The 280032-nt window shown below is 41.7% G+C and overlaps 4 protein-coding genes, 1 non-coding gene and 1 pseudogene across 24 annotated transcripts; 4 read left to right on the forward strand and 2 right to left on the reverse strand.

Annotated features, from left to right (window-relative positions):
* Nucleotides 1–63281: 63281 nt before the first annotated feature.
* On the reverse strand, nt 63282–193185 carry ST6GAL1 (ST6 beta-galactoside alpha-2,6-sialyltransferase 1). 9 transcript variants are annotated; one of them, XM_037131750.2, is made up of 11 exons: nt 193097–193185; nt 169221–169338; nt 167019–167152; nt 149204–149327; nt 145219–145370; nt 97730–97858; nt 93229–93883; nt 84064–84161; nt 71931–72029; nt 70738–70912; nt 63282–66814 (listed from the first exon to the last, which is right to left on the reverse strand). In XM_037131750.2, the coding sequence occupies exons 7-11, from the start codon at nt 93830–93832 to the stop codon at nt 66573–66575; spliced, it is 1218 nt and encodes a 405-aa protein (XP_036987645.2). In that variant the 5' UTR covers nt 93833–93883; nt 97730–97858; nt 145219–145370; nt 149204–149327; nt 167019–167152; nt 169221–169338; nt 193097–193185; the 3' UTR covers nt 63282–66572. The 9 variants fall into 9 exon arrangements, with proteins under 9 accessions (XP_036987645.2, XP_053513780.1, XP_053513779.1 ...); XM_053657805.1 differs by lacking the exon at nt 193097–193185 and adding an exon at nt 192502–192588; XM_053657804.1 differs by lacking the exon at nt 145219–145370.
* On the forward strand, nt 187745–188065 carry LOC119039093 (60S ribosomal protein L36a-like). Its single transcript, XM_037131754.2, has one exon. The coding sequence runs from the start codon at nt 187745–187747 to the stop codon at nt 188063–188065; it is 321 nt and encodes a 106-aa protein (XP_036987649.2).
* On the forward strand, nt 192022–219704 carry LOC119039094 (uncharacterized). 12 transcript variants are annotated; one of them, XM_053657815.1, is made up of 6 exons: nt 193454–194175; nt 206970–207084; nt 208061–208168; nt 212113–212141; nt 215172–215301; nt 216498–219704. In XM_053657815.1, the coding sequence occupies exon 6, from the start codon at nt 216669–216671 to the stop codon at nt 217569–217571; it is 903 nt and encodes a 300-aa protein (XP_053513790.1). In that variant the 5' UTR covers nt 193454–194175; nt 206970–207084; nt 208061–208168; nt 212113–212141; nt 215172–215301; nt 216498–216668; the 3' UTR covers nt 217572–219704. The 12 variants fall into 12 exon arrangements, with proteins under 12 accessions (XP_053513788.1, XP_053513796.1, XP_053513786.1 ...); XM_053657819.1 differs by having other exon boundaries at nt 215207–215301; XM_053657813.1 differs by lacking the exons at nt 193454–194175; nt 208061–208168 and adding an exon at nt 192022–192250 and having other exon boundaries at nt 214734–215301.
* A 36178-nt stretch (nt 219705–255882) lies between these two features.
* On the reverse strand, nt 255883–267274 carry ADIPOQ (adiponectin, C1Q and collagen domain containing). The gene is made up of 3 exons (XM_037131779.2): nt 267172–267274; nt 258678–258899; nt 255883–257747 (listed from the first exon to the last, which is right to left on the reverse strand). The coding sequence occupies exons 1-3, from the start codon at nt 267254–267256 to the stop codon at nt 257227–257229; spliced, it is 828 nt and encodes a 275-aa protein (XP_036987674.2). The 5' UTR covers nt 267257–267274; the 3' UTR covers nt 255883–257226.
* Nucleotides 262951–263084, forward strand: LOC119039125 (small nucleolar RNA SNORA20). Its single transcript, XR_005080557.1, has one exon. It is a non-coding gene; the product is annotated as a small nucleolar RNA SNORA20 (small nucleolar RNA).
* Nucleotides 267275–272754: 5480 nt separating the features above from the next.
* LOC119039122 (MKRN2 opposite strand protein-like) lies at nt 272755–273437 on the forward strand (annotated as a pseudogene).
* Nucleotides 273438–280032: the final 6595 nt, after the last annotated feature.

Genomic DNA, 280032 nt, shown 5'->3' on the forward strand with positions numbered 1-280032 from the left:
CTGACTGTGACCATATGTGATTTCAAAGAGATTTATACTTAGAAATCTGAATCCTAGAAGGGCAGGAAGTAGGATGGAGGTTACTGCATGGAGGAGGACAGCTTTTAATGAGGCGTTGCAGGCAGTGCCTTGAGTCAGGGTCTGTCTCTTTGGGGGCTGCTACATAGCTAAAAAGTGGAGAGGTGTCACTCCACTAGCTTTGTACAGGACACAGTGAGAAGGATGAAAATTAAATCAGAGCCACTGAATGCTAACCCTGTAAAGGATTTTGAAGTTCCCTAAATTTTTTATCCTTCAAGTCAGTGTTTTTGCCTCTGAATTAAGACAGTCAGAGCCCAGAGAAGTGACTTAACCAGCCTCAGAAGTGTGAGGAGAGATGTCTCAGCTTGCAGTCATGGGCCAAGATGAGAATGGAGGCTAAGGACGTTCCCAGAAACTGTGTGGAGCTCAGAGAAGCTTATAGAACTTGTCCTGGAGCCTGACTGCATAACCCAACACCGGGAACAAATTCTCTGGAAGTATTTTGCATTAGTTGCTACAGTAAACATTATGATGAAAAACAAGAACACAGAAAGTAAGGATCACCAGAGCTGTGCATGTATGTGTGTAACCAGCTGATGCAATCCCCATTGGCACAAATTAGGTTTAATTTAGAACCTGAGCTTGCTATGTAGAGGCCAATGCAGTGCATCCTTTTGTATAGCAGAATGTCTTATCTAACAATAATAATATCCCTATCAAGACAAATAACTCTATGGTATCGCAACTTGCCCTCTATTAGAAAAACTCCAATGCCCTGAAATCTACTTGAGTTTTCCAGTCTTGATAGACATCTTTGAAGCCAATGGCCTCACCTTGGCTAATTTCTTAAAGGTTGTGATATGAATAATTTAAATCCATAAAATGTTTTAAAACTAAATTTCAACTAGAAAACAAAGTGGTGAAAAATAGCAGAAAGAAAACCATGCCTCTAATATGTTGTTTGGCTCAATGAGAAATATTTCATAAAGCCTATTCTTTTATTATTGTTTATCAAAATGTTGCAGAAACAAACATTGTGACTCTTGAAATGATGCATTAATGAAAAGCAATTCTTATATAGGGACAATTCCAGATTCTTAGAGGGCATTTGGAAGGGCGGAGTGGGGGAGCACTTCTGGTGGCTAGATCAATGATCAGAAGTTTCTACCGGCACTCAGTACCCAGGGAAACAAAATCTGTGTCTGACAATTCCACAACAAAGAATCTTCTCAAAATACTTCTCAAAACGCCCCTCCCTTGCTGAGCCCGAACAGTAAGCTCCTCCTGGACCTATCAGTTTAGTGGTTCAAAGAGGCCAGGTAGTAGTTTCAGCTTTCACTTTAATGAAACCATTGTTTTGTTCCCTGGTGGAAACATTCCTCCCTAGGGAACCATCATAACCAGCAGAGTCCAAAGTTGTAGGGATAGGAAACAAAGAATAAAACAAAATACAAAAAGTATATATCAATAGTGTGTCTTAGGGGTAATTTTGAGAGAGCTTTCCCACCTCTTAATTCTTGGAGCTGGAAAAAACAGCACCAAACCTTGGCTGTTTTCCAGCCAAGTTAAGTTTCCAGCTGTTAAGTCAAAGCATATGCTGCATCCTGGAGAACACTACACCAACCCTACAATGTGCCATCACCTACATGGTCCTATAACTGAGTCTTCCAAAGGCGACCCTACTGTTCAATCAGGAAAGCTGCTTCAGGGTGATGGGGGATAAGGTAAGATAAATGAGTTCCATGATCTCATTGCCAGATTCCATTTGCTTTAATGAGTTCCTGGTCAGAAGCAGTGTTCTACAGAACATCACAATGGTAATGATAATGGTAATGGTAATGGTAATGGTAATGGTAATGGTAATGGTAGAGTATTCTCTAAGTCCACTGCTGGGTGTCCAAATGCCATTAGCAGAAATCAACACTGAATCCTTGATAGGGGCACAATTCAGTGAGGGAACATACAGTTTGATTACACTGGACTATTTCCATCAGGGAAGAGGCACAGTTTTGTTCTCACTGGAGTAGACAGTTGCTAGGGATATTGGTTTGCCTTCCCTCTTTACAATACTTCTGCCACTTGTGAACTTTCAGAAAGCCTTTTTCACCATAATGGTATAACTCCACTTGGATCTCTCAACTTACCTGTTTTGGCCTCCTCACTTCATGGTGGTTGATTTCAAGAAGGAGAATTCCAAGAGGAAGAAAATGGAAGCTACCAGTCCTCTTAAGTAAAGGGTCAGAAATCCCAGAATATCACCCCTGTCATATTCTATTGGTCAAAGCAATCACAGAGCCAGATTTAAGAGGATGGGAAATAAACTCCACCTCTTGATGGGGAGCTTGTGTGTGCCTACAGGGAGGGAAGGAATTAGTAGTGTCCATCTTTGGAGATCATCTACCACAGTGCCCAATCATTTTTTCCTTATCATCCAAAAAGTTTACTGCTTTTAGACAACTATGGAAAATTCTGTAAGTAGAGATTGAGACATTATTTTGTAGAATAGTAAGTTAAGAATCAGAGAGGCACAGTTGCCAAAGAGTACACTAAATCCTGCAAGCCTAAGCCCAAAATATAGCCAGATCAAGAAACTAGGGCTGTGCACCTTGGAATACAGGAAAAAAGCATCACAGGTATTCATTCCCCCACTACCACCCTCCATACCTGCATTCTTGATCACCATGTGCACAACTTTCCTTTATTTTTCCGTTAAGTCACCCATCAGCACACTGAGATGTGTACCCAGAACTTTCTCTTCTCTCTCTGATCCTTATTCTATCTTCTCCTTTTCAGTCTCTTCTGCACATCTGTTTACCTTCAGGCCCCTGATTCAGTCTTCAAAGTGGAGTATCTACAAACCAATAAACCTTTCTTCTATTGACACTAACCATACACCATTGCATAACTTTGATTCATTAGCAAGTTTCTTTCACTTCATCCTATTAAAGACCCTCTACTCATCAAGTTAAAGGGAAAAAACAAAATAACAGTAAAGGAGAAAGAAAATTGCATCATGCCACACACTGTTCTCCCTCTAAGCATGAACATTCCAAGAAAAGCAATGAAGATAAAATCTGGTTCTCCCCTTTGGTATTGTGGGGAAATTGTTCTGAACAAATGCATATTTCTCAGCAGCCACATAATAATCCTGGATCTCAGTTGCATTCAATTACTTTGGCTGAAATTTTATCATGTGACCTGGAAATAAGAATTTATATCTAACAGTGTCAAGGAATATATTTTTATTAGCATCTTTCAGAGAGGTGTCAGATGTGGAGTTATAATACTTCATATAACATAAAACAGTGTTCTAAACTTTCTTCTCATCCAAAAAGAAAGCTTACCATTTCCCACTTAGGGTAGCAGCTATCCCTTTAAAATCTTTTTCTTTCTCTTCCACATAAGCCACACAGAAACCCATCCCTTGCTGGCTCTGCCAAGTCCCTCCTGCAACAACCTGTTGACTTTTGAATTCTCCTTTACTTCCTTGAGCAAAACAAGACAAGTGCAAAGACAGAGGAGCGGGGCAGTGCTTTCTCAGAAAACCAGGCCCAAGTGTACTCCTCCCAGGCTCCTCTGCTTGGCTATTTTTACATGTTGTTCCAGGAAGAAGTAATGCAGACTCTTCCTCTCTGTTGTCTCTCCCAGGGAATTGCTGTGTCCAGGGGATGTGGTGACTAGAGATGAGGGTTGGCATGGCCTAGAGAGATGAATGCAGGGAGGGAAATTTATTATAAGCCTCCCCACCTCTCACCTTGCATGGAATTTCCCAGACACTGGCAAATAGTCCATCACCACCTCTGTTTCCCCAGGGCTGTGGTAATTGTGTCCTTTGTGTGTTTTTGTACATTTTGGAAGTAGGCCAGCAAGTTCCACAAGCTACTGCAAATAGAAGTGTAAGTCCTTTCTGGAGGAAAGAACCCTAAATTCAGGCCCCAGTTTCTCCACTGTTGGAGATCAACTAAATAGAAGAGGACAAAGCATTACCTTCAGGGAATGGATTTCCAGTCAGTCATCAATGCCTCAGCCACCAAACCCAGAAGACTCCTTACCTGTGAAAGAATCCTGTGCAGGATGAAAGCAGATGCTCCTCAGACTTTGACTGGCTGCAACAGAGCCTCAGTTTCTCTTTAGACAACTGCCACATGGGGCAAAGTTTCTGTTTAGCTAATGCCATGGCTATGTGTAGAGTCAGGCTATATGTTCTGTAACTATGTTTTTCTTTTCTTTTTTAGAAATGATGCCAGTGACTCACATAGTTTCACTTCAGAAGACCTGGATTTGAACATTAGGATGTAGTGGATATTGGTGACTCAGTCTTGTCTTCCAATTAGAAAAAGACATACCTACATCGTAGACATGTGGATAGACTTCAGTCAGGACCTAGGCTGGTACATACATATTAATTCATACATAACTGATTTCACACTGACAGCGAAGTTAAATCTCAATATGGTATTACCTGCAAACACTTGAGGTGTTTACATTATGAAGGCTTGATGTTATTGTTCAACACGGGTCCAACCTGACATGGTGTAATGTTGGATGCAGGATGAATACTACGAGAGTCGAACAAATAATTAGAGGAGAATTTTATTCACTTGCTTTTCCAAAATGAGACAAAAGTATGAAAGTCACAAGCAACATTTCTCCATATGCCTGTTTCTCCCTCGGCTTTCTCTCTCTGTGCCTTCTGGCTCCTCTCAGCCGCTACCTCCACCTCTCCACCACCTCGCCCACCTCCAGCCCCTGTGCCTGAGCTTCCTCAGCTGTCAGTCCTCTACCCTTCTCCCTAGGTCATTTTCTCTGTAGAGAAGTTCTTTTCCCACAAAAGTCTAGGAACTGGGCTGGCAAAGTGCGAGGGATGGGGAAAGCCTGGGGGAAAATTGGGAATGTTGATCTGGCATCGTGGTGTTCAGTTGGGTGGGCTGGAGGGAGAGGAAAGTGTATGGATAATTCCTAATTAATATTAGTTTTCACAACACAGTTTTATGCTTGTGATAGATAAAGATACAATCATAAGTTTATTTTGTTTAATGCCTCATAAAGCATAATAATAAAAATAAAAAGTATTTTATGCCCCAACTTTCCTGAAAAAGAGTTTAAAGTAGCTTTCAAAGACATGATAAATATAACAATATGTTCTACATTTAAAAACAACCAAAAACATATGATGAAATAATTATGACATTGTCTTTCAGTGGTTCGAGCTCATGTTTAGAAATCTATTGCCTAAAATACACTGGCAAAAATATAAAATGATGTACACAAAAAGCTATTTATTGTGACATTATGTCATAGTCAAAGATTGAAAACAACCTAAATGCTGTAGGACATTAAATAAATAAAATATGGACCATCCATCCAATGGAGAGATATGGAGCTCAACAAAGGCATGAGGGTTTTCTCTATGAGCTGTTATAGATCAATTGTCAGGATATGCTCTCATCTTAAAAAAATAAAAAGAAAAAACTGAAGAGCAGAACTGTATATAAAGGTTGCTACCTTTGGTTTAAGATGGGAGATAAATATTTACTTGTATTAAAGACAAATGGAAGGATTAAAAGACAAGAAGAAGAACAATCTTGCTTAGAAGGAAAGGAGGGAACAGGGTGGCTCAATCATGAAAAGAAAGATAGCTGGACATTCTGTGCCTCCTGATGTAATGCCAGAGGAATTAGACTGCACTGGTGATGAAATATTCACATCGAACAATTAAGTAGGAATCTGACCAGACCTCTAGAGAAAATTCAGGGGTGGGGTGGTGGGGGGAGGGTGGACAGGCAGCAATAACGCAAACAACACCAGGGTGCTATTGGCAAAGCCCCAAATGTAAAAAATCCTACAAAAACATGATCCCCCAAAACAAAATAAATAAACAGCAAAGGAAAAATAAGGCAGAGGGGAAGTATTATAACTCAAAAGAAAATTGTGATGTACAACCAAATGTGATGTGTGGACCTTCTTTGGAAACTGTTTGGATCAAATGGACTATAAAAAAAGACATACTTGAGATAACATGGGAAATGAGATTATGGACTGAGATGAGTCTGAGGAATTTATAATTTTGTTAGATGTGATAATATCATTGTGGATTTTTAAGAACTTGTGCAAAATTTTTAGAGAGGCACACAGAAGTATATGAGAGCAAAATGGCATGGTATTTAGGACTGGCTTCAACATTCTCCAGCCATGAACAAAAAATAAAAAGAACAAATGATGCATAAAATATGGCAAAATCTTGATAACTTTAGTCTGGGGGGTGGGTATATGAAGGCTTATTGTATTATTCTCTCTACTTGGAAATTTCATACTAAAAAAGTATAAAATCAGTAAAAACAAACAGAGGGTAAAGAAGAGTAAAACTGTAAATAAGATGGATCCAGGACTGAAGTTTGCACACAAATGAATTTTGTGTACTTCTGTACACATGTTACAGGGTGGCCACAAAACTGGCTCTGTGTTTATAGCCATCAATGTGAAAAGCAGAAGAAGGTTATCAGTGCCTATACAGCAGAAACAAAGACTTTCAGGTAGAGCACCATTCCTAACGCTGAGTCCTGAGCCAAACCTATGGTCTCCTATGGGTCTTCATTAGAGAGCCACTGAGAGGTGCCTTGAAAAGCATCATCCTCAACAACATGTTCACAACAAACCCAGGAAGGCTTCCCTGGGACTGTGACTGACCTCCCGGGTTGCACTTCACCATCTAGCTCTCTTCGTTCTGTGAGACCGTGGCCCTCAGAAATGCCTACAGCTCAGCCGTGAGAAGCAGTGTAGACATATCACCCACTCATTTCCCTCTGTTTTCTCAAAAGTGCTTGGGACAGCACTCTGTTTTTCCCCACTGAGAACTTTTTGCAGAAGCCATAGTTGTCCCTGATAATACCCTCCGAATGAATAAATGAAGACTGGATTATTAAGGAACCTCTCTAAGGGCTCAAATGCTTCGCACTCTCACTTTTCCAGACTGAGCTCTGTTTGAAATATGTTGAACATGCTCTTTACCTGAAGCAATTTGTCTAGCCATATTTTCTATTGTTAAAAAATTAAAATGAAGATCCTATCTATGGAATTCAGATCAAAGTGAATAAATTTTTGCTAAACTTGAATGGCCTATTTGGAATAGTCTGATCTAAATTAAAGGCTGACTGGCAAATATAAAAGTTACAAAGATCCCCAGGTGACAAAGGGAAGAATAATCACCTTTCATGGTGGCTGAAACTGAAGTGCATTGAAAGGCCATAATGAACACTAATCTGGAGAAGTCTGCCATGCATACAAAGACTGCACAGAGAAAATAGTGATCTAGATACAAGGATATATTTATTTCAGGATGCTTTATAATGTTTCCAAGAAACGCCAGATCTGAACTCTTCACTTCCTGGACATGATGTCCAAGCCCACAATATGTCTTTGATCATGCTCTTCCTTCTCAGTTATTTCCTTAGGTGAGGAAATTGGCATCCTGACAGGTAAAGTAACTTCAGAGATGACAGAGCTACCACAGGGCAGAACTAGGTTTCGGACCCTAGATCACCTACTCTAAGCACAACAATGTTCGCATGAAACCAAGACAGTTCTGGAAAGAGAGGACCTGCAGGGAACTGAAGGGCAGGAGAATGAGAACTGTTTATGAGGTACAGGAAGAGGATGAAGAGGGCTGAAGGGCATCCAATATTTTGCCAAGTCCCAAGTTCTGAAGAAGCCTCAGCAGCATTCCCCATGAATCAGGATCAGGGATGCTTCCTGCAAGAGAAGGAAGAGGGTTGAAGAGAAGTGTAACACAGGCTACTCCAATTCCTTAAGTAAGCCTGATGATGTTACCTAATTTGTCTACATTTTCCCATGTCAGTTCCTGGCTCCACCTATCATTGGCATTGTGAACAGGCTGATGCAGTTGAGGGGTTGGAGCTTTGATATACCTGCCTCCATAGAATCCACCCAGAGCTTTCCTATTCTTAATAGTCTGAGGATTCTGGAGGGTAAGAGAGGCCTATGTAAACTCTATATGCCTTATCTTCTTTCCAAAATGTACAGTCAGTTCCTTTCTGATATCGGCCAGGCTTTCTGAGAACTCCTTTCCACTCCTGCCAAACACTGGGAACCCCTTCTTCCAAGGTTCCCAGACATGGTCCCTCTGTTGAGTATCTTGCTCAGCAAGGCACAATCTGTGAGCTGTAGCTGGGGCCTTTTACCAGTCAACTGGACATTCAGCCTTGCCTCTGTCTCTAGAATCAATGTTTTATTCTTAGCAGAGAGGGCAAAGTTGGAGGAAGATTTATAGAAGCTCCTATAGTATGTTTCAAGTAATAATAACTCTCACACAATGTGGTTTAAGCGATTAAAAAAATTTTACTTAAAATCAATATTTTAGGTACCCTCAACCCCAGATAGATTGAGTTTCAAGAAAGATCGACCAGGTGGCTTGATGAAATCATTGAAATTTGTCTTGTTTTGGTATGATTTGGGTTTTTCTTTTCCCTTCCATCTTTCCATTCCATCTTCTGTGGCAGGGGTTTAAACTAAATCTGGCTGCCCTGGTAGTTGCAAGATGGCTGCCGGCATGAAGCAAACCCTGGAAATCACTGATCTATTCTCTGTTTCTAAAATTTTATTATTTCAAAACTGTTATATAAATGGAAACTTTTAGGGTTGGCTTTTAAAAAAACCTCAGCACCATTCCCTGGAGATTTATTCAAGTATTTGTATGTATCAATAATTCATTCCTTTTTACTGTTGAGTAGTATTCCATAATGTGGGTATTATACCACAGTTTGCTTAATCATTCACCTGTTGTAAAACAATAGGCTGATTCCAGTTTTCAACTATTAAACATAAAACTGCCGTGAACATTCTGGTGCAGGGTTTTGTGTGAACATCAGTTTTCATTTCCCCAATATAAATGCTCATGAATGCAATTTCTGGATGCTATGGTAGTTGAATGTTTAATTTCTTTAAGACACTGATGAACTATTTTCCCATGTGACTATACAATTTTACATCCCCACAAACAATGTATGAATGATCCAATTTCTCTACATCCTTGCCCTTATTTGGCATTATCATTATTCTTTAATCTAGCCATTCTGAGAGGTATGGTGTTAGGCCTCTTTTCAGTCTGATTCACCACATGTTTAAAGCCTTTACTTCATACTCGACCACCTGGACTGTAAGTCCAAAAGACTCATGCCCTGGTCACTCAAGAGGCATTTGTTGCAACAGGCTGTACTTCCACCTGTGTGCTAGGAGTGTAATATGTGCTAATAAATAGCCCAGTCTCTGCACTCAGAGAACTCAGAGCCTCTGGGGAAAGGCTGTCATTCATACAATCATGTGATTGGGAAAAGACAATACATGTCATGAGAGCAGGATACATGGCATTTCTGGGAGTAAAGGGAATTGCCACTCAAATTTCAGGCTCTCAGGACAAGTTACGATGTTCTTTGAAGAGTGGCATTAATGCCACTTCTGCGGGGTGGAGGATCACTCCACATAAAGAAAGAGAAAATGCACAGAGGTGGTCGACACTCCCTCTATGGTAGTGAGTATGGTGACCAGCATTCAACAGGTCTTCACAATTGCCTGTCAGTCAGAAGCATTACACAGAAACCTGCATGGCCAGTGATAGTCATTGAGTCCAAGGACATCTTTGTAATCATTCTTCCCCTCCAAGTAAAACTAATTTAAAGATTAAAAGATTAATCAATAAGATAGTAGCAGAAGCTTAGGTTTGTTCAACAACATTTGTCAGGCTCTTGAGATGAATTTGGTCCTTCGAGTTGACTTTCAGAATTGGCAGACTTCTAGAGAAACATGTCTATATGTATTGTTTTATATGTGCACATATATACATGTGAAATATTTGTTTAAATGCATGTATGCCATTAGAGATATACTTGCACATGTAAACATATATCTATGTATATATACAAAGTATAATTTACACATAAGTATATAGGTGTATGTCTAATCCATGATGTTATTTTCTAAAATCCAATAACACTATTTATTCTTAGCGTCTGAAGAAGTAGTTGTACGAACTCCACACCAACACGTAAGTGGTAAAAGTCTCTTCAAAGCCAGCCTTGTCTAGTTAGCCAGAAACATTTGGCTTTGTGCTGGAGGGTTGCTAAAATTAGCAAGAGGGTAAAGAGGTGGGCATACCATGCGAATGCCCAGAAGCGGAGTCTAACTTCACTTTTTTTCAAATGAAGCAGCTGTCAGGAAGCTGTAAGTTCAGAATCCATTTTAGTAGCTTCAGAATCCATTTTATCTAAGTTTCAACTGATGTGTGGATTTCTTGTACAGCATTGAATTACTTATCTATTGCTGTATAACCAATTATTTTAAAAGTTCCTAGTGTAACAACAGCTTATGTGAGATCATGTAATTAACAAACAGCTCAGCTGAGTCCTTCTGCCTCACGGTCTCCCAGAGATTGCCACGCAGATGTTGGCCCGGCTGCAGTCGTCTGAGTGTTTGAGTGGGGATGGAAGATCCCCTTCCAAGATGGCTTGTTCATGTTGCTGGCTCTGGGCAGGAGGCCTTGGTTTCTTGTCACATGGACCTCTACTGAGTGTCCTTATGACATGATGACTGACTTTCCCCAAAAGAGTGATCCAAGTGAGAGTGAGGTAGAAGCCACTCTGTTTTTTATGGCATAGTATCAGAAGCCACACTGTCATTCTCACAACATTCTATTGTTTGATTATGTCAATGCTATTCATGTTGGATGTCACCATGCAGCACATGATTATCAGGAGGCAAGTATCATTGAGTGCCATCTTGGAGTTGGCATATCCACCAGGAGGCCTCCCATCTCTGCTTGGATGCTTCCGGTAATGGGAGCTCATTCCACAAAGCAGCCTACTCTACTCTTAGGACTGACAAAAACTTCCCTCTTGCTTACAGTTGTGACTACTACCCATATCTTTCTAATTTTTCTCTGTATGTGGAGACTCACAAAACAATTCTAACCCTTCTTTTTTTGAAAAACAGTCCCTCAGATATTTGAAAACATTAACCTTATTCCTCTGAGTCATCCTAAACTACATTTAACTCCCATCGCTTATTTCCTTCAGCCCTTTTTTGTGGACCTTTAGGACAAGATCAGTCACTTATCTTTAAATATCTATTTACAAAGAAGTGAGGGCAATTATCCCCTTGTCTCCAAGCCGGCCCCTTTCCACACTCAGAGCACCTGCTCCGTCGGTGGTACACGGGTGCCATCTCACCAGCTAACAAAGCCAGACTTTTCTTGAAAACTTGTAGAAAACTTTACTCAACATCTCTACATCTCTTCTTCCTGGTCTCAACTCAATCCTTCCCAACCATGCTTCTCTCCTGTCACAAGATGATTCTTGCCAAAGTCATCAATGATTTAGATCTTGGAAAAATCCAGTGGTCAGTTCTCAATTCTCATCTTATTTGACCTTTCAATAGCATTTGGGGGGCAGTTTATTGCTTAAAAAAAAAACTACTTTTAAAAATTGGCTTCTGGAACACTAAACTCTCCTGGCTTGCATTACACCTCACTGGCCATTCCTGCTCAGTCTCCTTTGCTGGCCCCGCCCCGTATCCACTGTCTAAATGCTGAGTGCCCCAGAGTTCAGTCCTCAGCCTTCTTTTCTTCTGCTTTCACTCCCATGTAATCTTATTAAATTCCTTTTATTCTATGCTGTATACGCCTAGTTCTAATCTCTCTGAGACCTATGCAGCACCTGTTCACTGGACGTGTCCAGTTGGATGAGAAATAAGCATTTCAGAGTTAAAGCACTTCAGTAGAACTTGAGATGTGCCCCTCCCTCTGACTACTCTGACCTCTATCTGTTCACCACCAACTAAGCCCAAATCAGGAGTCATCCTGGACTCCCATTTCCCTCATTCCACGTATCCAATACATCAGCATGTCCTGTGTACTTCATCTTCAAAACACACCCTGAATATAACCACTTCTTGAAATCTCCACCATTTCATCCACTCCCACACCATCCCATTTACTGCAGGGCTTTTGTAGTAGTTATTTTACTACCCTGCCTCTACTTTTGTTCTCCTGGAGTCATTTTTCTACTCAGCAACCAGAGTGATAATTTAAAAATATAAATTAGATCATATCACCACCCCTACTCAAGGTCTCCAATGGATTTCTATCACTCAGAGTCTAATCCATTTTTTTTACCCTTTTACAGTCTTCTGCCTATCTCTTCAACTATCTCCTGCTACTTTCAGCCTCCCTCTTATGCTCTTATCATACTGAAGTGCTTGCTGCTCTTCAAGCATAGCAAGTTCTTTCCCACCTCAACACATTTTTCCTTGCAGTCCCCTTTACCTACACTCTTCCCCCTGGCCTCCACATGGCTTGCTCTGTTACTTCATTCACATTTCTGCATATCATCTTCTCCCAGTGGTTCTCCATGGACCAATCCATTACCCTCTATTTCTTTACTATTAATTTGTCTTTTTTTTTATACTTATCACTAACTAGCAGCACACCACAACAGTTATTTGCCTATTTGTTTACTGTATTTGTTTAGTTTTATATTCTAGCTCCCAGAACAATGTCTGGCACTCAAACAACAGTTGAATAAAAGAATGGAATACCCATTGAAATACATTTCCCCAGCCCACTTTCACAGTAGAACTAGGTATTTGAATTAACAATATTGTAAAGGATATCTTTTATCCTTTAATTCTTTTATTCTTCTAAGCTCCTGAGCACCTCCCAACTGTATCTTGGCAAATCTACTTTATGCCAAATTCCTTTCTGTTCTGGTGACTCAAACCTCCATAGAGTAAGAGCTGAGCTTGGTGCCAGTAATAAAAAGCCTCTCCCTCAGTAGAGCCTTTTGCAATGAGAGGTGTGGTCTTCTCAGCCCCTACTTGTAATTTGAGTAAGCTGTTTTCTTGAAACTGGAGCTGGTTTTTGTAGCCTTTTATTTGCCTGTAAGGAGTAAGATACAATAATGTTGTTATAGTTGTTGTGAAACACAAGGGGGCAGCAAATCCAACTCCTATTTTAAAAAGTGAGACAGGTACTGTTAATTACAATAGGATGTTCAGTAGATTGCGTAAGTTTCAGTGTGTCCCTATAGTGAGAATTGAGCAGCAATGAAAATGAATGAGCCATAGCTACAAGCAGTAATGTGGATGAATCTTACATACATAATGTTTAGTGAAAGAATCAAGACACAAAAGAATACATATGATATGATTGCATGCATGTACATAACATTCAAAAATAAGGAAGACTAAGCTACATTGTTTAGGAGGCATGCATAGGTGGTCAAACTCTAAAGAAAAGCAAGAGAGTAATAGTCACAAAAGAGAGGTTTGTGGGGACCGAAGGGCTCCTAGGATGGCACATATTAAAGACTATGAGTCCTAGCAATAACCTATTTTTCACCTTTGCAGAGGTCACCAGGTGCCTACATTATAATAACTTGCTAACATTTACATTAATGGTTTGTGCTCTTCCTTGTACACATGTTTTCACATTACAATGCCTTTGAAGGAATGGAAAAGAGAAAGAAAGAATGGTAAGAAAGTGAGCAAGAGTAGAGAAACACAGAGACTGGTAGAAATGGAGATTAAAAAATAAAATGCAAAGAGAGATGCTAAGAGCAGGAACAAAAGGGAGAATGGGGAAGAAATAGAAATAAGAAGGAAAAGTTTAAAAAATAGAAAAGAAATTTTTAGAAAGTTAAAAAATAGAAAGAAATTATTTATCTTTTTAAAAACAAATTTTATTTATTTATTTTTAGAGAGAGGGGAAGGAAGGGAGAAAGAAGGATAAAAATGTCAATGTGTGGTTGTCTCTCCCATGGCCCCCACTGGGGACCTAGCCGTGCAACCCAGGCATGTGCTCTGACTGGGAATTGAACCAGCAACCTTTTGATTCACAGCCCACACTCAATCCACTGAGCTACACCAGCCAGGGCTAGAAAGAAATTTTTAAAAGAAGAATGTATGAGGGAGAATACATAAGTAACCACGGTTAGTAAGGAAAGAGGAAATAAAGAAAGAGAAAAGATGAAAGAAGAAAAATACGCTGAAGAGAAAAATATGAAGAGGGTTGAAGACAGAACACATCTAAAAGATGAAGACACAGAGTTACTGGGCAGGAATGTCAATCAAAATCCAGAGGCACAAGGAGTCAGGGTAATTAACACTGAGCCTTCAGGCAGACTACGTCTTGCAGTGGGCTGCAACTAGAATGTGACAATGACCAAGAAAGATGCCAAAGACCTCAGGGTCAACAAAGCACTCTTCGACTGTAGACGTGTATGAGATAGACTACACTGGGAAAGACTGGGGTGGGGTGAAAGCAGGGGTGATGATGCCCAACATGCATCCAAAGCATGGACTCAAGACTTCGAACTCCTGTCTCATTGGAGACTTTTATGTAAACTCTACCAGTACTCTCTCTTTGCCTGACTACTTTCAGGTTTATAACTTTCCCTCCACTTCCCCATCCCCATCCCCATCCCCACACTCCTGGTTACTTGGCAGGAATCCTGGACCTCAGGGAACATGCCGGATATGCTGCTGATACACTGCTGGAGACATCCACAGTCTCCACTTCAGGGGGAAAAGTGGTGCAACTAGAGTACATTCCACTCCATTGCTCAGAGAAGGGTGTTCACTCAAAATTACATCACGAGCCAGTAAACTGATCCATTAAGTGGGGACTTTAGGTACCCTTCTCAGCACCCTGTCACTACTCACTTTTCTCTGAAACAAATGATTCTATGGCTTGAGAAATTTCCAAGTGTTATTAAGGATTGGAGTCTAAACCTTGTGATTTTTACTTCTCATCAGAGTTAGATAAACTCTGCCACATTCTCCTGGCCAAATTGTGCCCTCCTCACACAGGAACTGTATCCAAAGACACAACTCTGAGGACCGGAATCCCAACTCTGATTTGTTTTGTGAGGCCTTTTTCCTAAAGGAATCTAATAATAATTCTAGCTAAACGTAAAACCTTGGCCTGAGCCGTAAAAGGTCACATTGGCCAAGGAGTGAGGGTGTAGGTGCTACCAGGCAGACAACTTGTGTCCTCTCTAGGGCCATCAGGAGCTTCGTGAGGAGATCACACAAAGGAGGATGGGCTTCTCTGAGCAGGAAGTGGAGCTCCTGCTGGAATCAGAACTATAAGAAGCTTAAATCCAACTACCACCCCTCGGGCCTGTGGGGCTAAGGTTCTGCCAAGGTGTCTGCCAAAATGCATTTTGGAGTTCACACTCTTATCATCTCTTCCACCCAAACTGATACCAGCCTCCAGAATTTACAGGTGGCAGGCAGCAGGATCTCACTTGCTGTTTGGTAATAAAACTTGAAACCACAGAAAAGTATGTAAATATCCAGTGATCATCTGCAACAGCCCTGGACAACAAGAAATAGCATCATCAATGGACTAGAAACTTGAAGGCATTTTTCTCAGGGAATGAGGTAGATGAAATGAGATTGAGAAACATCTTGACCAACCAGTCTCATGAAAAAGAGTGCCTGAGAGAAAAGTCAGAGCCCTGCCAGGCGGGCTGGCTGAGGGTAAGGGTAGGCCCAGGGCCTCTGGGGGATTGGTTAAAGGAAAGATGGACTAGAAAAGAAGGTGTGGTATGAAAGAAAGTAACCACTATAAACATAGGTACAAAGCAATGTATTATGACAAGATAATTCCTGAAGATAAGGAACACAATGCAAAAAATTAATAACCTGCCTAAATTAATAAAGAAGGTGAACAGATTAGCCAAAGAACACGCATGTAAAATCCATGGACACAGATAACAGTGTGGAGATGGCCAGAGGGAAGGGGGCGCAGGGCTGAGAGGAGGGGGCCAAAGGTGGGGAGTGGGGACATCTGCAATAGTGTCAACACAGAATGTTTTTGTTGTCAGTTTTCCCAAATGAAAATGAAAATAATTTATGGAGTTGACCCCCTGGAGACTCTCTTAGGAGTGGAATTTCTGCTTTTCCATTTTGTTTTGTCTTTTTAAAAGTTTACACTTGGTGGATAATAATGAACATGAACAAGCTAACAGATCCTGACCACAGTAATTCTCCACTCGGTAGATTGCATTCTGGGCCTTTCAGGGCCAGGAAGCGAGTACAGCTAGAAAATTGCCCTGGGAACCTGTTGTCCCTGATAAAGCTCCATCCCCTGCAATGGCATTTCCCCAGCTTCTCAGTCAAAAAGAAAATTCAGGGATGTGATGCTTGTCCTTGTAAGCTAGGACCTCACAACACTACCCGAGGGGAGGAAGAGTTTCCAGGCAGGAAGAAGCCCCAGCTTTACAAACCCACAGCCAGAGAGAGGGAGGGCCCAGCCTCAGGGTTTCTATTTTCTGGACTAGGGAGGGTGGGGCAGAAACCACGCCATAGCAGGGGAGACAATAAAAAAAGAAAATGGAGAGCAGAGAGTGGATGGAGAAAAGAAAAAAATCCAATAAATGTGGTAAATAGCAAAAGAGATGAAAGAGGAAGAAAAAAAGGGATAGAGCCCTGGCTGGTGTAGCTCAGTGGATTGAGCATGGGCCTGTGAAGCAAAGGGTCACCGGTTCAATTCCCAGTCACGGCACATGCCTGGGTTGCAGGCCAGATCCCCAATAAGGGGACACATGAGAGGCAACCACACATTGATGTTTCTCTCCCACTCTTTCTCCTTCCCTTCCCCTTTCACTAAAAATTAATTAATTTTTAAAAAGGAAGGGATAGAGAGATGGAGGAAAAAAAGAAGGAATCTTTAGAAAGACTTAAGCAAGGAATTGGGGAAAGAAATAGAGGGGGAGGTATCTATCAATAAAAAGATGAAGATGTGAAGCAAGGGCACAAAGAGGAAAATAACAAGACAAAAAACAAAAGAGACAAAGTACAAAAATAAAATATGTTGGGCAAGAAAGATAGAAAAAGAACAGTAAGGAGAAAAAAAACTAAGAGAAGTCAACATAGAAAGAGAAGAAAGAAAAAGACAAACCCAGAGAGACTGAGACAGAGAAACAAAAGGAAAGGGGATGGAGAATCCTGGAGACTAGGGAGATAGAATGGGATGAAGAAAAGAGAAAAAGAGGAAAGACAACATCAGAATGCCAGAAAGAACTGAAGGGAGGCAGGGAGAGAGGAGGAGGGGAAATGAGAAGAGGGAAATGAGAATGGAGTGGCAAAAGTTCAACAATGGAGAGAAACAACAAGCGAAGAGAAAGCATGTGGGAGGGAGGGAAAGTGTAGACAATGGGGTAGTGCTAAGGAGAAGAAGGAAGTGGAAAGGGGTAACATTCACAGAAAAAAAGGGGAACAAAAGAGAAAGGGTTGTGTCAGAAACAGGATACAGTAGCTTTGTCCACTAGTCATCTGATTCTGATCACGTCTGGGTCTTAGTTTCCTCAAACGTGAAACAGAATGCCTACTTCCGTGATTGTTGTGACAAATACAACAACATATGTGAAGCACCTGAAACACTGTCATCCTCTGATGATTTTTTTATTTTGCGTATTTATAGTCCCAATGAAAACAAAGATCTGTTTTCCTCATCTTTATATAACCACCACCTAACACACGCCCTGGCACAGAGCACGCATCTAATGTGTTCAAATGATTAAACAAACACAATCAGAGATGGGAAGATACAGAACTTGTATGCACAAGGAAGTTGCACACAGAAAAGAAAAAAAGAAATGTAGACAAGAAAGAGACAAAGAAGTAAAGGAATAAGATTAAAAAAGGGGGAAAAATGGAAAAAAGAAGCCAATGTAGAGGAAGGAGAGAGAGGAAACAAAGAACATTGGTGACAGCCAAGCAGCTCAGGTGAGCAGTTGCCACTCAACAGTGAGACCTCCAGTTGCACGGACCTCACAGGATGTGAGCTGCCAGACAGACATTTTTGGCTGACACATTTAAGCTGCAATGAGTGATGGGGCAGATGGCAACCCTGAGGAGGATCCCAAAGATGCATTGAGGGTTGAAGAGCTCATGACATCTGTTGCCTTTTGAAATGTTTTAAAAACTCTTGAGCCCAACCGGACTTCTTCAAGCCTGCTCTCATTTCAGTACCTGTTCTCAGGCCATGGACTCTGTGTGTCATAACCATCGTGCAGCTGAGGCACTAAGATCCCAGCCCGTGGCTACCTTCAGCAGATTGTAAAATACAAAGTTATCGAGGGCTCAGCAGTCATCCCACTGGATGAGGAAGTTTGCTTCAAGGTACAGCAGAAGTAGGCAGGATTGATTCATGGATGAATCAGCCACGTAGGTCCTTTAACTCCCTGAGGCACACCTGGACACTATCTTTTCCTAAGGAAACTCTTGGGAGTCTACTGCTTTGGTGAACTCAGTATACTGGGGACTCAATATATTAGATTAGTAGGTATCTGGGTAAATGGTGAATAGGCTAAATTATGTCATTAAAAGCAGTGCAAGCAGAAGGTTTCGACAGGAAATTTGATAATCTAGTAACATCAGATGGGGAGGGACCATTCTGAGTATAAGTATTTATCATGTATCCTGGAGAATGGGGGTGGAGTAGAACATGGAATAAAAATTAAAGAACTATTTCACTAATCATCATTGAACACAGGCATAGGCCTTGTGGTCATGGTGCCCAGTTACCAAAGATAATGTACAAAGAAAAGGGGTGCTCTCCCCCGTTGAATGTCACGAAGCTTTGGCACAATATCTCCACTGTGTCATGGTCGCCAGTCTCAGTGGGAGCTGTGGTACCGAGAAGAGCAGCAGCAGTGCTGAGTATAATATGGTACCTAGTGGGAGAGGATTATTCCTGAGAAAAGAGAGTAGTGTCCAGAAAAAAGCAAGCACAAAAAAGGGTGCAGCAAGGACAGTGTGCAGAAGAATTAATGAGAAGAGCAGGACCAGAAGGAGTGTCAGTAGAGCCTAAGGCTGGCAGTGGTTAGCAAATAGCCAATGCCCCACAGTGGAGTGCCAGATCAGAAGCAGGAAGCCCACAGTTGCCTTAGTAATGCCCAGAGATGGTTGTTGGGGAAGTGTTTCCTTTGTTTAGATGAGGGAGAATCTACTCTTTGGGAGACACAGCTGAACCTAACACTCTCTATTCTCATTCCTTGAGATCCGCACACCCTCTGTGTTCATCAGGAGATAGCAGGAAACTTGCAACCATGAGGAAAAGGCCAAAAGCATCAGATAGTTGCTTATCCTCATATCACCGAGCCAGAGCCTTCCTTTACACTTATGTGAGGAAAATAAAACTCCATTTAGTTTACATGTGTGCTGAACTAGTTTATGTTATGATGAAAAGCATGCACTTTGCCAATCTTGAAAAATAACTGAAAGGAATTGTACCCAAGAACATATTGCTAGTTAGTCCGTGTATCCCCTCTCAAAGCCCACAAAGCCCAGCCCCTGTCCATGCTTCTCTTTACTGGGTCCTCTGTCAGTTATTGATCTTATTGGTGTCTGTGGCCATCTATTACCCAGCAACTCAAAATACCAGACCTCAGACCCAAGAAAGAATGGATGAAAACAAGCAGGAGGAAAACCTAGGTTCGAGGAACAATTCACTGGGGTGCTAGAGAGTTGTTGCTTTATTTCTTCTATAAATAGGAGAGAGACATGCACAAGTTTACAGCACCCATAGAGAAAATGGAGTTGAACACAGCATTCCAAAAAAATGAATGATGGTAGAAGTTAAAGGATTTTTCCTGAGCAGAAGAATGAGTTTTTATTCCTCTGGGCTTAGACAAAAAGGAAGTGATAACTAAATAAAGTTTCAGGATTGCAGGTAGGTTGAAGGGGAGGTTCTACTGGGCAGAGGATGTGTACAAAAAGGTAGGGTGAAGGCTGGAGGAGAAGTAATGACGGTTTGAAACAACCTTTTGGGAATAGAGGATTAGCTGTGTGTGAGGATGAAGAGACTCTGTCAGGATGTGCCCCAAGCTTACATATAATCAAATTAAACTTCTGGTTGGAAATGGCAGCAAGTAAAAGCAAAAAACACTTGCTTTTATTCCTGCTTTCTTCCCATACCACATAAAAACAAAATAAAAAAACTCTTTCAAATATGCAAACCCACAAGGACCGAAAGAATGGGAAGTGAAACTACAAATTCCAGGATAATTTCATACAATTTTGGAAAATAGAATTGGTTGGATGAGTATTAGAAAAAAAGTAGATCATAAGTAATTAGAAAACTGGAGGTAAAACGTCTGCAGGTGGAAGCAAGGCGCATCACTCACCTGAGGGTCAGCATCACCTGGGAGACTGTTAGAAATGCAAAGACGCTGGCCCCACCACAGACCTACTGAGTGAGAATCACTGGGGGTGGGGCCCAGACAGCTGTATTTCACGGAGCTCCTCGAGTGATTTTTATGCTCCGAAGTTAGGAGAGGGCTGAAGTTAGTAGGGTGTCCAAAACCAGTCTTGGAAATTGTAAGTACCTGGTATATCAAAGAACAGGGATTCAGAGTGAGGCAAGACCTCGAAAAAACTGGCTAAAACTCTGTTTGAAGACAGGTTGAAACTCCAGTTTTGTTTTGTTTTTTTTTCATTTGAACAACCAGATCATTCTACTTACAGGAGGTTAACATCCAGAAGATAATGAAGCCGATGAACCAGAAATGGCTGAGGTTAAGAATGAGTCAGACTGTTCAAAACAGAGTGTAAAGAACCTGCTTATTAAAGTGGCTTCTTCTCCCACTTGGCTCCAAAAATCTAAATCAAGATTATAATTACCACAGATGAAAAAATATTTTTAACCCAAGAAATTTAATATTTGAATATTAAAATTTCCACTATAAAAAAGTGTAAAAAAAATAATTTCCCCAAAGTAAAAACATGGATTTCTTGATTTAAGGGAGCCAGCAGAGGTGTGGCGTAATGGCTATAACAGGAACCACAAGAAGACATTATTATGAAATTTGAGAACAGCAATAATGATGAAAAAAATCCTCAAATTTCAGAGGTTAATTGGGGTAAAAGGTTACATACACAAGTTCAAGAATCAGGTAGAGATGAGATTTCTCTCAACATTATGAAAGAAAGTTATTTCCCACCTACAAGTCTACATCCAGCTGAGGTTTTTATTAAAATGGGAAAATCGAGATATTTTAATACATTATGTCTCAAAATATTTTTTCCTCTCATACTCTCATCCTCAGCAAACCACTAGAGGTGGTTACACCAAAACAAGAGAATAAATCAAGGAAGAGGAACATCTGAGTGCACAGAAAACAGAATCCAATGCACAAGAAAGAGGAAGGGACTTGAGTCTGATGATGTGAGGAAATCCATTTCCCCAAAAAGCAGCCAAAGAAGGATTCTGTGGAACAGAAATCTCTTCATGACAAGCGGATTGCAAGACTTTTCTTCCAATGTCACAATGTAAAGGTGTATTTGTATGGTTTCATTTCCAGTGTTTCCAGGAGATAGAAAACACTGAAGTCTATTATAGGAAGAAGACTGGGGGTACATCAAGTTCATTGCTGATGCCGGGGAATTTTCAGGTGGCTCACAAGTGAGATGGGAACAAATGAGACTGAGATAACATGTATCACACAGGGAACAGGGGGCCTGGAAAAATTAGCCTGTGTCCATTTAGGCTATGAAGCAGGCTACGGCTAGAAGGGCTCATTATTAGGTCAAAGGTCAGGGAAGAATCTTCATACTGCAAGTTCAAATTCCTCACAGGCCACATTTTCTCACATATTCTCTCTGTGAATCAAAGAAAAATCTCTAGCAAGTTCTCGTGGTTGGAAGTGGGAAACTACAATTGACTAAACTTTAGCAAGAGAATGAATGGTTTAGATTGAGGACCTCTGGTTTGGAGATGGGTGGGAGGTTTCCATTTCTTCCTTTTCTTGGAAATCTACTTAAAGCAACTAGCAAAATCAGAAGCAGAAATGCAAGTTCTTCCTTCAGAGAAACTAGGAGACTGATAAAACCTCCACTCATGAAACCAGAGAAAACAGGAAGGGTTCTGGAGAGCACTGGAAGTCCATGTGGGGTACAGGAAGAAATGGAGGGAAAACGTCTGTAGCTGTAGGCCTCAGAAAGACATCATACAGTACACTATCTACAGAAAGGAGCACACTCTGAAACATAAAACCTAAATCTTTTCTTTGTCACTAAGGGATATAGTGTTCAGATCACGGCAGGGCCTCTGGACCTGATTTTGATGTGAAAAGTGGAGGAGACAAGGGAGAGTTAGACAAACATCATTTCGGTCTACCCATGCTGTAGGGGGAAAATAGAGACTTAAAGAGTGAAGAGCCCTATAGCTGCCTTTTCCAATTATTAGGGAGACCTAAAGACTCTAAAAACTCATAGTCAAAACTCAGAATCAAAAGAAATTTTCTTCTCCCTTAAAACATAGGTTTGGCGCCACCTCCATACGAACCCCCATAAATATCTGGTGTGGGAAAAAGTCACCTTAGTAAAAAAATTAGATCACCAAAAGCAAATTATCTATGCAAAGAGCTATAAAAACAAATGAGAAAAAGAAAAGAAACAGATTATGAAGTGTATTTATCAGGGGAAATGTAGCTTTGGACAACTTGAAAACCACGAGTATTTCATCATGACATTTTCAAAAGTAAAAAAGAATTTGATTACAAAATTGAAAGGACACACAATGTCCCAGAAAAAGTCACACAGAGAAATACTGTAATAAAGCTACTGAACTTCAAAGACAAAAAATACTTTGGAAAGCAATGACAAAATATTAAGTCATTTACCAAAGAAAAAAATAAAACTGACCTCAGATTTCCCCAGAGCAAATTTCCATACCAGAAAATAATGCAGCAATGCTGATAAAATGCTCAGTAAGAGGAAATGTAACCGAGGAATATATTAGTCACTCAAAATGTCATTCCATTATAAAGGCAAGAAATGAACGCTATAAAAACCTGATGAGCTCTTTTTGTAGAAAATAATAGGAGACAAACTTTTAGTCAATTGCAACAACAAAATAGAACTGGCATTAAGATTGAACCTACGTGACTGTAGGACAAAGATCAAAACAAACACAGGAGTTATGGTAACAACACAAAATGTAATGTAGTAATCCTGATGGTGTGTAAATGACATGTCTAACAGATCTGAGAAAATAATTGGGAGAACAAGTAAATATTAATGTACTTATAGCAAGGGATCCACTCATCCTTTATAGCAAGGGGTCAAAAGATTCCATTGGAAGGTAATAAATCAAGTAAAAATAATGAAGGTTTCTTTAGCAACACAATGGCAAATGCTAACAAAAATAGTTACTAAAATTGAATAGAGGGGTTAAAGGAAAGAAAAGAAAATACATTAATTAGCAACTGTCTAAAGATTTTATCCTAAGTTATGGTTATAACAGTAATCCTTAGATCAAAATTAAGTACTTTCCAAAGTATTAGAATAAATACACACTTAAACAGCTACAGAACACATTGCATAGTAGATATTAATATATAGAAACATAAGATAAATAGGGTGGCAGAACTAAGCTAAACATATCAGTGATAACCAGTGGTGTGCTGAAAATATATTTAACAACAGAACTCAGGAAAACAAAATGTTTTGCTGATTTCCATGGTGTAAAGACTCCTGTACATGTCCAACTTCAAGCTACAAGTCTAATATCACTGAACATGAGGCTGGGAACTGGTGAGCCAGTACGCCTTGGCTGGAGGGCACCACTGTTGTACATTTGAATGAGCAAGGGAGGAAACTTTCATATTGTATTACAAAGCAAAACCAACTTAGTACTATACTCAGGAGACCTTAATAACACAGTGGTTGAAAACTTTGAAAGTAACCCTCCTTGAGATCTTCATTTCTATGTTTCCACTCTAGCAACAGGGGAGTGGGAAGAAGAGAAGGGGGGAGAAGGTATAGAAAATAAGTAGCATAGACAGTAGATAGAAAATAGATGGGGGGGGGCAAGAATAGTATGGGAAATATAGAATCTAAAGAACTTGAGACACATGGTCATAAACTAAAGGGGGGAATGGGGGGCGGGGGAGTGCAGGGTGGAGGGGAATGAAGGGGGGAATAGAACAACTGTAATGGCATAATCAATAAAAAATAAATTTAAAAATTTAAAAAAAGAAAACTTTGAAAGTAAATTGGTGGGCAAATATATACTAGGCAAAGGCAAAGAAACAGGGATGGGGTCACTATCCATAGTATGTCACTATGAGATAACCTGAGTTTAAAGAAGACAGTAACCAATGAGATGTCTCCAAGAGTGCTTTATAATGATAAAGCACACAAGTAACAATAGAAGTAACAATTATGAATATGTATGCACCAAGCATCAATGTCATAAACAAAATTGCAGGAGTTTTGAGGAGAAACAGATTAAAAATGCATTAGTAAATAGAGATTTTATTACTCTCAGCCCAAGAAATTCTAAGTGAAAAAAATATTATAAATAAAGATATAGAAGACTAAGTAGCATAATAATTTACTGATATGTTTTATATCAAATAACATTCTGGAAAACAAAAACAAAACAACTCATCTTTTTTTCCAAGAAACCATGGAAGGGAAGATATATGAAAATTGAATACATACTAGGCCACAAGGAAAAAATTTCATATGGGTAAATACTACAGACAACATTCTCTGAATAAAATTTGTAAAGAACAAAACCAAATATGTATAATAAAATTTGAAAACAAAATTATCTCACCATCTGGATGTTTTAATTTTATAATGTTTAAACAATTCTTGAGTCAAATGAGAATACTAAACTAAAATTGCAGCATATATCAAAACTAATACAATTATCAAATTTCATATCTCAATCCATGGATATAACTATGGCAATGTGGAGAAGTTGTATAGATTAAATTATTCCATAATGAGCAAAACAGAATGTAATAATTCAACGAGTATCCAACATTGGAAATTAGAAATAGAACTATAAAAATAAATATAAATATAGTAAGGAATGAAATAATGAAAGAAAAAGTAGATATATTATAAATTCAAAATCAGGGAAAAAAAGTAGAATTTTTTTAAGGTCCAAAAACTGGCTCTTTGTAGGGCAATAAAATAGATTTGCTTTTAATATCATTTTTTAAAAATAAAAATTACAAGCCCTGGTTGGTGTAGCTCAGTGGATTGAGCACAGGCCTGTGAAGCAAAGGGTTGTGGTTTGATTCCCAGTCAGGGCACATGCCTGGGTTGCAAGCCAGGTCCTCAGTAGGGGACACATGAGAGGCAACCACACATTAATGTTTCTCTCCCACTCTTTCTCCTTCCCTTCCCTCTCTAAAAATAAATAAATAAAAATTTTTAAAAAGAGAAATTACAATAACATAAAATGAGATATAATAGAGGAATCATTATAGAAAGATGAGCTTGACACATCAGAGACTACTTTGCTAAACACTGTGCAACTAAATTTAAAAACCTGAATAAAATATATAATGTACTAATAAAAATTAATTTTACTAAAATATAACTCAATGAAATTAGTCTTCAAGATCAGTTGCCACCAAATATATTTAAAATTTGTCAAAGACCTGTCTTCCCCGAAAGGGGACTATTTCTGAATTTGAAAAACAGGTGACCCCCAAGGCTGCCTATACTGTTCAGAGCACACAAAAGGAGAGAGTTTATGTTTTGGAACTACTTCCTCCAAGGAAAGATGCTATGAAGGAAAACAATTACATAACAACCCCACTTATGAATGTAAACATAAATTATAAATAAAATATTAGCAAACAAAGAAGCATATTAAAAGACTAATATAACATGACCACACATGGTTTATTCTAAGAATAAAATATTAGTTTAATATAAGAAAATCTGATCACATATATTGACATATCAAATACTAACATATAAATATATTATCATTTCATTAGACACTAAAAGGTATTAGATAATATTGAATATCTATCTGGATAAAATCTTTTGAACTGTAAAGTGTTGGTATATCATTAATGTGACAAAACATATTTCTCCTGATCCCCAAAGCAGCACTTATACTAAATGATGACAGATTAGAAACCTCCTTATTAAAACCAAGAATAAAATATAAATGTAAATCCCACAGTACTGGATAAAATTTCACTTTACACACTGTACAAGTGTATACCAGGGTAACAAAGGAAATACAAGTTAAATATTTTCTTGTATTGTCTTGAGTAATGAAGTTTTTTTATTACTCAATGGTTTTTTGAAGAAGCAATGACAGGGTGACAGATATCCAAAAATAAACTGCAATCAAGCCAATTTTCATTACTATTCATGAAAGCATCCTGAATGATACTGCATGATAATGAAGCTTTGCTCTTCACCCACTTAAGAATTTAAGAGATTAAAAGATGGTAGAGTACTTAAAACTAATATGATATGATATGTCAATTATATTTCAATTTAAAAAACAGTTTACATGACTCACGTTGCTGTAATAATTCCATATATATTCCTTTTAATGATTTCATAAACTAGCATTTAGGGAAGGTATCTAAAATGTTATACTTTTAGGATAAGGATATATAAGAATAAGCATATATATGTTTACTAACATAAATAATGCTACATAAAAAATTCCCCTCCTTTTGGATTATTTATGCAAGATACATTACGAAGCCAACTAGCTTAAACATATCCTCTTCTCTGGCTGTCATACTCAATGCAAAAGTAGTATTAATTTTTCTATAACTGACATTGTTTTAATAGGATCTACTATTAAAATCTTGAATTTTGTTGTTTCAGTGAGTTTACAATTTTTCCTTTTAAACAAAGTTTGAATAAAAGGACGATAGAGGTTTAATTGGTGCTGAAGCAGTTGGACGTCATAGACAGAAAAGAAAGAAAGAAAAAGGATCTTGACCTAACACTTAGACCCTTACACAAACTTAACTCAAAATGAGTCCAAACTTAAATGTCAAAGATGAAACTATAAAACTTTTGGAAAAAAATCAGAGAAAATCTTCAAGATCTAGAGCTAAGCAAAGAAGTCATAGACTTGACATTAAAGGCATCATGTGTAGAAGGAAAAGGTGATAGATTGGACATCATCAAAGTTAAAAACATTTGTTCTGTGAAAGATGCTGTTAAGAAAATGAAAGTGCAAGCTACACAATGGGAGAGAGTATTTTCAAAACACATACCAACAAATTTTAGTACTTAGAATATATAAAGAACTCTCTAAACTCAACAGTAAAATAGGGAGAAGTTGGTAAAAGGGTACAAACTTCCAGTTACACAACAAATATGGTTTGAGGATCTAATGTATAATGTGGTAGATATGATTGATAACAACATATTACAGCAATTTTCAGCCTTTTTCATTTCATGGCATAGATAACTAATTTAAAAAATTCTGTGGCACACCCAAAAAAGTGTTGTATTTTTTTCCTTCCAAAAAAAGGGAATAGGTATAACTTTGACTCATTCACACCAAACAGCTATGGTGGTGTTGGCTGTTGTCAGTTTTTTGTTTGACAGTCTAAGGGAGAAGGGGTGTGTGATCCTGACTGAGTACACAGGTATTGCTTGTTTTAAAATTTCCCGTGGCGCACTGGTTGAAAGTGGCTGCAGTATTATATTATTAAAATTTACTAAGAGAGTAGAATTTAAGTGTTCTCACCCCCCAAAAAAGTAAATATGTAATAAATTTGTTAACTAACTTGATGAAGGAAAACTTTTCACAATGTATGAGGAAGGACCCCCAAAATACCCTGAATTTATTTATAAAAAATTGTGTATCTATTCTTACATGTTTAAACTTCATGCACCTTCTAAGTACTCTCCATTTGATACAATACCCCTATCAAGACATTTTTCTATTGGTCAAAACAGTTTTTGAACTTGTCGATTTTTGAGGCCTTTCTGTGCTTCTGACCTTTTTTGTTTCACCTCTTCTACTGCAGGCTTTTTCGTGCAAGGAGACAAACAAACAAAAAAGTCACTTGGGGGGGAGATAGGGTGAATAGGAAGGGTGGGGCATGGGGGTCATGCTACTTTTGGTCAAAAACTGCTGAACACTTAGTGGTGTGGGCAGATGCACTTGTAAATCACCTGTCATGAAAGAGGCTTCAAAAAAAAATTCACAGAAGTCAAATGCAGCCTCTCACAATTCCAGCTGGTGCACTGATATAGATGAGTTCCTAGAACACTCACCTGTGAGGGAAGCCTGTCCTACAAACAGGCCTGCCCTCCAGAAGATCATTCCATTTTTTTATTTATGTGAGATAGGTGAGATTAATCCATTTGTGATGGTCTAAAACAACCTCAGGCAATATTTGCTAGACAACGTAGGTAGGTAAGATACCTGTTCCATCATAGCCAGGGTAATTGGAAACACATTAGATGTAATTTAAACTTTCATATACACTTACTTGGAAAGAAAATACACTGGAACCATCTCCAACTACATACTTGTTTGAAGCAGGTTGCAATGTACCATTGCACTTACTACAAAAGTAAGCAAGAGGTAAATTGCTAATATGTAACAGAGATTTGCAATTCCTTTAAACTTAGAACTAAATGCAGATATTGTATTAGAATGAATCTTATTAATTTTGTCAATATTTTTAAATAGAATGAGTCATTTAAAATTTTGTTGCATAAGAAATCTGATGTGAGCCCCTGCCAGGTAGTTCAGCTGATCAGAGCATCTGCCAGTAGGACAAGGCTGTGAGTTCCATCCCTGCTCAGGGTGCAGACAAGACTCAACCAATGACTACATAAGAAAGTGGAAAAACAAATAGATGTTTCTTTCCCTCCCTCCCTCTCTCAAAATCAATAAATAAAAAAAAATTTTAATCTGATGCGTGAATGGCTTCTTGCCACCAGGCAGGAAATCGAACAAACTGTGAGCGAGAAACAGATGGAAGTCAATGTTGTAGGTCCTGGGCTCTGAGGGCCTGACACTTGCTCTGCTGGATGAGCAGGCACCCCTCTGGAGGCTTGTGCAGTCCTTGCTGGTTTTTTCAATCTTACTCATTTATTCAATACGAGAGTATCAAGCCATGCTGAATGAGTCCTTGCCAGCTTCACATACGCGCTGCAGCAAGACAGAATCGGGGAAGAACCGGGAGCCCGAAGAGAACCAAAAGTGCATCTACACCCGCAATCAGCCGCTAACCCCCGCCCCCGCACCCCACCGCTGCCCCACCAGTTGCTCCTCGGAGGGGCGGGGGCAGACCAGAGGCAGAGCCTGTCGCCCCAGAAACCACCGGCCAATCGCCCCTTCCTTCCAGGCCCCAGTCTTGGTTGAGCCGCTGCTAATGGATGCTCTCCATGCTTGCGACCCAGGACACTAGTAGGGCCATGGGGTCTTAATGGCTCAGGGACACTGAGGTCCCTGTGACAGCGTGGCCATGACTGGGCCAAAGCTGGGGCAGTGACAAGTCTCCAGCCTCCCTTTGAGGCGCCACATGGATTTCAGGAGCAATGGGTATGGTTCAGATGGGCTGCTCCTGGACCTAGTGGTGCCTCGGGTCCACTTGGCCAACTGGCAGTCCCCGTCCCCCCCTCACCCTCTATCTTCTACAGATCTGCATCTCCCTACTGAGAGAGAAGCAGAAACGCGGACAACCACTGTGGAAAGTGGGCAAGGACAGTCCACAGAAACAGTCCAAGTCTGGCCAAACAGGGCCAGTGGCTGGGAACCATGCCACAGCTCAAATTCCCACAACAGTAGCTTCCGGAGGTCACGCATGGCCACCACCTGTTTCTGGCTTGGAGGAGGGGGAAAGTTGACTATAAAGTAGCCTGGGAAGGATTTCTGCTTAGGCCCGCAAGTCACCTTTGCTGGTGTCAGTCTGATGTTGCCCAACTAAGGTCCACAGAAGCTTGACCTGATGAATATCCGGATACGAGTGACACTGATTAATCAGTGGTTTAATCAGCAAAGCAAGCATCTTACCTACCTGCTTCATCTGCTCACTGCTGCTTTCTGAGGGGTCCACACTGGCTCAAAACCTCTTTCTCAGAGAATTCCAGTACATGTGATTTTGGAGTCCAGTTCCTGGGAATCTCTCGGCTTCCTTGCTTCCTCTGACTTATTGCACTGACTGGGACCAGTTTCATGGAGGTCAGGGTGGGGTAGCAGGGTGGGATCAGTGCTCAGGAGGACACTGTATTCAGAGGTCACTGTGCTTGTTTTAATGCTCTGTGGGCACAATTTGGAAGTTCTCAAGTTTTGAGCAAAGGGCCCCATGTTTTCATTTTTCACTGGGCCCAGCAAATTATGCACCTGGTACTGGCTCCAACTCTTTTTTCCTGAAGTCCTCTTTGATGACATTCCTTTTTTTTTTAATGTAGTTAAAAGGAATTCTTTCTTCTCTAGACCTCTCAATAACCACAAGACATCAAGAGACAGAGGGAGGATGGTTCTGTTAACTGAGTTGTTGAAATCACTGCACCTTTGTGATCCAGAGCTCACCCCCTACTTCCAACCCCATTATACTTCAGGGCCTTTGAAGAATGTGCAGAATGTGGAAGTACCACATCTCTGAGGGCAACAATGTTTGGCTCTTTGCCTAAAGAGAGAGTATGCAGGTGAGGACTCAGCTGGCTATGTATTAATGGGAGCTCTGGGACTGCTTCCTAGGTGCCCTGAAAAGGTAGGAGCAGGTGGGTGTAGGGGTGCAGAGAAGAGAGACTGCATTGTTAGACACAATGTGGAGGAAGTCACTTAGAGAAGGAAGGTGAGGCTTTCTAAAGCTGTGCTGTCCCATCGCGTAGCTGCAAACTACAAGTGGCTGTTGCACACTTGAAAATGGCTAGTCAGAAATATGGCCAGTGCTGTAAGTATAAAGTGCACACCAGATTTTCAAGTCTCAGTTTTAATATTAAATGCTTTATTTTTATATTGATTACATGTTGAAGTGGTATTTTGGATATGTTGGATTAAATAAAATATATTAAACTTGATTACCACTGTTCATTTTTACTTTTTAATATGGTTCCTAGAATATTTTAAATTATATAATGATTCACACTATATTTCTCTTGGAGAACACTGTTCCTAAGATTTTGGAGTATTGGAAACTACTTAAAATGTTCAGAAAAACTGCTTCTCCCCCCAAAACTCCCATTGCCCTTCATCTGCTAGAAGGTATCCCAGTTTACACTTACTCTACCATCTATATCACCCAGGAGCTTACTAACCTCAAACTAAAGGCCTTAGTGTTTAAAGAACTGCAGCTGAACCACACACAGACCACATCTGCAAGGTTGTAGTCACTTGTACAGGAGTTTCAAACTTCTGTTAGCAGTTGCCATTGACAGAAGGTGCTGGGAGAGCTGTTTCTCCTGCTTTGACTTGTTGTCTGGTTTTGCAGAAATGAACTGTAGAGAAACTGCAAAGAAGGGAAGGAAGAAATGAGCAAGAGAGGATGGTCACCTCACCACACTTCACTCCAAGTCATTGTTACTATTTATTGGGTTATAGCCAACTTGGCCTGACTTCTTTTTGTTAATCACCCTATCTTAAAATGTAATCGACTTTGGTGAAGAAATTGCCCAATTCTCTAGACTGGAGTATAGATAGGAACAGAAAATCACCTGTCGCTTTAAACTCTCACTTGAGCAACTTCCTATAGTTGTAGAAAGTACAATGAGGGAACTCCAATATCTTAATCTTCAGTGCCTTAAATGGCTCTTTGAAGCAGCCCTGAGTAAAGATATTAGCTCTAAATTAATGTGTACTAAGTACTAGTCCTAACCAATTCTCCTAGAGCCTCTAGTTTTTTGGAAAGTGGCCCTGTGTCTTCTTAAGAGAGCTGTGGCCCCAACCTGTTAAGTTATGAGATTCTTGATACAAGACGTATTACTACACTTGATCTTAGCCAAAAGGCCGAGAAGTGATACAAGATGTATTACTAAATGGATTATCTTGAAGGAATACTCTGAAATGCTCTGCCCAGCAGCGATGGTTGCAGCCAGAGCCCTTGCTGCCATGCTCCCAACCTTTGGGTGCAGCTTCACTGGCATGGTTGTGTTTGCTTTCATATTGCTCACATTTTCTGGAGTGATTCAATTTTAGGTTCATGTCTTCCCAATTTGGCTTTGTTTGTGAGCTACCTTACCCAAGAGTTTCTTTTGCCTTTCCACTCTTTACCCCTTCAACCATGAAGCTCAATCTCAGTTGTGTACTTCAATCGCTTTTCTCCATCAGCCACGCTATTTGACCAAAGCCCAGAACATGCTTCTCTGTTCCATTACACGCCTATGGATGGCTGAAGTGAGGTTCTGCCCCATCAGTGTGGAAGGATCCACCATCATATGGACATGTCTAGGCAAGAGATTAAGAAAACTTTCACCTATGCATCCCAATGTTCATAACAGCACAATTTACAATAGCCAAGTGCTGGAAGCAACCTAAGTGCCCATCAGTAACTGAGTGGATCAAAAAAAACTATGGTACATTTACACAATAGAATACTACACAGCAGAGAGAGAGAGAGAGAAAAGAGCTCCTACGATTTGTGAAAGAATAGATGGAAATGGAGAGCATTATGCTAAGTGAAATAAGCCAGGCGGTGAAAGACAAATACCATATGATCTCACCTTTAACTGGAACCTAATCAACAAAATGAAAAAGGAAGCAAAATATAACCAAAGGCATTGAGATTGAGAACAGGCTAACAGTGACCAGAGGGGAGAGAGAAGGGGATAATAGGGGAAAGGGGTGAAAGGTTTACAGGAACAATTATAAAGAACACATGGACAATAACAAGGTGGGGTTGGAAACAGGGGAAGAATGTGGGGAGGGCTGGGATGGTGAGTTGGGGTGGGGGGAACATGTAGAAAACTCTACTTGAACAACAATTTAAAAAATTCTTTTAGCCCTGGCTGGTGTAGCTCACCAGCTCAGGGTTGAGCATGAGCCTGTGAAGCAAAAGGTCGCCAGTTTCATTCCCAGTCAGGGCACATGCCTGGGTTGCAGGCCAGGTCCCCAGTAGGGGACACATGAGAGGCAACCACACATTGATGTTTCTCTCCCACTCTTTCTCCTTCCCTTCTCCTCTCTCTAAAAATAAATAAATAAAATATTTTAAAATGTTTTTAAATAAAGTTTTTTTAATCTAAAAAAAGTAGAAAAGCCTTGGAAGTCACTCCCATTTTAACCATTTCCAGAGATCTTCTTTATTTGTGTAGATGCGAATTTTGCTGGTATCATACTCTTTCTGCTGGAGGAAGTTTTTTTACCCTTTTCAGTGCAGGTCTACTGATAATAAATTTTCTTTCTTTTTTGTCTATCTTTTAAAGTCTACTTTTCCTTCATATATGAAAGATATTTTCTCTGGGCATCGTATTCTGTGTTAATATTTTCCTTCATTGTTGTAAAGATGTCACTCCACTGTATTCTGGGTTGTATAGTTTCTAAGTCTGCTGTTATTCTTAACTTTGTTTCTCTGTAATATCTTTTTTCCTGTGGCTACCTTCAAAATTTTCTCTTTGATTTTTCAGTGGTTACAATATGATGTTTCAGGGTGTATATTTTGGTATTTATTCTGTTTAGGAATCTATAAGCTTTAGGAGGCTTCTAATTACTTTTGCAACTACAGTTGACATTAAATATTATATTAGTTTCGGGTGTAGAAGCACAGTGGTCAGACATTTATATAACTTAATAAAATGACCACCCCCCAATAAGTCTAATACTCACCTGGTACCTGGTAATAGTTACTACAATACTATTGACTTATATTCCCTAAGCTGTACTTTATATCCCCATGACTAACTACTAATTTATACTTCCTAATTCCTTCACTTTTTCACCCAGCTCCCAACTCCCTTTTCATCTGGCAACCATCAGTTTGTTGTCTGTATCCATCAGTCAGTTTCTGTTTTGTTTATTTTTTAGACTCCATATAAGTAAAATCACATGGTATTTATCTTTCTCTAACTTATTTCACTTACCATAATACCCTCTAGGTTAATCTGTGTTGTCTCTGAGCTTTTTGGATTATGGCTATTGAACTATTCAGCCATTCTTCAAATGTTTCTTCTACTATCTCTCTCTTCTCTGGAATTCCCATTCACTGTTGTTATATTATTCCACAACTCTTGAGTATCTTTTGTATTTTCTTCACATTGTTTTCTCCTTGTATTTTACTTTGGGTAATTTCACTTGACCTATCTTTAAGTTCACTGACTCTTCTCTTAACTGTATCAAGTGTACTGATTAGCTTTTTGAAGGCCTCGGTAATTTCTGTTACCATGTTTTCATTTGTAGCATTTTCATTTGACATATATAGTTTTTATCTCTGAAAAAAATGTCTGTTCATTTATGTTATCCAGTTTTTCTGCCACAACCATTCATATATATGATTAACATATTAATCAAAGTTTTTTTCTTTAAAGTATATTTTATTGATTACGTTATTTGAGTTGTCCCACTTTTTCCCTTTATTCTCCTCTGCCCTGCACCCTCCCTCTTACAGCATTCCCACCCCTTAGTTCATGTCCATGGGTCATACATATAACTTCTTTGGTTTCTCCATTTCCCGTACTATTCTTAACCTCCTCCTGTCTATTTTGTACCTACCATTTATGCTTCTTATTTCCTCTACCTTTTCCCCCATTGCCTCCCCTCCCTGCTGATAACCCTACACGTGATCTCCATTTCTGTGACTCTGTTCCTGTTCTAGTTGTTTGCTTAGTTTGTTTTTGTTTTATTTTTAGGTTCAGTTGTTGATCATTTTGAGTTTGTTGTCATTTTACTGTTCACAGTTTTGATCTTCTTCTAGATAAGTCCCTTTAACATTTCATATAATAAGGGCTCGGTAATTTTCTTTTTAAATGATTCTTATTTTTTAAAATTAAATGCCAGGCATCTTGTGTACAACAGTAGAGATTAAGATAAAGAGAATGTTTGCCTCAAAATAGGCATGTTTCTTCTTCTACGTCAGTAATGTGGGGTAGTGACTCAGTCTAATCAGTAGTTAAGCTTCAAGTGGGTTATTTTTATTGCACTTTCAGTACACCAGTGGTTTCAATTTCCTTCAGTGTTACCTTATGCTTTAAGGTGTGTACTCCAAGGCCTTTCTCAATGTTCTTGTTCCACTGTCAGCTTCCAGCCTTCCCTGTGAACATGCACCACCGAGAGACCACCCTCCATGCTTTTGCCTTTCCCTCTGCTTGTTGTTACCCAGTGCTTGCTAGCTTGACGCAGTGGAGGCCAGAGGACTCTCCCTCATCCTGGTCCAGTCTCTCTCAGACAAGCCTTATATGTTTAGGTTTTGAGAGTGTGGCTTTTTTCAGCCCCTCAGTCTCCCTGTGGCAGACAAAATTTTGCCATGTATCTTTGATGAGTCTTGATAACGAGAATCCTCTGCATCCTGTAATTGTACTGCCATGAAATCCTTGGCCCAAGACTATTTTCTGTCCCTTCTACCAGGAATTGAAGTTGTTTGTTTGTTCTCCCCTACACCTACCCTTACCCCTACCTACTTTTTGATGTATAAGACATCAAAGGTCCTTAACCTGGGCCCTGAAGGCAAGAGTTTGCTGTTCCTACCCCAGTGGCTTGAAGCTATTATTCATAGGTATAAAAAAGGTCTGAGCAGGATTCTGTCCTCATTCCCCTATAATTAGCCTTCAGCACCAATGGAAGCTTTTGTGCTCTCCTGCCTTGTCCCAAATATTTCCCGTGCCAATACCCAGTACAGAACATGGAGAAAAGGTGGGAATAAACTTTTTTTGTCTGAGGCTCCCAAGGATTCTATATTCTCCCATTAGTCCACACTTGGCCTTTAGCAATTCATTAACAATTTTAGCTGAATTCTTACCACCTTGCTGGTATTTGGTGTCTCTTCTTCAACATTCTCATCCTATTTCTCCTTGGTGGGGTCAAGTCTTTCTTTGGGTTTCAGGTGACTTAACTGATCCACAATGCTTGATAAGGTGGCCAACCTTACCAGATTATCTGTTACTGAAGAGTTTCCAGGAACATGGGACTTTCAGCACTAAAACCAGAAAAATCCATTTGGTCACCCTAAACTCATTTTCTGGCAGGTTCAAGAAAAGTTATTTTTCTCTTTTTCTAGTTTTTGAGATGAGAGCAATGCTCTTTCTGGATTTGTGTATCCTAGATGGAAGCCACATTCCTAAAATATTCATGCATATTACATCTGAACAAGAGTAGTTCTGGAGATATTATAAAAGTGGGGAAATATCTGTTTCTTACTTAGGCAGAGGTGTGCTTGTGAAGTTTTCCTCAAACAGAGAAATGAATTTAGCCTCCACTATTCTTTTATTTGTCAGCAGCAGTTTTATCTGATTACTTAAATGAGCTCTGGTTGAATAGGTAGATTCACCGCTGTTCTTTCTACAGCTCTCTGCTCAACATTCAGCTAGCACCATGTTTGGACTTTCCTCTGAACAGATGAGCATCTCCTGTGGATTTTTGAGTGAAGCTTAAAATCAATCAGGTTGTTTTGTGGAGCAAAAAGGAGACTGAGTACAGAAATGGCTTCTAACAAAAAGAATAGTAACCACCTCTGGGAGTATTTTTGCCTCTTTGGAGTGGGAAGTTCTGATGCCAGGGGAGTGAATCTCTAGTGAAGACTCTAGTCAGGCTCCAAGCCTGAGTTTTTGGCTTCACACAAGAAAGAATTTAAGACTTGAGCCACACAAGAGGTTAAAGTGGAAAAGCTGGTTTTATTGAGGAGAGAGGACAAGCAAGAAAAGCTACTCCATAGACACAGTAGTGGACTGTCCTCACAGGAGAAGGAAGAGAGACCCCACCATCTCTAGAGGTTGAGCTTATATCTGTTTGTAGTTTCTATGGGAAATCGCTGGAATGGGAAAATGGTGGGAAAACATTGGAATTAACATTAACCTTTACAAGCTATGTGTTGTGGCCTTGTGTTTCCCTTTATGGTATGGATAAATGATAATGTATTGCTAAGTAGCTATTGATCTTTGTAAGAATTTTCTTTGTCCAGAGGCTTCTGTGATCTACTTGCACCTCAGTCAGCTGAGTCCCATGTCAGGCAGCAGGTGGCAGGCCCCTGAATTAACTTCCTTTGATTTTAGTTAATTTATATAGTTCACATGCTCCTCCCCTATATTAGTTTTCCTATAACTGGTAAATGTAGGCTTCCCCCCTTTCTTTTAACTTGGGGGGGGTCAAATTAAAATAGTAACATTTTACATTAGACATTTTTTCTTGAAAAAAGCTTGAGATAGTTGTTTTTTAGTTTTGCAGGTATTTTTACATTGGGGATGAAGAACAAAGACTATCTCCAAATATTTAGCAACTTTTTCATCAGGGATTTCAGGAACTTAGACTGAATTTGTGTTGTCTTAACTTTTAAAGCTATTTTATGTTGTGAGCTAATTACACTAAGAACTAAAGTGAAGTTCCGTCTTGGGGCTTTACAACCTTTTACACTTTTTACTTTGGAGTTGATTATAACTAAGGGTAGTGGGATGATGGTGGATGGGATTAGTACAGTGGCATTTGACTTCCATGATTGAATGGGGAAAGGACAATGAGGGATCTCATTATGCCTTAGAGTATAAACATATAATTTAATGATTACACTTACGTAATCACCTCCAGGACTGAGTAATTGAAAATTGCTAGCATTGCAGAAAATTTCTGCATGTTGCTTCGAAATTGCAGCCTTTCTCCTCCCCACAGGTGACCCACAGTTCTGATCTGCATAGTAATTCCTTTTTTTTATACCAGTGTTTCTCAAAGTATGGTCTGACAGGAGCATTAACTGGAAACTTGTTAGAAATGCAAATTCTTGGGCCTTTCCCCAGCCTAATACCCTTATACATTTTTCTGTAGGGTGCATGAAATGTGATTAAAGTATAAATCTGGGATTCACAAACCCTAGCATCCATCAGAATGACCCAGGTGACCTATTTAAACACAGATCTTGGGCCCTGCACCTAGAGTTTCTGATAACTGCCTGCTGTTTCTGTTTTATTCACTAACTCTAACTTTTTTGGTCTATTTAACTCTATGCTAGTCATTCCATTTGAAATGTTATTGTGTAGGAACCATTGTGAGGCCCATAAGGAAAAGACTTTGCTCCAAAGAGTATTTGCATTTGCTTCTGCCAGGCACCCAGGGGGGCCTACCAGTCTATACCACCTGCTCGATGGTTAATATTTCCTGGACAACCCAGGGGATTGTTACTATTTTTAAATTCTCTTCAGATTATTTCAGTTCTTTCCCACCTTCACTCTGGGACCCTGGAGCCCAGATTGTCATGGGGGAAGGTCTCCTCTCAGACTCTCCAGGTGTGTGGACCCAGGGTTTGGTTTCCTATTCCCTTCCATGACCCAAAAGGCCATCGGAAGGGAAGGTCTAATTTTCTGGGACTAGTGGGTGCTCTCGGAGAGACAGTGCCTCAGGCTTGTTTATTTCTCTAGATTGGCTTTACTCTTGGCCTAATAATTCCTTATTATTTTATAATCTCTTTGATGCTTTAAAAAGGTTATTTTAAATATATGTTATTCAGTCTTTCATTGTTTTCAGCTGTAGGACTGATACAAACAACTTAAGCCATCATTACCAGAAATAGGAAATCTGAAAAACAAATTTTTTATGCATGGCATTTTATTTCAAAATACTGTGGTTTTTTTCAAAGCATTAAAAATTCGTGGATGTCTACTATATCATTTCTAAAAAGTTCTGTTTTTAGCTTACAACTTTACCCAGACATGGAAAACACAGGAATGATTTGGTACAAAACCTCTCCTTGTGAAAAGATTCCCAGGGTTGCATGTTTGTGACCTTTAACCTCTCCAGAATGCTCTGATATCTACTAGTGGGTTCTGAGAAATGCCTCCTACAGCTTTGGAAATCCTCAAAAAAATGCAGAGATGTGCCTAGTACAAAGTCTACTTCACAGTTCGTGGCACTTTCTATGAAATTTAAATTTTCCATAGCTTTAACCAGGATGAAAACACCAAATTTAGGGATTTTAAATGGCTTAGATTCTTGTGCCTAGGAAGGTTTCTGTCTGGGATAACATATGAAAGGCCCAGATTTTTTTACTGTCAAGTTCCAAGCACTTGATGAATAATATCGTTAATAAAAACTCAAGTTTGGCTGCTTGCTGCTTGAAAAATAATACTTAAAAAACAAGTACTGGGTTGAAAGGAAAGGTCGCTTTCTTCAGAAAGCTGGCAGCCTGGGAAGATGATCAGACTGACGTTCAAAGACCATCTCTGAAGCTCCAAACCAAGCAGAAGAGTTTTAAAAGTGGAGGAATAAGGAAATAGCAGGAGCTACACACTGGTCAATACTCGGCCAACATGCAGTTAATCATTTTCTTGATCATGAGACTGGCCAGGCTGCTGGCTTCATGCTATAATTTTGGCACGCTGTCACCACCCCCACCACCTTGGGGCTGGAAAGGAGACTCCCTTGGTCAGGACGGGTCTCACAGGCCCGTACTGCTCTCCAACACTGATGCAGGGAAACCGTGCTGCCATAATTTAACTGCTCTCATCATCTCAAACTTAGACTTTTTTTTGCACCCAAATTCTTTAAAAATAACAATTCGTGCCTTTTTGCCCCAAGTTCAGAACTTGACGTTTCTAATTAACAGAAGGAGATCCTCCAGGGGAGTGTTGCCACACAATCTGAAAGCAGCTCAGTGGACAGCAAGTTGGTCAATTTTGGCACTCAGTTTAAAAATTTTAGCATTGACAGCTACTGGCTTTTAAAATAATAGTAATATGAATATACCAGTAGGTGGTTTTACAACATATAACCTGTTCTAAATGTAGATTTATATTTTGTGTTATGAAGATGAATTATTTTATATTTAGATCCCTATTTATTGTCAGCCAGTTATTCCAGTTTTGTATTATTTATAACACTGGAACAGATTTAAGGTTGCAAATATAAAAGGTTATTGCAACAACTTACGAAGTTCCAAAGTAGTACATTGCTTAATTGAATCGTGTTTACAAAATGGTATCTACAAATGTATCACTTTAAATCATTTGAAAGATTATTTCTCTGTGTACCTATCTATTATCTGGATCTGGAAGGCTATTACATCAAGCTGTTATTGTTTTTTTCCTAGATAAATGGATAATAGCTTTTTTGTGTGTTCTATTGCTTTTATTCTTTCTGTAATGAGCTGCTAACTTTTTCATAAGAACATCTTTTTAAAAGATGGAAAAAGTTCTTCTTGATGGAAATTTAACAAAAGAAGCAGAAGAGCATTTCTAAGAAATGAACAGCAGGCATGTCAGTAACAGCAGGAACCAAAGGGTGCTTGCTTTTGTCGCTGAGACTGTCATGGCTGGAGGACTCGCACTGCTGCGGCTCACGAAGCACTCCAGAGCTGCCTGTGGAACCTGTGTGACGACGAGCCCTAGCTGTGATTCCAGGCATGGTCTTTGTTGCCTGCTTTTACTTCCTCACATTACCTTATCCTGTCCTATGCTAACATGTCTCTCTGGTCCTTGAAAGCTGTACTTTTCGTTATTCTATTAATCTGAGTTATATGCCAAACCCCTGCATAATAATATACCAGCGAGCCCAACATATCTTCATGGAATTACCTTCTGTGGTGGGAGGGATAGATGCTAATCAGATCATAGAGATGTATAAAATGGGACACAATGGGATAAGGACCATAAACAGACTGCTGAGAGGTGGAGTTACTGGGCAAGTGGAGACATCCATGTTACATTATGCACTCAGTATGCATTCAGAACTTTGTTAAAGCTGAGATTTGTAGGAGGGGCAAAAGTCAAGTAAGTGATGATTATGGTTGGGGAGCGTGTATTTGAGACAGAATAGACAGCATGTGTAAAGGCCCTGAGAAGCAATGCACTTACAGACTTGAGGAAGTAAAAGGATGATGGCTAGAGAACCAAAAGCAGATAGTAACTTGGACGAGTTTGCAGAGGTAAGTAGGGGCCAGGTCACACATAAGAAGTAGGCACTGGCATTTTATTCACTGAGTGAGTAAAAACACAGTCCCTGCACCCATGTACGTAACTTGTTAGACTGGGAGCAAATATTAAACCTTGCCAACGTAATTACAAACTGTGAGATGAGCTTGTGTACTTGTTTTGTCGGCTACTTAAAAAATCTTAAGATGATACTCTTCCTGACCCTAAGCCCTGGGCTACCTTGTGAGATTGTGCATGTGGAATGTTGCACAAAGATGCCCAGCCTAGAAAATTAATGCAGAATGAAACTCTACTTTAACTCCCCTTGCCAATCCACACCCTTGTGCAAGGCTACATCTGCCCAGAATAAGGGCATGTTTTTCTTCGTATCAAGCTGTCGAATAGGTCAGCCCATCTTTTCCTTTGATATTGGAAGGGAATTCCCTATTCTCCCAATAGAATGGAAGGCTCTACATTACAAACGTATAGCTACCCTGGGCACAGAAATGTATCTGAGGTGAATGTCATAGGCATGAGCAACTGTAATTGTAGGTTTAGAAAAAAAAGACATATAAAGCAGCTCTAGGGCATAGATAGTTGGGGGGACAGAGATATTTTCTAAAGAGAGATCCTGCATCTGCAGAAATTAGAACAATATTATACAGATCTAGTACCCAGTGGGTAAAGACAACCCAGTGGTGAGACAGTGGGGGGAATGCCTTGCTCATGTGCGTTATGCTGGTGGTTGAACTGGGGTGATGGATATTGTGAGTATCATATTGAGGAAAGCTGTGGTGGAGGAAAAAGGAATCCATATATAAAATTCTGTATTGGTTTCTGTATCCTGAATCTGGCTAATTAAACAAAGCTGTGCTCCTATAATGTGAAATTTTCAGACTCAGTTTTGAAATCGTGGACTCTCGGCTGATGGGAGTGATCTTGCTTCCAGGAAGAATCCTGCCAGAGTGAACCCAGAAATGAAAAGCAGGGGATGAGGAGCCAGGTGTCTTAAAGTCAAGGCTCTTTCCCAACAGTTGTAATCAGACCAGTGGAGCCGATTTCTCTGAGCCTTAATTATTTCATCTGAAAGCAAGAGGAGGCTGCCTTCCTCACTGTTGCGAGCCTCTAAAAGACGTTGAGAAAACATTTGTAAACTGTGAGGCCCAAAAAAGTCATTTTTAAGTGAAATTTTGAGTTTCAGAGTTTCAAAGTCCTAACTTTGAGTTGGGAGAAGGTGGTAGGGTTGGCTGGACCCCTACCTTGGAAGCGTCTGTTTCTGAGGGGTGTCTGGGTTCACCTGTCTTTCAGCTGGGACAAGGGCTTTGACTGCAATCTGGCACTGATGTTTGAAAAAATTTAAATAAGTTGTCATACAGGCTCAAGACAATAAGTAGTTTCCTGAATCAGGCAGGTTATGTTTTGACCCCAGGATCTCTGTCTCTTAATGAAATCTGTGGTTGGTGAGAGAGGATCATTTCTTCTTTTGATGGGTCCCATAAAGTCAAGGTAACTCTCAGGCACTAGCAGCAAGCTTCACAGATGCACTAGAGAGCTCCCTTCTCCTTGGCTGCTGGTTTGTTGGGCAGCACAGCCCCCACACGGGACTGGTCCACCACCCTGGCCTGGCCTGCTCCTCAGGTGCAGTGCCTCCTTTGCCCTCTTTCTCTGACAGATATTTCAAGCTAGTAAGGATCACAGAAAGCTGTGGCAAAGATAATAAAATCATCTGTGTCAGCCCCTTTTTTCCTCTTATGGTCATTACTGACCATAGTAGTCAAATAGTAGGCAATAGTAGTCAAAACAAAGTTTAATCCCTCTGTAACTTCTGACTAGAGCAAGAATCCTAAAAAGCCTTTCAAATCCACCTTCCCACCTTCACAGGAAAATTGCCTTCCCCCACAAGCAAAGTTGCTAAGATAAAAGTACAATGTTTGGCCCATATCTTTCCAAAAGATCATTGAGTTCAGTTTGTGTGAGAACACTACAAAGGTCAGCAAATTGGCAAGGTGGTCCAAGATAGGGAACTGGTCCACCTGGCAATGGCAAATGTAGTCCAGCCCTATGGGAAAACCGGCAGACATAAGTCAGAACACAAGAGCCAAACCCACAGATTGGCTTTCCCGTGGGATACCAGGCCTGCCTTATACCTAGGCTGCTTTGAGTCTTGCTTTTGCTAAAACTCCCTCACCCTAAATTGAACTGTAAATGTTTACTGCATATCTTTAAAGTAACTTCCTGAAGTCTGTGTAATTCTATCAAGGACAAAGTGTAACCAGACCAATCACTCTTATCGCTCCCTTGCTTTTGCAACATTTTTCTTTGTTAATCTGTAAGAAGTAATTGACAACATCCTTCCCTTTGTTATCTGTAAAAATAATCACCTAAAGCAAACCTGAGCATAATGAATGAAAACATTCTTTGATGTATGCTATTAGAAAACAGTAAAAGCCTGTCCAGGCAAGGGTGGAGGCATTCTTTCTCTCTCAGAGAGTGGCCATGCTGTTGCTTTTCTCCACCAGACTTCTGCAGTCCGTGTGAATTTGTTCATTGCATCCACAACACACAAACCCCACTGGACAGAGTCTGCATCAGTCCAGGTGACAGGAAGACATGTCACACATGCTGAACAAGTACAGCGGGAGAAAGCTAATGACACTACCATCAACGTGAGCATTCACCCAACAAGGTGGTTATCACTAGGCCAAAGTTGGACCGAAACTACAAAAACTGCCTTGAACTTAAAGCAACATCTCATCCAGTAGAGAATGAAAAGGGAAATTATAAGGAACAAGCAATTGAGATGATGCAGAAATAAAATAATCTTACCTACAATGTTATTAAAGAAATGCAAAAATTACTAGGTATGAATATGTGTGTGTACATATGAATATATGTAATATACATAGTATACAGGAATACATAGATGACTGTACACTTTATATATTCATAAACATTGCATTAAATATATAAATATGAATATATCAATATATTTGGAACGACCTATTTGGAGGTTTTCTTGTCTCCACACAAAAAATAGTTTTGCTTCTCATGAATGGTATATTTCTCTATTTCATGAAGCTCCAGGTAAAGTTTTCTCATTTTCATGGACTGTTCTAATGACCAGAGCACATAAATCATAGGAAAAATTGGCAAAAATACATGAGTAGATAAATCGCACATACACACACACAAGGTATAAAAATGGTCTTTAAACATATGAAATGATATCCAACATTACTCAAACAGAGAGTTACCAGTGGAAATTACAGTGAAATACTGTTTCTTACCTTTCAGATTGGGGAAAATTATAGGGTGTGGTAACACTTCAATACAAGGTTATGAGAAAACAGCTACTAATATGTTGTGGGGAAAACTGCAACCCAAAAAAACTGTTGTGTAGAAAATTTAATATGGAACAAAACTACATAACTGTTTACCTTTTTTTAAAACTTTTTTATTGATTATGCCATTACATTTGTTCTATTCCCCCCCCCCTCCATTCCCCTCCACCCTGCACACCCCTCCCCCACCATTTCCCCCTTTAGTTCATGAACACGTGTCTCAAATTCTTTAGATTCTGTATTTCCCCTACTATTCTTACCCTCCCCCTATCTATTTTCTATCTACTGTCTATGCTACTTATTTTCTGTACCTTCTCCCCCCTTCTCCTCCTCCCAATCCCCTGTTGCTAACCCTCCATGTGATCTTTATTTCTATGGTTCCGCTCCTGATCTAGCTGTCCTCTTAGTTTGCTTTTGTTTTAGGTGTGGTTGTTACTAACTGTGAGTTTGCTGTCCTTTCACTGTTCATCTTTTTTATCTTCTTTTTCTTAGGTAAGTCCCTTTAACATTTCATATAATAAGGGCTTGGTGATGATGAACTCCTTGAATTTGGTCTTATCTGAGAAGCACTTTATCTGTCCTTCCATTCTAAATGAAAACTTTGCTGGGTAGAGCAATCTTGGTTGTAGATCTTTGGTTTTCATGACTTGGAATACCTCTTTCCAGCCCCTTCTTGCCTGTAAGGTCTCTTTTGAGAAATCAGCTGACAGTCTGATGGGAACTCCTTTGTAGGTGACTGTCCCCTTAGCTCTTGCTGCTTCTAGGATTCTCTCCTTCATTTTAATCTTGGCTAATGTAATGATGATGTGTCTTGGTGTGTTCCTTCTTGGGTCTAACTTCTTTGGGATTCTCTGAGCTTCCTGGATTTCCTGGAAGTCTATTTCCTCTGCCAGAATGGGGAAGTTCTCTTTTATTATTTGTTCAAATAAGGTTTCCACTCGTGACTCTTCCCCTTCTGGTACCCCTATAATTTGGATGTTGGAACGTTTAAAGATGTCCTGGAGGTTCCTAAGCTTCTCCTCATTTTTCTGAATTCTTATTTCTTCATTCTTTTCTGTTTGATCATTGTTTTCTTCCTTCTGGTTCACTCCCTTGATTTGAGTCCCAATCTCCTTTCCATTACTATTGGTTTCCTTTGTATTACCATTCATTTCAATTAGTTTAGCTTCCACATGTTTCTCTAATTTGTGACTAAAATCAACCAGTTCTGTAAGGATCCTGATAACCAGTGTTTTGAACTGTGCATCTGAAAGACTGGCTATTTCTTCATCACTTAGATCGATCGGTTCTGGGGCTCTGAGTTGTCCTAGAGCCATTTTTGGTCCATTCGTGCTGTTAAGTAAGCAGAGCGAAGCCTTAGTTGTTTACCAGGACGGGGCGACCTAGGTTGCTGGTTTGTGACGCTGTGTGTGTGTGTGTGGGGGCGTGGTCAGAGAGGGAGCAATGGCGGTCCTCTCCACTAGCCCAGTCCGTCCAGTCACACCACTCGCCCCTGGCCTGTTTATCCGATCGGAATTGTGCGAGCCTGCTGCCCCACGCAGCCTTCCTTCCTCACTGGTTTATCTGCACGCAGATGCATGACCAACCGCAGACAGCCCGCCGCGCCTCTTCCATGTGTGCCCCTGTAGCTAGTCCGAGATCAGCGCCTTCGGCTGCTTGCTCACCACCCGTTCGAGCACCACCCGTTCGGGGATTTTTTCTTGCCAACCTGCTCCGCTGCTGGCTTCGCTCCTCTTACCGGTTTAGCTGAGCATTTCTTTGTCTTCGGACTCCGTATTGTCGATTTTCTGTGTGGCTTGGTTGTGTTTATTGTTGTTAAAAATAGTTGTTCTTAGATTTGGTTGTGCACAGAGGCAAGGTGGTTCCACCTACACCTCCATCTTGCTGGAAGTTCGTAACTGTTTACCTTTTGATCCAGCAACCCCATTTCTGGCAATTTACCCACTTGTGAGAAATTACACCTCCAACGATGTGAAAATATGTGTCATGAGAATATTGTGACATTGTTTGTGATTACAATACTGGAGACAACATAAATACCAATTCCTGGAAATATATCCTATAGAAATATCCTATAAAATTTAAGGACACAAGAACTTATGCAAAAGAATTTTCAGTGTTCATAATGACATAAATAAAACAAAATTAAAAACTAGAAACAAAGCGAATACCCATCAATAGGGGTTTGATTGTACAGCCGAACCATGACTTATTACGTGGTCATTAAAAAGATTGAACTACCTGGCTGGTGTGACTCAGTGGATTGAGTTGTGGCCTGTGAACCAAAGAGTAGTCAGTTTGATTACCATTAAGGGCACCTGCCTGGGTTGTGGGCCAGGTCTCCAGTAGGGGGCGCATGAGAGGCTACCACACATTGATGTTTCTCTCCCTCTCTTTTGCCCTCCTTTCCCCTCTGTCTATAAATAAATAAATAAACTCTTTTTTTTAAAAAAGGGTTAAATTAGATCTGTACCAGGCTGAATCGAGAATATTTTTCTTTTAATAGAAAAAGTAAACTATTTTTATTTATTTATATGACTGATATATTTGATCTCAGCTCTAATATTATTTGATAATTATCATGCATATTATATTTAGTGTGTTTCTCTGTGCAATGTACTATTTTTATTTTTTATCTTAGGAAGATTGGTATTATTTAAAGGTTATCTTTGTAGCTGTATTATTTGAATGACCTTAGTCCTCCGTTTTCTTATTTAACCTTTTCCCATTTACTTTTCTTTTTTATTGATATCCCTTAACTTCTATGAATTGCCTATACAACAATAGGCAAGTTCTACTTTCATCTCTACTGTTTCCATTTTTAATTGTATTACTTATAATTTGTCAGAGCATATAACAATTACATATCATTCTCAACCCAAGCTTGAAGTTTTAGATCTACGGTTAAATACATTAAAAACTTACAGACTTCCAATTTTTAGTTTTGTGTATAAGAAGCTTGGAAGTCTTCACTCTGAATAAGTAAAAAGCTAAACAGACTGAAAAATTGACAGTTCCTCCTGATCCACAATAGAAGGAAGGACACAGGGTAAACTATTGTCCCCACAATTAGGGAAACAGAAGTTCAATACAGGGAGTCTCCTAAGTGGAAAGGACCATGACAGCCAGTGTCGGGGTGGAAAACCTGGACTGTAATTGACAAACTGCTGGAAGCTTAGTGTGGACAACTCTGAGAGTTAAAAAATCCAGAGGGACCCAGTCATGGAGGGAGAGAATAATTTTATGAGACAGTAAATATTGAAAAAAAATCTCACAGTTCCATCAGGGAATGGGAAAATGGAACCATTTAAAATTATGCCAGAGCACTCTGTTCTTCTTAACAAGGTCTGACCTCAGGCACAACTAGTTAACCAGAGCCTAGCTGTCATAGAGGAAGAGAATTACGCTATTCCAGCCTACTCTAGTCTTTGTGTCTCACTTAAGTGGGGAGAAAAAAACCAAACTGAGAAACACTTGTAAATTTCACAGCCAGAGGTACAAGTCCACTAAAAAACTAAGAGCTAATCACAGGACTGAGAACACTTTCTCTTTCTTTACACTTACCATCATATTTTAAAAGACTGATTTATAGCAGGTTTTTTAACTGTTACATCATATCCAACTATCAAGAAAAAATTACAAGGCATACTGAAAAGCAATAAACACAATTTGAAGAGACAGAGCAAGCATCAGAATGAGTCATCACAAGAATATTGGAATTATATGCCCAGGAAATTTAAATTAAAAACTATTATTAATACGCTAAAGATGCTAATGAATAAAGTAGTATGCAGAAAGAGTTGGGCAATGTAAGTAGAAAGGTGAAAATCCTAAGAAAGAACCAAAGAGAAATGCTATTCATTAAAAACACTGAAACAGAAGTGAAAATGCCATTAACGGGCTTATTAGTTGACTGGACAGAGGAAAGAAGCTCTGAGCTTAAGTATTATCAACAAAAACCTCCAAAACAGAAAAGGAAAGAGACCAAAACGGGCGGGGGGGACATAATATCCAAGGACTGTGTAACAACTACAAAAAAAGTTGTAACATACATGTAATGGGAATGTCAGAAGGGAAAAAAAGAACAGAACAGAAAAAATATATGAAATAATGACTGAGAATTTCCCCCAAATAAATGTCAGGCAGCAAACCACAGATCTAGGAAGTCAATAGAACACTAAGCAGGATAATGCCAAAAAATCTACACCTAAGCAAAGCATTTTAAAATTACAGATGAATCAAAGATAAAAAATCCTTAAAGAAGCCAGAGGACAATCTGCATGATCACAACTTTTCTTAAATTAATTAGATAGCTGAGGTTACAGGATAACTGGTTCTCGGAACTCAAAGTACTGGAGTCTCTAAAGAGAGACAAGATACAGGCAGTGACTCACTTGTAGCAAAGCACAGGAAGAAGATAAGGCCAGATAATAAGTTGCAAAGAATTCAGCTAACATTTTAAACCAAGTCTGAATGTGAATATGGGAAAATCTGAGAGAATATGATTTCTCTGAGCCGAAGAAATAAGGAATTTTATGTCTATTTGCAGGCTTTCCTCGATGGACCCCAACAAGGTATTCACCCACAAAAAAAGACTGGTTGGCAGAGCAGGAGACTAGAGGAGAAAGCATACCTTGTACAGGCCTGCAGGGATTAAATAGTCTCTACTGCAGGAAAGAAGGCAGGAAGCCTGTCTGGAAATTTATTTCTTCCATATCAGAAGAGTTACACTGATGGACCAAGGGTGGAAATCCCCGTTACTCTTAGGGCAAAGAGGAAAACTGATTTTATCTGAGAGAAAGAGAATGAAAAAGGTAATTATGAGTCAGACCACAATAGGTTTCCTACTGCTGGAGGAGGTCAGGATCACTGAGGAGCTTTCATCCTCAAAATATGGGGATGCAGGGTTTACCTAAGACTGAGGTGGGACCAAAGTGACAGAGACTCATTCTGCCCCAACCAAGCTACCAAGCATTGGCAATAAGTGAGAAGCAACTGTAATCCAATGCTGGGGAAGGGGCAAGAGGGTGGAAAGACATCCTGTGAAACACAGGCAAAGACAAACAGTAAAGGCCTTAAGCTAAAAGTGAAGCAGGAACAATTAGAAAAACTCTCAGGTAACCGTGACCTATAATAAGTATTCAATACAAGATAACACTAGAACTGAAAGTTAATGATGAAATGGAAGAAATTATAGAACAACAAAGACCCAGTCCAGCTTAATTCCTGACTACATTGATTTAACATTCCACATATTTATGGCCTAGCAGAAGAAGAGTACCCAATTCCATGAACACTATTTATCTTAGTTTTTACTGCCCTACAAGCAATGTCTGGCTTTCAACTAGAATAGAAAATTATATATATATAATTTATATATATATATATATAAATTTATATTTATATATATGTGTGTGTGTGTGTATATATATATATATATAATTGAAAGTTTATATATATGACCCAGATAATGTTTAAACTGTACATTAAATCAGTGATTTTCAATCATTGTGCCACAAGAATTTTTAAAACATGATACCTGACTATTTAGTCAGGGGCACTGACCTCTTTTTCCTTAGATTGTCAAAAAATTAAAAACAGCCAACACAATAAATGTTGCCTAGTGTGAATGAATCAAAATTATACCTATTTTTGTCAAATCAGCAAAAAAGTATATATTTTGGTGTCCTTCAGAATTTTATTAATTAGTGTATGTGGGCCACGAGATTTTAAAAATGGTTGAAAATTGCTGACTTAAATAACTATAATATACTAAAGACTGTAGTGAAAAAGGTAGATAATGTGTGAATATGGGGGAAGGTTTCAGCAGAGGAATGGAAATTATAAAAAAGTCAAGTAGAAATGAAATTTTTAAAAGTCATGGTAACAGACAAAATATTATAAGCATTTATGGTAAAAAAAAAATACTCAGCAAACTAGGACTCAAAGGGAATTCTCCTCCTGAAATAAAGAAATCTACAAAAACACCTGCAGCATTGCACTTAACCAGTGAAAGACTGAGTGCTTTGCTGGTAAGATTAGGAACAAAGCAAGGATATCTACTCCTAAAGCTCCTATTCACATCAGATGTTCACTAAGGCAAGAAAAACCATTTTCATACATATTGGGGGAAAAAACCTTTTTATTCATGAACGAAATGTTTTTATACATTAAAAATTTCAAAGAGTCTACAAACAATTCTACAAGCCACAAGATACATAAAAACATACAAAAATCCATTGAATTTTTATATTTTAGAAATGAATATTGGAAATTTATTTTTAATAATATACAATAAAACATGATATTTTTATGTATAAATTTAACAAAACAGCCCTGGCTGCTGTAGCTCAGTGAATTGAGCGTAGGCCTGCAAACCCTCCCAGTCAGGGCACAGGCCTGGGTTGCAGGCCACATCCCCAATGGGAGACACATGAGAGGCAACCACACATTAATGTTTCTCTCCCTCTCTTTCTCCTCTCTCTAAAAATAAATAAACAAATAAACAAATAAACAAATAAATATATGTTTTTTTAAATTAACAAAACATGTATGTTGAAAACCACAAAATAGTGAAGAAAAGAAGTAAAATCCTAAATAAATAGAAAGATATACTGTACTCATAGATGGAAAACTCAATATTGTTAAATATCATTTCTCTCCAAATTCATCTATTTTCAACATAATTCCAAATAAGAAACACAGTAGGCTTTCATATGGAAATCGACAAGTGGATTCTAAAATTTATATGGAAATTCAAAGGACCTAGAATACTCAGAACAACCTTTTAAAACAAGAACAATATGGAAGGGCTCATAATACCTGTTTTTATACTTACTATGAAGCTATCAAGCCTGTATAGACAAAGTTAAAGAATAGGCATATAAAATGAAGGATCAAGATAGTTGTATTAGGTCATCTTGGAGCTGATCATTTCAGATTAATTTCCCCAGCTATCTGGTAGATCATTTCAACTTGAAGATTTATTTTTATTTTCAACTTTATGTTTTATGTCTGAGTTTTCTTTGATTAGTTTTAAACAATAGTTCCATTTTTTTTATTTCTTCTTCAGTGACTCCAATTATACCTATGTTGCTTTGTCTATTATCTACATCAATGATTTTTTTCCTGACTCTTTTTATGTTTTACATCATTTAATTTTTTTAGTTGTTTGCTTCTTTTTGTTTGGTGTCACTGAATTTTGAGTTTAGCCTATTCTTCCTTGGGTGCTATAGTGGGTTGAATGGTGCCCCCTGCCCCCCGAATAGATGACTACTCAGAAACTGTGAATGTAACTGTTTGGGGAAAGGGTCTTTGCAGATGCAAATAAGGTAAGGATCTTGAGAGAAGACCATTTTAGATTATCTGGTTGGGCCCTAGTTCCAATGACAAATGTCCTTAGAAGAGAAAGGGAGAAGACATACAGAAAAGAAGATAATGTGAAAATGGAGTCAAAGATTACAGTGATGATCCACAAACCAAAGAAGAAAATGGATCTGTGGCAGCCACCAGAAGCCAGGAGAGAGGGATGAACACTAACAGACAGCCTCCAGAAGAAACCAACCTCATTGAATACTGATTTAACCAAATGTGATACTAGTAAGACTATATCAGGATTGGGTTATAGGGCAAGTGTGTATGGGTGAAGAGTGAATTGTAAGATAGCTAAATTTTCATCTGCCATCAGAGTAAGTAATTTTCAATCTTAAAAATCAAAAGTGGCAGTATAAACACATTGTTTTAGAAAAATGGGAGTAAATACCATAGTAAATAACTGAGATATTTAAAAGGGGTTGCCTCTGGGGAAGAGGAATGGAGATGTAGGATGGGAGAGAAGAAATGGAGAATGAGTGAGTGTCTTGATACTGATGTTGTGATCTAAGGAAGCACTAGCAAAGCATTCTCCTGTCTCTTTCCACCATACCAGATATCCTTACTCACACACCTCAGCTCTCTTGAAGATAATTCCCTTCCACCTTTTCTACATCTTATCATATTCTAACACTCAAATCTGCTCCCACAGTCTTCTGAAAGTCATCCTTGTTTGCTTGAACAAAATTGTCTTCTGAGCTTTCATATTCATAATCTATTACACTTTTATGTCCTCTCATCATATTTTGTTTTGTATTATTAAACAACAGTGATTTGAAACATTCAGAAAATGCTGAGCCCCCAGAAGATGCAGGGGAATAGTAAATGTTCAATTAATATAGACATTTCAGGAGAGAAAGTAGTGTCTTGCTTTAAAACCCTTAACCTGGTGAGCAGCACCCAATACACAGAGGAGAGTGTGAAATGTAAAAGAAAAGGGACTACGGAGTGTGCTGGGGAGGTAGAAAATTAAGCCAATGTGTTCAGCATTACCTCCCCAAAGATGTTTTCTAGAAGAGGACTTGAAACAGATATAAAGGAGAGATTAATGAGCGAGCACACATGTTTGTGATATTTGTGATTTGGGTATGTAGTTTTTCTCCAGCCTAACTCTAGAGAAAGTATTAAAGAATCTCAATACCAATTACTTACTGCCAGGGGTGTCCAACCCACGGTCCTTGGGCCACATGCAGTCCAGGATGGCTATGAATGTGGCCCGACACAAAGTCATAAATCTACTTAAAACATTATGAGATTTTGTTTTTGTTTTTGTTAGTGTTTGTGTATTTAATGTGTGGCCCAAGACAACTCTTCTTCTTCCAGTGTGACCCAGAGATGCCAAAAGGTTAGACACCCCTGATTCTAATCCCTTCCCTCAGACTCTTTTTGGTCCGAGTCACTACTGACATCCCCACTAAATGTAACTGTGATGCCCTCACTACTACAATAATCAGAGTCACGTGTCCACTGCCTTTGAAAAAATCTACCTGAAGTCTGACCTGAAGTCTGACATCAGTATTGTGTGGTGCCCTGAAAAACTGAAAAACCTGATCGCTCACCCTGCTTTTTTTTCCTGGGGAGGAGAGCTCTTCTTAGCCTGGCAGTACCCTCCTGGCCCTGAACAATGCCAGCTTGTGGGACAAGACGATGCATGCAATATAAAGCTGTCTTCCTTTTTTTCTTGTGCAGTTACTCTTAAGCTTTTTGTTCCGCAGTGTTGCTAAGATTTCTTATGTGGATTCCAAAGCTCTCTAAAGTTATTTTTGCTCACGGCTAGCTGTCTAGTTATTGATCTTTGTGTGGGTACAGAGGCTGGGGTCTTCTATGTTGTCATTTTGGTGATGTCACTGTCCCTGTCATTACTGTTACTACATTTTTATAACCCCATTAAGTGACACCAGGCCTGGACACAATGCATTTACACCAATATTTCTCAGTTTGATGGACAGGTGATTGGATGGATCAATAAATGGATGAAGAACAACCTGAATATATATTTTAAGTTCTGAAAGAAGAGTATGCAAAGATATAGCTGTCAGGAATAGTGGACACTGGATTTAAAGAGTATAAAATGAACTTCAGGTATAGACTAGAGAGTCTGTCCTAAGTCAATGTTGCTTAGTTAGGCAAAAGTAAAAACTTCAATGTAAGAGCACTTTAAAAAGGGTTACCACTCTTGAATAGTGGGCTGGCAGTGTTGGTATCCTTCCAGCTGGTAAACATGAAATACTGCTATGTGGCTTCTGATGGAATTTACCAGGGCCCAATGAGAAATAGCTCCCATGAGTGAGACTGGCTGGGAAAAGAAGCTGAAATTATGACTTGCTGGCCAAGTGTGGCAGACAGTGAGATCAGCACGGTCACTGCAGGCCAAGCCACTACTTCCCTTCTCTCAGTGAGCACTGCCTGGACCATTACACTCTTCTGTGATTGGATTGTTTTATTGTAAAAGCGGCTGCTCAGAGTTTCTCTATGTTTTTATTTCCATCCAGAATTCTCAGTTGAACACTACTTTATTACTTAGCGCTGCCCAGGGCCACACATTTTTCCCTGTGCAATATGTTCCAAGAACGGGGTGTTTCTCATTTGGAAAAGTATTTATGTAAGGACAAAGCAGGTATTTCCCTTTTGATCTCCTCCCACAGAGGTTTGTGAAGGCCCACAGCCTTGTCTCATCCTGAGCTGCAGAGTTTAATAGATTGTCTCAGCTATTTTCATGCCCATGCCTATCACTTTCTTTTCTGCCTATAACTTTCTTTTCCATTCATCTTATCATGACTTCAGGTAGACCTTTGGCAAGTGGATTTCGGAGTGCCTTGATAAAGAACTTTATGTAACTTTTCCTCCCCTATTTTAAGGCTCCTTTGACCTTTCTTTGGCAAGAGGTAAAAACAAACATTGGAAGCAGCACAGTGAGAGCTTTGGGTGATGCCAGGACCTGAGCCTCGGTGCTGGCTCTGTTTGCTCAGCTGGACCAGCCCACCTGTCGTCTGCCCCAGCACAGAGATGTTGTCATTAGAGACAAACACAGACCTCCTCACCACAGAGAGACAGACCAGATCTCATGTCTGGAAAGAGTGGGTCACTTTTGTAGCTAACGGCTTTAAAAATACAGTTACTCAAAGCAACCACGCTGCTTTGCGTCTCCCACAATCACACTCCTGGCTGGCCTGTGTGTGGACATACACACACACTCCATGAGGTGGCAGTGGCTTCTCTGTCACAGGCCATTTCTGTTTCCTGAAATCTCACTTCATGCTTTAATTGAAACTCCAGCCCCCTCGAATCTCTCTGCCCAAACAGGCCTGCCTTCATGACAGCCATCACTTTCCTCCTCTGCTTTTTTCCTTCTGTGAGCACCAGTGCCAGACACCAGCCATTCTTGCTGCTGTTCTTACCACTGTAGGCACTGTTGCTGAAGCTGCAGACTGCTTGCCATACACTGAGTTTTCAATAGCCCACAGATATTTTAGGGAAAACTAACTAATAGGTTTTTCTCATACTTCCACTATAGTCCTCTCTTCCTATTCCATAACAGAGCTATGTAACAATCAGTATCCCTTTCCCTTTTTATTGTGGCCCTTTGAACTTGAGCCAAAAAAAAAGCCTTATTGAGGCCTTTTTACCTCAGCTCTGTCGCTTTCCCTTTGCATAAGGCTTTTTTCAGGTGGCTCTTTACCGATGAAGCAAACAGAGACCCATGGGATCCCTTCTCCAGTCTCTGAGGCACAGCCAAATGTGGTTGAATGAACCCAGATTCAACTTAAGAAAAACTCCTATAACATATTTTGCTTCAACTTTGAATGAAGAGAGATGTCAATTTCTGACCAAGATAGAGTAAAAGAGACTTGATATACCCACTTACATGAAACAGCTAAAGAACTAGAATAAAAGGTGAAATAATAGTTTTTAAGACATTGTAAATTAAGTAACAAAAACAGTGATCTTTGAGAAATGGGAAACAGGGACTTATGGACAAGATGGAGGCATAGGTAAACATGCTTCACCTCCTCACACAACCACAGAAAGAATTACAACTAGACTCCAAAACAAATAACACCCAGAACCATGAGAAAACTGAGCTGTTAAGTTTGGCAACCAAGGATTTAAAGAAACTGCATTTATCCAGACGGGCAGGAGGGGCAGAGATGCAAAGACAGGCTGTGAAGCACGGAGATGCAGTGTGGTACAGACAGGTGGTGGCTGCAGACAGGCAGTCCCACATTCACGTGTGGTGGACAGAAATCAGAAGGGACACCTTGGGAGCAAGCAATCCCAGGCTCAGGCCAGACTGCACAGCCCAGTGTTCTACTGCCGGGAGAAAAATCCCCAGAATTTCTTGCCATAAAAATCAGCGGGGTTTCGGGCAATGGAAGAAACTGTCAGATTTTCAGGAGACCCTGCTTAAAGGGCCCATGTGGACTTAGAATGTACACAAACCCACCCTCTTGGGAATTCAGCATCAGGGCAACAAATGGAAGAGTGTCAGTCATATATGGAGAATATATGAAGTGACTGGAAACAGGGCAAGTGCCAGGCAAACCTCCAAAATCCAGGTAGCAGCATTGTCCCCTCTCTGAGCCCTGCCTCCACACAGAGCCACAAAGTAGTGAAGCAGGTTGCTTCTCCCTGGTGATTACCTAAGTCTTTGCCCCACAGAATTTGCAGGTGCCTTTTCTACAATAGGCCACAGTACTAAGAGAGTCAAAGCAGCTCTACCTAATGCACAGAAACAAAAAAAGGAAAGCTGCCAAATTCAGGAGACAAAGAAATATGGCCCAAATGAAAGAATAGAACAAAACCCCAGGAAAAGAAATGAATGAAACAGAGATAACCAACCTACCAGATGCAGAGTTCAAAACACTGGTGATCAGGATGCTCCAAGAACTCACTGAATACAGAAACAACATAAAAACAACCAAGGAAGAAATGAAGATTACACTAAGCAAAATAAGGAAAAATATACAAGGAACCAAAAGTGGAGGGGAGGAAGCTGGGATTCAATCAACAATTTGGAACACAAAGAAGAAATAAATATTCAATAAGAACAGCAAGAAGAAAAATAATTTTTAAAAAACAAGGATGGTATAAGGAGCCACTGGGACATCTCTGAACATACCAGTATCTAAATCATAGGGATGCCAGAAGGAGAAAAAGAAGAGCAAGAAATTGAAAACTTATTTGAAAAAATAACGAAAGAAAAATTCTCTAATTTGGTGAAGGAAATAGACATACAAGTCCGGGGAGCAGAGAAAGTCCCAAACAAGTTGAACATAAAGAGTACCACACCAAGACACATTGTAATTAAAATGCCATAGGTTAAAGATATACACAGAATCTTAAAAGCATCAGGAGAAAAGCAGAGAATTACCTACAAAGGAGTTACAATAGACTATCAGCTGATTTCTCAGAAGAAACTTTGCATGCAAGAAGGGACTGGCAAGAAGTATTGAAAGTGATGAAAAGCAAGGACCTACAATCTAGATTACTCTATCCAGCAAAACTATCATTTAGAATGGAAGGGCAGATAAAGTGCTTACCAGGCAATGTAAAGCTCAGAGTTCATCATCACCAAATAATTATTACATGAAATGTTAAAGGGACATATTTCAGCAAAAGATGAATATTAAAACTATGAACATTAAAATGGCAACAAATTCACAACTATCAAACTTAATCTAGAAAACAAACTAAGCAAACAGGAACAGAATCATAGGAGACCATTTGGAGGGTTATCAGCTGGGGTGTGGAAGGGGGAGAATGGGGAAAAATGTGCAGGGATTAAGAAGCATAATTGGTAGATACAAAATAGACAGGAGGATGTTAAGAATAGTATAGGAAATGGAGAAGGCAAAGAATTTATATGCATGACCCTTGGACCTGAACTAAGTCAGGGGGATTGCTAGAGAGGGGGTGGGTACCAGGCAGAGGAAGACAAAGGGGGAAAACTGGGACAACTATCATAGAATAATCAATAAAATATATTTAATTTTTTTAAACCAGAGAAATACGAAACAAACAAGCTTAGAAGCATTACCTAAATAGAACAAATAGTTGCCAGGAAGCATCCCTGAACAAAGCTCAATGATATTTATCAGAATACAAAAATATCTAGCACCCAGAAAGAAAACATTTATAATGCCTGGCATCCAATTAGAATTTACCAGGCAAGCAAGGAAGCAGGAAAATATTCCCCATAATGAGGGAGAAAATTATTCAAAACTGACCCCAAAATCACACCATTGACATTATTAGTAGACAAGAACATTAAAACAGTTGCTAAAACTGTATTTTATATATTTAAGAAGGCAGAATAAAGATGAAAACTATGATACCTCAGGTGAAAAATACTCTGGACTGGATTAATAGCAGATTTGACAATGTGGAAGAAAGAATTAGTGAACTTAAAGATGTAACACTAGAAACTATGCAAATAAAACAGAAAAAGTTTAAAATAGAGCATCACTGACTTATGAGATAGTATTAGGCAACCTATGATTCCTGTTATTAGAAACTCAATGAAGAAAAGAAAGAAAAAAAGGTTTTAAAAATAATGGTGAAAAATTTTTGAAATTTGATTAAAATCATAAACTCACATATCCAAGAAGTCCAAATAATTCCAACCATAAAAACATAAAGAAAACTCCACTAAGGCACAACATAATCAAATTACTCAAAACTAGTAATTTAAAAAATCTTCAAAATAATAAAGGGAAAAAAGAAATTAATACAGAAACAAACAAAAGAATGACAGGAGATTTTTCACCAGAAAAAATGTGAAAAGAAACTGTCCTTTTTTTTTTTTATACATTACATGATTCCTGTGTAAAAAAATCCCAAAGAATCTATAATAAAGTTCCTAGAAGTAAATTTAGAAAGATCGGACTACAGTATACAGAAAGGCAATTGGATTTCTATATATTGGCAACAAAGATTCAGAAGTAAAAATATTTTTAAATTTTATAATAGCATAAAAATAAGAAAATTTTAGAGATGAATCTGACCAAAGACTTGAAAGACTTGTACCCTCAAAACTACAAAGCATTAATGAGGGAAATTAAAGAAGACTTAAGTGGAAAGATATATTCATGGATAGGAAAACTTAATATTGTTAAGATGTCGGTTCTCTCCAAAATGATCTATGGATTCAGTGCAATCCCAACCAAAATCTAGCAGCGTCTTTTTTTTGTAGATCTAAACAAGCTAATTTTAACATTTATATGGCAACGAAAAGGACTTAAGATGCACAAAATAATTTTGAAAATATGCAAATTTAAAAGTACAGTAATCATGACAGTGTAGAATTAGTACTGACACAAACAGACCAATGCAATGTAGTAGTCCAGTTCTAGATCCACACCCATATGGTCGACTGATTTTTTTGGTAAAGGTGAAAAGGTTATTTAGTGGAGAAAGTATGTTCTTTGCAACAAATTGTGCTGAAACAACTAGATATCCATATGCAAAAAAATGAAATTTTATTCATACATTTTACCAGTACAAAAATTAACTCACAAGGGATCATTGACTTAAATGTAAAACCTGAAGGTTTAAAACATTTAGAAGACAACTTTAAAAAGATTTATAACTTTGGATTGTGCAAAATGCCTTGGCTCTAACATCAAAAGCATCATCCAGAAAAAATAAAGTAATAAATTGAACTTCATAAAAAATTAAAACGTCTGCTCTTTAGAAGACACTGTTCAGAGAATACAAAAACAAACAAACAAACAAATCCCACAGATTGGGAGAAAATATTTATATATCACAAGTGCCAAAAAAAGCGTATCCAGAATATATAAAGAACACTTAAAATTTAGTAATATGATAACAATTTGTCAAAAGTGGACAAATTGATTGAATATATTCTTTACTTATTCAAATAACTAAGTGAAAAGATGATTAATCTTATATCATTTTGGAATTGTAAATTAACATCAAAATAAGAGAATCCCATACACCTTTAAGAATGTCTAAAATTATTTATTCTACTAAAAGTGGAGGAACTAGAATCTTCATACATTGCTGATGGGAATGTAAAACAGTACAACCACTTAGGACACAATATGGCAACTCTTTAAAAAGTTAAATATTTGCCTATGGTATGACCCAGGCCATATGTTACATTAGAATGTGACAGACATGTTCATTATCTTGATTGTGTGATAGTGTCATAGCTGCACACACGAGTCAAGACCTGTCAAATTACCACCATAAGTATGTGCAGTTCATTGTGTGTCAGCTCTACCTCAACAGAACTGTTGATTTCTTTAATGCAGGCAAGAGCTGGCATGCCTCAACACTAATTTCCTGCTTCAAGCTGCCTAAAGTCTAAGAGCCTTTGGCCTTTGTTGTGCCACCCTCGCTGTGGAAAATGTGACACTTAACAGGAAGCTGGTTTAATTCACCTTCAGAAAGACATGTCATATTTCAATCTGGGAGGAGGTATTTTAAAATGTACTTTTCTTTTACTATTATCTGTATTTTTTATAGTTTTCTACAGTAACCATAAAATAAAGGTGTTTCTAAAAGAAAGTAAAATATGGCACATCTTCTGGATGTATTTCTCTTTTTTGCTGAAATTCCTTCCTTATGCACTTAAAGAAGTAAAGAATTTTACAGGCTAAAGCTGATAACATAGGTGATTGCTACCTCTGGTGCAAGAATCTACAAAGGCTTCACCGAGATGTGAAGCCGTAAAGGAAGCAGGGCAAACCAACCCACAGGTGCTCTCTGACCACTAAAGCCCCATCATCAGGGACTCGGTATTTCATTATTTTATCAAGTTTCCTATTAACTTTGTTCTTCTGGAAGGCTGGGGTAATAAAACTATGCTCCTAGAGAACAAGAGCATTTGCTTTAGACACAAAATGGGTTTATTGATGCATAGTACTCTGGGTTTCTTACCAGTCCCCTTATAGGGCGTGAAACATCCAGAGAGGAAATGTTCCCTACAGATTTGTTTTTAATATGAAATTTAGTTTTCTCAGTCACAACTTACGCCCAGTTAAAATTTTTATCTTATTATTATGCAACCTCATACATTGGTTAGTATTGTTTCCAGAATACTGAATCTTCCTCTTCAATTTAACAAATGTTTATCGTGGGAATCGGGCTCTGTAGTAGATAGGAGGAATAAAGACAAATGAGACCCAAACCCAAGGGAGCCTATAATACAACATTTAATTTCACTATAATACAGTCTATGTGGAAAAACTACAGAATGGAAAGGGCAGGCACAGAGGAGCGGTGCCTACCCAAGCCTTGAAAGGAGGAATGTGTGGACTCACAGAGGCTTCCCAGAGAAGATGCTGACCTGTCAGAGTTAGCTTCGCTTGGCAATCTTCGCTAAGAGCATGATAAGCATAAAGACTTATGTAGGCCTTCGGGAGCAATCTATGTAACTACATAAAATAATTCGTGTTGTGCCTAATCAAAGTCCACTTTCAAAATTATTTTTGGCCAGCAAATGTTAGGCCTTCACTACCCTGGGAAAGGGGCACTTCAGCCCAAAGGCAAAAAACAAACAACAAAATAGAAGTGCAGAACACAGAAAATAATACTAGGGTTTTGAGTTTTCAGGGGCACAGGTTGGGGATTATGGACATTTTAAGAAATTTTTCAAGAGAAATTTTAATTATGTGGGCTTTTTGCAGTCTAACTTTTGAACCTTACAACATAGGAATATGATCTGACTGTGAGTACCACCACAAAAAAAAAAGTCATCAAACCACAAAGAAAGGCAGCAAGAGAAAAAGCAAAGAAGAAAGGATCCTCAAAAGTCAGAAAACAGCAAAATGGTAATAGGAAGTCCCTAAATTCGTTAATTAAAAAGACAGGATAGATAAATGGATGACAGACAAACAAGGTCTAATGCTATGCTGCCTACAACGCATTCACTTTAGCTTTAAGAACACACACTGCCCGGGAGTGAAGGGATGAAAAATGCTATTTCACAAAAATGGCGACAAAAAGAAAGCACAGGCAAATGGGAGGGGGATCTCCTCTCCCTAGTGGCTGGTGAGGTAAAGAGGAACCAGGGCCCTGACTGGTGTGACTCAGTTGGTTGGGCATCATCCCACCAAATGAAAGATAACTGGTTCAATGACCGGTCAGGGTACATGCCTGGGTTGCAGGTTCGGTCCCTGGCTAGGGTGCATTTGACAGGCAACCGATCGGATGTTCCATTCCCTCTCTTTCTCCCTCCCTTCTTCCCTCTCTAAAAATAAATAAAATCTTTAAAGAGAGAGAGAGAGAGGAGCCAGAGCCTCACTTTTCCCCCCTTGCCCCCAACATAAACACCTTTAAAAAATCAGCAGATGAAAGAGTAGAAATCAGGGGAAAAGCAGCCCAATGAGGTTGCAGAAGCTTTCCTCCCGACCTGGACAGAAGGGTCCAAACCAGCCAGCTCACCAGTGGAAAGGATCTTACGGAGATTTACAGCCACTGTAATTTGGCAAGCACGAATCTCAGTTCTCAAACAAAATCTGTTCTTCTGTCACTTCTGTTTTGAGCTCCCATTTTCCTGGGATCCAGGCAGAAAAGCAGTCTCAGTCAACACGGGTATTACATCCAAGCTCCAAGGAACTTAAAACAGTAAGGCTTTGGGTGCGGGGATCAGGAAGACAGTCTTGGGCATTATCAGGCCACTCAACACTACTCGGGTGCCCCTCATTCACGATCTCATCAGGAAAAAGCATTCACTCAGCACCTTCTGTATGTCTTCAGGCATGGGATCTTTTCAAGGCTGCCTAAGGTCCCATCTGCCTGGACTTGCATCCCCTTGAAGCCTCACCCTCCAGGGACTTGCAGGTTCTTCCCAGAGATTTGGCTGCCGAGCAGGGCATAGGACACTCTCTCCAGGCCCTCAGCCCAGCTCCTTTCACTATTCTTTCCAGCTCCAGGCGACTTGTTTGTAGGTGGGGGTTACAAGCAGGGGTACTTGCTAGGGCTGCTATAACCAAGTACCACAAACTAGGTGGCTTCGACAGAAATGTATTTCCTCACAGTTCCAGAGGCTGGAAGTCTGAGACTGAGGTGTCAGCAGGGTGGGTTCTTTCTGTAGGCTATGAGGGAGAACTCGTCATGCCTCTCTTCCCTAGCTTCTGGTGATATGTTGGCAATCTTTTGTTTTAAGAAACATCTCTGATCTGATCTGATCTTTGCCTTTGTCTCCTCATGGCATTTGCCCAGAGTGCATGTCTAACCCCAAATTTGTGTAAAGACATCAGTCACATAGGATTAGGGGCTTGCCCTACTCCAATACGACTTCATTTTAACTAGTTACCTCTGCAACAATCCTATTTCCAAATAAGTTCATTTAATTCTGAAGAGATTAGACATATGAATTTTAGGGGGACATCTTCAACCCATAATGGGAGGTGAGCAGTTCATAGGATAACAGAATTATTCCTTCTCCCCTTATTCTTGCTTCTCCTTGGGATTTTTATTCAAACATTTAGCCTATCCCCTTAGGACATCATTTCTTTAAGGGTTTTAGGCTTTTGGAAACAAGGTAAGTGCTTTCCTTTTAGTTTGCTTTCTCCCGAAGGTGCTGCGCAAACAACAGCTTAGTCATTTGAACCCAAGCAAAAGCAAAAGGAAGGAAAATCAAATCAGTCAATATTTCACAGATGCCATGCTGCCACTTAAGCGAGCATTCCTAGAGTACCGAAGAGGAGCTAGTGGGGGAGTCAGGACCCCAGTGGTATCCTCTTTGGAGACGAGAGATGACAAGAAAAGAAGGACAAGCTTTTTTAAAAAAACACACACATTTATTTTAAATTTTTACATAATCTTTGGGTGATTCAGAATTAGCTTAGGCATTTCTCATGAGTTGCCAAGATTGATGTCCCAACTCCACACTATGTCAATAACTATTTGATTGGTGAAAGGATTGGAGGATCTGATGAAAAAGGATGAAGAGATGAGCCCTTAGAGACAGAGGCTTTCCTAATTTTTAAGTTATCTATAACAAATATTAAACATCTTGTCAGACCAACAGTACAACAGTATTTGCATTTTACCAGTTTCTATGTAGAGCACAGAATCACTTAAATTAATTGGATCCCTTATATTAATAACTAAAAGCTAGCCTCTACCCAGTGTCGTCTCAGTGTCCACACCAACATCTATCCCTGCTGATGGAATGACACTTTCCTCTACACTCCATGTTCATGATTCAAACATTGCAATGAGTGTATCAAATAAGAATAAAAAGCGAGTCAAGAATTCATGGGCCCCAGGAGGCAGACGAGACTAGTTCCACACGGCATCTAGCAGGCCACGCACTCTTTCCCCCATCCCCAAGCAGACTCAGGCCTGGGATGCGAGCAGGAAGGAGGGTCATGGCCTGCCCCATCCACTGCCTCAAATAGTTTCCTGGGTGTTTCAAATGAGATGGTTGTTGTCTCTCAATAGGACAGTACAGTAAATTCCCTAAGGACAGGGCTCCAGCTCTGGCCTCCTCCAAAGCAGGGAGCTGCCCAGGAGTGAGAACAGAGCAGGTCCTTACCAAGGGGAGGAAGGAAACCGCCATGTACTAAGCTCCTGTTATGTGCCAGGAACAGGGTCAGAGAGGGTGTTCCATGTGACCCTTACAAGAGCCCTGTGAAATAGGCCCATCACCCCCATTTTACAGATGCAGAAACAGGCTCAGATAATTTACCCATGGTGGCATGGCTAGTGAACAGGGGAACTTCAGTTTGAAAACCCAGGACTTCTTGCTCCAGGCTCTGTCCACCGCCTCTCAAAGCCCAGCGATTTGCCGTAGATGAGGACTCCAGCTCCCAGGTGGTTGATCCAGAGCTCAAAAGGTAGAAGCCCTTGAGAATGAGGGGCCAGCTTCCCAAGTCCAGAAGCCTGAAATTAGGAAGCCTGGCTCTACAGCATTACTCAGGAATGTTAAGTGAGTCCTTTACCTCAGCAGTCCCCAGTCTTTTTGGCACCAGGGACTGGTTTCATGGAAGACAATTTTTCCAGACTAAGTGGTGGAGATGGCTTTATAACCTCCACCAGATACAGCTTAATTGTCACTTGCCACTCACTGACGGGACTGTCATATGAGCCTGCAAGCAATTCATTATGGTCTCTGTGCAGTCAAACCTCTCCGTGAATGATAATCTGTATTTGCAGCTGCTCCCCAGTGCCAGCATCACCACCTCAGCCCCACCTCAGATCATCAGGCATTGGATTCTTTCGAGGAGCATGCAACCTAGATCCCTTGTATGTGCAGTTCACACACAGTAGGGTCCATGCTCCTATGAGAATCTAATGCCACCACTGATCTGACAGGACGCAGAGCTCAGGTGGCAATGTGAGTGGTGGGGAGCAGCTATAAATACAGATAAAGCTTTACTTGTTCCATGCCACTCACCTCCTGCTGTCTGGCCTAGTTCCTAACAGGCCACAGACTGCTATTGTTCCATGGCCTGGGGGTAGGAGACCCCTGCTTTACATTCTCCACACCAGGCACTGGAACAGTCCAGGACGGTTCTCCACCAGGGGGCGGGGATGAGCAAGCCATCCAGAAAGCCTGTCTGCGGTGCAGTGGAGGGGCTTCTGCTGTGAAGCTCTATCCCCAGCACATAGGCCAAGACCTGGTGCATGGTAGGGCCTCTCCAAACACTGGAAAGGCAGAGGGCACAGCCATCTGACCCACCTAGTGAGAATCCGCCGTAGTCTCTAAGGTTCTGCCCTCTGAGAGCGACTTTAAGCTCCGGGGAATCGCATCCCCACTCCCTGAGAGACCTTTCACAGAAGGCCCACAAAGGTCAAAGAAATTGGGTCAGGATACTTTTAAGAGAGAAAATGCTTAGTAGTAATCTGGGGGGGGAGACCACTTTCAAGGGGAAAGCCAAGACAGCAGGTAGGGGGAGATATGGGAGTGGGCATTAAAAAGGAAAAGGCGGACACAATACACCAACCCACCTAGTAGGACAGAGTCAGGGCCAACCAGGCTGAGCCTGGAGAAATCAGAGTTTTGGCAACATTCTTGTCTAGAATCCATCGTGGGTCTGCACTCACTCCCTCAAATGTGGACTGGGGTTCTCATCAAAAAATAATTTGAGCCTGTAAACTCAGGCAGACCTTAGAGAATAAATATGGGTAATCAAGGCAGGAAGGAAAACACAACTTAAATGACTAAGAAAATCTGTTTGGCATGTTTCTCTTCTTCCTCTGAAGCCCGCTCTGTGACCTTAGCTCTGTGAAGCCCCCTGTGGCCCACAGACACAGGAAGTGTGCACCCCTCCTCTCTGGGTGCACCGGCAGACCGCACAGCAAGCCCTCTCCAGGCCCCCGGAGCACTAAGCTCACTGCCTCCCACCTGTCTGTCACTCGCACTGAACTGAGAGCAACTTGAGGATGGGGACTGTATGTTTCTGTCCCCCCGTCTCCATGCGGAAAGGAATGTGAGTTCACCAAGACCTTTTGCACATAAGCATCCAGGCTAAGGACCAGCCAAACCAGCCTGCATGACAGGAACACAGCCTCTCCCAGGGTCGCAGACCTCAGGGGCACCTGTGTTCTGGAGGAACCGAGCAGCATGTTTCCTACACCCTGTACCACTTACTTGCCCCCTTCCCCCCAGAGCCAGCCCTTACCAGGCACAATCATAACTTGGGATAATTTGTTTAAAGCATGAAATCAATGTCTAGGTACAGATTTTAAGCAGTACAGAGTGCTGGTTTGTGAGAATAACACCCTTCAGGTGAAGAAAACAGCCAAGCTTTGGCTGCCCTGGTAGGAAAGGTGGGTCTTACATTTACCCGTGTGGAAGAAGGGGAGGACTCTGTCTGGAAAGAGTGCTAGGTGTGCGTGTGCGTGTGTGGCAGGAGGTTTGGGCTCACACACATCTATGGCTACAGGGCAGACTGGACCTGGTTCCTTGCCCTCGGGTTCCTGAAGCACAGGGCCCTTGCTGACAGAAGGTCTGGAGTGCAAGGAGCAGGCAGGGATTATTCAGGAACATGGTCTCCCCAGGCCCAGGGTGGCCAAGAGGTGGGCTGTAAAATGCCCAGTGAAGGTGAGGGCGCCTCAGCAGCGAATGCTCCGGAAACCAGGCAGTGTGGCTTTTCCAAGCAGGTAAATGTCCTCGTCTCTGCCCAGGTTCAGGTACTTCACCATGTTCTTCTCAAAGAGGAGTGGGTGGTAGGCGCCCATGGTGCAGGCGCTGTCGAAGAACTTCTGGTAGTAGTGGCACACATCAGTCTTGCGCTTGGATGGGAGGAACTCATAAATATCCACCTGATCACACAATGTCATCATGAGGACGATACCTGGGGAGGGAGCAGAGGTAAGTCGTGCCCCACAACCCATGCCACACCTCAGAGCTCTGCCCAACGAGTTCACTGCTCATGGCCCCCGATCTGGGGAGATGTCTATCTGGAGTTTCTAGTTATTACTGATTCCAACCCGAGTCCTTCTGATAAGCCAACCTGGCAGGCTGTTCCTTGCAGGTTACTGAGCCAGGTGCACCTTTGTGTCCCCAGCACGCAGGCTAAGACCTGGTGCATGGTAGGCCCTCCCTAAACACTAGCAGACTGAAGGACTCCATCCATCAGTCAATGAATTTACCAATGTGAATAAGCTGTGTGAAGAGAGAGGACAAGGTGACTGAGAAGATAGTACTGAAGTGGGGTATTGAACTAGAGGTTCCCCCAAAATGGAGAAGTCCCCCACAAACCTGGCTGGGGGGATGGGAAAGCTTACTGTACCTGTGCAAGAAGCAGGAAGCCCCATACGAGGCAGGAGCCTCTGTAAGACACTGGGAGTTCAGGTGAGTATTTAAACTAAGCACAGGCAGCCATTCTCTCTCTTGGTCATGCGGGTCAAAAGGGTGCATTTTGGATTAAGAGCCGGAGGACGTGGTGTCAAGGATGATGATGCCGGGAACCGCAGATCCTGCCTAGCCGAGCACGGGTCACTGGGAGAAGCCAGCAATGCTGAACTGAGACTGGGGAAATGTTAAGCTTCGGACCCCCCTCCCCAAAGAGGGCACCTCTGACTGGCATATTCTGAAACTGGCCTGTTTGTCAAAAGGGAGGCTAGAGTGTGTGTGCATTCATGGGTGTTTTAGAGGGAGTGGAATTTAATGGCAGAATTCCACCATTATTCTAAATCTGTATAACTTTTAAATAAGCAATGCCTTTCCTTTTCACTGAACTCTGGCATTGGGAGTCACGCTTCTCGGTGGCAGGCAATCAGGCCCACACAACCATTTCAGAACTGCATAGGCTGGGGCTCTGTTACTGTACCATCACACATACATAACACTTTCTAGCATTTTACATCCCAGAGGAACCTCTTAGATGGTGCTATTTGGTAAAGGTGTTTCTTATTGCACTTGTAGGAAACAGTGTAGAGAGGCAAACTGTTCTTTCCTCAGCTGGGAGGAGGGACATTGGAACAGGAGCATGCCAAGGTCTGTGTTGATGGGCTCTGCTCACTCAGGCCGGGGACTGGAGCCAAGGGGGTGGGGCCAGGTGAGTGCTCTCTGGAAGGCAGTGCAGATGCTGAGATGCAAACCAACAAGAGGCAGGAAGTGCAGATGCTGAGATGCAAACCAACAAGAGGCAGGAAACTATGCTACCACCCACACTCGTCCCCACCAACTCAGACATCTTGTGCAGGACACGTACTTCTCTGGGCCTCAGGTACATCATCTAACCCAAGAGGGTGATCTATCTACTCCAGCCATGCAGGATATTGTTAGGATGCAATAAGTTCATGGGTCTAAGACCCCCTTTTGTCAACCATAAATATCCCGCTAACAGCAACACAATAAACTGCTAGCAGTGACTTTGTTCCAGAAGAACCAGTTATGGGGAGAGCCTTCCCTCTGTCTGCCCTCTGGCTGCCCCTGGTCCAGTGAGGGAGGAAAGACATCTCTGCAACTAAGGGGGGGGGGGTGTAGGCACAGCAGGAGTGCTTCTGGACATGACAGTACAGAGCACTTCCTGTGAGCCAGGGCTCCAGAAAACCTCCTGGAGGGAGCACTGGGATGGGGCCTAGCAGGGCTGCGGCTGTGAGGGCTGGGTGAGAAGGGAGGACTGCTGGTGGAGAGAGGAGGTGGGGGTGCGGGGTGGGGGTGAGGCAGCACCCAAGGCAGGGCAGTAGAATGGTGAGAAAGTAAGTCCCCCACAATGCTTTTCTAACTATTTCTGCTCAAAAGGACTCCAGGATGAGCTTCAGATGTACCCACCTAAAAGTTGAAAAGAAAAATATGAAGATGTGAAATGGAAAGAGGGCTCATCTTGTTTTTTAAGGAGTACCTCTAATATTAAACATATATTTGTTCGGTGACTCAGGGAACATCTACCAAAGGGCTATCTTGGGCTGGACACAGGAAGGATGAGTCAACCACAGTCCCCACCCTAAGGGAGTTTTTGGTCTAATGAGGTAGGAGTCACAGTCACCACCCTGAGGGAGTTTGCATTCTAACAAGGGAAGTGGATGGGCAGATTACACGTGAGTGACTGGGGCCATCAGGAGAAAGTGGTCCATGCAGGGGCCTGGAGGACGGAGGTACCCTTCCTGTGCACATGCATAGCCTAGAGCCTTGTGGACACTGCCCATGGTCCAGCCAAATTTAAAGTGAAAGGGAGGATGGGCAGACATTCCACAAGGGCCAAGAGGACTAGTGAAAGTCCAAGAAGAAAGTATGCAGCTAGCATTCAGGGCCCTCTGTACTCTGACCCCAGCCCACCTCCCATCAGCTCCCACAGCTCTCGTCAGGGCTCCCAAAACCAGTTAAGCCTCACTGCTCGTTCTATCAGGGCCACAGCTAAGGAGTTCTCCAGGGTGAACAATTTTTTGAAATTTTGAACAAAGGATTATTGATTCTTTTTACTCTCAGATTTCGATATGGCTCAGCAAGCTATTATTACTGATCCTCTCTTTATTTAAAATTTTGATATTTCATTCCTAACATTTTTGTGTGAATTGTGATTTTTTTTAAAGATACTATATTAAGTACTATCTTATTGCTGAACGTTTTGGCACCCCTTTCGGTTGCAGCCTGACCCAGCCCTGCTCCTCCTGTGTTCCTGCCCCACCTCTTGTCTGTGCTTCCTCTACTCCATCTCCACTTGCCAAATCCGTCCCTCTCACCAGCCTGACCCGAACCCACTCCTCCTCAACCCTCTCGGACTGTCCACCTAGACGGGGTCCTCTCTCCTGTGGCACCAAGTGGTTGCTCTCTGCTGGCATGAATTGAGTGCTGTCTCAGACGACTGACTGAACTCTCTAAAGAAAAAGTGTTGGGTAGAATAGATAGTAAACCAAGGGATAAGAAGGAAGACATGTTCTACCCACCAACTCAGCAGTCCTGAGCCCAGTCTGATGATACTGCCAGGGGTTCCAAACATCACAAGAAACACCATGCTAATAAGGGAGGTGGGAAGCCCTTGACACTTTATGTATCATTTCCACTATCTCGGGAAGAAAGGCTTTGAAACTGTGTATTTATCCCAAGGCCTAGAATGGGGAAGAGGAGGGGGCCAACGGTGTTCAAAGAAAAAGCCTATAAAACAACTTCAGTTAATTGTCTGCCTCTGGTCACTATCTGTTTTACAAGGGAGTCCCCAGTACTTACGGAAAGAGCCCATAAATAACTTTGGGTAACTGCCTCAACTTTAATTAGCTGCCTCCTGTCATGTACCTGTTTTGCAACAAGATGAACAAATAGGGTTTGAAGCAAGATAAAGATTTGAACTAACAAACTCCACACATACTTAAGTTTGGGTAGTCACATCGCCTTGGGAAAACTGGCACCACCTTTACCTGTCAAACAATATGTAACTTCTTCACCTCCATCCTGTCCGCTATTTAAGTCCTCAGAATAAAGGACCTGATGCTCTTGCTGCCCTTACCTTGCCATGCCCTGGACCCTATGCCTTTTACCGCCCCCTGCTTTAGCTAGTCCCATTCTCTTCCATGGGAACATATCACAATAAACCCTGCTTGCATGCCAATAGACTTGATGATCTGTAATTCTTTACTACATCAGCAAGAAGAACAAAGTTTCTCCCATCACAAGAGGATTCTCTTATTAATTCATATTTTAGCTAGAACTTGACACAGTGAACAAACCCAGCAAAAACCCAGCAACTGTTTGGTAAATGAATGAATGAGACCCCAGAAGAAAGGTAACCTCTCCTAGAAACAAACATGAGAGGCCTTTTCCCGGACGTGGACTCACCGAGCATCCCAGAGGACGGGGGATTTGGCTGAATCTCCTCTGTGGAGATTTCCTGAATGACGTCCCACAGCTGCCAAGGCATCTGGGGTTTCAGAATGTAAAAGGGCTGATCAGGATGCAGCTTACGATAGCTCTTGTAGTTATCAAAGAATCTGTAGTCAGGATTCTGATACCACTGAAAAAGAAAGAAATGGTTTTAGGAGAGAAATAGGCCAGTGCCCCTGCTGCCCGCAGACAGTCACCCTTGTCTGAGGACACTGTGGGGAGGTCAAGAAGCACAAGGCAGAATCCAGAGACAGAGCCCCTTCCTTGAAACAGATTCCAGACTTCTCTTCCACATCACACATCACAGCTCTCGCTCGATAGCAGGGGGACCTATCATGAAGCTTGTGCTCACAGGGAATTTTGAGCTTAGTGGCCCTAAGACACCTTCAGGCTTTAAGATCATAGAATCTGAGACTGATATCAGTGCAGAAAGGGGCCCTTGGCACCATCCCACTCATTTTTAAAGGGGTGAAAACCGGGACACAACTCGTCACAACTGTGGATTCAGAGTCTTTTTTCTGACCCATGCAAATTTCAGTTTTAAGCTAGAACAGCACAAAACTGGAAACTGAGGTAGAGAGGGGGCAAAGGATCACCAGAGCCTGTCAGCTATTGCAGGTCCAACTTCAAAGTTCAGTGTCCCAAGAACAGTTCTCTCTGTCTTCCCTAAAGCCGTTCTCCTGTGGCCACTGCAGCCCAATCAGAGAAAGCGGCCAACTGACCCGCACGACAAAGAGTGAGAGGGCCATCCCAGAGAGGCTGAAAGTCCAGCAGACCTGAAATTCCCATCTTCTTCCCTGAATGAGTTGCTGTTATAGATCTGGTTCTTTGCTTAGGAAATCAAGTCCTGGAGCAGGTGGTTTTCCCTCTCCATACTCCAGTTTCCTTATGTGTAAAGTGGGACCAACCGTGCTTCTACCTACTTCCTCACATTGTTATGGGAGTGAAGGGAGAATTCTGAAAACTGGAAGTATGGGACAGGGATACTTCTGAACTGCCAGTCCAGATGAAGTAGGGTGCCCTAAAACTGAAACAGCCAGTCCTCGGGAATGGCCCAGGTCAGCCATGACTTGAAAAACCCAAGGACTCAGGAAAAACTGTAGGCAGACAGGAGACTCAGCCGCTGTTTCTAAAGGACACTCACTTACCTTTGGGATATCTGAATGGTAAATAGATGGGTCCCACACAATTAGGATTCCTTCACTGTACAAACTGTCTTTGAGGAACTGCTCATCTGTGGTAACCAACTGCAAGAAGAAACAGACAAACTGTCACTTGGACATTTATAATGTTTGATTTGCAGCACATCACTAGGACCACCTGAGGCCTCGGAGCCCCATGAGACTTCTAAGTTTTCTTGCAGCACTAAACTTCAGTGAGATGAAGGCAAAGATGCAGGCATCGTGTGGCCCCCAAGGGCATTTTGTTATAATCAGTGACCAGAGAGCAGAAGGCTCCACTCAGACTTTGAGATTACTAGGGCAAAGGTACAGTGAAAATGGCTTGAGCATAGTCCCCTACAGTTATATTTCATTGGAGGGCCAAGGGGATGAGGTTGAAAGTCAGAATCTCATATAATCAAAATAATCTCTGGAAATCCTTTTAATTGCTTATAAGTCCAGTACATAATATTAGCACATGATGATGGAGACAGACATAGCACCCCTGATGAGCCCAACACAGCCAACGATCTCTGCAGCATTGGAGCAGGTGGCTGTGTCTATGGTAAAGCATCACACCAAGTCATCAGCATGTGTGCAGGGGCTATGGCACACGCAAAAGTGTACACCTCTAAACATGAGTCTCACCAGGCTGGCAGGATGCTCGTGCATAACCTGCTGGAGACCAGCCATTGCTCCTCTCCTCCCCCGCATCCCTGGGGCTCCCAGGCTGGTCTGTATGAGGTAGTTAAACCCAGCTGGGGCAAAATGTGACTCTTGTAAGACTCCCGAGACAACTGTGCCAAATGATTTTGCAAAATGTATTAACATCCTTAAAAAAATAGTATGTATACCCTTTGACTCAATCTTTTCACATTTTTGGCATTTATCCTAAGAGAATCTAAATTCGAGGGGAAAGTCATGCACAGAAATGTTAATTAAATTACTTACCAACTTAACAAATATGTGGTGGTAGCAGATAAGACACTAGAATTGGACACAGAAAGACCTGAGCTCCTTTCTTGGCTTTGCCACTAACTTATCTGGTGACCATAACCAAGTTGGGTAGCCTCCCTCAGCCTTCATACTCATCAGATGGGGTACAGGAGTGAATGAGAAAGACAGAAATAGGACCCAAAGGTTTACAGTGAAAGAAGCCAGGTCCCTCTTAGGAACTCCAAAACTGATATATGAGATCAGCTGGCATTCACCTTAAAAAGCAGGCACGAGATGATGTTACCTGGGTAGAAACTGAGAGGAACAAATGACAGAAATCAAACCAACCAAGCCTGGTGATTTGTAGCACTCAAGAGGATTAGAGACAACTGGGATTTTTTTTAAGTGTCTCCTTCTAAAAGCCATAGCCTCTCTCCAACAATTTGCTTGGTGTGAAAAGCAGGAGGCCAGGAGCAGCAACTTCTGGCACCCTGAGACTGTCCCAGGATCTGTGGCTCCACTGTCCTCAGAAATCTCAAGAGAGAGGCACAAAATTTCCACCTTTCTAATAAAGGATAACAAGCAGCAATGATGACAACAAAAGTAATTTAATGGTGCTCATTCCAAGCCGGATATTTACATATATTCTCTCCATTCATTCTCACAACAGCCCCAGGAGGCAATTATTAATACACCCATTTTTATAAATAATGAAATAAAGATGTAAGCAACTTGCCCAAGCCAAGTTAGCAAGTAAGCTGGAGAGTCTGAATTTGAACCCTTTTGACTGGAACCAGAATCCATACTTCTAATCTACATAGAGCACTGCCTCATACAAGGAGGGTGGGATGGGACACCCATGGCTCTTCAAGGAAATAGCAAAGGAAGCTTGTGATGAGGGGTATGAAAGTGTCATGAGTATTTTGCTTTTCGTTTGATTTGTCACATGTCACGACTGAAGATCCTTGAGGAACTAGATTCAAAACCACCGTTTTCTGATGGGGAAACTGAGGTCCAGAGAGAAGAGAGACTATCTGAGGCTTCAAGGTAAGTTTAAGGCACAGCTAGGACTAGAGGGCAGCTCCTACCACAGTTCTCTCTGTTCCCAGAGAGGTTTATGTTTACATTCATAAACCACAGGATGTTAAAACAAGCCAGCACTCTATCAGGATCTGGGCTACGCCCAGTTCTCACTGTACCCAAAGGGGAAATGATCATTCACTTTGGCTATTTGAAGCAAATAAAAACATACTTCATAGAACTGAGGAAAAGGTGAAGATAAATGCTAGTTTTACCCAGAAGAAGGAATAGAAAGTGGCCAGGGCTGGGATCTGGTGGACAAAGAGGGGAGAAGCCAACAGGCATCCCTCAATTTTAAATAGACATGACTCTGAATTAATTCTGGCAGCCCTTAATTCTGGCAGTTCCTTTGAGGAACACTTTGAGACTCAAAAAAAAAAAAAAGTCAGCACACACACACAAAAAGAACAAAAAAACCTCAGAACTGCTCAGGGATTTGGGAGACTGTTGAGTCTAACTCACTGTGGTCTTAGGTGAGTCACTCCCACTCTCCAGGTCTCAGGTGCCTTATTTTATAGGACACTGCCTTCCTAACCAGGTGACCAGCTGTGCCTAGAGAACATCTCAGTCTGTGTTTCTTTTTTTTAATACAACAGAAAGGACTTGAAAGAGAATAAAGCTCCTCTTAAATGCACCTGTACTTACCCAGGGGCAGAGACTGGCCTGAGTTCAGGAAACCCTGGGTTCCTTGTGATGAGGAGAGTAAGTCGTTGCCAGAGCAACAGATCCCCAAGGAACACCTGCCAGGAAAAGGCTACACCAGGGACATGGAGTGTTGCTATTTTCGCAACTTGTTTCAAGTAACCTTTCCAGTCATTAAGTAAGAAATGCTCACTGCAAAAGGAAAATACAAGAATATACACACACATCTATATATATATATATGAAGAGAAGGAAATTATGACCACCCATAATTGCATTCTTCAGATATTAACACTGTGAATATGTTGGCCTTTTTTCCTCTTATGGATTGAATTGTGTCCCCTGCTCCCCAAATTCTTATGTCAAAGCCCTAATCCCAATGCGAGTATATTGGACATAGGGTCTTCAGGGAGGTAATTAAGGTTAAATGACATCATAAGGATGAGACTCTTAAACTCATAAGACTGTTGTCCTTCTAAGATAAGGAATAGACACCAGAGAGCTCTCTCTCTCTGCCTATGCACACAAAGGAAAGGCTATGTGAAGACACAGACAGAAGGCAACTATCCATGAGCCAGAAGGAGATTTCAACTTTGATGGCACCTTGATCTTTTACTTCCGGACCCCAGAACTGTAAGAAAATAAATCTCTGTTGTTTAAGCCACCCCATGCGTGGTATTTTGTTACAGAAGGCTTAGGGCTTTTGTACACTCTCCATGCATGTGTGTGTATGTGTAAACACTGATATATCTTGACTATAGTCCAGACTTCGTGGCTTTGTTAAACAACAAACCAGGTCAATGTCTTCTCATTTATTCCTCACAGAATTTCTAACCCCTGATCAGGCATGAAAAGGAAACTCTCAGAGGTTATGTAATTGCCCAAGATCATGCAGCAAGGAAGGGATGGAGCTGGGATGCAAATCATCTTTTCCCACTATACTAGGTAATCTTCATTCAAAAATGGTAAGTGATGAGAAAACAAGGTGTGTGTTCTGGCTGCCAGATTTGCAAATTTGCTGGAGTTAAAAAGTGAGTCAGTGCTATAAGAAGACAGACAAAACTGTACTTGAAAAATAATTACCTAAAATTTTTTTAAAAGACAGACAAAAGGGGGTCAGGGTCTTAAGTAGAGATTAAAATTATAAGGGGGCTCTGAGCCTTAAGAGAAGGCCTGACGATTATAAATTGGACATGAGGTGTTCTCACAAAGAGAAGGGCACCACAAATTGAAGCCCCCCACAAACTCCCAAGGATAAGGGCCTGCAATTCTATCAGGTGTCACAGGAAGTTGTCAAAAGAACTAAAAAGTATTAGAGGAAGTAAATGTTGGAAAGTACATAATGTCCAAGCAAAAAAAAAAATTGATGGAGTAATCTATAAAATTTATCCACAAAGGAGTACAATTCAGTTATAATAAAGAATGAGATTTCTATGAACTGATATGATTTCCAGGAGACACTGGAAAAAACAGCAGAGTGTAAACAGTATAGTCCACTATATTTTGTGTAAGAAATGAGAGGAATTTAAATACAATGATTTGTCTTTACAAATAGAAACACCACAGGGTAAAGTAAAGTTGGCTGCCTGCGAAAGTGGTGGTGGGTGGTACAGGGTAATTCTATGCCTGTTTGGATAGTTTAGAATTTTGGAAGCATGTTCATACTCTGCATATTTTAAAAAGAGGAATGAAAAGAAAAATCTAAAACTGAAACCAGCAATGGCTGGTGTGGTTCAGTGGACTGAGTGCCAGCCTGCAAGCTGAAAGGTCACCACTTCAGTTCCTAGTCAGGGCGCATGCCTGGGTTGTGGGCCAGGTCCCCAGGTGGGGGGTTAGAGGCAACTGATCAATGTTTCTATCCCCTTCTTTCTCCTTCCCTTTCCCTCTCTCTAAAAGTAAATAAAATATTTTTTAAAAAAATAAAACTGAAACAAAATGAACACAATTGAATTTCAAATGAATACAATAATTTTGGTGAAAAGACACAGAAGGGCTCTTCCTGGTATCTTAGGTGCATATAATTTGACTATGTAACCTCAGTCCTGGGCAGAGTGTGGAGAACTCCAAACAAATCCTGAACTCTCTTCAGCAGGTTTGTTCTACCTAGATATATGCAAAACAATTTGCAAACTATTTTAGATGTATAACAGATTTGAGCAAATAGATAAATGTGCTGAGGTTGGTTAGAAGCAGAATCCTCACTGTGAAAGAAGGGGGAACACAAATGTAGAACGGGGAAGGCAAGACGTATGTTTACGTGGATAGACTTAATTTGAAGATATCAATTTGAGCCTACCATTTCTAAAACAGGCATATTTGTATGCATCTGTATAGATGCATATACACACACAGGTACATGTATTTATATATGAAAATGAATGAGAACATGTGGATATGTATTGTGTATGTAGAGGGTATGTGTGTGTGTATACATGCATATAATTCCCTGCTCTACCTGTTAAAAGGGCCAAAAAACAGACACCTTAGTAGGCTGAACACACCTATTGCCCAGATAATCAGTTCCTATACCATTTTTACTTCAAGGAACCAGGGCTCCTTAGAAAACATAAATCCCAGAGGTAGGGTAGAATAGTATGGAGAAATAAAACTATCCTGTGTCTTGCAGGGCTCCTGAAAAAAGCACTAGACTCCTGAAACTCTTCATTTACCATGAGAATAAAATCTGTAGCTATTTGTCTGGTTAATTGCTCTACTCTGATTCAAAACATAATAAAACTTTTCCTATTTCCCCAAGAAACCAAATGGACTATATATCTATAGATATAGTCTACACTGTATCTACAGATTAATATAGAAATATTTCAAGACTCCAGGAGGAAAGAGGCCCAGGAGCTTAGAGACATCTCTAGGTGAGTTTATATGCCAAAGGGCTGGAGTAAGAAGGGGATGCTTTCAGGAGAACAGAATAGTTACGTCCTGCCATTTATAAATGGTGAGGCTGGGGTAAATCACTTATTTGTTGTCCCTTATATAGGAAGGGCTGCCTGGAAGAATCCCATCCATGGTTAATATAACAAGAATGGTTTGCATGACATTGATATAACCTGGCAGCCAAGGAGAGTGTACTGGAATGCACATGTGTGAACAATGACAATTTCATTGTACTAGTCAGTGGGGGGTAATGGATGCCATTGAGTGACCATGTGTACTGTGTGGCTGTTGTATATAAAATGGCTGAGTGAGTAGAGCAACAGATTGGCATCAAATTTTGCATTAAGCTTGAACATTCCTCCACAGAAACTATTTAGAAGGCCACAGCAATGAGTAACTGGTGATCGGCAGCTTCATCATGACAACACACCCACTTATGCATCACATCTCATGCAGAGTTTTCTATGAAATATCAAATCACCCAGATGACTTAGTCCCCCTACAGCCCAGATTTGGTGCCCTGCAACTCCTGGTTTTTCTCAAAACTGAAATCACCTTTGAAAAGGAAAAGATTTCAGATCATTGATGAGATTCAGGAAAATATGATAGGGCAGCTAATGATGACTGGGAGAACTGTGTGAGGTCCCAAGGTACCTAATTTGAAGGGGACTGAGGCATCATTGCCATATCTATGATGTTTCTTGTATCTTGTGTCTTCTTCAGTGAAGGTCTCCATTTTTCATAGTATAAGGCTGGACACTTCCTGGACAGACCTGGTATAGGCACAATGTTGCACAGCAGATCTCTAGAATTAACTCACCTTCCATAACTGAACCTCTATAGCCATTGAACAATTCCCCATCTCCCCCTCACCTCAGCCCCTAGCGATCACCATTCAATATCTCTTCCTATAGAACATTACTCAACCTCAAAAAAGAAGGAAATTCTAACATATCAACAACATGAATGAACCTGGAGGACATTGTGCTAAATGAAATAAGCTAGACACAGGACAAATACTGAATAATTCCACTTATTGAGGTGTCTAAAATACTCAGACTCACAGAGAAAGAATACACACTGCTTTTGCACTGCACTTTCAATGACTTCATGTGTGTAGGTGGAGGAAGAATGGGGGGGTGTCTTTCCTCTTCAACTAAATGGAAGCTCTTTGCCTTCTCTCACTCTTCCCCCATACCAGGCAGGGTCTTATGAGAGTTTATTTGCTTGATTGAATGGAATCTGGGCAGCTGGCTACACATCTGATGAATGGGCCACACAAGGAAAACACTGAGAACAGCTCTGACATGTTAAAAAACTACTCTTGACCATGAGCTTTGAAATAAGCTGAGTCCAGTATCAAGCCACAGCTTCTTCTCTGGTTTCAAAAAATATCGGCCACCTAGATTGTGTCTGCTGGCCAAAATCAAGAAGCCCTGGAACTCATGATGATATCCATCGTCTCTAAAGTTCAGCTCCTAAACCGTGATGCTGAAGTACCCTGTCAAGGGACTTTCACCACAATTACCCAGCTCACCCTTGCACTGTTCAGATCTATTGAGAGAAACCACCCACCACCACCACCTATCCAGACTGTCTGTCAACACTTTGAGAAGAAAATTTTGGAACTTAAAAGAAAACTTAGGGGATTTAAAGTACTACTGGCAAACAAAGCGAGACCCAAATCCACGGATATCACATGCTCTCTACAGTACCCAAAACAACTCACATAAGTTCTTTATTATTAAATGCATTGGGGTAACATTGGTTAATGATGTATAAATTTCAGATGTACAATTTTACAATGTAACATCTGTGTGAAGGGGCTAAGGGGGTCAAATAGTACATGATAATGGAGGTAGGCTGATCTGCAGGTGGTGAGCACACACAAACTGTGAGCCTCAGTGCTCTCGTTTAAGATAATGGTTGATAATCATACCTCCATGGTTGTCATGAAGGTAGGACATCAGTGGCCCTTAGACTGTAGAAGTGTTTAGTAAGTAACAATAGCTATTATCTCAGGATAAGCCCCATTAACTGATCTGAGAATGTCTGGTTCAAGTCCAGTCAGCACACACTAGGCATAGGACCAAGGTTTCTCTCTCCAACCTGTACAAGAGCTTCCAAAAAAGCCACTGGGCCTTCTTGTCCCACTGTCTCTCCCCTCAAGGCCACTGGGAACAACAGGGGCCCAGCTGAGTCTCAAGAAACTTTCTTACACTTAAGTCAGAATTGAATTTATTTAAAGACACATTTAGCTGCATATGGTTTTCCTGTTGACTCTCCTAACTACACGTGACACATATATGCCTGAATAGGTCTGTTGAAACTTCAAAGTATAAGACCAATCTCTATAAAAAGCTACCTCCTTAATAACAAAACCACCTTTTTGTTTTCCATTGCCTTGTCTCAGGCCCAGCCCTCGTCAGAACACAGCTGCCATCAGGTGAACCTCTCCATGTAGAAAGAGACTGAGCCACTCGCTGGCAAAATTTACCAAAGCAAGAGCTATTCCTAGTGAGTTCTGGGTGCCAGCTACTTTCTGTGTGCAATGGTGGGACTCACTTTGCTCATTCACAGAAACAGACACAGAATAGCTGGGGTAACCAAGACAAAAAATAGTGAAGCTAGACAATGAGAAAGGGCAATGATAGAAAGCTGTCAGTCACAGATCAGTATCATAAGAAGCACTGTTAGGGAGCTGCCTGTGACAAAAATGCTAAATAAAGAAATGGCCCACAGGTGTAGTGCCACTGAGGAAGGAGAGGAAGGAGAGGAAGGAGAGGAAGGAGAGGGCGTGTCTGAGGAGGAGTGGGAAAGGCTTTCTTGAGAGTGGACAGTGTGGTCACACTCCCCTCAGCCCTGGCAGAGGAAACACAATGCTCTGGTGGTGCAGGGAAAAGTGCAGTACTCGTGACAAAACTATGCATTGTCCACAGCACACCCTTTCTCTTGATCAGCTTCTGATGCTATGGGAGCTGTTTTACAGCTCTGCAAATTGCAGCTATAGACAGGCTTATTCAATCTTGCCCAGTAGTTTCACTGACGGCCCCCTCTTCCTTCCCACCTAACAGAAAAAAAAAATTTCATTTCTTTATTCAGAATCTGTGCTCTTTTGACTTTTCCTCTGAACTGGTTAGGACATCTGCCTGGTCCTCTCATATGAATAAAACAGATTGCTTAACCCATGTTCATTGTTATATCTACATGACATTACATCTTTCCTAAAAATTATCCTTTAACAGATGTCCTGTCTCCCTTCTGCAGGACACCTTCCAAATGGCTCCAAGGCAGCTGACTCCCTGCTGAAATGCAAGAGGCACCCCTTTGCCTGAGATTGGAAGGCACAGTGATTTCCCAACAGACACAGGCAAGCTTCACCATCCTTTGCAGAGTACTTGCTGCTGCGTACCAGCCTCTGAGTGAAACAAACGCTCTGTGCTTAGTAACCTGATTTGATCCCATGAAGACCCTGCATGGTAACCTTTCTTATTCCCCTTTACAAACAAGGGAACTGAGGCTCAGAAAGATGAAGCAACTTGCTCCAGTCACTCACAAAGGAAGTGGGGAAGGAGGAATTTCATCAAAGTCAGTCTCTGATTTCCCAGGCAACCTTACCTCATCTTTAAATAAAGTTCCAGAATCTTCATAGGATAGAGATTTAGTTCCTCACTACACACCATGAGATGCCCAACATCGGAGAGAATTCCCAGCACCCCTCTACGCTGCCTCTCTTTATTGCTGCTGCTTACTCATCATACCACCCCTGACTGAACAGAGCTCGACCTCTCTCTGAGTTCATGCTCTCCAACCCCAGCGTGGCCAGCATGGCCTGGAAACCCTTCTCCATTCCTCTACTCTCTCCAAAGAAAATTTCAACCCTTCTTGGCTTAAATCTCCCCTACTAAAACCTCTCTCCCCCCAGCCTTCCTCCAACAGGACCTTGCATCCCACTTTGCAGACAACAGAAGCCCTTCCAGGCTTCCACTATGAACTGCCCCCAGCTACACCCCTCCCATCCTTCTTCCTTTGCACTCCATCCTGCTGGGGTTAATCCTGGGCAGGGCTTTTGACCAAGCTCCTTCACCCCCTTCACTTACTTATCTCCTCTTTTTAATATATCCAGTTTCTCCTCACTGAGTCAAAATTTTTATTGTGGTAAAATATACATAAAATGTACCATTGTTACCATTTTGAAGTATATGGCTCAGTGGCATTAAGTACAGTCCCTCCGTTGTACAGCCAGCACCACCATCCATTTCCAACCTTTTCATCTTCCCAAACTGAAACTCTGTGCCTATTAAACAATAAACGCTCCCTCTCTGCAAAGCCTACTTTCTGTCTCTATGCATCGGCCACTCTAGGTACCTTACAGAAGCAGAATCATACAGTATTTGCCCTCTTGTGACTATCTTCCCATTGACTGTTGAACACACTTGATTCTCTCGAATCTAAAAAAATAAAAATAACAAGATCTAGCCCTGGGTTCCTTAACTTTTTAGAATGATTGCCTGATTTCTCACCTGCCTTTCGGAGCCAGACTTCTTTTTTTTTTTTTAAGTAACTTTTATTTATTTATTTTTATTTAATCATATTGTACTTTTCCATTACCATTTAGTTACCTTATACACCTTCTCCTCTGTAATCACCACACTGTTGACTATGTTCATGAGTCCTTTTTTCTTTTTGCTGAATCTCTCCACCCTCTAACCTCCCCCAACCCACTAGCTGTCATCTGCTCTCCATCTATGAGTCCGTCCCCATTTTCCTTGTTAGTTCAGTTTGTTCATTAGATTCCACGTATGAGTGGAATCATGTTATTTGTCTTTCTCTGATTGGCTTATTTCACTTAGCATAATGTTCTCCAGGTCCACCCATACCAAGAGCTAGACTTCTTTAAAGACCTATCCACAATTTTCTTCTCCACTCACTTTCACCACTCATTCTGGTAAACACTCCTAACTGGCTTTTGTCTGGCCTCAGCACTCTCCCATAGAGCTGTTGCTAAGGCCCCCAGTGGCCTCCATTTTGCTAAAGAGAGAACAGTGTTTTTCAGTCTCCATGTCGATTGGTCTCTCAGCAGCATCTGACAGTGCTCTGTTTTCATTCCCTGCAGAGGACTGGTCCTCACCCCTCTCTAGACTAGACTCTCTCTCGTGCTCTCATTCAGTCCCATTGCCTCATTGCCACATAGATACAGATGATTCATACTCTTATATTTCATCTAGACCTTTCCATGGAAATCCAGTCCCATTTATACAACTTCCTACTTGCCACCTCTTCACAGATATCTAAAAGGCACCTCAGCTCTACCATGACCAGAACCACATTTTTATCTCTACCCTCCTCTTTGACCCTAGCCCCCATTACCCAAAACATCTTCAGTGCTTCCAATCTCAGGGACTTCTAGCCAGCCAGTTACACAAACCAGAAGTCCGTTACACCTGTGACATAGACCTGCTCTTCCTTCACCTCCCGCATCCAATCCAACACTAATGCCTATTGACTGGACATACCAAATAGCTCTCCAATCCAGTCTTTTTTCAAATTTACCTTCATGTCTACTCTGGTGCAACTACCAACATTTCTAATCAAGGGTCCTCCAAGAGCCTCCAAACTGTGTATTTCCACTCACTGTAAGATTTCTGAACAGATGGAAGCCAGGGATGTTTACAAAATGCAAGTTCAACAACATGGATGAATATTGAGAATACCATACTAAGCAAAATGTCAGATGCAAAAAGTCAACACCCTATAATTTGATGTCAGTCATATGTGGGATATAACACTGAAAGCAACAAACAAACAGACAAGAGAAACAAACAAAACTCATAGACACAGACTAAACAGTATGGATGGTTACCAGAGGTAAAGACAGTAGAAATGGGTAAAGGGGATAAAAAATATAGTGATGGAAGATTTGATTTTGGGTGTTCAACACACAATGCAATATGCAGATGATACATTATAGATTGTATACTAAAACATATATAACTTTATAAACCAATGTCACCCAAATAAGTTCAATAAAATTACAAATACTCAAATGCAGCTTCATGGCTTGGCACCTTCTTACCTTCAACCTCATCTCTCAGCACACACCCATCACCCACGCCACATATACCCATCTCCTTCTAGGTCCTTATGTTCCTTCCACCTGGCCTTCCTACGCTGTTGCTTCTTCCTGAAAAGCTCTTATCCTAGCCTTTTTGTCTTCTCCTTCTCCTCCTACACAGCTAAGTATCACCTCCTCACTTTTCCTGACTTCCTTGATTATTAAAAATTTCCTTCTTATGGGTTCTGGTAGCACCTTGACCCTCCCCTTTATAGCACTCTATTGCAACTTTAAAATGTCTTCATAGGACTACTTGATTGTATCTGTTAGCAACACGAGAAGAGGGCCAAGTCTGCTTTGCTCACCACTGTATCTTCCACATCCATCTCAGGGTCTGTACTCATAAATATTTGAGTAGCTAACATTTACTGACATATGTGCCAGGTTCTTAGTGCTTTGCATGGATTTTTTCACTTATCCCTAAAAACAACTCTATCTGCACAGAAGAAATTTTACCTGAGAGTTCATCAGGCGAATGGTAGTTTTTGTGCCCACATCCTGTTTGAAGTTGGCTGTAGGTGCTCCATTAAACCTCAGTACTGCATCATGCTCATCTGCAAACCACAAGGAAACAAGAGGTCATGAGTACCAGCAATATATAAAAAGAGAGAAGTTGAGGAGGAAAAGAGGGGGAAGAGGTAGGAGAGGGGCAAGAGAATGTTATTTTATAAGCTTTAGTCCATCCTGGTCTACAGAAAGAAATTATCATATTTGTATAGTATAATTGAATTTCAGTGTGCCTGCCCTGTAACCTGATAGTACAAGCTATGCACATGTTTTTTATAAGATTTTATCCAAAGATCAAGCATAAGTTCATAGACAGAGATGACCACCTGTCTCCCTGGCCACTGCAAGGTCTCAAGAGGTCTGTATCATGGCATTCCTGAAATCCTTTCAATAATACCAGTACACCTAGGTATGGCGGAATCATAATTCCAATTACCAATGGAGCAAAACCAAATACTCTCTTTGTATAACCAAGGGGTCCTACTTTTATCACTGTCAGAAAAATAAAGATATTATCATAAGGTTGGTCTAACCTATAAGTGCAAAACACCCCACAGCACTCTTAAAAACTTGCAGCCCTCAGCAAATGGAAAGGATTCACTATGGCAACCAGGACCACCCTCCAGGGGACCTATTCTGGAACCTGAAGCCCAGGTATTGTCACAAACCTGGTGGTAGCAGAGATAAGACAAAAGGTCATCAAGCTAAACTAAACCTCATATTTTCTACTTAAAAAGCTCTTTGTTAGAAACAATGTTCTAAGTCCAGCCAAAATCAAACAGACCATCTTACAAAATCTACTCACTCCCTGGCTCCAGTCCATGCAGCTGTTTAAGCAGAGTTTGGAAGACCTGGAGATGTTTACTGGTATTGACCAATTCAATGAGGGAAAGAACTAATGACTTTTAAGATCCATCCCAACCCCAGGCCTCTGTGATACTATGTGAGTTCATCCCACCCTTACTTGATCAAGAAAGGTTGGGTTCATCACTGAAATCTACACAGAGATGGAACTCAACCCAATCCTCTATGGTTTTATTTTTGCGTGGGGGTTTATTTTGGATGGTTCTTGGCCCACAAAGGTAGCATCAAGAGGAAGTGGGTGGGGTGGGTATTTGGCTCAGAGCAAGATGATCTGAAAGGTGAATAGCCACAGAATTAAGAAATTAAAGCCTCCTTCTTTATTTCAATTCTAACATGTATACGAAACCTCAGGAATCTACATATCTCTTTCACAAGAACAACTCTATGCTCAATCTTTGGATAAAATCTTATAAAAAACATGTGCATAGTTCGTACTATCAGTTTACAGGGCAGGCACACTGAAATTCAAATAGAAGAAGAGGTACATCTTTACGCAACTCAGATTGCAATAAGTTTTGTCAGAATCAGCCCTGGTTTCACAAGTGACCAGTAGCAATCACACTAGAAATGCAGATTATCGGAAATTTCACTTAGTCAACTGTCCTGTTTCACAGGTGGATAAATGATTTACCTGAGGGTCTCAATAGGAAAGAAAGACAAGCTCAAATGGAGTACTAATCTAAAGTTGAGTAAAAGGACTATTTAGAGAGTTGTAGGTAGAGTTTAAGGAAATCAACAAAGAAAGGAGTGACACCAGTGTTGGTGACAGCAAAAGGCCATTACAATCCCTGCAGCTAAGGTGGCAAAAAAAGCAGGCCACCTGTTGGGAACTGTGGCTTTCAGAAGAACACAGCTACTGCTAATGCCTGCCTGCAAAAAAGGAATCAATACTCCAACCTCTCTTTCCTTCTTCCTGCTGACTTCAAGGCTCTGAAGGGGAAAGGCAGACAGCAAGGGCTGTTTGAAAAGGGCTGAGGCTGTCAGTCAAGGGAGAGAAGCAGCCTGTGGTTACTATGCCAGGAGAGACCCTGAAGATGGGAGCCCCACCTCACTCTTTTTCTTCTCAGCTTCATACCAGTGACTCTATTGTCCAGTCCCCAGTAAATACCAGAAGAGTAAAGAAGCTCACAGAACCAACTTTTACTTTTCCAGAGTGCAGAGTGTGATAGAAAAAGAGAGAGTGGACTTAGAAAGGCAAAAGGAGAAGCCCTAGCACAGGAGGCTGAGACTAGGCCCTCAGCGTCCACCATAACTAAGGAGGATTTTTTTGTTCATCCAACAAATACTGATTAAGCACCCACTCTGCCGGTACAGTTCTAGGTGCTGCAGACGATGGAAGTGGTCAAGGACAAGGTACTTGGCCATGGAGATCCAGTAATAGTGCAAGGAGATAAACAGTAAAGAAGCACAACAACCTATCTCAGGATAATTACTCATTGTAATTAATACTATGACACAAATAACCTGAGCTGTGTAACTGAGACCCAGTGGAATCTTTGTTAGATAGGGCAGCGATTTTCAACCGGCATGCTGCAAGAATGTTTAGAACATGCAACACCTGGCTATTTTGTGGACACAGACCTCTTTTCCCTTAGATTGTCAAATTAAAAAATTATAGCAGTTAATACAACAGCAGTCTTCTACTGTGAATGAATCAAAATTGTACCTATTTTTTTGTCAGGTCAGCAAAAGATACGTTTTTTGGGGTGCTGCAGAGTTTTAGTAATTAGTTTACGTGTGCCATGAGATTTAAAAGGTTGAAAATTGCTGAGATAGGAAGATGATTCAGGGAATGCCTCTGAGCTGGCACCCAAATGGTGGCCAGGCCGGAGAGGGCCCAGGGAAGCACATTTCAACCAGAGGACACGAGAGTGTCAAGACCCAAAGAGGGCAAGGACTTGGCTACAGACGAGTGAGAGGAAGAAGAATAAAAGATGCAGTTAAAGAGGTTGGCAGGAACCAGGTCACACAGGCTGTGGAGGCCAGGTAGAAAGTTTGGGTTTGATTCTAAGAGAAAAAAAAGTCAATCATAGATGACAACTTCAAAACAGGCTATTAAACTGGGCAATAAGAAAAGAGAATGGGATCTTTGTTTGCCAAGCTTCCCTTTGCTACTGAAGGCTTAAGAGCTTTAAAACTCAAACAGGACTCCAGGAAATCACTGAGAGAAATCCATAGCTACCAGGATGCCAGCAAACAAGCCTTGCAGCAGGGGAGGCTGTAGAAAACAGTTGCCACCACTTCTCTTTAACTTGGCATTAGAGAGCAGGAAAAGATGCAAATTAGAAAAGGAAAATTCACCATTATATATGCACAGGACATAACTGCAGGCCTAGACGATTCAACAGAATCAGCTCCTTATAAAATTCACAAATACATCAAAACTCACTGCCTCCAGACATAGGAACTATAAATAGCTGGAAATTATAATAAAAGAAATTTTATCACAGTTTGGACCAAACATTTTTATATTTTCAAATTAGCTTAATGATTCACCTAACCATCTGTGGAAGACTACATTCTGACTCTGGTTAGGGAAACCAAATATATAGGTCAGGGCTGGCAAACTAGGGCCCGTAGGCCAAATCTGTAAAGTGTTACTGGAACAGGCAGCTAGGCCCATTCATTTACTACTGCCTATGCCGGCTTCTGTTTTACAGTGGAGAACTGAGTCATTGTGAAGGATACTATATGGTTTCAAACCCAAAAATAGTTACTCTGGCCCTTTACAGAAAAAGTTTGCTGAGCCCTGACATAAATAACCAGGCTCTCTGAGCTTCTCAATCAAAGGGTGTCTTCTCAGTCCTCACTCTGCCAAAGAGCTTCATCTGCCCCAGCCCCAGCCCTTTCCCTTCCATCGTGTGCTCCCCTCCTGGTTTTCCTTCAGCCCCTCTCACCAGCCCTTCTGATCTTTTTTGCCTGGCCTGTTCTTTCCCTTTAAATGTAAGCTATTTTCTAGGTTTTCTCATCAGCCCTCCTTCCTGGACTACCACTATCACCTCAATACAAATGACTCCTAAATCTGATCTCCCTCCCTGACCCTTCTCCAAAAGCAAATACCCAACTGCACAGACATCTGCCCAGGGAAATCTGCAAACACTTCAGACTCAGCACATCCAAGAAAGAACCTGTCCTCTCCAGAAGCATGCTTCCCTGAAATACGGTATAGCCAGCTCCCAGGAGAAACTCTGACTTCTGCCTCTCAATCAAGGTCATTTCTAGTTAGACACCAAGTTGTATGTCTCCTACCTCATAATGCTGCTCAGATCAAACCTGCTCTTTCTACTACTACTACCACTGCTCACACAGGCCTGGCCCACCTCACCTGGATGTGGCAATAGTCCCTAAGAAAGGAAAGATAATATAGCAGTCCCCATAGAGAAGGGGACTCAGAGAAGTGAGAAATCTCTGCAACCGCACAGGATCCTATCACTCACACGCACAAAAGCCTTCTAGGTTCCCTGGCTGGTGTCGCTCAATGGATTGAGAGTGGGCTGCGAACCAAAGGGTTGCTGGTTCGATTCCCAGTCAGGGCACTTGCCTGGGTTGTGGGCCAAGTCCCCAGTGGGGACTATGTGAGAGGCAACCACACATTGATGTTTCTCTCCCTCTCTTTCTCCTTCCCTTCCCCTCTCTCTAAAAAATAAATAAATAAATAAAATCTTTTTAAAAAGTCTTCTAGGTGTTTCCATAACTCAACGAATGAAACCCAAAGTCCTTACTGTGACACCCAACATTCACTAAGAGCTGAGCCCTGGCCACCTTCCTGGCCTCATTTCTCAGCCCTTTATAGTGTGTGAGGACCTACATCCTGGCCAAACAGGATTATCTGCGATGCCCAAGTGTTCTCTGCACTTTTTCCCATGCAGCCTTTGCTTCTCTTGCTTTTGCCTCAACTTGAATTCGACCCTCCTTTCCTCTAGGAGAGCAAGTACGCAAGAATATCAAGGGATTTTTCTTAACCCGACAAGGGATATGACATAGCAAAGACTATTATAAAGCTACAATCACTATGAGGCACAAGAGCAGAAGGGCTAAGTATGAGGGCCTTTGAGTCAATGACTTGGTTTCAAGTGTCAATCTGTTATTAACCAGTCGTGTAAACTCTTTATACCTCAATGCTTAGCTCATCAGTAAAATAGGAACAATAATGATAACTACCTCCCAAGATTGCTTGGAAGAAGAAAAGAGAAAGCAAGGCATGTTAGGTACACGGCAGGTACATGGCAAGCATCACTCCTGTTGGTTATAACATTTAAAAAATATGCTATTGTTTGAAATGAAAATTCATACAAATCTAAGATACTTTACATGTATACCCATCAAAAATAATTGAAAATGACTGAGCCCTGCCCTCACATCAGCTGGTTTGTAGGACTGCTGGAGACACAGCATATTATTACCATCTTCTGGTAAATAGTTTTGCAATGAACCAAAAAAATGATAAAGTTATTTTAATTTGGTCTTCTTATCTCATTCCTGAGGATATTTCCCCTTGGGATGGAAGGAATAGTCACTTATGTTATGTACCCCAAAACTGTGCCAGCCATACTGTTTGTAAGAGCAAATCATTTGAAACCATCTGATATGTTCAATAGCTGGGAATAGAGTAGACAAACCCCAGTTATAGTGGGAAGGTCATGGACCTGGCATGCTGCCTGGTCCTCACAGGCCTTCAACAGAGGGCCTTTCCCTTCCCTTCCCTCTTTGTATTCTATGTTCCTGTTTAGTATTGTTGATGAATTCATGAATGAATAAAAGAATAAATGAATGAATTTCTTACTTAAACTAGATGCCCAGAGCATATACTCTATATAATGCAGAACATTTAAAGACTAACATGCAATTACTTTATGTCTCAGAATCAAAGTCCTCCCATGGAAACACATATTTAATATTATAGCTATGGTCTACAAAAAAAGATTACTTTAATTAAAGTTTTGTTACATCACTCCAAACTTTTACAGAGTGCATTATTTTAAAAAAAAGAGCATAGTTCCAATTCACGAAAGTCTCAGACTGCCTAAACTTCAACACAATCCTAGCTGGTCAGACGCTGACAACTTGACATGAAGAAGAGGATCTGCTAACACCTAGAATGTTCCAAACATCACCATGATAGAGCAAAAATGAGGAAGAAAAAAAGTAATTGAGTCCTATTATGGGTGAACAAAAATGAACCACGTGTAGTTTCTAGAAAATGCAGTCCAAAATAAACCGAAAAGGCACAAGTAGAGTTGGGGCTGATTACCTTGTCAGCTTTTATTAGTAAGTGCTGCCTATTTGGGGAGGTACAAAATGTGACCTCATCGCTTCTTTTTGCTCTAGAAAACCCAGTTTGATACTACTTTTCTTCTTTTGAGAGCCTGTGCTTGGTTTCAGACCATTTTTCCTGGCAGTCATATGCAAGAAATAAAGGAGAACATGACCCCGCCTGCCCCAGCACCTTCCAGAGCATGACAGACAGCAATGTTTCCTGTGCTTTGTTTTCTTTAGCCTGATTCATTTCACAATAATGAAAAATACATCCTTTCAAAATAAGGGGACTATGGAGTTTTAAGCAAACCTCTGTATTGTACACAATAAGGATGGATAGACCATCTATCTTTATTAACTATGAAAGATTTCAAGAAAATCAAATTGATATACTCTGACCAGCAAGTTTTAGCCTTTCACAGGTCATGTACTCCTCTAAAAATCAAGTAAAAGCTTTGAACTTTCTTTCTAAAATAAATGGACAGATCTACTTACACACATAGACACATATTATACATATTCAATTCACAGATATTTTGCACACAATCTTAGGGACTCAGGAGCCCACCTGAAGGTAGTCCACAAATAGGGAATACTTACCACTATTTGCAGGTGGCATGAACTAGAGGACCCTAAAGATTCCACTAAAAAACTTCTGAAACTGATAAATGAATTCAGTAAAGCAGTACAGTAGGATACAAAATGAATATTCAGAAATTGGTTGCCTTTTTATACACCAATAATGGCTATCAGAAAGAGATATTAAGAAAACAATCCCATTCACAGTTGCAAAAAAAATACTTGGGAATAAATTTAACCAAGTAGATAAAAAAGACTTATACTCAAAAAATTGTAAGACATTGAAAAAAATTGAAGAAGATACAAATAAATGTAAGCAGATACTATGCTCATGAATAGGAAGAATTAACATAATTAAAACTTTCCTTACTACCCCAAGTTATCTACAGATTCAATGGAATCTCTATCAAAATACCAATGGTATTTTTTACAGAACTAGAACAAGTAACTCTAAAATTTATATGCAGCCATAAAAGACCTCAAATAGCCACAGCAATCTTGAGAAAGAAGAACATAGTTGGAGGTATCGTGCTACCTGGTATCACACCATACTTCAGGGCTATCTATAGTAACCAAAATGGCTGGTACTGGCATAAAATCAGACACATAGATCAATGGAACAGAATAGAGAGCCTAGAAATAAATTCATACCTATATGGCTGGTTAATCTATAACAAAGGAAGCAAGAATATATAATGGTTAGACAGTCTACTAAATAAATCATATTGGGAAAAATGGACAAACAGATGCAAAAAAAAAAAAAAAAAACTAGGCCACCTTCTTACACCATATATAAGAATGAACTCAAAATGACTTAAAGACCTAAACATAAGAACTGAAACCATAAAACTCCTGAAAAAAAAAGACAATGAACTCTCTGACATTGCTTAGTATTATTTCTGATATAGCTCCTCAGGCAAGTGAAACAAAAGAAAATATAAACAAATTGATCTACATCAAACTAAAAATTTTTTGCATAGCAAAAGAAACCATCAAATAAAACACAAAAGCAACCTACTGATTAGTAGAGGGTATTTATAAATGACACATCCAATAAGGGGTTAATATATGAGAAACTCATACAACCTAACACCCAAAACAAACAAAAAAAACAATTAGAAAATGAGCAGAGATAATTCTGCCCATTTCTCCTAAATAGACATTTATAAAAAAAAAAACATACAGATGGACAATACACACATGAAAATATGTTCAAGGTCAATAATCATCAGAGAAATGCAAATTAAAACCATGATATTATCTCACACCTGTCAGAATGGCTATTATTAATAAAGCAACAGACAGTAAGTGCCAGCTAAGATGTGGAAAAAAGGGAAACATCATGCACCATTGGGTGAGACTGCAAATTGGTGCAGCCACTTGGGATAACAGCATGGAGGATTCTTAAAAAATTAAAAACAGAACTACCTTTTGACCCAGAAATTCCAATTCTGGCTATTATCTCAAGAAACTCAAAACATTAATTTGAAAAGTTACATGCACAGCTATGTTCATTGCAGCATTTTTTACAATAGCCAAAATATGTAAGTAGCCTAAGTGCCCATCAATAGATGATGGAATAAAAAGTGGTACTATATATAAAGGAATATTATTCAGCCATTGAAAAAATGAAATCATACCATTTGTGACAACATGGATGGACCTGGAAGATATTATGCTAGGTGAAATAAACAGATAAACAAATACCATATTGTTTCAGTTATGTGTAAACTAAAGAATAAAATAAATGTACAAACAAAACAAATAGACTCATAAATTTAGAGAACAAAGTGAGGGTTTCCAGATGGGATGGGGGTTGGGAAACTGGGTGAAAAAGGTGAAGGGATTAAGAAGTAAAAATTGGTAGTTATAAGATTATCATGGGGTAGTTAAGTACAATATAGGGAACAGAGTCAATAATATTGTAATAGCTATGTATGGTGCCAGGGGGTACTAGGAAAAAAAGTAATTCCTTCCCTAATTCATTCTTCTCAAACAGAAAATCTTAAAATTATTCAGGTAGTTGAGGCCAAAAGAGACAACCTGCCTGCAAATGTTAGAACCTGAAGATAAGGCAGGATCTATCCTTCCAATTCTTTATAAACGTCAATTATAGTGTTTTACTTCTTTGTATCAGTCAAACTCTTTACAAACATTCAGCAGGACACTAATATTTAAGACAGATAAAAAGAAATCTATTCTAACTGATGCAGATGCTGGGAGACCAGGTGCCCATCCTTTTAGCTGTCCCTCAGGCAGCTCTGGCTCTTGGGCAATCGAAAAACACTGACCTGGGCCTGCTCTGCTGGTCCACGAAGACTTACCACGGTCTCCAATCTCGTCTGTACACCCAGATACTCCAGATGAGGTAACAATATCATGTTCATATAACAATCTTAACACCACAGAACCCACCTATTTCTTTGCCCAGTTGGGAGGACTTCAGAGATCCCGCTGATGAGACAACAGCACACCTGCCCCATGGCCCAGCCTTGGTCCTAATGCTCTCTTTGGGCAGGTAACCCTCCCATTCAGAAGTATTGAAGGGAAAATCTGTGGCCTCTACCATGGATACGTTCACTTGATCCCGAAGGTGGCAGCGCAGGGCCTCTACACTGAACTTGACACCAGGCCCTGGCCCCTTGTAGGACACATTGTACTTGTTCATGCTCAGGTAATTCCTCCAGATCTTTCGCAGCCTGGGGATAAGGTTTTTGGAAGAACTGTCTTTGTTCCAAACCTGGAAGAAGGGATTTAGCTTGGTCTTGGCTGGGCCCCTGGGACTGCTGAGGGTCTGGCTTTCCTTGTGGGGGTCCTGGGATTTGCTTGAAGGTGCAGACTGGGAACCAGACCCCATGGAAAGTTTCTCCAGACTCATGGCCTGGAATTCCTTGGTTTGTAATTTAAGGGAATTATAGTAACTCCCTTTCTTCTTCTCCTTCCACATACAGAAGACTGCAAACAGGAGAAAGGCCAACACACAGCAGCTGACTTTTTTCTTCAGGGTGGTGTGAATCATAATGAAAGATGCATTCAAGGGAGCAACTCTGTTCTGAGCAGGAAAACAAGCCTAAAAAATTAAGACAAAGCAAAAAAAATGATGTAAAAAAATCTACAAGGGTAACTGGCAAGAGGCAGGGTAATGGGCTGAGCAACGGATTTAGAGTTACAAGACTCAAATTCTACCAGGTCTGGGTTTCGAATGTAGAGAACAGTCCTCAGATGCTTTTTTCCTGCCTGTGTTCTCCATGATTCCTTCTTATACCCTGAATCTCAGTGTCCTCTTATCTTGGTCTAGCTCCCCAACTGCACTCTGAGCTTCCTGAGATTGAGAACCACATCTCACTTGGTTCCTAGGGCTTTACACTCCCTGTTAAATGAAGGCATGCACGCTTTAAAAAACAAAAAAGAAAAGAAAGAGCATGCTAACTGATCTACATCACAAGAACCCAAACTCCCTAAAATTCTATGGGGCCCAGCACCCTTTTAAAATTTCCAGAGAGAACCCTAGCTGGTATGGCTCAGGTGGGCGAAGCACTGTCCCATAAACTGAAAGGTCACAGGTTTGATTCTCAGTCAGAGCACATACCTGGGTTGTGTGTTCAGTTCTCAGTCAGGGCATACATGAGAGACTCCTGATTGATGTTTTTATCTCACATCCATGTTTCTCTCCCTCCCTTTCTCTCTCTCTCAAATCAATAAGCCTGCCTTCCAGTGAGGATAAAAGTACATTTATTTAATTAATTTTATTAATTCTTTGTCTCATCATAGATAATGTCATAGCTTTGTGATGCATCTTTTCTAAATGGTGATGGACTCCTGAGTGAGAAGAGCAAGGTTTAGCTTTGCAACTAAACAGTCAGGTTTCTGGAGGGCCTTGCAAGAGCATTGTCAAGGGACAGGAAGCTGGCTTGCTTCATAGTAAAGGATAGGAAACCTCAGTAAGACAGCAAACAGTGACCAATTCAGGAAATGAAAACAGAAATGAATTAAGCACAAAGATGTTATTTCATTTAATGTCACCATAAACCAGGGCCCCTGTGATATACAACTCCAGCAAGCACTACATATATGACAGTCAAATATGAAGGACATCTCCTGAGCTGTGCGGAGGCCCTGACCATCACTGGCCATGGTCCTCTAATCTCCATTTCAAAGATCATCCACCTGAGGCTCTGAGAGGTTAAGTGTCTACTATCACAGAGCTGAGGTTCAAATCCAAATGCATTTGATTCATAATCCATGTCCTTTTTACTACATCCTGTACAGAACTGTTGATTTCTTAATTCATGTCCTTTTAACTACATCCTGTATAGAACGGCTGAAAGTTCTGGAAAATAGATTTCCCTAAAAATAGAGCTTGAATAGTCCCCTTTGATCTGGGTAAACCTACTTAGTTTGCTCAGAATTTATTGTGTAATTGAATGAAAGATGAAAGTACTTTGAACTCAAACAACGTCTGTATCTTTAGAAGAGCATTAAACTCTTTCCTGAATGAATGGGTTTATTTACCACAATAAGTGTAAGGAATCACCCTGGGCTTTTGCTAACCCACTTGGGATCTACAACCCCTTCCCATGGAGCCTGCTCCCAAGGGTATCAGGGATAAAGTGGGGGGAGTACTAGACAGGGTATCCAGGAAAGCCGGGTTCTCATTCCCATTCTTGGTGACACAGTCACTTAACCTTTCTGCACCTAAGTTTCTGTACAGTCAGTAATCATCTTTTCCCCATCTCGTTTACAGAGTGCTGGGTGGATGAAACAAGGATGATATTATCAGGCTTGGATAACAAATGCAAAGACACAGGAGGTGTTCTGAACAGAGACCAGACCACGGAGCAGCCCCTCCACATGAGAACCATGTGGAGGTGACATGGGATAGTGAACGAGACCAGAGTGGAGCACTGGCCCTGACTCATCAACCTGAGCTTCAGGTCCTTCAGCTGAGACTCTTCTTTCATGTCAGTGACATCCAGACCATTCTTGGAATTCACCAGCAGTACCAACCAAACAGTGCTTCCTACCACCCCAGACCTCAAGAGCCAGTAGCTCTGGGCAGGGTGGGTTCTTGCCTGGGCTGCTGAAGTTTTGAAAGTTGTGGCAAAATGTACACAGAGGAAGAATTTCAACTTGAAATCAAGAAATGATGTCATACCATCAGAAAACTAGGGAACTCGATGTCCTCAGATGCCCAGCACAGCTAATCGAATGACTGACAGCTGAAGAAGAACTAGAGAAGAAGGAAAAGTAGCATTTAAGAAGTGCCTACTGTACACACGGTAGGCACTTTACCTGCAGTCTCTCATTTAATTTGTACTATAACACTGTGGGGTAGATAATAAATACCCCATTTGAGGAAATGAAGAAACTAAAACTTAGCCAGATTACAGGACTTCTCCAAAGTCAACAGCTAATCAGTGCTACAACCAGAATTCCATCCCAGATCTGATCCTCAAATTCATGGTCCCTGTGCCAAAAGGACAAGCATCTGTGATAAAGGACAGTGAAAAGTGAATGCTGACCAAAGAGGATGCAGAAATCAGGGTCACTATAGAGAAAACTCAATCTGCCAGACAATCAGCACTATGGCAGCCATTCTCCGTGCACACAGTTTGCCACCCAGGCAGCCCTTCCACAGCATTGTATTTATGAGACCCGTACAACCCTGTGAGAGAAGCAGGGATATTTTTATTTGCACCATTTATAGCCTGAAGAAACTGAGATTTTTCAGTGTAAATAATTTTCAAAGTTGCATGAACGAGTTAGAAAATACTGGAGCTCAGACTTGTATGTGGATGAGTGAAACGAAACAGGAGGCAGAGAGGTGGGTCCTGATTCACCATCCCGAGAGCTGAGGCTCAGAAGGAGCTGGTGTTCAGCTTCCTGCCAGCACCTACTCTCCACGGTCGAGTTTCCCAGGGAAGAAGTGGTCAGCCAAACAGCCAGACACAACACAGGCCTGCAACTTTAAAACAGCCTCAGCCTTTTGGGTCTGTGCCCCATCGTGGCCTCAAGGCACTCACTCATCTGAAACCTCTGGACTTTCTGATCAGGCACTTCAAGCTTCAAGACTTTTTATTATCTCTTGGGTTGCTCTAGAAAGACACGGGAACTAAAGAATTTTAATCTAAGCAGCCCAACCTAAAGAAAGAGGTAGCAGATTGTTTTCCCCAAAGTCTTCAGGAAAGTACACCAAGCTCCAAATTTGCCAATCACACTCCAGTATGACTATGTAAGCTTCCAGGCCTTTACACTGCTGCAGTCTCTCCCTGAGTCCATCTGTCTGGGACAGTCAGACAGCATGACCTTTCTGCTCTGACCTCCTATGGAGCCCACCTCCCTTTTAACACTATTCTTGCTCTGAACACTCATATCTAGTGCTTGCTTTTTACTGACCTCTGCCAGAGGGAAACCCCTCCTGGCTCATTTCTGAAACCCCAGTGCCCAACACATGCCCAGGAAAAAAAGGGCACCCAATTAAGGATTATTGAACAGATGAGACTGTATCAGTGAATCCTTAAATCCCCTATCAGACTTCCAGAGGTATACAATAACAACTTACATTATCCCCTACAGAGAACTAACAGAAAGAAAACCCCAGACAAACTGGGGCTCTTACCTCCTGCCCCAGCCTACCCATCACCACGTGCACAGCATCAAATGCAGGATTTGGCACATAGTGGGGCTCAAAAGGGGTGCACTGATTTACAGAATAACTTCAACCCTTATATTTATAGTGTGTAGAAATAGGCAACCACCTATCCCCAACCCTCGCTGAATCAACTAAAAAAAATACATGAAGGAAACAGTAAAGCTGCAGCCAAACATGGAGACTTTGTGACCCTGGTCAGCACACTCTACTGCAACATTTTTTCTTCTGGAATGTTCCCCTTTGCTGCCTCTAGGGGTTTCTTACCTGATTAATCCCCCTGGGGCTGCGGCTCACTAGGTCCTCAGGATCTAGCACTATTCTTCATGGGAAAAGTATTTGCTTTATTAGGTCTGGAGGCCTCTGCTCATTTTTCTCAGAATGATGAAAAAATATCTGCAAAGGCCAAAAAAAGAAAGAGATAAGAGCTGATATAGGCAGTGTTAAAAATTAACAAGATAGGTAGGCACTTTTGCTACTGCCCAGTGTGGGCCCTGGCCTAGGCTATGGCTCAATCCAGGAAGGCCCAAGGGCTTGGAAAAAGAGAGGTACGAGCTTATTACAGGTGCAATGCCCTGGGCCCAAGAACAGCACAGACAGCCTAGGAGAAGACCGACACTATACCAGAACATGCTAGAAAGGAAAGCAGACACCACAGATCAACCTGGGAAGAAAGGATGATTTGGTTATACATAAGCAATTTGCAGGAGAAAGGTGTCAGTTCACCTCAAAATAAACTCTAGACAAATTTTTCAAGTATTTATTATCAAATAATATTTAATGAAATGTGAAACTTTAATCATATAATGTTAATGTAAAACTAGGTTATAAACAGCACAGAGTATACTATCCAAATACAGAAAACTACATTTTTTTTAAATGTGCATGTAAGAAAGAGAAAGGACTGGAAAAAAGAAATCCTGGATGGTAGAATAATGTGGTTTCATTTTTTTAACAATTTTTTGTATTTTCCAAATTTCTAAAATGTAGATGTATTGCTTTTACAGTTGGAAAAATATTATTAAAATGTAATTTTTAAAAGCTAAACATACAATTCTATATTTGTTAGCTTCTCTTTCTTCCTGATGAAACGTAGAAAAATAACAAGAAAAAGGGTAATAGAATCAATTGCATAGAAACTCCAAATTTTATGCAATGAAAAATACTGTAATATAAAGGAATAAAAGAGTTAAGGTATGCAAAGAGTTAATACAGTAAAAGCCTCTCAAAATAAACAGGTAATCCACATGGGCTGGTGGAGAAGTCACAAAATAAAAAAATACAATAAACAAGCGTGTGAAATTATGACCCTGGCAATCATGCACAGGGCCAGCAGACCCACCTGCCTCTTCCCCGGTCATGAAGAGCATTCCAGCCTGAACCCCAGGCCTTCAGGTAGGATTTTCTCCCAGTCGATGTGATGAAGCCAGTTTGTGGCCACTACTGCTGCACCTCCCAGGACAACTCAAATAAGTATTAAGTTGATACATAGAGCTTTGTATTAATTTGATTGTGTATTAAGTTAACTGTGTATTAAGTTGATATGCAAGCATAGAAACCTAAAAGAAGCAACTGGAATATTAAGAAACATAAGATATAGAATTTACATTAGCCAGCAGTTTTCAAAGTGATAATAATATTCATTTCCGGACAGATTATAATAAAATTGTTATATTTCAAGGAAGCACTACAAATGAATAATCTTTTTAGAAAGTAATCAGGCCCGTAGAATTAATAGCTCGTGACTATTATCATACTTTCAGGAAATAAAGCTGAGTAAATAACTCAAATAAGAAAAAATTATAAACTTTGGTTTCTTCACATGTAAAATGATTCCCTACCTTACACAGTGTAGTAAAGACTGAAAGATGATTAGTGAAATAAAGAATGAGTTCTATAAAGCAATATAAACATGAAAAAATTTGTTTTCATTTTAAAATTATTTATAATGGTAAAAAATCTGTTAACCACTAAGCTTCCAGGAATAGGAAAATAATTAAACAATGGTATATCTACCATTATAAAACATGTATGTATGTGTGTATATAATTGTGTATAAATTTAAGTAGCAATAGGAGAAAAAAGCTTAAAATATTACAACAAAAAATGTGAATCAGACAATGTTACCATTGTGAATAAAAGCTATGCATGTCCAAAAACCTAGAAAAAACACACATGGTTGAGACCCAACAACTGCTAAGCAAACTGGTAAGAGATGAATTCCCATATTTCAGTTTGACTTTCTTTGCTCTTATTATGTTAGTTGCATAATCAAAGTAACACTGTTGGGGACAATGTTGAAAATGTAGTACTTCAACCTTGTGTATCAACTTAATACACAATTAAGTTGTCCTGGGAGATGCAGTTGTAGTGGCCCCACAAACTGGCTTCGTCACATCAAGTGGGAGAAAATCCTACTTGAAGGGGTTCAGGCTGGGGGAATTTCAGGTTTTCATGACTGGAAACAATCAGTTGGGCCTGCATATGACTGATGGGGCAAAAGTTAGAGATGCCATTCTATCCTTTGACAGAAATTTCAGGGTTCTCCTTATGAATTCAGAAGCTGCTAACTCCCTGGCAGCTACCTGGTAGAGTCAGAAATATTGCTGATTGCCATTGATCTTTTCTTGTCATGTAAATTTCCTTTGTGGCATGAGAGTTTGTGATGACACACGTATTCATATCATTACATATTTACTTATCTTTGTCTCCAAATTTCCTCCTACAAAAATGTAAATTCTGTAAGTCAAAACCTCATCAGCTTTCTTTACAACTTAATGTGTTTAGTGCCCAAATAAGTGTTTAGCATATAGTAGGCATTTAATAACAATTTATTGAGTGAGTGAGTGAGTAAGTGAGTGGATGAATCAATGAGGGGAGAGTTGCCAGCTCTTAAGAGTTTCTCAGGCATCATTATTGGAAAAGGGTTTTTTTCTGCAACCTCTTGGCAAACACGATAGGCAGTCATCTGCCCTTTGTATGATGCCCCTTGACTGTGAACACTGGTTCGCTGCCACCCCGCCCCCAGTGCATGAGCTGCTAGGGCATGAGGCTAGTCCAGGTTCAGTGCACAGACATCAGAGAAGTACATCAAACCCAGATCTTCCTTCCCATACATCAGCTTCATCTTCTCGGAATCACTTGCCCTCTAAGAAAATAAAAATCAGTCCCCACTCTTGAATTCCAAAAATCAACCAGATGAAACAAAAGCAGTGAAACTGCCCATCTAAATCTATTATAGGTAACAAGGGCCTTTCCAAAAATAATCACTGATGCTCAAGAGATAGTAAGGGTGATCTTAAACCAGCTGCAGAAGTAATAACAGAATCCTCAATTGGCAGGGTGAGACACTTTAGCAACCATGACAATAATAGTTACCATATATTTAGCACTAGCTAAGTGCTAAGCACTGACAATAGCTTAGAGGTTGAGTAAAGAGCCCTAGAATTAGACTAATCTGACCAAGAGTCCAAACTCTTGCCTCTCACCAGTTACATGACCTTGGGCAACTTACTTGACTCCCTAAAACTCAGTTTCCTTATCTATAAATCAGAACTAATAAAAACAGAGACTATCCCATAGGATTTTTTAAATAATCAAGTAAGAATACACCCAAAGGGTTACCAATAGGGCCTGTGACAAATAATATACATATCACTTCTTACCATCAACCAGCTCCGTGGATACCCTAACCCCATTTTATAAATATGGAAACTGAAACAGGGAAGATGAGTAATATGCCCAGAGTAACTCAACTATGGCATTCCACATGTCCCACGCTCTCTCGTGTTCCTGTAGCCCTGCACATAAAGTTCTTTCTGCATGAAATGTGCTTTCCTACCCTGCTCAAATGGGAACACACCCACTCAGCCTCCCATACCAGCTGCAGTGTCACTTGGCCTCTGAAGCCTTTCTTGACCCCACAGAGATGGACACAACTCCACTGTTGCCTCTGGCTCTCAGCAGACTATGTGACATTTGTGTTTGCAGGTCTGCCCCAGCCAGACTGAGAGCTCCTTTAAGATTTATCTCTGGTCTCTGATGTCTAGCCAAGCTCTCCTCTTCCACCTAAGTCCTTGAATATTTTAGCTCCTGGATCACTATGCTTCTCTCTAACCCTATTTCTGCCATAACTCTTGGTGATATTAACACCCACCTACAGAATCATTCTAGCCCCTTGATCTTTCCGTTCTGTGATTTTCTTTACTCCAATGACTGTGATCTCAGCCACTCATTCCCAAGGTCATATCTCTGATCTTGGCATTTACAAAAAATATTTGTAAATGACAAATATATGCCCACAGTAAATATATGCCCACAGTCTCGATTTTAGGCATACCCTCTCTAATTACCACCTATAATACCTCTAGACACTATTTCCAATTTCCTTCTTCTCACATTCTCTCTTGAACCCACTCTTTCAGGCCTCTCCACATCCATGAAACTGCTCTTGTCTATATCACCAAAGACCTCCACAGCCTATGTGTTGCTAATCAAATGGCTAGTGTTCAATTTTCCTCTGATTCGGCCCATCAACAGTATTTAATGCAGTTGGTCACTTCCTCAATCTGAGAAGCAAGTGAAAAGAAGCCCCGAGAGATTTACAAATTGCCCCAGTAGCTGTGTTAGCAAGCATTTACTTGAAGACAAGCAGGCTGCCTGGATGACTGTGGGGAGGGGGAAACTGTGCCTAGATCAAAGCCCTGAAGATAATGGGGCTTTCATTGCTGCTTGTCCCAACTCTTCCAGATTTAGGTGGGAAAAAAGGGTCTCTTAACAAAGATTAGATCTTTTCCCAGGCAGGCACAGATGGGGAAGATTCTGAAGTCCACAGACACACCTGAGTACATCTCCTTGAGGTTTTCTAAAACATGGAGAACAGAAATTTGCAGGGGGTGTTGAGTCCCCACCGTGGATGGGGCAGCTATTCCATGCTTTCTGACCATAATCAGCCACTTTGAATGGCTAAGGAGAGCTCTGAACTCAGGATTAAGGGAGCCATTGCAAAGGGAGATCACAGGCCACTTGCTACCTGCCTTCAATAGGCACATATTTCTAGAAAGATTTATTTCTATAGAAAAATTTTTATAGATTTTTAAGCACCTTCCTATTTGGCAGGTGCTTGGGGAAAAGTGGGCACTTCACACCCCATGAGTTCCCTCTCTGTATGCTGTCCATCCCCAGCCCCAGCAGGCACCTTGCCCAACCTTACTGAACAAGAGACCACTTGGCAGTCCACTCCATCAGTCAAGGGTATGCTGAACAGAAGGAGCAAACAAGAAAACTGAGTAAATACTACACCCCTCCCCAGCAGCAGGGCCACTCATTCTTCCTTCAAACCCAACAAGCACACCCAGCAGAGAAGCAGACAGGAAAAATACCAGGCCACCTTCCTCTTCAGGAAGAGGAACTGTTTCACCTTCTCATCTCTAAAAAAAGAATTCAGTTGGTATTAAGGAAGTTTTTACCCTTCGAGACAGTGTGAATGGACCTGGAGAACACTATGCTAAGTGAAATAAGCCAGTCTGAGGAAGAAAAATACCATATGATTTCACGCATACGAAATCTAATTACAAAATAAACTAACGAACAAAACAGAAACAGACTCGAGACAGAAAGCAGGCTGACAGCTGTCAGAGGAGAGGAGGATTGCAGAGCAGTGTTAAAAAGGTGAAGCAATTAAGCAAAAAAAATGAAATATAAATAAACCTCACAGACACAGACAATAGCATGGTGACTACCAGAGGTAAAGGGTGTGTGGAAAAGTAGAGGAGGGTAAAGGTGGGATAAATGGTGATGGAAGGAGACATGACTTGGGGTGGTGAACACACAGTATAATATATAGATAATGTATTATAGAATTGTATATCCAAAATCTAGATATAATAATTTCTTAACCAATGTTACTCAAGGAAATTCAATAAAAAATTAAAATAATAATTAAAAAACAAAGGTATAAGGAATAACGTCATGAACCTGTTTTCATAACCCAGCTCCAAAGATTATCAATATTTTACCAATTTTATTTTATCTAACCCTCTCCCCCCTTATTTTTTTTCCTGGAGTCATTTAAAGCAAATGTCAGCCTCACCTCTTTGGCACCTAGAATGTCATTAGCTATGTTCCATCCTTGGGAGAACTGAGAACATATGCTCTCAAATCACTTCCTAGGGAGCTTACTTCACACACACACACATACACATACACACACATCTGCCATGCCATTAGCACCTAATATCCAATTCATTTTTTATTTAATTTATTGGGGTGGCATTGGTTAATAAAATTATACAGGTTTCAGGTGCACAATTCCACAACACATTATCTGTACACTGTATTGTGTGTTCACCACCCCAAGTCCAGTCTCCATCCATCATCACCATTTATCCCCTTATACCTGCCTCCACCAATTCACTTTCAAAGTGTTAACAATTCTATCAAAAATGTCTTTTACACTAAATTCCCTGAATTATGATCCTAACAATGTAGACACATTTTGTTTGGATGATATGCCACTTAACTTTATTTTACTTTACTAACACTTTCTTTTCTCCCTTATTTTTCTTTTTCATGACATATATTTGTTCAAGAAACTAAATCATTTGAACTGAATCTGGCTGATAAAGTTTTCATGGGGTTAACTTACTTCTCTTTGCTCCATTTCCCCTAAACTCAGTGTTAGATATCAAGACTTACTGAAATTCAGTGGTTCCAGGTTCAACGGTTCTTCCAATACTTTGACAATATATCTAAGAGGATCTAAGTCCTGGTTGTCTAATGGAGTTGGAGTGGGAGAAAGGCACAGAGAGGCTTGAGTTCCTCCACTATGCAGTGGTCCCTCTAAAAACAGCAAATACTACTATTCATAAATATTCAGCAAATGCTTGTTGTCTACTGTGATCCAAACTGGAGATACAGCTATGCAGAAAGCAGCCAGAACTTGCCTCCCAGAGAGGATGTAAATAAAGAGTGAACCAAAATAAATAAATGTGTAGTGGTAAAATTGCTATGCTGAACATGAAAGCAGGGGAAATGGAGAGAACAGCAGGATATGTGTGGGGAGAAGATGGAGATCAGTATTAAATTGGAGTCAGGAGAAGTCCTCACTGAGAAGAAGGCATTTGAGCAAAGACTAGAGACAGGTAAAAGAAGGGACATGCCGATTTCTGCAGGAACAGGGTCCTAGGTGGAGGGAACAGCAAAATCCCTAGGCAATGGCTGACCCATTTCAAGGAGAACACAAAGGCCTGGAGTAGACTGTGCGGAAAAAAAAAGGGTAGTCTGAGCAAGGCCAGGGAAGTGGTAGGAGTAAGATCATGTAGGGCCTTAGACTAATGGAAGGATTGTAGATTTCACTCAGAGTAAGACTTGGCTGACTTATGTTTGAAAGGGATCATTCTGACTATTGCATTCATAACTGAGTGTGGTGTGCAGCAGATTAAGGGAAGATTAGAGACCTTTCAAGAAGCTATTACATCAAAGATGGCAAAGGAGTAAGTGAAAGCTACACTAACCTCCCAGGACCAATCTGGAATGACAACTAAATAGTAGAGAAATCATCTTGAATAACCAACTGAACCCTAGCTGGAGAGAAGCCTTACAACCATGGACAGACAGAAGAAAGCACTTCAACACAACATGACTTGTAGAGAGTGTGAAGGAGACATGAGAGGTCTTGCTGGGCTGCCACTGCTGAAGTGCCAGAGGGATATTTCAGCAGCTAGGGGGTTCCTGTGAGTAGAAGGAAGGAAATAATTAAAATCGGAGCAGAAACAAATGAAATAGGGTCTAAAAAAATAATATAAAAGATCAATGAATTCAAGAGCTGGTATTTTGAAATGATAAACAAAATTGACAAGATCAACTCATCAAGAAAAAAAAGAGAAAGGACTCAAATAAATGAAATCAGAAATGAAAGAGGAGAAATAACTGACACTGAAGAAATAGAAAGGATTGTAAGAAAATATTATGAACAATTATATGCCAACAAACTGAATAACCTGGACAAAATGGATAAATTCCTAGAAACATATAATCTTTCAAAAATAAATCAGGAAGAACTAGAGAATTTGAATAGACAGATTACTCTTAATGAAATTGAAGCAGTAATTTAAAAAATCTCCCAACAAACAAAAGCCCTGGACAAGATGGCTTCACAGGTAAATTTTACCCAAATGGCTTTTACCCAACATTCCAAGAAAAACTAACATCTCTCCTTCTCAAACTATTTCATAAAATTCAGGAGGAGAGAGGCTCCCAAACTAATTTTATAAGGCTAGCATTATCCTAGTTTCAAAACTATATAAAGACATTATGAAGAAAGAAAATTATAGGCCAATATCATTGATGAATATAGATACTAAAATCCTCAACAAAATATTAGGAAACTGAATACAATAATGTATTAAAAATCATACACCACAATCAAGTGGAATTTATTCCAGGAATGCAAAAATGGGACAACATATGCAAATCAATAAATGTGATTCACCACATTAAATAAAAAAGAAGGATAAAAACCACATGATTACAACAATTGGTGCAGAAAAACCTTTTGATAAAATCTAATACCCAATCCTGACTGGTGTGCTCAGCAGATTGAGTGACAGCCTACAAACCAAAGGGTTGCCAGTTTGATTCCCAGTCTAGGGCACGTGCCTGGGTTGCAGGCCAGGTCCCCAGTCGGGGGCATGCAAAAGGCAACCACACACTTATGTTTCTCTCCCTTTCTCTCTCCCTCCCTTCCCTTCTCTAAAAATAAATAAGTAACATCTTAAAAAAAACAATAATCCAACACCTATTTATGATAAAAAATCTCAGCAAAGTGGGAATAGAGAGAACATACCTAGACATAATAAAGGCCATATATGATGAACCCACTGCCAGCATCACACTCTGTGGGCAGAAACTAGAAGCGTTCCCCTTAAGATTTGAAACAAGACAGGGATGTTCGCTTTCACCTCTCTTACTCCACATAGTACTGGAAGTCCTAGCCACAGCAACCAGAAAAGAAGAAGAAATAAAAAGCATCCAAATTGGAAAGGGAGAGGTAAAACTGTCTTTATGTGCAGATGGCACAATAGTGTTCATAGAGAACCCACAAATCCCACCAAGAAACTAGTAGAACTGATAAATGAAGTCAGCAAAGTAGCAGGATACAAAATTAATATTCAGAAATCAGTTGCATTTTTATATGTCAATAATGGACTAACAGGGAAATTAAGTAAACAATCCCATTTATAATTGCTTCAAAAAGAATAAAATACCTAGGAATAAACCTAACTAAGGATATAAAAGACCTGTACATGGAAAATTGTAAGACACTGAAAAAAGAAATTAAAGAAGATACAAATAAGTGGAAGCACATACCAAGTTCATGGATTAGATGAATAAACATCATTGAAATGTCCATACTGCCAAAAGCAATCTATAGATTCAAATGCAATTCCTATCAAAATTCCAGTGATGTATTTCACAGAACTATAACAATTATTTCAAAAATTCATATGGAACCACAAAAGGCCCCACATAGCAACAGTGATCCTGAAAAAAAAAGAATAAAGTTGGAGGAATCATGCTACCTAATATAAAACTATACTATCAGTCCATAGAAATCAAAACAGCCTGGTGCTGGCATAAAAAGACACATAGATCAATGGAACAGAATAGAGATCACAGAAGTAAACCCACACATTTATAGTCAATTAATATTTGACAGAGGAAGCAACTACATACAATGGGCTAAAGTTAGTCTACTCAATAAATGGTGTTGGAAAAATTGGACAGATATGTGTGGAAAAATGAAACTAGAGTACCTCTTACATGACACTCAAGGATAAATTCAAAGTGGACCAAAGACTTAAATGTTAGACCCAAAACTTTACATAAAAATCCTAAAAGAAAGCATAGGCAACCAAATCTCAGACATTGCTCATAGAAATGTTTTTATCAGATATTCTCCCCGGGGAAAAGAAACAAAAGAAAAAAATAAACACATGGGACGTCATCAAACTAAAAAGTTTTTGCACAGCAAAGGAAATTGTCAACAAGCTAAAAAGACAACCCACAGAATGACAGAATATATCTGATACATCTGATAAGGGGTTAATACTAAAAATTTATAAAATACTCACAAAACTCAACACTGAAAAAACAAACAATCCAATTAAGAAATTGGCAAAGGACCTGAATAGACACTTCTCCAAAGAGGACATACAGATGGCCAGTAGACATATAAAAAGATGCTCAAACTCACTAATAATCAGAGAAATGCAAATAAAAACCACAATAAGCTACCATCTCACACATATCAGAATGGCTATTGTCAATAAGTCAACAAACAAGAAGTGCTGGCGAGGATGCGTGGAAAGGGAATCCCTTTTGCACTGTTGAGGGAAATGCAGACTGGTGCAGCCACTGTGGAAAGCAGTATGGAAATATCTCAAACAATTAAAAATGGATCTGCCTTTTGACCCAGCAATCCCACTGCTGGGAATATATCCAAAGGAAGCCAAAACACTAATTTGAAAGAATATAAGCACCCCTATGTTCATTGCAGTGTTATTTACAATCACCAAGATATGGAAACAGCACAAGTGTCCTTCAGTAGATGAGTGGATAAAACAACTATGGGACATTTGCACAATGGAATTCTACTTGACCATAAAAAGAAGAAATTTTCCCCTTTGTAACAGTATGTATGGACCTAGAGAACGTTATACTAAGTGAAATAAGCCAGTCAGAGAAAGATAAACCCCATATGGTTTCACTCATATGTGGAATCTAATGAACAAGCTGAACTAACAAGCACCACAGAGACAGGCTCACAGATAGGGAACACATGACGGTTAGTTGGGGGTGGGGGGGTTAGGGGGTGGAGGGATTGAGCAAAAAAGAAAAAGGACTCATAGACACGGACAACAGTATTCTGACTGCTGGGGAGAGGGCCACATATGGGGACTAAATGGTAATGAGAAAGTATATAATAAAGATTATATTAAAAAATAAACATAACAAAATACTAGTGCAAAGAAATTAAAAAGAAGCCATTGAGACAATGTAGGTGAGAAAGGACTATGAGTCTATTTACTGAGCTCCTACTGGGTAATAGCATTTTACATGTTACCAAATTGAATCCTTACCACCACCCTATGGGGTTGGGTTATTAGCACTCCTTCTTTATGAATGACAAAACGGAAGGCTCCAAGGGAGCCAGGTTATTCTAACATGCAAGCCACTCATGCTATTCAGCGTATGTCCTTCTACTCAGGTTCCTTCAAAGAGCTCCTGAGAGCCTTTCTGCATGGCCAGGTCAACGATAGTTGCCAGGCACCATCTTGGACCTTCTGATGACCCCTCTTTACTCTGCCCTGATCCCCATCTTCTTAACCTCTCAGCGTGAAAACCTCATTCTCATCTGTACCTTAGGACCCAAACTTTCTGTCCCTCAAGACCTTGACCCCTGTGGTCCCCTGAGGCTATCTCAGAGAATCATAATACCTCTGAGAAATGGCTACGTGCCCTGGATTCCAGAAACCTCTGAAATGATAGGTTTCCTTTCTCTAAGAGCATGAATTCTTAAATTATGTCACCTGAACTGCCACTTAATTCTGTAATGATTCCTCTTCCTGTTTCCTCATTTCAGGAATGGCTGGGCACCCCACCAAATACGTGCTCTTTATGTGGCCGTTGCATATAGAGTAGTGACTGAAAGTGGCCACCCACCCAGGAATTACATTTTCCAACAAATGCATACACGCACACACCCTGCATCTGGGTGGTAGCCTATGACTAGTCTATCAGCAATGACATATAAGAAAAAATAACACGTGTTACTTCTAGGCTAAGGTAATGAATAAGGGAGACCATTACAGCAGTTAATACTACTATAATACTGTTACTTAGCAGAGGCTTCCTAAATATTTGTTTTTACTGGTCTAAGAACATCAGCAGAATTCTTAGCTTAGATTTTTCATCGTATACACAGTTCTCTCCTTATCCCACCATTTCACTAACACAGTGAAAAAACTGATGCTTCTCTTAATTTAGTCAAAGCCAACAGTTTCTAAATCTATTCACACCAATACCTCTTGCATTTGTTTCCCCTGCTACAATCCCCAGGTATTGAAAGATGTTGTCAGACAAATTTAATTAAGAATTTGCATTCTTATTTGTTATCAAATGAACAAAGATATTGCTGCCAAGAAGAACTTCTGACCAGCATGAGATTGCCACTGTTATCACAGTCAGTTGATAGATATCCAGCATGATTCAAGGAATTTGGTGATTTTCTCAGCCTATGCAGGTTCATCAGGACGAATGTGCTTCTCCCATCTGGCTTTTTGAAAAACAAAAAGTGTGATGGATCTCTAGAGACCTGGGAAAGAATTCTGGTTTGTACAGCCTGAAACTTACCCTAATACAATCATAGCTTTCTGATCTCAGCTGGCCTCCTTAAAAAAAAATAAAATAAAACAAAACAGGTACTACTGGTAGGCTAGACACCTAGGGGTGCTTAAAAAACTACTCTGAACTGCCCCCAACTGGGCAAATTAAGGCATTTTAAGCTTATCTGGAAGAATCTGGCTCCTAAGTACTTAAAAATTAGTAGAACAGCAATGTAAAATCAGAATTCTACCCTCCCATCATCTCAGCACACAGCAAGCACTTGAATGCACAGCAGCAGTTACATTAGCAAGATAACCCCCTGGAACAAAACAGCAGAGCTGTTACAGCTAGGTAGGGGAATTAAGCTGCTCAGAGTCCTCCCAGGCTGAAGCAAAGGAGGAACAACATGAGAGGGAAAGAATTCTATGGAAAGACCAAAGATTAAGAATTTTCTCTTAAATCCTGATAACAAGGGTCTGATAACCTACGTCTCTCTCTGTAAACCCCAGTTTAACTGTCTTTTGATAGAACAGTTGTCTGCTAATGTTATCTTTTCAAAAATATTTTATTTATTTATATTTAGAGGGGGAAAGGAAGGAGAGATAGAGAGAAGTATCAATGTGTGGTTGCCTCTCATGAGTTCCCCTGCTGGGAACTGGCCTGCAACCCAGGCATGTGCCCTGACTGGGAATCGAACTGCTGTTGTTTGGTTCACAGGCTCACGCTCAATCCACTGAGCTATACTAGCCAGGGCTGCTAATGTTATCTTGAACATAATTTCCTTCAGGAACTACTGGGCTGAAAAATCATTCCAGGAGCTGTTCATTCTACCGTGCATAAGGAAATCAGGGCCAGAATTTTACTTCTTGACAGTCACTGAAGAAGTAACAGCTCCTTAAAGCCACCCAGGTGAAAACTATTTACCTCTCTCACCTTAGCAAATTGAGGTCTTTCCTAGGACCAGTCCAAAGCCAAATGGGCCACCATACAAAGAGAAAAGGGGGAAGAATGTAAGAGATAATTTGAACAAGTCCATCCTCAGGCAAAAGGAATCACTTTGAACACTACTTTTTTTTATATTACCTGGGCATTAATATCACTAGGAAGCATTTTAAAAATGTAGATGCCAGACTCATACTCATAGATAGAGAGCAGGATGACAGCTACTGAAGGAAGAAGGTGGGAAGGTTAGCGGGTGGAGGGATTGAGAAAAAAAAAGGACTCATGGACATGAACAACAAACAGTATGGTGATTGGGAGGATGGGCATAAGGGGGTTAAATGGTAATGGGAAAACCCAATAAAAAATTTTAAAGTAAAACAAAAATGTAGATGCCTAATACCATCCTTAGTAGATTGTGATTTCATTCCTCGGAACCAATAAACATTAACAGAGGACTTAAAGAATGTAAAAATTCACAGGAGGGTGGCCATAAGCAGAATGGGAAGGAGACCAGGACTTCATTGGAAGGAGAGAGGGAAAATCATCTCTTGCATGGTCCTCCAGTCACCACAGGAGATGAGTCAACACATGGGTTCAAGCATTTAGTCCCTACTTAACACAGACTCTTTCCCAACCCAGGGGGATCTTTCTGCCCCACGATGGCTGAGAGTTACTGAGTAGCTGGCAAGGCCTTCCAATTTTATCCGGGTCTTTGAGCATTTCAGGCTAAACCGTCATCAGTTCTGAGTTCCTGCCCAAACAGGAGACATATATAAATCATGTCTGTAATGAGGCCAAGAGTAGTCAATACTACCAGAAAGAGAGATAACACCCTTGCATCACGGTGCACCTTTCACCTTTCTCAGCTCATGTCTGTGATCTTGACTTTCTCTTTGGGGAAGGAGTGTTCTGTACTCTGATTCATCCCAGATGAGGGCTCCCACTTAACTTCCACTCTTGGCCTTCAGTCATTCCCTCCTAGAAGGTAAGGGCTGGTTTTCTGGATTTTCCCTTCTCCACAACACTTACACAAAGATCAATTAATGTCTGCACCCATTTGGTGTTTATTGGTGCATATTGACAAGTGGAAGTTTTAGATATTTAGACATTTAGAACTCAGCCCTCACTAATTAACCTCACCCCCAAACTTCCATACTCACCAAACCCTCCTTTCTTTTTAGGAATACCAATGCACCCAAAGTAGAAGATTCCAGACTCTCCAGCATGGAGTCCTCCACCTGTGTGGACATCCATCACATTCCTGGCCTAAGCAAATTATCTCTTGCATACTCCTTCAGATGCTGTGCATCAGAATATTATTCTTCTGATCAGTCAGGGCTCTGTGAGGATAGATTTTATCATCACCCCTTCTCTGTTTCCTTCTCAGCACTGCCAAGCACAAGGCACACAGATAGTACTCAATATCGAACTGGTGCCCACTGCCAGGTCCTGTGGTATGCGTGTTGAGAGCGGGTGGTAGTTAATTTGTAAATTAAAAAAAGTGATTTTAGACTTGAACTGAAAACATCAATGAACAAGAAGCACTGCACAGAGAGAAGAGAAAGGGCCGTCACCATGACTGCTTTCAGGGGTTTCCTATGTGCCAGGCACTGTGCTCAACCTGAACATGTAACTGTTCATTCAATCCTAACCACCATCCTCGGAGGTTGGCATGGTTATCATTTCCATTTTGTAAATAAGAAAGCTGAATCTTATAGAGGTTAGAGGATTTTTACTAGTAAGTGGCAGTGCCATGGCTCAAATCAACCATCTGAGTCCTAACACCATGCTTTTAATGCCTACATTCAAATGGTCATCTTGTTTGACCTCTGACTCTCAACCATAACCATGTCCACCTAACCCCAGAAGCAAATGGCTTCAGTTCCTAGAACCACTGGTACTAAAATTCCAGACCCAGGGTACATAGAATGCTAGACACTCGACATAACATCTCACTGAATCCTCCAGCAGCCCTGTGTGGCTGCTGTTATTACAGTTGACTTTTGTCATTTACAGAGTCAATATTTACGATTTTGAGAACATCCCCAAAGGTTCTATAGATAAAACAAACTAATTTTTTTCAAGAGCAAATATGACATATGTACACTAGAAAGCTGGCATGAGCCAGTCCCTTGGTGCATGAGAGAGCTCACTCCAGGCTATGACCCAGGATGTGGGGTTTCTATGACCTTTATGTGCCAGGAAATGATGGAAATAACTGCTCATGAACTACAGCTCCCAAAGAAAGCACATTGCTAGACCATATCACCACAAGTTAATACTCAATAAATTTCTTTTATTACATTTACAAATGCCTATAGCCCTGTATTCATAGACTCCATAAAGGACCGAAATCACTTCAATTGTCCACTTACGTGTGACTGCATATACGGGGGAGATGACGTGCTCTGGTGGCATGTGCATGAGTTTCTCACCTGTCAAGAGAACACATGCCTCACCTTCAGGCTGCTCTCAGTTCATGAGATCTTGGGTCACAATGATGAAGAGGTTGTTGAGAATTCTCAAAGATCCCAAGAGGACTCTCTCATAAATGTACAGTCTATTGTTTCAACATTCTATAGAAAGGGAAACTGAAGCTGAAGAAGGTCCTGTGACATGCCCAGGAAGGTCTGGCTCTAAAGCCAGTGTGGTTCCCTCCCTACAACTCAACAGTAAGCCATCCAAAGTGTGCCAAATCCTGCATGCTGACCCGATCACAAGCAAGCTCAGGAGGACGGAGGGAAAGTAGAAGGCTACGGAAGGGAGAGAGCTTTTTGTGGGCTCCTGACTTTCCCTCCAACCCTTCATCAGTGCTGGCCTGGGATTGGCAGAGCTGTGAGTTTACCTTTTGACCACATCCATTCAGATCAATCAATTCAACCAAGATGCAGGTAATTGGGCTCAGAACAGAGGGCCTAGAGGTAAATGTAACTCCCCCTGCCCTCAAGATGCTAAGTTTAAAATACCACAAGAGATCAGACAGGACCCGAGTACCTAATGCACTATTTCCTTTGTCTGTTTATCCCCACTAGATAGTGAGTACCTGAACCATCTGATTACTTCAATGTTCCCAAGATCAAGGTCAGTGCCTTTGGTTAGCTTTGTCCCCCAAAGAAGTGAATGTTTCCTTTCGCAAATGTCAAGTATCTTAGGTCAGGAGGAAAGGCCCATATCTAGCCTGGGAACAAAGAAACCTTTGCGATGGGAAAGGTCAGGAAGATGGGAGGGAAATGGGCGAAGGCAGGGCACTGGGGCACAGAGAGAGGTTCAAGTCAGCCCAAGCAGTTGTGCCAAACTGAAGCTGAAAGGGGTACTTGAGGCTCCCTATGTGGCACAGTGAGTAGCAGGTAGAAGAATCTGGAGTTTATTAGCTACATAGTGAAGAACAGACAAAAAGCTTCAGAGCTGGGCAGTGATCTGATGAGCCAGAGGGGGACCATGCAAGTTCAGCAGTAGGAGAGGAGTTACACTGCTGCCCACAGCACCCCCGCCTCCACTTCCTGAAAGCAAGTGTCCAACAAACAAATAATAGTCATTGCTTCTTAGGCACCTACTATGTGCCAAGCACTGTGCCAAGCACCTGTTTCATCTTCAAAATAGCTCAATAGACAGATAATTGATGAACCTATTTTACAAGTGAGGAAACTGAGGCTCACGGAGATATAGGATTTGCCCATTATCACCCCACTGTGAAGAGGCAGAGCCAGGATCTTAATTCAGAATGGCCTTGAGTCAAGAAAAGCTGGTGCAGCCCCCTGTGCTTATAAGAACCAAGACTGAGACTTTCAGCCAAGATTGAAGTGTAGGTAGATATACTTTGCCTCCTTGCACAACCAAAAGGCCAACAACAAATTTAAAAGCAATAAATAACCAGAACTGCCAGAAAATCAAACTGAATGGCAGTCTGACAACCAAGGAATTAAAGAAGAATCATTCATTCAGACTGGTAGGAGGGGTAAAGACAGGCAGCCAGAGTGAAGAAGACTCGGGTAAGGTGGCAGCTGGAAAACCAGGCAGGTGAGGCAGCTGGCAGACAGGAACAGGCAAGGTGGTGGCTGGCAGACCAGGTGGTTTCACATTTGCATGTGGATAAATTGAGAGGAAGAACTGGGAAGCAAGACAGACTATGCAACCAAGGGTTCCAGCATAGGGAAATAAAGCCTCAAAACCTCTGGCTGTAAAAATCTGTGGAGGTTGTGGTGGTGGGAAGAACTCCCAGCCTCACAGGAGAATTTTTTGGAAAGACCCACAGAATCCTAGAATGTACGCAAACCCACCCATTCAGGAATCAGCACAAGAAGGGCCCAATTTGCTTGTGTGTAGTGTGGAAAATGACTGAAAGCCAGCAAACAGCTGAGCAAGTAGCATTATTCCCTTTTGGACCCTTCCACCACATACAGCACCAGAACACAGCAATGTGGGTTGCCTCGTCCTGGTGAATACCTAAATCTCTGCTCCTAACAACATAACAGCTGCTCAGAAACAAAAAGTATGGCCCTAATGAAAGACGAGATCAAAGCTCCAAAAATAGAACTAAGCAATGAAAAGATAGGCAACCTATTAGATGCACAGTTCAAAACATTGGTAATCAGGATGCTCACAGAAATGATTGAATATGATCGAAAAATGGGGGAAAAAGTGAAGGCTATCAAAGTGAAATAGAAAGAAATGTACAGAGAACCAAGAGTGAAGGAAAGGAAACTGGGACTCAAATAAACAATTTGGAACAGAAGCAAGAAATAAACATTCAACCAGAAAAGAATGAAGAAACAAGAATTCAAAAAAATGAGAAGAGGATTAGGAACCTCCAGGAGAACTTTAAACATTCCAACATCCAAATCATAGGTGTGCCAGAAAGAGAAAAAGAAGGGCAAGAAATGAAAAATTGGGGGGTGGGGTGGGGATGAAGAACTTCCCCAATCTGACAAAGGAAATAGACTTTCAGGAAGTCCGGGAGGCTCAGAGTCCCAAAGAAGGTGGACCCAAGGAAGCACACACCAGGGCATATCATAATTTCATTACCCAAGGTTAAAGAGCAAAGAATCTAAAAGCAACAAGAGAAATGAAAAAAGTTACCTACAAAGGAGTTCCCATAAGACTATCAGCTGATTTCTGAAAAGAAACCTTGCAGGCAAAAAGGGGCTGAGAGAAATACGAAAAGTCATGAAAGGCAAGGACCTACATTCAATATTACTCTATCCAACAAAGCTATCATTTAGAATGGAAGGGCAGATAAAGTGCTTCCCAGATAAGTTCAAGTTAAAGAAGTTCATCATCACCACGCCCTTATTATACAAAATGTTAAAGGAACTTATCTAAGAAAAAGAAGAAAATCAAAACTATGAAAAGTAAAATGACAACAAATAGCCATCAACAACTGAATCTTATAAAAAACAAAAATAAAAACAAATTAAGCACACAACTAAAACAGGAACAGAATCACGGAAATGGAGATCACTGGAGGGTGATCAGTGGGGAGGGGAAGGAGGGTGGGGGGAACAGGTACAGGGAATAAGAAGCATAAGTGGTAGGCACAAAACAGACAGGAGGAGGTTAAGAATGGTATAGGAAATGGAGATGCCAAAGAATTTACATGTATAACCTATGGATATGAACTAAGGGGGGGAATGCAGGTTGGAACAGGGGTGCAGGGTGGAGGGAAGTAAAGGGGGGAAAATGGGACAACTATAATAGCATAATCAATCAAATATATTTTTTTAAAAAACAACCAAGACTGAAATGAAGAAGACCCTCAGACAAGACCTGGTTTGGAAGAATGGTGCTAAATGGTGCTTCATTTCACATGAACCCAACTTTGGAGCCAGATAAATCTAGATTTGCATGGCAGTTTCATTATTTGTCACCATGTGATTTTAGGCAAATGGCATGAGTCCTTGGGCCTCCATTTCCTCATCTATAAAATGTGTGCAAAACCATCTACCTCACAGGATTGCCAGGAGGATTGGAAGGGTCTTGTGGTGTCTGGCATGTGTCAGGTACTTAGTAAATGGTGACATGTAAACTTGGACTTGATGGTGTAGGAGAGAAAGGACAGCAGGTTTGGGCCTGTCTTAGCCACTACAAGTAGAAGAAGCCTTCATTTCTGAAAGTAAGAGATGAACTTTCCAGAGTTTCACAAGTCAATATTTGCCTTGGGCTAAACATAGAACATGACGTTCATCTTAACAAAACTGGCACTTGCCGCTTTTGGTGTTAATGATTTCAACACTGCTGCTTCACAGTGAGGAGAACAAGAATTTGGGACCCTCAAGGGAGTCAGAGATAAGAGGCTGTTACTGAGAAGGCTGAACTCATGGGAAGGTCTGAAACCAGGTCACAGTTGTGAGGTCTCTAGCTCTCCAGCCTAATCACTGTATGTACTTGAAAGCCACTTATCCTCTCTGTTTCCTCCCAGTGTAGGAGGCTTAATAATCCTTACATCACAGGGTTGTAATAAAGCACAAGAGAAATGATAGATGAAAAGGAACTTTTAAGCTATGCAGATAAAACAATTATTTTAAAATTTTCCAAGACAGTGGCTTAACTTCATCACCTCTAGAAAGCCATAGGAAATGTAGCTGTAGATAAAGTACCCATCCCCATCTGAAAGAGGAAAAAGGAAGACTGACAAACACTTAAGATACTAAAGATTTCTTCCATTTCCCTGGCTGGGTGGCTTAGCAGGGTAGAGCACCATCCCATACACCGAAGAACTGTGTGTTCAGTACCCAGTTGGGATGCAAATGGGAGGCAATTGATGGGTCTTTCTCTCGGACATGGCAGTGTTTCTCTTTCTCTTTCTTTCCCTTCTTCTGTCTCTAAAAATCAATAAACATATCCTTGGGTAAGAAATAAAAAATTGAAGTGTCATTCAGTGATGAATTGAGGGGAATCACAACTATTAAAAAAATCATTTCTCTATAATCATCAAGATGAAAACATAAAATTGTTCAGTCTTCTCAGAGCTTGTGCACCACTGAAAGCCCAGGGAGAAGCCGGGAAGTTTGGTACTTGTTTCCGCAGAGCAAAGGGCTCACTGCCCAAGGCAGGAACAGTCAGTAGACCCCAAATCTTCACAATAAAGCTTGCTGTCTTCTCCCCGGATTTTCCCTCACTTTAGAAAATAGGCCAAACTTACTCCACCTCCCAGCCCCACCCTTATGTCTCTTGCAATTGGAATGTGCACACACACACACACACACACACACACTCACAAAACACAGAAAAATCAGTACGGTGGTCCCAGAACAAAACCCAGACAGGCTGACAGCACTGAGGCCAATCTGGAGTTCCAGAGAAATACTTCCCTTCCGGTCAGCCACACCCATCCTCTGAGCTGAGAGAGTGTAGAGGTTTCCTAGCCTCACCTGTAAGCCTGGGCCAGATGGTATTCAAATAACCTAAAGGCTCCCCACCCTCCTCAACCTCCCAACACCCTCTCCCCTTACCAATCAAAAGTAGGAGAGGAAAAATACTTTTGAGTTTTCTCTTCATCTTCAGGCAGACAGGTTATTTGGAATCATGACCCTCTCCTCTGTTTTGGCTATTGCCAGTCTCCTGGAAGAGGTGCGTGTGTGTAGCAAGAGCATATCCAACTTAGGGGCTCTGGGGCCTGGATGCAAAATGAGAGCGGGAGGAAGATGAGGGGCCAGGGAAATGGGCAATGAATTGAGGAAGAGATCCCAGCTTGGTTGGGCTGCCCTGGAAAGATCATCCTCCAGGTCTGAATTTTGCTCTAAAGAGTAAGGTGAGACACTGCCCAACAGCCCACCTGAAGTTTACCCTGATCCTCTGACCCAAACACTGCAAAGTGCATTTCTACTGAATCAGGTAAATATTTACTAGCAATCAGAATTTGTTCCCCCAAGATAACCTAACTTTCCTAAGATGGATTTCCTGGCCTAAGACAGCTGCCTCCATCTGCCAGCAGTGATTAAAAGAGCACCCAGCAGGGAGATTACAAAGAATGAAAGGTGAAGAGGCAGTGACCCAACATGAGCCCCAGTTCCTTCAGGGGGCCTTCCCTGTGCAGTGTGGAGGATCCCAGCTCTGGCTCCTTGCCTGCTCTGGGCAGCACATAGGTCCCTCAGTATCCCAAGCCTCAGCTTCCCAAGGACAGCAAAAGCTACTCCTTCAGACTGACCACTGTGGATCATGCTTTTTCCCTATAAATCTCTACACCTCTCACTCCACTCGGGAGGCCACCGTGACTGTTCTATTTCTTCGGTGAAAACATCTGAGGCTCAAAAAGGTTAAGGCTGTAAAAAATCAGTAGCTAGTAAGTGGTAGAGGCAGAATTTGAACACAGAGCTACTTGTATCTGATCCTGCCTCTCATCTTCAAAATGGGGAGTGAGAAGGGGGCAATAAATCTGTCTTCTACTCTCCTCCCCTGTGTACTCCCTAAGAAGGTAGAAACCAATTCAGTGGCAAGTAGGGAGTCAATGTCACTGGAAATCAAAGAAATACATATTAAAATAACAGGATACCATTTTAACCCTCCTCAAGTTAATAGAGGCTAAAAATATATATAATATAGAACTGACAAGGACACTCTCATTTACCTCTTGTGTGAAAATAACATACAACCTCTCTTCTGAAAGGCAATTTGGAAAAATGTATCAAAGCATTAAAAATGTCCATTCTCTGCTAACTCAGTCTTTTCATATCCAAAAAGGAAATAACCAGAGAACCTGTCAAAGACTGTGGTTCCATCTCAGCCCATGCATAACCTAAAACAACCTCAATTCACAACAATAGAGGAATGGTTAAATGTAAATGGAATGTCCACAGGATGTGATATGATTAGATTTTCTAAAATCACACTTATGAATATTTCTTAAACTTTTTTAATGATAAATTGCATACATATAGAAAACCATAAAGGTAGTATAATGAACTATCACATTCCCATTACCTAGTATCAACAATTATTATTTTGCAGCCAGTCTTGTTTCACTGACATCCACCCAACCCCCCACCTTGGGTAGTTTAAGCAAATCTCAGACATTATTCTACTACATCCATTAAAATGTCAGTATGTATCACTAAAAAGGTGCTATTTGTAAAAATACAACCAATGGTATTCATTGTCAAACCTAAAAGAAATTTTAAATAATTTATTAAATTTTCTTAATAAAATAGAAAAATGTAGGTAATATAACATAAATTTATAAAGAGTATTCTAAAACTACACACTACATAATCTTAGTAGGTAAAAATAAAAAAGAGGGAAGAAAGGAGGGAAGTAGAGAGGCAGGGAGGGAAGGAGGATGGAGGAAGGGAGGGAAGGGAGGAGGGAAGGAGGGAGAGAGAAAAAAGAATTTTTTAAAAAATGCTATTCACAGCAAAAAGTGATTTGAAGGAATTATATGCAAAATATTGCCAGTATTCTGTTATTAGCTTTGTGTTATGGGATTACAGAGGATTTGGGTTATGTTTGTATTTTTGTGTGTGTTTTTATTAATGGGAGTCTACTATCATTTCTCTTCATTTATTCTTCAAGTTCAATGTTTCCCTCTGGTATCATTTCCTGTCAAGCCTGAAAAACTTTCTTTAAGAATAGATCTATTAAAAACAAAGTCTTGGTTTTCCTTCACCTGAGAATATCTTTCTTTTGTCTTCACTTTTGATGGATATTTTTTCTGGATATAAAATTCTGGGTTAAGAGTTCTTTTTTTTTTTTTCCACTACTTAAAAATGTTTCTCCAGGGTCTTTGACCTACATGGTTTTGGATAAGAAGTCTGCAGTTATTTGAATAGGTTTTCTTAATGCCTAAATGCCGTATTTCCCTGACTGCTCTCAATATTTTTTTAGCTTTGGTTTTCAGCAGTGTAACTATAATGTGGCTGAATAGATTTTGAAGTTATCCTGTTTCATATTCACTTTAATTTGTAAATTGACGTCTTTCACCAAATTTGGGACATTTTTGGCCATTCAGTCTTTGAACATTTTTTCTGCACCAATACCTTTACCTTCTGGAATGGCATTCCAAGAACACAAATTTTTCAAATTTTTAATGTTGTCCCACAGTAGCCTGAGACACTAATCACTTTTTTTCAATAAAAAGTACATTTATAGTCTGAAACTATATAATATTGGGTGCCAACTGTAATTTAAAATTTTAATTAAAAAGTCTAGAAGCACATGTATAAATATTACACAAAATATTATATAAGTTCATTAATCTACCTTCAAGTTCACTGACTCTGTTTCCTTTTCATCTCTTACTTGTCACTGCACCAATGCTCTAAGTTTATTACATCAGATGCTGTTTTTTAAGTTCTAAAATGCCCATCAGGTTAGTTTGTATAGGTTCTATTTTTCTGCTGAGAATTTCTGTCTTTATTTATTTCAAAGTGGGGAGTTCCAAGGTGGAGATGTAGGTAGAAACCCTTCAGTTCCTCACACAACCAAAAGGAGGATAACAACCAGTCTAAAATCAATAAACAACCAGAAGTGCTGGGAAATCAAATTGCATGGAACTCTGACAACCAAGGAATTAAAGAAAAATCAACCAGAACAACCATACCGTTAAGAACCCGTGGTGCAAGGGGGACCGGCTGAGAAAATCTGTGGCAAGGCAGCAGATCGCAAGGGTGGAACCAGCTCAGAAAAACCTCGGCAAGGCAGCAAACTGGACAGGTATGGCTGGCTGAAGGTGAAACTGAGACTCAGAGGTGACTGTGGACTACAGCGGTTGTGGCTGTGGGAGAAACTCCCAGTCTCACATGAGAGTTTGTTGGAAAGTGCACTAGAGCCGAGCAGGCAAGCCACACTGCTCCCTCTCTGGCCCTGCAGCAAAGAGTGTTCCCTCCACAGGCAGCACAGCAAAGAGTGTTTCCCTGCCTGGGTGACTACCTAAGTCCCCGCCCCCTTCCAACATATCAGCTGCTCCAAGACAAAGAAATATGGCCCAAATGAAAGAACAGAGCAAAACCTCAAAAAGAGAACTAAGTGATGAGGAGATTCCCAACCTATCTGATGAAGAATTTAAAGCACTGGTAATCAAAATGCTCACAGAACTGATCAAGCTTGGTTGAAAAATGAAAGAACAAATGAAAGATACTCAAAATGAAATAAAGCAAAATATTCAGGGAACCAAGAGTGACAGGAAGGAAACCAGTACTCAAAGCAACAATTTGGAGCAAAAGGGAAACATAAACATTCAACCAGAACAGAATGAAGAAACAAGAATCCAAAAAAGTGAAGAGAGACTTAGGAACCTCTAGGACAACCTGAAATGTGCCCATATCTGAATTATAGGAGTGCCAGAAGGAGAACAACCACCAGAAATTGAAAACTTATTTGAATAAATAATGAAGGAAAACCTCCCCAATCCAGCAAAGGAAATAGACTTCCAGGAAGTCCGGGAAGCCTAGAGAGTCCCAAATAAGTTGGACCCAAAGGGAAACACACCAAGACACATAATCATTAAGTTACCCAAGATTAAAGACAAAGAGAGAATCGACTCCGGCCAAGATGGAGGCATAGGTAGACACACGGTGCCTCCTCACACAACCAAAAGAAGGACAACAACAATTTAAAAACAAAATACAAACATAAGTGATAGAAAGCCACACTGTATAAAAGTCCAACAACCAAGGAGTTAAAAGTAGATACATTCATCCAGTCCGATAGGATGGGTGGAGATAGGCAGCTGGGCAGAGAGTGTCAGGAGCCAACTAACGGCCATCCCTTGACACAGTCTGGACAGATGAGATGCATCTGCACAGCAGAGGCAACTGTGCCTGTATTTCCTGTCTATCTCTCCCTGCATGTCTGTCTTTGCAATTAATAGGTGGTGGGATTTTTACACACCTGTATTTCAAGCCCAGTGACCCACATAATTCCAAAGAAGCTGTACAAAATGATTTGTTGGCCATAGAACAAAGTCCCCCCTAATGGGGTAGCCCCTGAATGTCTAAAAGTTGATGGAGTAACAGCCCATCCTCTATCTTGGACAGGAATATATATTAATTAGAATTAGACAGGTAAAGAAGGAGAAGCTGGTTGACTATTACAAACTAAGCACGTAGAAACAATTACCAAAGCGTTAGAGTTCATAGTACATAAGGAAATATTTTAGACAGATAGATAGCTAAGTTAGACACCACAAAGGCCTTGTAATAAATTTTCTATAACCACTGTTCAGTCTAGCATATCCTTTTGACCCATGCCAAATTCTAAGAACTTGAATAAACATTTATTCATCAATAAGACATTTAAAACTCTGTACATACAGCTATTTCTAATTGTCTGATTGATGGCACGCATGGTCAAAATAACCTCTGCTTAACATAACTGAATTTATGGAATTTCCTGCACTTTTCCTAGTTACCTCTGTATTGATTTTTTCTGCTTAACTGATCATGCCATGCACCTGTTCCTTTAATGTTATGTAACAATCTCTATAAAAGTAAAGCTTAAATCAAACTTGGTGAGTTGTCAGACCTGCAGAGGGTGGCTGTTATCCAGCATCCAACTGGGTGTCTGACTCTTCATTCATCACCTGTGCCATCCATCCTTCAGGTACCCTGAGACCTGCCAAGGCTGGACCCCAGCAAGAGAAGACTCAAAGCATGGTGGCAGCTAGAGGTCTGGGGTGGGCAATGTGGTGGATGGTGGACCCAGTGAGGCAGACAGTGGAACAGGGCTCACAAGGCTGCAGCTGGCTGACAAGGCAGCAGTGGGAGGACCCAGCGAGGCAGCGGATTGGAAACTGGGCAGTCTCACATTCACATGCAGATAAATCAGGAGAAACAACTGGGGAGCAGGATGGACTGCACAGCCTAGGGCCCCAGCAGGGGGAAATAAAGCCTCAAACCACTGATTGAAAACACTTGTGGGGGGTGAGGCAGTGGGAGAAACTTCCATCCTCACAGGAGAGTTTGTTGGAGAGACCTACAGGATCCTAGAACAAACACAAGCCAACCCACATGGGAAGCAGCATCAGAAGGGTCCAATTTACTTGTGGGAAGTGGGGGAAGTGACTGAAAACCGGCAGAGTACGGGGCAAGCACCATTGTTCCCTCTCGGACCCCTCCCCCACATACAGTGTCAAAACACAGCGACTGGGTTGCCCAGACTGGATAAATACCTAAGGCTCCGCCCCTCACTACATAACAGGTCCATCAAGCCAAAAAAAAAAAAAAAAATGGCCCAAACAAAAGAACAGATCAAAGCTCCAGAAAAAATACAACTAAGCAACAAAGAGGTAGCCAACCTATCAGATGCACACTTCAAAACACTGGTAATCAGGATGCTAACAGAACTGGTTGCATTTGGTTGCAAATTAGATGAAAAAATGAAGGCTATGCTAAGTGAAATAAAGGAAAATGTACAGGGAACCAATAGTGTTGAGAAGGAAACTGGGACTCAAATCAATGGTGTGGACCAGAAGGAAGAAAGAAACATCCAACTCGAAAAGAATGAAGAAACAAGAATTCAAAAAATAAGGAGAGGTTTTAGGAACCTCCAGGATATCTTTAAATGTCCCAATATTCAAATTATAGGGGTACCAGAAGGAGAACAGGAAGAGCAACAAGTAGAAAAGTTATTTGAACAAATAATAAAGGACAACTTCCCCATCTGGCAAAGGAAATAGACTTTCAGGAAGTCCAGGAAGCTCAGAGTCCTAAAGAAGGTGGACCCAAGGAGGAACACACCAAGTCACATCATAATTACATTACCCAAGATTAAAATTAAGTAGAGAATCCTAGAAGCAGCAAGGAAAAGGAGACAGTTACCTACAAAGGAGTTCCAATCAGACTGTCAGCTCTTTTCTTAAAAGAGACCTTACAGGCAAGAAGGGGCTGGAAAGAAGTATTCCAAGTCATGAAAGGCAAGGACCTACAACCAAGATTTGCTCTATCCAGCAAAACTTTCATTTAGAAGGATAAGGTGGATAAAGTGCTTCTCAGATAAGGTCAAGTTAAAGGAGTTCATCATCACCAAGCCCTTATTATATGAAATGTTAAAGAAATTTATCTAAGAAAAAGAAGATTACAGATGTGAACAGTAAAATGACAGCAAACTCACAAATATTAACAACCACAACAAAAACAAAAACAAAAGCAAACTAAGCAAACAACTAGAACAGGAACAGAAACACAGAAATGGAGATCAAATGGAAGGTTAGCAACAGGAGAGCGGGAGGGGGAGAGAGGGGGAAAAGGTACAGAGAATAAGTAGCATAGATGTTAGGTAGAAATTAGAAAGGGGTAGGGTAAAAATAATATAGGATATGTAGAAGCCAAATAACTTATATGTATGACCCATGGACATAAACTAAAGACAGGGAATGTGGGTCAGAGGGGGTGTGCAAGGCAGAGGGAAGTGAAGGGGAGAAAATGGGACAACTGTAATAGCATAATCAATAAAATATATTTAAAAATAAATTAATAAAAATAAGGAGAGAATCTTAAAAGTAGCAAGAGAAAAGGAGATAGTTACCTACAAAGAGTGCCCATCAGACTTTCAGCTGATTTCTCAAAAGAAACCTTACAGACCAAAAGGGGCTGGAAATAAGTATTTGACGTCGTGAAAGGCAAGGACCTACATTCAAAACTACTTTATCTAGCACAGCTTTTATTTAGAATGGAAGGGCAGACAAAGTGCTTCCCAGATAAGGTCAGGTTAAAGGAGTTCATCATCACCAAGCCATTATTATAGGAAACATTAAAGGTACTTATCTAAGAAAAAGCAGATGAAAAATATAAACAATAAAATGACAACAAACTCACAGGTATCAACAAATAAACCTAAAAGAAAAAAAACAATGAAAACAAAAACTAAGCAAACCTACAACAGGAACAGAATCAGAGAAATGGACATCGCATGAAGGGATTCACTGGGGAGAAGGAAGAGAGAAATAGGGAGCAAAAAGTACAAGGAAGAAGCATAATTCGTAGGCATAAAATAGATGGAGAGAGATCAAAAATGGTATAGGAAACAGAGAACTCAAAGGATTTATATGTACAACCCATGGACATGAACTAAGGGAGGGGAATCCTGGAGGATTGGGGGTGCAGGACAGAGGGGGGAAATTGGGAAAACTGTAATAGCATAATCAATAAAAAATACTTTTAAAAAAGTGGGGAAAGGTTATTGTAATTAAGTATTTGTACCATCTGAGTCATATCAGGGTTAGAACATACTGTCTTTTCCCTTGAGTGTTGTTCAGATTTTCTTGGTTCTCTTTATGAAGCAAACTTGGGTTGTACACTGGACTTGTGAATATTAGGTGTGAGACTCTGATCCTGCTAAGATTCTCTGAAAAAATGTCTATATTTTTGTTTATTTGTTTAAGAGATAATTAACCTACTTAAGATTCAGATGGAAAGTTCTCTCTTCCCTTTTGTAACTGGTAACTCTGATTTCAGTTTGGTTTTCAAAGCCTTTGTTAGGCCACTTGGATCTGCCTGTAACATAGGTAATGCGTAGGTTTATCTGGACTTGGGTAGTGTTCATATCAGAGGTGAGTTCTCAAAACCTTTGTTGTGTTTCTTTGCATCTGTTCCATGCAGGCACACCTTGTAATGAGCCCATGACACATACTAGTCTGTACCCAGACTTAACAGGTCTCCTTTTCCAACTCTCCTCTCAGGGATCACCTCACTATCTGGCTTCCAGTGGCTCCTTTTCCCGATTTCTCTGGCTGAAAAGACCCCATCTCAGAGTTTTAGCCTCCCACACAATTATGCAGTTCCATGTGACAAAGGCCACTATGGGTCATCATTCATGTTTTGACTACAGTCAAAACTACCTCCTGTTACATTTCAGGTTCTCGTGCAGTTGCTTTTTGCACTCTGCCCCATTTTTAGTTGTAATTGGTGGTAGAGAGAAGTTGTAGTTGGATTACTTCTCTTGGCTGATACTGCTGCACTTCCTTCTCAGCAATTTTTACTTCTCAAAATTTCACTCATCTCTCAGATCTTCATTAAAATACCACTTTTTCTCAAGAAGCCATCTTTCTCCCAGCCAAAACTTTCTTCTTCCTTTGAATTAAGGAAGACTCAAGTTTGGCAATACTGAGAATCCAACTTAAAGCCAAATCTTTTCATGTCTATTTTTGTTCAAACATCTGGGTTCAGAACATGGCTGGGATGAAGTCAAACCCAACCAACAAGCAATATGTGGTTGAGAGTGGGCTTCGCCTAAGTCCCGGCTTTGCTAATTGTCAGATACATGACTTTAGCCAAGTCAGCTGCTTCTGTGTACCTCAGTTTCCTCATCTATAAAATGGAAATAATAATGCTTAAAACATAGAATTGTTGTAAAGACTAAATGAGTGACTAGTTGTAAAGTACCTAGAAAATGCCATGTTGTAAATGCAAGCAATTATTATCAAAATCATTATTACAACTTCACTCTGCAGATAGGGAACCCCAAAGAGGGAAAAAAGAAAAGCAAACAGTTTGCTCTGTGCCCACTTACTAGGCACTGAAAGTGACCATAATTTTTGTTTGAGTAAATACTTAAAAGAGTGCAATTTATGTGTCTCTATGGGTCTTCTAATAAGCCATGCAACAGAATGGAAGGATAGCTACATACGGCAGATGAGGAAATCTGGCTTCCAGGACTGGACCTCCTTTGAGTCTGAGTTTTCTGTTCTAAATCATGACCACACAGGGCAGACTGGCCTACCTGCACATAGGTGACCTCTGAAAAGGCAAATGGAATTGGGACATTTTTAAGTTTACCCACCAATGTCTTCCTGATACACACAGAATAAAATCCAAATCCTTTACGTTATCCCATAAGACCTGTTGTGACTTCTACTGCTGTGTCTGCCATCTGTAACCTCATCTGCTGCTGCTGCTTCCCCACAGCCCTCATATTCCAGATGTACTGAATAAGTTTCACCCATCCCACCTTACCATTTCCCACTTCCATCACTGCCTTCAACCTTGAGTCAAAATTTCTCTCCCTATCATCTTGTCAAATATATAAATGCCTCGAGTTCCATGCAAAGTGTTCAAGGACTTATCTGAGGCTTTCTCAGACTTTCCAGGTCCCTAGTAGTCAGTTCTTCCCTCCTTGTGTCTCACAGCTTTCTGTGGACACCCTACTATCACTTTTCAGTGCAATAATCTCATTTTATAGGTCTTTCTCTCTCTCTCTTTCTTTCTCACTACACTGGTATCTACATGCATCCAGGATGTTTCAGGACCTCGCACATGGGTAACAGCCTCATACTTCACCAATATGGTAGGCCCAGGGTTGGGAAGCACTTAAGAGAACAAGATACAATCTTTGTCACAGGGAGATCCCAGTATCCCTGAGAGATAAGACTTATATGAAACATACAGTGCTACTAAACTACACAATTCTGACCTGCAATCTAGAAGAAGCTCAGACAAAGAAGAGAGCAGAGTAGATTGAAGTAGACCACTGAGGATATGAAACAGAAGGGAATTTAGAAAACATCTGATTGAACTTGCCCATCCCATTTTTTAAAATATATTTTATTAATTATGCCATTATAGTTGTTCTATTTCCCCCCTTCATTCCCCTCCATCCTGCACACCCCCTCCCCCATCATTCCCCCCCTTTAGTTTATGACCACGTGTCTCAAGTTCTTTAGATTCTGTATTTCCCATACTATTCTTCCCATACTATTTCCCTCCCCCCTATCTATTTTCTACCTACCGTCTATGCTGCTTATTTTTATACCTTCTCCCCCCTTCTCCTTCTCCCACTCCCCTGTTGCTAACCTTCCATGTGATCTTCATTTCTATGGTTTTGCTCCTGATCTAGCTGTCCTCTTAGTTTGCTCTTGTTTTAGGTGTGGTTGTTAATAACTGTGAGTTTGCTGTCCTTTCACTGTTCATCTTTTTTATCTTCTTTTTCTTAGGTAAGTCCCTTTAACATTTCATATAATAAGGGTTTGGTGAACTTCTTGAATTCAATCTTATCTGAGAAGCACTTTATCTGTCCTTCTATTCTAAATGAAAGTTTTGCTGGATAGAGTAATCTTGGTTGTAGGTCTTTGGATTTCATGACTTGGAATACTTCTTTCCAGCCCCTTCTTGCCTGTAGGGTCTCTTTTGAGAAATCTGCTGACAGTCTGATGGGAATTCCTTTGTGGTGACTGTCCCCTTATCTCTTGCTGCTTCTAGGATTCTCTCCTTCATTTTAATCTTGGCTAATGTAATTATAATGTGCCTTGGTGTGTTTCTTCTCGGGTCCAACTTCTTTGGGACTCTCTGAGCTTCCTGGATTTCCTGGAAGTCTATTTCCTTTGCCAGATTGGGGAAATTCTCCTTTATTGTTTGTTCAAATAAGTTTTCCGCTGGTGGCTGTTCCTTTCCCCCTTCTGGTACCCCTATAATTTGGATGTTGGAGTGTTTAAAGATGTCCTGGAGGTTCCTAAGTCTCTTCTCATTTTTTTGAATTCTTGTTTCTTCATATTTTCCTGTTTAGTCATTTTTTTTTTCCTTCTGGTCCACTCCCTTGATTTGAGTCCCAGTTTCCTCTTCATCACTATTGGTTTCCTGTGCAATTCCCTTCATTTCAATGAGTTTATACTTCATATGTTCCTCTAATTTGTGACTAAAATCAACCAGTTCTGTGAGCATCCTGACACCAGTGTTTTGAACTGTGCATCTGAAAGTTTTGCTATTTCTTCATCGCTTAGATTTATGGGCTCTGGGGCTTTGAGATCTTCTTGAGCCATTTTTGGTCTGTTCGTGCCCATTAATTATGAGGAGCGGAACCTTAGGTGTTCACCAGGGCAGGGCCCCTGAGGTCGCTGAGTTGTGACGCTGTATGTGGGGGCGGGGTCAGAACGGGAAATGGCGGCCCCCTCTGCCACCTCCCACCGCTGGGGCCTGCTCGATCCCATCTTCTCACTGCCCACTCTCTCATTGGCCCATCCATGCATGAATGAGGGACCACAGTCAACCTGCTGCCCTGCACCCTCACTGGGTACGCCGGTAGCTCACTGAGTCACTCACTGGGTCCATCCGTTGCAACCCCTTGCCTGGGATCCGCGAGCCTGAGTCCGTCTGACCAAGTTTTCCTGTGCAACCCTGCTCCTCCAGCTGCTGGCTTCGCCCCTCTTACCGGTCAGGCTGAAAAATTTGTTGTTATCAGACTTCTGAAAAGTTCAATTTCCTGTGTTCTGCATGTGTTTTCTGTTGCTAATATTTTGTTGTGTCTCAACTTGGTTGTGTGAGAAAGCACAGTGTCTCCGCCTATGCCTCCATCTTGGCGGAAGTCACTAAAAATTCTTTGGCATCCCATTTTTATACATGAGAAATCTGAGGCTCACTGGCACAGGGAAAGCCACATAATTGGTTTGTGACAGCCAAAATGAAACTCAGATTACTTGGTGCCCTCTCAGATTCTCCATCTATCACATGTCATGCTGGGTTTCAGTATGTGGCCAGGCTTCTTGGAAGATGTAAGGGACTCATGTGGGTCTTGAAAATGTGAACTTGAGACAAAATTTATGAAATTTCCAGTACACTGTCCAGCATACAATAGAAGCTCAGTAAAGAATTGAACTACTAGGTTAAACAGGACTTCCCAGATAAGCAGTGATAAAGAAGAAGGTCCCAAAGCCAATATCTGAAGAGCAAAGCTCATTTTACACCAAGATTATTCCTATACCTACCTAAAACCCCGCTCCACCAGTTACTGCCATTCAAGAAAAGTCAGTGGAGCCCTGGCATGAAAATTAAAAAAGGAAATGCTCATCCTTTCTGCAAGACACCCAGAGTCCAGGTTTTACCCAGGAAACAGGAAACCTACAAATTGGACACAACACACATACAAAACTATCCTCACCCCAAACACTTGGCAAGGGAAGATGGCAAAGATGGGAGCTGACAAGATGTTGAAAAAGAGAAGCACCTTAGGGGTGAGAACCAGCTGGGATGAGAGAACAACTGATGCTTCACAAAGTGCAAAGTGGAAGGAAAGCCCTATGCACTTTCCAAACAAATATTATTTTCTTCAACCCAAGCAGACCTTCCAGTTGCCTCACTTTTCAGATCCACCTGTGATGATTATACACACACCTCATAGCATCACAAACAGAATTTTGCAAGTTCATCCATTCAGCCAACCAATACTTATGGAGTGCTATGCTGTTCAGGCCCAGTGATAGGCAACAAGAATGCAGGGATGACTAGGACAAGTCTCTGCCTCCAGAGGGAGAGGCAGGTAAAGGGAATACAGCCTACAGAGTGTATTACTACGTGAAGAGTCCAGCTTCCCAGCCTGGATGGTTGGGGGAGGCTGCCTGGAGAGACATCTCAACTCAAACATGAAGATAAGGAAGAGCTTCACAGACAGAAGGTGGGGGTGGGATGGGCTGTGCTCAAGTGTCCCTTAGGTTGTTGCTTTGCATTTTCTAAAGAATGTGGTTTTTACCTTATTATTTAGACAAATTTGATCTGTGTCACTGAGCATAAAGAAACAGTTCACACCTTCCATAAACCTGACAGTTTCTTTTGTTGCCAACTGTGGGAGGAAATCACTGAGTTAATAAGTATATGAAGTATCACCCTCTCTATGTAAAATTATATACTTGCTAACCTCAAAAACAAGTAAAAGCTTCAGGGGCATGAAGCTTTTCATTTAAAACCTGTAAAAGCTTCAGAGGCATGAAAATGTTGATTTACCTCCCATTATTTTTAGGGTAGTCCGAAACTTACAATGTGGACAGAAAAATATACCGCCAAAAAACAAACTTGGTCAAAACCTAAGCACTGATTACAACAAATCTGCTGCTTAGAATGATGTAAGGGGCCAAAGCACTCTCTTTTGCAGAGCAGAAAATTAAACTAAAAAAAAAAGTTTTACTTTTAGTTGAATTTATGGAGGGCCTTCTATGTGCAGCACTCTGTGCTAAATGCTCTATTTTCGTTATTCTACCAAAACCAGGCAGCACCTCGGTGAGGCAGGTGCTACAATCCCATTTACAGATAAAGAAGCTCAAGGCCAGAAAGGTGATGGAATTTGCCCGGTGTAGGCATCTAGAAAGTGCTGGATCTGAGATTCAAACCCACATGTACAGCACTGAGTACTCATTATGTGCCAGGTACTGTTCTTAGTACTTTTCAAATATTAACACATTTAATCCCACCAGCAACATTATAGTAAGATGCCACTGCCATCCTCATTTGAAGATAAAAAAATAAGCAAAAAAAGGTAAAATAATGTGCCCAGCATCACACATCTCTCTGCCTCCAATGCCAGATCCATGTTCATTTGGGGGTGAGGAAGGAAACAGGAAGGTCACACTCAGTGGGATGGAGCTCTGTCCTGCCTTTGTACACAGAGGGAAGTGAGCCTGGGCACATTCAGAAAAGTGTGTGCCCAGGCTTGAAGGTGGTGGGTATGTGGGCATGGCCCTCACGCTCAGTCTGCAGAGGAAAACTATTTAACCAACCTTCCTCCAGGAAGGTGACACTGCACCAGTGGTGGCCTCACCTGTCTCACCTGTAACTGGTCAGTTACATCAGTGGTGTTCTCACAGACACTTGGCACATTTTTACCTTTGTTAAATTCAGGAAAACTTTAGAGTAAATTTTTATGTTCAACCAATGCTGGTGATTTTGTAGCAAAACTGATGAACTCACATCTAACTCATTGCTGGGTAAAGGGAGGCTTATGCTATACACAGACTTACACAGCGCTGTATGTCAACTGCACCTCAATAAAACGAGGAAATAAAGGAAGCGAGACCTCAAGAAAACAGAAGTAATATACCAGAACAACCAACACGCTTAAAAACACATGTAGCTTTCTGGTCCAGAATTCAAAAGCTGGGCTGTTTCTTATAAAGAAATAGTTTTATATTTATAATTATAGTTATAAGTAATATACAATTTTACTTTTAAATTTATAATTTTTAGAATCTAATTCTAAAAGGTAGAAAAGAAACAGAAGCATACGATTGCAGGCTGTAGCATCAAGTAAATGTCAAGGAATGTTGAAACAACTTAAATATCTAGCCACGGGAACAAATAAATTATGATACAGAATTCAGGGATATCCTGGGAAGGCATGAAATGTTCACGATAAAAGAAGAAACAAAATCAACTTCATCCACACTAAAATTATAATTAAAAACTATTGTTTTCACAAATGGACAATGATTGCAAGGGAACATTGTAAAATGAGCACTATTGTGTCAGAGAGCCAGGATTTTAAAAGTGTCTCTTTATTGTCTTTGCAATGTTTGTGAATAAAAGAGAAAAACAATCCTAGAACCCATTTGGTTGCCTTCAGGGCAGGCACAGGGACCTCTTAATCCAGTTTAAGCTCCTTTTGAGTACTATCGTAGTCTTATGGAGAGAGACAGCCCTGGCCTGTGTGGATCAGTTGGTAGGAGTGACATCACACAGACCAAAAAGGCTGTGGGTTCGAAGGCAACCCAAGGATCTCTCTGTTTCTCTCTCTTTCTCTCCCCCGCTGCCCCCCACTCCCCCTTCAAAAGCAATGGGAAAAAATGTTCTTGGGTAAGGATTTAAAAAAAAAAAAGATAAAACTGGCACCCTCCAAAAGATTGCCTGTCTTAGCTTAGGGGAGAGCAAACATATTTCCTCAGCACCTCACAACCTGATCCTGGCCAGGAGAGCTCTATGTGCTATAACCTGCAATTTTCACATAAATTCTAAAAAAAGAGCCTTATTAATGGCCTTAAGTCCCAAAGGAGGATCTTGCCTTGTGAAAGAACTCCCTGAACTTTGGCATATGCATTTGAAGACTACCTCCCAGACGGAACTATAGCAATGGTTTGGCAGTTGGCTACCCCTGCTTTGCCCCTGGGCTGCCTTCCCCACCACACAGGACACTATCGACACCAGCAGCCGCTGGAACCCTCAGGTGGGGGCCACTGCTCATTTCCACCTATTCAATTCAACCACACTTCCGGGTCCAGATCAAGCACTGGTCCCTTCCTGAGGATAGGCCGTTCATCAGAGTGGCAAGATGAGAGACCAACCTGGGACAGAATCCAGCTCTGTCATCTTCCAATTTTGTGACCCCAGGCAAGTTACCTAACCTCTCGGGCTTCATTTCCTCAGCTATTAGTTAGTGCTGTACACAATTCTTCATGTGATTGCTAAAATAAAAGACACATAAACCACTTAGAACTGTGCTGCCCAATGCAGTAGCTACTAGCCACACGTGGTTATGAAGCCTTAGAAATGTGGCTAATCCATATTGATATACGCTGCACATGTAAAATACACAGCAGAGTCTGAAGATTTCATACGGGGAAAAAGAATGTGAGATTTACATTGATTACATGAAAATGTCATGTTAGTTTTTACTTTTTAATGATTATAAAATTTTTAAATTATGTATGCAGCCCACACTTGTGGTTTACTTTCTATTTCCAGTGAACATAGTAACTGTTGAATTTAGTTCTCTGTTTTTCCCTGGCCCTTCACGGGCCACCTAGAGTGTTTGGCACTGTCAACGGTGTCTAAAGTCTTTAAGTACATCTGTGGTATCAAAGCATCCCTTCCTCTCTCCATGCTCCTTCTTACCGACCTAAGACATGTGACGAGGAGTAGAAAGGAAACTACATTTAGAATTGGAAGACTGGCTCCAGCCCTGGTTCTACCATTACCAACTGGGTAGCCCTTAGCACGTCATTTCACTCCTCTGCGCTACAGTTCTGTCATTTACAAAACAAGAGATAATAATATCTTGTTCATGGCATGAGAGAATGCTAATGAAAGTCTTGGTAAACTGGAGAGGACTCTCTAGGCCAGAATTAAGTAGTATAATTTGCAGGGTGAGGAGACTGAGCAGTCTTGCCTGCCACCTCTGATATTCTCTGCCTTCGGTTTTGTACTTTTTATTTAACTATTTTCCATGTCTCTAAACACAAGTTTCCCCAAGAACACAACTCTTCCTTCTCACATACTCCTCAACAGAGTGCTGCAGGAAGACCCCCCAAACCAACACAGACTAAGTATGCCCTGTATACCAGGCACTAAGCTTAGGAAGCTCTAGGTGCAGGGGTAGACAGGCCTTGGGGAAAATTTTGATGATACAACATGGAATATACTTGTAATGGAAAAATCAAATAAGTGTAAAGCACCATAAAGCAAAGGGGTGGAGGGTACATGTTACTTGGTAAAAGCAAAGAAGTGTGGTGAGGAGGGAGATGTATGAAAGAGCCAACTGGAAGGACTCTGAGAGGCATTTGCAAGGATGAAAAGGTATGAACAAGCATGGAATACTACAGCATTTAATCCAAAGTAAACATCAGCATCTGCTGTATAATGTGCCACCTAACAGCATGAATCTTATCATGAGAGACCCCTGGCTGAAAGGTTCTTCCTGCAGATGGAACACCACTGCCCTCCTGCCTTCGCTATTTTAGGTTCCTCCTGGTCACCACACAGTCCACAGCCCACGGCCCACTGAGGGATGCATGCAGTAAGCTCTTGAGGAACGTAAGGACCATTGGTGCCAACTGCACAAACCTCAGCTATTTGCACAAAGAGGCTTGTGAGAGCGGGAGCCCTGTCTCAAAATATCCTGTTCCTATTTTTAGCCAGGAAATACCAATGGGGGACTCAAAAGTTGGAAAATTTTAGTTTAATGTAATAGCTAATAAGCCTAGTAGTTAATGCATGTAAAAAAGCTGTTGTTTCAGGAACTGAGGGCCCATCCTGACTTCAGGAGACCATAAACCATTGACCTTTGTGCTCCAGAAGAGACTGTAAGCAATGAAGGTAGTATCTGAGCCATTGTGTTCCAGGGACAAATCGTCCACCGCCCACAGCACAAGACACAGATAAAGAAAACTCACTGGTCAGAGGATGAAAGGATTTTAGGGAAATTGTCAGACTGCAGCTTTTATCTGATTAACTTCTTTTCTGAATTCTGAATCCCTTATCTACACTTTTCCTCTCTATAAAAAGGCTGGCTTGAAAGGAAATGTAAGACAGTTGGGAGCCATAACTCATTGTCTTCTTGGATCACTGGCCATCTGAATAAAGCACCCATAAAGATTCAATCTCTTTCTGTGTTTATTGGGTCTGGTAGGTGAAAGGCAGCACAAACACCGGCTTTTCTGGTTTCAATACCTTACCATCTACACGTTATTTTCCACTTCCCAACACCAACAAGCATGAAAAGCAAAAGGCTGCACCATCCTGTAGTTGATAGGGTGGGCTTCTCTACCTCATAGTGCATTTTTTCCTAATTCTAAAATAATATCTGGATTACTGCTAGTTAAGTTAAACTGCAGACTCATACTTTACCGAAAACACAATGTTCTACTTGCATGGCCCAGGAAAAGCAAATATACAAAGCTTCGTGGGTAAAGAGTTGAAGTTGAATTTTTGCAGCTGAACTTCTCCTTCAGATTGGTGTTCAAATATCAAAAGGTCATATTTGCATTTAAGATGAGAAAATGAGTGTTTCTGAAAGGGACAGTGAGCAAGAGCACAAGTACCTATGCAGAGATGGCATCTGTGAGTCTGTGGACATCCCTGCACACAGACCCTGGAGCCACACCTTACCCATTGGTTAGTTGCAAAATCAGTGCCAGGGTCAAAAATCCCCCTCCCTTGGGGAACTATCGTTTAAAAACATTTTAAGAATATTAAAAGTTATATCAACCTATTGCAATGTAGGGACTTGATTTGAATACTTACTTGCATAAGCAAGCTGTTTTTTAAAATTATATAAATATATACCATGTATATACACGAGTGTATGTGTATATACACATATACTCATACATACATGTACATACATGTGTATATAGATGTTTTAAGATATTTTATTTATTTATTTTTAAAGAGGGGGAGGGAAGGGAGAAAGAAAAGGAGAGAAACATCAATATGTGGTTGCCTCTCATGAGACCCCTACTAAGGACCTGGCCTGCAACCCAGGCAAGTGCCCTGACTGGGAATTGAACTGGTGACTTTTTGGTTTGCAGGCTGGTGCGCAAGTCACTGAGCCACACCAGTCAGGGCCAATGGAGGAAATTTTAATATTGACTCCACATCTAATAATATGAAGAGATTGTTCAATATTTAAATGTGATAATAGTATATTATAGTTAACTTTTATTTTTAAACAATGCTTTTTAAACATATACAGTGAAATATTTACAGATAAAATTAAAAATAAACAGCTGAATTAGAAGTATTTTAACATAAAATTATTTTGCATGGGTATTCATGTGCAATGCATGAAAGTTAAAAACTAGGTCCTCCTACCTTAAATCACTTAGAAACTATAGAATACCCAATCTGTTTATGCAACCCTGAACACTCATACAAAAGTTCACTCAGTGAATTCAACACAGCTGGGTTGTTCTCCAGCCCTGGAGGACATTATGAGTCTTTCTTGGGTACCAGAATTACCATCTTGAGTTTAGTACCATACAACATGAAAAAGACAAGTATTTCAACACTGGGATTACACCAAGCCCAAGATGCTCACCCTGGGAAGACTAAGGGAACCCCTTATTCATGTCTCCCCGATCGGCACTGCTTGAGCCTTTAATTATGCTGACTAGTTATCAGAAATGTGGGCACTATTTCAATTACTCTTTTTTCTCAATCTCTCCCTTTTTAAAAAATATGCTGAGTAGGTAGAGTTCAATTGAAATTCCACTCTGCATACCCATGCACTGCTTTTCTGACGTGAAGCTCTACAAGGCTCCTGGTATTACAGTTAATATTTAGGGGAAGAAGATAATCACATCCTAGTCCATTGAAATATGTGACCAACATGGCACATGCAGTGTAGCTCAGGTAACAAAGGCAACCTCTGCTAAAGATGCATGGCCGTGTCTACCTACATACAGCACATGGAGCTCAGAGAGCCTAGTCACTTGTTACTATTATTATAACCATCACCATTATTACAAGTACCACTTACTGAGCCCCTGTTCTGTTCCAGGTGCTTCCTATTTTATCTTAAATCTTCTGAATAACTCCATGGGTTGATTACTTTACAGGTGAGAAAGCTGAAGCTCAGAGTAACAGTGATTTTGACAAAGGCCACACAGCTACAAAGAGACAGAACAAAGATTCAAATCTTACTCCCTAGGCCTAGCACTTTTTAGCATGCTCTTACCTCTACATGCAAATTAGGCCTTTAAGCCACAGTTATTTAAGATCTTTTTATTTTCTAAAACATTTTTTTAAAAAACCCTGGTGAGTCGCCTAACTGAAAACCCCACTCTGTACTCCCATGGGATGGCTTCTGCAAATCTGCAGCCCTATTGAGTTTCACTTCCATTTTTTCTGGACATCATACTGTCTTACCTTTGATCATCTGACATGCTGGAGAGAAGAGAATACAAAATAACTTTTCTTTTTGGGTTGCTAGAAGTCCAGGTGACTCCATAATCAATACCCACCCCCCCCAAAAAAAACAGATTCTATAAGACCATTTTCCCCCTTAAATCTCAAGTCCACTGGTTTATTGTAGCGACTCACTCCATTTGCAAATGGTGCTGGCCAGGGAATTCTTCATACCAGATAACAATCCATGGGGTAGGTTGAACACAGATGTCAAGCCTGATGGCTATCAATAATAATCATATATCAGTACTGCTGTCTGAACATAAACTGTGTGTCAGGTGCTGCACTAGGCAGTCTCTCTCCAACTTTCATAACACTGCAAGGTAGATGCAAACCACCTGCATTATGTAGATAAAGATGAGTATATCTACATGAAGAGTTAAGCCCCTTGCCCAAGGTCACATAACTATTACAGAGCTAGTATTTAAACCCAACTTGTCAACTCCAGAGCCCATGCCTAAGTCACACAGAGGCAAGGCCACTCCTACAGATAAGAGAAGGTAAGCAAAGGGTCCCTGTGAAGACATAGGCTTGGACCTTGATGGATGTGTAGGATTTGGATGACTAGAAAAGTGTGGGAGGACATCAGGATGTTCTAAAGGTCCCTGAGGTCCTGGGGAGAAGACATTCAAATTCAAGTGCCCTGTAGTTCTGTTAGTTTTCAAATAGAAAATGCTACCTGGTGGGTACTTTGAGATTCTAACTTTTTATTGATTGCAGAAAAAAGTCAAATACAGGAGGTTCTCAAATAACTTCATTTTGTTATAACATTGATGAGATGTCATAGGAACTTAACTCTTATTTGTAGCAATTAGCCTATGGTGAAACTGGTCTTGTTATACATCATTCTGCTTCAAGTCACAGAATCTATCAAAAGCAATAGGTAAGGACAAGAAGATTTAAATCATGAGCACTCATCTAAAGCGCAAACCTTCTACACTGCCCCATCCCATCAGACTACCAAGATTGTTAGCCGGGTTCCCTTGCATCTTTGCATGGGGTCTAAGCATTCTCTGAGGCCTAGCAGGACACCATTAGTTAAAAAGACCTTAGCGGACAGTCAAGTGGCAAACCTACTACCTGTTGAATGAACTCCCCACTCAATAGCAACAAAAACATTGTCAGCCAACATCTCCTTTCACACCTGTAATAAGGGTCACATCTTCTTCCAAGGCAGCCCAACATACATTACGAAAAACGTTTTACTTACTATACATCAGACTGGACTCCTCACAACCCTTAGCTTTCACCTGCTGGTTCTGTCTACTCTGTAGAGGCTAGAGGAAAATAAATGTTCCATTTACCAATCTGGATGTTATCAGCTTACTGTGTCACTTCCCCACCCCCACTCACACACCTAAAATATCACTGCCTATTAACAGCTAAAAACAAAAACCCTCAAACCAATCACTTCCTCAAACAACCTAATGTCTCCTTCCTCAAGACAGAGTATCTAATTTTTTTTTCATTTGTGTCTCAAACAACTGAAGTCAGCCATATCATTTCAATACAGTTGCATTTCTAATTGGAAAATCCCCAATACCTAACTCACTGAGGACTCTCAGTTCTTTTTCTTCAAACTCCCTCCCTCTAAAGCCTGACAGGCATCCTCCTAGATTCCTTGCTTCGAGTCCCCCCAACCTCCCTACCCCAGCCCCCCACCCCTGCCTCCTTCCCCATCAGCATCCTCTGGTGGGGGTTTCCTGACTGCCCTGCAACACCCACATCCCACGAGTTCAGCCTCAGCAGGGCTTCCTGTACTCTGTACCCCTTTACACAGTGGCCAGCCCCCTGTGACATCTCCCCCAAACTCCAGAACACATCTTTAAAAAAAAAAGTCTTTAAACTGGCCACCTGTATAAAAACTTTACACTCTACATTTACTTCTTTTTTAAAAAATTATTAACCACTAGCACAAATCTTACAGCTTAGGAGACAACAGTGAATAAACCAGATGGTCACATCCAGAGAACTTTGCTTTCTAGCAGAGGAAGGCACACACACACACACACACACACACACAACATGTAATCAGTAAATTATTTAGTATCTCAGAAGATGCTAAGTGCTTTGGGAAACAAAGCAGAGTAGCAGAGAACAGAAAGAGGAGGATCAGAAGAAATGACTTGAGGCAGGTTTCTATTGTTAAAAGGGCAGAGAGAATAGGCCTCATTGGGAGGTGGACACTTAAGCAGAGAATGAAAGGAGGTGAAGGAGTGAGCCCTGCAGTACAGGTGGAAAAACATTTGAGGCAGGGGGAAGGGCCTATGCCAAGCCCTGAGGCAGGAGTGCACTGATGTGTACTGGCTGGGCAGGAAGGAGCAGCCAAGAAGGTAAAGAAAAGGGGGTCAGAGAGGTACAGAGACAATTGGAGGAGGGCAGTGATCCAGTAGTGCCTTATAAGTCACAATAAAGGCTTTGGCTTTTACTCTGAGTAAAACTGAGAGCCACTGCTAGGGTTTCAGCAGAGAGGCAACCTGATCTGATTCAATATCGCTTCAGGCTGCCATGTGGGGATAAGAATAGGGGGCAAGGTGAAAGCAGGCAAACCATCAGGAGGTCACTAGAGTATGTTGGTGAGACATGCAGGTAGCTAGAACCAGGTAGTTGCAGCAGAGAAGTAGATATACTTTAGATGTGCTTCAAAAATCAAGTTCAGTGAATTGGATGTGAATGTGAGAGAAAGAATCAAAGATGACTCCCAGGTTTGGGGCCCAAGCAACTGGAAGAATGATCCTGCTTTCAACAGTAGCAACAACAACAACAAAAAGTAAGATGAGGGAAGAGCAGATCTGGAAGGGAAGAGAAGATCGGGAGTTCAGTTTGTGGTATCCTGGGTTTGAGATTAGACTGCCACGTGGTAAAGACTCAGCCTAATAGAAAATCACAGACATCAGGAGCAAGACTTAGCTGGAGGTAAAAATGTGGGCATTACCAGCACTGAGGCCCTTTGGAGGTTCATGAACAGCTGGCTGATTTGCTTTCCACTGGCCCATGGATGTTGATTCTGGAGCAAGAGTTACTGAGCTTTTAAACCTGACTCTACTATAATACTTCTTAGCTGTTTATCTGGAATCACTCAATTCAAATACACTAAGGCTCAACTGCTCTTAGTGTATTTCCTCATCTGTGATAGGGAGAAAATAACAGTACCTACCTCTTACAGTAATAATGAAGAAAAAATGAGCAATTCATGTTAATTACCTTGTACATAGTAATAGACACTCAATACATGTTAGTAATTAGATTCATTTCCCCCACCCTCTCCATCTCTTACTATCTTGCTAGGCTTGGTATGTTCAACTTTTCCTTCTTTTTTTGCCCCATATTCAATTCCTCCCTCACCCTGAGTGCTCCTGGATCACTCATTCATCCAGATACCTCATTGCCCCTATTACAAGCCCTGAAAAGGTATTGAATCAAATGAAATAGGAAACAAAGTTCTACTGTTTCTACTCAAAACATTCTTAAATCTGTTTTCATCTTTCTTATTATTTCTCATGTGAGCCCCCAATAAATTTAACTTAAGCCTCAATTATAGATCAAATGAAATTGAAATGTAATTTTAATTTGCTTAGGTGTCTATCTTCCCTTAAAACTGTAAGTCTTTCAACCACCAAGCCATAATTATCTCCATATCCTTAGCACCTTTGTGCCCAGGCCATGGTAAGTATCAAATCAACATCAGTTGAACTAATGAAAACAATAATTTACTGTCTACCTACTACCTTCTAGACACTGAAATGAAAATATAATCATCACTACCCCCACACAAACTACTGTCCCTGCCCTTAAGGAGTTTTGAAAAACAAACAGTATACCTGAGGCTATAAATAAACAAGCTGAATAAATATAATGACATTAATAAAATGACAAGCTATATAAAATTTATCGTATTTATACAAGGAGCTCCAAAAAAGAAAAGAAAAGGATGCCGTCTGAGCTAAAGTTAGAAATGAAAACAGGGATCACTCATAGCTTGGACTTTCTCAAGGTATAATATGAGATTTTATGCCAAATTCCAAGTTACCAGGCAACTTTTTGTTAACTGTAATAAGGAGGAGGAACACTTCAACCTTATTAATATGTTGTGCTTTGGGGTCTGGAAATGCCAAATCTTTTAAAACATGGTACAATGTTGAGTCTTTGGTCTGACTATACAACTTTTAGCTTCATGGCATGTCAATTCACTCTATTTAAAGAAGAACCATTTTATGTATAACTCAGAGTGGCAAAATCACATTGAATGAAGTAGCTTTAAGAAATGTCTATATTGTATTTGCCATAAATCTGAAGGTTAAACATAAGTATTTTCAATCTGTTATGATAAAAAAGTACTGAATTAATGTAATAGTCTTTTTAAAAATGTATATTATAATTTTGTAAAATTTAACTACGAATCTAAAACCCAAATGATTTCTATATAGTAAATTGAACTGTAAAAGGTAGAAAGAAAGAGAGAGAGAAAGAAAGAAAGAGGAGAGGAGAGGAGAGGAGAGGAGAGGAGAGGAGAGGAGAGGAGAGGAGAGGAGAGGAGAGGAGAAGAGAAGAGAAGAGAAGAGAAGAGAAGAGAAGAGAAGAGAAGAGAAGAGAAGAGAAGAGAAGAGAAGAGAAGAGAAGAGAAGAGAAGAGAAGAGAAGAGGAAAGAAGGAAGATGAAGACAGGGACTCTTATTAGAATGGTTGGCTATAGCCAGGAGTCTTCGAGAAAGAAAGGAGATATGAACAGAGTTTTTAGTAGAAAGTGAAGAGGTGAGGCAAGATACTGGGGCTTCATCAGTGGTCAGAGATAATGGAGGAGAGAAAGGGCAGTGTCTGAGTGTGCCCAGCTTGAAGTGGAGGCCAACAGAGCTGCCGGAAGACAAGATAGCACAAAAGGGAGTGTGGTAGAGGACCCTCCATCTTACTATGAGTATGCAAATGATATAAAACAAAAAAATAAGATCTGTTCATAGTTATAGCGAATAAAGCTAAAGTTGGAGAAAGTCCTCAAATTCCTTTGCCATTCTTGGAGGATTTTGTTTTTCTAACAGACCAAAACTATATACTAGATGATGCAATCTCCTTGCATTGACAGACAAAGACGGGGCTCAGGTGGTCTCCTTGTCCAAGTTATTAGACCCAGGCAACACTTTGGTCTCCAGCTCAAGATTAATTAAGTGATGCACAGCTCACACTTCCTTCCTCTCACTTCGTCTTCTCCTAATCACTCCTCAAGAGCAGCCAAATGCCTGGCCCTTGACACCCTTGCTGTAGCGCCCCAGCAGTGCAGATACATGTTCCCCAACCATTGCCAGCCACCTTAGCATGACATCATTAGCATTAATGTATCTTCACTGGCAGTCATTAGTAACCAGAAACCTACTTCTGCAGCAATCACCAAAAGATGACTTAAGGAATGTCATGGTTATCCACATTAATAAAAGTTAAGGATAATTTTAGATGTAAATGTAGAGATCTGCCACCCCTTTGATATACTCTGTACAGCTTTCTTTCTATCACCAGTCAGAATAACTAATCCCTAAGCTTTATTTCCATCAATAGAGGCAAAGTGATACGGGCATAATAACTTCTAATTTGTGAATCACATAGACTTTGGTTTGAAATCCAACCCCACTGTTTACCATCTCAGTCACAAAGGGCAATTGAACTGAATTCTCTAAGCTTCAGAGAATTTAATTGAATTTAACTGAATTCTCTGAGCTTCAGTTTATTCATCTGTAAAACAGGGGTACTGTTACCTATATCAGGGGTTGTTGGGAGGATTAAATGAGAAACACTATATAAAGCATCCAGCATACAATAAGTGTTTCAAAGTGGCAGCTATTATCATGGATATTAGAATTAAAGTACCCAAGACAATAATTTCAGTAGGGTTTCTTCCATTTTTTGAGCAGGGTCTTATAGACTGCTCTTAGTCTATAAGGAAGCTTGTGCTGAGTTCTTTCTTTAAGGCTAAGGTTGGAAACAGAAAGTCAATGAACCAAAATAGGGGTCAAGCCTTTCTCCAAGTGCCAATGGAACAATAATATATCCTACTATGTTCTATAATTTATATACTCATAGGATGGGCCTCAAGAACTTAAAAAGCAAGGCAAGAAGACCCAGAAATATGAAGAGATAAAAAGATATCTGCCCACCATCAGAAACTTCCTGACTTTGCATAGGGGCTCAACTCCACTTCTCCTGGAAACTTAAACACTGAAGTCTTCCTCAGTTCATGCATACATAGGGCAGACACTGACAAGGCACTTGGTCCTTGAAGAACTGACCTCTCAACTGGCACACCTGACACGTGGCATCACCAATTGCTTGACCACAAGTGACAGGGATCTTTGAAGGCGGTTCATTCCATTTGCAGATAGTTCTCAGTTTAGTGTTTTAGAATGTAGATTTGCTGATTCAGAATCTACTGCTCTTGACTTCTACCTTTAAGACCTAGTTCTAAGACAAGGTACTTTTTACATTTTTTATTTATTAATTTTAGAGAGAGAAGGGAAAGAAGTGGGGGAAAAGGGGGAGAGAGAGAGACAGAGAGAGAGAGAAACTGGTTTGTCATTTTACATTTTTATGCATTCATTTGTTGGTTTTTGTGCGTACCCTGATTGGAAATCAGAGACCAAACCTGCAACCTTGGCATACTGGGATGGCACTCTAACTGAGCTACATGACCAGGACTATGGACTTTTAAAAGCTGAAAATCTTGCATGATAAAATATTCTTTAGTTAATACTTACTAAGGGCCAACCATGAAGGCACAATATAGTGTTTCTTGAACTTGAAAGATTCTAATATTATTCTAGGTAACTGTTACATCCACTGCTCCCCAGGCCCCACCCCAGTCAGAATAAGAATCTGAGACCAAGCCTGGCAATTGCTCTTTTAACAAGAGCCTCAGATGACTCTTAGGATCAGGCAAATGGGAGACTGGTGGCATAATGGATGGGGTGTAGCAGACATGAGTCCACCATTTACTCACTAGGTCAGTGGTCCCCAACATTTTTGGCCCCAGGGACTGGTTTCACGTAAGACAATTTTTCCACAGACTGGGAGCAGAGAGGAGGAGGTGCAGGGGGAGGGGAGGGATGGTTTCAGGATAATTCAAGAGCATTACATTGAACCTTACCTCCTGTTGTACCGCCCAGTTCCTAACGGGCCCAGACCATGCTTGTCCACAGCCAGAAGATTGGGACCCCCTGCATTTGGTGATCTTGGACAACTTAACTTCTCTGAACCTCAGCTACATATCTGTGAGTTCATAATGATAACAGCATCTACCTATAGGGCATTCAGAGGAATAAATAAGAAGCCATAAGCCACATAGCGCAAGGCCTGCCAATACTGTCATCATCACTGACCCCAGTGACCCTAGAAAAATAGCATCAGTATTATTTTTGTTTATTGCCATACAATTAGCAATTAAAGTGCCTGAGATCAGGATTTAAACTCATATCTGACCATCTCCAAAGTCTAAGTGCCAATACCCAGCATCAAGAGAAGAAAAAATCAAGTGGGCAGGAGGCCAGTAGTACAGTTGACCTACATATCCAGGGCCTGGTTCCAAACTCACGCTTGGACCCAGCCCATATTGCATCCTCAGGAGCAGCCATCAGGCATCAGTTTTGGCCAGCAAGATGCCCTCAGTACCACAGTAGAGGGGAAAAATTTGGCTTTAGACTTTCTCCTGCTTCTGCTTCTCCTCCTCTCTCTTGCATGTTACCCCCCCTCTCCCCTTCCTTTTGGGACCATCCACAATTCCCACTCTTTCTCCAGGTCTGCAACCAACCCTGCCCTAAGAGCTACTCTCCTGGGAGGTAGGGCAGGGACAGAGTTTAAGAGGCTGGCTTAGAGAACAGGGCAAGCCATGCTCCACTCCCCAACTTCAAGGCACTGTATTACTACTTCACTCCTCTGGGTCTCCGTCTGCCTCTCTGCCTCTCTCCTGGCTCATGTGCAATAATGTTCTCAGCACAGTGCTTGGCTCCACTGTCAAACAATCAACAGCACCACAGTCCTTGATTACCACCTCTTTTTCTCTGAAGTAACATTGTATTTCAGTTAAGGTGGGACCACCTGTGATTCATTCTTCCAAACATGGTTTTATTAATGAGCCCCTCTTCATTTGTTCACACAAATATGCCTCAAGTACATGTGATACAGAACTAAAAGTGTTCAATTTCTGCTCCTGAAGCCTTAGAAGAAGAGAAATATGCATAAATTGATGAGTGAAAAGCCATGTAAAGCATTAAGAACTAAGGGCTGGGCAGTCCCAGCTTTGCTGGAGGAAATCAGAAAAAAATCATGTTCATCCTGGGTTTTGAAGAGTGAACAGGAGTTTCCAGGCAGAGAAAGCCATGCCCAACAGAAAGTTGTTCAAAAGATCAGTCATGAAAGTGGGCCCATTGTACGCAGGAATGGTGAGACGCAGTGAGGGTATGAGAGCCACAGTGACAGGAAATGGGGATCGGTGAAATTATCTGCTCCAGACAGAAGTTTCAAGCTTATCCTGCAAGAAATTGGGACTAGTGGAGGTTTTCTAAGCGAACCAGTGACGTTACTGGATTTCCTTTAAACTCAGTGTTGAGCTCCTTGCACTAAAAAGGAGCATGAGGAGGTGAAGCAGAGCCACTTCGAGTGATAGAAGAGAAGTTGCCAGAGACCACCTTTCCTCCCCCGGTCAGCCTGCAGCACCCCATCCACCTCTGGCCGGACTGGCTGAAGTCTAGTCAAGTCCTCACTAGAATACCAGGCTCCAAACACAGGGACGGGAAGAGACAAAGATGGGAGGCAGAGGAGTGAGACAACAGCAGGGATAACCTGAAGGTAAACTGGGAAAATATTATTGTCTCCGGTGGTTTACAAGGTCCTGAAAGGAGCATGAGAGAGACCTGGGTTTAGATCCCACCTCTACTCTTTTCTACCTGCATGGCCTTAGGTAATTCACTTCATCTCTCGGAGGCTGTTTAGTCATCCATTAAATCAAGGTAATAAGCCTATCTCAAAGACTTCTTCTGAGAATGAAACTATAGACATACTCATTTTGTTGGAATTTGCTTTATTGGGATACTCATTTTATTGCAGCAGTCTGGGACCAAACCCACAACACCTCTGAAGTATGCCTGTAACTTATGTCAAGTGGCGAGCGTAGTGTCCAAGTAAGCAGTAATACACCTCCAAATATTATTAAATGGGTTATTAACATATTCATTTCTTAAAGATTTTATTTATTTATCTTTAGAGAGGAAGGGAAGGAGAGAGGGAGAGAAATAGCAATGTATGGTTGCCTCTTGTGCGTCCCCTGCTGGGAACCGGCCTGCAACCCAGGCATGTGCCCTGACTGGGAATCCAACCGCAGTTGTTTGGTTCGCAGGCCCGTGCTCAATCCACTGAGTTACACCAGGCAGGGCAATATACTCATTTTTATCTTACGGGGGAGGGAGCTGGGCCTTCAGACTAAAAAAGATCTTCAGAAATTGTGTCTCCCCACAAAGCTCCAGGATGGCATCAGCCCCCCAGGTTGCTCACTGTGCCGTTGTGAATTCCTAGGAGAGACGGTGATTTGTCCCTTCCAATCAGCCTTCTGCCCTCCTGGCTGCCTGCAGTTCCTGCAGGATGAGATCACATTTCTCACCTGAGCTACTGGGCTGCAGCCTTGGCTTCTTAGAGGGCTCACATGACAGCTGGGCAGGGCGCAGCTGTTCCTGGCAAGGACATTAATAATCTAGGCCTTTTTCCGCAAACTCTGGCAAACAGTCTAAAGTGACAAGTGAAAACATTGGGTCCAAATTCTCACTGGGCTAGGGGCAGACGAGGCCAAAATAACCTGACTTTATCAGGGCTAAATTATGAAACCGAATCAGTTCTCCTTGGGGGTGGGGGAGTGCAGGGCAGGAACCCTGCTCCTTGCATTATAAACTTCTATATTGCCTATGGGCGACATCAGTGAAACGATTCAGAGATGAGACAGAGAATGGAATCCATGTGACTTGCTGGCTGAGCAGTGAATTAAGCCATGGGTTTCACCTCAGCATAACCAAAAGCAAAAACCACAGCAGCCACCACAGGCAGCCCAGAGACACCTGCGACAGGAGACCTTATGAAGAGCAAGGCCATCTCCCCTCACCAACAGGAGGCATGTGGAGTAGGTCTCAGCAGGACTTTTGTCTCTTTTGCTTATACTCTATCAGCACACACAAAAAAACAGTGCCTGGGATCACAGCACTCATTCCATGTGAAGACTCAAGAAACATGGGGTGTAGAGGAAGAATGCAGGCTTCGGATCCAGCAGCACCAGTTAGTAACTACGCAGATTTAAACAAGCTGTTTGTTCTCTCTAGGCCTCAGTCTCTTCACCAGGAAAATGGGATAATAACATTATACTTTCAAGGGCTTTTATAAGAAATAACTACAATAATCTAAGGAAAAGCCCCTAAAATAATGCTTGGTAGGTAGCAAGCCCTCAGTAAATGGACATCTCAGAATTAGACCTTGGTCTTCAAATACAAATCAGATCTTGAGTATTGACTCTGTTTCTAATTCTTATAGTGGGGGAAAGATGGGGCCATAAAAAGAGAATGTAAAACAACTGAATATACTAAAGAGACCTCTAAGGTCTAAGGTTGGACAAATCACATCTCTCTCTGGGTCTCAAAATTCTCTATGGTAGGTTGGGAGGTTGGATTTGACTGGTGGTCTTCTTACTGTGCTCCTGGCACCCTAGGTGGTCTATGGAGAACCTGAGGGGCTGTCTTGGGGTAAGGAGGGAGACAGGTGTGTCCCATGCAGCTTCAGGAAGCTTCCCTAAGGAGGCTTCCTATTGAAGAAACAGTTCCACACTCAGTCCTTAGTCCTTTTCAATCTAATACTTTCTCCGAGGTCACCAGCATCCTACTAATTATCAGTTCTCTTCAGGAACATAGTCCCAGGCTAGGGTAAGGCAAGCAAGGTACCTGGGGAGCAAAATTAAGAAGGCCCTCACTCTCAGGACTGTGCAGGTACAGGGTTAGCACCCAACTCTGAAAGCCTCCTTAAATTTTGTTCACAGGCACCTGGCCTCATGCTAGTACCAGCCCTGAGTCCCCAGCCCTCCTTCAGTGCTCACCCTCACTCACCTCATTAGCGTTTGGCACTGCCAGCCACCTTCTCTGGTAATTTCTTGCAACTGCCTTCCATGGCACTGCCTCCCGCAGGTACAGTGTTCAGTGTTCTGCTTCCTTCTGGCTCCTCTCCTTCCTCCTGACAAGAGGGGTGACCAAGGAGAGAAATGAAGGGGATAGAAAAGCATGCCAGGCAAGAGAAAAGCGTGAAGGAAGGATTGCTGAGTCTGCCTTGGGACACCCTAAGTTTGAGGGGTTGGTTGAAACACAAGAGGCAGGTGGGCAAGGCAGCTATGAACAGAGATTTTCTGCCAGGGAAGAGGTTGGGACAGAGAGATTTTCTCCCCTCACCAGGCAGAATCTTCTCTCCCACACATTTCTTTCTTTACCCACTGCCCCTGCCCAAGTCAGATCCATACCACCTAATATTAGCACACTCCTGATAGCCTCTTAGCCCATGCCTGCTTCCCTCTCTCTCCTCACCGCAAAATTACTCCCCTAAGTCTAGCCCTTCTTAATGATCTAGCCCTTCCTCAGAGACTTAAAGTGCTGTCTTCCATGTTTACTCCACTAAGTCCAAAAGCCTCAGTCTAACACAGAAGACTGCACTCCCTCCTCACCCCAGAGTCTCCAGGCAACCCCCCATCACATGCAAATGTGCCCCTAAGCTGTAGGCCACCTAATGCACCACTACTCACTCAATTTACCCTGGCCTATTGCCCTGATTTTGCTCCAGCTCTTTTCTTCCTTCAATGCACCCTCACCCCAATTCCACCTGCTAAATCTTTATACCTGAAACAGCATACCTACTTTCTGAATCTCTTCCCAAAGTCTGCATCCAGGCTTGCCAAAGTCTAGAGTTATTTGCAGATGGTGGAGAATACACTTTCCTTTCTGTTCCACCAATAATGTCTGTGCAATATCAGTTTGGGCAATATTGTGGGCTCAGTTCCAGACCACAGCAATAAAGTGAATGCTTTTGATTTATAAAAAGCACAACAACTGTGAGGCTCGAAACAGCAAAGCACAATAAAATGAGTTGTGCTTATATAGCAAAAGGGAGGCCCTTGCTTGGTCCTCAATTTAAGAGCCACAGAGTGAAAAAAACAAATACCTGCACAGTAGCTGCCAGGAGACCCAGACATGCAAGTAGGTCACATTTAACAGTATGTTCAGTAGGAAGTTTTCAAGCTGCAGGGAGGCAGCCATCTCTGCTTGTTTATCTCATCACTGCCTTTTGCACCTAGCCCAGCTGTGGGCTCCAGCAAGCTCTTGGTAAATGCTAAGTAAATTAAATTAATAAGACCCTCCTGCTGTGAGCATGAAACTAATTCCAGAAAAAAATAATTATGGGACTATTACCACGAAAAAGAATTTTCTTGCTTTTTCCATGTATGGATGACCTCACCAATGATGGGCGTGTTCTAAAAGTGAATGATGGTGATGTTTGCACAAGTCAGTCAAGTCACTCAAAACCCCTGAATTTACACTCAAAGCAAGTTAATGTGATGGAATAAAAGTTGTTTATAAAGGTCTGTATAATGAGCCCTGGCCAGATGACTCAGCTGGTTGAGCACCATCCTATACACCAAAAGGCTGCAGGTTCAATCCCCAGACAGGACATCTACCTAGGTTGTGGGTTCAATCCCTGGTCGAGGTGTATATGGAGGTAATTGCTTGATGTGTTTCTCACATTAATGTTTCTCTCTCTCTCAAATCAATAAGCAGCTCCTCAGGTGAGGATAAAAACATCTGTAGAATGAAAGTGAAGTGGTGTGGTTGCAGGGGCTGGAGGAAAGTGCTAAAAGAAGTTGCTTAATGAAAACAGAATTTCCATTTTGCAAGATGAAAAGAGTTCTGGTGATCATCAGAGAACGATGTGAGTGTATTTAACAATACTAAACTATACACTTAAAAATGCCTAAATTTTGTTACGTATATTTGTTTTACCACAATAAAAACTTTTTAAATATAAAAAATAAAATTAGAAAATTCATATAAAAATAAAAAACACCATGATAACACACTATGTTTGACTGAGTAATAAGCTGAGTCATGAACATATTCAAAAACAAACCATAAAAAAGAAGACATAGCCCCATAAGGCATGGCTTTGAGCTTAACCTCAGTCACCATGGGATCAGTGCAAGGTGCAGGTTACTGCTGCTTCGCCAGCAGGTGGTTGAAAGTCTGGAGGTCATTGCATCAAGTGCTGCCACCCAAGTTCAAGGCTTCTACATCACTCTCTTTCAGTCTCTTACCAGAGGGTGTGTGAGCCCACCTGGAATGCAGAGCAGGCTCCAGACGGAACTCCTTCTTCTGAGCCTGAGCCAAACCCATACCTGGACAACCCAGGCCCAGTGCAGGTCTCCAAACAGCACCCCATTCTTCTGGGAAAGCACTTCCCACCTACTTCAGATCCCATGTCAACATCACAACTTGCTGATGCCCCAGAGTACCCAAGGGTGGGCCTTCCTCCTCCTCCTCCTCTTCATCCTCCTTCTCTTCCTTCCACATGCTCCTAAGGGGGGAACCTGAGGCCCTTCACATTCCCATAGCAAGGTGCAACTAAAAGGACAGCTTTGAGAGTCAGACCATCTGGGTTTGAGACAAAATAGTAAGAAGCTAGGAAAATTCTTGGGCAAGTGGAAAGGAGAAACTGAGACAAGAAAATTAAACAAGGAAAACAGTTTGAGCTGTTACAGCCAGCTGGTGAATAGCAAGACATTATCTCTCCTAACCAAGGATACCTGAGAGTAAATAGTTTATACCTAACCTCCCCTTCCAAAAACCCTAGGTGTCTGGGAAGAGAGGAATTCTAATGCAAACTAAGAGATGACACTGGAACAAAGGGAGCCAGCTTTGGATAAATCTGTGATGTCCCTTTCAGCTCCACCTCCCAAAAGAAACAGCACATCTGCCTGCACTCCCCATAGGAATTTCCCCTTCCCAAAATCCCACGTTTCTTCTATACAAACTTGCTTCTGCAAGCTCAAGGTAAGGAGGATGTTAGGGTTTTTACCAGCCACCTTCTCAGACTCCTAGCCTCTGATATTAATAAAAAGTGCAATTATAATGCAAGCCCTGCCTCTGCTTTGTGTGACAGACAGCACAAGCCCTGGACTGGGCTGCCCTCTGGTTTCAGGTTCAAATCCCAACTTATTCAGCAATTACTAGCTATGAGACTTCTTTGTGCCTGTTTCCTCCGTTATAAAGTGGAGATATTAATAATACATAGGATACTCATAATACTTAACTCTTAGGATTGTTTGGGGGAATTAAATGAGTCACTATATAGAAAGCACTCGGTAGCTGGTACGTAAATTCTATATAATTGTTAGTTATCATTGTTATCTTTTTCCAGCATTTAAAATGTCTCTCCATCTAGAAGTGGAAACATTGAATAATAAAAAGATGTTAATTATAGAAAGGGCCTGAGGCCATGGCAGCTTCCTTTGACGTTTCAGACTTTGACACTGAGAAAACAGTTATCCTGAGTCAACTCTAGAGGTTTCTTGTCTCAGCTGCCTGGCACCAGGAAGGGCCCAGGGGAAAGAGAAGTTACCCCACAGCACAATTTTTTAAAAAACAGCATTACAGGTTGTTTGCTCATCTAGAGGGCAAAAAACCCCTCTGTGAAAAAATATGCAAGCCTATAAAATAGCACTTTATTGTGATGTGGGAAGCTTTGGAAAACCTTTGTTCACCCAAAACCCCAGGCGCTCTGGGAGAGCGATAAGGCCATCTGGGAAAAGCAAACAGCAGGACAGTCACAAGGACTGGGGCTAGCACCCCCACTGATAGAACTAATTTTCACATTTAGCCTTTTGTACTCTGCTTCTGCCCCATAGATAGAACTAATTACCACATTCTGCTTATCTTGCTTTGCTACTTAGACAGGTAGGCTATATAAACCCCAAGAATCCTTTGTTCAGGGCTCAGAATTTGGAGATTGACTGCTCTGGGCCTGTGCACATTAATAAACCCTGTACTCCAGAATCCCTCGGTGTCTGGTTGCTTCATTTTCCTATAACATTTGGTTCCCTGACCGGGAAGCGACCTTATACAAATTCGGGGCGACTTCACCCCGACTGGATAAGCGGGGAGGCAGCCGGAGGTCCAACTGGGGAAGCGGGGGTGCACGTGCCCTGAGATTTCTCAGACCCTGTCCAGTTGGGGCAATGGCTGCCAGCCCACACTCCAGGTGGGAAGCTAGGGTTTCGGACTACGACCTGACCCGAGACCAGAGGTGCCAAATCAGTAAGAGTCCCAGGGACTTGACCGGAGACCGGAGAGAGGCTGATCACCTCAAATCAGAAATTTGGGTCAGATTCATGCTGAGTCCAACCGCTTGACCCTCACTCGGGGAGGGATTGTTTAAACTCAGAGTGCTTGAGAGTGAAAGTGTGAGTGACTGTGTTTGTGGCTCCACGGGCTGGTCCTATGGAGCAAGAGTGGGTCCCAACCTGCAGTTCCTGTGTCAGGTCATACGGCATAACAGTTGGCAGCTAACCCTGAATTCTGCTGGGGCAACCTTAGCCAAGACCGACTTCGTCCTGCGAGGGAGCAGGCCAGGCGGGCAAAATGAAACCCCCTTCCCTCTGTTTGTCTGCATCGTTCTGGGAGCATCACCATGGGTGGGGGACCTTCCACTGTGTTCGATTGCATGCTGCAAAACTCTGACTGATTCCGGGGCCAGGAACTGAGCATAGATGCCGGTCAGTTAGAGGTCTTTTGCACCTCTGAGTAGCCAGCATTTGGAGTAGGCTGGCCCCCTGAAGGAACACTAAACTTAGGTATAATTAGGACAGTCCACCTCATAGTAACAGGCAACCCAAGACACCCCAATCAGTATGTTTATATAGACCGCTGGCAGGAATTAGTGCAGGACATGCTGTCAGGGTGCAGGTCAGAAGCCTAAGACAGTGGGAAAGGCTGGCGGTAGGCAAAAAGTGGTGTAATCCAGTGTTTTAGTCTCCCGGTCAAGAGGAACACTCTGCCCCCCATTTTCAAAGGAGAGCCAGAGGAAGAGCCACCTATCAGTCTGCCTCCCCTATATGCTCTGGAAACTCTTGGCCAGACCCGGGGAAGCAAAGACCCTCATCTGCGACCAAAATTCCGGCTCCTGCTGGTCTCTGGTGGCAGAGTAGAGGCCCTGCTCAAAGGGGTCGGCCTCTCTAAAATATGCCCCAGTATAACAGAGCAGTGAGGAAGAGGCAGTGACCACCCCCCTCCGCTGGAGGGACAAGAGGTGGCTGAGGCCCACATGGCCCCCTGCACCTGGTCCTGCTAAAGGGGTTGCCAGGGAGACAAGCAGGGCTGCCCCAGCCAAGCCCCGTGATTGAGCCAGCAGTGAGCTGTGAAGACCTCCTGGGCCTGTGCTGGCGGCCCTGGCAGTGAGTGCTTTAGGAAACCAGATACCTCCCGGGAGCAGGGAGCCACCAGATTGCCTAAGAAAAGAAATAGACCGGCACACTGGAGCACAGAACAAGACCAGTGCGCCTACTGCAGAGAGAAGGGGTACTAGGAAAGAGAGTGCCCCAAAAGGAAAGAAGAAAAGCCCACAGGCGGGCGACAAAGACCAGGGTTACAGGCGCCTATAGTCCTCAGGTTAGCTGGCTTCAACCCAGACCAGACTGCCACAGGGCTTCAGAAACTCTCCCACTCCCCTCGGAGAGGCCCTGGCCAGAGATCTAAAATCATTTACCGAGAAGGAGACTGACCCAGTGTTATCGGTGTGTAGATAACCTCCTCTCAGCCGCACCAACCCGAGACCGGTGCTGGGAAGGGCCTTGCCAGCTGTTTAAACTGCTAATGAAGACAGGGCGCCAGGTGTCCATGAAGAAGGGGCGCAGGTCAGGGCAGGGTGGGCACACTGCCTGCTGACCCCAGAGCTCGGGAAGGGTGGAGCGCATGGACCGGACTCTCGAGGAAGTTCTGGCTGGGTTCCACCGGGAGGCTAGACTGCCTTGGACTGATTTGCTGCTGCTGGCGCTGCTTAGGGTTGGGAGTGCCCCGGCCCTTCAGGCTGTTCCCCGTGTGAATTAGTCTTTAGGAGACCTCCTCCCATCCTCAGAATAGATAATGGGGGACCCCAGACAGCAGTAATTCGAGTGGTGACACTGCTTTCTAGGGAGGTGAGGCCCACTATGGCTTCTCCTGCCCTGCAAGTGGGAGAAGTCTCTACCATAGATTTGCAGACTCTGCAAGTAGGCTCTGCTCACCCACTGCAGCAGGGGTTGCCAGGAGCTGCATTGGCTCCCGAAAAGGGAGCTGCAGGACACTCACCTTCAGAGGTGGGTGGGACCTCTGCCCCGCCTCCACTGGTGACTGCAGCCTCAGTAAACCACCCCAATGGGTGGAGGGTGGCTTTGTGGTGCCTCCACACCCAAAGGTGGAAGGGGCCTTGGAGGCTTCCTGGGTTCCTAAAACTGGAGCCCTGGGACCTTCGCAGGTGGGAGGAACCAGAGTCAGGGTACTGCCATTGTAGGTAAAATAGATGAGCCACGTGAGTGCCCCACCTGGAGGACAGAAAATGCACGGGCGTTGCCATCTTGGACCTGGATAAGGCTTCTCTTTAGATAAGGCTGCATGCTACTACTGTGTGGGCACTGCAGCAGTCAGGTTCTCTGTGTAACTGGGTCTAATAGTAATGGCTCTGGTTTTGAAGGTCATGAACTGAGGCCCAAGAGTGACCACCTGATTTATAGGGTATTTATAACGTCTAAGCTTCAGAAAGGTGCAAAATGTCCCTGCGAATCTATGGACTTTTAGTAGAAGATACCTAAAGTGCTAGGGACTTTTAGCTGCCACATACTGAGTTTAAGCACTGAGTTTAAGTATAGTCTTTCCCAGTGTGGGAAAGGAACCAAGATTAAAAGAGAATGATGATTAAATCTAGATGAGTAGAAATATATATAAAGCGTATGAAAGTTTTAAACCTAGAATAAAGGAAACCTCAACTACTTGTTTTCTGGGAAAAGAGCGAATTTCTCTGCCATTGGTTGTTTCTGATCAGAAACCCTGTGTACCTGAAGACCTAGAAAAGGTCACTGTAGCCAGTTGGAGAGGATGCCTTTGCCACCCAGGACCCAGGAAGGGCCATTAGGGGCTGATAAGTATTTCAGCCCGAGGCAAAGCAGTATGTCTCTGCCACGGGACCGGGCCTGAAGGAGCATGTCTCTGCGAGGCACCAGTGGACACATTGGTGCAAGAGAATGCCTCTACCTGTGTATTGTTTCAGAACTCTGTGTTTCAGGTTTTGCTCTGTATCTACTCTGAGAAAGGAAATTGAGGATTCCAGAAAAATTTGAAACTTCATACTCTGTAAGAAAATGAACAATAGAAAGTATAGGATTTGTAAATAAAGAAGTATATGAAAGGATGTAAAAGTTTTTTTGGATGTTGCTGAAGGTCTGTAGAAAGCTGTGCAGATAGAAGAGGGTGTGTAAAAGGTTATGAAAGTTTGCAAAAGTTTTGGAAAGGAATTACATAGGGTTAGTAATAGAAGGTATAAGGCACAGAGATGCAATCTTAGTGGGTATCAGAAGGAAAAGGATTTTCCATCACGCTTTGTATTTTTCTCCCTACCTGATCCCTCCAGAATTTGGCACTCTGAAGTAGTAAGTAATGACATAAGGTTTCTTTGCATAAAACCAGTTATTAATAGTAGTTTTGTTAACCAGGACTTTGACTGAAATGTTGTGTCTGAAGGAGGCATATATAGGTTCTGGTCATTACCAGAAAGCTCAGAGGAACTGGGATTGACCTGTGAAGCTATTGAAAGCCCATGAGAAAAGCCTGGTACTTTGGTTGGTTGTGCAGTTCATGCCAGTCTTTCCAGGGAAGGAATGAAGGTTGCTTTCCTGAAAGATGCTAAAAAAGAACCTGTAGGCACAATAGAGGATCAAGGATTTGAGTGAAACAACTCGTATAGGTGAAGCCAGATGGCAGATGTGTGGTTCTGCTTCTGTGGCCTGAGGGGTGGACTGACAAGTCAATCTAAGAGTTCCCTGTGTCAGTTCCAGCAAAGCAGACTTAAGGATCAAAAGTGATCCAGGCTGCTCTTGGTGTGTTTATGCAAATGAACAGCCAAAATCAAAAGCAGGACCCAAAGTAGTCCCTGTAATAACAGTGAGGGAGATCTTAAGGAGAAAAATTGTAGTTCAAATAAAATCACAATGCTCAGTACTAGACATCAGAATGGTGCAGCTAACTGTCTTGAAAGTTTGTTTTCATTAAAGAGTTGAAACCAAGTTTGTGATATCACTAAAGATGTACAATTTAGAGGTGCAAAGGACCTTGCAATGGAATGTCTTCCCAAAAGACAGTCTCACAGGTGCAGAGACTGGTTTGGAGATTGTTGTGTTAATTAACCTGTATGTTCTTCTGTTTTCACAGGACATATGCCTATGACCGGCCTATGCCTATCAGTAATTAGTAGCAATATAAGCCTCACTTAAAGAGCCCATCTTCGTCATCGCCCTCCTGAGAATCAAGGATTTGGTTGAACTAGGTAGTTAAGTTAATAAAAGGTTAGGGCAGTCTGTGGGCTTCACTTTAGAACTGATTTTCCCTTTTCTGTCTTGATAGCTTAGACAGAAAGGGCTCAAAAATCTGAAAGGAGAGAAATCTTAATGTATTCCCCTCAGCCTGAGTGAAGTATAGTAGGCCACAAGAGTCTTGGATAGGTAGAGCATACCTTGTGCACCTTCCACTAGATAAACCATTCTTTACTGAAGTCCCTGCCTTTGTCAATTAATAGTTATGATTTAATTGTACTTCCAATTTCTTGCTTAATCTGTCACCTCCAGAATACAACTTGACCAATATGCCAACAGTCCAGTAATGCCAGCCTTTGATGCCAAGCCTTTGATGCCAAGCCTGCAACTTCCTGGTGACATCCAACTGACCAGGACCCTGTAAGATCTTTCCCTTTACAGGAAGGACTCCCTCCATGCTGCACCCCCTCCTTTCAGGGCACCCCTGACCCGGGGGTAGGTAGGACAGCATCCATTTCCAGCTGGAAGCGGTTAAAGGAAGATGAGACCTTCATCCATTTTCCTTTATATGATTATAAAGTGGGTATAAATCTGAAAGGAGGGATATTGATACAGGGTGCAGCCAAGGGGGGAGGGCCAGAAGAGATTTGGGATAGGGTCCGGAGTTTGGGGTGTCCAAGAAATATTGAGATGTCCTCACCCCCTCAGGGGGAAGGGACGAATAGAGCAGGGCCATCGAGAGCTGTTTTGCATAGCAACGGTTTTTGCAGCTGACCTCTAGAGTGATTATTTGACATATCTATGGCCTTTGGCTAGTTTCGTGGATGTGTTGAATAGTGTGGCCAGGCTTAGAGCTAGGGGAATAAAGTCACTTACCCAGGATGTAACTAGGAGCAGAGCCCCTGAGGGGGGAGGCCTGTATAAGAGCTCAGAAAAAAATCGGCTCCAGGACATGAGGGGATAACTACCCAGGTGAAAGAGGGAGCCACATGGTTTAGGGCAGAGTGAGGACCCCTGCAGCTTTAGTAGAAGAAGCCCACATGGCTTTGGGGTGCCCCCTTTGGCCACATGGCCTAGAAAGCAAGAGAGACTTTGACTAGAACTTGGTACAAAAGAACTCTTGCCAGTAGACCGTGAAGAATGCCACATAACTTTAGATTAACTAGAGATCCTGCCTGATACAGCTGACGGTGCCAGCAACCTGAAACACAGATGTGTACTCTTTCCTGATTTACAGTACCCGGAGTTGGGACAGTGCGAATAGGAACAAAGACATGAAAGTATTTTAGGTTGAAAAACTTGGTTTCTGACTGCTCTTTTGCAATAATAGAACTAGAATTATAGGTGATAGCAAGGGAAATACCTGGTATTTACACCATCTGTATTCTTTTTGTTCTAAATCTTTAGTTGCTTTGTTAGAACTATGTAAGTAGTTCTACAAAGAAGTATACAATAGTCCAAAAGGAGAAAAAGGCCTCAGAACTCCTCCATAATAGTAGATCACAGGAGGAGAAAAGTGATGAGGAAAAAAACCTCATTAATACTCTGAATCCAGGGAAAGAGGGGGACTTATTTATTCCTACAAGAAGAATATTGTTATGCTAAAACAAGCACTAGTGTTGTTTAGCATCAAAGGGGGGAATGATGTGGGAAGCTTTGGAAAACCTTTGTTCACCCAAAACCCCAGGCACCCTGGGAGAGTGATAAGGCCGTCTGGGAAAAGCAAACAGCAGGACAGTCACAAGGACTGGGGCTAGCACCCCCACTGATAGAACTAATTTTCACATTTAGCCTTTTGTACTCTGCTTCTGCCCCACAGATAGAACTAATTACCACATTCTGCTTAGCTTGCTTTGCTACTTAGACAGGAAGACCCCGTAGGCTATATAAACCCCAAGAATCCTTTGTTCAGGGCTCAGAATTTGGAGACTGGCTCCTCTGGGCATGTGCACATTAATAAACCCTGTACTCCAGAATCCCTCGGTGTCTGGTTGCTTCATTTTCCTATAACAAATTGGAGCCATGACCATGAAGATGGAAGAATTTCCTGTAACTGCCTAACCTGGTCAAAGAGTAACAGGGTACAGAGCAGGGGCCCCTGAAAACAGGAGCATACTCTCCACAAACCTGGATTGGGGAAAAGAAGGAGTGGATAATACAGCAGTCTTACTTTGCAAAACAATGACAAGTTAAAGGCTGTGCTGCTCCCCCAGACTTTCAGAGCATTGAGGGACTCATGACATAGGCAGGGGAGCTTATACAGCACCTGCATGAGAGAGAAGCAGGAGCCAGATGACCTGTGTCACAGGGAACTTTTGCCCTTGCCCTGACTATAGATGGCAGCCAAAAGAAGGTTAAAAAGATACAGGGGAACTGGCAAAAGTAGCAAATTGTAGGAGAGGCCAGATACGAAATTAGGAAATTTCATATAGGAAATTCTGGGTCAGCATTTAAAATAAGAGAGGGCTGAGAGAGAAAGGGGTAGCAACCATGTGGTTTGAAAAGGAATTTGTCATGAGGTCTGAGAAAGGAAGCAAGAAGCAGCTATGCAGTTTGTAGTCAGGATTCGGCCATGAGGGCTGGTGTGTAAGGTAGAAGCCATGCCAGCCGGGAGTCAGGATTCCACCTTGTGGGCTGAGGAAAGGGTAAGGAAAGAGCTGATGGAGCTGTGGTGGGAACCTGCCTAACCACCCAGATTCATGGGAGATGCTTGAGCTCAACTGTGACTGGGAATGCTGAGACTGTAGACTTTGGCTTCTCTAAAGGACATACAGAGAAGCCATTCTCTTGGGATGTGTACCTCCCTGGACTCCACCATGATCCAGCGTAACACAGCACATGTTTCCCTGAATCATTACATGGAGGCTGAGGACACTATACCCCAGGCCCTGAAGGAGAGAGCTGCTGTGAGAGAATGGCAGCTCTGAAACCCACAAGAGCACCTTCCAGAGGAGATGGGGACCTGTTTGCTGAGCCAGCTTAAGAACAGATAAGGATGTGGGGGACTTCTGGGCATGGTTTGGGGTTATAAACAGGTGGAGAGCAAGGGAAGTGCTGGGTCTCGTGGGAGAGCAGGGCTCTGAGTAGAAGTGCTTCTAGCCCCCAGAAGGTTGGACCCCTGTTAATAAAAATCTGTTTTCTTCAACAATGATTGTCATGCATCAAGGTCACACATCAAGGTAACACATGAACAGGCCCCGATTTGATCAGTTACAAAAGGAAAAAGGAAGTCAGACTCCAGGGGGACCTCCAGAAGCAGTGGGAGGGGCACTAGGTCCTCTAGCTTCTCACATCTGAAAAGTATAGGCTGCAGCCTGGAGTCACACAGCCAGGCCTGGGTCATAAGAAGAGTAAGAGTCACACAATAATAAGTCATTAGAGAAATGCACACTAAGACCGTGAGATACCACCATCCACCTATTAAAACAACTAAAATAAAAATATGACAATACCAAATGCTGGCAAAAAGGTGGAGAAAGTAAATCCTACATTGCTGGTGGGAATATGAAATTGTGCAGCCACTCTTGAAAGAATTTGGCAGTCTCTTTAAAAATTAAAAATATACTTACCATACAACTCAGCAATTGCATTCCTGGGCATTTATCCCATAAAAACAAAAACCTGTACATGACTGTTCATAGCAGCTTTATTAGTAATAGTGAAAAAGTGAAAACAACCAAAATGCCCTTCAATGGGTCAATAGCGATCCATCTATACCATGAAACAGCACTCAGCAATAAAAGATCAAGCTATTGACATTCTCAACCACCTGGATGGACCTGAGGTGCATTATAATGAGTGAAAACAAGCTGGTCTCAGAAGGTTGCATATGTTATGATTCTATGTATAGAACATTCTAAAAATGACAAAATTATACAGATGAAAAATAGGAGACGGGACCAATGTGACAACGAAGGGGTGGCATAAGGGAGATCTTTGTGGTGACAGAACAGTTCTGTGTCTTGATTGCAGTGGTAGCCCCTCTCATCTACACACTCTACACATCTACAAGAAAATAACACAGAACTATACAGACAATGTACCAATCTCAGACTCCTGGTGTTGACACTGTACTATAGTTACACAAGATGAAACCATTAAAGAAACTAGACACAGGATGCACCTGGCGCCTCTGTACTATATTTGTAACTTTCTATGAATTTTAAATTGTTTCAAAAGAAAAATATTTTTTTAAAAAAAGAAGGTACTCAACCAATAAGTGAGACAGCTGGGATTCCAGTCCACATCCTTCTGCAAAATCCCAGTGCTCCCATCAAACTATTTACAACTCTGCACACACCTGACATTCTGTATCTCCATGCCTTTGCATGTACAAAGTTCAACGTAGACCATCCTTCCTTCACCTACCTAACTGTTCATTTCCGTTAAGACTCAATTCACATACCTTCTCCTCCAGGAAGCTTCCCTGACTTCAATCAAGTAAGATTCCTGACTTTTCCTTCATATTTCTTATGCATAGTACTCCTTCAACTGACTCGTAATTATCATTTAGTAATGCCACCCACAACATGCAAGCCACCGAACTGGAAAATATATTTGCAAACATCTCCAATAAAGAACTAGTCTGTTGAATGTATAAAGAACTCTTGTAACTCAATCAGAATAAACAAATAACCCAATTTTTTAATGGGAAAAATATCTGAACAGATATTTCACCAAAGAAAATATGTAGATGGCAAATAAGCACATGAAAAGATGATCGACATCATAAATCTTTAGGAAAATGCAAATTAAACCACTATAAGATAGCACCACACAGCTATGAGAGTAACTAAAATTAAAAAGACTGATCATGCCCAGTGTTGGCAGGGAAGTGGAGCACCTGGAAGCCTCACGCACCACTGGTGGGAGCGTGAAATGGCACACGCTCTCCACAAGACAGTTTGGCAGCTTCTCAAAAAGTTAAACATACGCTGTCACATGGCCCAGCATTCTAGTCCTGTATTTATACTGCCAAGAGAAAACAATGTATACATCCCACAAAAAAGATTTCACAAATGCTTATAGTGGCTTTATTTTAATAGGAAAGAAAAGGCAAACAACCCAAATGTCTGTCAACAAGTGAATGGATAAAGAAATTGTGGTATTTTCATATAATGGGATACTGCTCAGCAATAAAGAAATGAACTATTGATAAACAGAAGATGAATGAATATTAATAGAATTACACTAAGTGTAAGAAGAGCATGTGCTGTATTATGCTATTTACAGAAAGTTCTAGACAAATGCAAACTAATCCATCGTGATAGAAAGCAGATTCATGACAGCCGGGGCATGGGAGGCGCGACACAGAGAGGCAGGAGGGAGGGATAAGGTGATGGAGAAAACTTTAGGTGGAGGAGGAGGTAATGGTTCCATACTTTGATTGGGGGAGAATTTCATGAGCATATACAAATAATGTCAAAACTCATCAAGTTGTGCAATTTAAACATACATGTTTTTGTCTATCAATTTTACTTTGGTAGAGATACATGAAAAAATGAGTACCATTTAATAGTCATTTACTTTGTGAAAAAAACATTATATAAGTAATTTTTAATCTTCACTCTAGGTAGTTATCATTCGGCCCATTTTACAGATGAGGTAACTAGGTCAGAAAGGCCAGTTAATCGTGTGGCTATGGTCAAGCCAAGCTCAAACCCAGATCAAATGTCTCTGGGGCTGGGGCACTTTCCTCTGTATTTTGATGTCTTCCCTCAATGGTGAATTCCCAGCAAGAAGCCACAGGCGACAGCCCCCTGGCCTATGCAAGTCCTCAAGGAAGGGTCTGAAAGAAGAAGGGTGAAGGGCTGGCATCAGTGAGAGGACACCCTCTTCTTTCTGGGTTGCCATTGCCGCACATTCCTCTAACAATCAAGCCTAGCCCATCACAGGTAGAGGACTGCACATGCTAAAGCTAGAAGTAGGCTGTCCCTGCTCCCTAGAACATTCCTCCCTATGCAGCCAGAGAGTGTGGTGTGAAGGACCCTGACCAGACATTCAGAAGAGCATGTTTCATTTCACTTGTGTCAATGATAAGCCCTTTACCCCTTCTGGGCCAACATGTCCCCAGATGTTAAGATGTGGAGACAAGCCCACAGCTTTCCAAAGAACTCTTTCAACCCTGATTCACACCGAGTCCCCAGCTGAATGGAGAGTTTTCTCCTGAAGTTGATCAGGTACCACAGATAGAAAGGACATTTGATCATCTACAAAACTACACAACCCCAGCTCCACAGGAAAAGATACCCCGCCAAGGTAGCAGTGCCTGTCCGCCTCATTCCCTCTGCCATGCTGCCTTCTTCCCTTGGTCCTGCCTCTCTGCGAGGGTCTCCCACAGACCCTGATCCACTGTTTGCTGCTTTTTTCTCCAGGTAGCAGGTCAAGCACTTAAAACGTTATTTTCAGAAGCCTGGGAACCCTGGGGCACACAGAGCAACCTGAAACACAACTTCCCCCTTTAGAATTCTTGCAGGAAAGATAGGATCTGAGTAGTTACAGGAAATGTCACATACAGGCCTGATGTAGGGAGGTCCTCCCCTTGTCACACCTGTGTTCACAAGAAGGAGTCAGGATCTCAGGGGCAAACAGACCGGGATAATTGAGTGGGTACACCATAGGCTTTCAGTAAATATTTGTGGGATTGAGTAAATCCATCTTATCGAAGGAATAACCCTTTACCCAAACACAGGAAAATCAAGCAGATCCACCTCAGTAAGTTCCCCTGGAGATAGCACTGTGAGTCCAGAGGCTGAGAAGTCCCCTACTTCCAACTGGCTGAGGGACCTGGGGCTATCAGCACGCCACCTCACTTCTGGGTATCACATGAATAAGGAAACTACACTAAAGGACTCTCAATGCTCCCAGCTCTGATGCTCTCTTACTGTACAGGGAAAGCCATTAGGATAGAAAGGAACAATGTGGCCCTTTGTAAATCTCCACGAACTTTGAGCTGCAACTGTTCAGGTAGCTTCAGAGATAGAAATATGTTCCTCAAGGAAAAGAACCCTACTTGTTGCAACTTGATTTGAGAATCCCTGCCCATATGGGCAAATTAAAAGTGGCCCCTAACTTTGAGAAGCTGTAGAGGTCACAGACAGGCTGAGTTTATATCTTTCCTGCTTATGGGCTGTGAAATCTTGGGCAAGTCTCTTTACCTCTGCAAGACTCATTGTAAACTCCAGCTGCATGGTGGTAGAAATGCCTACCTCATTAGGTCACTGCAGAACTAAATGAGATCATGCATTCTGTGCAAAGGGCACATTGCCTGGAGCCATCATGAGCTCATACACCCTTTTCTTCCCTTCCCCATACATATACCTAAGGCTCCTCAGAATAAGATCTTCTCAGCTGATTTCACTGGCCTGGAAAACCACGCCCCTGAGGGGGACAGTGGGGGCTTAATTTCTCACACCCCAGAGGGGCACCTCCTTATGAAATGCACTGGGGCTGTGAAAGCAGAGACAGGGTGGGGACTGAGAAGGGCAGAGGCAGGGCTGACACCCAGAGACTGTAAGCAAGGGCTCAGTGAGCAGGTGGCCTCTGGGGCAGAGTCCCAACCCTCACACCTCCCTCCCCCATCTGGTTCCCTGCCTCCCCGGGACCTCATACCTTCACCTCAGGAACCAGAGAAAAACCTCAGCTGTGCGACCTAGCTTCTTAAACCAACGGTGTGGAACCCGATGGCCTCTATACCTTTCCACCTTTGCAATTTTCTGATACACAATTCTACAGTCAACTGGTGCTTAACTGATGCCTCATCTTCTCTCATTCCTTCCTTCAGGACCCAAGAAAGAGGTGAGGAGAAGAAACCAAGAGGTTCAGGAAGTAGAGGGAGCAGGCAGATGCTGGGGCTCCATTATGCTAATTTAATTAGCTCTAATCTGCTGACAGCAGGGCCTTGAAGAAAGAGGCTTTTGTTTAAATTCACATTTGGCAGGAAATGCCCCTTCTCCTCCTCCCTCCTCTACACTCCCCCCTCCCATTAGAGCGTATGAGTCAAAAGCTCTGATTTCAGTCCTGGCTCTCACAACTGGTAGCGCTGGGGCTTCCTGTTCACACTTCTCTGACCCACTTCTTGATTTTTCCAGCAAGGAAATTTGCCCCAGATGTTGGTCAGTAAACGGAGAGTTTTCATCTGTCTTTATGAAAGGGTGTCAGTAATTCACAGATTCCCCCAAGTAGGGAAATGCCAGCAACTGCTCCCCATCAATATCCCAGAGATTATCAATCAACTAAACCCCCTTCTTCCCTGGGCAGGGAGCCTCACAGCATACAAAACATTTAATTTTCCCTGCCTTGGGAGACCCTCCCAATGTTCGTAAGGGGTAATAAAAAAAGAAATCTCCCTCTCATTCATTCACTTAACAAACACTTATTGAGCAGAGAGATGCACCAGTGACGTGCCTTGCCCATGCTCTGCCACCCAGCCTGTTGGTGGTAGAGGAAGCACTGGGACAAAGGATGTGCTGGCAATCTGAATCTCCAAGACAAAACAGCCCTGGTTTTTAGCACTGGCTAATGTCCGCGGTGTAAATTTTCCCACCATAGCCAATTTCAAGCTGCCAACAATCTTTAACAACCAGCATGCAAATCCTGAATATTTAAAAATCTGCTCTCAAGAGCTTCCAGACTAGGAACAAGTTCTCCTGGCTCTGACGTGAGTGTTTTTTCTGCCTCCATGCAAGAGGAGCCAGCGTGCTATGGAGGCTTAAACAGTAACCTTAATAAAAACTACCTGGAAGATTAACAGCAGCAAGATTTTAGGTGTGTTTTATTTTCTTCCACATCAGTAGTTTTCCAAATATCCTATTATAATCAGAACATACCTAAGTCATTGAAGTCATTTTTTAATGGGCTTACTGGAATGTTTTGCAATAACTTCCCTCCCATACAATGTCTGTTATTCTATTTCCTTTGAGTTGGAGAGACAGACAGACAGACAGGGACAGACACGGAGTTTCCTAAGAGCTTGACTTCTCTTGCAGAACAGAACAGGTGCACGTAAACTAAGCATTCACCTAAATCAGGTGCAGTCTTACCCAGCGATTAAATTTACTGCCTTTGGAATTCAAATTTCACCAGCAATTGGGAAAACACAAGTCCGTGTTCAGATTCCAAAAGACCTGCTCTGAAAAATTAAAGCTTCTCTGGCTACCAAATGACTTTGCCTCCTAATGGGTTGAGGTGGAAGCAGATGGTTTGACCGAACCAGAAAAAACTGCTACTTCTTTCCTGAGCCTCAGAGGAGATTTTCACATACCACCACCAACCCAATAAGAGGAATTCTGCCCTCTCTGAGCCCAGGCTGCAACTGGAGGGGGTCTTACCTCAGTGCTGGGGCAGACACCTGGCACCAGGGCTGGGGCAGGTTCAAGGAGGCCAGATCACTTCAGCTGGGCACCATGGCTGCTTTTCTCTGGGCTGCTGGCCGCTGAGCTCTGCACAGTTGGCTCTACCTTGCCTGCAGAGAAGAAAAAACAAAGCAAAGTTGCCTGCAAAGTACCAGAGGCACATGTTAATAAATGCAGGGCGGTAGGATCCCTTGCCCCTCCCACTCCCTGCCCTGGTCACTCCTACCACATCAGAGCCCCTTCCAGAACAGTCTCACCTGCAGGAGCCAACCTTCTTCCCAGGGTTCGAACTGGCCATCTAGTCACCCAAACCTACCCCTTTGGGAGCGAAGCATTTCACAGTGGACTATAGATTAAGCAAAGCAAAGTACTGCAGACACTAAACCCTGGTGCTATTTACTTGCTATCATTCATAAGAAAAATAAGTGAAAAAACTACAGTTCCTGCCCCAAGGTTGTGTTTAGATAAGGTTGTAGACAACCAATTTCAATCAACAGATACATTAAACTGGCTCAAGTCTCCCCTTGACCTACCTGTATAGTAAGCAGTTTACAATGTTACAAGTGTGAATTCAACTTCTAATTTATTTTGGGGACATTTTTAACTGGGCCTAAATTTTCAACCCATATATTATTATAGCTGTCTGAGTGGACAGCATTTGTTTTTAAAGTAATTGTTTTTCTTAGTTCCAAAGGAATTCATGTTCATTCCAGAAATTTCAGAAAATGTAATTAAGTCATAGAAAGGAGAAAAGTTACCCATTCTTTCTCCACCCACCCAAGATAACTACTGATAACACATACTTCCTAGTTTTATTTTATTAATTAGATTTTTTTTACAAATATGCAATAAAGCCAGACAATTTATGTGGCTGTACCACAAATTTACCCCACCCCAAAAGGCTGGATACCTAAGTCATCTCCAACATCTTTTTGCTAATTACAAATTGTCCTTTGCAAAGCTTAGTCTTCGAGGAAAATCCATGGTTATTTCCTTAAGACACAGTCTTAGAAGTAAAGTTGTTGGATCAGAGTTTCCAAATTTTTCATGTGTCACATTTCTAGTGGAAATGAGTGCCACCTTCCAGGAGTCTGGGTTTTCATATTTCATGCTCACACTCAGCTCAGCCCAAGTCTAAGACAAGATCCATGATGATAAAATGAGCACCTTTAATCAAGCTTGAGGAGGGGGTATGTGGTAGAGAGGGAAAATAGTGAGAAATCCACTTGGGGACAGAGAAGGAATGGTAATACACAAGGGTGGTGTCTAGAAGAAAGATGCAAAGAGAAACAAGTGTCATTCAGGTAGGAAAACTGACTGAGGTCAGATGAAACAGGAGCTGAAGCAAGCCACTTGTGGGTACAAAAATGTCAAGGTCTTACAGAGATTCAGGGCAGATCAGGACAAATAACAAAGGCATCAGGTGAGATGAAAAAACAAAAAGTTGCCTGCAGTATTTAAGCGTTTTGCTGCTGTGTATAATTAATGTCAACAAAACACCAGAAGCTAGATTCCTCACGGGGAGAGTGAGCCAGGCCAGAAAGAGATCTCTACCCGCAAACAGAGCTCCGCTGATGGCCACAGGGAGCCTTCCTCAGGGAACAGCAGCAAGGTACTCTCAGAGTATGGGGACTACTGGGCTGCTGATCCACCTGCTTCCTTCACAGGAAGGAGGCCCCTGGTCTCCACCCTCTCTAGCCAGCCTCTCACCTCCTTCCTTTTACTCCAAGCCAAACCTTCAGTGAGAGATGGATAACTCGCCCACTAATCTGTCTAAACAAACTTATTAGATTTCTGTGGCTCTGTGACCCAGGCAAAGACTCTGGGGACCCAAGTCTCATACCCCTTCCTAGCCAACCAGCCCCCTTACCACTCCACTCCATGTACCTTGCACTCCAGCCACAGCAACTCACACACTGATGAGGGAACATGGGGTTCCATCCATGCTTTTTCAATCCTTTGGAGGATGGCTTGCAGACCTCCAATGTTATCAAGTAGGCAAATCATTTTACCTGCCCAACCTGCCACCACCCCACCCATGCACACTTCCGGCCCCCCCTTATGGTCAGAGTAAAATTTTGACTTAAAAGCAACTCATGCCCTGGCCAGTATGGCTCAGTTGGAGCATTGTATAATAATTGGAAGGTTGCAGGTTCTATTCCGGATCAGGGAACATACCTAGGTTGCAGGTTCAATCCCCATTCCGGGCGCATACAATCCCTGGTCCTGACACGTATGGGAGGCAACCAATCAATGCTTCTCTGTCACGTCGATGTTTCTCTCTTTTCTTTTCTCTCTAAAAGCAATGGAAAAAATGTCCCAGGTGAAAATTTTAAACAAAGAAGAAAAAGCAACTCACCCATAAATGAGGGAGCTGGACCAATCAGACACTTTCAAAATTGCAACTATGAAAAAAGACTACAGCAAACTTGCAGTGGACCCTGAAGCTTAAAGGAAGTGTAGTAGGGGTCCTATGAGAAGCAAATGTCATGCACAAGATCAAATGATGGGGCTGTGGGGACCTGCAGGAAGAGAGGAAGTTGTTATACAAAGAGAACAGGGGAGAGGCCTAGAATGAGGCAGACAGGAAACCACGTGGCCCAAGAAACCAGATGCTGGGAGACGTTCTAGTAGCTGCAAGGCTCATCTGTACTTCCTACTTTTCATTTTCATAAGCATTCCCTGAATCTCTTCAATAAACCTCTGAGCAACTTGGTTTAGACCAGCTCTGGGGTTCCAGCTGGGGGACTTGCCCATGAGCCAGTGCCTGGCTTTGTGGTAGGGTTTTGCCCACCCATTGTGGCTGCTCAGAAGCATTTTTTCGTAAACCTTCCTTCCAAAGATTGTGCATGGGCTTTTGATAGATGAGGCAACTGGAAGGGATACTGCTGGACTGCAGGTGTAACTTTGCAGAAATATGAGAAATAATAACAGAGCTGTAGAGACTGTAGATTCTTCTATTACAAGATTTTTTTCTATTAAGTGGCTAATACCAACTCTTCCTATCACCCTATCAGCATTAAGTATTCAGATGTTCACAGGTCCCCTTGCATCCCCCTATCCCTGAACCACCTATATATTCTTGGGCTTCTTTGCAGTTTTAATACAGCATCTATTTAATGATGACCCCAATGTAACCTGTGTGTCTTCTGCTCCCTAACCTCCCTCCAGTCCTGCAAAAGTTACTGGCATGACATCTAGAAAGATTTGGTTTCACTATTTTCCCAAGGTCTTACCAGCCAAGTAAGTAAAACTTACCTCCTTTCTCATGCTCAGGGCCTGTCCTCAGCTTGGTCTCCACTGCCCTCACTCACATCTGCACTGTCCCCCACCTTACAGCCCTTGGCAGCTCCTCAGCTAATCCCTGTTCTCCTCCACCCTCAGAAGCACCAGAAGATAATTCTAAGGAGGAAGAGAGCTGATAAGTGAGAGGTCGCCTTGGCCTCATTAACTCCCTTGGAGATTCCAGCAGGTGTCTCCTTCCAGTGTATACTGTGTGAGGCACTGACCACAGACCAGACAAGGATTTACTCCAAGACCCAAAGAAGTTCATAAAATGAGCCAACAACACACACCCTAATGGCTTCATAGGCAGCATCCCCTGACGTGAAACTCCTCCAAGCAGGCTATTACTGAAGGACTGTTTTGAGTCAGAGAAGGGGTTAGCCTGCTGCAGGGGCAGGGCTCTGGCCCCAGGTCCCTGGCCTAAATAAGTGATCACACAAGGCACACAGGAGCCTTGGAGTAAAAGATAAACTGTGAACCTGGGCACATTATTCCACATTACCTGGGAGGTGAGAAATTGTTGTGACTATGTTTGGATGTGCAGGCTAAATTAGCATAGAGCCTTTATCATTTCCTGTGCATACAACGTACATAAATTTGCTGCGCTCTGCAGTAGGATCAGAAGACACCCAAAATACTGTAAGAACTTCTGCTAAAATCAGAAAACTTCCTGGATCATTTCTCTCTCGCCTTCCCTCCCAAAGCTCTTGCTCTATCTGGATGGTTCATCTCTGGGGCCCAGAACAACTTTATTGGGCTCCTGTCCTAGACCCAAGGTTAACCACAATGTTCCTTTATACTTTTATAATTTTTTTGTCAATTCCTATGTGCCAGGCACTCTATGTGCTAAATCATTCAGTTATTCCTCACACAGGCCTATGAGGCAAAAAGAGTTTTCTCTATTTTCTGATGAGGAAAGAGGACTTAAGCTAGGAACCCAGGCACAGAACCAGTAAGGGACGAAGCCAGAACCCCACACACTAGCCTCTCTTCCCACCAATGTCAGGAGAAAGCAAACCAAGCTCTTTCAATAAAGGAGGTGAAATCAAAGGTGAGTTGAACACTGAATACACAGGTTCTGACAAAAAGAGAAATGGTGTAAGAATTTCTTTTCAGAGACCTAGAAAGGGGAACTGCTCCTGCCACTGCCCTGTGCAGAATCCCCAAGGGAAGGTACTGCAGCTGGTCCTTTGTGTTGTCACTGTTTTGTACAGCACACAATGGCTGTTTTCATCGTGCTAATCTGAGGGGCCAACTTGGATACATGGAGAGACAGCAGCCTTTTTTAGTCAGAGCAGTTCACATACATGCTTTCAGTTCCTGCCCAACCATTTAAGCCCCTGGTTTCAGTTGTCCAAATGTATCTAAATATCATGCTGTATGGCTCTTTTTTTCAATGTTAAATATTATTCATTAACTTCCTACACCAGAAAATGAGGATTTAACTCTTTGACTACCATCCCACACACCTCTTCTACTTCCCACATCCTCTTACTATAGTTATACTATTTTTAAGTCAGCACTAGAAGTTACATAATTATGACCAGATACGTTATTGTTCACAGCTCGGCCACGTGATATGTTACGGTTAATTCCTGTCATGTACACTCATTAGTTGTTGGTACCTATCACTAATTCAGCCCTCAACTTTCCAACAGTTCTTTTTTTGGTTGTCATTAGTCTCTTCAAGCTCTCCATTCTAGAACCTTTCATCCTTCTACTCAAACCTTAGCTACTTTGTGACTTTCTATTAAAGGGAGCATCCATTTCTTCTGTCTTAATTTACTCCCTAACATTGGAGGAGCATATCTACAGTAGCTTCCCCAGCAAGTGTGTTAAGGGAGGTAAAATAGTTGAGACTCCTCATATCTGAAAATGCCAATATTCCATCCTCACATTTGATTAATAATTTTTGCCTGGATACAAATTCTCAGTTAAAAATAATTTCCTTTCAGAACTTTAAAGTTATGGCTTTTCACGAGCATATGTTTGCGATACAGTCTTTCCTATAAGTCAGCCAGGCAACTGCTGGGCTAGCTGCCTGCTGAGCAGCCTGGCACCAAGGAACAGACAAGAGTCACACACAGTAACTATGCTACTCTCTCAGCTTTTATTGAATGTAGGTTCACTCAAAGTAGATCACCATACATTAATATCCTATTTATACTCTAACAATCTAGGAGAAATGTAAACACACACACAGAGAGATCAACAGCAAATAATGAACCCAAGTCCCAGAGTCTTAGTCTGCAGGTCTGGGAGACAGCACAGTGGACAAGGGAGTTGCTAGTGTCTTGCAAGGAAAGCTCTCTGGAGCCATGTGGGCAGCAGGGGAGACAAAGTCCTCGGTCCAGCAGGGCAGAGCCACCAGCGACCAATGCGAAGAGAGATCAGTGTGGCGCGGAGCAGCACTTTGGTGTGTGGAGCTCGTCAGTCTCAGGAGTGGTCTGGAGCCTGCCTGTTATACCTTGAAAGTGGTGTCAGACACGGCTATTCTGGTCACATGTGCAGATAGATATTTTAGGAGTGTCTCCTTGCCAGATGTGTCTGCTCTGACTTGGGTAGTTTCCATCTTGAACCGAAGAGTCATAGCTGACTGACAGCCATGTTGGTTGATATGAGTGACTCCACTTTGTTTTATATACTTTATGCTATTTCGATCAGACCAATCCCATTTTATTGGTCTTGCTCTCCACAGGGCTCCAGTGTCTTCTAGCTTCTAATGTTAGTGTAGAATCAGATTTCTCTTCTTCTGTGTAATTGTTTGTGGTTTGCTTTTTTCCTTTGTCTATAAGCTTTTCCTCAGTTTTTTTTCACAATGATATGCTTTGGTGTGTGTCTTTTTTCATTCATAGCCCTGGGCACTCAAGTAAGTTTTTAATATAAAAGCCTGTGTTGTTTGTTTAGTTCTCAGAACTTTTCTTGTGCTATTTCTCAAGATTCTTACCCTCTAGTGTCCTATTCCCTTTTTATGGAAGCCCTACTACTACTCAGGTGTTCAATTTTTTAGAATGGTTCTTTCTTATTTTTCATTTCGTTGTCTTTTTGGTCTGACTTTTGGCAAGTTTTCTTCAACTTTATATTCCAAACCCTTCACTGATTCATATATTTCTGCTATGATACTTTTAATTTCCAAGCTTTCTCAAATATCTGGTGACCCTTAGTGGTCTCTTTTTTATTTAAAAGTGACACACTGAAAAACTGACCAGAAGCTCTGTGTGTGGGCAGGACTGCCGGGCTGGTGGGTTTTACAAGAAAGGGATTGAGAATAATCTGTCCATTTTATTTTTAAAACCCTAAATAGCATTATCTACAGGCCTTTTCTCATCAGCTATTCAGTTTACAGAGAGACTCTTGTCATCTCATAACTAGGGAGTACAACCCTAGCTTGCCAGTACCATGGGAACCCACAAAAAATAAGGTTGGGGAGTAGAGACCTCATTGTTCAGTACATAGACTTATTCACACCCTCTGTTTCACATATGCCCATCACAGCCTGGCCTGCTGTGCCTAACCTCAGTCAGGTCTCATAGTGAGTTTTTTCCTAGAAAGAATGATCCTTCAAAGGAATTTTACTTACCAGATGAAACAAATAAAGCTCTTTTTTTTACATGCATAGTTTCAAATGTTGAACATTTAGACGTTTTGACACAGGTTCATAATTATACTTACCAGGAATCTGTGGGATCTAATAAGCACTGGGATTTGGAATTCTTCATGCTGTAGAAAAGCAATATCTGACTAAATTATGTGTTACATGGCATCTGCAGCCAGATTGGACAGCTCTCCATAATTATATGAAATAATATTTATGCCACAAATAAATAAATATTTAAACTAAGTAGGTTAAAGATTTATAAATAGACTCACATCAGTCTGGATCAAGTTTTGCCACCAAATGAGTTAAAAATAAAACTTGGTTTTCACAGACTTTTATATTTGGAAATTGTAGACAAGGGATTGTGTACGCATTTCCTAAGTGTTTCCTACATCTCCTGTCACATTAGGGGCATTTTCACAGGGACTTTGTCACTCTGGAAGCTGCTTGAGAAAAAAGCAGCCGTTCAGTCTTGGACTTGTCATCACTGAGATCTCTATTAGATACCTAAGGAAACTTGTTGAGTAGATAAGTGAACATATGAGTGCGATGCTCAGAGAAAAGGCCTGGGATGGAGCTATACACTGAGGGATGTCTGCATGTGAATGGCAGAGGATCACCAGGGAGTGAGGAGACAGGGAAGAGGCCAAGTCCAAGGGCTGCTCCCCAGGGCGCTCAAAAATGAACAAGTGAAGATCAGCCAACAAAAGAAACTGAGAGGCAAAAGCCAGTGAGAGACGAGAACCAAAAAGAGTGGTATTCCAGAAGCCAAGAGAAGATATTTTTTTGAAGGGGAGATTGAATAATCAACTACGTAAAATGATGCTGATAAATGAAGATTGGGACTGAGATTTGACTATTGGATACGGAAATATGGAGGTCCCTGGTGAACCCAACAGGTGTAGTTTTTGTGTCATGACGAATGCAAACAGTGATTAGACTGGGTTTAAATAATGAGAGAAGAGAAACTGCAGGGGGCAAGCATGGATGACTCAAGGAGCAGAGAAATGAGGCAGTAGCTGGAGGGATAGACGAGGTCGGGGAAAATAGGCCTGTGCATATGTGTGTGGAGGGGAGGAATGACGGTCAACAGCCATAGATGGAGAGGGAGGAAGACAGTGGGTATGGGAGAGAGGGGAGGTGTCAGGGGAGAGAGAGAGAAATGGTTGAGTAGAGAAACATTGGAAAGAAGAGAGAATTACTGAAGTCATGTCCTTAATTAAGGGAACAGGATGCAGTACAAGTGGAGGGGTTGGTCTTAAATAGAAGCAGAAACCATTTATCATCCAAACTAACAAGCAGAAGTAGAATATTGGGCATTGATTTAGTAGTGGAAAGGTAGTGGAAAAGTATCCTTCTGCCATTATTTTCTCGAGTGAGAGTGTAACGCAGTTCTCGGCTGAGATTAAAGCTAAAGAAGAGGTGTTAAAGGATTGAAGAGAGAGAGAAAGGTGTGAAACAGTCACCTGGATTACAGCGAATGGCAGTGCTTCACGACCAAGGCTGTCCATTGGGAAAACTGCGGAGCTCTGAAGAAAGATACTGATACCCAGACCCATCCCATGAAGACTCTGACTTCATTAATTTGGGGTGGGATTTAGGCAGCAGTACTTTACAATCTCCCCCAGGTAATGCTAGTAGAAACCAGAGTCGAGACCCACTAGAAATAAAGATGATCTGACTACACCAAAGTCCACCCAAGGGCCATGGTCATGAACTCAAGGGAGCCTAGACCAGAGGATGGTGTGCTTTTCTATAGTCACGTTCAGCTGTGTGGAGCAGACCTGCTGACCCTAACCCTAACACTAACCTCTCCCCAGCAAGAGAGCTGGATTTATCTAGGGTTAATGAAATATCTTTAAAGTGTACATCATGTCTGGACGTGATAAGAGCTCAATAAACAAAACTGGCTGTGTTTGCGTCACCAGCTTAGTGACATATACCATCCTGGTAGCAAATCCAGTTTCGTTTTTATCTCATCCAAACCATTCGCCCCATTTCTGTATATTACAGGATTTCGAAGTCATTGGTGGATAACTAAAATCACAAATGTATATCCTCAAACATCAAGGAGTCTCCTCTGCAGGGGATGGTGTGTGTTTGACATTGAGCATTGCACATGGGATCACTGGATTCATAGGCCACCCCTCCTACCCAGCCTCCCTATGTCCCAATTTGATAACAGTTTTGTTTCAGAGTTTTGTGATGCTCCCCCCACAATCCACACCATTTGAAGCCTACATTTTAGGGGTGCCACATTTACAATTTTTGTCTGATAACCTGTTCTGCTCCCTCTGGGAAGGTCCAGCCTTGACCCGAGCCCTGAGCCTGGAGAGAGTCCTGAGCCCTGGGCTTGTGCTGTTAAGTGCCATTTCAACAACCTCTCTTCAAATCAAGCCTGGCTGGGTCCAGGTCCACCCAACTGAGGGACAAAGGCTGCAGACTCTACCCTGAGCCAAATGGCGTGGGCTCTAATGCAGGCAGAGGGTATAAGCCAAATGGTGTGGGAGCCCCTACAATCAGCTCCTGCCTCCTCCCATAACATGTGGATCCAATGCCAAATCCCTGTGTGAACCCTGGCCCTGCTGTTCTCCCCACCACCACCCTATCTATTTGCAAACCCCTTTTCTGGGGGTCTCACCTCTTCCAACCCCACCCTGCCCCTGCCCCTTCTTCCCACAGCAATGTGTGCAGCTCCTGTGCACCTGCATCCTGATTATACATACTCATCTCTCCTTCTAAATGGAGGCCCCTCCAGGGTGAGGCTAGACCTGTGGAGCTTCATATTCACTGTGTCTAGAAGAGTTTCTGGCTCATTAGGTGACTGATAACTGAAAATAACTATTGAAAGGTGCTATGACATTAAACATTACTACCATTTAGCCCTGGCTGCTGTGGCTCAGTGGATTGAGTGCTGGCCTGTGAACCAAAGAATCATTGGTTCAATTCTCAGTCAGGGTACATGCCTGGGCTGCCAGCCAGGTCCCCAGTAGGGGATGTGTGAGAAGCAATGACACATTGATGTTTCTCTCCCTCTCTTTCTCTCTCCCTTTCCCTCCCTCTAAAAGTAAATAAATAAAATATTCTTAAAATTTCTACCATTTATTGATCACTAACCATGCAGCAGCACTAGTCTAAGCACAAGAGAGCACTCAGACAATGCTATGCAGTAGGAATGATCCATGAAGAACACAGACGAGAAACTGAGAGTCAGAGAATTTCCCAAGTTCACACAGCTGACAAGGGCCGCCGCTAGAATTAAACTCAAGTCTACTGGCTGCAAAGTATGTGGGGGTTTTCCCAATATGAGAAGGGCTTCTCAGAAAGGTGACACTGTAAAGGGTATGGAAAAAGGAGTGAGTTGTCCCCCAACCCTCCCACTGGGAGTCACCTGAATTGTCTGGGACACAAAGGTAGCACTCTCCCAGTGCAGAAGCATTTCCCTGGGGGGTACCTTTCTCCCATCTCCTCCTTACTCATTCTTTCCTCTCCAAATTTAGAGGCCAGAATAAGATGTGTATTGTGTAGAGCAAAAAAAGGAACCAGTGCAAGCCCTCTAGCAGGAAGCATCTTCTGGGGATTTCATACTAATGTTGTCATGAACCACCCCCAGTCCAGGCCCTGGGCCAGCATCCTCCCAACACTGTTCAATTGACAAAGGCAATCCCTGCAGTCTGCTCAGACAGGTGATGATTCAGCCTAATTGCCTTTGGCAGAGGTCTCTCACTGTCTTCTTCTCTTACCAGGGACACACTCCCATGACCCTGGCTTCCAACAGGGTAAGAAAAATGAGAGCAAGGTCCCAAACCTGACTCCCCACCAGGGCTCAGCTCCATAGATCAGCCCAGAGAACATTCCCTAATGCATCTTGCTGCTTGTCTCTCACTCAAGGCCAGAAGTAACAGGTAGAAAAAAAGACTGTCTGGTGGGAGGACCCACCAGAGCCCCAGGTGTTCCCTGCCATGGGTTCCTGCAGCCCCCACCTTACCTAGGGACCACCAGCTCATGCTCACTGTTGGCTGAGTGCATCTTGATCTCAGTGGGTAGACAGTGTGCATCGGGAGAGCTGAGCTCACTCCACGAGGCCTCCTAAAGGCTGCACACTGTGCTGGGCCCAAGGCTGTGCAGAGAACCCAGTCAGCATCCTGCTGTTCAGGAGGCCATGGTCTCTCATAACTACCTTCATATAATAGTGAGCACAGTACAAGAGGACTACATCTTCTCTTTCCTTTGGATGTCACAGCGTTAAGGGGCTTATCCTGAGCTGAGAATGAGCTAAAAGGCCAGTGTGGAACATAGTAAAGAGACCAGGAAGATGAGGAAAGAACTGATCACTACAGAAGTAAGAAGTCAGACTCTCAAAAACCAGCCCCTAGCCACCCTCACTGCCCCAACACACCGCACATGCACAGGGCTTTTGGACCCTCGGCAGCATGGGAGGCCCCATCCCAGACCCTAAAACCAGCCTGGTCCTTCCTGAAGAAATGTAAGTTGCCTCAGGCCACACTAACTCAGGGCTGAGGTCTGGCTGCAGGCCCACCCTGATATGTTGCGTCGGAGCCCAATTTCTTTGAAGTCAGGGCCTGCCTTGTCCTCATCAGAACTCCTGGAGAAAAAAACACTGCTCCAGAGTCCCCAGACAACTTTGTCCCTCCTAGCCCTTCTCTAGACCCTGAGCCTCCCTGCCAGGCACACGTAGCCGGTGCCTGCTCGCCTGGCAGCTCTGACATTCCTTCCTGGAGGCTGGCAGGTCTGGAGCACCCTCCTCTGCCCTGTGTAACTCCCAGGTGTTGACAGCCCAACTCTCTGACCCAGACTTTCCCAGCAACCAGGAAGGCAGGCAGACTGCTGGCCTCCCTCCCCCTCCCCCCTCCCCCCACAGCCCCCAGCCGTTGTCTGAGTCAGGAGACCAGTTGACCAAGGCATTCATTGCAAGCCTGCAGGGACCCTGTCCATGACTGTGGGAGTTTTTATAGACCCCTGTGGGCACTTTAACAGAAGTCTGTAAGTTCACAGAAGAGCAAGGAGTATGTCATCAATAACCCTCTGTGTCGCTCTTTTATACTTTCTCAACTTTTCACATCTATGATCTAATTTATACATAAAAACAAATCTGGGGTTAGACAGCCCCACCATTATTATCCCCTTTTATGGATAAGGAAATTAGGGTTTGGATTAAGTAGCTTGGGGTTACACAGCTGCTGGATAGCAGAGTCTGAATCAAATTTAAGTTTTATATTTACCTAAAGGTTTACCTATAAAAATTTCATGTAAAATATACTTATATTTCATAGGTCTACTGTGTGTAAATATATAAAATATATTTACCTATAAAATGTTAACCTATAAAAATATTCTTGACATTTATTTCTATTTTTATACTTCATGTTCACAAAGTCAGCTAATTCAGGTCCCCTGTCTACTGCCAGTCAGAGCACTGAAGAACCATGGGCTTGGGAGTGAGTGCAGGCAGCCCAGGGGCTCAAATCACAATCTCACTACCGTGCAACTTTGGGCAGAAAAATCTATCTCTTAACTTCAGTTTCCTCATCTGTTCCAGAGGGCTAACCATACCCATTCTGTTAGCTGTTCAGAGATATCTCTGTGCTGTACTTGGTACCTGCGGGCACTTATTGAACAGTTGCTATCCTTTCATTCACTTTTCGTTCTCCAACCACAACAGATTGCCCTGTTACCCAAACAGCCTGCACGTTTCACTCCTCCAGGCTTTGTGTGTTGACTGAATCCTTTCTTCATTCTCAACCTATCACAACTCTCCTCAAACCACTGCAAATCTCTCTCTTTGTGACACCGTCCCCATTGTCCTCTGGGCCCAACACCCAATTGTTCATCTGACTTATGAAGTGTTTCGTTTTACCTACAGTTTGGTTTTCATGTGATTGACTTGCCAACTTCCCCATGAAAAGACACTGTCTTGTTCCATGACCCCCCTCATGCCCTGAGTATCAGAATTTAACAGTGCCTTTTAGAATAGCCTTGGTGATTTTATTCAAATAAGTGCCAGCTTATTATTTTTAATCAATCAATACTAGATTATACAGAGCTAAATGTTACCTGAGATCACCCAACCACACATACAAAAAATAAATTAATATTATTCTTCATGTTTCTGCATTTTCACATGGATAGAAGTGTGAAAATGGAAGAATGTGTGAAAGAAGAATGGATGAAATTGCTTTATAAAATAGCTATTTTTTATTTTAAAACTTTATTTTATTTTACTTCTACAGAAAAAAATAATGGAAAAGGTGAACTTTTAACACATTTCCCCACCAAAAGGATCCTTAAAGATCTGTCTGAGTTTATATACACATGTATCTGAAAGGTCGGAGCCCTGACTTAAACACCCTTAGTAGTCAGAGCAAGACAGGAAAGTGAGCCCACCCCCCCCCCCCCCAGAGCTCTTCATTTCTCTTACATTCTGTTATCCTTGTCTCATTATATTTCTTAGGCTTACTGCCCACCCTTGTTTATCAGCTTTGCTCTATTTGAATGGATAAAGGGCTCACCAAATGACCTTTAACCAAGCCTTCCTAAGTTTGCTTTTGATTATTCTTTTTTATCATCAAGTAGGTTTTCCCAAGATGGGCTGGTATATGCTATATTCCCTGAGTTCTCGCATGGATGAGAATGGCTGCCTGCCTCAGCCTTGCAGAGTGATTTAATTAAGAGTAAAATCTTCAGTTACACCATCTTTTCCTCAAAATTCCACATATCTCTTCTCTATATTCTCCAGTTTTTCTTCTGCTGCAGATCAAGTCTGAGGGCAACATGACTTTCTCCTTGTGACAGAAATTAATTGCTCCCAGTATCCAGTTCCTAATTTCTCTTTCAGTAATGGAAAAACACTGAATTTTGAGAGGGCACATGGCCACCCAGCTGGAGACATTTTCCCAGCCTCCTTTGCAGCCCAGTGGGTCCGTGTAACTATGCGGCTGGAGCAAGGGAAGTGGCATGTGTTTCCACAGATGCCCACTTACCTTCCGAGAGGTCATCTCTGCATGATTTTCTCTGATGTATTTTATTTTTTCTCAGCATATATTGCAATCTTCTTCAAGCCTTTCCTCTCTGTTAGTAATTTAGTTCTCAGTGGACTCTACTTTTTTCCTCCATTGACTTTTTCTCTGATGAAGTTGTCTGTACCCTCAAGTTTGTTCCTCAGCTCTGTGATGGCCCTTTTTCTTTCTTTCTGTAGTTTCATCATCTTATCGTTGTGCTCTCATTTAATTGGTCTTTGATAAACTTTATTTTGAATAAATGAGTGCATGAATACCCCTATTGTCTCTCCCACCCGAGAGCCAACTCCAATGCAGAAATTATCCTGGGGATGCGCCAGCGGTATCTCATTTATCACTGGGTGAGGACAGAATAATTTTACTAATTTGTCAGGCCTTTTATCTTCCTCATCCTACTCATCCTTAAAGGGTCGACAGCTCCTGGTCTACCCGCTCGGCCTCTTCCAACCCACACTGATTACTTCACTCCAGTCCCTAACGGGCTGCCTGGGTTACTAAATGAACCTGGAACTTTTGAGAAAGAGGATGAAACTTCCCCCCATCCCTTGTCACACATGGTTGGGCATATAAAGGTTTTTGTTTGTTTGTTTTGTTTGTTTAAGATTTCTGGACTACCGATTTTGTCAATGAAAGGGAGTGTAAAAGCTAAAAACAAGGCCCTGGATGGTGTGGCTCAGTGGATTGAGTGTGGGCCTGTGAACCAAGGGGTCACCAGTTCGATTCCCAGTCAAGGGCATGTGCCTGGGTTTCGGGCAGGGTTCCCAGTGTGGGGTGCACAGGGGGCAGCCACACTCTGATGTTCTTCTCTCTCTATTTCTCCTTCCCTTCCCCTCTAAAAATAAATAAAATCTTTTTTCAAAAAGCTAGAAACAAGACTAAAAAGAGGCTTCAATACCAGGCCTGCTCATCCTGATTTAACTATAGGTTGGAAAACACTATGAGGCAGGTGGAAGAAAAAGCATTCAGCAAGAGTATTACCCTTGATAGATTAATAGAGAAGAAACGAGCACCTGGACCAGCAAACAAAACCTTCCCCACCTGCCTCTGCAGGCACTGCTGGGGGTGCTGAGCAAGCCTACATTCAAGTGCAAGCACCTCTACTCAATCGCTGTCTGACTTTGAACAAATCACCAAACCTCCCTCAGCCTTTGTTTCTTCATCTATTAAATGGAGACAATAATAGTATATGCCACATAGGAAGGTTATGAAAAATATATGAGATGTGCATAGAATGATTCCAGCCTCATCCCTCACAGCTTCCTGCCTTACATGTTCCTCCCCAGGAACATCAACCTGCTAGGAGTTTCCCACATATACAACAAGCCATTCTTCACCCCATACCTTTGCTCCTGCAGCCTCTCCTCCTTCAAATGCCCCTTTCTCAGAGGTTAACAGCTACAGCCCTCTAAGTTCCAGCTTAGGCATCACCTCCTCCAGGAAGCTTTCCCAAACCAATGTACCTTTTCCCCAACTTCTGTGTGTACCCAAATCATAATATTTATCACATTATAGTATAATTAATATCTGCCTGTCCACCTTCCTCTTGAAAAAACAGAACTGTGGGAATATTTGGGGTCTATATTCTAAAAATGAGCATTGTGCCTGGGCTACAGCAAGCACTTAGTGTCTGTTGAATAAGTAAAAAGAACAAGGACTCTGAGAAGAGAGGAAGAGATTGATAGAAGAAGTTAGTCTGCCACTAAGTTCCAAGGCCCTGCTAGACACATTGAATATGTGTATGCATATATACAATGCATGTTCCCAATGCCTACCGTGCAGTAGGAACTCAACAAATATTTGACGAATGAATATTAAATAAACTTTACAAAAGAAGAAATTGTTTAAGAACCTAGAAGCACAGCTGCAGATAAGCCTTTAACAATGCTGATACTGAGTTCCATTTACAGGCTAAAAGCATTTGAGGTCACTGACCAGTGGTACCCACCAATCTGGGGCCATGCTCACTACCAGTATTTATTTCCAGTCAGAACCAAATAATGAGTACAAGTGGATACCAGAGCTTTAAAGGGCAAGCAAAAGAAAAAAGAAAAAAAGGAAGGGAGGGAGGGAGGGAAAGAGAGAGAGGAAAGAAGGAAGGAAGGAAGGAAGGAAGAAAGAAAGAAAGAAAGAAAGAAAGGAAGAAAGAAAGAAAGAAAGAAAGAAAGAAAGAAAGAAAGAAAGAAAGAAAGAAAGAAAGAAAGAAAGAAAGAAAGAAAGAAAGAAAGAAAGAAAGAAAGAAAGAAAGAAAGAAAGAAAGAAAGAAAGGAAACCAGACTCAATGCAAACAACTCTGACCAAAAAAGGAAATGAGCAAATGTAAGCTGGATCCAAATGTCATGCTATTCGTGTGACTGTCCCTTGAGTTCTTTCCAATCATATGCTCTCAGGGGTAGAAAACTTCCATAGTCCCTATAAGGAGAAAGTCAGGCAAGTCCCCATTGAAACACAAGGACAAAGCCTTCTCACACCTGAAAGGCTGCGTATGTCAGCAGTGAGAAAACCTATAATGACATAGGAAAGTTATACCCAATACCAGCTTCACTGCTTAGCAATAGTGAATCTTAGGGTGAGTCTCTACCACTCTCTAAAAGCTTAGTTTTTTCAACTGTAAAGTGGAGCTCATGATAGGAGGACACCAAATGTCGCTGTGGGGACTGGATGAGAGAACACATACAGCGCCTCCTTAGGCCCAGGTGCACAGCAAAAGCCAGAGGATGCTCAGAGGATGCTAACCTTGTCATGTTTCCCTCACCAAGACTTGGCTAGGACTTAAGTCCAAGAGGCTTTTCCTCATCCGCAGGAAAGAAAGAGACGAGCACTCAACATAGTGGGTGCTGTCAACTCCAGCTCAGAGACTCTTCCAGAGGTTGCCAAAAAGAGCGTGCTCTTAAAATTAACACTGAATGACGTCTCAGGACTGTGCTAGCAATACCAAGAGATGGATGTAAATTTAGAAAGACTGTAATGAAACAAAAATTACAATCATCTCCTGGGACATGTAGTTCTTTTCTGGTTGCCAGATTTCCTGGTCATCTAAAGTGTATGTGATATATTTATTCCTGTGGAAATAATTGATGAATATAGAGTCAAGCAGAGCTGAAGCCAAGGAGAGACAGGAGGAGGACTGCCAGGATCCAGAGGGAAACAATGTTTAAATCTCCTTTAGAGGTTTCCATTGTAATTGACCTTCAGCCTTATGAACACTGCTCCAGTTACAATGTGTATAACTTGTCCCACCCAGTCAGTCTGATTTTGCATCTTTCTGCTTCTTGCCCTATAGTCACAGAGTCATAAACTCTCAAAGTTGGAAGGGGCATTTTAGGCCAACCTCTCTGCAAAGCAGGAATCCTCTGGTGGTTAACACTTTCACCTGCAACTTTTGCTTGTGTATTCTCACGACAGGAAGTTCACTGCCTTGTGACGTAGCTTGTTCCATGGTTGGGCAGTTCGTTCGGCTAAGTTCTTCCTTATCTGCCATTCTGCAACTGCTCCCCCACACTGAATTGGTTCTCCCACTGACAGCAGCCACTCAGAGTGACTCTAATTCTTCTTCCACATGAAGAAGGTGCCTGTTGTTCTATCTTCTACACACTAAAAAGTCCCAGATTCCACTTTTACTCCACCTCCAATACGGTGTCTAAACCCTCGGCTTCTAAGTAGCCCATCTGGGGGGTTGCTTCATTTTATCACGATCTGTATTGGCCCCGGGGAAACATAACAAACACTCCAGATGGAACTGAACCACCTGACAGAGCACGGCAGCCCCTCTTCCAGAGCCTGAGATCAAGTACTCCTCTTCTGGGCTTCTCCCTTCTCCCTCACTCAACTTCCAGTCCTCCCATTGGGTCCCCAATGACCCTGGGAACAGACACAAACTTGGAAGTGCCAGAGACAAGTGAGAGGAGGAGGAGGGGATGACATAGCTCAGTTTTTTGCCCTGGAAGCCAAGGGCACCCAACCAGGCAGGCTGTCTCCAAAAATAGCCTCCTATCCAAAGAGTCAGCCTCTTAGTAACTTCCTGGGAGCCCTTCATTCCAGCTCTCCAGGGTGTGGTCCCCAGTGTCCCTGTTTCCATTTTCTTTCCACCCTTTCCGGAATTTGATGGACTGGCTTCATTTAGGCACAGGCATTGACAACCATTGTTCCATATGTCCAAGGTCACTTACAAATATATTTTTTATGGAAATAGATTAATGCCTGTCAACAGAAGACTGATGAAGTAAACACATCTGTAATATAGAATGTGGTGCAGCTGTGCAAAAAAAATAGGTATACCCTGATAATGGAAATACCTCTAATAAATATAGTAACATGAAAAAGGCAAATTTGTAAAGTTGGCAGTCATGATGTAACCCACTGACTGAGTTTTTTAAATGTATCTGAGGGAAATGAAGGCAAAGATGGGGGGGGTGATTTTTTCCCTACTTGCAGATTCTAAAACAAACAGATTTCATTTACTATTTGTGTGAAGCAGCTCCCTGACCTATATCTTTCACCCTTTGCCATTTGACGAACTCACAGCTGGAAGGGCCTGGAGAACTGAGCGCTGAGTCCCTGAGGCAGCATGCCCAGGGTGGCAGGCATCTGAGCCAAGGCCACACAGCCAGCCAGTGACAGCAGGAGAACGCAAGTCCCACTGCGGGCCCTTACATAATGGGAGTCCCAGTGGCTTAAAGAGACGGCTTTTATTGAATGACTAAATCAGATCAACTAACATTTTTCTGTTAGTCGAGTCAAAAATTCCTACTCGGGTATAACAGTGAGTCAGAAGGAGTCAAGATTCTTCAAAATCAGAGTGGGAAAGGGGAGCCTGTCTCTTGCCAGGGGGGAAAAGCACAGGCACAGTTGACAGGGCCTTGCCTTCTCCGGACTTCCCTACCTTCGGCCATAAAGCAGAGGTGAAGGGATGAGCGAGAAGGGATAAGAGAGATTTGGCAGCGTGGGGTGCTCTGCACACTAGGTGTTCACCTGAGCCACGACCTCATCCTCAGAATGAGAGACTGGTGGCAATGCTACCTGAATACGTGCTGCTGTGTGGGCCTTCGGTCTGTGACCCCCATTCCACATGGATGGATACTGTTTCTCAGGGAGAGGAGGCTGGGTTCAAGTCTGATTTATGCCCAGCTAACATGGAGCTGCTGGGCTATCTCATGGATTACCTCATTCAATACTCACCAAATTTTTTATCGAAGAAGTTCAGAAGTCACTTGCCAAAAGCCTGCAGCTGCTTAAAAGTGGACCCCATCAGGTCTCCTGACTCTAAACGCCCTTTACCTAGTCTCTTTGGGGCACAGGACCTGGCAGGAAAACTCACGTAAGCAGTAAAACTTAAGTTCTCAGGTTGGCACTCTCTCTGTCTCTTTCTCTCACACACGCACGCACACATGACAACGACGGCAGAGACCGTCAAGCACAACAATACGTTGAATATGCATCACACAACTCAGTGAAATATTTCTGGCTGGACCAATGTCACACACGCACTTCAAAGTGATCTGGGTGGAGTAGGGAGTTATGTATCAGCCATGAGTTTCGATAACCATCAAAGAGAAATGATTGTATACGGGGGTTCCTTACACCATTTCATATGTTTGAAATTTTCCGCAATAAGACTTTTTAAATAATGCATCACATAAGTGATCATTTCTCACTCAATGTGTCATCTGGTATGGGGTTCCATTTTAACTGATTTTCTGCCTGTTAACATGGTAAGAGAAATATTAGGGCCAAAAGTTTCTGCAGTTCATGAAAATCCCAGGTATAACGATAATAGCTATCACTTACTGACTGCTTCCTGTATACCTGGCACTATACTGGGCTCTTTTGCTAGGATTTTATTTAATTTTTACAATGGCCCAGTGAGGTAAGAAAGTGAGCTTAAGTACCTTCTCCACATCTACACTGGTGATAATTTATGAAATCCTTAATTGCTTGTGCTCTTAACTTCTACTGTTCCCACAACACAGAATACTTAAGTATTTTAAGACTTTATAGGTAACTGGGACTAAACCTATGAAGTCTTTTTAAATGATAATAGCCTTTAAAGTGTATCTTAGTAATTCCAATTTTAGGATTCTATCCCTTGGAATTTATCTGAAATATGAATAGAGATTTATTCACAAACATGTTGATCTCAGAATTGGTTGCATTAAGGGAAAAATAAGAAGCGTTTGACTATTCAGTAGCGGCCTCCACCCAGGAAGTCCTCCTTTCCCACTGCTCCATTGTTGGGGGGGGCTGCCCCTCCTCTCGGTCCACAGCATCCTGCACTAGTGCCTTGTTACCCTGATGCCTCTCCAATGTACTGTGAGCTTTTTAAAAGCTGAGCTCTTTTACGTCTTTGGTTTAGAGTGGGCATTTGAATACATGAGGAATGCATTAACAAATGACCTTAGAGTTGCTTACTTAATACCTATAGAAACTGAAATCTGGGGTGCGAAAATAAGCTGTTGGAGGTCACAAGGGCAGGACTAGGACCAAGACCGTATGTGGGGCCCTTCCTCCTCCATCTTAAAGACTTCTTCAAATATAAAAATAGCTGTTGTTTGCCAAAAAAACAAACAATCCAATTAAAAAATGGGCAGAGAACCTGAAGAAACACTTCTTCCAAGAAGACACCCAAATGGCCAACAGGTGTATGTAAAGTTGCTCAACTTCCCTAGCTATTAGGGATATGCAAATCAAAACTACAATGAGATGCCACCTCTTGCACCTGTGAGAATGGCCATTAACAAGACCAGCTTTCCAGTGCTGTTAGTGGTGCTGTTAGCATTCTCATAAACATGGTGAACATACCCAAAACCCACCACACTTTCTGTAAGAAGTGTGACAAGCATCAACCCCACAAAGTAACACAGTACGAGACGGGCAAGGATCCTCCGTACGCCCAGAGGAAGCAGTGTTGTGACAGGAAGCAGAGTGGCTGTGGTGGACAGACTGAGCCGATTTTCCAAAAAAAGGCTAAAACTACAAAGAAAATTGTGCTGAGGCTTGAGTGTGTTGAGCCCAACTGCAGATCTAAGGGAATGCTGGCTATTAAGAGATGCCAGCATTCTGAACTGGGAGGAGATACGAAGATAAAGGGCCAGGTGATCCTGTTCTAACCCTCATTTTTTGTTTTATTATGTGCCCATAAAATCATGAGGATATGTTCAAAAAGAGAGCGAGAGAGAAGTAATAGCAAGTGTTAGAAAAGTTGGAAAGAAAAAGAAACCCTTATTCACTGCTGATGAGAATGCGAACTGGTACAGCCACTATGGAAAACAGTACGGAATCTCTCCAAAAATTAGGAACAGTTACCATATGACCCAGCAATCTGTCTTCTGGGTATCTACCTGAAAAATTTGAAAACATTTATTCGCAAAGATACATACACCCCTACATTCACTGCAGCATTATTCACGGTGACCAAAACATGAGAACAACAGAAGTGTCCTTCAATAGAGGATTGGATAAAGAAGATGTGGTGCATATACACAACAGAATACTACTCAGCCATAAGAAAAAATGAAATACTACCATTTGCCACAATATGAATGAACCTTGAGAATATCACGCTAAGTGAAATAAGTCAGACAGAAAAAGTTAAGGACCATATGACTTCACTCATATGCAAGATATAAAACTGAAAGCAACAAATGAGTAAACAGGAAAAAGAAACAAACCAAAGAACCCTCACAGACACAGACGACAGTAGAGGATTAGCAGAAGAAAAGGGGTAGAGAGACAGTACAGAGTAAAGGGGGTCAAATACATGCAGACAGAAGATGACCTGACCTTGGGTGGTGGGCACACAATGCAACACACTGATCAGGTACCATGGAAATACACACTTAAAACGTATACAACCTTATTAACCAATGTCACCCCCATAAATTTAATTTTTTAAAATGGCTGGTGTTGGAATGCTTGAGGCAGGGGTGGGAGTGAGGGAGGAAGCTGGAGGCCCCTTCCTCTGCAGAGCCTCACAGAAGTGATCAGATCCAGTAGGACTACCTGGCCTTGGAGATACTGAGCAGCAGACATGCATGTGATGAAAGAAAAGGCAGAGCTCTGATGCAGACGTAGAATCTGATGTGTATGTATGAGAAGGTTAAGCAAGAAAAGCAAGAGACAAGAGATAACTGCACACACAGTGTATCATCACTGCCTTCAAACAATGGAATTTTTTTGTTTCTCTGTACTTCTTTTCTACTTTTCCAAATTGTCTTCAATGGACATGCTTTATTCGTATAATCAGAACGCTAGACAAAATCTAAATCACCAAATTAATTCTGAAGGCTAACCCGACCTTTCTAATAATGGCTTAGAAAAATCACTCCAGAATTTAATGTGAAACTTTGTTACTGTTACATATAAACCTATGAGAAGTACATCTATCAGAATCAGAACATGTGCAGCACACATACAGATGAGCAAGAAAAACCTTTCTGTTTTTGTTTTTCCCAGTTGGGCTCTGAGTGAACAAATCACTGACACCAGGTCTGAGCAAATTCTCGAACTCTAATGTTCCAGGAAATTACTATGAATTTCATTAATGAATCATCCCTGTCATTTTTTAATGCCACCTCATACACACATTTGTAGAGAGCTATGCTCTCTTTGAAACCTTCCCTCTTCCACTCTTCCATTTTACCTCCTGCTCTTGTTTGACTCATGAAGAAAAGGGGTATCCCCATCCCAGCTCAATACTGAGATAAATTATGTGTATTTTCTGAGGGCAATTCCTAAGGGAAGATCCAAATGTGTTCTGAGGTGGTGGGGGTGGGAGGCATGGACAGAGAATGGAAGAGAATGGGTCGTGTTCTTTCTGACCCCAGACTGAGCACAGGACACCCCACCAACCCACCTGATTGCCAGTGAACATAGAATGAATGACTGGAATGACGTTAGGTCTCACCCACTTGGACCAAAAGTTCTGTTTTTGTTTTTGATTTGTTTTTTGACTAAATTTATTTACCTTAAAATCACACACTTCACAGCCACCCAAAGTCCCCCTTTATAGCTTGGCAAATAATCACACCCCTTTGTGACTAGGCAGGGCCTCCTTGAGCACAGGGCTCACACTCTGGGGGTGTTTCCCCCCATAATTCTCTACCAGTAAAAAGAGCACCCAGGCCTGCCGAGTGGTCTGAACAGTCCTAAAACTGTTACCTGTAGCCTGTCAGGTGCCACAGGTCACCTGACTTAATACTCACAGCAACCCCAGAAGACCCAAGCATGTTCTTCCCCTCACATCATACAATATCCCTGCTGGTTCTCAAGGAACGCAGGGGAGAGGATGGATGGCCTGAAGCTGCTGCTTCTCTAACTCTAAGGCCTAAGCATCCTCATTCCACTAGAGTAGCCTGTGCTGGCAGAAGGGGCTCCTGCTGTACTAAGAAGGAAACTGGAGCCCAAGAAGTTCAACAGCACAAAGAGCTAAAGAAGGATTTGTCTTTTCTGGCTTTTTGTTGCCCCTTGTTCTATGATTATACTCAAAGCAGCTCCCTACTTGGAAATAGGAGTATGTGGGGCACAGGGCAAGAGTAAAGGGAACCATTTGGTAAACAGTAAAAAAAACCGATCCCCAGTGATAACCTCGCCGAATCTACCATTGGGATCTATGGCGTTTTTAAATAACCAAAACCTGTTGAAATCCTTAAGGAATTCATTATCTGACTTAGAGGGTGTTGTTACAACAACCATCATAACTCTGACTTTACTGTGGCATACCAAGAAAAACTCCTGCGATGCAACCATCTCCCTTTTACATAAAAAGAGGCACTAAAAGCAGACACCTTGCTGCGTGTCCTAAGGCAAGTAATTTCTCCTTGCCGGGCCTCAGTTTTCCCATCTGAAAAACAATAGGAAATCGTCATCTGACCAGATGATTTCTGAAGTTCCTTATGCCCAGCAGAATCACCATGAAAATCAACACACTGGGAACCCTCAGAAAAGAAACCAATGCAGCCAGGAGATAACAGGACGGGGGGAAACAGCATGTTAACTTTGGGGAAACCCAGCCTCCAAGTATTTTTGGGTTTGGCTTTGTTTTGTTTGCTTTTTGTTTTCCTACTTGTCCTCTGCCAAATACAAAAATAAGCAGCTACTTACGTGGACCTCTAATTTTTAAAAAATTAATTAAATAAAGTCAATGAGAACAAAGCTTTGTCCTCCCACAAGTGGCTTAGGAGTAGCCTGCTAAGAGACACTTTCTTCCCAGCAGGGCCATGTCAACAGGCCATGTTGTGCCCAAACAAAGGCCTTCTGGCGCTGGCATGGGAGGCAAAACATCTGAGTCTCCACACTTGGCCCTATTCCAAGTTGAGGGGAGGGGAAAGCCAAGAGAGAAAAATAACTAAGCTTATGAAAGGCTAGAAGAAGAGTAAAGAATTACTAAATCTATCTTTTTCTCAAATGAATAACGAACTCTTCAAAGGGATAATGGAAGGGTGCAGCTTTCCATCTGAATTACTTTCTTTGTTTAACTCTGTTTTGCCTTAAGCCACACTGCTTTTAAAGCCGACCACAGAACCCTAGTTTCACCTTTAGTGGCCCGCCAGTGTGGGAGTTGGGAGACCCATACCCAAGTCCTGTCTCTGTCACAGATTTGGGCTTAAACATGGACAAGTTGCTGAACTCCACAGGTCTCCATTTCCCACCTATAACATAAGTCGGTTCAGTGGTTGCTCTCCAGACTCTCAATGAAAGTGGCGTGGGGCTGGAGGCTCCCCACTTTCCCCCAGAGACCAGTTAATCTCCAGCGGTACTAGCCACGGTGAAGCCACAACCCAACTGCTCAGCAAGCACACTTAAGCAGTGGTGCCTGCCTCCCTCCTCCCACGGTCTTTGGGGTTTACTCCTGCACCAACAGCATCACCTAAAAAGCCAGTTCATCCTCCCCAACACCTTGCAGCTGCCTGAGCAGGTCTTATTAACCAAAACCCGCAAAGCTGAACTGAGCATATATAAGAAAGGAAGTGGGGAAAAAAAGAAAAAGGCAAAGCAAACTAGAGGCCTGTCTTTCCGGACCTCGGAATTCCTCTCAAACTCTAATAGAACTGAAAATAATAGCGCCCCCACAGAGAACAGGAGGCCTCAGCTGGCCTTGCTAGTAAAAATGCATAAAGACAAAAGGGGCCAATGACACGGGGCAGGCTAGACGCAGGGACCTACACAGCACAGCGCATACGAAACCCAAGACTGTGCTGGGCGCTATTTGAATTGGACCGTTCTTTCTGCTGGCTGGCTACAGAGGCGCTCACGACCTCCCACCAGAGCGCAGGGACAGCGGTGTGCCAGGCAAGGTGGTTTGGGTTTTGTGTTGTTGTTGTTGTTGTTGTTGTTGGAGTTTTGGAGGGCTACCCGTAGACCCTTAATTCAACCCCCATCGCTAAGAAACCTCCGTGAGGTGGAAGTGAAGGGTTGTCCTGATCACATCAAGTAATACACCACCGCCGGGGACAGATTCGACCTGCGATAATCTTTTCGTAGCTGCTTTCTTATTTCTCTCTTCCCTTTTTAAGTCTGGCAGTTAGGTCTGATGCCCAGGTGGTACCTTTTAATGTCTCTGTCGACCTCCTCCAGCAAGTGGCGCCCCCCGCGCTGCTCCCTACCCCGAAGCTGAGACAATGGCCGGTTCCGCAGGGCGGCTCCTAAGGGTTTGCAGTGCTCGGGGAGCCCAGGGCTGGGCGCACGTGCGTTTGTTATGGTGCCTGTGTCCCCACCCCCCGCCGCGGGGGCAGGGTGCTCGGTTTCCTTGTCTGTGAACCCAGCATGCGGGATCTGAAGGAACCTGGGCGCTGCTAGGCGTGCCACCCTTCCTTACTGACGGTGCTGTGGAGAAAGCAGGGTTCCTGATGGCAAAGCGCACGTGGGTTTGTTGTGGGTCCTCAGGATCGTGCAGCTGGGGAGAAACCAGGGAGGCCCCTGGACCAGTACAAAAACACTGACACCGCCAGCCAAAAGGTGGCCAGCCCGCAGCGAAGGTGGCTAAGGCGGCTTTGGACACCAATTCTGTGTGCCTTAGGCGCGCCTGGGGACGGCCGATCCCTTCCCCTCCTACGCCCCAACGCGTCACTCCTTCCGCAGCACTCCTCCGGGTGGGGGGAGGCCCCCCAGGCTGCGCTAAGGCCCACGTCACCCCTACTCACTTGCTGTGCTCTGGCCTCGTGGAGGCCTCGTGGAGGCTGCGGCTGCTCCGCCAGCTCAACACCCCAGCCAGCCGGCAGCTGGCTCCCTTTGTTAGGGCTGGGCAGAGCCCCAGACGTCTTCTTCGGCCGGCCCAGCTCAGGGCTCCCCTCCCCCAGGTGCCTCACGACTTTGTCCAAGGAGGGGGGGCAGGAGAGCCCCAGAGCTGACAGCACCACGCCGGAGTTCCCGAAGGGGGTAGGATCTGCTGGGGAGGGGCGGGAGACCGGGGATGAAGGGTGGAAGGGACTGGGAAAGAAGGGGAAGGGAACGTGGTGGAGGGGCGGGGAAGCAAGCGGTCTCCGTTATGCAAATAGTCAGGAGGACTGAGCGGGCCCCCCCCCTGCCCCCCGCCCCCCGAAGCCCCAAAACGGTCAGGCCCTGCGGAGGTCGTTAGTGAGCAGGCTCCAGGATTAGGGGTGCCTGGTTAAGATGCCGAGTGATGCTGGGACTCTGCCTCCCCGGGGGAGGGCAGACCTGAACCAGGGGTAGTGATGACGCTGAGAAGCAAGGACCCCCAAACGCTAGCTCTATCTCCAGGTCCCCAGGGTTGGATCCAGCCAGCACACTCCTCTTTTTCCTCCTAAAGAAGGAGGATTGTAATACTGGCTGAGCTACAGTGCGTGAGTGAGCAAGTCACTTAAATTCTCTAAGCCTAGAATTCTTCTTATGTAGAATATGAAGCAACAAAATCTGTTTCTCAGGATTAGGCAAGAACCTCCTAACATCGGGCGTCACATGTACTCTGTGCTCTCAAACGCCGCAGATACAGAAAACAAAGCGTGTGGACAAATCCCTACGCAAAGTGAGACTTCCTCCCCGGGGTGACCGCAGGCTGGTGCGCCAGCGGCCACAGGTAGGCAGGTCTGCAAGGAAGGGAGCGCGTCTGGGGCTGCTGGAGGAAGGCGAAAGGAAACTGCAGGTTGAGCAAGCGCCGCGGGTCTCCTAGCCGCCATCCTTGGTGGGCCCAGGCCGCTTCCTAAGACAGAAAACCGCCCTACAGCGGGGACGAAAGCTGCTTAACCCACCGCTTGGACAGAAAGTATGTGGCTACCTGGGGTAATAATCTTCTCCCGAATGCTTCTAGAGCGCCCTCTTGGCCACTGGCTCTGAGCTTGGAGGGAAGGGGGTGTGGCGAGAGAGACAGGAAAGTAGAAGGTAACTAGTCTTCTTCTGGGCTTACGAGGTGGGATACCCACTCTGCGAGCGCTGGAAGCCCAGGCCTCTCAGAACTCTCCAAATCGAGATGGCCCTCTCCCCACCGCCAACCCGGGAAAGGGAAGTTAGCCTCCTCATCTTATCCCGATACCCTTCTTCCAAACACTACTTCATCCCTCCCCAGATCCTGACCCCTACGTTTGTCTCTGCTGGCCCTTCCCAGCTGCAGGGCAAGCTTTACTGCTCTATATAAAGAGCAGCTGGAGAGGATGCCCTGCAGAGTGAATTGAAACCTCTGTGACCAACTAGCTGTGTGTTGCTGTGAGTTCCTCAGCCTCTCTGAGCCTCTCTTTAATGGCAGTGCTGTTTCCAGGATTGTGTGAAATTATCTCTGTGAAGCACTTAGCTTAGTATCTGGCACACAGAAGGTAGTCATAACAGTAAGTAAAAAGTGTGTGACTGAGGGGAAGCAAACAAACTCAGAAGACTTTCTGGGAGATTTTAGACTTTATTCTGAGAAAATAGAAAGCTGTTAACATATTTTGTGCAGGATCATACATGCATCTTTGTATTTTACACCAGTTTCTTTGTCAGCATACTGAAAAATAAACAGCAGGAACACAGACTGAAAGCATGGAGAGCAGAGCCCACCTTGGAAACTACCATCTGTGGAGATATAATTGGGGCTTTGGCAATGACAGAGGAAGTGGAAAGGGGTATCCAAATAATGCCTACCATTTGGGAAATCCAAAGCACTCTGCTAATTATTGTATATCATCTCTCCTCATCATAAAATAGGTGGTGGCCCCAGCCCCATTGTATAGTTGAAAAAACTGAAGTCACCTTGGAAATGGAAGGCCTAGAATTGGAACCCTCTTCCCCATTATTAAAGCCTTAATCATTTCCTTTTCAGGTATCACTTTTGTGGCATCGCTACTTAGGAACCAAGAACAAGAAACAGAGCAGCTTTTTTTAGAATGTTGTTGAGTCCTCACTCCAGAGCTGTTCCTATCAGAACTCCAAACAAATTATGCAGAAAGCAAGAGAAATGTCTCACTCCGGATTCTTGATTTGCAGAATTGAGGTGATCACAAAGGATGTAATAAGCTCAAGAAGTTCCTGGAGCTCTGAGACAGAAGAGCAGGCAAGTTGGGGGTGCCCCTGGCAAGCTTCCAGGAGGAGAGCAGCTGCGGGGCTCTTCCATGCTGCTGTGTCAAGGTTGTCTTCCTGTTAGTTGGGGCTGTTTGATCTATAAGTGAGAGGCAGGAACCTGAACCATTAGCTGGGGGACAGTCCTGTCCTTCCCAGCCTATTTTTGAGGCTTACACATCCTTTGTCCCTCAGACCCTTTCTTTGACAGTTTTTTTCCCCCTTAGGAAGCACAGATACCTACTTTCCCCGCCCCCCCCCCATGACCTCAGTTTTTGCCCATGAATGATATTTTAGGTAATGCATTTCTCTATCATCGTTTTAGGCAATTTACTGGCTAATACAAATTAATAATGGCCCAACTTAATAATGTAAATTTACAACAATCTACTTGCAAACCATTTTTTCATAGCACTCTTGTAACGGATGAGGTGTTATTAAAGTCTTGTAGGAAAGAAAAGGGAGGTTCGGGCAGTAAACATGTCCTCTCAAACTCTTCTTCCTTACTCCACTATCAATGCTCATCCCAGCCCTCAGTCTTTCCAGTTCTCCTTTGCACACTCTCAGCACCTAGGACCCAACATGAGGGTGTGCTTCAGGTTACAGGAACTGCTCTGTGGTCTGTGTTCACCCCTTGCCTTGAGTCTCAGTGCTGCCAGCTTCAAGGATAGATGCCTAGAAACAGCTAAGTCTATAGAACCTAAGTCAGAAAATAAGAACAGAGTAACAGCTTATCTAATTGAAGCACCCAGGACTGCTCCTGCTGCCCCTGCACAGAGGGGCCTATGAAGAATGGAGTGGTAACAGGAAAGGATACTGGAAGGCAGAGGTTTAACACTAGACACAGGACTCAAGGGAGGACCACAGTCACAAATAATGGAAATGGCAGCAACACAGCCCCTAGTACAGCAAGCAGTGGCCTGGTGGTTTCGAGACCTCAGTGTAAGGTATCAGCATAGTGTGATAAGGATAGGAGAGAAATGGACCTATTATGTGGGCACAGGTGTGATGAGTTAAAGAAATATTAAGAATCCTCTCTGTGTTGTGCCCGAGCCATGACCGTTATTGTGAGAATGAAATATAGGTGCACTGTCTCCTGGGGAGAAGTGGCCCTTCTCCACGGAAGACTAAGCACAACTAATTTTTAACTTAGTACCTGTACACACTGATCATGCCCTTGGGGAAGAATTGGGTATTCTCCCAGAGGGAATGGTTGGTCAGTCAAGTCACAAAGGCCCCTTGGCAAGTAGCCACTTTTGTCTAAAACATATTTAAGCAGAGCCCCCAAAGTGAGACTCGGGAACCCCTCCCTCAGAACTTTTTCCAGAGGAACACCAAGGGCCGCTGTGTCCAGGATTCCCCAGTGTCTGTTCGGGTGTTGGTGATTTCCTGTCTGGTGATACATGCTCTTGAATCTTGCTTTCTCTTTGCTCTTGCTTAATAAATTGCTTGACTATTCACCTTTGACTTGAGGTTCTTATTGTCTGGGAATGCAAACCTCCAAATTGAGTGGCCATGATCTCATATGTGCCCCTTAACAGCACAAGGTATGGTTGGACTGCCCTTCGCCCAATCTACTTCAGCATCCAGCCCTGTCCTAGGACATACATGGAAAAACCAAGTCCCCATTATCAAATCACTTATGTTGTAGCAAAATATCTCCTGGTTTATGATAATAATAATCACTGTGTACTGAACAGCTACTATATGGAAGACAACCTATGTGCATGTTCTCATTCAGTCCTCACTAACAGAGGAGATATCAATCTAGAACCCTAGTACACTTAAGTCACCTTCCGCTCTCCTGTTCTTGCCTTAAGGCCAATCTTAGCATGAGATTAATGCATAGGGGAAGGGGGAGGGTCGCTAAAAACCTCACTCTAAGAACATGAAAAAATAAGAGAAGTCTTTACTGAAGGTTTCTTGCAGAAACAAAATGGTATTACATCAAACATCAAGAGCAGGACTTACAGCCTTTCTTTCTGCAAAGCTGTGCTCCTGACAGTCACCTTCTCACATTCCTGCACCTCCCTCCTCAACGTCCCTCAGTCTCCCATAGTATTCCTCTAACCTGTCCCATCAAAATTCTTCCCCTCTAGACAGGCTCCTTAATTTTAATGTTAATTAATATAATTCCGATTACTTTTAATTAGCTTCTCTCAGTTACTCCAAAGAATGTGAGAAAGTGAGAAGCCACAAATAAAGACAACTCACAGGAATATAAATGTTTATACTTGTAAATGGTTTGCATATGCATTATTTCGCTGCAGTCCTCTTCAGACTCACAATAACCTCTGAGGTAGTTAAGGTTCTTTATCATCCCCATTGACAGAAGAGAACCCTGAGGCTCGGGGGTAAATGAGTTGCTTAAAGTCCATTAGTGAGTGTTGGGCTGTGTGTTAAAGTGGAGGCCTCTTTCCTTTGTACCACACCTGGCCCCAGGGCTGCAAAAAGGGTTGGACAAGCCCATCAAACTTTCTGTGACATTTCACAGGCTGCAGCTGCCAAAACTGCTGCCTGCTGCCTGCAGGCAGGACTGGTAATCTCTGCCCAGGAGACCAGCTGCACCATGAATGGCAGGAAGTACAGTAGCAAAGGGACTCTGAGGAATCAAAGATGCTTATAATAAATTCTCTTAAAAAGATCCAGGAAATTTGTTTCTCTCAAGAGACATCTATCGGAACAGAAGGGAAGCTGCCTGATGTGTAGTCATGACCTGAGAATGACCATCTGAGTAACCTGCAGTAATGGTCAGGCTTTGTGCAAGAGAGGCTATTGATCAATGAAACGCCTTTGAAATTAACAAATGTTTTTTGAACAAAAACAAACAAACAAACCAGTGTCTGATACCAGTTGGTGATTTGTCCTAAACCTGCTTCTTCTATACATTCTCATGTTTTTAAAAATCAATTTTTAATAATTTCCTCCCTGATTTTACTGATAGAGTTTGCTTTAGGAAATTTAGGAAAGTCAGACTAGTATGAAGAAGCAAGGTGAAAAATTCTGGCCACAGAATTCACCTTTGGGTTATTTTCTTTGTCATGTCCTGTGTATTTTCCTAGAAGTTTTCATAGGTGAGATCATAATGTATACACATATTCTGCTTTTTTCCTCCATTTAGAGTATATTCTAAGCATTTTCAATGTATATGTATTTATTCACTTCAGTCCTTATTAGATGCAAGGGAAATACTCATAGGCTAGGTACTAGTGTGTATATTGTACCATTTGTCTGCTCTCGGGAAGATAGTTTAGTGGCTGAGAGAACTGACTTTGGAATCAAGCTGGGTTTGAGTCCTTACTCTGCTACCTCCTAGCTATGTGACCTTGGACAAATTAATGAACTTCTATGGTTCTTTTTCCTTATCTGCAAAATGAGAACAGTAGTATCTATATCATAAAGTGGTTCTAACAATTAAAAGGGGTAATTGCATGAAAACTGCTTAGAACACTACATGGCATGATGCAATAGCTATTAGCAATATATGGGTGCATTATATGTTATTCAATCATTCTCCTGCAGCTGGACAGTAAGTTTGTTTTTTTATTTTTCCACTAGTATAAATAGTCCTTCGATAAACCATTCACTGCACAGGAGGGAAGGAAAAGGGGATGAAAATCTGTGAAGGGATCTAAATGCCAAGATAAGGTGTTATGAATTAAGAAATTCAGAATGAACAACCCCAGAGGAAAATGTTCCTTGGGGGGGAGGCATATGATGAACTTGAAGAGATGATCTTTAATTCTATTTGAAAAACATTAAGGTCAAGAAAGTTTTGTTTTGGTGCTTCGCAGGGAGCACCAGCACAAAGAGAAGACAGCATGATGCACAAGGCACAGGCCCCACTCTCAAGGGGCTTCAGTAAGATTTCCAAAAAATTCCCAGACTTTACCTCCAGGAGGATATTTTCACCATGACATAGTTCTACATATCACCTATGTGAATGGAGGTTACAAAATGCCTAATATCAAATGACTGATACAGCGGAAGGTGAGTCCCCCACAAGCTCAGTGAGTCCTCCCTTCTCTCTTCATCAGGAAGGCTTGATCAAGAATGCCTGCTTCACAGAAATGTGTGAACATTAGTGATGTCATCTAGTGAGCTCTTCGATAGCATCTGCCACATAGTAAATGCTCAACCAACAATAGCAAACCATTACTGAACACTTGTCTTGTGCCAGGCACTACATCACTTTTCAAATATTCTGTCATTGATCCCTTACTAAAGTAGATACTATTAATTTTATACTTCATAGTTTATAGACAAGGAAACTAAGAGGTAAGTAACTTAACCAGGGTCACACAAGTCATAATTAACAAGTGGTAAAGCTGGATTCTTGACCAAGGCATTTGATTAATTACAGGAAGTTAATGGCCGGTGTCAGAGTCTGGTGACTTACACATCCAAAGGGTCCTGTCACTGTTGACTGTGCTTCATCCACATGTATTTTACACATCTCTCCCCAAAGACAGCTGATGTTTTATGAGGAAAGCCACACAACACACATTGCACTAATCTAGGAATCACCAGGCCTGAATTCTACTCCCAACTTTCATCATCGAGCTTGCAGACGTCAGCCAAGGCAGGTCCCCTTTACTACTTCATGACATAGGTCAGCTGGACTAAACAAGTTGTTTACAAATCTGGCTCACCTTTAGAATCACCTGCAGAAATTATTATTTTTTTATTTTTAAGATTTTATTGATTTATTTTTAGAAAGAGGGCAAGAGAAGGAGAAAGGGAGAGAAACATCAGTGTATGGTTGCCTCTCACACGCCCCCTATTGGAAACCTTGCTCACAATCCAGGCAGGTGCCCTGACTGGGAATCAAACTGGCAACCCTTTGGTCCGAAGACCAGTGTTCAGTCCACTGAGTCACACCAGCCATTATTTAAAATACAACTTCTATTGCTCCCCTCCCAGCCCGTATGTTCCAGGGTCTGACCCTGACTACCTGTAATTGCTAACATACTCCCCAGGAAATGTTGATGATCTGCAGGATTTGCAGACAAATCACTATGTTACTTTTAAGGCTATTCCAGAGAAGTTTTTCCAAAGGGTAAAAATCCACTAACCATGCCTGAGCATGGAGTACTCTACTACCAGGGGAGCCTTCTCTCCTTGTACTGCCTATAATGAGGAACCCTTTGCCAGAGGAGTATGAGCTGTAGATAGCTGAGACATGGCTGCAGACTCAGCCACTTTCTTGTTAGCTAGCATCACCAAGAGTTAATCGACCACAAACAGCTGGGCAATAACGTTTCAAAAAGGCCACTTTTCCCCAATACTTGGACAGTTCCTGAAGTTCAAATATTTCCTGGAAAGCTACTTCAGTTTTCCAATCCCTCTTTGTATATGGTACAACACAAAACTTTGGTAGCTTCCCATGAGAGACCTGAGTATAGAGCTACAGCATTCTCCTACCAGGAGCTGGTAAGGAGATTGGTGATTTGAATTAACCTGTCACCAGCTCTGCTAAGGTCTAAGTATAAGGGCAATTGGATTGGCATTTGAGGAGCACTGACAAGGTTCCATGCAGTGCGTAGGCCCTGAATGATGCGGCATTATTCCTTTTATCCTTCCTTGGTGATTATCATAAAGCACTCGAACATCCAGTTCAATTAGTGAACAAGTGGCTTAAAATAACAGCCTGCACCCTCTCTAACCTAAATGGCTCAGACCACCAAAAGGCCTCAGAATGATTCCATCTAGAAGGCAGGAACACAAGGGCAGGCCCACCGAGGCACAAGATTGACTTGAGGGTTTGGAGTTAGGGAGTACAGGTGCTGGTATGAAATGTATGTCATTGTACAAAAAAGGGTTGCATCAAATCACCTTGGGGTACCATTTAAGGGAGCAATAGGCATCACTTATCACATCTTTCTGACCAGTTCCTCTGGGAGGCCTTTCTCAAACTTACAAGAAGGGTGGATAGTAGGAAACTCATTTCCTTGCCCCAAATAGGTGCTAAGGTCATAAGTTCCCATTCAGAGTGAACCTCACAGGAAGGATTTGTATTTGCAGAATCTGGGACTCATCAGATGATTGAATTAAGAAAGAAAGGTCATAGGGCACTTGCTTGACTTTAACCTACCCACTTAATATATGTTACTGCTTTAGAAGACTGCCAAGGCACTTTCCTATACACCCTTCAACTGATCTGTTTTTACAGATAAATCAACTGAGGCCTAGAGACTCAAACACTCTGACAAAGCTCACCTTGAAAATAAGTGGCAGAGTTTGGAGTAGAGCCCACATCTTCTGACTCACTTGTAAACCTAATAATGAAGGGGCCACAGGGCAGCAAGGAAATATAGAGAAAAATGAAGATTTGAGGGGGAAAAAAACCCAGTTACTGCCATGGGCCAGTCTCGCATAATGAGGCCCCTGAGAGGAATCAGGACCTGCTTATTATTTTCTGACTTTTCACAGTGGTCAGGGATTATTAGGCTCAGTTTTCAGCATGTATCTTCAAAGGGCTGCAGGAAAATATATAAAGCAATAAATGGAGATTGTGGAGAATGACCAGCAGCCTGTGGAATGCTATTGTTGTTGCTGCAAAGAAGGAAGCCACCTGTCTGAGGCAGCTTTGTGTGGAGCTGGACCGCTGATAAGGCATTTCCTTCACGCTAGTGCTTTTGGCACAGAGGGTGAGGTGTAGCCTTACTGCTTCTTAGATCTCCTGAGCTGGACTGAATCATAATTCTCAGTTATTGATTACAGCGGTGAAATAGAGCAAGATTAAGGTCTGGATATTCCAGAATGATGTAATAAATAATAATGACTTCCTCAAATTACTGAAGCAGGACCTGAACTATGGGGTAGTTAATCATCACGAAGACCCAGTGCAGTGCGCATCACTAGCCACATTCGGGAACTAGATAACTGAGGCTTAAGAAGTTGAAATAACTGGCCAAATGCTGGGCGCCTGGTAATTGGCAGCGCTGGGGAGTGAACTAACGTGTGTATGACTTCAAAGCGACTCTCACCACTATGGTCATCAGTTTTGCCTTGGAGGCAAAGTAACGTAAGGTCCACCTGACTCATCTCCTCATTATTTCTGCCACTAGAACTGCTTATACATTTTTTAAAGATTTTATTTATTTATCTTTAGAGGGGAAGGGAAGGAGAGAGGGAGAGAAACATCAATGTATGGTTGCCTTTCGTGCATCCCCTGCTGGGAACTGGCCTGCAGGGAACCGGCCTGCAACCCTGGCATGTACCCTGACTGGGAATTGAACCGCGATTGTCTGGTTCACAGGCCCGCGCTCAATCCACTGAGCTACACCAGCCAGGGCTTATACATTTTTTTAAATTCTGAAATGCCCTCCATCCTCTCACTCTCTTTATGTGAACATACCTCCCCTCTGAGGACTAGTTCAACCCCAACCTTCTCCGGGAAGCCACAAGTCCAGCCAAGATGATCTCTTCCTTCTCTAAAGTCTTGAAGAGTCCTGCAGAATTTTCTGGACCTTAATTTTTTTTCATTCATTAAATTTATAACTAAATGACATTTGGTGTCATTTCAGATAAGTATGTTAGGTATTTCATAGAAACACCCTTTGTTTTATATAAATAAATTCATACATGAGGACAAAAATTTAGAGATGTGAATTGAATCAGTTCAGAATCTTTTCTCCTCACTTAGCCATTCCCCAAATTTGGACCCAGGATCACAGGGGTAGGGAAGTGCAGACTCATTCATGGCCTGGAAATAGACTTACTCCTATTAGTTGACATTTTCCTCTCTGATCCCCTCCAAGGTCTTTAATAAAACTGCAAGGAGGATATACCTCTGTGATGGGTGTCTCCATTCCCTAAATAACTAATGAGACAGTCGCTAATTCTGTGTGGTAGGGCAGAGTTTGGGGCAAAGCAAAATGGAGTTTGATCTCTGCCTTGCTTTTCACTAGCCAGTGACTTGAGCAAGACCCTAAACTCCTCTGAGTTTATGAAACGAGCTTACTATAGTGCTTTAAGGATCACAATAAAGATCAGCTTTAATTCTATTGCATATAGTGCCAGACATCAGATAGGTACTGAAACTGTCACTGGAAAGGGACTAAGCCAAGGCAGGTATGTGCAAGTATGGTTTGGGATGTGGGGGTTCTTGACCCATGCAAGAAAGATTTTAAGACTCGAGTCCAGGTGAAAGTGAGAGTTAATTTTTTACTGTTTGGAACAGTGAGGGAAAGGAAGGGCTTAGGAGAGAAGGAGCAAGATCACAGAAACAGCATTGAGCCAAGGCAGAACTGCTCCAGCTCCAAGAAGAGTGAGGCAAAAGGAGGCCCTGGCAGACAGGATTTGAGGGGGAGCCTGGGACTAGCTGCCACTGCCCACTGCTCCGCTGGTTGCAAGTCTCCTCTGAGTCTTTAGAGTTCAGGAGAAAAAATCGAAAGTACGTGCCTGGGGCAAGGGGGCCACGGGCATGCTCAAGGGAGAGCACATACTGTCATCCCTTGTCTTGAGGGGTTTTATCTGTTTTCTATAAGCAAGAATTTTAGGAGCGGTCTCAACAGAATATTCCTCAGCTTCCCAGGTGTATCTAAATATACTGCTATGTCCAAATCAGTATACAGTGGGGTCAGGGATCGTTCTCTGGTCAGTTTTACCTCTATCTTGTATTTCCCTTGTTCAAATAGGTTTGTTTTTATCTAGTACCCTGATTTTATCTGTTCTTCCCTTGTTCAAATAGGGTTTTAAAATCTAGTACCCTGATTTTATCTGTTCTTGGGTTAGTCTGGCACTAATTGGGTCTCTATTATCTGTTCCCCTGACTAGGGGATATCTTTGGTTGGGGAGGATAGATTTAAACCATCTGCTCCTGGGTGCCCTGGCTTAGGAAAGATAAGGTCTTGTGATTCATTATCTAGCTAATTGCTTGGCCATTTGTACAACTAGTGTCTCAGTTTTCTCATCACTCTTGTCAGGGAATTTTCCTAGCTTCTTACTAACCTGCCTCGAAATGATGGTAACTATCAGATGTGAACCTGATCAAAAGTTGGTGGACGACTAACATTTCAAACCCTAGGACCAATTCAGAAAAAACCACAAATGCTTATGACATTGCATAAGAAGCCTCCTTCTTTTTCTCTCATTCTTCTTTTAATCTCACTGAAAAGGTAAACATTGTAACTGTGATCACCCACTATTACAGATTAAATTTTATGTCCCCGCCCTGAGTACTTTAGTGCTGCAAACCCAATGCCCAAGGTATTATGAGGTAGAGTGGTTGAGAGGTGATTAGGTCATGAGGGTGGAGCCTTGTGAAAGCTTCCTGAGAAAGCTTCCCTGCCCCCTTAAGCACCACATAAAAAAACAGGGAAAACACGGTGCCCTGTGAACCAGGAAACGGGTCCTCACCAGACACTGAATCTCCTGGTGACTTGACTGTGGACTTCTCAGCCTCCAGACTGTTATGAATAAATTTCTGTTCTTTACGAGCCACCCAATGTATGGCATTTTGTTATAGCAGACTGAACTAAGACACCGAATTTATGAAATAGACACATGTCCATGAGAACATTAGTACTGCTTTTTAGCTTCTGAAAGATCCCTGCTTACATCTGAGCATATCAAAAAAGAAGCAAAATGAAAACAACTTTCTCATATTTAACCCTGAAATTATAGGCCTTGGACTCGGTCAGACAGCTGAGGGCCACAGGAGGGTCTTGTACTAGTGGTTGCTCATTACCATGTGAGAAAAACCTATAGTACTGCAAGATCTTACCATACTCATAGGATGTCAAAGATTATCTCATTACCCCTTGAAGAAACAATCACCAGGATGGTAGAGAAACCTCCCCTGTGCTGCACATTGATAGAGTCCAAAGTAAAACCTGGTCTCCAGGTGCTCGGATCTCTTTCTGCTACCTCGCCCCCCCCCATCAGTTTAAAGGCATTACTGATTAACCTTGAGCACTAGCTATGTGCTCCTTGGGAGTACAGGGCAAAAGGAGACAGGGCTCCAGATCTGCCAGAGTTCACAGGATAGAGAAGCAAGAGTTGTCCACATCCAGCTGTGAGGAAACAGCTGAAGATCAGTGTGATCCAGAGCCGAGTGGAACACCCAGGCTCTAAGTAAGCTCCATAGTCTGGGAGGTATACTTGCTTTGTTCAATGATCCATCTCCAGTCCCTAGAACAGTTCAGCTGAGGCTAAATTAACACATATAATTGTTCATGCAATTAATGGACTCTGGAGTCACAGTGACTGTGATTGAATCCCAGATCCCCTAAGGAATAGCTGAGCAACCTTGGGCAAGTTACTTAATCTCTCTGTGCCTCACTTTCCCATAGGTTGTCCCATGGACAACATTGTAATGATGAAATGAGATAATCTATATGAAGTACTTTTAAAAGTGCCAGCACAGAGTAAGAACTCAGTAGACTTTAGCCATAATTATTATATAAGCAATCACATCATTAGAGAAGAAATTAATATTTGATGAACATATACACAGACATATGGAAAATGTTTACACTTTCATAAGATCTATTAGACAAAGACTTACATTTGAAGGTGTGTATTGAAGTGTTATTTTTTCCTGTAAAATATGGGAAATATTTTGTCTAAATAGCCACTGAAACAATGAAACACAATGATATGCCATTAAATGATACTTGATAAATGAATGAATGAACAAATGAATGCAGTTGGAGTCAGAGAAGAAAGGGGCTTTTGCAGACTGATGTGCTCAGGGAAGGTTTTCTTTTCTTTCTTTTTTTTTATTGTTGTTCAAATACAGTTTTCCGCCTTTTCACCTGACCCCAGCCCAACCCCCAGCCCTCCCCACTTCCCTCCCATTTCCAACCCCGCCCCCATTATTGTCCAGGTGTCCTTTATAATTGTTCCTGCAAACCCTTCTTCTTTTCCTCTAAAATTCCCTCCCCTCTCCTACTATGTCCCCTAGAGCAAGGGACATAAAGGAAAAAACAATCAGGGAAGGTTTTCAAGCAGAGGCTCAACCTGAGCCAGGTGTTTAATAAGCTTAAGGTCTGAGTAGGACAAAAGGGGAAGAAAAAAAATGTTTACACTTTCATAAGATCTATTAGACAAAGACTTACAATTGAAGGTGTGTATTGAAGTGTTATTTTTTCCTGTAAAATACGGGAAATATTTTGTCTAAATGGTCACTGAAACAATGAAACACAATTTGATGAATCCATAAAATGAATTACTTTGAATCCATGAAAATGATATTTTCAAACAATACTTGAAGACGAACATGTTCAGATTATAATAAATTACAACCACCCCCCCCACATTATAGACAGTGTAATATCGACTAAGTAAAAAATCCATTTGTGTATAAAAAGAAAGAAAAGAAATTCCAAAGTTATTAGAAGGAGAGAATATGGATAATTCTGTTTCTTTAAATCTTTCTTAATTTTTCAAATTGTCTACAATGGACAGGTATTACTTTATTACTTTGTTTTTAATTGTAGTAACATTTGCCATTTTCACTATTTTTAGGCATACAGTTTAATTAGTAATGTTTTTAAAGTCTTATATTTTTCTCGAGTGAAGAAGAGTCCCTAGCCTAGGCCCTGGTGCACACTGCCATCCCCTCGGAGTGGCTGCCAGGCGCTGTGAGCAGAGGCGCTGCCGTGGCTAGAGCCTGGACTCCTGACCCCTTGCCCTGGTAAGCACCGTATGATTTTGGAACATGTAACTGCCTATTGAGGATTGGCACTTTGGCACTCCAGTAAAAGGAGTAAGTCCTCCCTAAAGGCAAGGCGTTGACATGCTTGTCAGGTCTGGACAACGAGGAGCCTAGCTCCGTCTCCGAGCCTCTTCATTTGGTCTCTGATACTCCTCCAAACAAATGCCGTTTTCACGCATTTCCTCCAATGGTCACAATCCAGGCAAGTTCCCCTCAAGCTTCAGAGTCCCCCAAAATTCCCTTGTGCCTCCTGAAAAGTTTAAAAAGGAGGATATGGGGACTCTTCACCTGGTTCTGAACGCTTGGCCTCAAGCTGCAGCTTGCATAATGAATCATCACCCCCGTTAGAGGAGCACCTTGCCAATTGAAGCCTGGCTAGAGGGAAGAGCTACCTGGCCACAGGCCTGCATTTTTGCTGTAAGGGCAGGTCCAGGGAAAATGCCAATCTTGACATACCTCCTTGGTTTTCCTATAATTCCATCATTTTCACTCCCATTCTCCTCCTGATCCATTTTCATGCATCTAATTCATTTATTCAACAATCGTTATTTGTCTCCCACTATATACCAGGCTTTACTACAGGAATGAGATACTGACACCAAAGATAACGGTAATAATCTTATTAACTGCCAAGTGCTGAGCTAAAAAGCTTTATCTTCACTATCCCATTTAACATTTACTGAGAACTCCACAAAGACGGGAGTTCTCTGCCCCATTTTACATATTATAAATCTGAGGCTCAAGAAGGATAAGACATTTGCACAAGATAACTTCTTTGGGTAAAGGTGGCAATGTAACACTAAATTAAAGAATCTCTCCCCCCCCCAACATTTCATACAATGAACAGCAAAAATAAAAACAAAATAGCAATTAAAAAAAGCAAAAAAAATTACCAGCAATTTCTACTTTGGGTAAGGACAAATAAACACCTACCAGCTTACCTGCTCTCCCACAGATAGCAGCTACAACTCTAGACAAAATACAAGAAAAACAACCTGAAGGCATGAGGATGTAAACGCAAACAGAGAGACTGGAGAGAGTCAGTTCTTATAAGAATGTTATGGTAAGTAAGGGACGAGTTACCTATTTTCCTAGTCTTTGCCAGGGGACAGGCTGAGAGCAGCACCTTGTGAGGAGGCTAAAACTCTGATACAAAATCCATAGTCTTTTGGCCTAAAGAACAAGAGGACAGAGTGTACTGGAAAGTAAAGGGGGAGGAGAAATATTAGAAAGGAGTGATCCAAAAAGAGAAAGAGGCTCAAATTCTGTGTATAAACTCTGATCAAGCTTCTGTCTGATCCTGAACAACACCACATAAAGGCAGATTCAAAGAAACCAAGCTAAATTAAAGATAGAGGAATTGAGCTGAGAGTTGATCTGCTCCCCAAAAGGAAGAGTTTTGCAATTTGGATCCATCTAAGTTTATTTGCTTGGAAAAATGAAACATTAACACTCTGAGAGGGCTAGAATAGGACCTAGAATCTCTATAACAGCAGATACATAATATTCATACAAAGAACATACATAGTCCAGGCTTAAGGGAAAAAACAACCAGCTGAGACTGCCCCTGCTGTTGAAATGAGCAGATGATAAGAGTTGCCAAGCAGCTCTCAGAACTATGCTCAATAAAGTCAAGGGAAATGAATAAAAGGCAGGAAATTTTAAATAAGAAATAGAAACTCTATTTTAAAAGAACCAGTAGAAATTCTAGAACTGAAAAATATTTGAAATTTGAAATACTCTGGAAGGACTTGACCAAAAAAGAGTCAAAGGACTTACAGATAGATCAATAGAAATGTTCCAATCTGAAGAACATTAAAAAAATTGAAATATATAAGCAGAGTCTCTGAGACCTGTGGAATAATACAAAAAATAATGTCTACATACATATAATTTAAATTCTAAAAGTGGAAAAAAGAAAAAATAAGGCCATAAACATATTTGAAGAAACAATGGCTTAAATTTTCTCAATATGTTGAAAGACAAAAATGTGTGGATTTAAGAAGTTCAGGGAACCCCAAGCAGCATAAGTGTAAATAAAGACACATATAGGTGTATCATAGTCAAACTGTTGGAAACTTCAATAAGGAGAAATTTTTGGAAGCAGCCAGAGGAAAAAAATGGTCTGCCACACAGTGGAAGAGCCATTGAAATTACTGCTGAATTCTGATGAGAAACTACAGGGACCAGAAGATAATGGAACAGCTTGAAAGTGCTGCGGGGAAAAAACAAGAAACACTTTGCAACCAAGAACCCATATAAATTGAAACTATCCTTCCAAAACAAAGACAAAGTAAAGGCATTTTTAGAAATTCACTGACAGTAACAAGAAAACAGGTTGAACCTTATACCACAAATGGCGAAAAGAAGTTGTCTGAGAGGAGTTCTGCTCCTTTCATAATCCCATACTTAACTTCCCCAGAAACAGCATAGAAGAAAACAGATGAAATGGAAAAGCCCTGATAATTTTAATAAATTGCTCCACCCCCTGCTCCAGTTTGGAGAGGATATGACTGAGACGGTAAAAAAGCAGCTTGAAGAAAAGTCAAGAGAAACCATTTTGGAGCAGAAGCTCCTGCCTGCAATCACGACCGTGAAGGGCTGTTCCCAGATCACTGTGCTAGGTTGAAGCAAGCCCACAGGAGTGGCATTCACACCCAGCTGGGTGGCATGGGACCTGGAACTGGGCATTTTAATGGGACCTCAGAAAAGCAGAGGTGCCAGGTCTGCCAGCAAGAGCTGCATGTAGCTCGCCCCCCCCCCATCCCTTGAAACTCTAGAAGAGGAAACAGGAGCAATTCAACGCCCTCACATTATAGCTCCGATGGAAAGGCAGCTGAGTTTTGGATAAGACAGAAAGAGCTTCAACGGGAAGTCACCACGCTCAGTATCAAAATCAACAACCCATGTTCATCACAGGCTAAAAAAGGAGAAACAGATCAGAAGCTATGAAAGCACTCTATACGGAGAGAGAAAAAACAAAACAAAACAATTCAGTCTGGAAAAAAGCCCAAATCAAGGGACAGAACACTCACTATGAATGCATCCCTCTGTAAGCATACATATTCTAATAAAGGATATAACTTTAATAAATAAGAAAACAAAAACAAAAGGATAAAATAACAGCATGTGATTTTTCTTAAAGAAAAAAGAGATTAAAGTGCTAAACAGACAAAGTACTTAGCAAAATTCATCTTCAGATTTAACAAATGACAGAAAAAATAAACAACTAACAGAATAAATGCAGCTGAACATCATCAAATTATTTCTATGGACAGAAGGCTTGAGATGATCTTAGTGGATATTGAGGGAAAGGACTTGAAATTTAAAACAATTAAATAATAGATGACAAAGGCACTCTTACAAGAATTATTGAAGTCCAGGAAGTGAAGAATTTCAAAAAGTAGAGAAACTGTTTAGAAATGTAATAGAGGAAAATTTCTCCAAAATGTAAGAATTCATCTTTTTAATCAAAACTATGCAGTGTTTTTTTCAATACTATTGATAGAAAAATGAGATTTATACATATGCTTATTAACATAAGTTGAAGGATAAAAAATTAAATATCAGATTTTCCACTGTACTGTTTAGTGGCAGAGGACAGTTGAGCAATGTCTACAAAGTTTTAAGGGAAAGAAAAACTGTCCCCCAACTATTACATTTCATTAAAATGTCATTTAAGTATAAATGCAAAAGGCAGACATTCTCAAATATGCAAGAACTCAAGATATTCAGCCCGCATGCATGAGCCCTTCTTGGAAAAATAAGCTCTACCTGATCAAGAGTTGAATCAGAATAAAAAGCTCAAAAACTCTGAGAGGAAAAAACACCAGTGGTGCCCATCAAATCTACGTAAATATCAGAGCAAAGTTAAATAACAGGGGAAGTGATGGGAGCATAATGGACTGTAACTACCATAACCTTTAGAAAGAAATAATACTGACCAACAACTGTGAAATGGTAGGAGGGGAGAAGGCATTGGGAATAAGTGGAACACAGCTGTCTCATATTTTCTAATAGGCCATCAGTTGGTGGTATCAAAAATTAAAATATGATGTTTTTGAAAGCATAGTAACTCCACCTCATGATGGTTTTTATATCCTTTTTTGTTGTTGTTTCCTATAACCTTACACAGGAGCCAGGTAGGAAGCACTAACAGCAAACATTTATTGCATGTTTGCTATATGCTCACTGCTTTAAGCTCTTTACACATATTAGTTTGTTTTATCTTGTCAATAACCCCATAAAGTACAGTATATATTTAGCCCCATTTTATGAAAGAGGAAATGAAACACAAAGCCTTTAAACTACCCCAAAGCCCCAAAGCTAGCAAGTCATAGAATCAGAGTTCAAACCCAAACGGCCAGTCTCCCCAGCTCATGTACTTCACCCCCACCCTTTTCCACGGCTCAGTGAGCGTGTGAAATGACCAGAAGAAGACAGTAAGAGGTGAGGAGACATCTTGCAAATTAGTGTGTTCACCCCTCCCCGGCCAAGGCATTCAGCTTCTATTTCTTTAAATAAACTGTGTGCAGCCAAGCAAAGTACCTCTGTGGGTCAGTACACAGCCCGCTGGGCACAGGCCTTGGAGGGATTTACAGGAACTGCTAATATCTCAATATACCTCTTGTGGTGAAGAAACATCTGAATTTCAGTCATTTCACTAGTTTCTAATTGTTGTGGTTTATTTTTTCTTTTAAACAATAGAATATGGAATAATTCTGTTCTTTTAATTTTTTATTTTTCATGTATTATTTTAACACATGGATCTACTTGGGATAATCTATAATCATCCTCACAAATAATTTTACTTCAGAATGGTGAGACTTGAAAGTCATTTATTGCTTTTGTCCTTGTACTTTTCTGAATAATATTTATCACCCTAGTAAAAAAAAGATTTTTGTGAAACTTTTTTAAGTTCACTTAGCTTGAAGCTAAGATGTAGACTCTTATCTCCTATACTTTCAGAACCATACACTGAACCCATTGTTGTCTTACTTTCTGCAGCCTGGTGTTGAAGAAGGTGAAGTCTTAGTGTAAGTAATAGAAATTAATGTATGATAGAAATTATGGTACATTGAATGTGCTTGACACCATGTCTAGCAAATAATAACTAGTAAATAAATGTTTGTGGTTATAATCATGGTAATTGTTATTATTCACTGCTACTATGGTACATTATTAGAAATGCAGCGATGGAATAAGTATGTGATACCATGAAAACAGAGGAGAAAAAGCTGCTAATCCAAAAAGGTAGTTAAGGAAGACTTCCTGAAAGAGGTGATGGGTGCTGAGTTTTAAACAGTCAAACTTTGCCAGGTAAGAGGTGAAGATAGCAGAGCATTCCAGGCAGGGGAGCTGCGTGATGGATTAAAATAACTGCTGCAGCTGGAAAGTGACATGTGGAAGTGTAGCTTGAGAAGAAATGGGAAAGGTAAGTCATGATTAGATCAGAGATGACCCCCCATGCCATGCCATGCCATGCTATGCCATGCTATGCCATGCTAAAGAGTTTGGGCTTTAAATTCAATGGGAAGCCACTGAAGGGTTTAAAGAAGGGGAGTGTCCCCGTAACCAATGCCTTTCTCCCATCCAAGTACTAACCAGACTCAACCCTGATTAGCTTCAGAGATCAGATGAGATCAGGCACATTCAAGGTATTATGGCCGTAAATGATACATGCCTTTCTGAGAGCTCACTGGCTGTTGTGTGGAGGACTGGTTGGAAGAGATGACTTCAGAGACAGAGAACTCATTATGGTTATTGCAGTAGTCCTCCTAAGACCTGATGGGCCCCAAGGCAGAGGCAGAGTCAGTGGAGAGCTTTCTGGGACTGTGGTTCTCAAAGTGCGGTTCACAGAACACGACAAGTCCCTAAAGCCCTTTCAAGGGGGCTGCAAAGTCAAAACTATTTTAATAATAAAATTAAGTCAGTAATATTCAAAACTATTTTCATATTCATATTAAGGCATTTTCTCTGTGGTAAACTTCAATTAATAATAAAAAGCAATGATGGGTGAATCTGCTGGTATTTTTAGCATGACCATCCACTAATAATCTTGCTTTCACTATGCCCTCACAGAAAAATATGTCAATTCATCTTTAGAATATTCTTAATGAAGCAATAAAAATACTATTTTCATTAAATATTGACCTCTGAATACACCCATTTTTCATACTCTGTACGATGTAATGAAATTGGTATGGTGATGGGAGGAGAGGGGAGGGGTCATAGGAGGAGGTTGCCCAAGGCAACAATAAACAAGCTAGCACTGCAGGCAACAGATCTCCCTAGCCCTGGGCGGAAACATGGCAGGAGGAGACTTTGCACAGAGCCTAGGCAAGGCTGAGGAGGGTGACTGACAGAGGAAAAAACCCTCCTACTCCCTTCTAGAACATGGTTGCAGGGGGAGGTGCAGAGTTGCCAGTCTAGCCTGAAAAAGAATAGATTGGCTGGGAAGCTGGACAGTTCAGGAGCACAAGGAATTATGGGCTGGGAGAGTTAAACTGAGGGAAGGCAAAGATTCAGCCTTTTTCCCTTCCTTGAGGATCAGCTTGGATGATTGCCCAGAGGCCGCCTATGGTTTCCCAAAGGATGGTGTTTTAAATAGGATAAGGAACTCCAGGCACAGCCTTGAACTGGTCTGGCAGAGGGTAGAGGGCTTTTTCTATGGTTGCTCTAGAGCGGACAGGTTCTGAGGCAGAAGCCTGCTATTCTTCCCAAATTGTGTAGCTTTTCAATAAAATACTCTTTCATTTCCACCAAACATTTGCCCCTGGAATTTGCCTATGGGTGGTGGGCAGCAGTACTCAGTGTCTGTCAGCAAGAGGAAGAACCACATAAAGTACTTCTTTTATACAGAGAAATACAATGTATCAAAAAAGTGCTTTTTTCATGGAACTCCATTTTTGCCTAAAAAATGATAAACTAAGGTCGTTCATACAACCTTAGTCGTTCAAATGATAAACTAAGGTCGTTCAAAGTTGTAACTTTGGGACACATTTTCTTAAAAATGAACAAAGTGAACCTGCCACTTCAAGGAAAACAACAGCTCTTTGTTTTTCTCATAGTCTTTGTTATTTATTGTATTTGTTGCTGATGACAACATGTGAGTTTTCAGGCAAAAATTCAAATGTTGGAAACTTGTTCCCCCCACTATGAATGTTAACAGCTTCCCAGTTCTTAAATATTTTTCTGAGGAGTAAGTTGCTATGGATTAAATTGTGTCCCTCCAAAAACATATTGAAGTCCTAATTCTTGGTACCAATGAACGTGACCTTATTTTGAAATTGGGACTTTGCAGATATAACCAACATAAGAGGAGTTCACACTCCTTATGTAAAGAGAGATTTGAGTAAGTGGTCACAGGCACACACAGGAAAGGAGGCCACGTGCAGAAGGAGGCAGAGACTGAAGCAATGAAGCCACAAACTAAGAAATGTCAAGGATTAGTGGCGACCTCCGAAAGCTGGGACACAGGCACGGAACACACTCTCCTTCGGTGCCTCGGGAAGGAACGAGCCTTACCAACAAACACTTTCATTCCGGACAGCTCGCCTCTAAAAAGGAGAGAATAAATTTCTGGTTTTTTAAGTCAATAAACTTTTGTTTGTGTTGCTTTGTTGCAGCAGCCCTGCCCAATGTGATTGTTTGATGGTGGAAGGAAGTGCGTCGATGTTTGAAAAATGGGTATAACTTGTTGGAGCCCAAGAGGCCTGTGAGGGGTCGAGGATAGGGTCTAGCACTGCGGGTGTGGTGACTGGGCCTGGTTTCCGGCCTCGGAGCTATCTTGGGTTATAACAGTTCTCTGACCCCTTGAGAAACTAGCCGCTTCTCCCATCAACTCATATCTTTGGCCTGTGCATCATGTACCAAGAAAGTATGTTAGCTTGGGAACGTCCGGACTCTAAGGGAAGAGATAAACTTTGTAGGTCAAGGAAGTGAGCTACATGCCAGAAGGCTTCTCCTTTGTTCTCCTTTGTATCCAAGATTGTATATAAGCCAGAAGACTGCGCAATAAACTTGCCTTATGCCAGCAGAGCATTTGGTCCTCTCCTTTATTTCAGTCCCTCGCTCAGCCTCACGACCACCCTTTCTGCAGCGGGCTGCGGCAGAGTGGCGCCCAGAACAGGGACCTGAAGAGTCCAGAATCGTGAGGATTTGAGATCCCGAGAGGACCGCTGCTACGGGGGCCCGGTAAGTTAAAAGTAAAAAAGTAGCAGGGAGCGGTGCAGGAGAGCATAATAATGGGGAATTCCCACTCTTCCGAAAGGGAGTTGTTTGAACAAGTATTGTGCACCCTATTAAGGGGACGAGGTGTCACAACCTCTAAGGGGCAAATCCATCGTTTTGTGGATTTTGTCCAACAAGTATGTCCTTGGTTTCCTATAGAGGGAACGATTAATATTAATACTTGGAGGAAGATTGGGGAGTCAATAGATGGTTTCTCCCCCGAGAGACAGATTTTCCCTGTCCTTCAGAGGCAGAATGATCAGGGCCAACAGTGGCGAGATTATGAGCCTATTCCTTACAAGACCTTGAAGGAGTTAAAATTAGCCTGTGCCCAATATGGGGCTACGCCCCCCTTCACCATTGCTACCATGGAAACTATCGCGAGCCTTGCTCTTCCCCCACAAGATTGGAAAACTATGTGTAAGGCAGTGTTAACTGGGGGTGATTATTTGCTATGGCTTGCTGAATATCACGAGAGCTGTGAGCGACAAGCTAGGTCTGAAGTTGCTCGCAGGCTTGGAATAACATGAGAGGCAGCTAGAAAGCTGGTGCAGGAGCAGCTTGCTGCCAGACATATTGAACCTTCCACGTCACCATGGAATTCTCCTATATTTGTTATCAAAAAGAAGTCAGGAAAGTGGAGGCTCCTTCAGGATTTGAGGAGAGTAAATGCTTCCATGTTCCTCATGGGTGCGTTGCAGCCTGGACTTCCATCTCCTGCTGCCATCCCTCCATCTACTTATAAGATTGTGATTGACTTAAAAGACTGTTTTTATACTATTCCACTGTTCTCTTCTGATTGTCAGCGATTTGCTTTTAGTGTTCCCTCCACTAACCTTCGGGAACCAATGTTAAGATTTCAATGGAAAGTTTTACCTCAGGGTATGGCTAATAGTCCTACCTTGTGTCAAAAGTTTGTGCAACAAGCTATTCAGGGAACAAGAGATAAGTTCCCCTCGGTTTTAGTCATTCATTATATGAATGATATCTTGCTAGCGCATTCCAATCATGACCTCTTGATTTTAGCATTTTCCAGGATGAAACAAGACTTAGCCGTTTTCGGTCTGCAAATAGCAGCTGATAAGATCCAAAATGCTTACCCTTACTCCTATCTTGGATACCAACTTAAGCCCCTAACTTTTTCGCCTCAAAAATTGCAGATTGATACTTCGCACCTGCAGACTTTGCATGATTTTCAGACCCTACTAGGAGAAATCAACTGGATACGCCCATCTTTGAAACTTACCACCGGCGACCTTAAGCCTCTTTTTACTTTGCTTAACGGAGATTCCAATCCTGCCTCTGCTCGAGCGCTCACCCCGAGCGCGGTCATGTTACTGAGGAACCGGAGTACCCATCCCCGGAGAGCCCAGAAGAGACTCCAGCAGTTAGCGCTGATCTTGAGCCTCCTGTGGATACTGAAAACTCAAGTGAAGGCTGAAGAATATTGGGCCTTTCTTCCCAATCCTCCCGTCCTGCATCCAGTTACTTGGGAGGACAATGATTTTGTGCCTGTTTATGTGAACAATACCCAGGTCTTAGGCCCGCCATCTTCCGGGCATATCTTGCCCGTGTCAGCTAAGTATAATTATACCGGCTTGTCAACTACTCAACCCATTTGCTTTTCTTCGACCCCAAGAAATTGTACTCTTATCTCCAGGTATGCTGATTGGGATGGTAATTTCACTGATGGACCTCATTGGGGTGTGGACATGCTTTATCTTCATAGAAATGTGAGCACCACTACTATTGGCCAGGGGTCCCCTCCTCCTGACATCCCGGTATGCAAGCAGAGAACGCCCTCTCAGAGCCAGTGGGGCCCGGCATGGAGAATTTGTCATCTCAACCATACCGTTTGTGATCAAGGGATTTGTGACTGGAGTGATTACCGAGAAGGGACCTACAGGCCCATAAACCTTCTATATGGAATATGGACAAAGAATAATCGGACCTATCAGACTATGCTTTGGAAGGCTGTCGCCTCCCTCCAATATATCACCGTAGCCAAGAGACAAGTAGTTTGGATGCATATAGGAACACAAGACGCTATCTCCGTAGACGGAACCCAGAAAAATGTATCTGTCATAGCTTGTGTACCTGACCCCTTCGCGTTTATCGCAGGGAATTTACAGCTTGCTCAGAATACCATGTATAATCTAACCTGTCATGATTGCATTTTAACCAATTGTCTTAATTCCTCCTTGAATGTGAGCTGCTCGAGCAAACATAAGTAACGAGGATCCTCTTTTGCATTTGAAGTCTAGACTGTTTGACCCTGAGGTGGTAAGGCGAGACGTTGCCAGAAGTCCACCCAGGGGCTCCCAAAGGAGGGGACGCCCTCGGGAGTAATGACTAGGTCACTTTTGGTTTGGATGCGTGAGAACCGCGGTTCGCCTGTATGAGAAGAAATTAGGTTCGCTTGTGTAAGAAGAGAAACTATGTCTGTGCCGGCGTCAGTCTTTGTTTGTTATGGCTATGTCAGTGTCTGTGTTTCTATGTCTAGTTTGTGATTTTTGTCTCTGAGCGTGTTTGTAAGCCAAATGAACAGCTTATATGTCAACCTGAAGCGGCAGAAATTGGATATGACCAAAACAAAATTCCACTATATTATATAAAGTAAAAAAGGGGGAGATGTTGGAGCCCAAGAGGCCTGTGTGAGGGGTCGAGGATAGGGTCTAGCACTGCGGGTGTGGTGACTGGGCCTGGTTTCCGGCCTCGGAGCTATCTTGGGTTATAACAGTTCTCTGACCCCTTGAGAAACTAGCCGCTTCTCCCATCAACTCATATCTTTGGCCTGTGCATCATGTACCAAGAAAGTATGTTAGCTTGGGAACGTCCGGACTCTAAGGGAAGAGATAAACTTTGTAGGTCAAGGAAGTGAGCTACGTGCCAGAAGGCTTCTCCTTTGTTCTCCTTTGTATCCAAGATTGTATATAAGCCAGAAGACTGCGCAATAAACTTGCCTTATGCCAGCAGAGCATTTGGTCCTCTCCTTTATTTCAGTCCCTCGCTCAGCCTCACGACCACCCTTGCCGCAGCGGGCTGCGGCAATAACTCAGTGGACCAATATTTCCAAACACCTAGTATGTAATTTTACAAAAAATACATGGATAAACGATCCATTCAAATTGTAGAATAGTCCAAAAGATTTTCATATAAGAGAGTATTAATTGTTCACTATAAGATTTCAGTTGCCTCTAACCTTTAGGAAACTAATACTTGTGTCTTGTAGAGTGGTATCAAAGAAAACAACACATAATTATGCGAAAAAGCTGTAAAAAATCCTCTCCCTTTTCTAACATATTATCAGTGCGAAGCTCGATTTTTTCCAAATACTTCAGCCAAAATAATATATTGAAAAAAACTGACTGCAGAGGCAGATGTGATTGTCCAGCTGTCTCCTATTAAGCCAGACATTAAAGAGATTTGCAAAATGTAAAAACAATGCAATTCTTCTCATTAATTTATTGTTTTAAAAGTGGAATTATTTCCATAAAAATATTTATGTTACTATGTGACGGGTGTACTGTTTTTTGAATAAATATTTCCAAACCGTTTTAATTTTTAGTAAGTACATGTTTCTGAATACACACAGCTACAGTAATTGAAGGCCCAGGAAAGAACACTATTACAAAGGGAGAGAACTGTCCCGAGAAGAGCTCTCAGGATGAAGACCACGGTTACACCAACATTAAGGCAGAGCAAGAAAGTCCGTTTGAAACCAATCTATGAGTCAGAAAAAGAGTGTCCAGGGAGAAGAGAAACCTCACAGAGAGGGACGACTCAGAAACAAAGTAAGGCAGAATTTTCAACAAGGAAAGGGTCAATAGCGGCAAATCCTATAAAGCTATCAATGGCTGAAAGCAATGCAGAGGAAGAGCAGGCATGGAGACAGCAGACGAGTGTGACTCCGAAGTAACCAGCCTGTGTTTGGGCAGAAGTGAGAAGAGGAATATTGACACGACGGGTGGGAAGAAGGCCCGAGGAGAGCAGACATTCAAAATTCAGAAAAGAGAAGTATGAGCAATAGAACAAGACCCTCCAAGAAGGCCAGAGGATCAGAGGATAGGATTTTCAAGTGCTCAGAGGACAGTGGGGAGGAAGAAGGCAAGCCCAGAATGGCTTTGGAGCCAGACTATCTGATTCAAGTCTTGCTGCTGCCAGCTGGTAAATGATGGGGCCTGAATGTTTGTGTCCTCTTAGAATTCATATATTAAAATTCTAATCCCTTCTAATCCCCAAAGTGATTGTGTTCAAAGACAGTGCTTTAGGGAAACACCGTACTTTGCTGCATATAATGTGCACACACATTTTTGGCACAAACTTTAAGGGAAAAAATCTTTCATTTTAATTTTTCAATCCAATGTTTTATCTGTTTGTATTTATATACTTGTTTTTTTTTGTATTATAAAGGAATTCTAGTGTTTATTGCAGGCATTATTTTGTAAATGGACTGTCATTATTGCTTTCTAGGGTTACACTTTTAATGCATAAGCATTAAAAAAAGAATTAAAAACTTACATAGATATGGAATTAGTACTACCCATGTATAATGCACACCCTTATTTTTCCCTCAAAAATGTGGGCAAAAGGTGCACTTTACACTTGGCAAAACATGGGGTAATTACATTATGAAGGAAGGTGGAGCCCTAATGGGATTAGCACCCTCTTCAGAGGCAAGAGAACTTCTCTCCCTCCCCGTGCCCCCTTCCCTGACCCTCCTCCTCCCTCTGTCCCTGTCCCTCTCCCTCCTCTTCTGGTTTATTAAAAGGTAGTTTAAAACTTTAAACTCATATATACAGGCTGCAGCTAGGTTTCTGACGATGAGCACCTCCAGCAAGGTGTGGCCAGGAGGGAGGGTAGAGGGGACAGTGTCACTCTCCCTACCCAGCCCTGTGTGACCCTTTCTGCAGTCACTGCTGCCTCTCTGACTAATGCTGGCTGGCCCACTTGTCCCCTGTGTGGTGTGTGGTGAGTGTCCAAGTGGTGAGTCTGCAGCGGGCTCATCTGAGAACTGTTCTGAGGACCCCCAGATGAGAGAGGCAGTCTGACTCAACTCCCCCACCCAACCTGCTGGCACCCAAGCAGTCTGCCCCCCTGCTGAGTGAGAGAGCACAGTGCACAGCCTTTACACAGGGAGGAGCCAGGAAGTCACTTGATCTTTACCTTCAGGAGCCTACTCTGCTGTTTGCCTTTGATCAACCCCCTATCTCTACACCATCCTCCCTCATCCCCAGTCTGTGGTGGGCAGGAGGTGGAGGGGGGTGGGGGAGTTGCTGTGGTTTCTGGGGGCAGCAGGGCTGGTTCTACCACTTCTTAATGAGCCCCAGAATGGCAGCAGTGCCTAAATTGGCAGCTGTCTTCACAAGGGAAGGGAGGAGTACTACTGTCTGTTGTTTTCAATAGTGGGCCCTGGTGCCTAAAGCAACAAACAGGAAAAGTCCTTCTCAGCTTGCTAGGCAGCTGGTGAGAAGGAGGTGAGGTGCTGGCTGAGCTCAGAGCTGCAAGAGATGAGCTTAGAGAATCACACCTGGCCAGACTTCAAGTCACTCATAATTCAGGTGAAGTAATTTAACCTGATCTTGAATTTATGGTGTCTTTGAAGGGTTTTACTTGAAAAGAATAACATGATCAGGTAAGGGTTTCAGAAGAATCAGTCTGGTGGGAGGTCAAGAGGCTAGAAAATGATTCAGGAGAGAGATAATAAGGGTCTTCACCAGGAGTGAAGAGTCCTTCTGCCTCTGGATAGGCCTTCTTGGGCTCAAAGCACTACTGGCACAACTGTGTGCCCTTGCTGTGCTCTGCCCACCACTTAGAACAGCCCGTACTCAAGCCTTAGAGCCCAGTGTGGGCTAACTGGTCAAAGGGAACCTCCTCTGTCTGTATCCACAGCAGGGCCTACTCCCCATCTCCTGACCCATTGTCTCAGGTTGGATATTCCAAGAAGTAGACACTCAGGTGGAGTTCGGGGTGCACTATCTTCATTAGAGATTGACATCTATGAAAGGAAGGTGGAAGAAGCAGGATCAGGCCCAGGAAAAAGTTGAACTGTGATGCAGGCCTGACAAATCATGAATCTGACAGGGAGCTCTGGAGCGAGGGCTGCCCATCAGAGTCTCGCATCAGGTACAGAGATCCAAGGCCTTATACCCCGACTTCACTCTGTTCTAGGATGCAGGCTGACCCAGAAAGAGTGTGGCCACCTGCAAGGCCATTCTGCGGCAGAGGCAGAACCTGACAGAGCTGACCGTTGGAGTCTGCTCACCAGTCCCACTGTTGGGCAGCGAGCCTCCCTTGGAAGGGTCTAGACAATTCATCTCCATGGCTGCTGTGCTGGACTGTTCTCCAGCTTCAGACCTCCATGGTCAGGCTTGCTTCTTCCAGCTCGCCTCACTCACCTCTGCAGGATCTGACAGCCCAGGAAGCAGAAGGAAATTTAGACTTCCAGAAATGTTCTTTATCTGTAATTGTAGCCCCAGGCGTCATCATTAGGTGAATTTACTTCTAAAGAAATTACATAGCAGCATTCCTGGTAAGAGATATTTGGGGGTTTTCCACTGTGTCTATTTCCGTATTATCTGTCTCAGACTTTCGTTGACGGGAGAGAGCTAGTTCTTCTTGCTGACACATGTAAAGGATTACAGACTAGCAAATCTATTAGCATGCAATCCATTTATTAGTTTTTATTATAAGTTTATCTGTTCCCATGGAAGAGGAGGGGCCTAGCTGGAGTAGGGGGGTTGGGGAGAGGTGGGGCATGGAGCAAGGTTAAGGGCAGAGCAGGGCAGCAAATGTAAGGGCAGCTGAAAGCTGTCCCCCACAGGTTGGCAAGTGCCCAAGGGGCCAGAGGCCTAGTGGCCTGAGACTGGGTGGCCAAAGAGCCAAGAGAGTGAGTCCTTTGTTCTGAGGACTTATAGAGTTGGTGGGATGGAAGTAAAAAAGTGACATATTGACTAATGGGTACAGGTGCTGCCAGCTTCCCCGGGGGATGTGACTACACAAAGGAAGGTATATATAGGGGTCTGTCAGCCCCAATCCTCATCTTTCTTCAAACCTCGTTTGTTCATCTTGTTGTAAAACAGATATGTGACAGGAGGCTCTTAATTAAAATTGGGGCAGTTTCCCAAAGTTATTTATGGGCTCTTTCTGTAAGCATTAGGCACTCCCTCATAAAACAGGTAGTGACCAGAGGTAGACAATCAACCAAAGTTGTTTTATGGGCTACTTCTTTGGACACTGTGGACCCTCTCCTGCATTCCAGGCCTTGGGATGAAAGCACAGTTTCAAGGCTGCCTTTCCCAGAGAGTGGAAACGCTACATAGAATTTCAAGGACTTCCTTTCTTTCTTGCTAACATAGTGTTCCTTGTGATGTTGGAACCCTGGCAATATTATCAGACTGGGCTCAAGACTGCTGAGTGATTGGGTGAGACCTGTCTTCCTCCTCCTTCCTGCCTTGGTTTGCTATTCATTCTACCTAAGTAGTAAAAGGGAATTCCTGAAACCAGGATGCTAGACGCTGGCCGATAACAGCAGTGCAGTCTGAGAGTTCCTCCTATGCTGTCTCCTGCTTCACTTTCACCCCCTTCAGGAACAACCTAAAACTAAGAGTACTGATCGTTAAGAAGATGGGGCCTTCTTCAGCCTTGGACATTCTCTTTCTCACCCAGATTTGGAGCTGACACTGACCAGTGTGGACAAAAGGGGCCATATGCCAAACCTGACAAATTTAGGGGAGGCCTGCACGACAGTCTTACAAACCCAGAGACCTAAGTAACCACATAGGATGGTCTGAAATTAAAAAGGTTCTAATTAAAAGCAGGTCATGGCAGGTACTCATATCCTAGACTAGAATCTTCCCTGACAAAAGTCAATCTTTATCTTAATTGAGCCTACCTATTGTCTTCTTGCACCTATGATAACATACCTCTGGAATGTCAAATTTACTTTTTCTGGACTCCTCAAAGCTTGGACACTTCCCCAGAGGGAAACTACCAATCCTCTCATTGTTATTCTTATCACATTAGTTGTTCACTGTTTACTGTCCTGCACCCACCTGTGTAAAAGAAGCATATGTCTATCATTTTACTTTTTATCCAGTCCTAGAAGTTCCTCCCCTTTGCTTTCTCCCATCTCCCTAACTTATCACCATTGGATTTTGTATAAACCACTTATACCTTCTCTTTTAATTGTAGTCTATAAAATAAGGTGCAAAACTGCCATCTCTAAGAGCATTTTCTCAATCCCTTGATGTTTTGCTTCCTGGCAATTGTTAGTTTGTCTCAAATAAACTCACAAATATTTTTAAAAAGTGCTTTTTATCCTCACCCGAGGATATTTTTGCCTGCTTTTAGAGAGAGAAAAGGGGGGTGAGGGATGTGGAGAGAAAGGGAGAGAGTAACATCAATTGGTTGCATCCTATATGCACCTGGACTAGGGATTCTACACACCTGGACTGGGGATTGAACCCACAGCCTAAGCATGTGCTCTGATGGGGAATCAAACCTGCAACCTTTCGGTTACAGGATGACACTCCCACCAGCTGAGCCACACTGACCACTCATAAAAAATTGTTTTATTGTCACAAAAATTTCTACATGTTTGGGCATTTCTTACATGGACACCAGGTTTGCTCTTGCCCAGGTAAATTTGAATTAAACTAGAAGAGGGGGATGAAGAATAAACTTTATGGTTATCTGAAAGTCTCTTGAAGATCATCTTAAGACTCCAGAGACCAACTTGTTGCCAGGGGCCCAGCAGGAGCTCTGTAAGTGTTTGTTGAATCAAACTTCTGCAAGTATCTGAGTCTATCATGAAACTGATCTGAGGTGAGCCCAGGTCTCATTTAACCACCACACCATCACTCATAGAATTCCTGTTAAAGGGCAAAGCAGATTTATTTTTAGGAAGGTGATGGGCAGGTAGTTAGTGATTGAGAAATAAGATGAGGAAAGGACAGGGACAATTCCAGAAAAGTCTCAATTTATGAGCAAAAAGTCTGTGTAAACCCTGGGACTTATGCTTAGTTGGTAACCCTGAGCTAGCTACTTATTATTTTATAAGACTTATTGGTCTTATAAGCATACTTTTAATACATACATCATAAGACATGATAAGAATTAAAGAGACAACAGGTCAAGTGCCTAGCAGGAGGCCTGACACTTGAGATGAGGTTTCTGTAGTGGTTGTTCATCATAATAAATAAAGGCTTGGGTTTCACTGCACAGGGGCAGAGTGGGAGGGAAGGGACAATGAAGCCTAGGACACAGAGGTTCTTTTATCAGGAATGAAGAAAGGTACACTGTTACTCATTGCTTATTTGTTCATTCATTCAAGATATTTATTGAGTACATACTATGTGCCAGATATGATGTGACTAAGACAGGCAAAAATTGTTGCCTCCAAAGAACTTACATTCTAGAGAAGACAGACAATAAAAATAGACAGTATGTTGGAAGATGATGAATGCTGCAGAAAATAACATAAAATCTGAGCATTAAGGGGAACCAGGACTGAGGGAGTCAGTGGAATGCAGAGAGGGAGGCATGTTGCCAATTTAAACACAATGGCCGAGGTTAATAGATGTCCTTAAGGAAGTGACATGGAACAAAATCTTAAAGGTAAAAACCCATGGACATCTAGGGGCCAGCAGTCCCAGAGCTAGAGTAGAACCCTCAGGCAGCAGCCTCAGGCTGTCTGGGCCAGTGAACAAGGGCCAGGGAGCACAGAGGGGTCACAGTGAACAAGGGGAAGATCACACTGGCTTTGCGGCTTTGCGGCTTTGCAACGTTGTAGCCAGACTTTGCTTTTGCTCTGAATGAAACAGAAGCCTTTTGCAGGGCTTTGAACAGAGATGTCATATGATATGACTTTAAAGGGCTTATACTGTCTAAGATGGGGAGTCTATAAGAGAAATTCCTACCGCCCTTCTATATGGTGGGTGTAAAGAAGTCTGTCCAAAATAGATTACATAGTTTATGTGCAACAAGTCTCAGCAGGTGGTTGGTGGGGATTGCACAACACAAATGCTTTCTTAGGTTAGAGAAACATAAAAGGATGCGGACCAAACCTTTCAGGCTCTTTGTGCATACACCATCTTCTGCAAAGAGAAGAAAGAATGTTTAAAATGCAGACAAAAAGAAAAGATTGAGAGACTCCAATTTTTCCCTTGTTTTTACCTAATAATTTTTTAAGATTTTTTTAAAGAATTTACTTTTAGAGAGAGGGTAAGGGAAGGAGAAAGAAAGGAAGAAAAACATCAATCAGCTGCCTCTCACACACAGCCCACTGGGGGAACCAAACGCACAACCCAGGCACATGCCCCAACCAGGAATCCAGGAATCCAGGAATCAATCAGCAACCCCTCACCTTGCAAAACAACACCCAACCAACTGAGCCGCACCAGTCAGGACCCTAATTAAATTTTTAAACAGGTACTACCTGCATAGGATACTTCAAAAGGTTCAAAAGGATGCAAAGTATATCTTTCCCCTTACCTCTTTCCAGTTCCAACAATCCTCACCCCCTAACCCTGGCCCCATAGAAGCAGAGATGGTCACCATTAGTTGTATAGCCTTCTAGGGGCATAAAAATAGTGTATTTCAGAGTCATATAATAATATATATTATGGGCTTAATTGTATCATTCCCCCCTCCCCCCCGTATTTATATGTTCAAGCCCTGACCCCCAGTATATCAGAATGTGATCGCATTTGGAGATAGGATCTTTAAAAGTAATTAAGGTTAAACAAGGTCAACATGACTGGTGTCCTTATAAAAAAGGGACATTGGGACACAAATAGAGGAAAGACCAGGTGAAGACAAGGGAGAAGGCAGTCATCTACAAACCAAAAGGAGTGGCCTCAGAATAAACCAGCCTGGTGACAGCTTGATCTCAGACTTGTAGCTTCCAAAACTGAGACATAGAGTTATGTTGTTTAAGGTACCAATTCTGATATTTATTAGGACAGCTCTAGCAACTAATATACTTACATATATTTTTTAGTGAAATATATATAGATTGAGAGGACTTCTGGCCAAGATGGAGGCATAGGTAGATACAACTGTGCCTCCTCGCACAACCAAAAGAAGGACAACAACAATTTAAAAACAAAAACAACCAGAAATGACAGAAAATCAAACTGTATGGGGATCTGACAACCAAGGAGTTAAAGAAGACACATTCATCCAGACTGGTAGGAGGGGTGGAGATGGGCAGCCAGGTGAAGAGGACTCTCAGCAAGGCAACAGCTAGAGGACCGGGACAGGCAAGGTGGCGGCTGGAGGACCCAGTAAGGTGGCAGATTTTGGAGTGGGGTGTGCAAGGCTGAGGCTAGCAAGCAAGGGAGCAGCTGGTAGACCAGCAAAGAGGAGGCTCGTGGAGTGGGCAGTCCCACATTCCCCTACAGATAAACCAGGAGGAACAACTGGGGAGTGAGACAGACCATGCAACCCAGGGGCCCAGTGGGGAGATAAAACCTCAAGCCACTGATTGAAAACACCTGTGGGGGTCGAGGCATCAGTGGGAGAAACTCCCAGCCTCACAGGAGAGTTTGTTGGAGAGACCCACAGAGTCCTTGAATGTACACAAGCCCACCCACCTAGGAATCAGCACCAGAAGCGCCCGATTTGCTTGTGGGAAGCAGGGTAAGTGACCGACATCTGGAAGAGAGCAGAGCAAGCAGCATTGTTCCCTCTCAGACCCCTGACCCACATACAGCATCACAACCAGCGATGTGGGTTACCCAGCACAGGTGAACACCTAAGGCTCTGCACCTAACTATATAGCAGGCACATCAAGACAAAAAAATGGCCCAAATTAAAGAACAGATCAAGCTTCAGAAAAAATACAACTAAGCAACAAAGATAGCCAACCTATCAGATGCACAGTTCAAAACACTGGTAATCAGGATGCTCACAGGATTGGTTGAATTTGGTCACAAATTAGATGAAAAAATGAAGGCAATGCTAAGTGAAATAAAGGAAAATGTACAGAAAACCAATAGTGATGGGTAGGAAATTGTGACTCTAATCAATGGTGTGGACCAGAAGAAAAGAAAGAAACATTCAACCAGAACAGAATGAAGAGACAAGAATTCAAAAACAAAAAATGAGGAGAGGCTTAGGAACCTCTAGAACATCTTTAAACATTTCAACGTCCGAATTACAGGGGTGCCAGAAGTGGAAGAGAAAGAGCAACAAATTGAAAACTTATTTGAACAAATAGTAAAGGAGTACTTCCCCAATCTGGCAAAGGAAATAAACTTCTGGGAAGTCCAGGAAGCTCAGAGAGTCCCAAAGAAGTTGGACCCAAGGAAGAACACACCAAGGCACGTCATAATTACATTACCCAAGATTAAAAATAAGGAGATAATCTTAGAAGCAGCAAGAGAAAAGAAGACAGTCACCTACAAAGGAGTTCCCATCAGACTGTCAGCGGATTTCCTCAAAAGAGACCTTACAGGCAAGAAGGGGCTGGAAAGAAGTATTCCAAGTCATGAAGGTCAAGGACCCACATCCAAGATTGCTCTATCCAACAAAGCTTTCTTTTAGAATGGAGGGGCAGATAAAGTGCTTTTCAGATAAGGTCAAATTAAAAGAGTTCATCATCACCAAGCCCTTATTATATGAAATGTTAAAGGGACTTATCTAAGAAAAAGAAAATAAAAAACATGTAAGTAAAATGACAGAAGACTCAGTTATTAACAACCACACCTAAAACAAAAACAAAAACAAACTAAGCAAATAACTAGAATAGGAACAGAACCACATTGAGGGTTATCAACAGGAGAGTGGGAGGGGGAGAGAAGGGAAAAATGTACAGAGAATAAGTAGCAGAGATGGTAGGTAGAAAATAGACAGGAGGAGGTTAAGAATAGTATAGGAAATGTAGAAACCAAAGAACTCATATGTATGACCCATGGACATAAACTAAAGGGGGAGGGGAGTGGGTGGGAAAGGGTGTGCAGTGCAGAGAAGAATAAAGGGGGGAAATGGGACAAGATAGTAATAGCATAATCAATAAAATACATTTTTAAAAATGCCCCCCCAAACTTAGTGGCTTAAAACATTTATTTGTGGTGGCTACATGGGAGTATACTTGTCTTTAAACTTGTTTCATTACACACTTACACTGTGCATTTTTGTACATAAATGATACCTCAATAAACTTGATTAAAAACAAATGAAGTACATAAACTGTGACTGCATTTAAGACTACTTAACTGTACACTTAAAAATGGTTAAAATTTTCAGTTTTAATTATGCCCATTTTATCACAATAAAAAAGTGCAATGAGGTACATTTTCTCAAAAATTATAATATTTCATTACTTTTTTAAAATGGGCAAAAATGGAAAGAATACTATAATTATATCTGTATTCTCCATGAATTATCTATATTTTTATTCACATATTTTATAATTTCAACATGGAGATTTAAAATAGTTTGATATTATTACACATTATTTTTAAAAATATCTCATGATTTTAGTTTTAATTTTCTAGATTACTAAAAAAAGAATAACTATATTTTCATATATTAGTCACCAATTATACATTTTTTCATACTTTCACTTGATGTTATAGGGCTATTTTGTAGGTCTTTATATTTTCTGAATACTAATTCTTTATTATCACTAATATGTGATACAAATAACTTCTTCCAAGTTGTGGCTGGTCCCCTTCACTTTCTTTAAGGTATTTTCTGATTAATAGAAGTTTTAATGTTATTGTAATAAGGTATAATTTTCCATTTATTGTTTACGCCTTTTGAATCTTAAAAATCTTTTTAAAAGTCTTGTAACATTTGTTCTCATCCTTATCATTCCTTCTAACATTTTTAAGTTCTCTCTCTGATGTTTAAGTCTTTAGCTTTCTTGGAATTAACTTATGTATATGGTGCAAATAAAGTATTTAATGTCATGGCTTCTTTTTTTAATTGCAAAATTATTTATTTATTTCTATTATAATTTATTGGTTATGCTACAACAGTTGTCCTGATGCTTCCCCCTTTGCCACCCTCTGCCCAGCACTCCCCATTCCCTTAGTGAATCCCCCCCACCATTGCTCATGTCCATGGGTCATGCATATAGGCTCTTTGGCTACTCCATCTCCTATACTGTATTTTACATCCCCATGGCTATTCTGTACTTCCTTCTCCCCTCAGCTCTTCACCCACTCCCCTACTCCCATCTCCCATCTGGAAACCATCAAAACACTCTTCATATCCATGATTCTATCTCTGTTCTTCTTCTTAAAAAATGATTTCTTTTAATTTATTTCCAGACAGAAGAGAAGGGAAGGAGAGAGGAAGAGAAACATCCATGTGTGGTTGCTCTCACCCCCCCCCCACTGAGGACCTAGCCTGCAACCCAGGCATGTGCCCTGACTGGGAACCGAACTGGTAACCATTTGGTTTGCAGGCCCACATTCAATCCACTGAGCCACACCAGTCAGGGTTTGTCTCTGTTCTTCCTTTTTAAAAAATTTAATTGTTGTTCAAGCACAGTTTTCTGTCTTTTACTCCCATCCCAGCCCACCCCCCTCTCTGTTCTTCTTGTTTCTTAGTTTGATTTTTAGATTCAGTTGTTGGTAGATATATATTTATTGCCATTTTATTGTTCATAGTTTTAATTTTTTCTTAAATAAGTTTCTTTAACATTTCATATAATAATGGTTTGGTGATGATGAACTCCTTTAGCCTTTTCTTGTCTGGGAAGCTCTTTACCTCCCCTTTAATTCTAAATGATAGCTTTGCTGGGTAGGACAATCTTAACTGTAGGTTCCTGCTTCTCATGACTTTGAACATCTTGCCAGTTCCTTCTAGCCTGTAAGTTTGTTTTTGAGAAGTCAGCTGAAAGTCTTATGGGTTCTCTCCTATAGGTAACTAACTGCTTCTTTCTTGCTGCTTTTAAGGTCCTCTCTTTATCTTTAACTTTTGGCATTTTAATTATGATGTGTCTTGGAATGGGCCTCTTAGCAGCTACCTTGTTTGGGACTCTCTGTGCTTCCTGGACTTGCATGTCTATTTCTTCACCAAATTAGGGAAGATTTTTTTATTATTCTTTCAGATAGATTTCCAACTTCTTGTTCTTTCTTGTTTCCTTGTGGCAGCCCTGTTATGGGAATGCTGGAATGCTTGATATTGTCCCAGAAGCTGCTTGTACTATCCTCACTTTTTATCACTTTTTTTTCTTGTTGTTCTGATTGGTTGTTTTTCAGTTCCTTATGTTCCAAATTATTGATTTGATTCTCAACTTCATTCACTCTACTGTTGTTTCCTGCAAATTATTCTTTGTTTCAATTAGTGTATCCTTCATTTTTAACTGGATATTTTTTATGCTGCCAAGGTCCCCACTAAGTTCCTTGAGCATCCTTATAACCAGTGTTTTGAAGTCTGCATTTGATAGATTGCTTAACTCCATTTCGTTTAGCTCTTTTTCTGGAGTTTTGATCTATTCTTTCACTTGGGCCATATTTATTTGTCTCCTCACTTTGGCAGCCTCCCTGTGTTTGTTTCTATGCATTAGGTAGAGCTGCTTTTGACTCCATGTCTTGGTAGCGTGGCCTAATGTAGTAGGTGTCCTGTAGGATCCAGTGGCATAGCCTCCTCTATCACCCAAGCTGAGTACTCGAGGTTGGCCCTTCACATGGGCTGAGTATACCCTCCTCTTGTAGTTGAGCCTTGATTGCTGTTGGCAGGCCAATGGGAAAGATTATGCAGGCCTGGCAGCTTCAAGGATTGGTCATGACCACTGAACACTACCCTCTTCCCTCCATGGAGGATCTGCTGTGCAGGGGCAGGGTAGTGGTGCTCTGGTGTGATCTGTAGCTTCCCACTAGGTACATAAACTCTGAGGTTTCTTGGCCGAAGCAGGCCAAGGTTAGCCTCCACCTGTAAGGTTAGCCTCCACCTGTGTTTTCCCTTGGGCCACCCTGCCTGTGCTATAAAGTAATCTGAGATGGCTGCTACTTGTACTGGGCTTGGAGATTCCCAGGGGAAGCCAAGCTTTGACTCTAGGCAAGCTGCTGCCAGTGCCGGGCCTGGACTCACTGAGACCAGCTGTTGCTTGTTTGAGGAGATTGAGGAAGTTGCGAAGCATGAGCTAAGACCAGCCATTCTATGGAAAAGTAGCTTGGGTGGACCATATGCTGGGTGGGATTGAGTCTCTGGGGATATCCAAGGCAGAGCAAACAGTGTTAGTCAGGTTGATGGATTCACAGACACGGCACCAGCTTGTAACTCTGTCAGGGAAGGGCTCAGAAAAGGGACTATAGCCTCTGCTCACCTTTATGCCAGACACTTCAGTTCTTTCCTGTATGCCACTGGTGCCTTTTCAACTGCTACCCCACTGCTGGAGCTCAGAGTGAGTGAGCCTGGGTAGGTGAGTCCATGTATGGGTTCTTTAAGAAGAACTGCTTGGGACTCCAGAACTTTCTTCCACCAACTCAATCCCTGCTGGCTTTTGTAGCCAGCAGTTGTGAGAACTTACCTTCCTGGTGCTGGAACCCTTGGATAGGGAGCCTGGTGTGGGGCTGGGACTCCTCATTCCCAAGATATCTATCCCAAATTTTATCCACCACACGTGGGTGAAAAACCAGACCATTCCATATCTGCACCCCTCCTGCCAGTCTGGGTAGATGTAGTTTTTTTGATTCCATAGTTGTCAGGCTTTCATTCAATTTGATTTCTGACAGTTCTGAATGATTGTTGTTCTATATTTTAGCTGTAATTTTGATGTGGTTGTAGGAGGAGGGGAGCCATGTCTGCTTATGCCACCATCTTAACCCTGAAGTCTACATCATGGCTTTTTAAATCTAGATAACCAATTATTTCACCATTGTTTATTAAATTATTTATTATTTTTCCACGGATCTGTGAGACAGATTTCATTATAAATAAAATATTCACTTATTCATGGGTTCACATATAATTCTATGTATTGCTTTGTTTCTTCCTGAACGAAACCACATTGTCTTAATTCCTATTGCTTTATAATAAGTCTCATTATCTGGAAGGACAAATTCTCCAACTATGTTCTTTTCTCAGAGAATCTTGGTTCTCTTCAGCTCTTTTGCTCTTCCATATACTTGTCCAAATCAGCTTGTCAAGTTCCGTGAAAACCTTGGTGGGATTTGACTGGACTGGCATTTACTTTGTAGATCAATTTGGGAAGAATTGATCTATCTATTTAAAACGCTGATTCTTTCTGTCCATGAACCTTGTCTTATTTTCAATCTAATCTTTTGATCTCCATCAAGCATCCCAATGTCAGACCCAGAGGAAAAATTCAATGTAATCTGTTGAGTGGATTGATTAATTAATTAGTGTAGTAACCCTACTTAAAGTCTTGGAGAGCTCATCATCTCTGCATTGCTACAGGTAGTCTTGTTTGCAGTGAAATATCTTCAAGATTTCCTACCAAGGGTACAATAACTCAGAAAACTGATACAAGGCAGAATGAAAGGCAAGGGGAAGAAGGGTTTCCAGATAATGCCCACAGAAGTTTCTTGCAACACAGCATTTATTTTGCCTATGCCCTCTTGACTCCTTTTATTACCTGTGTAGCACAACCTGTCTCAACAAGCATAACCAGCTCAGTCATTGTGTTTTAATATGAGTAGAGGGAAGGATGATTTGATGGGCTGTTAAAACCAATTTAAACAAAACAAAGGTTTTCCATTGTGTTTAATATTTAGGAAAACTGCCAGAGTCACTTTTGTTTCTACTTCTATAAGTTGACCAAGATAAAGTGTTTATCTTAACCTCATGACAAGTTGAGCTTTTAACAGGATTTAATACAATGCATCTTTAAAAAAAGATTAGTAAACTTACTATTTAATATTTTATATCAACAAATAGTTTGAATTCATCACGAGTTTTCCTGTTAGACACTGACATATGACACTAAGATAAAAATATAACAAATCATTAAAAAAATCTTACTCTGCATATCAGGAACATAAGCTATCAAATTTATGATCACTCAGGAAAAGGTTCTTCCCCTAATAATATTGTCAGTGGTGCAGGAAAAATTGCAATGGCATAAGGGGGGAAACAAAAAAATGTATTCTTTTGAAGCAATTATTAGCCTAATTTTTAGCCTTCAATCTGGAAGACATTCACTATACTAATTAGAAGTTCCCTGACATTCTCAAATGAGAAATGTTTATTTATAATCATAATCCTTTTCTATGAAAAAAAGAGGGGTTCATGTGCTGGGTTTTTTTTGCGGGGTTATATGTAGAAATTTTCGTGGAGTGTTTTTGGTCCCTCAGTGTCTGCCATCACTACCAACAGGCCTGCGGGGAGAGAATGAAGGGTAGGCTGAAGGCCACAGACATTCCCCCTTCTCCTAATTTTTGAACTTTCAGTAGCCTGGACATATCCCAGGACTTCAAATTTGCTCATCAACACAGGCCTTACTAATTTCTCCTGCTTGATTTGAGTTCATGTTTGAACTCAGGAAGACCTTGCTCAGAAATAGGAAATCGTCAGGAAAGTGCTGACTTTCAGGGAAAAAAGGGATAAGAAAAGGATGTTTACTTTTAATAGAAGAGGAAACCAGCTCAATGCTAAACTATCAAAGGGAAATGGTGCCTCTGATTAATTAGGTCAACTGACTCTACACCAAACACTTCCTGCCTCTTTCTGAGAAGCCATAATTGACCTAAAAATTTACTTGGCTAGACAGAAAAGTGAGTTAGAAATCTCATTATAATTGATGAACCACACTCTTATCAACTATGACTAATTCCTGAAAGCTCTACACCAACAGGCACTCATCAGCCTTAGAAGACATTTTTTAAAGGCTCATACTTACATAAATTCCAAATACCTCACCTCTACACTACTCATAGCATCATTCCTAAACAAATGTATAGGCCTTTGTTAAAATAACTCAGAGTTCACTGTGGAAATTTAAGATGACAAAATAAATGCATTAAAAGGTAGTAATTCTCAATACAGAGGTAACATTGAAAGAGTCCCTTGAACAAAACAGACTTCCTAGAATGAAGTAGCCTTCTTGTAACTTCAAGTGTCCAAATGTTAGGTTGGTTCCAGAGGATTTTCCTGAATCAGCTGGTATATACATCACTTTCTCAAGAGGGCTGCCTGAGTCTGACAGGACAGAGATGGTACCAGAGATGGTACCAAACCCTATGTCTGTCTATTCTCTGTGAAAAGAGGCTGAGACACCTGCCTGCACCCAATATACATTCATATGTCTTCTTTCACCTGGGTTATACCAATACTTTAATTGAATTAAACAGAAAAAGTGCATCTATAAATATATCCTAACTTTATAATTCTAATATAGAAACATTTCTAGGATTGAGTCTTCCTTCTCAACTCAGTTACTACTGCTTTTGTCTGTATTTGCTGGGACTCATAAGAAAACCCTCCAATTTGGTCTCCGAAAATTGATAAGGCGACCAAGTGATCTTAATACAATGCCAATCTGATTGTATCATGCTCCTGCTCGAAAAAAGATTTTGTTGGCTTTCCATCACCAAAAGATTAAGTTCAGACTCTCTATTCTCCAGTTTCTTCTTTGCCTGCTCTTGACACCCTCAACCTCATCGGTGGTCTTTTATCTTACATGTTTCTTCTCTCAGTCACATTAAACTACTTACCTTGCCTTATCAGCCTATTTATGCTTTTTCAAAATAATAATTTAATGTAACATTTTAAATATTTTAGATTTTTAGCCCTGGCTGGTGTGGCTCAGTAGAGTGAGTGCTGGCCTGCAAACCAAAGGGTTGCCAGTTCAATTCTCGGTCTAGGACACATGCCTGAGTCTCAGGCCAGGTCTCCAGTAGGGGGAACACTAGAGGCAACCACAGATTGATGTTTCTCTCCCTCTCCTTCTCCTTCCCTTCCCCTCTAAAAATAAATAAATAAAATCTTTTTAAAAAAATATTTTTTTAGATCTTTATAAAACATCCTCACCCAAGGACATGTTTTACTGATTCTAGAGACAAACATCAATTGATTGCCTTCCACATATGCCCCGAGCAAGGATCGAACCTGCAATCTAGGTATATGCCCAGTCCAGGGGTTAAACCCACAACCTTTGGGTGCATGGGACGACACTCCAACCAACTTAGCTACCCACCCAGGGCTATTTATGCTTTTTTAACTTTGTATCTTCTTTTCATTCTTACTAGAATGTCCTCCCTTGCACCTCAGTTTAGCAAATGCCTTGTTATATTTTAATACCAAGTTCATATGTGATCCCCAATGCACAGACTTCCTGGCCTCTCTGGCAGTCTACAGAATCTCCTCTTCTTAACCATATTTTATTCATTTTTATGGAAACAATGATTAAGTTAAAGGAAAATTATGAGTTTATATGTCAACCTTCCTTTCTAGTGCAGTTCAGTAGAACTTCCTAGAAAATGGTAAGGTTTTTCTGTGTTGTCCAATAAGGTATTTACATGTTGCTATAGAGCACATGAAATGTAGTTAGTGTGCTTAAAGAACTGAATTTTTAAAATTTTAGTTACATAAATTTTAATTTAAATTTTATAAACCACATGTGGCTAGTGTCTAGCAAATTATACAGCACAGATCTTGCCTAAAAATGGCCGATACCTTTTTGTTGAATGGATAGATGAATAAATGGAAATGATACCACTATTTCAGCTTTCAAGGCCATTTAGTTATTACATATGTCTCTAGTCCTAAGAAGAATACAAGGTTTCTCAAATGTATCTAGGAGGCACCTGAAAGTCATAGTACGCATTTCACAACACAGTGAAACTGATATATTTATTTAATTATATAAACAGAAATGAAAATTATTATTATACTATATTCCTAAAATAATAGATGAGGTATTTTAAAGACCATTTTTTAGCAGGATAAATCCTCTCACCAAATTTATGAGAAAGCTGAAACTAATAGTTTGAACAAAAAGCTTGATGCCAGGTATATTCTTTGACAGTTAAGTATTTCTTTCCAAAGCTGTACTCAGGAAGGTGCTTTGCATTGTCTTGAAAAATCACAGGTAGAATGTCGAGTTCACTTGATAGTTCACAGTAGAGGTGGGAAGTTGGCTTCTAAAGGAATAAGAAACACTATCAGCAGTAATTAATAACCCCAAAATTTCTGTAACACAATAAATCATAACAAAATAACGGTTTATTTCTTCCTCATGTCATAGCCTGATGTAATTTGGGAAGCTCTGTAGGGAGCCTCTCCTCCAAAGGATGACTCAGGATACAGGCTCCTTCACTCATGACTGTACCATTTTCCCTGATTAACCTCTGCTGTCACTCTGGGAGGAGAACACAGTGTGGGAAGGCACATCAGACACTTAAGTACTTTAGCTTGGAAAAGACACCCATTACTATTCACATTCCATTGACCAGACCTAACTACAGGGCAAGAAAATATAGAGAAACGTGCAAATATCAGTGAGTTCCAAAGCTTAAGGCACTAGCCAAAAACATTAAAATTACCTTTGACAAATTACCCTTAAGAATTTTGAGTCTACATAAAGTAGTTTGCTGACATCAGTGGCTATATTAAATGAAAAATATCTTTCCTTATATGATGGATAATACTGAGCCAGGTGAGAAGCTCATGTCCAAGAAATATAACGAAAGAACAGTAAAAAAGACGATAGATTCACATCTCAGTTCTCACGTTCACTGTGAGAACTGTCATGCCCTCCACATTTTAAAGACACCTCTCTCTCAAAAATTTTATTTTTTACCAGACTGCACTACAAGAGGAAAAGACGGAGTGTAAAGGTAGCTCCTTTTGTTATATCTAGGAAATCATGGCGTATTTTATCTTATATTTGATCAGGTTACAGCTTGGAAATATCTTCAATCTATCTTATACCTGTGCTGCACTCAGCGCTCCTTTCGTTTATTCCTGGAGACAGGGAGCTTGCTATTGCATGGACCATGTCACAGTTTCCAGTTTTCAGAGAAAACACTCACTTGTGAGAGGAGTTTGGCTTGCAGACACTCACAGCATTGTATCATTCCTCACAGAATCATCGTCATGAAATCACTCTCTGACAGAAACTTTTCCAGGGTGGGAAAGCAACTCAATAGAACTTCTTCATTTGAATACCAAAATTCATGCTTCCTTTTCTGTGGCTATAATTTTGTCATGGGTAAGGAAGATAGTAAGGCCTTTGTCTTTAGGACTCAAATTTAAAGTATTCATATTTACAAAAATAAATGTGTCTTATTAGTAGGCAAGACTATGAACCAGATAGTACCTTGCTTCCAGTGAATCGAAAAGATAGTGTGCATTTGAGAAAGAGCTGCTATTTCTACTCTCAGCTGAACACTGGCTCACCCTCTGCCAGACCTCAGCCAGTCAACAGCTCTCTCTGTGTACCCGTGGAATACTAAGGAAGTTTTCTACAAGCTCAGATTATAGAAAACAGTTAAGCTTTCATAAGCCTGGATTTTATAAATTTCACTTTGTTAATGACATCATTGAAAACACATCCATGTGTCTGTGAGACATTTTCCTCAACTCCATTTTTTGGCTGTAATTCATACTGCGCCAACTAGCTCAGAGTGGAGCTTTCCAAGTTTTTTTTTTAGCTCTAACATCGTTCCTCAAAATAGTCAGGCAATTTGCCCCATTTATCTACACATGTGCCAACATGTGTCATTTCTAGGTATAAACATTATCCAGATAAGTCTCTGTGACATCCTACTATAGTCTGAATGTTTGTGTCTCCCCAAAATTCATACATTGAAGCCCAATGTGATGTGTTTGGAGGTGGAGCCTTTGGAAGGGATTAGTGCTCTTAGAAGAGACACAAGAAAGATCATTTCTCTCTCTCTCTCCCTGCTACTTCTCCCATTCTCTTCCTCTCCCCCACCCCTACCATGTGAAGACCCAGCAAGAAGACAGCCATCTGCAAATCAGGAAAATGGCCTTCCTCAGACCTTACCATGATGCCATTCTGATCTCAGATTTCCCAGCCTCCAGAACCATGAGAAATCAATTTCTTTTGCTTTCGTCACCTACTCTACAGTATTCCGTTACAGCAACCCAGACTGACTGAGAAACATCTGTATATGGAACATTATGTATCATACAAAAATCACATAAACTATATTGTATGACATAGAAAACATTCAAGTTATTTGAAAAGGCAGGGCAAACACTGGATGTTCTGTACGATTCCATTTTTTTTAAACAGGCTTAATTCACATTCTTTTTCCTTGTACAAAAATTATGTAGTGGCCACAGCTGGAGCCTGGGTGCTCTGCACAGAAGCCCTGGTGTGGGTCTTTACAAGATGGTCAGTGACTTCCTGACAGAGAGATTTAGTGAACACAGTCTTTTCCCAGAGGTTGGGGATGTGAGCTGTAGGTCTTAGAGATGGCAACGAAGGTGCCCTTGGCCAAGTTTCCCAGGGTAGCAGTGCAGCGCCTGGCTGAGGTGTAGTACTCATGGAAACCAACCACCATCAGCAGCTTTAGGGGCCCCCGACGATGCCAGTGCCCCTGGGTGCAGGGGTTAGGCACACCAGCACGGAGCCACAGTGCGTGGTCACCTTAATAGGGACGGTATGGGGTTTCCCCAGTAGCCTCGCAGCCCCAGGACAACAGAGAGCTTGGCCAGGATGATGACCTCACAGGATGGCAGGGGCTACTTCCTTTGAGCGCTTAACACCCAGACTAACGTGTCCATTGTAGTCCCCGGTGGTGACAGATGCCTTGAACTGGGTCATCTAGCCTGCACATGTCTGCTTTTTCAGGGGCATAATCTTCAAAACCTCCTCCTCGAGGAATGCCCCCAAGAAAAAGTCAATGATGTCAGATTCCTTAATGGGCGGAGAAAAGATTCTCATATGCTGGACCAGGCGGCCCAATGTGGTGACGGGGATCCACTCCTCATCCTCCGCCTTGCCTCCGAGAGCTCCATAGCCTTGACCCCGATCCCAACTCCAGCCAGGACCTGGGCCTGGACGCTGCCGCCAAATCCTCCACTGCGGCCTCCCATTCCAGGGCCCCTGGGCCTTCTCGCAGCACCGGCGTCATCCGCCATTTGGTGTTTCCTGGGAAAAGAAATGATCCCAATTTTTAAACAGATATATCGTGTAACCAAAGTCTCCTATTCCCCATATCCCTTTTAAATGGTCTGTTTACTCCAGAAAAGGATACTGGAAAAGCAAGCACAGTGTCTTAGGTCACTCCAGCTGGCCCTCCTGGGAGCGAAGTGGCTCTGTGGCATCTCCCCGCTTTGTCACCAACCACATCTTGCCTGTCAAACCCTTCTGAAGCCTGAACTCGCAAGTTACTGTTTCCTCTCCATGGACCTAACTAGAGAGTAATATAAAATGGGCCTTACCTTATTTGGTCATCCTGACCCTTTCTTGTCCACAATACCACCATTAAAAACTGTACTAAGTGGCTGAGGAAATCGAAGGAAATGATGTGGGAAGAGCAAAGCTAAAAAAAATGCTCAAAATATGACTTTTGCCAAAGTCCAGAAGAGAGATCCCAAAAACTTAACCCCATCATAGGAATCCTCTTATAGGAATAATACCATTCTTTTTCATTTTTTAAATTGATTTGAGAGAGAGAGAAACATCAATTTGTTGTTCCACTTATTTATGCATTCATTGGTTGCTTCTTATATGTGCCCTGACCAGAGATCAAACCCACAACCTTGTGTATTGGGAGGATATTCTAACCAACTGAGCTACCAGCCAGGGCAAAGTAATTTCATTCTTAATCTAACCCCCCTGGCTGTAAGTTTCTTCTTTCATTCAAACACCCCTTTCCCTGCTGTAAAATTTACATATTTTGTAAAATGCTACCCCCAAACATTTCACTCTAAAAGCCACTTACTGGAAATCATGAGAGCAAAATCATGGAACTCAGATGTCTGAAACTGTAAAACAGTGTGAAAAGGAATCAAATAGCTGGTATATTAGTGAAGAGTGCTTTTATACAGTTAGGCACTGACTCGTTTAGTACATCCTTCAAGAGTGCTGTCAAAATTTCCAGAACTCATCAGAATGTCATAAACCCCAAAATATTGAGAACCCAAACCTATGTTGTTTTATTTTTTATTTTAATATACACTCCTTTTATTATGAGAAATGATGACCTTCTATTTATAGGGATGAAATTAGGATAAAAAGAATCACCTATCTTTTCATCACACTTGGTTAGACTTGTTAAGAACAAAGAAAGCTCACAATCCTTTCAGTTTTTGAGCAAGTAAACCAATAAGACTCAACTTGTACTGAGAAAAGATTTATCAACATTTGTACTACAGCAAAAACTACATTCATTTCTCTAATACTTTTTAAAATTTAGTTATATTTGACATGATATTATATTAGTTTCAGGTATACAACATAATGATTTTATATGTGTATATATATATATATATATATATATATATATATATACTGTAGGTTGTCAAAATTTACTGAATTAAATTATTTTATCTCTAACTGTGTTCTAAAGCATTCTGACAACTTTTGTTTATAGTTTGATGATTATCTGTGATACTCTACTTTGTCCCCCACTATTATAGTTTAAAAGATCATTATCAATTTATATCTACACATAAAAGAACTAATGGAAATAAACCAAAATGTTTTCTGTAATAATCCCTCAGAACTGGAATTATGACTGAATTTTTAAAAACCGCCTTGTATTCTCCATTTTTCTGCAATGAAAATGCATTATCTTTGTAATCAGAAAAAAAAGTTTTAAATATTGTTAAATGTTTCTGCCCCTGATAAATGGCCAACAACTGACACTAAAGCAAGTGCCTTGAGACTTCATTAACAAAGAAATACCAAATATACAATAATAGCATTATTAACCTTTTAAAAGCTACGTATTCATAGAGCTGAAGGCAAAAAGAACTAGAAATTTGTAAGCTATAAGTCTAACTGGTAATTCTCCAACATTATTGAAACTCTGGGGTTGCGATTCTAGCCTTGACAGAGTAATGGAGGATAATGGAATTATCCTTTCACCATAAGCAACTAGAAAACTGGAGGAAATATAGGCAAGATAATTTTCAGGTATCAGACAATATGTAGTGCAGGCCTGTGATCCCTGACAAAAGGGAAACAAACAAGGTGAGCCCTGCAACTGCCCGGGCCTTTGGCTTCGAGGCAGAAAACGGACTGTGTCACAGGGAGGGGAGTCCCGGTTAAGTAGAGGAGGTAGAGATTACAGTTCAAGAAGGCTGACAGGGCTGAATTTCAGAATAATTCTCAAATAATTCTGAGAAAGGAGAATGATAGAATTTAAAAAGTCTGAACAGGGATTCTTTTAATATTTGACTATTATTGGTATATAAATACCAATCTACACTCTGTGAGGTGGCATCCCACAGCATCCATCAAAAAGTGGCCTCCAAAGGCTCCAGATGATGGCGGCATAGGAGGATGTTGAACTCACCTCTTCCCGTGAGCATAATAAAAAAAAAAAATGTATATAGGTAACAATTACTCCCCTGAACAACTGGTTGCTGAATAAACAGCTTCTGACAACAAACAAAAAGAGAAAATAGAGAAGGCTGGGAAGCCAAGGAGCCCTCCAGAAGCTACAGAAACTCTCCTGGCCAGAGGAGTCAGTGAGTGCCATTGTTATACAGACAGGAGATTTATTTTGATGCTTTGTCCTACCTGAAAGATTACCTCAGGGCAGAGCGTTCACAGCCAGTACCTGGAGCCTTTTGTCTCTGAATAAAAGGGAATAAGCAAGAACAACAAGGCATAGAACAATAAGGTATCATTACACCCACCTGGCCTCCCTGCCCAGAGCTGTACTGGCTTGGCAGGCTAGTGCCCCAGGTGCCATAAATGCCTGCTGGCTACAAGCAGCTTCCAAAAAAAATACCCAGCACACAAAGCATATACACGGTTCTCTTCTACCTGGGACTACAAGATTGGAGAGCTGCATGAACTCTCTGGGGACTGCAGGAACTCTCTGGGATTAGAGGGGCTGATGAGTGCCATTGTTGATGTCTCTCTCCACCTGTAGAGAACAGGCACGGGCTCTGTCCAGGCGCTCTGGCCTGCCTGAAAGTTTGCTGCAGTGTGTTCCTGACACACCACCAGAGCCCATTGTGGCCCAAACACAAGGAGAAAGAAGAGCCAATAGGGCACTACTACATACATGGTATTCCCATTTAGCACTGCTCTGGCTTTATAAGCCAGTGCCTTTGGACATCTTAGGTTTCTGCTCAGCTTTTTCTGGCCTCCCCAAACCACCAGGCACAGACAGTCTACACAGAACATGCTTCTAAATAAGGCCACTTTCCCAAGACTGGAAGAGACAGCTATTTTGTCTAACTCTTATAAACAAACACAGAAAGTCAAACAAAATAAAATGACAGAATAATTCTACAACGAAGAAACAAGAAAAGCTCATCCCCCCACCCCAAGAAAAACCCAAGGAAATGAAAATAAGTAATTTGCTTGATAAAGAATTCAAAGAAACACTCCTAAGGATGCTCACCACACTTGAGAGTAGAATAGAGGAACCTGAACAAAACCGCAACAAAGAGATAGTTTTTAAGAAAGAACCAAGAAGACATGAAGAACACAGCAACTGAAATGAAAAACACATTAGAAGGAATCAACAGCAGATTAGCTAATACAGAAAAATGGATCAGTGACCTGCAAAACAGACTAGTGGAAATTAACCAACCAGAACAGCAGAAATAGAAAAGAATTTTTTAAAGTGAACATAGTTTAAGGGACCTCTGGGATTGTATCAAGACTCAAATATTCACATTATAAGGATCCCAGAAGGAGAAGAAAGAAAGAAACAGAAACTTTATTTAAAGAAATAATGGATGAAAACTTCCTAACTTGGGAAAGGAAACAAACACCCAGGTCTTGGAAGCATAGAGTGCTCCAAACAAGATGAGGCCAAGGAGATCCACACCAAGACACATTGTAGTTAAAATGGCAAAAGTTAAAAATAAAGAGACAATCTTGAAGGAAGCAAGTGAAAAGTGACTTACATGCAAAAGCTATTGGCTGATTTCTCACCAGCAACTTTATAAGCCAGAAAAGAATGGCAGAACATCTTCAAAAATGCTAAAAGAAAGACACCTACAACCTAGAATAATTCACTCAGCAGAGTTATATCATTCAGGATTAAAGGAGAGATCATGAGTTTCCTGGACAAACAAAAACCAAAAGGCTTCATGACCATTCAACCAGCTTTACAAGAAATATTAAAGCATCTTCTTTAAGTAGAAAAGGAAAGTTCATAACCAGTAATAAGAAAATATGATAAACCTCACAGGTAAAGCTAAATATTTAATAAATACACCAAAACAGATATTTAAAAAGCAACAATGAAGGTTAAAAGAGAAAAGGTATCTAAACTCAAAACTACAATAAGTAGTTGTGAGACACAATTCAAAATACGTAAAATATAGCATCATAACAACTCATGGAGAGGGTAGTAAAAATGTAGACCTTATAGAATATATCTGAACTTAAACATCTATCAGTTTAGAATAGACTGCTATAGATAAATAATAATATACACAAACCTAATGGTACCACAACCAAAAACCTGAAAAAGATACACAAAGAACAACAAAAAAAACCCACACTAAACAAATGCATTGAAGAAATCACAAACCATAAGGGAAGTGATCAAAAGAAGAAAAAAGGAACAAGAGGACAACTATAAAACAACCTAACAACAATTAGCAAAATAACAATAAGCACATACTTATCAATAACTAATGGAGTTGGATTGAATACTCCAATGAAAAGATATGGGGTGGCTGAATGGATTAAAAATCATGATCCATCTCTACGCTGCTTCCAAGAGACTCACTGTGAACTGAAAGACACGTACAGACTCAAAGTGGAGAGATGGAAAAAGATATTCCATGGAAATAGAAATGGAAAAAAAGAGCTAGCATAGCAACATGCATAGACATAAAATAGACTTTAAAACAAAACAAAAAAAACACAAAAAATGTAAAAAATAAAAAGGGAGGATTACATAATTTTAAAGAAGTTAATCCAAGAAGAGGATATAATAATTGTAAGTACCTATGCACCCAACATAGAAGCACCTAAATATATAAAGCAGTTATTAATAACCATAAAGGGAGAAATCCACAATTATACAATAGTAGTAGGGGATTTTAAGAACTCATTCACATCAATGGATAAACCATTTATACAAAAAAACTAATAAAATAATGGGCTTAAGTGTCACATCAGATGAAATTGACTTAATAGATCCCAAAACTGCAGAATAAACTTTCTTTTGAACACACATGGAACATTCTTCAGGATCACATATTACAGAACTGCAAAATGGTTCCCCTTTCTCTGCATCCTCACCAGCACTTGTTGTTTGTTGGTTTATTGATTGCAGCCATTCCGGCAGGTATGAGGTGATAGCTCATTGTGGTTTTAATTTGCATTTCTCTGATGATTACTGACGTTGAGCATCTTTTCATATGTCTATTGACCACCTGTATATCTTCTTTGGGGAAGTGTCTATTCAGGTCCTTTGCCTATTTTTTTAACTCAGCACCAAAACAAAGAAACAAAAAAAAACCAACAGTTAATCCAATTATATTTTTATTTTTTAAAGGTCAAAGAATCTGTAGTGTTATTATGCCTAATACTGACAATTTGTGTATACTTTTTTTGCCATGGCTGATCAGTCTAGCTACAAGTTTGTCAGTTTTATTTTTTATTTTTAACAAAGCCACTTTTGGTCAAATTCATTTTCGTTATTGTTTATCCATTTTCTATTTTGTTAATAATTCACTGTTATTTTTATTATTTCTTTCTAATATTGACTCTGCATTCAATTTGCCTTTTTGTTCTTTTTTTTAAAAAAAAGGCTTCATATATTTATTATTGAAACAACCTACTAGTGCAGAAAAAAATAGGCAAATAGAAAAATTATTCTTTTAATAATTTCCCAGTAAAAACACCCAACTGTCCAGACAGTAGTGAGCATTTCAGTGACGTGATAGCACGCAGGTAACCTGGATGCAGCATAAATGTGAGCCATCTCTTAGGTGCAGTTCTTTCTAGACTCACCTTGGTTCTTTTTCAATGTCTCCTCTTAGAGTTGTATCTGACTTTACTGCCAGTTTTCATCCAAATCCACTGGGGAATGGGTCAGTTCTACTTGTTTCTTGGCCAGGAAGCTCTTGATCTCGAAAGTGTTGTGAGAAGACAGGGGGAAGGAGCGTCAACTGCAGGCACCATGATGGCGGAGAAAGAGAGCTTGTTCTATTTTCTTAAAGTAAAAGCTTAGATCAGTGATTCTCGATGTTTTTCATCACATGGCACTGGTAAGCTAATTACTAAAATTCTGCACCACACCAAAAAAATCTGATATTCTAAAATTAGATTGCAGTGATGGTTGCAGAACCCTGTGAATACCAAAATATCATTGAATTGTACACTATAAATCAGTGAATTGTGTAGTATGTAAATCGTATCTCAATAGGGCTATTAAAAATAGAAAAGAGGAGAGCTTTTTCAACATGGGTATAAGTAAAGATTGCTTAAAATGATACAAAATATATAGATAAACTGTATACTCTAAACTCTGAAACTATAAACTCTAAAAGAAAAAATAATAAACTAAATTCCTTCAAAATTTAAAAGTTTATCTCTTCAAAAAACACCACTAAGAAAACAAAATGGGAAACTAGAGATTGGGAGAAGATACCTATGATACATATATTGATAAATGACTTGTATTTGTAATATATAAAGAACTCTTACAGCTCAATAATAAGACAAACAGCTGTATTTTTTAAAAGTGAGGGAAACACACAGATGTTCACAGCAGCTTTATTTAATATTTCCAAAACTTGGAAGCAATCAAGATGTCCTCTAGTCGGTAGATGAATAAATAAACTGTGTTGCATCCAGACAGTGGAATACCACACAGCACTAAAAAGAAATTAGCTAGCAGGTCATGAAAGGACATGGAGAAATCATAAATGCATATTACTAAATAAAAGAGGCCAATAAAAACAGGCTGTATACTGTGTGATTCCAACCTCATGACATTCTGGAAAAGGCAAAACTATAAAGACACTAAAAAGATGAGTGGTTTCCAGGGGTTGGGGTGAGGGGAGTAAGTGGAGTCCAGAGGATTTCTAGGGAAGTAAAAATACTCTACATGATACAGTAACAAAGGACACACACCTTTAACATTTGTCCAAATCCATAGAGTGTGGAACATGTACCAACAGAAAAGAAAAACCTAACACCTCTAAAAGTTCACCAGTAGGAACAAAATAAGAAAAGGGTGTAACTGCAAGTCACGAACTTCAAAATGTGGCTATTGAGGAAAGAAACAAGAGATTCTGGCAGAGCAAATTATTGTTTCCAATGCCACTATAGCCTTCTAGCTCAGTACCAGTGGGGGTTGGACAAATTCCTGAGATTTCTCATGACTATACTAAGGAAAGAAGGGCGTTGGAAAAATTCCTTAGAGTTCTTCTCACCAAACCAGAGTGAAGTTTGGCTGCCCACTGCCACCAAAAGACAAACTAGAGGCAGAGGCTAGTGAGAAAGGAAAAAGGGTTTTATTTGAATGCTGAACATCTGGGAGAATGGGGGACTCCCCGTCTCAAAGCTTATCTCCTCTGCAAAACCCAACTGTCCTCAGCAAAACCAAAACAAAATTTTCTGCTCCAATTTAAAGTACTGTCCTTCGGAGCCTGAGTCAGCTACTAAGTGGTCATCCAGGTGGGATATCTTGTGCCCAGCCTTCAGGCTCCCCTCTGGAGGTTGCATGTAGAACTGGCACCACCCTTGGCCATGTGGCTTCTAGGGATGTGAGGTCCTACACTCTCAGGCTAGAGAGCACATGGAGGCACCGGCAGATACTTCACCAGGTCAACAAGAGAGAGACTCCCTCCTGGAAGCAGGAGGTCCCTCCTGTGACCTTAGCAGTCACATGGCCCATGGAGAGGACAGGCCAGAGCACCATCTGAGTGCCAGCCAGTCCAGAGCAGAGAGCCATGAACAAAAGTTTTTTTGTTCCTCTAAGTTTATATTAGTTTTGGCTGTGGGATAGACCAGGGGCTTTTTCCAGAACGACCAACCAATTTCCCAAACCCTCATGTGCTTTGGGTGGGTACACCTTCCACCTAATCCCTTCCTTCCCCTGGCGAGACTGATCTAACCTTTCCCTGATGCCATTTTAACTTCTGTTGCACATGTGCTTGCCTTCCCCTGGTCCCATCCCCAGTCTGTACCAGAAGGTGACAGGAGGGCTTTCTCCAACACATACTCATTCACCCCAGGCTACATGGCCCCAGTAGGCAGGAACTGGAGCTGCCTAGATGAGGCTCTGGGCCATTCATGGTCTCCCCAAGTGGCCCCTCCTGTTTCCCACCCTCAGCCTGCTCCCAGGGGTCTGGATAGATGGTGTATCATTCTCACAAATACTTCCCAACCTTGGAAAGACAGACTCAAGAGGTTAGTAAGCAGCCTAAGGAAGTACTCATCACGCCTCAATTTCAAGATGAGTAGACACAGAAAAAGCCCCAGGGAACTATTAGGAATCTGGGGGCATTCCATCATGAAAGCAGAATGCATAGCCAACATGATGAGTTAATTCCTGGTACTGGATATTTCGGAAGAAAGAGTAAAACCCAAATGATGCAACCAAGTCCGCTCCTGCTCTTTCTGCCCTCAGTGTCAGAAGAACGGATAGAAGCAGCATTTTAGCTCTACCTTGTCACCTGGAAGTGAGACATGCAAGTAGCAGGGGTGGAAGTCATGGAGAATTGATCCTTACTGTCTCAGAGAACTGAAGGTCTAAGAAGAGCTGTTCACACTCAGCTCAAACAAGCTAGAATCAGTTCGATGTGCTACAGAAAAAGAGAGAAAAGGTTACAACATGTCAAGGAGGAGCCCGGAACTCAGTCCAAGAGAAAAAATACAAACCAGGTAAAAAATTTTTTTTAAAAATCCTTTCCATGAGTGCCTGCTCTCTGGAAGACTATAAGAACAAGAATAAAATAGAGTGAACTCAGAGATTAGACGATAAAACAATGGAACTCCCAAAACATTAAAAATGGTGAAAACAATCGTAGTTGTTTTGTACTCATTTTTAACAAGGACATGTTTTGTGTTTCACTATACATTACTACCCACAACATTTTTAGAATTTGTCCATCTTTACCATGCATTCTATTTATTTTGTTGTTATTCTGATTTGTTTTATTTTATTTTTCGACTACAGTTTACACTCAATACTATTTGTATTAGTTTCAGGTATGCATAGTGATTAGATAATCATACGCTTTATGAAGTGTTCCTCCCAATATTTCCTGTGCCTGCCTGGCACCATACCTAGTTATCGTAGGCTGTGCTTTATATCCTTATGACTATTTTATAACAACCTTTCTATTTCTAATTCATAAAATAATTTAATAAGGAGTGGTTGCACATTGACTCAGCCTATTTCAACTAGCACAAAATAAGCTATTTCGCAAGTTCCCTCTATTTTCTTACATTACACTGACACAGAACCTCAGTGCCTGCCCCAGAGCATATCCACACGAAGGATGAGTGAGTCGCTTCATCATATTTCCTTTTAACAGCCAGACTTTCCCTCATGTGGCAAATTTAATGACTCATTTTACAAAGACAAGTTTTCCCACTACTCGTGTTTATGGGATTGCATTAGGGCCACAGGTTGTGTCAATACCTTGTCCCCCAGATGTCTTGAAACTAGGAAGAAGAAAAGGCCAGTGAAATTGCACTTCATTCTTTGTACAAGCATGAGCTTTGGAGTCAGGCACATCTGAGTATAAATCCTTGCTCTACAATTTATTAGTTGTGGCTTTGGGCTTCTCTAGGCACCAGTTTCTTACCCGACAATAGGGTCTGTAATATTTAATTTATAGGGTGTTATATGGATTAAATAAAAGAATATATTCTAAGCAAGTACTTCAAAATGATGGTGCTATTATTTTTTAATCCTTACCTGAGAATATGTTTACTGATTTTAGAGAGGGAGGAAGAGGGAGAGAGAGAAAGAGAAGAGAGAAAAATACCAATGTGAGAGACAAACCTCTATCAGTTGCTTCCTGTATGCACGCCAAGCGAGGATTGAACTGGCAACCTGGATAGGTGCCCTGATTGGGAATCTAACCGGCAGACTTTTGGTATATGGCTGATACTCCAACTAACTGAGCCATCTGGCCAGCGCACAATTATTATTATTTTAAATTATTATATGCCTGGCACATAATAGATAATAAATATTTGCTGAATGAATGATCTCTGTAAAGAATTCAAAAATGAAAATGTTCTGCCCCCAAGAAATGTCCAAGCTAATCAAATAAACAGAAATAAAACTAGAATTCTAGGTTTGATTTCATGGGTCCTAATGACTTAATTTCATCACCCCATTACGAAGTATTCTCTGTAACTAGACCTCAGCCTGGCTGCTGGGCACAGCCACAGACTAATTCCTTACCCCTTGTATTCTTTAGATGTGAGTAAAAGAAATCAACTCAAGGTAGCTTAAGTTAAAAGTGGAAATGCTATTATTTTGTGAAGTGAGGAAGATATCCTTTGTCAAGTTACTCTTACCAAAAGGCCCAAGGCCAGGTTGAAATTGGAAGACAGGAAACAGTAGGTAAGAAGACAAAAAAAATCAAAATGCTTGATGATGAGGCAGAACTTTATTTACTAAAGTTTTTCTTTGGAAAATTTGAGAAAGGAAAGTTCAGCATTTTTTTGAACCAAAATAAACAGCACTTTCTAAATGAAAATAAATGAAGCAATCAGCTCACCACTAAGTGAGTCAATGTTTGCTCATTCTGATGACCAGAAAAATCTGGTTTTCTTTGTTAAGTCTGATGTTATAAAATTTTATAAATTTTTACTAAAGGTTAAAGAAAAGTAGTTCAATCTTTAGTAAAAAAAAAAAAAAAATGGAAAGGACTTCCCAACAGTAAAAAAGATTTGTTCTTATACATGAACTCCAGCTTCAGAATGAAAAGTGCCTTCGTTTTCGATGTTTTTGTCTGTCAAAGTTGATGGAATAGCCAGCTATTGGGATGTGGGAAAGAAACATGCCAATGGGAAGTCTAAGTGCTGGGACCTGTAGTGGGAAAGGAAGCTGGGGGGTGGAAGCGGTTGGCTGGGTGTGGCCTGTACTGAGGCTCTCATCCTTGACAGCTGCTCTCAGAGGGCACAAAACCTTTAGTCCTTATAACAGTTGGAAATTCCTACATGCATTATTAACATGTAGTCATGAGATTTCACATAAAAATTCACATTTCTGACTTCTCTTGAAATCTGATAGCATGCCATAATAGCAGCTATCACTGAGTTGGACTGAAGAGTGGCTGCTCTTTGGGGGCGGAGCAGGCTCCCCATTGTCCATCTCCTTCGCCCACCTCCACTTTCTTCAGACATGAAGGCTGAGAGCCAATTGCAAAAAGAGAAAAAAGTGGAAATGGTACAAAAATCTAGGAACTGATGTCTTCTGAGACCCATGGGCAGGAATACAGCTGAGTGTTAAGGGCTGGAACAAAAAAAGTGGAAAGCTTCTGGGAACCATAATTCATTCTCTCTCTGTAACTGTCTGTCTGTCTCTCTCTCTCCCCTTTCTCCCTCACCCCCCTTCTCTCTAAATTTGGAGGTAAATATTTCCTCTTTGATCCCTCTGTGTGCGGCCACACCTACTACTTCAGTCTTTGTGCAGCATATGATATATTTTAATCATTTCTTCCAGGCACAGGAAAAATCAAAGGCTGAAGTAACAAGTAAGACCCTACCTGGCCCCAGACTCCCTTGGTCAAGGAGTTTTGGGTACCCTTCAGATTCTCTCTTCAACAGTGGGATCCCATTTCTGGACTTATTTTCTTTGATTTCCATCAATTTCAGGGCACATTTTATGCCATCTTGTGACTCCTGCTGTTACTTAATTCCTCCTCTATTTTCCCCTCTGGAAGTCTTATGGGACATTGGATGTTCGGTTCCAGCCAAGATGAAGTAAGTCAACTCTAGCCTACCTTTTTCAGTGATTACAGCCAAAAACAGGATAAAATTCAAAAAAAAAACCATGCCAAATACATAAAACATCTGAAAAGTAAACAATGTCAGGTCGATTGAGGGCTAAAGTCAACACTTGAATAACAACACATAGCCTGAGTGAGTTTTACAGAGTTTTTTTTTTCTTCTTTATCTCATGGATCTGACCTGGAATGGTATATAAGGCACTGTTGAAAAAATACCAGAAGAAATCACCTCCTGGTGACCAGAATACCAGGAAGAGCAACCCCTGCACAACAGAGAGCATAAGAGAAACCACAGATACTATCTTACATGCTTTGTTTTCTCCTTTGTCTCCTAGCTCTGCCCTGAGACCAGCCCAGCCACTAGGCTGCATTGTCATAGCAGCAGAGGCAACATGGGACCTAAAATTCCCGAAGAAAATCCATCTCTCTATGGAAAGCAGGCTGTGCTGATCAAAGAATGGGAGCCACTCTGTCACTTTTTTTCTTTCTTTTTTCTTGTTGCCTTATTCCCAAAGACAACCCCTTTCACACAGAACACAAGAATAGTGCAGGAAACTAAAACTTGGAGAGAACCCTAGCTTTTTAGCCATAAGAACCAGGAGAGGGAGCCCCCCTATGGGATGGAGACTATAGGGAAATGTCGTAGAGGAAAGGATACCTTTTAACTCTAATTGGGAACCTACATAAATTGGGAACCCAGAGGGTACGCCCAGCAATGCACATGCATAGCAAAGGCTTCAAACACTAAACAACCGAAGCCCCAGGTTGAACTCTGAGCAGAACGTGTGACAGACAGACCCAAATATCATAACAAATGCTTGAAAACTGAATCAGCATTAGAATCACAGAAGGTGAGATACAACTTGCACTCTAAACCCAAGCCAATTAATACCTGCTAACACAAGCAAACAAGAAATTCAACATTCTCCAGAGGATTTTAACAGAAACTGGAATCTCATAACATAATGTTCAAAGTATTCTGGATACAATCCAAAATTACTTAATGCACAAAGAACGAGGGAAATCTGACCAATGTGCAGGAGAAGAGAAAATTAACAGATGCCAACCTCAGTATTACTCCAATTGGGATTGCCAGACACAGACTTTAAAACACCTATTATAACCAGAAGGTAATGATAAATATTCTTTAAATAAATAGAAGGATAAAGTTCTCAGCTGAGAAAAATAATTTTTAAAGTAGAGTTAAATGGCGATTTTTAAACTGTAAGATAAAATATCTGAAGTGAACAATTCACCAGATGAGCTCCACAGCAGGATGGAGACGACAGAGGTGAGATGACTTCAAGATAGATCAATAGAAGTTACATAAGAAAAAGAACAGAAAGAAAAAGATTAAGAAAAATAACAATACCATAGGGGGCTTGTCAACTTAACATTCATATCATTGGAATCTCCAGAGAAGAAAAGAAAGAGATTGATTCAGAAATATATTTGAAGAATGTCAGGAAACTTTCCAAATTTGGTGGAAGACATATGTTTTCAGATTCAAGAAACTCAATAAATTCCAATCAGATTAATATAAAAAAATTATACCCAGACAGATCATAATCAAACTGTTGAAAACCAAAAGTAAAGAAAATATGTTAAAGCAGCTGGAAAAAAATAAATTCCACATTAAGGAAACTATGCCTGCAGATTTCTTATCAGAAACTAGGGCATCCAGAAGACAGATAATATCTTCAAAATGCAGGAAAACAAACAAACAAATAACTGAAAGGAAACTACTGCCAGAATCCTATATCCAGCAAAAATATCCTTCAGAAATAGAGATAAAATAAAAACATTCTCAGATGAAAGGAAACTAAGAGAATGTATGGCCAGCAAAATTTAAAAAAAAAAATAAATACTAAAGAAAGTTTTTCTGGATAAGGGAAAATTATACCAGGAGAAAATATAGAACTTAAGGAACAAAGAAAAAACAAGAAAACTTATGAATATTTGGATAAAGAGTATTTTTTCTTCTTAAATTCTTTAAAATATGTATGACTGTTGAAAGACAAAATTGTAACATTGTTTGTAATGTTTCAATGTGTCTAGGTGTAATACAAATGACAGCCACAATATAAAGGGGGAGAATGAAGAACCTATGTGGATATAGGCATCTATATTTCACTTAAAGTTGTAAAATATTATTTCTATGAATACTGTGAAAAGTTAGTTATATACTTTATCCTTAGAGCAACTACTAAAAAATACATAAAAGATACGCAGTCAAAAAGCTAACAAATAAAACAAGATGAAATACTGTGAAATATTCAAATAATCTAAAAGAAGCCAGTAAAAAGAATAAAACATCTCAGGTACGTAGAAAACAAATAAAACAACAGGTTTAAATCCAACCAGAGGAACAATTATATTGAATATAAACTGTCTAAGCACCAATGAAAAGAAAAAGACTTTCAGATTGGATAAAAAACAAAACCCAATTACATGCAATCTATAAGAAAATGTGGGGTTTTAAAAAAAGATTTTATTTATTTATTTTTAGAAAGGAGAAGGGAGGGAGAAAGAGTGGGAGAGAAACATCAATGTGTGGCTGCCTCTCACACGCCCGCTACTGAGGACCTAAACTGCAACCCAGGCATGTGCCCTGACTGGGAATCAAGCCAGTGACCCTTTGGTTCACAGGCCAACACTCCATCCACTGGACACGTGACGTTTTTAAATATATCATAATATAGATAGATCTAAAGTAACATGATGGTGGATATGGACAACAGTGTGGTGATTGCTGGGGTGAGAGGAGCATAAGGAAACTGATCGGTAATGGGGAAAATAGAATAAAGATCAACTTTTTTTGAAGAAAGTAATATGATGGACAAAAACACACGCCATGCAAACAATAATCAAGAAAGCGAGACCACCTATATTAATTTCAGACAAAGTAAACTTCAGAACAGGAAAAACTACCAGAGATAAAGACAGACATTTTATAATGACAAAGGGTAAATTCACCAAGAAGATGCAATACTAAATGTGTATGTCCCTAACAAGACAGTCCCAAACACATGAGACAAAAGCCGACAGCACTGAAAAGAAATAGAAAAGTCCACAATTACACCCGAACATCATGGGACCATTAATCCAAAACTCTGGGCCACAGTTTCCCAGGAGGTGTTATGAACACTGACCCTCTCTGTTCCCACAAGGAAATGACCCTCCTCCAGACAGTTCGGAGTGAGTGTGACACGTGTTCGATGCTGTGAGAATCCCACCCTAGCCAGCTGCAGAACTGCGAGCATGGTCAGACGTTAGCTATTTGATGACATTTTAGAGAAAATCAATAGCAATCTCTCTGAGAAACCTGAGAAAACTCAAACATAACATTGGCGGTTTCTCATGAACAAATGTTTTTACATTCATCCTTTTCTTTCCCACTGTATCCAGATTTTGCTTTAAGGGAAATATGCCTCGCCCAGATTGAGCCGTGATCAACTTAAATCAGTAAGTACAGTTTACCCTCCTGACTGCAGTGATTGGTCAGAGGTGGGCATTCAACTCAGCCAGAGCGAATGGGATGCAAGGACAAACTTGCCGGGCCTTCCAGTAGAGAAAACCTCTCCTCTTAGGAACCACCAGAAAAACGAATGTCCCTTTGACTAGATGATGTGGTGAGAAGGTGTGACAGCTGGCAGGCTACCGTCTTTTTGACATCAGGAAGAACAGCCTAGAACTACACTGGGTAGAGCCTGAGTGTGGCCTACACTGCTGATGACAGAGTGGAAGGACACACGGAAAAGTGTCTTTAATGATATCATCTGAGCCTCTGGTCGACAGATTGGCTCTGGTATTTTGTATTATGCAAGAAAAATTATTTTTTGCTTGTTTGTCTGAGTTGGGTGTCCTGTCATTCACAACACAGAGTCCTGACCAACCCAAGGTTTACTCTTCGTCTCTCTCTAAACCTCACGTCTTTCTCCAAAAATGAAAACGAAACCCATGTGATGCAAGTGCTTCTGCTTTTAATGTGGGAGGGTAGCTTTACTTGTAGAAAATAATAATACAAAATCATGTAAAAGACAAAGTTTCATAGGTAGGAATAATAATCACTTAATGAATAGCAGTGCATATATAAAAGGAAATCATTAAGAATTTAAAACTATAAGCAAAAAAATAGGTTTTCCATTTCTATGTTTGTACAGAATGCTATTTTTTAACTTTTTAAAAAATTTTTATTTAGTTATTTTTCAAGTACAGTTTTCTGTCTGTTTCTCCCATCCCAGCCCACCCCGCCCCGTGCTCCCCACCTCCCTCCCATTTCCACCCCCCTTAGTCAGAATGCTATTAACTCTGCTTTTGCTAAGCCAATTTGAAGAGCATTAGTTAGTTAAGTTATTATCTCCTGAGAGGATGTTTACTGCTATCAACTACTTGTAATTCTCTTTTTCTTTTTAAGGAATATTTTGCAATTACAATTATATATTTTTTACATTTAAGGTATATAATTTTATTGATTTGATATAGATGTACATTATGAAATAATCACCACAATCAAGCTAATTATCATTCACATCAAGTAGTTATTATTTTCTTTCCTTTTTTGATAATTCTTAAACAACAAGAGTAGATTCAGAAAGCCCAGTTCTCCCCAGACTCTGCTGCTACTCAAGGTAAGAACGGTTTTCAAATTCCTTTGTGGACTTTGCACTGCAGGCTCAAGCTAGCTCCTTGAGGAAAAATTATTCAAATGTTCTAAAAAGCACAATCATTCCTAACCTCAATGAAAATTATTCAAACTGTACAGTAGAACAAGGATTAAGTGCTTAACTCAGGGAGTTTCTAAAATAACAGTGTTTTTGAAGGTACAGATTAGTTATACAACATGAAGAGACTCAAATGGAGTTAATTCTGGGTAGATGTGAGATTCAGGAGACTGGTCTTCATGAGGCATTTACCAAGAACCTGGAGGGTGATTCGGATGTGGAGGAAACATGGTCCTGCTGGAAGTTGTCTTTGGCCTTGGGGAAGATGATGCCCCTGCCCAGGGCTCTCATTCAGAATAACACCTGGAGAAGCACAGGGGTGCCATATGCAAGGAAGGGTTGCAGAACTTTCAGAGAAGCTTCCTGACCAGGTAGCTCTGAGGAACCTGGAGGATTTCAACACGTGGAAATTGGTGGTAGCTTTCTGGATTAGAGAGAAGAGCATGAGGAAAGAGAAGTGCAGGGCTTATTGAGTGATCCAGCTGAAATGGGACCTGGTCATAGAACCGCCTGCTCTCTCAGGGAGCTCTACTGGGAAAAGATTTAACTCATGATGAAGTACAATTCAGAGGCCCTCAGGTGAGATGGATGAGAGACGCCACCCCCAAATAACATCCTAAAGAGGCCAAGTACTTCTAAAAAAAGGACACAGTGTAATAGAAAAGTTCCACAGCCCTGAGTGTGACTTCTAGCTCCACCCCTTCATAGTGACCACTGGCAATCACTTAACTCTCTAAGCCCCAGGACCCCAGTGTAAAAAGAGGAGAGTAAGCTTTTCTGTGTACCTCGCAGGATTGGCATGAACATGAGGAGAAACAGTGGACACAGAGTGACACTGTCAAATACTTTCTTATAGTCAGTTATCTTGTCATGTTTGTGAAGCTCTCCAGTAAATGCTATTATCCTTTTACTGCCACTATGTACTAGATCCTTGAGGAAAGGGAACACATCTTCTTTAGGACTGAGACTATACTATATGATTTTTTAAAGTACTTGGTGAATGAATGAGTAAATACATGAATAATGTTCAGAACTCTCTGACTAAATAATAACATCAGCCTCCTAACCAAACTGAAAACCTGTGGACTGTTCTTTGACTTCTGGGTTGTTTGGCCCAGGGGAGTCTCTGTGTGAGTGGTCATCAGTTGGTGTCATGGTAGAGAAGAAAGCCTGTGAAGGTGGAGTCATTGACATTATCTGCATAGAGCCCGTTATGCTCCCCAGCCCCATACACCTGCAGCCAGACTTGGTCACCCGTCTCCAGATGCAGGAGCACAGAGCTGGAGGCTTGGTCCAAGTCCTTGTCCTGGTATTGGTCAAAGGTGAAGAGCACAGCTTTGTCATTCTTGTAGAGGCTGACCTTCACATCCTTCAGGTAGACTGTAATGTGGTAGGAGAAGTAGTAGAGCCCAGGGATGTTGCAGTGGAATTTGCCAGTGGTGCCATCATAGTGGTTTTGTTGATTGTAGAAGATTTTGGTAAAGCGAATGGGAACATTGGGGACAGTGACTCGAGTCTCCAATCCTACACTGAATGCTGAGCGGTAGACATAGGCACTTTCTCCAGGTTCTCCGTTCCTGCCTTGGACTCCTGGAAAGCCTCGGGGACCTTCCAACCCAGGAACTCCGGTTTGGCCAGGGTCACCCTTAGGACCAACAAGACCTAAAGAATGAGAAGACCTCAGTGACCACAAGAAACATAATTCCCAGCTAAGTTGGTTCCAACTAAAACACTGTCCTGTTAGTCCATACACACAACCTGCTTCACTTACATAGCAAAGAACCAGTGGGAGTTCCCAAAAAGGAGTTAGTTATACCTCCTATCTCCACATCACCCCAGCAAGCTCCCATAAATTCTTTCAAACCTTATGTTCTATAAGTCTGCATCATCGATCCTCCACTGGTCAACTCCTTATGTGCTGGCTCAATCAACCATACCTTTGCTCTTCTATCCCATTTGTGTAGGATGCCCTCCCTCCTTTATTCTGTCCACTCATCTTTCAAGACCTAGCTTAAGCCTTTCCTCCTTCTTTAAGCCTTCATTGTTAATCCAAGTGTGCAATGAGAGCATTTATTTCTGTGTTCCATATTCTGTCATTTGTCCACATTCAATTTGGCATATTTTGAGCAGACTTCTTTATAGTAATCTCTCACAGAGTCTTGTGCACTAGACTTATCTTCTTATCAAGACCAAGAGTTTTCCAGGAGGAGGACTGTGACCTGCAGGAGGTGTACATGAAGTGTGGCTGAATGCCGCTGGATGGAATGGGAATTAAGGAGAAATGAATAGAAATAGGAATATGAAGTAGTTGGGAATAGAGATGGATGGATGAAGGTGGGAATGGAAAAGGGGACAGGGAAGGAGGTATGGATAGAGCAGCATAAAGGATACTTGATTTTACAGGTACCACTTCTTCTCACCACTGGAAAGCCAACCCAAATTGACTTTACATTGCTTATGAGTCACATAAAGGAAACTTTACTTTATCCCTGTGCCTAAGCCTTAGACAATAACTAATACCCTTGTATAGTCCTAGAAGCCCTCCTCTACCCAGGAAAAGTCTGATGGAGAAGACCAAAAACTTGTTCTTACCTCCATCTCCTTTCTCACCCTTCTCGCCAGGGATGCCATCTCTGCCATCACGGCCTGGGATCCCATTGTGTCCCGGATGCCCTGGGATGCCCGCCATCCAACCACTGCAGACTCCGCTGGGTGGGGCAGGCAGATCTCCAGGCTCCTTCATGGTGGGATCCTGACCGTGACTAGGGAGGACTAACAGTAGTAGCACAGCTTGTGGCAATAGCATCCTGGGGCCTGGAATCAGGTCAGACATGAAAGAACAGACCCCACATAACACGTGCATTAAGATCCAAGCCAGACTCTCACCATCTCAGTCAGGTTCACTTCTGAGACCTGCTCTTCCAATTCCTCACCTCTTCCAGGAAGATTTTTCTATTCCAACTCACCTCAATCTTTTTCTGCCCTGCCATTTGCAATATTTAACATATTTCTTGTGTGCAATGTCCTTTCCTCAACAGGCTTGTGAGTTCAGTGATGGCACAAGACCACCCCACCATTTTCCTCGTGCCTGAGCACAGGCCCACGCACAGGGAAAGCTCCAAGAGTCACCTTGTCAAGAATCTTTCCCTTGAGTTTTCCAAGAATGTTAACTCGGATCATTCCATTCAATTCAAACCAACTCTTCTCTCTTGGCTCCTTTTATTTTCTTTTTCACTTCCCTTTTCTTTATTTTTTATGCCTATTCTTCTTCCTTTTTCTCCCATACCCCTTTTTCCTGCCCCCTCTCTCCTGGGTGATGTTAGGCCATTTGATATATTACACACATGCACCTACACATGCACACACATGCACAGTGTACACACACACAGCCTTGCCTTCATGTATTCAGACAACCAGGGACACATTGTCCTGGGAAAATATCCACTGACCACTTGCCTGGGCCACCCTTAGCTGCACCTCTTTGTATGCCTGATCCCCATGCAGGCTTCAGGACTCAATCAAGATGTCACCTCTCAGGAACACCTCCAGTTCTCTCCATCCCAGCTGGGTTGGTTGTTTCTCCTTGCACTCCCCAGTGCCCTCACTTATCTCCAGCACTGCACTTCTTGCACTGTACTGTAATTCCTAATTGGTTCGTGCATTTACCCCAACTAAACCACAAGTATAGGGGAAGGGAGGGAGGAAGAAAAGAAGAGAAAAAGAGAGACAGAGGGTGGAATATATTTGAAATATGTATGATGGGAGCCCAAGCAAAAAGCTCAAGTGGCACAGGTGGCCAAGGGTCTCCTGTTTCAGAATCGTCCCTCCACAGGTTCCCCATACCTGCACCAGAAGGTGCTCCTTTGCATGTCTAGGGACGCTGGTACCCTCCTAGCTTCTGCCTCTGGTATTAGGCTGATCTTATCCCCCACATCTGATTGCCAGAGTCTTAGTCTCCATCCCTAAAGTCCTCCAGGTCGCTGAAAGCTCCAAAGAGAGGGAAACATGTTCTAGGACTCTGGATCACAGGCATCAATAAAACCCTCTGTCGAATTTGAAAGGTGATTAATCCCAAGAACATGATTCTAAACAAAACACAGTCCATATGTATTTTATTTACTGTAAACACTAACTATTTTCCATCAGTTTGCTGACCTCTCATAGATTACACAAATTCTCCAGAATTGGGTTTGGCTTCAGGAGACAGCTCCTCTGTGAGGGATGCAGGAAAGACCCCGATTGGCGATCTTACCTCCAAAGATGTGCATGGTGTCTGGAATCCACTCCTAAGCCCCTTTGCCTGGGGCTGTATGTGACAAAACCACCTCATGTTTCACATGTATACTCATGTTTCATATGTGTGTACACACATATATACACATATACATATATACACACACGTGTGTGTATCATTAAAACTAGTAATATAAACATATGTGAAAGCTACAGAAAACAAAACAATCCTCAATCCCAAGGATTTTTCTGTTATTTTTCTGTAGTGCAAGCATACTTTACAGAGCTATTTTATTCCCCTGTTTTGCCTTGTCTTTTTCTAGTTTTCACAATCAGCACTTTAAATGTGTGTGTGCTAGTCCATCAAATGGATACAGCCAAAATATACATAACCATTTCCATTTTGCTGAACTTTTAGCTCATTTCCACTTTAAAATATTATTTTAAAATCTGTAACAAATATCTTCAGGCATATAGTTTATCCCCAAATTCTTATTCTGTTATGACATATTTCCAGAAGTAAAATTACTGGACCAAAAGGTATGAACATTTTCAAGGCTCTTGATGCATTTTCCCAAACTCCAGTTTTTTACATTGTTACCCAGTAGCATGTCAGTATATTCATAAAAGAGCCTATTTTAATGACTGTCATCAACTTTGGATATTATCATTAAAAACACTTTCTGTTGCTGTTAGTTGAGTGAACAAAATACATGGTCCTCACTACTTTGATCATTAGTAAGCTGTGCATTTTATTAAACGTCTGTTTTCCAATTTAATTTTCTATTTTCATTTAACTTCCTTATTCATTCCAAAAACTCTGTCAGTGGTTTTAGTCACTTATGTTGTTAAGGGATACAATGTGCTTTTTGAATTAATGTGTGTGAGTTCTTTACATGAGGCCTCTGTTACATATGCTATGATTATTCCCAAGATGTTTATTGATTTGAGAAAGGAAGAGAGAAGCATTGATATGAGAAGGAAACATCAATCAGCCACCTCCAGTGCATATCCTGACCAGGGATTGAACCTGAAACCTTTTTGGTGACTCCAACCCACTGAACCACGCAGCCAGGGCTAAAGGCATCTTTAAATTAATCCTCTCTAGTGACCTGATGCACCACTTATCAGACATCAAGTTCAAATATAATCTTATAAGTAGAGTGAGAATTGAGAAGATGGAGAGGAAGACAGAAGCAGAGGCAACACAGCAACAGGTGCTGACAGGCACAGATGCTGCCCCTTGGTGGTGATGAGTCTTTAGGCAAGGCTCACTCTTAGCCTATACGTGTAACTTTGTCGCCCCCTACTGGATGTAGAGGGCTCGGGAGGGTGTCTTCAGTAGGTGGGAATACAATGACAGGGGTTTAGGCTTAGATTGTCCCAAGGTAAGAAAGAGGTGAGTTGAGTGAGAAGCCAAGGAAGAGAAACCAACCAAACCCTTTTTTAAAAAATTGAAAAAAGAGTTTATTTTTATTTATTTTTAGAGAGGGGAAAGGGGGAGAAAGAGAGAGAGAGAAACATCAAAGTGTAGTTGCGTCTTGCACACCCCCCTCCAGGGACCTGGCCTGCAAGCCAGGCATGTGCCCTGACTGGGATCCGGGCCAGGGACCCTTTGGTTTGCAGTCCAGCACTCAATCCACCGAGCCACACCAGCCAGGCCCTTTTATATTTTTGGAGAATACCTGTTCTGAGACTTTAAAGACTTCATGTGTTTTTAAACTTTTCCACTATTCCTCACTTCCATTCTTTCTCCTTATGGGGTTAGCACTAAAACTCCTGACAAGACCTCTGAGAGGCTCTGGGCTTGTTTTCTCCAGAAATGAGGAAGGCAGAATCTATGAAGCTGTGTGTTTCACCCCACAGACAAATATGAAGAGGGAATCCAGAATACGAGAACTGGTGGAGGCAGCTACGGCAGGCCCCAAAGAGCACAGGCGATGGAGGGCCTCCCCCAAAAATGTTGAAGGGAATGCATCCTCGCAGCTCAAGAGATGGCATTCTGTCTCAGCACTTCAGTGTGATGGACGGATTTTTCCACTAATGGGCACAACAGAGTTCCCTGACAGCGGCATGGGGCGGAGGTACTGAAACAAGGGTGGAGGGAAGATGGGTGCATGATACGAGGAAGTCTCTGAAGCTAAGAACAGATCGGAGTCAAGATTGTCTTCTAACCTAGTTCTGGGTGAAAAAATCAGTAATTGATAACAATTGACAGTCAGTGCCGAGGTGCCTAAGTTTCAAAAAACTATTCTAAAATTATCTATGCTCTTTGTTTACATATAATACTTGTTATGCTTAGATTTTGAAAAACTTCTATTTCCACAGGGAAAATTATTAAATGAAATTGTGTGATATAAGACTAAATTATGCATATAAAGAAACCTTTTAGAAACTCTTTTTCTTTTATCAATTCTAGAGAGAAGGGAAGGAAGGGAGAAAGAGAAAGAGAGAAACATCAATGTGAGAGAAAAACACAGATTTGTTGCTTCTTGCATGCACCCCAAACCGGGGACCAAGCCTGCAACCCAGGCATATGCCCTGACTGGGAATCAAGCTGGCTACCTTTCGGTTTGCAGAATGACACAGAACCAACTGAGCCACACCAGCCGAGGCATAAAGAAACCTTTCACTTCCTATTTATTTGCTGCTATAGTCTTTTCAATGGTATGAGCAGTTGTATGCATGGGTAAAGTAACATCAGGCCATTGTAAACTGAAATGGAATAACCGTTTAACCTCTTCTGCATGCAAAGTCCAGACATTGCTTCCACGCCCTATGTCCTTATGTAAGCAGAATTTAGTCAGAGTGCTTACAGTGAATTTCTACATAGACTTATTTTATGAAACATTGATTTAAGAATGTCACTTTATTTATTTACTAGCACTAAGCCTCGTTACATATGCATCAGTTACCTTATGTGGGGCAAATGATTTCATGTGTGATATGATGGAACGCTCTTTACATGATGCTTTTTTTGTGTGGGGAAGAGAGTTTTGAAGTCAAAATCTGTGGTTCCAGGTTGGGGTTCTGTACAAGCAGCCCTTTCCATGTACCTCAAAAACCACACAACCAGCATGGGGTCCCGGGAACAGCTTGCCATTACAGAGTTTGCATAACCTCTTCTTGTTATTTCTAGTTCACTGGCAGTTAATGCTGTCCATGACTCCACTACTCTGGCTGCAAAGTTCAGAGCTTTTCATAATGAGGCTTAAGTTAATCCAGAATATAAAAATCTGAAATGGGTTCGTCTTGATCTGGTTAATAGTAAATCTCAAGACAACAAAATAAGCAGGGTTGTTTGAATCAACCATAGTTAAAGTTAAGGGCTTGAAGTTTGCAACACAGGCTGCAATCACCATTCTTTGAATAGATGATTTTATTAAATTACATAGAGAAAGCAAATATGGTAAGCATGGAGGTGAAGAAGATGCTGTTCACCCAGGAGGCCTTGATGACTGATCTCTCTTTTATTTATAATGTTGTAAGATGCAGTTGTCTTATACCTGTGTATTATACATTAAAGTACAATAAGCTGTTCAAAAAAGAGAGAGAAACCTTTTACATGAATCATGAAGCTCAATGCCAAGTTTCACTTATAATTTTTTGTTTCATAGAAAGTCTTTACCTCGCTGAATAGCTCCCTTAATTCTCACATCTGTTCTGAGAAACAGCATTAGGCAGACATAGGGGCATATGCTCCATGATCTCAGTGCTTCTTACTTGTAACATGCTTTGCCCTTAGCAGTTGGAGGCTTATGTGGCATAACCCATATAATGTACTTAGAACACTGTCTCTCACATGTCAGTGTTCAATAAATGTTAGCTCTGGTTATATCCATTTTAGAGATGAGGAATGTGAGCTTCAAGGTTAAGTGACTGTCTGAGATTTCAGAACTACACATGGAGGAACTGGAAATCAAATTCTGGTCTTCCAAAGCCTCCAATGGGCTCTGAGGCATAGTCCAGAGGAGGAAAACAGCATCAGGGTCATCCATCCGCCTTTTACTTGTCTACTCCATGGGAGGGGACATAGACAATACCATGAACAAACCTCCAGATCATGGTGCAAGTGACCTCGTTCCGAGTCTAGTCTCTACCATTCCCTCACTGGGTGACTTACCTGCCTCTACCCCACTTCTTGGCATCATACTCTTTGCCTGAAAAAGTGATTATTAATGATCCTGATCTTTATGTAGTTTATTTCACATTATTACTGTATGAACCAATTGACTAAAAATATAAAAAAATATTTTCTAAATTTATAAAGTGTCCCACATATATAAGTGAAGAGCAAGGAAGCAAACACATACACACACTTACAGACCACCTTTATGGACCACTTCTTTAATCTCATCTCATCCCCACAACTCCAGAAGGCAAGATTCAATTCCCACAAGATGAATCTGAGAACCAGAGAAGTTTGGTGACTTCTGCCCATGGATAACAAGTGAAAGCGCACAGAGGTGCCATTTGAAATTCAAAGGCTGAGTTCTTCCTACTGCACTGGCTTTCATGGCACACCCATGCACAGGATCTGCTCGCTTCTAAAGTTACACAAGGGGACAATCGTGATATTCTTTGGCTTCTCAGGGGCCATATTATGAGCTATCATTTTCCTATGTTAAAATGTATGATAAATTCCACTTTGACCTGCTGAAATTTCAGTCACAACAGCAGAATCTTGTGAAATACAAGGATGATGAGGTCTCCTCTGGGACTGGCAGGGGACAGAGCAGTATGGGGAAAAGAAGTCACCCAGTGCCAACTCTTCCAGCAGGAAAGGGCATTAAAGCACAGTTCACAAAGTTCCTGGGAGACAGAAGGGACCCCAGAAACCATTCTACCTCTGCCCTGTTTTTACAAATTGGGGGCAAAGGGTAAGGAAAGGGATGCATTTCTTAGATTTGCCCCAAAACGAGCTCCCACTCGAGGAGCTTTTACACATGATTGTATTTATCGTTTATTTTAATCTTTACTAGAATTCCATGAAGTAATGAAAATAATCCCACCTTTAGAAATGAGGAAACAGAAAGATTAAGGAGATGATCCCTGTAAAATTCCCGTCAGGCTTTCGAAACAATGGGCTTTCCATCACAGTACACTGCCTCTAAAAAGGCTTCCTGGACTCAGCTTCTGAATCGGCTAAATGATGTCATGTAAGATGAGGACCATGAGAACACAGTGGAACTGGAAAGAGTACTTTGGAGGATAAATTGCATGAGGCACTTTCAATTCTTATTTCATTTCACCCTCCCCATCGCCCTGCATTTGTCTTCATTGTATAGAAGAATCTGAGACTCGAAGAGACCAGGATGCTGGCTTGAAATCATACAACTCTTGGTTGGAATAATAGGAACTTTCTGTTTTTAAAGGTCAAAAATGGTAGAATACTGGCAATTTCAATGGCAGAAGCAGGAATCAACTCAGCTCCCTACCTGAAAGCTTTAACTCAATCCTGGGAAAGCTGTCAGCATCCCAATGGCCAGATATCACATACACACACACACACACACACACACACACACACGGTCATATTCTCAAAGAAGTGGTAAAGCAGAGTATCTCTCCACCAGTTTTTTAGGACCTGTCTCTCTGCACATGAAGGAATTCCTGATTGAGAGCTTCTTATCTGCAGACCCTCTATGTTCTGACCTCATTCAAGTGTCTGGGCTGCTAGTCTTCTGGCTTGACAGGAGTAGATGGGAAGCTCGTCCCTGCAGTGACCTCAGAAAGGACCAGATGCAAGTCCTCTGTCTTTCTTTATGACTCCTCAAGAATTAAGGGACAGCAGCCACAAGTCCTGCCAATTAAGTTGCAGAGCTCCCTTTCTACTGTTCTGCTTCAACCACAAAGTGGATACCCTTGTGCTCCTCTGGGCATATGCGGCCAGTATGAAGGGCTCCCCTGCTCCCCAACGTTGTTGGGGGGAACCAGCCTTACCCTTAATAAAGGAGTCACCGGGAGTGAGGTGGCTGCACCCCTTGCAAGGCTGGACCTGAAAGCCAGAACCCTCCCAGACCAGGGACCCACACCCTCCTACACATGAGGACTGGTTTGAACTCTAAAACGCCTCTCACTCTGACCTCTGCGTCTACAAGAGCTGATAACATCCAGGATGCTTCAAACACTGTGCTCACTGGGGCAAGCAGAACTGAGCTTGTCAAAGGCCAAGCGGATCCAGTTGTTTCTGTCAGAAAGATGTCTTCTAAAAATAACATTTTTCGTAAGCTCCCAGTGTATGCCAGGGCCTTTGCTCACTTTGTCTCATTTGAACTTCTTGATTACCCTGTGAAATATCCCTTCCTCTCCATAGATATTCCCATATCTACAGATTGCCCCAAATCTATACGCAACAACCATATTTTATTCATTTTTTATCTCATGAGCCCCGCCCGGTATCTGGCCCATAGAATAATATTTGCTGAGTAGAATCATGTGGTAGAGCTGGATTTCAAACTGAGTCTGAGGTGGGAGCTCAGGCTTTTCCCATGTTGCCTCTTCTCGTGCTTCTTTCTGTGAGAAGAGGTTGATCCCCTTGTCCTCTCACTTAATTGGACTCTATCACTGGACCAGCCCCCCACCACACTGACCCTAACTTTTTCTCTGGGTAGGCATCTTGCCACCTAGTGAACTGAGCAAAATTCAAGATGGTCTCAAGTATTTTGACCAGAAGAACAGCCCCTTTTCTCTTGGAGCTGTGAGAGAACTGAGGAAGCTGTCCTGGCTAGAGTTTTGCTGTATCCATCACCATCCTGCTACAATAGCAGAGTGTGGTACACCCCAGCCAGAGGCCCCACTGATGGCAGTTGCCCCCACCTCCAGCCTCAAACTGTTATCCAATTGCTCTTACCTTCAGGTGTGGGATCAGACCCACAGACTGTAATCAGGATGGAAGTGAGGAGGAGATGGTCCAGACTCTGCAGCCTGGTACTCATGGAGGCAGGCAGTCCCCACCTCAGAGTTGTCGCTTCCCATTGGCCAACACAGTAAGGGTCAGAGACCAATGGGCAGGCACTGTGCCCCTGGCAGCTCTCCCAGGTCCCTTCTCCAGGGAACTGGGGCAACCCAGCTTGGTTTGGGAAGGCCAAGTGGAACTTCAGTCAGACATTCATGTTCCCAGGCCTTTATTTTTGCTTCCTATAAGAGCAATAGAAGATGGGGTAAGAATCAAGACCAGAAGCAGAAAAACAGTATACTTCTGCATTGCAAGAAAAACTTCCTCATGTAACATAAATCACCCAGTGATCCAGGGGACCCCCCTGTTGCCACAAATTTTCCCTAAAAGCCAGAGGCACCCATTGTCACCATCGCACTCCTGGTCATTGTGCGTGATGAGGTATGAAACTGCGTGGCTCAGCCGTTGGCACACAGAAGAGGAGCACAGTTGGGGGGCATTTCATAGACTAAGAAATAGATCACATCTCCGCCCTCTGGTCTGGACCCCAGATTTGTGAGAGACTTCGTGTGTTAATTCTGAGAACTCAGGTAGGGGAAGTCTCTGGGTGGTATGAGACAGGGCCGGATTATGAACTTTAGAGGCCCCCGAATCCCAAAAGTTTATGGAGCCCCCCACCCCTTTGTAACTCACATTCAATATAACAGGAAACTGACATAAAATGTGATATAGAATGCCATCTTCCAAGATTTTTCTGGTTCCAAAGTTCTAAGTGAGCCTTTGAAGAGGGGCTCTTTGAAAACCTCAGTATGTGAGGTTTGTTTTTTTTTTTTTTTTACCAGTACCTTAAGCTTGCCTAACCACCTATCATGGAATCCAGCATTGGGCTGGAAAGGCCCAGAGGACCACAGGCTGACACCCACACTGGTGTTCCTAGAAGGCTTAGACTTGAAATAGCAACATTCATCACCTTGGACTCTTTCTTGGCAAACCCATATTATATGATTGAAGGGCAGGATCAAAGCTGGTTCTTGCAAGCCACAAATTCTGCTTCATTAAATCATGATCCCAGCAATAACTTTTAAAAGACATTCAGAAATAGAATATTTTCAGGCATAGGCTGGGCAGGTAAGTGTCTGCTTGCCCCCAGATACCACCTCCACTGGCCACACAGAGCTCGAGTCCACCGGCAAAGTAAAGTAAAAGAAGGACCCAAGGCCTCGGCCTTCTCCTAATAAAGTAAGTCTTCACTTAACATTATCAATAGTTTCTGCAACTTTAAGTGAAGTGACATAAAACAAAATCAATTTTATCATTGTGTAACTGATATAAACAAGAGTTAAGTTCCTACAGCATCTCATCAACATCATAACAAAACATTGAATGAAGCAGTTACGGCGTGCTCTATGCATAGTGTGCCATATGCAAATATTTCCAGAGAGGTCACATTAGGCCATTAAATTTTTTAATTGAATTTACTAGGGTAATATTGGTTGATAAAATAATATAGGCTTCATGTGTACGGCTCTATAATATGTTATCTGTATAATGTATTATATGTTTACCACCCAAAGTCAAGTGTCCTTCTGAAGCGTGCACTAGCCCGCAGTGCCCATGGCATCATGGATGAGATATGAGACAAATTCACATGGACTACTGAGTCCTGTGGAGGAAAAGAAACAGCCCGGCTACTCCCTCAATGGCAGAGTGCCTCAGAACGGCCTGGCCACTCTCTCAAGGGAAGAGCGCCCTGACCCTTGCCTAGACAGGCTTTTATTGGGTTTAATTTGCACAGGATACAGGTACAGCTCATTAATCATTGTCAGGCAGTAAGGATCAAACAGTAGATAGCATACAAAGAACTATTAGGGCTTCTTCTGCGTCAGGGTCTATCAGCTAAAAGGCTACAAAACTTTGGGAAACAATCTCATTTCCTGCTCGGACCTTTATCATTTAACTAAGAGCATTCTTAGCAAAGCAGGCTTCTCAGGATTTTACATATCTTTTCTCAGGCCTGATCACCCAGGTAGCCCACCCTTTCCGAACAGGTCTGCACCTCCCTCTGTCATTGTTTCGGGTTTAAGTCAGACAGACAGGGAAAGATAGCCAAGGAATTAGGAGAAATGAGGACTCAAGCTTCACCAAAGTCAAGGAGCGAGGGTCCGTCACCCACTTTCTCCATAGCCCCCCAAGTCCTTCCTTGGGGCCTCCATGTGATCATGCCTGTCTTAGATCCTCCCCCCTCCCTCCTCCCCATGGGGAGTCTTACCCACCATTGGCTAACTGGGCAAGCGCTGGGGGCCAGTTATGAAAAAAGGAGCAGAAGCGGTACTCCTGCCAGGGAGATCAGCTTTGTCTCCTTAGTGGCTTATGGTTGAAGGTCGCTCACTCAGCCTTAGCCATGGGGGGATTACAGCTCCTGAAACCAGGCAGGGCAGTTCCCAACATCCTTCCACCACCATTTGGCCATTAAAGTTAGTCATGTGACCTTTTCCAAGGGCTCACTGGCTTAGACAAGGGGCCTGTGAAAAAAAAAATGAAGTTCTATACAATTTACCAGATAGGCTGAACCAAAGAGAAAACACAGAGAAACTGCAGTAACTGTCTGCTTCACCACTGTTTCATTTTTATTGAGGCATTTTCTTATTTATTTTTTGGTCTGTGTTACCATCTTTCTCCCCTGACTAGAATGCAAACTTCAAAGAGCTGGCATACTGCCTGTTCAGCACTGTGTCCCCCAGCACCCAGAATAAGATCTGGTACAAGGTAGGCAATTATAAACGTTGAATCAATGAAAAAGTAAATGGTTATAATGTTCTTTTGGAGATAGCTATGATTGTTTCCCATTGTACAAATAAAGTATCTAGAGCTCAATGAGGTTAAGTAACTCCTCCAAGGCACAGATTGAAGATTTGAACCCAGAGCCTCTGGCTACAAAATCTGTATGCTTTGTAATATCTCATGTTCTTTACCTCTTCAGATGGACTCTGGGACCCTAAGATTCATGCATGTATTTTAGGGTAGCTTTGAGGTTGGCATAAAAAGTATTTTTGACCGCTGTTAGGAACTGCCTCTCATTATTGCAGGCTTTAACTCTTGCACAAGGTGGAATGACTTTAGCCCTAAAATCACACCATGACTGGCTGGGTCTGGCTGTCAGCCAGTGACACTGTGGAAGCTTGCCATTCTGAGGCCTCAGGGAAGTCTGCCATCTACCACAAAGGCCACCATGCAGGAAGTAGCAATTCTGCTGCACACTGGTTTCGAGACTGTAACTGATAAACATTCAGCCAGAAATGCCTTGAGGTCAGTCTTTTTCCCAGCACAGACTGTTACTAAAATGAAATAATTAAAAACTGTGATCATTTCCTCCTGGGTATCGTAACCATGTTTCAATCCCTGTGAGCAGGTAGATGGAAAATGGAAGGAGCAGGTCACATGCCTAAGTTTCCATTAGGTATGGTCAAATATTGCTATATGTTTTTCTTATTGTGATTTTAAAAACTTACTCTTAACCGAATAATAAGCATAGTCACTGTTTTTGAAAACTAATACAGAAGATTGGAGCAAGACGGCAGAGTAATCATACCCTGCGGCCTTCCACTGCATCCCCAAATCTCTAGGAATGTCAAGAAAGGAAAATACTGAAAAACAAATACCATATGATCTCACCTTTAACAGGAAGCTAAACAACAAAACAAACAAACAAGCAGAATAAAAACAAAGACACTGAAATAGAGAACAAGTGGGCAGTGACCAGAGGGGAGAGGGAAGTGATTTAAGGGGGAAAAAGGGGAGGGATTTTGAGGAACAAGTATGAAAGACACAGGGATGAGGACTAGGGGGGAGGAAATGGGAGGGAGGTGGGGAGCACGGGGCGGGGGGGGGGGGCTGGGATGGGAGAAATAGACAAAAAAACTGTACTTGAAAAATAACTAAATAAAATTTTTTAAAAAAAGAAAGGAAAATACTCTTTCTCTTCCAAAGACCTGGCTACATTTGCACTTCATTGAAAGAAACCTCTGTTGCTAATTTAAGTATCAGTTTTGTCACTCATGCTTTAGACTAATTGTAACTCTCAAAACTAAACAGTAAAAAAGAAAAATCCAGTTAGAAAATGGGCAACAGGCATGAAAGATGTTTCATGAAATAAGCATACAAAGAGATGCTAAACATCACTGGCCATTAGGGAAATGCAAATTAAAGTCACAAATGAGATGTCACTGCATACCTGCTAGCATGGCTAAAAAGAAAATAGGAGGGAACAATATAGTGGTAAACACATGTAATTATACATTTGTCAAAACCCATAGAACGTATACCACTAAGGACAAACCCTAACATAAACTATAGACTTTGAACGTTTCTTTTAAGGTAGAAAAATAGTACAACATTTTTAGGATCAAAAAATCATTGAAAATAAAAAATTTGGGAAATGACACAACAAAAAGGTTTTTAATTTGCCAGTGGAAATAAAAAATGATACAGCCACTCTGGGAAGTAGTTCAGCAGTTTCTTTAAAAAGCAAGCAGCACTCACACTCCAGAGCGTTTATTCCTCCAAAATGAAAACCGTGCCCCAACAAACGCCCACACAGAAAAACCTGAACACCCCTGTTCATATATATCACTGCTCATAAAATAAATTCCTAGAAGTAGAACTGCAAGATCAAGGCATGTGCACATCTTAAATTTTGATAGTTGTGGTGAATTAATTTTGAATGATTCAGTAATGATTTATCCTGCTCCCAACATGGTATGAGAGTACCACTTCTCTTCCCTTATGCCCTTATCAATATTGCATACTGTCTAACATTTAACTATTGGACATTCTAATAGATTTTTAAGTATCTCATTTTAATTTATAACTATCTGATTATGTGTGAAGATAAGCTTCTTTTCATATATTTATTATTTGTATTTATTTTCCTGTGAATGGGGTTTATTTCCTTTGTCCATTTTTCTTGAGTTATTTTCATTAATTTTAAAAGTTTTATTTATATATCAAGGAAATCAATCCTTTGTTTTATGTTTGGAAAATTTATCTGTTGCTTCTAAAAATGTTTAATACAAAAATATTTTGCTTCTTGTTTAGCCTAATTTCTTTCCTATTTTCCTTTTGGCTTCTGGATTTTGTTTTTTACCTATAGAATTCCTCCCAAAGTTATCCTTTAAACTATGTTTTCTTCTGGAATGTTCATTATTCCTTTTTCTTTCAATTCACTATTTGACCAACCTGTAATTATTTTATCAAAAGAACAAAAACCACCTAACAGAGTTAATCAAAGGCTATTTATTCAAAGCCATCACTTTTATTCCAATAGAGACTGGAAGGGGCTTAAAAGGAGAGTGAGTTTTATAAACTGGCAAGAGGAAATCCTTCAACAGCCTTTGGTTTTAATTTTCTAATTCTAGTTGGGTGAAATTCTTGGAAGAGAGGGAAGCTTTCTAGTTGACTTTTAAGTACATTTGGCTGTCCTTGTTAGGTCTACTATCTGCTGGTACCTAAGTGACAGATTTCCTGGCTGGGTAAGGTCATATGGGTTTTTCTGCTTCAACTGAAAGAAAATCTGGAATTAAATTCAACCACTCTAGGAAGTACATCTGCAGCTTCAGTGTTTTGCAATGCTGCCCCTTCTGCCAGCAGTACATAGGCTCAAGGAAGCTGCAGGAAGCACCTGGCGGCATCTGCAATCCATTTACCAATGGCATCAAGAAAAATGTTGATGCCTCCTCAGGCCAATCCAAGGGACATTTTTTCAGTAGTGTCATGGGAGGTCTGATCTCTATGTTGGAATAGCCAACACAAAGAGAGCCCTGTATAACTATACGATGCGCAGCATCCAGCAAGGTAAAGCAGGCTGGGAGCAGAGAGTAGGTATCTCGTTATTGCACCCTGGCATGTCTGGACTGATGGACCAGTGGGACAAATACCTGGAAGGCTTCTCTACCACAAGGGACTGGCTGCCTCCCAGGTATGAAGAAGACTGTCACAACTGTGACTATTACAGCTACACCCTCCCATTCATTAGCAACATTCTGACCACAGAAGGCAAGAAGCAACTGGACAGGAATGGATTCACAGAGAAATGTGTGGTTCCAAGGATCAGGAAGGCTTCCAAGTACATCACGCTCTAGCAGGTGATACAAGAGTGTGGCTTCAAGGTAATTGACCACCCTTATCAAGATCCAAGCCCTTCTCTGAGAAGAGGTTTGTACTGAGTATGCTGTGTAAGAGCAGTGGGGCAGGGCATTTGGGGGTTACTACCTTTAACAGGTACTAGGGACTCCTAAATACATTAAACTGCAGTTAAAAGGTGTCATGACTCCCTTTAAGTACATTTCAGCTTACTGCAGTATAAAAATTTACAAAGTTAATAGAAGTTGCCCTGGGTTCCCTGAAGAAAGAAAGAAAGAAAGAAAGAAAGAAAGAAAGAAAGAAAGAAAGAAAGAAAGAAAGAAAGAAAGGAAGGAAGGAAGGAAGGAAGGAAGGAAGGAAGGAAGGAAGGAAGAAAGGAAGGAAGAAAGAAAGGAAGAAAGAAAGAAAGAAAGAAAGAAAGAAAGAAAGAAAGAAAGAAAGAAAGAAAGAGAAAGAGAAGGAAGGAAGGAAGGAAGGAAGGAAGGAAGGGAAGGAAGGAAGGAAGGAAGGAAGGAAGGAAGGAAGGAAGGAAGGAAGGAAGGAAGGAAGGAAGGAAGGAAGAAAGAAAGAAAGAGAAAGAAAGAAAGAAAAGGGAAGGGAAGGGAAGGGAAGGGAAGAGGAAAGGGAAGAGGAAAGGGAAGGGAAGAGGGAAGGGAAGAGGGAAGAGGGAAGGGAAGAGGGAAGGGAAGAGGGAAGGGAAGAGGGAAGGGAAGAGGGAAGGGAAGAGGGAAGGGAAGAGGGAAGGGAAGAGGGAAGGGAAGGGAAGGGAAGGGAAGGGAAGGGAAGGGAAGGGAAGGGAAGGGAAGAGAAGGTCCTCAGCTTTGCAGTCTTGCATAAGCAATTTCTTGTGTTTTAAAAAATGAAATGAAATCCAGTTTTATTTTTCTCTATGTATTTAGTGAACCTAAGACCCATTTTCACACATACTTACATTTTGGTTTCAATTTTAAATGCACTGGGGTTTATTTCAGGATTCTCTACTCTGTGCGCGGTAAGTGTTTACTTCTCATCAGGAGTATCCATCCTCTTGACCAATGAAAGCAGCATAATGCAACATTAGTCTATTAAATTCATATCTGAAGATTTATCCACTTATAAAGCCTCATACTAGAGTAAATATGTAATTAAGAGACTGTGTTTTATAAAACTTTCTTCCATTCTCAGACTCCAACACAGAACTAGGCACACAGGAAGATTCCCCATACACTGGCTGAGTACGGAAATGCTAGTGCGGCTACGGGGACTCTGGCGCAGCAGCTGGAAGGCCTGGATTCTAGTCCCTGCTTTACTGCAAGCTGGTTGGGTGACTATGATACGTATTAATGGACTGATGGATTACAAATGGCCTCCATTATTAGGGTCTGTAATTTCTATGACTTCTTGAAGCTAGGAGTTACAATATTACAAAGTTTTCACCAATAGAATTTGGCAGAAGGTGATGTGTGCTATTTCCAGACCAAATCTTAAAATATTGCACTTGTGATCCTTCGATTTCTTCTCTACCTGTGAACTGGAATGCAGATATGTCTGTGATGCTCTTTTGTGGGGGAAAGGTTTTCTGGGGCTTTGGGGGGGATTTGATAGAAAGAAGTTTATTAAGGAATGATTTTTCCAAGTTTATTGAGAAATGATTGCCAAATATAATTGTATATATTTAAATTGTAAAATGCAATGATTTGATATACATACATGTTGTGCACTGATTACTGAAGTTAAGATAAATAACACCTCTCTCCTGACTGGTGTGGCTCAGTAGGTTGAAAGTTGGCCTGCCAAATGAAAGGTCATCGGTTTGCTTCCTTGTCAGAGCACGTGCCTGGGTTGCAGGCCAGGTTCCCAGCTGGGGGCATGCGAGAAACAACTGATCAATGTTTCTCTCTCCCTCTTTCTCATTCCCTTCTCCTCCTGAAAAATAAATTTAAAAAATCTTTTTTTAAAAAAAGATAAATACTACCTTCATCACCTGACACACTTAATTCTGTGTTGTGTATGCGTGTGTGTGGTGAGAACACAGTCTACTCTTGGCACCACTCAAGCATACAATCCATATGATTACTGATAGGCTTGTGACCCAGCTTTGGCCATATAGACAGAGATGATGTGCTAGGGGTGGTGGAAAACCATATTGCACTGGGAATCTTGAATAACTCAGATAGAGCAGTCTTCCGATTTGCCCTGAACTATTATATGAGAAATAAACTTAAGTCATTCTATTATTGGGTCTCTTTTTTGCAGCTGCTAACTAATACACACGGCATGTGACACTCCGCAAACAAAAGCATTCTGCAGTAAAAGAGTTTGAGACATAAATAGTTAATAAAAGTACACCGGTTTTCTTCCTATAAAACTACTTTGAGCCAACATGTTTTCTTTTCTCCCAAACTGCAACTTGGGAGATAAAATTGCTCATTTCTTGCTGGTTCTGAAAGACACATCTGGAACATGCTGATTTAAATGATTTCTATTTTCTCTAAATATTGCATAATTCATAGCTTGTGCTTAGAATGCATTCAGAACACCACCAAGTTTTAGAGAATCAAGGCTGGCATTGGTCCAACCACTTCGCCCAGAGTGTGTTATTTCTGGGGGACAATGGACAATACCTTCAAACCATCAAGAATATTAATAATTCTTCCAAAAGTTTTAGATTCTGATCTCATTGTTTCAAACCAGTTTGAAATAGGTGGTTTTTGATAACCACCTGTCTTTTTCCTCATTAAACAAATGGAAAGATGACAAAAGTTTTACCCACACAAGAGTTATTATTTGCTTATTTTATTTTCAAAGGGCTTTACAAATGTACTGCAACTACAGTTCATCCGGCAAATATTTCCTGAGTGGCAACTGTGTGTGCGGCCCTGGAGAAGATACGAGGCCCACTGAGCTGGGAGGAAGGTCGGTGTGAACCATTCTGGAGCACCTGGGAGCAGCACCTGAGAACATCAGCCACGATGGCTGGTATTGAACTGGCTCCTCTGGTTGCCCACCTGTGATGTGACATTTGTGGAGAGGGTCTTCCTGTGGGACCAGGAGGTCTGGGTACTTTGCACTCTGCCAGCACCATCATGTGTGGCCATTTTCAATAATTCAGGAAATGAGAAATCTCTGAGCTGTGTTTCCTTAGAAGTGGCTGGCTAATCAGTGGAAAATGTGTTTCAGAGGATCCCAGTGATATGTGTCCTGGCTATGTTAAGAGTCAGAACCCTGAAGGTTCTTCTGTCCAGCTCCAGTTCTTATACATCCTCACTGAGAAATGCATAGATTGTGATTGATAATTAGAGAGACCAAAGCAGAAAAGACTGCTAAGAAACCTATATCGAGACCAACTGTATAAGTGTGTATTATAAAAAGCGTGAAAATATGCCACCATAGATCATACTCTCTCTGACTTGGTAGACATGGCCAGTGCTGTACATGCAGCAAAAGTCTCTGTGTGTTTTTAAAAATCCCAGTCTGTTGATTCACAAGCCTGGGTTGTATCTAAAGCAGGTTCTGCACTTTGGCAAAGACATCCCCACAACCTTTCAACAGTTGCTGAATGGAGGAGGTCATGATTGGTTAATGCAGGAGCCCAACAAAGCTGCTCTGCAGAGCTTCCCTGAGACCCTGCGGCAACTCTCTGATGCCTCCTCTGCAGCTGATGTCACTGGCATGGCACAGCTGGCTGGTCTCAACCCTCCTCATTCCCTATGATGTTTAAGAAACAGGAATCAAATGGTAGAGTGGGAAGTGGGAAGGAGTGGCTGGATCAATGAGAAAGCCAGGAATGAGCTGAAGAACTCCAGAAATGGCAAGTCAGAGAGGCTCTCATACACTTGGCTGACTGCATTTTTTCAGGGTCATCTGAGCCATTCACCACCTCTAGGTAAAGATTTGCCTGAGTCTGGAAAGAGAAAGGATCCTCCCAGCACTGCCAAGACTCAGCAGCCACCTCCCTGCTGGGGACTGTCAGTGCACCTGGTCTCCTCAGTTCATGGTGCTGCAGGGGAGGGTGGAGGAGCAGGGGTTTCCTGATGTCTTAAAATACATCTTGGCCCAGTGTACACACACATACAGACACACGTTAAAACAAGTTCTACACACTGTTACTCTCACTACAAGCGAACCCCTTTAGTAGTTTGCATCGTGTTATTTTGTTTTTAAATGCTGCCCCAGATTTACTGAATTGAGTTTCTGGCCTACTAGTGGATTTAGACTTACAGTTGAAAAAGCACCCTTCAAGGCCAGGCAGGGGGAGAAAGAGAAAAGAAAGATTCAGAAGGGGAATTGGGAGGATACAGGAAAGGAAGGACAGAGAAAGAAGGCAAGGACAAGTGGAGAGAAGTGTTTGGTAGGAGGTGGTGGGAGGTCACGCCGAGCACTTGCTCTGTAAATAACAACGTCCCACTCTGTGTGCCCACAGCCCTGTCTTTTCCATTGGACTCTGGGCTACTCAGCGGCAGGAACAAACCTTTTGCACCTCTATAAAACCCACTGGTCCTAGCAGAGGAATTCTTAGAATTAGGCAACACCTTAAAGATCATCCCTTAGTCAAAGAGTTTTATTTTTAGGAGACAAAATTGACTCAAAAGGGTCAGCCAGCCCTTAGACAGATCAAAATAACCTCATATACATGTAACAAAATAACCTTAGAAATAAAAGTGGAGAAGATGTGCATATATACACAAAAAAACAACAAAAAACTAATCCTCACACAGGCCTTATCAAATATTCATCTTGGCTATACCAACATTTTAAGTAGGTATGCATTTTTGAAAAATGAATGGGACAATTTCATTTCCCCACTCATTTCACTCAGTATTTTGGGAAAGACACAATGCTCAGAGTCTCAAGGCTACTCCTAGTCTATGGACCAAAATAAATGCAAAACCGATACATAGAGATTGGTAAAATAAATGCATAAGTTGGGCCAGAAAAATTCATGGTGATAAGAACTCAAGATCATTCTTCTTTCTTCCACAGACCATCTTCGAAATTCATAGTTTGTAAATATAAATGGTTTAGGGATCTTAGTTTTAGTGATTAGTGCTTAGATTGGGTGGTTGTTTGGCTTTATAAGAGTTAAATGAATCTATTAATAAGTGAACTTAGTAGGGGGTTTAAATTACACTAGTTAGAAAACACTGGTTTGACAACAAAATCCTGAGATCAATTCTTTTTCTGTAAATTTCTCTTTTCCCTTCTTGTCCACTAGATGGTGGAATGGAGCCACTCTAGATCCTGCTATCTCAGGCACCTTTTCCTACACAGATTTTAAATGGCTGAACTATATTTTTGTTTTGGTTCCCTCCAGATTATTTTCTCCTCTAAAGGAAAAGGAAGGTAAGCACTATATAAGCAAATTTTAGGGCAATTTCTAGTACACTCATAGGGTCATTTTGACTTAAGGGAGCTGAAGCTGCCTTAAAGAAGCCTCTGGTTCACTGCCTGAGGGCCTGACCCTGGGTGAGGCTTTCTCCTCTTCCTTTGGAGGAAGATTGGATGGTACCATTGCTCTGACATGAGTGAAAGTATGTGAGCCAGGCACTGTGCTCGGAGCTCCAACTCACTGAATCTTCACAGGGAGACTTATTTAACAGGGGTTACCACCATGTGGTGAAATACCAGATCAAGAATTTAAGGCACACTGAGGGTAGGTAATTTGTCTAAAGAGACAGAGCTGGGCTTGGGCCTGGATCTTGAGAACCTCAAGCACTTGCTTAGCCACTGTGCCACGGCCACCTAATCAACTGCTCTCTGGTGGGCATGAAACCACAGAGCTAATTTCTGCCTAATCCACCCCACCAACAACCTAGACCTCAGCAAAGGAATCTGTAAGGAACTGGATTCTGGCTCTAACCACAGTGATCCCCAGTTGATCTCCAGTTATATCACATTCCCCATCGAGGCCTTGATTACAGCTTCGTAAAAACCTGAAGAAGGCTTGGTGAATTTGACAGACCCCAGGTCCTGATGGGAAAATCTGGACACTTGGTCAGTTAATGTCTCATGGTCAGGTGCTCAAGCTCTGGCAGAGAGCCCAGTAGCTTGTGAGGATACCTTTTCTGAATGATTCTCTGCTGCAGGTGGCACAGATTTGTCTCGTCACCATAGAGGTTTGTGTTCTATTTTCTCCACATGACATCTTTTCTCACCACAGGCAACTCTAGTGCCACAGAGGCCGCCTGTCTGTAGAGCTCACTGGTTTTATTGCCCAAGTAACGGGGATGCTAGCACCTCAGCCTGGGTCAGCTACAGAACCCTTTTCGGCTGGCAGTTTTTCTTGTCACTAAGTAAACAAGTGAGAGCAGTATTTCTAAATATGAAATATGCTTCCCCCACAATCCAAAAGGCCTACCAGGGTGAGATGTGAAACAGTAATTTGTCTTAGTTTAGTGGGAATGGGAGGATATATCCTGGCTTGCCCCAAACCACTGGACCCCCCAAAAACTTCATTCATCTGGTAATCCCCTAAATCTTCATTTAGCCATTTTTTTCCTGCCCTCTGGAATGCATGTGTCTTTACCTAGCTCTCCAATGTATTTGCCACTTCTTTCTCATCTGATCATTAATAAGTAGACCATGTGGTGTTCTGCATAATGTCTAGATGACCCTGGTCTTTAAGGCTCTATTAGAGCAGAGAGCAGATTTAACACTCATTCAGGGATACCGGTGAATGTATACTGGTCCTGTCCTATG

Source organism: Artibeus jamaicensis, unplaced genomic scaffold, assembly GCF_021234435.1.
Source record: "Artibeus jamaicensis isolate MK-2021 breed Jamaican fruit bat unplaced genomic scaffold, CSHL_Jam_final scaffold_474, whole genome shotgun sequence".
Classification (NCBI taxonomy): domain Eukaryota; kingdom Metazoa; phylum Chordata; class Mammalia; order Chiroptera; family Phyllostomidae; genus Artibeus; species Artibeus jamaicensis.

Coding starts and splice junctions, on each gene's coding strand:
- ST6GAL1 (XM_037131748.2), bottom strand. Junction 84,162..93,228: donor CCAACTGGGCAAAGAAATAG/GTGGGTTCTGTG, acceptor TGTGGTTTGCAG/ATGAGCATGATGCAGTACTG. Junction 70,913..71,930: donor ACCATTCAGATATCCCAAAG/GTAAGTGAGTGT, acceptor TTTCTTTTTCAG/TGGTATCAGAATCCTGACTA.
- LOC119039093 (XM_037131754.2), top strand. CDS start 187,745: ATGGTGAACATACCCAAAACCCACCACACTTTCTGTAAGAAGTGTGAC.
- LOC119039094 (XM_053657813.1), top strand. CDS start 216,669: ATGTTACTGAGGAACCGGAGTACCCATCCCCGGAGAGCCCAGAAGAGA.
- ADIPOQ (XM_037131779.2), bottom strand. CDS start 267,256: ATGAGTACCAGGCTGCAGAGTCTGGACCATCTCCTCCTCACTTCCATC. Junction 258,900..267,171: donor GTCTGATCCCACACCTGAAG/GTAAGAGCAATT, acceptor ACCTGATTCCAG/GCCCCAGGATGCTATTGCCA. Junction 257,748..258,677: donor GGGTGAGAAAGGAGATGGAG/GTAAGAACAAGT, acceptor CTCATTCTTTAG/GTCTTGTTGGTCCTAAGGGT.